The 233,987-nt window shown below is 40.2% G+C and overlaps 1 protein-coding gene and 1 long non-coding RNA gene across 2 annotated transcripts; one reads left to right on the top strand and one right to left on the bottom strand.

Annotated features, from left to right (window-relative positions):
- Positions 1–47,315: 47,315 nt before the first annotated feature.
- Positions 47,316–48,328, bottom strand: LOC132104797 (uncharacterized). Its single transcript, XR_009423608.1, has 2 exons — positions 48,265–48,328; positions 47,316–47,570 (listed from the first exon to the last, which is right to left on the bottom strand). It is a non-coding gene; the product is annotated as an uncharacterized LOC132104797 (long non-coding RNA).
- A 47,737-nt stretch (positions 48,329–96,065) lies between these two features.
- Positions 96,066–230,047, top strand: LOC132104545 (retinoic acid receptor beta-like). Its single transcript, XM_059510106.1, has 8 exons — positions 96,066–96,625; positions 105,741–105,889; positions 149,399–149,540; positions 186,901–187,061; positions 213,411–213,587; positions 225,191–225,395; positions 228,634–228,792; positions 229,696–230,047. Exons 1-8 carry the CDS (start codon positions 96,496–96,498, stop codon positions 229,908–229,910), a joined length of 1,338 nt encoding a protein of 445 aa, XP_059366089.1. The 5' UTR covers positions 96,066–96,495; the 3' UTR covers positions 229,911–230,047.
- The last annotated feature ends 3,940 nt before the right edge of the window (positions 230,048–233,987 follow it).

A 233,987-nucleotide genomic window follows, 5' to 3' on the forward strand; every position in this document is an offset into this window, starting at 1 on the left:
ACCCAGGACATCCGCCTGCGTCTGCCCTGCCGCAAGCTAAGTCCCAGATTCATTGGCCCATTCACCATCATCCAGCAGATCAATCCAGTCATGAACAAACTCCAGTTACCCCCTGAATACCGGATTCACCCCACATTCTGTGTGTCTCTCCTTAAACCTCACCATCCTTCTGTCTCTCCCTCCACAGAACCTGGCAAAACGGAAGCCCCCCCTCCACTCCTCCTAGAAGACGGCGCAGCCTATGCAGTGAGTGACATCCTGGACTCCCAGCGGCGTGGTGGACAACTGGAACATCTAATGGACTGGGAAGGATACGGTCCAGAGGAACGTTCCTGGGTCCCACGCAACGACATCCTGGATCCTAACTTACTCGACACCTTCCACTCCAATCATCCTGACCGACCTGCTCCCAGGGGAAGAGGACGTCCACCACGTCGTCGGGGTCCTCGGCCCTCAGGAGCGGGCCGTGGGGAGGGGGGTACTGTTACAAACACGCCAGGTTCCACCTCCACGCAATCACTACGCACACCCTCACCGGAATACTAAGCACATCCACCTGATCCTCATCACCACCCAATCACCTCAGCACCATTAAAACCACACACATGCACTCAATCGATGTCCGGTCTTGTTCGTGACAAGGTCTTACCTGTATGCTAACTCTAAGGACTAACTCTTCTTCTACTTAGCTCTCTCCAGCGATTCTCTGAAGATCCAGATCCCCAGTGTGCGTGTGTGGTTCACCTTCCTCCTCTGACGTCTTCACCCAGCCTGCACGGATCCATCCCTCACTCCACCCTACACTACCTGCTCCTCTGCTTGTGTCTGTTCAATAAACCATTCTGTCTGTTACTCCTCAGCCTCCCGAATGATCCGTAACAACAACAACAATGTCACAGTGGGAAGTCGTGGCCTAATGGTTAGAGAGTCGGACTCCCAATCGAAAGGTTGTGAGTTCGAGTCCCGGGCTGGCAGGAATTGTGGGTGGGGGGAGTGCATGTACAGTTCTCTCTCCACCTTCAATACCACGACTTAGGTGCCCTTGAGCAAGGCATTGAACCCCCAACTGCTCCCCGGGCGCCGCAGCATAAATGGCTGCCCACTGCTCCGGGTGTGTGCTCACAGTGTGTGTGTGTGTTCACTGCTCTGTGTGTGTGCATTTCGGATGGGTTAAATGCAGAGCACAAATTCTGAGTATGGGTCACCATACTTGGCTGAATGTCACTTCACTTTCACTATAAATTTACTGATTTGATTCGGTGGCTATATATATATATATAAATGTGTGTTTGCATGTAAAATGTTTGCAAACTTTATATATATTATATTACACACACACACCATTTTTCATGAGCTGAACTCAAAGATCAAATACTTTTTCTATGTACACAAAAGGCCTTTTTTCTCTCAAATGTTGTGTTAAGCACAACGTTGATATCAGCAAACCGCTCACCCACATGACGCCATACACACTGTCTGCCATCTGCCCTGTACAGTGAAAACCGGGATTAATCCGTGAAAAAAACAACTCTCCAAGTGCCAGATGCCATCGAATGTGAGCATTTGCCCCCTCAAGTCGGTTACAACGACGAACTGCAGTCAGGTCAAGACCCCGATGAGGACGACGAGCATGCAGATGAGCTTCCCTGAGACAGATTCTGACAGTTTGTGCAGAAATTCTTTGGTTATGCAAACCAATTGTTGCAGCAGCTGTCCGGGTGGCTGGTCTCAGATGATTTTGGAGGTTAAGGTGCTGGATGTGGAGGTCCTGGGCTGGTTGTGGTTACACGTGGTCTGTGGTTGTGAGGCCGGTTTGATGTACTGCAAAATTTCTGAAACGCCTTTGGAGACGGCTTATGGTAGAGATATGAACATTCAATTCATGGGCAACAGCTCTGGTAGACATTGCTGTAGTCAGCATGCCAATTGTATGCTCCCTCAAAGCTTGGGACATATCTGGCATTGTGCTGTGTGATAAAACTGCACATTTTTTTATTGCGGCCTTTTATTGTGGCCAGCCTAAGGCACACTTGCGCAATAATCATGCTGTCTAATCAGATCTTGATATGCCACACCTGTAATGTGGATGGATTATCTCGGCAAAGGAGAAGTGCTCACTAACACAGATTTAGACAGATTTGTGAACAATAATTGAGAGAAACAGGCCTTTTGTGTACATAGAAAAAGTCTTATATCTTTGAGTTCAGCTAATGAAAAATGGGGGCAAAAACAAAAGTGTTGCATTCATAATTTTCTTCAGTGTATATATATATATATATATATATATATATATATATATATATATATATATATATATATATATATATATATATATATATATATATACAGTACAGACGAAAAGTTTGGACACACCTTCTAATTCAAAGAGTTTTCTTTATTTTCATGACTATGAAAATTGTAGATTCACACTGAAGGCATCAAAACTATGAATTAACACATGTGGAATTATATATGGAATTATATACATAACAAAAAAGTGTGAAACAACTGAAAATATGTCATATTCTAGGTTCTTCAAAGTAGCCACCTTTTGCTTTGATTACTGCTTTGCACACTCTTGGCATTCTCTAGATGAGCCTCAAGAGGTAGTCACCTGAAATGGTCTCCCAACAGTTTTGAAGGAGTTCCCCGAGAGATGCTTAGCACTTGTTGGCCCTTTTGCCTTCTGTTTGCGGTCCAGCTCACCCTAAACTCGATTGGGTTCAGGTCCGGTGACTGTGGAGGCCAGGTCATCTGGCGCAGCACCCCATCACTCTCCTTCTTGGTCAAATAGCCCTTGATGCCTTTAGTGTGACTCTACAATTTTCCTAGTCATGAAAATAAAGAAAACTCTTTGAATGAGAAGGTGTGTCCAAACATTTGGTCTGTACTGTATATATATATATATATATATAGACACATACACACACACACACACACTCAAATATTTAGCTAAATATTTTAACTATAGTTGAGACCTTCAAAGAATTATATGGCACCAAGTTGTAAAGATATTATATTAAATAATAATAATAATAATAATAAACTTATTATATATATTTTTAAGCTTAAAGTTCTCCTAAAAATGTAAATGCTGTCATTATTTATTCACCATCATTCTAAATCCATAGGGATTTTTTTCTTATTTTAAAGATTGCAGTAATTAACAGCTCATTGGAAGGTATGATTATGAATTCAGAATAAATGTTTGCATGATTTTAGAAGATTTGTGATTATATTACACAAGTTGTAAGGACCATTATTATGATACTTTAATTGTGCTTTTACATGCTTGTGGAAACTTTGGCCTCAACCCAAATCAATCCAGTTTTAAACAAATAAGCGATCAGCAAAGATTTTCAGAATTTTTCCTAACATGTTCTAAGGAAAACCAAAAGTCATTCAGGTTTGGAACAGCATGAGACTAGGTAAATAAAAGCAGAATAAAAATGTTGGGGTTAGTGTTCCTTCACGTTCTAATTAAGCATAAATTAGAAATTTAAGCGCAAATTGCTGTTTTCTAAATGTCACGGTGTCTGGTCTGTGTTTCCCTGGGTGTCCACTAGTGGTCTCACTTCCCCATAGGAACCTCACTGCAGGCACTACATTTCCCACAAAGCCTTGTCCCTTCAAAACGGTAATTGCACACCTGTTAATTGCACTCAGCTGTCTTCACTTCCATGGTCATTATCCTGTCTATATATACCGGTCTATTTTCTGTCTGTTTCATGGAGTCCTTATTTTCCATCACCTGGTTTCCTCGTGTTTCGAGTTTCTTGTTTCCTGTTTGTTTGTTTCTGGACTGATTTTTGGTTATGACCCCTGCTTGTTTTGATTCTGATTTTTGGATTACCCAATAAACACTCACTGCTCTTGGATCTCTCGTCTCCTGTGTCCCGATCGTTACAGAAGGACTCTATTCGATTAGATCCAGCAGTGTGGGATTTTGTCTCCGTTCTCAAGCCAGCATGGAGGAGTGGAGGACAAGATTCAGTAAATTAACCACCCTCCATCAAAGGGGGAATGAGGTGGGTGGTGTGGCACAAGAATTCTGGACTTTGGCGGTAGGATTGGGGTATAATGATGAGGCCCTGAAGGACCTATTCAACGACTGCCTGGATGACCCTTTGCCTGGGTGGGAGATGAAGGACTTTTGGGGGTTCACCAGTTACCTTCAACATTGTAGTCAATGGGATACACAGACCACACCCTTCTCTCCAGACACCATGGCTGCCGGCCCAGCGCCACTGCGCAAGATGGCCACCACCCCAGCGCCATAGCGCAAGGTGGCCACCGGTCCAGTGCCACTGCACAAGATTACAGCCACAGGTGACCCTCCAGAGTCGAGTCAGGTTCCCGTTGACCCTCCAGAGTCGGGTCAAGTCACCGTTAACACTCATGAGTTAAGCACTAACACAGTTTAGACCTCAGGAGTCTAGTCAAGTCACCGACTATCTTCATGGGCAAAGGCAAGTCACCAATGATCTTCATGAGCAAAGTCAAGTCACCAATGATCTTCATGAGCAAAGTCAGGTCACCAATGATCTTCATGAGCAAAGTCAAGTCACCAATGATCTTCATGAGCAGAGTCAAGTCACCATTGATCTTCCTGAATCCATTCAAAACACCACGGATCTACCAGAGTCTCTCCACATCTCTGCTGAACTACCAGAGTCTCTCCACGTCTCTGCTGAACTACCAGAGCCTCTCCACGTCTCTGCTGAACTACCAGAGCCTCTCCACGTCTCTGCTGAACTACCAGAACCTCTCCACGTCTCTGCTGAACTACCAGAGCCTCTCCTCGTCTCTGCGGAACTTCCAGAGCCTCGTCACGTCTCAGCCGAACTCTCTGAGCGCTCGACTTATCCTGTCATGGCCACAGAGGCCACCCTTAACCTGTTCATGTTCTCTGTTTCAGACTTGCCTAACCAGACTTGCTCTCCTGTGTCATCGATCCCACTGTGGTGGTCTTCGGCGCCGCCCAGGTGGGCTCCTGTCCCGACCGCACGGCTGTGGTGGTCTTTTTGTTTTTTGCATTTCCTGTCTCTGTTTCCCTCTGTTGCCTGGCCCTCCGTCCCTCCCCCTGGTCCTCTGCCGGTCCACCTCCCTCCTGGTCTCTGTGTTCCTTGTTTTGTTCTTGTGTTCGGGTGGAGCATCTGGTAGCTGCTCCGTAGAGGAGGGGGTAATGTCACGGTGTCTGGTCTGTGTTTCCCTGGGTGTCCACTAGTGGTCTCACTTCCCCATAGGCACCTCACCGCAGGCACTACATTTCCCACAAAGACTTGTCCCTTCATGACGGTAATTGCACACCTGTTAATTGCACTCAGCTGTCTTCACTTCCATCGTCATTATCCTGTCTATATATACCGGTCTGTTTTCTGCCTGTTTCATGGAGTCCTTATTTTCCGTCACCTGGTTTCCACGTGTTCCCTCTAGTTTCGAGTTTCTTGTTTCCTGTTTGTTTGTTTCTGGACTGATTTTTGGATTACCCAATAAACACTCACTGCTCTTGGATCTCCCGTCTCCTGTGTCCCGATCGTTACAATAAAGCCACACCGACGAAAATATTAAACAATGCACCATAATAATAATGGTAATGGTAATAATGCACCATTTAAGTTCTTCACTTTCAGTTTACACTGTTTGTTGTTGATGTACAAACAGATGCCCAAGGGTACGTCCATGTGGCACACCTCAGCATCCACCACTAGAAATCCATTTTCAACCTATATATACATATATATACATATATACATATATATATATATATATATATATATATATATATATATATATATATATATATACGGCTCACACTCCAAGTCACAAGCCATGGCCATTCAGTTTATATGAAGATGGTGAAAAGCATATAGTAGCTGCTCACCAGGGTTTGGGTTACTTTGATGACTGGCGTCTTAATATTTGAGCGCAGTGAAAGCGCCAGGCACAGCACTTTCCACTGCAGGCAGCTGGAGAGGAGCTTTACTGCAGCTTAATTAGAGAGGAAAGCCGTTATCAGAGCGTCAGGCAGGGAAACGAGTGCCAGGTGCAGGATCTGAATGTTTCATCATGGGCCCAGGTGAGAGACGCAGCAGCCCGGTGAGAATGAGCAACAAATTCAGCAGGCGCTGATGCATATGGGTGAATGGGTTGGTCGATAGAGTAGGATTAGGGAGTTTAAGTGTGTGCGCTTCAGTATGTGTTTTTGAAGGTATGAAGGATTTTAAAATAATATTGCGCAGACAGTTTTTTGTTCAATCTGAAAAGAATTCCCCCTATTTTTGGGAAAGCTACCATAGTTGTGTCTATCTTACAAAAATGGATAACAGTAACAAATCATTTGTAAATGAAATTTGATAATTTCATGGCTTACTAATGGACAACATAACTGCACTGCAGCATCACAGGCATGTAATTTTAGCACATTTACCTGATTTTATGTGCTTCTCTGACAGGATTAATTCAATTATATATATATATATATATATAACTGAATATATATATAACTGAATTATAAAACTATACTAAATCACAAATATATAGCTATTATTGTATTTTAAACAGTGCATATCATGTTAAATGCCAAGTGTTTTTGGAGCAAAATAATGTTATTAGAAAATACTCCACTCTTCTCTACAATGGTAACCTATATAATTTATACAGTTCTAATAATTCCAACATTATTAAACATTAAACACTATCAAGCCTCCCGGTTTTCTTATCTACAATTTTTCACTCTCCTCATTAAGCCCCAAACAAAGCATGCTGGGAACAATTCCCAAAACATACATTGATGACGTCTCTGGTCACATGGTTTTCACAGAATGCAAAATTGTTAATTGATGTGAAGCAAATAGTTTAAATTGCACTACTTCCAAATTAAGAAAAGTACATTAATTCAGTTGGATTCAGTATAAAAGGTTCTTTAGAATAAGGCATATGCACTTTTTTTCAGTGTATCACTTCCAGTTTCATGTATCACTTCCAGTGTAGACTTACTCATTCATAGCGGCATATTTAAAGCTATCCAGCTATCAGAGAACACACCAGCTTTGTGCGTACATTCATAAAAATAAAAATAAAAATTCTTGACTTAACAATACTGATTTCTTAAACACACAGTACATCTTTTTTTATCGACCAGAACATGGTATTTAAAACTGTAAACCATTAAAAAATTATTACAATTACTAAACATACTGAACATTACTAATTCTCCAAGTGAGTTGCCCCATTGATCCAGATCGAGAGATTTGTTCTGTTTGGCTGTGACTGTTTTATTACAATAATTGTTTTCTTCTAACATTAAGGGTGATCAAACACATAATTCAACTCTGGAAACTTGGTTGGGTTACTTTGGTTAGGACATTTTGTTTTAACAAATGTTAAAGTTACATGAAACAGCATTCAGAACCCTTTTTATTTCTGTGAATATGACATTTTGTAGATCATATAATTTGAATGTATTTTGTGTTTGTAAGTAAGGGTGAGTAAAGAATTTTCATTTTTTAATTGAATCTTTTTTTAATTGGATTAATTGCTCTCTGTGGTAGTATGTGATCTGACACAGTGCTAGTGATGGTGGTGGTATTTTAGGGTGTGTGTGGTCATAGCAGTGCCCTGAAACTGGCATGTGAGTGAGACAACATTATGATGTTAAATTCACACACTTCACTGAAATATACAGAGAGATTTCGACCAAATTAATTTATTATTTAAAACAAGACCAGACATTGAACTCAACGTTTCAACTAAAAATTATTATAAACACAATGCATTGGAACTGCAGACCATTGCTATTACATATTTATATTCCTAACACTGTGAGTTTTTGTGTAGCTGGCACTTGTGCAGTAAATATTACTAGCAAACAGGCTTGAATCAATTATTCAGGCTAACATGAGGAGTACAAAGCAGGCACAGCAAGCCCACTCCAAGCAGAATGCAGGGAAATTGGGTCAGTTTCATAACATTTTCACAGGAGTCTGCTGCTGCAACCGCAGATGAGCCATGGAAACACTTAGATGTCAGAAAAACAAATCTACAGTCACAGAAAATGAATGCATTAACAGCAGCAAGGGGTCTGAAATGTTATGTGTAAAGTGTAATGTAAAACAGTAGCATGCATGGGGGTAGGGTGGGTGTTGTGGGGAGGGTGGGGGGATCAAGCCCCTGTCCCTTTAGTCACGGACGCTAAAGTGTCCTTTCAGTCCAATCTAGGTGCCCCCCGTCCATAATTTCTACCGCGATTGTTCCCTTCATCTACTCCCCCTCAGGAGGTCTGTGCGCGCCACTGACGTAAAGTCTTGGTTTAGAATAAAGCCTTTCACTAAAATGCCAATCTGAACTGATTGAAATGCAGGAAGATACTGATGTGTTTAATCACAGTAATCACTTTTCAATTTCTTCTCATATGTGCCATGTCTATTTCATGATTCTCACAGTGTATTCTCTCAACATGATTAATTTTATATCATTTTACCTGTATCACAAAATAGTTGTATTTTTCTTTAATTAAAGACGCAACTGATTTAAAAAATAGAGGAATTCATAAATTAATATAGCAATCCAAAAACAACCATAATTCATTTGTTTATTTATAAAGCTAAACTTAATCAGCAGAGGTAGTGATTCAAGTGTAATGTGTAATTAAATAGAATAATTAAACAGAGATATTAAATAATGACAGTGCAGAGTTCTTCATTTGTATTAGGTTTCCCAGTTTAATTATTTCTGATCACCTCAACCATTAGATCTGAAATGCTTTCTGTAACAGCAGGGAACTGTTGGCAGAGACTATACTGAAATGACTGTATTGTGCATGCATATTGTACTTGTCAAATGTTTGGAAACTTCATGATTTTTAAATGTTTTATTAAATTCTCTTAAGGTTACCAATGCTGCATTTATGTGCCCAAAAATAAAGTAAAACAAAACTAATATAGTGAAATAGTATTACCATTTAAAATGTTTTCTGTTGTTATATAATTTAAAATGCAATTTATTTCTGAGTCCAAGCAGAATTTCCAGCATCATTACTCCAGTCTTCAGTGTCACATGATCCTTCAGAAATCACCTCGAATATGCTTAAGAAACATTTTTGACTATTACCAGTGTTGAAAATAGTTGAGCTGCTTGATATTTATGCAAAAACAATCATATAATCACAGCTAAATGTGAAGAATGTTCTTTGAGACATTTTCTGCTCTTTATTTTTTTTTCATCTTCCTCCATGTTTCTTCACACGCTTGTGTAAATAAAGTAAAGCAGTCCTGCTTATTGATGGCTATGTAAATTAATGAATGGTTCGGCAAAATTTCTGACATATTTCCGACTTTTACACTTTATATATTGCCCAGCCCCACTGTGAAAGACAAACCTGTCAAAACATTTCACTGTGGATGAATAGTATTGCATCACTGATATTGTCTGATTTGAACGCTCATTGTTCCTTTTTCACTTCAGGAAAAGTTTTCAACATTCAGAACCTTATAGATCTCAGTTATGACAGAGGAGCCCAAGCTACAATTGGGGATCTCCTCTTTCCTCTGGTCTTTATAGTGCACAGTCTTCAATACGTCTGGACTTATGCATCCACCGTTGAGTTGGGAGTTTTGGGAGCGGTGAGCCCTTGGAGGAAGGGACTCTGCCCAGCTTTTAAGACTTTAATGAACCTTTGAAAGGTGGGATCAGAAGAGTAGAGCCCAGGGGCTTATCAAAGAGAAGAGGATTTCCACATGATCATCCGTCTCAAAGCTGTGGATCTTCTGCAGACCCAAACAGCCCCTGTCTGCTGTACTCACATACACACTCACTTGCACAGCCCAATCTCTGCTATGAAAATCATAATACAGAGTTTTGTGCAAGATATTGATAAATATGATTTACCATGGCTGTGGGTTATGAATTTTTGTGGATAGTTTGAATAAATGAATCAGGTTTGAAACCATAATATACTGTAGGAGATAAAAAGCATCTGTGAAACAAGCTATGTCAAACTGATCATGAATATAAGTTTCCATTTTTGTCCAAGTAACAAACTAGGAATTGTCCTCTCACTTTTGTGCCCATAGGCGTGCTGGTCTAAAAAAGAGGTGTGTTCAGGCGCATTGCAGGCGCATTGCTATTTTAAGGAGCTGAAAATAGACTGCACCATAGACCAACTCAAACCTGGTCTAAAGTCTGGCGCAATGTTTTTTCTTTGTTATTTAAAGAGCGTACACACTGCTTATCAAACACAGGGACGCACAACAGTCAGTTAATATTAAAAATTAAATGATTGCAATGCATAAGATTTTTTTTGTAGGCTAATATATATATATATATATATATATATATATATATATATATATATATATATAAAGGCCTACATATCATAATGGATAGTCATCGCATTTATCAGAATTAGTCTAATTGTCTATTTGCTCGCACACAAACAGCTCCGTTTCATCTCGGAGACACATTCTGTCTTTGCGCTGGCCAAATTTTGCCATGTAAATAGCAAATTCGTCATGGCACGAGTGCAACTGGCTCTTAAGGGAATGGAAGATGAGACTCTGATTGGTTTATTGCCACGTTATGCCCAAAAACCCCCATTACTCATTAAGAGATTAGGGACAACCTGTTTAGACCATGCGCCCGGGCGTGCCAACCGTTTTTCCGTCTTTAAAATAGCTAAGTGGATTTGGACACGCACTGAGTGCACCTGTGCCGGGCGCTTTACACTTTGCGTTTAGATCATTAAAATAGGGCCCCTATTCTATAATTCATCGTATTCAAGTCATTATAAATGCAAAATGGTTAATCTAGTTGTCATAAATTGCCAAACACATTTTTTTTTATTGTTACACATTATTATTAGACTTTTTTTGTAAATTTGGCATGAATTGTTCAAGTGAATCTTGACTAATGAAGAGAATGTAGATCAACCAATGATAAACCATTTCTCTGAAATATCTTAAAGGTTCATCTCATGAATCTTCAGCAACAGTTTTTCTCAGTCACTTTGGTTCATTTTTCAGAAATGAAACAGAAATGAAATTCTCAAAACTACTTGTACAACCTCCACATCATTTAGTCATTTATACACATCATAAAACCAGTTTCTCATTCTTTTGAACAAGTTGCGATTGCTTTTGTACATTCATGCAATTGATTACGCACATTTATCTGCAGTTTCCTACATTATTAGTTGCTATTGTCATGTCGCTCAAAATGTATTATATAGTTTTTTGTGCAATCGTCTTACCCCTCAAAATATATAGTCTTTAGTTCATCCTATAAGTCATTAAATGCCAAGCACACTTTTTTTTTGTAAAAAACTTTTTGTAAATTTGTCATGAATTGTGCAAGTGTATCTTTGCTAATGAAGAGAATGTAGATGATAAACCATTTCTCTGAAATAGCTCAAGGGTTCATCTCATGAATCTTCAGTTGGAAAGCTTATACTGTATAGACAGAGGACAACACAAGAGTTACAAAATCTGTAACCTATTTTCCTATTTTCAGACCTATTTTCATCTTTGTGCCCATATTTCCTTTTCCTTTTCTATATCACAAAAACATTGTAAAGGGTTTATTTTTTTATTTTATTTTTTTTGGTCAGACCACTAGTACTGTAAAAGTGTAACTGTGAATTCTATCCAGTCTCTTTCAATCAATATCCCACATACAGTAATGTGTAAATGTATACTACTTTTGAAATGGATATATGGCATACATAAGCAAATGGCATACTGTTCAATACAGTAGTTTACATCAGAACATAGATCAGTTATATTGACAACATGACTAAGCAATTTGACTGTCTTATCCGTAAACTATGACACAAGGACTTGTCATTCTGATGGCACTGACATGTTCATTGACACATATATTTATTTTTGAGAGATGAACCAAGGATTCTGAGCAAGAGACTGGCTTTAGCAGGTAATCCATGGTGTTTTGCTATTTGTGAGTTGTTTTGAGAAATGCACTTACTGTTTTGCAAATGTCAAGAATGTTTTGAGAAATGTACCAAAGCGACTGAGAAAAACTGTACTTGTGGTCTGACCAAAAAAAAAAAAAACATTATATATATATATATATATATATATATATATATAGAGAGAGAGAGAGAGAGATAGATAGATAGATAGATAGATAGATAGATAGATAGATAGATAGATAGACAGATAGACAGATAGATAGATAGATAGATAGATAGATAGATAGATAGATAGATAGATAGATAGATAGATAGATAGATAGATAGATATTTTCCACATAACAATGTTATTGTGATATAGAAAAAAGGAAAAAGTAATATGGGCACAAAGATGAAAATAAAAAATAAGTCCATTGGCAGAATTTGTTACTCTTGTGTTGTCCTCTGTCTATACAGTATATGCTTTCCAAGTGAAGATTCATGAAATGAACCTTTGAGCTATTTCAGAGAAATGGTTTATCATTGGTGGATATACATTCTCTTCATTAGTCAAGATTCACTTGCACTGTTCATGAAAAATTTACAAAAAATGTGTAATGTGAAAAAAAAAAAAGAGTGCTTGACAGATGAACCATTTTCCATTTAATGACTTATACGATGAACTAAAGACTATATATTTTGAGGGGTAAGACTATTGCACAGAAAACTATATAATACATTTTGAGCAACAAGACATTAGCAACTGATAATGTAGGAAACCTTAGTTAAATGTTCAGTACACAGACCAAAAGTTTGGACACACCTTCTCATTCAAAGAGGTTTCTTTATTTTCATGACTATGAAAATTGTAGATTCACACTGAAGGCATCAAAACTATTATTTAACACAAGTGGAACTATATATGGAATTATATACATAACAAAAAAGTGTGAAACAACTGAAAATATTTCATATTGTAGGTTCTTCAAAGTAGCCACCTTTTGCTTTGATTACTGCTTTGCACACTCTTGGCATTCTCTTGATGAGCTTCAAGAGGTAGTTACCTGAAATGGTCTTCCAACAGTCTTGAAGAAGTTCCCCGAGAGATGCTTAGCACTTGTTGGCCCTTTTGCCTTCTGTCTGCGGTCCAGCTCACCCCTAAACCATCTGGATTGGGTTCAGGTCCAGAGACTGTGGAGGCCAGGTCATCTGGCGCAGCACCCCATCACTCTCCTTCTTTGTCAAATAGCCCTTGATGCCTTCAGTGTGACTCTACAATTTTCATAGTCATGAAAATAAAGAAAACCCTTTGAATGAGAAGGTGTGTCCAAACATTTGGTCTGTACTGTACATAATCAAATGCATGACTGTACCAAAGCAATAGCAACCTGTTCAAAAGAAACTGAGAAACTGCTTTTGTGATGTGTATAAATGACTAGATGACATGGAGGTTGTATAAGTAGTTTTGAGAATTTCATTTCTGATCTGAGAAATGCACCAAAGCGACTAAGAAAAACTGTAAATGGTACATATTAGTACTTGCATACAGTATTACTACCTAAAGTGTACATATTAGTACTTTCTAAAAGGGTATTTCACCAGTGACAGTGTAAGTGTGTTTGTAATCTGCTTTATAGTCAAGGTTGTGAAACATTTAAGTATGTTAAATATTTAAAATGTTAAATAACTCACATTTCTGGCCTATGATGCAGAGATTTGCTGCCATCATTCTGTGATTCTGAGAAGTTTCCGTTGTTGTGTTACTCAAAAGAAACAATTTTCACATGGCCACAAATGAGATGCTCCAGCAAATTTTCTGGAGCACTTGAAGTTTTATAGACATATTTTTAAGGTCATCCCATCCCTTGTTTCTGCCAAGGGTAGAGCACAATGCAAACTTAATTGGCGTTCAATGATAAGAAATACAGATGGTACTTCGAAAGCTTTTAGCAGTAGCTGCTCAGCACTGAACATTATGTTCTATACATAACTGCACCATACTCTTGCATTATCCCTCAATATAAGCTCTATTTAACCCCATTTTGAAAACAAAAAGAGTTCCTGTTTATTTTCCTATGTACTGTGACCTTGTGGTTGAATGGTGCAACCTTTAAATAACTTTTAATGCGTAAACAGATCCACAGTTATTATCTCCACCAGCTGCAGCAATGACCGAGACCGCTGGTCAATAAAGTGAGGCCTTCAATTGATTTGTTTCAATGTACTACATTTACTTTAATTGCACAGCAAATTGTACAACATTGAACACTTTTGGGAAGTTTGTGAAAACGGTTTGTAGACTTTGTGGTCAGAATATTTTTAAATCTAAAGTAATAAATAATGTGGAATATAGATGCAAGCAGCAATTATCGGAGTCCAAGCTCAAACGGCTTGTGTATACAATACAGTTATACAATGCCTGTCACAATCTCACCAGGCTTTTCCACCACTCAACGCACCCAATCACCCAAGTACTAACCAGATTCATCAGCTCATTACGCTCCCAGCACTATAAAAGCACACACTTCCCTTGACCTAATTGGGTATGTTTACATGGACAACAATAATCAGATATTACCATGAAAGTCTGATTAAGAATCTACTGTGTAAACAGAGATTTTTGATTACCTTAATCTGGCTAAAGTCATACTCGAAAATAAACAAAACGAATTTAGACGTGGAGTATTCCTGTTTTTGTTGCATTATTGAAGTGTAGTACAGACTTAATCACACTATTATAGGACTTTTTGCCACATTTTGTGACATGATACACTAGTGTTGTCACGGTACCAAAATTTCAGTATTCGGTACCGATACCAGTGAAAATCCATGGTTCTCGGTACCAATTTCGATACCAAAGCAAAACACAAAAATATGCTAATTAAAAAAAAAACTTTTTATCACTAAAAATAAAACCAATGCCATTCTTTATACTTATTTACAATTATGTTTCAAGTTTTTCTACAAGTAATATAACTATGAAAAACAGTAAACAAGTTTCACCCAAATTTAATTTGTCTTTTAATTTATGAAATTTAAACACATTTTATTTTTTGGTAAATAAAGGGGATTTGCTATTAAAATTAAAACATGGAAGAAATATTGTGTGATTAATTTTTAATTAACAGTAGTAGCAGTATCACATACATTTTACAAAATAATAGTAATATTTCTAGCACAATGCCTTTATGTAAAAAATAATTTGTAATGAATGCATATTTGTCATTTATCTGAACTGGTGGTGATGCTTAAGATATTTTTGTTCATTGAGGGTTTCTGTAAAAAAAAAAAAGTAATAGATCATAATAATTATTATTAAAAGATAATAATACTACTAATTCTACTACCATACTAACAATATACAATGCACTATGGATTGATGAGCTGGTGGTTCATGAATATTAATCACGTTGTCTGCGTTCGGTCGAACTGATTTGCTGAAATCAAAACAGGGACGTTAATAGATGAGCGCCAGCCAATGAAATTGCCATTTGCGCATTAGCTCCACCCACTACCGGAGAAACCGGCATATCTTTTGTTTTTTCGAAAATATGAATAATTCTAAATATAGTTTACATGTAGCATGTCGATTCAGCGTAGTAAGACTCTCGCTCTCTCCCTTTGCATGTGTGAGAAACAGAGCTATCAACAAAGCGACGGCGAGTCGTGCTCCTTCACACAGAGTTTACAGTTTGGCAAATACCATAGACAGTAAAAGAGGCAAATACAGGTGTACTGTGCGTCCATTGAGATGAATTGAAAAGTACAGATCGCTTGATGGAGAGAGAACTCTGAAGCGCTCAGTCAGTGTTCAGCGATTGAAAATATATCTGCGCCAATCTTATAAAAGCCTCGAACATACACACACTGGCGAGTAAAATCTAAGAATTTATTAGCCAATGGCTAACAATAGACATTATTTAGTCGCCCTGAGTAAAATTTATTCACATATGCGAGTGATTTACATCCGCAGAACATGCAGGATGCAGATTTCAACCAATTTTTGCGGCTTAACATTTACAGATACTGGTCCATATGGAGATTTGATTAATTTATGCTAACTTGACAAATTCCGTGACTGTCCATGTTAAAATGTAAGTTTCATTTTCATGACTGGATTTTGAGATTCCGTCCGCGTTTTGTGCTTCGCGGAAATCATAGCGCTGTATGCATCCAGAACCGGGTTTGAACGGGTCCTCGGTACCACCGGTACTTACAGAAACCTGGTACCGTGACATTTTCTTTTTTTTAGTACCGACTTGGTACCGAAGTACCGGGTCTTTTGACAACACTATGATACACACACGGCAGTGTTCGACTTTTTGATGGCAAACAAATGAGCATGGCTTTAAGCAAGAAGGAACATTTTTATCTGTCGTCGTCATCTGTTTGCACATAGAGCATGACAAATAATTGACTGCACTTGAAGCTTTTGTAAGATTAAAGATAAACCACCCAAAACTGTATACTGAAGACAAACTGTATGTTTTTCTGGAGGGAACGTCGGATGGGGTTGCATGGGAATACAACCCGAATTCCGGAAAAGTTGGGACGTTTTTTAAATTTTAATAAAATGAAAAGTAAAAGACTTTCAAATCACATGAGCCAATATTTTATTCACAATAGAACATAGATAACATAGCAAATGTTTAAACTGAGAAAGTTTACAATTTTATGCACAAAATGAGCTCATTTCAATTTTGATTTCTGCTACAGGTCTCAAAATAGTTGGGACGGGGCATGTTTACCATGGTGTAGCATCTCCTTTTCTTTTCAAAACAGTTTGAAGACGTCTGGGCATTGAGGCTATGAGTTGCTGGAGTTTTGCTGTTGGAATTTGGTCCCATTATGCCTTATATAGATTTCCAGCTGCTGAAGAGTTCGTGGTCGTCTTTGACGTATTTTTCGTTTAATGATGCGCCAAATGTTCTCTATAGGTGAAAGGTTAGCACCCGGACTCTTCTACGACGAAGCTTGATTTCCAACAAGAATGTCAAATTTGGACTCGTCTGACCATAAAACACTATTCCACTTTGAAATAGTCCATTTCAAATGAGCCTTGTCCCACAGGACACGACGGTGCTTCTGGACCATGTTCACATATGGCTTCCTTTTTGCATGATAGAGCTTTAGTTGGCATCTGCTGATGGCAAGGCGGATTGTGTTTACCGACAGTGGTTTCTGAAAGTATTCCTGGGCCCATTTAGTAATGTCATTGACACAATCATGCCGATGAGTGATGCAGTGTCGTCTGAGAGCCCGAAGACCACGGGCATCCAATAAAGGTCTCCGGCCTTGTCCCTTACGCACAGAGATTTCTCCAGTTTCTCTGAATCTTTTGATGATGTTATGCACTGTAGATGATGAGATTTGCAAAGCCTTTGCAATTTGACGTTGAGGAACATTGTTTTTAAAGTTTTCCACAATTTTTTTACGCAGTCTTTCACAGATTGGAGAGCCTCTGCCCATCTTTACTTGAGAGACTCTGCTTCTCTAAGACAAAGCTTTTATAGCTAATCATGTTACAGACCTGATATCAATTAACTTAATTAATCACTAGATGTTCTCCCAGCTGAATCTTTTCAAAACTGCTTGATTTTTTAGCCATTTGTTGCCCCCGTGCCAACTTTTTTGAGACCTGCAGCAGGCATTAAATTTTAAATGAGCTAATTAAGTGGATAAAAGTGTAAAATTTCTCAGTTTAAACATTTGCTACGTTATCTATGTTCTATTGTGAATAAAATATTGGCTCATTTGATTTGAAATTCCTTTAGTTTTCATTTTATTAAAATTTAAAAAACGTCCCAACTTTTCCGGAATTCGGGTTGTATAATTATATATTATATTATAGGAATATATTATTCATAATATTGTCTTATTCATAATAAGGTAAATATTTAGATTACTGATGTTCATGTAAATGTACTCATTGTCTGGTCTCCACTGTGGACTCACTCCCCATCCATACTTTCTTACGCCAAGTTCATCTCCGTCTCCAGTCTCTTTCCATCTCTACTTATCTGTCCACTTACTTTCCACCAATTCCTGGACTTATTCTCCAATCCATCAGACAATCTGTGTGTGCTCAACAACCTGGTAAAACAGATCAAGATCATCAGTACTATTATCACCCTATGCAAAGACTACATCTGCTTCATTACTCACCTGCCTTTTTGTTATTCTCATCAATGTCAATAAATAACCTGTTTGTGTTTAACTATATCTGTTAATATTGTGGTGGCCCGAAGGTAGCACAGTCCGTCACAATGCAGCAGTCACCTGCAGTACCATGGAGGGCATCATCAGAGGACACAAGGTCTGGGCTAAACCGTGGTGTTCAGGACCAGGGACAGCTCTAACACAGGTGTGCCCCATTCCCCTCTGACAGGGAGCCTCAGCTGCAGGCTTTTGGGCCCAATTAGCACTCACATAAAAGAGAACAAAGAAGCCACAGAAGGCAGTGGACCAGTCATCACCCGTCCACCATCTTGAAGATAGATGCTTAATTGACGACGTGAGTAAAAGGAATCACCTTAACTAATCCTACACCTACTCTGCCTCTTTTCCAGAAGTAAGCCTAATGCTACAAGGAGCGACCAGAGAAAGAAGAATTGCCTAAGTTACAGTTTTACCACTTTCCCCTGTCTTATGACAAATAAAGAAACTTAACTTTTGCTCCATTGAAAATTCTGCCAAGTGAATGATTTACTTTAACCTCCAGAGGTAAACCCTCCCAGTCTTGTGTGTGGAGGTTACATATGGTGGAGAATGTGGGCATGAGTTAAGCCTCGCTTGGGATTCAGACAGTGAAGAGAAACAACAAGAAAAATGGAGGAAGCCCTTATCCCTCTGCCAATCATTGAGACCCCTTTCAGCAGGATTGCACTAGACATTGTGGGACTGCTGCCAAAATCGAACCGTGGACACTGATAACTTCTAGTCATCCTGGACTATGCCACCCGATTCCCAGAGGCCATACCTCTCCGATCAGCCACCTCAAAGGCCGTGGCCAGAGAACTGGTCCAACTCTTTAGCTGGGTGGGGATAGTAGACGGGATCCTTACTGACCAAGGCTTGTGCTTCATGTCTACTGTAATGAACGAGACCTGTCGGCAACTGAAGGTAAAACAACTCAAAACCTCCATATACCACCCCCAGACTGATGGGCTGGTAGAGAAGTTTAACAAAACCCTTAACCAAATGTTAAAGAAAGTGATTGACGTTGATGGTAAAAATTGGGATCAGTTGTTACCATATGTCTTGATCGAGTGGTCCCACAGAGCTCCACTGGTTTCTCACCCTTTGAACTCCTCTATGGGCGACGACCTCGAGGGATTCTGGAACTCGCTAAAGAGAGTTGGGAACAGCAGTCATCAACACACCGCACCATTGAGCATGTTGAACAGATGCACGACCGAATGGCAAGGATCTGGCCAATTGTAAGGGAACCCATGCAACAGGCCCAACAACAGCAGGCCAGAATATACAACAGGGGGGAGAAGATTAGAGATTTTCACCCTGGAAAAAAGGTATTGGTTCTGGTCCTGTCCAATGAGTGCAATTTCCTGGCCAAGTGGCAGGGACCCTATGAGATTGTAGAGCGGATGGGCCTGGTCAACTACAGAGTACACCAACCTGGCCAAAGGAAAGGCCAGCAAATCTACCACATAAACCTTCTGAAATTGTGGCATGAACCTATTCCCCCTCCAAGTGATGTACTCGCAGCCAGTGTCACTTCTCCTATATCCCCGCAGGTAAAGATGGGTAACCAGCTCTCCCCTAGGCAAAAGCACGAGTTACAAGAACTGGTGTGGTGAAACCGGGATGTCTTTTCTTATCTGCCTGGATGGACCTCCCTTATTGCCCATGAGAAGTAACAGAACCAGGGAAGGTTGTTAGACTTCGACCCTACAGGATCCCAGCAGCAAAAAGGGAAGCCATCCGGATGGAGGTAAAGAAAGTGCTTGACCTAGGTGTTATAGAGGAATCCCAAAGTGCGTGGTCAAGTCCTATCGTCTTAGTACCAAAACCAGATGGGAGCACATGATTCTGTAACGACTACAGAAAACTGAATGAAGTTTCACAGTTTGACGCCTACCCTATGCCAAGGATTGATGAGTTGATCGAGCAACTTGGCCCTGCACGATTCATCACAAGCCTTGACTTGACAAAAGGGTACTGGCAAGTACCTCTAACCCCCAAGCCAAACCAAAAACTGCCTTCTGCACTCCTGAGGGGGCCTTTCAATACCGTTTTCTTCCTTTTGGGGTCCATGGGGCACCAGCCACGTTTCAAAGACTCATGGATCGAGTCCTCCGTCCCCACCAGCAATATGCTGCTGCATATCTAGATGACGTTGTTATCCATGACAGGTGTTGGGAGGAACATCATCATCTAGAAGCTGTCTTACAAGCATTATGATCAGCGGAGCTTACAGCAAACCCAAGCAAGTGTTACCTTGCCCAAGAAAAGGCCAACTATCTAGGATACATGGTTGGGAGAGGAAATGTGAGACCCCAACCTAAGAAGATTGATTCCATCCTCACCTGGCCCCGGCCTCAAACCAAGAAACCGGTAAGAACCTTCCTGGGTCTAGTTGGTTATTACCAAACATTCATAACTGGCTTCGCCACAAAAGCAGCCCCCCTAACCGAATTGACCCGCAGCTATCTCCCAAACCAGGTTAGCTGGACCGAAGAAAAAGAACGGGCCTTCATCGAACTTAAGTAAGCTCTCTGTTGTGAACCAGTCATACAAGCCCCAAATTTCAACAAACTGTTTGTTCTACAAACAGATGCCTTTGAAGTAGGGGTTGGAGCTGTACTGTCTCAGTTGCAGGATGGTATGGAACACCCAGTCATGTTTATTAGCTGTAAGCTGCTGCCCCATGAGAATTATGCCATAATTGTAAAGGAATGTCTTGCTGTAAAATGGGCTATTGAAAAGATTAAGATATTATCTGTTGGGTCGTAAATTTGTCTAAATAACTGATCATGCCCCAATTAAATGGATGTCTCAAAACAAAGGGAAAAATGCAAGAATCATTTGCTGGTTTCTTCAGTTGCAGGACTTCCAGTTTAAGGTAGAACACCGGGCTGGGAATTCTCATACTAATGTTGATGCCATGACCAGGAGGCATGACCGCTTTTGGGCCTGTGTTCCAAACAGGAGTTTGGAAGCTGGAAAAGGGGGTATGTGGTGGCCCGAAGGTAACACAGTCCGATACAACGTAGCAGTCACCTGAAGAACCATGGAGAGCATCATCAGAGGACACAAGGTTGGCTAAACCGTGGAGTTCAGGACCAGAGACAGCTTTAACACACCATTCCCCTCTGACAGGGAGCCTTGCTGCAGGCTGTTGGGTGCAATTATCACTCACATAAAAGAACAAAGAAGCCACAGAAGGGAGGGAAGGAGAAGACTGCAGACACTGTGTGATTTGTATGCAGGCTCAGCCTAGGCGGTGGACCAGTCATCACCCTGCCACCATCTTGAAGATAGACGCCTAATTGACGACGTGAGTAAAAGGAATCACCTTAACTAATCCTACACCTCCTCTGCCTCTTTTCCAGAAGTAAGCATAATTCTACAAGGAGCGACCAGAGAAAGAATTGCCTAAGTTACAGTTTTACCCCTTTCCCCTGTCTTATGACAAATAAAGAAACTTAAGTTTTGCTCCATTGAAAATTCTGCCCAGTGAATGATTTACTTTAACCTCCAAAGGTAAACCCTCCCAGTCTTGTGTGTGGAAGTTACAATATACAGTAGTAGACCTGTCTGACATCAATACTTGACATACAAAGCACAGCAATGGTAACACTCAACAAATAAAAACAGCACCTACAACATAAAGCAACAATGCAAAATTAGCAAACAACACAAACTGCTAAAATGGAACCAAAAACAAGTTCAATCTTACAAATAAAACCAAAAAGAATAAAAAAAAAAAAAAAAGCACACACACACACACACACACACACACAACTATACAGCATGATCTATTCATGTTTCATTGCATTCTGGGTGTCTGCAGAGTACATATGCACTGTAGAAACACAGTATGATGCAGTTTGTTTACAAATAATTGCAGCTAGATACAAGAGAAGTCCCATTGTGAAATTACTATGAAAGTAATGCAATTATTAACCTGGAAAGGATGTATTGCCTACAACATTAGCCCAAAAATGTCATTTAATTTTGATTTTAATATAACATATATCATTTATTTGGGTTTCAAAAAACAGCACTTAAATGTTCTTGGCTCTCACACTGACATTTGTCTATCTGATTCAATGGTTTCTTGTTATTTTTGGCAGCAGTCATTGAGTGTGTGTCTTCAGTCATCTGTGACCTTGTCAGCTGTCCTGTCTTTCCATGTTCGATTTCACCTTAAAATCATCTCATACTCCAAAGCCACACAATTCCTTTTGCTCTTTCCTCCTCATTCTTCAGGTTTCCTCCCGAGCACACCCACCTGCCACCATTCAGTGCACTGCTATGCCATCTGTCAGCATAGAAACTGGTAAAAAAAAAAAGTATTCTAACTCTATTTTGGCAAGGGGAATAAATGGAGTGTGTCATGGTCAAACAAAGTTTTGGCAGGAAACACAAATTTTGCTGACATGCATGCATTATTCTTCTCTCGCTCGCTCTCTCTGTCTCTCACTCTCTCTCTTTCTCTCTCTTGTGTGGGTGTGTTGTGTCTAGTGGTGACCCCAAAGGTTCCCTTTCCAGTATGACATATGCATCAAGATAATCAGCAAATGCTCCTAATGTGTTGAAAGCAATTTTTTTTTTTTCAGTGTCCATCGTCATGCTGGGTCAGGCTTTGAAGTAACACATGTGTTTTGTGTGGTAAACCAAGTGTGCTGAAACTAGACAAGTGTGAAATAGAGCCCTTCACCTTGTACGTGCTGGAGAGAGAGATGAACCATGGAGGGAGAGAGTGTGTGAAATGTTAATGACGGCACATGGTGAAAACGAGTTCTGAAACATCTGTATTAAGCAGCGTTGTGTTTGGCAGCCAGCTCAACCTTGGAGAGATGAATAAGACGCTCAAGCAGGACAGGAGAGCTTTGATCAGCTCCTCTAGTTTTACATACCACAAATATGGATGCTTCTTCTTTGTCTGTGATTCTGTCTGGCTTTCCCACTGTCATTCTCTCTCAGATTATTTTTCACTAGATTTGCTGTCATGCTCATCATTTTCATGCTTCTAAATGAGTACCTCATGCCGCTGATATATATGCTCAGTGTGATACACAGACAAAACTGACATTCTTCAATAGTATAGAAAGCAGAAAAATAGGGCAAAAATGCATATGGCAAATATGAAATGAAATTTGCATATAACAAATATTTGAAAAAATATCTAAATGTTTTGACCGGTTTAACTTGAACTTTTTTTATATTTTGGTGGCATTGACCAAGTCACAAACACAATAACTTTTGGGTGAGATAATACTTTTGCAGACATGCAATAGATTTCTGATGTTCCAGCAAACAGCTGTAACAATAGAACTTACAGCTTAGAGAAAGTTAAGACTGTTTAAGAAAAATGTGCCAAAATGATTGAGAAAAAAAGTAATCACATTGTGTCATTTTGATGACCAGTTAAAGAGAGTTATTGAACATGCATCATCAATTAAAGGTTGTACTAATGTGTGTAGACTTAAACAGTAAAACAACTCAATATGAATCCCTAGGACCCATTTCTCAACCCTTAGGTCACTTTTTCAAAACTCTTGTAACGAGATGTAATTTAAAAGTAATTATTGAATGCATTTTTTGCCAAAGCAATGATAAATGATCCAGAGATTAGCCTATACCAATGTAAAGATCACAATGTTGTGTTTTGAGGATTAAATCAAATGTTCTCAATATATATTACAACAATTGTATGTTTTGAAACAATGATTTTGTGGATAAGAATATGTGTAATTATAATGTAAGCATGAGATCAGTTTTGAAAGAATGACTAGTGATTTTACTAGTACTGTATGATCAATTAAGATTTTTGATCTAATAGTTTTTAAATTTACTAAGTTAATAGTACCGAGGCGAATAAAAAAAAACTGTAAACTGAATAAGAAGACATGCAAATGAAAAGATTGATAATACTGTAAGAGCTTTATGAATGAAAGTTACCGTGAATGAAACATTTACAGTGGTTATAGAAAAGAATCACCCCCTTTAAAATAATCACATTTTGTTGCTTTGCTGCTTGATATGAAAACAGACACAGTTTTTGTTTTATCCAGCTCTATTTATTTGTAACATCCAAGTGAAAGATACAACACCAACATTTCAGAAATGTATATGTATATATATCCTAGTTTAATTTTCTAGTTCTCAAATCACATTTATGCTTTTCCACACTCTCACATGGCATCTCAAGGCACATCATGCAAGTTTGAAGTCAGTAATGTTAAACATAATTGATTTTCACATGTCTAGTCTTGTGACTAATTTGAATGCTTTAAATTACACTTTCTATGGTTTGGCAGATACCGTAGCACCACCAATGATTGTTTATAATATGCCACAACATGAATTTCATCCACTTGGAAAAGCAGTCCTTCTAAAGGGTTCAAAAAGCTTCTTCTTCTTTTTTTTTTTTTTTTTCAGTTTGTAAATGTGTCATATGAATATATTTGGCAGTAATGTTGCATCCTGGTGTTCTTCCAACATTTTTTGCCAGAGTACCCAGAATAATTCAATACTGATAAGGCTAATTCAAGGACAGGGAGAAGTAGGTCTTTCCCATGATTCTTTAGTTTTTTCTTCTACATTTGATATTATCCATGGGCTCGTTACTTGATTCCTCCTGCTGTATTATACACGACATGACATTGCTCCATGGTGAGTATCAGCTATTCTCCACTAGCTACTGTGTAGAAGCTCTGTTTATTTGATGAATTGAGCTCCTCTCTTCCTGCATTATGATAATCTCCTCCCCGCTGTTTTTCTGTTTGCTTTGGCATTGAGCTGACGCTCTATTCCTGCAAGCTTTTATTGTGGGTTCTTGGCATTTTCAAAAAGAGAGGGAGACACCGAGAGGAAAAGCAGCACATAAAATGGGATGGTATGCATTGGAACACTCAGATGTTCTTGTGACCCAATGCATAACAGTTATTAAGACGGAATCCTTGCTTTTCTCATTCACGCTTGTGCACGCAGATGTTTCCAAAGCACATTGCCATTTGATCATAACAGATTCACCCCACTGCATCACTTAATGTTCTTTTCCTCTTCTAATGGAATCAGATGCAACGGAGGCGTTTTCCATTTTAGTATTCCCATGGTTACAGCATTCATGAGCGTATCTCTTTTGAAGGTATTGGCCCAGTTTTCAGGAGCATGTTTCTGTTGAAAACTGCCCATTGGCCCTAAAGTGCATTTTATTCTATACAAAAATAAAAAAAATTTTTTTTAATAAATATATAAATTGAATTGCCCACATACAAACAATAGCAAGAGCACACATATTGACACTGAGCACAATTGAGAAGAGCTAGTCTTGCTAAGGAAAACACAGTGACCTATGCAATGTCTTTCTAATTCCAAAGGCTTTCAGATCAGATGAATTAACCAAATGAATACAACACAAAGTGAACTTCAATGGCTGTGATTCAGCAACACAATTTTCACTGATTTTATTTACCCAAATCCAAACCATTACTGTTCAGCAAGACTGAAAAACACAAAAGTAGTTAAAATGTTTGGAATTTTGGGTATGATAGCTGCACTGTGTCTAAATATAGTGGTCAGCTGTATGGATAATCATTTTGCAGAATTAACACTCCAATACATGCATTAACTGTTTTGATATTTGCAATTGCTTCTTGTGATTGTAGCTGATCTGTGTTTATGTGGACATCTACCTAGATTATTATCTAACATATATAAACATGGAATTCCACATGGAGCCTGAAAAGATTGTTCCATTGTCATTTTCTTTTCTTTCTGTAATCTATTGTCCATTGTATTTACCTCCATTTTTTTCCAGTGGAAAGACAAACATCACTATTATTGTTGCTCATTTTGATAAACCCTTATGTATTAATCTTCAACACACAAGACATGTTGAGGAGAGGTGTACTGTTACTTTTCTAAGCAAAAAGACTGTTGCACAATAAAACAAATGAAAATATCCCATACTTAAATATTTGCCTAGTTCTCTTACGAGAGCTCTCTCGTAATGCGTCTTAGCTAAGACGCTACGGAAAAGTCTCTTTTCACGAAATACTGAAGCAAAAAATTATCCTTAATTTTGTATTTTTGTAAAGCGCATTTGCAGCAGTACACAGCCATAGGCGAGATGGCTCGTTCGCTCATTGGCTTGTTCTGCGGCAACTGCACAGCCTATCGAGCGCGGGCTGATGCAACATCAGACCAATAAGGGCGCTTCGTGCCCTTCTTGCCACTTCCCGCCGAAACGGGTGTGGCCCAACCTATAAAAGGAGCTCGAAAAGGCTGACTCACCTGATTTTTCATCTCTTCAGCGAAGCTCATGCATCGCTGGATCACGGAGGAAGCAAGCGCCGTCTGAGAAAGCATATCAGCAGGACGAGCCATTCTGAAGCTGCTGGCATCGCCGCCTTCCACTGCCGTTCCTGCTGCGCTATCCGGCGCCTATATCCTTTCAATTCTGTTATATCCAAGCTGTTCTTTATGTGTGTGTGTGTGTTCGCCCTGCGACACACACTCGTAAAAGAGCTCGCGTCTTTTTAAGATGCCTTCCTGCGGCTCGTCAGAGCCCCACTCAGCGAGGGAGACCGGTACGTCATCTGTGTCTCCTGCCTGGGTGAAGATCATGCAGCGCTCGCGCTCGCTGACGGCGGATGCCCCCACTGCGAGCTGTTGCCATGATGACTCTGAGGACTCGCCTGGCCTTTTTCTCTGAGCCTGCATTCTCCGCTGCGCTGAGGCGCCGTAAAAGCATCGCTTCCAGCAGATTCCGGAACCGTCTTCAGCTCAACCGAGCTCGCCGGTTCGCCCTGCTTCACCGGCCCCCCCTGCATCGCTTCCCGGTGGGCAGCGCCCGCTGTTTGCCGGCGCGTCGTCCGAGGGATTCGATCTCAGGGCCGCGTCGGGGGAAGAGGACACGCGCTCTCTGCTAGCTTCGGGCAGTGAGGGCTGGGCGCCTTCTGCTCAGAAGCCCAGCAGACGAGCTGACATCGAGAAGGAGCCGGGGCGAAGGCTCGTGTTGGCCGCGATGAGTCTCGGCCGCGAGTGGTTTGCACCAGCGCCCCCCCTCTCGTTCCCGGCTGGATGGTATTTCCCTTTCGGATGAGCGTACTTCTCAAAGCCCGCCTCATTTCTTCCTGAGCTTCACGAAGAGGTGGTGAAGGCTTGGAACGCTCCATATTCAGCACGAACTCGTTCGTCTGTCTCACTAGCATTCTCCACACTGATGATGCTAAAAACAGGAACTACCACTCACTTCCGCCGGTGGAACAGGCGATAGCGACGCACCTTTGTCCGCCCTCTGCTGGACGGCGGCAAAAGCGGTGTTGCCATCTAAAGCCTGCTGTGTGACGCTGCGTCGGCACTACTGACGATGGCTGCTTCATCAAAGCGCAGGTGTACGAGTTCCGCTGTGGCCGAGCTCTCACCCAAGCGCGCCGCTGTTTAAGTTCCAGGAACTGTGACTGTCTCAGCGTTTTCTGCAATGCGCAAGCCTGCACAGTTGCCCGCTTGCCTGCACACAAAAGCCGTTATCACAACAGCTTCAGCAACGCAGCTCGAGACCCCCGTTCTCGCTCTACCGGCCATCGCCCCGTGCCGCGGGGACCGCGGCAGAGGATTACGGAGAGGCCGGGAGCCCCGAAGCCATCCTAGGAAAGCCATCTACGCATGCTGCATGACGCTGCGTCGGCACTACACACGATGGCTGCTTCATCGAAGCGCCAGTGTACGAGTTCCGCTGTGGCCGGGCTCTCACCTAAGCGCGCTGCTGTTTCAGTTCCAGAGATTGTGACTGTTTCAGCGTTTTTTGCAATGCGCAAGCCTGTACGGTTGCCCGCTTGCCTGCACACGAAAACCGTTATCACGGCTACCCAGATATTTCCCGAAAAGGTGTAATTTCTGGTGTCCCGGCCACGGCCGATGGTGCTATAAATGTAGTGATGATGCCCACTGCTCAGTGCCCATCTCCACATATAAGCACAGCCCTTCACACAGGGCTCGCGCCCATAAAAGCGACTCAAGTCGATCACTCGCACTACATAGTAGACGTGCCCACTCCTCAGTGCCCACAATCACTATGTCACACGCGTCATGTGGTTTCTGTAAAAACGAAACCCGTGCACGTTCGTCCGGCCACGGCCGATGGTGCTATTAATGTAGTGACGATGCCCACTCCTCAGTGCCCATCTCCACATGTAAGCACAGCCCTGCACACAGGGCCTGCGCCCATAAAAGCGACTCAAGTCGATCGCGCACACTGCATAGTAAGCGTGCCCACCCCTCAGTGCCCACAATTACTATGTCACACGCGTCATGTGGTTTCTGTAAAAAACAAAACCCGTGCACACTCGTCCGGCCACGGCCAATGGTGCTATAAATGCAGTGACGATGCCCACTCCTCAGTGCCCATCTCCACATGTAAGCACAGCCCTGCACACAGGGCTCGCGCACATAAGATCGACACAGATCGGTCGAGCGCGCCACATAGTAGACGTGCCCACTCCCCAGTGCCCACATACACTATGTCACATACGGCGCGTGGCTTCTGTAAAAACGAGGCCCGTGCACGTACGCTCTGCACAGGCAGACAGCGAGTTGAAAGTAAATGTGCACATATGCAGCCCACAGTTACTCGCAGACATATCGAGTCCCACGGGACCTGCTCAGCCTTCCCCCAGTCAGTTAAGCGCCGGGACGGGGTCGAGGAGGAGCGATCTGCCCGCTGTGATCAGCGCGCTCCCCGCCTCAAATGCGCAGCACACCCTAGCGCCGCCGTTGCCCGGTCAACAGAGCGCGCTTCGCATCCAGCCCTTAGCCATTCATGCAGATGCATGGTCAGCGCTTCCAGGGGTTTCGGATTGGGTGCTAGGCATTATAAAGAGAGGCTACTCGCTACAGTTTTTTTCGACGCTCTCCGCGCTTTTCAGCGCGTGTCGAAACTACGGTCAAAACAGAAGTAGCACACATACTTCGGGCCGAAATATCAAAACTGTTGAGCAAAGGGGCTGTAGAGCCTGTGTCTCAAGCTCAAAGCGAGGGGGGGGGGGGGCTGTACAGCAGATACTTTCTGGTGCCCAAGAGAGACGGGGGTCTCAGGCCCATACTGGATCTAAGAGAGCTGAACAAGGCATTGATGAAACGCAGTTTCAAAATGCTTATGACCAGGAAACTCCTCGCGCAGATTCACAGAGGTGACTGGTTCATGTCAATAGATCTGAGGGACGCGTATTTTCAAATACAGATCAAACCACAGGCGATATTTGAGATTCGCCTTCGAGGGCCAGGCATACCAGTTTACAGTCCTCCGTGGCTCCTCGTACGTTTACGAGGTGCATGGATGCAGCGCTCGCTCCTCTCAGACTCAGAGGCATACGAGTGCTGAATTATTTGGAGAGAAGTTTATTTAGACAGCTCTAACTAGCTGGCCTCCATTACAGATGCATGTGATTTACACATTCCCAGCCGGCATTTCAATGTTGATTCAATGTTTAAACACAAAACTTACCAGCAACACATTAGGTGAGCATCTAACTTGAGCATCTGTGATAAAGCAATGCAAAAATACACACGGGTATTTATTTATCTTCTCCAGGTTACATGTCCTTTAAGCTACCCATTTGTAAACTCTGGTTATACTTTACTATTTTCAAAAGATAATAAAGATAGTGATTTTCTTACCTCATTTTGCCAGTATGTTTGCAGGACCTCGCAGAACACATCTGACCCTTCTTGTGTTCACAGTTTTTGTTCTCCTTTGACATGTCACGACTCAAATTCGCTCAAAATAAAAAAAAATTCACAGGCAAATATTAAATAATTCGGGACCGACCAGGCAGTCAGTTATAACGACCAGCAGCTCACAGTCAGCCGCCTCATTCACAGAAAGACGACAATAACGCTCATATTTTTAAATGTAGAAAGGCGCGAACCGATTAATTGTCCAGTTTCCTGAATGACAGCCAGATTAACCAATCATGATCAAAGTAACAAAATAAAACTACCAATAGGAGTTGTTTCAGTGTGATAAAGCAGCGAAATGTATTTAGTTTTATTGTTGTTAATGATGATAATATTTAACATATACCTTTAGATTTTAGAATAGGTATCATGACTAAAATATTTTAAAATGCTATTAAAATAATAATAATCTTAAATAATTTAATATAAATCATTTAAAAGTTTGTTAACCTTTTTCAACCATTTAGCATTAAACATTTTTAACGTTGTTTCGTTAAAACAACTTTCAATCATATTTCAACGTTGAAAGTTGGTCATGTGCTGGAAGTTTTTCAACTGTTAATCTTTAAACGTTGAATCAACGTTGTTTCAACGTTGAAACCACAACTGACCTTATTTCAACCATATTTTAATGTTGAAAGTTGGTCATGTGCTGGAAGTTTTTCAACCATTCGGCTTTAAACGTTGAATCAATGTTGTTTCAACCTTGAAACCACAACTGACCTTATTTCAACCATATTTCAACGTTGAAGGTCGGTCATGTGCCGGCTGGGTTGTGTCAAATTTCTCTTATTCAAAACCCATACAAGTATGCTTTAAATTAACAAACTGTTTACACTGGATCAAGAAAATCTGGTTACATTAGAAAAAATAAATTTTCAAGTGGAAGTTTTTAAGTTTTGGCGGATTAGCATGAACCCCTTTAGCCTGGTGTATGCTGTAACTGCACCAGCTTGCCGCAAAAAAACAAAAACAATAAACAAAAAAAAACAAGCAAATACCTGTTTCTGTCCATTCAAAGTTCATTCAGTGTATTCTGAAAAAAAAGTTGTCTAAATAATTGCAAATAACATATAAATCGTCATAAGACCATAATGCGTTGTTGGAGGAAGAGGTCGGAAAAAGAGAGATAAACAGTTTTAACTAATAAAGGGGATGAAAGAAGTAAGAAAGTAAGGATGAAGGCTTATGAAGTTTTTGATAAGAGAGAAATATCAAATATTTGATGTGTGGAGCTTTTAGTGGAGTCATGAATGATTTAGAGATCAATGATTTTCTTCTCTCTTACTCATTATATCTATTAATTTAAAATCTACATGCTCATCCAAGGAAATACCCGTTTTTACACCATTAAGCAAAAGTATGTCTGACCTAAATAAGGGAGTGAAAAAAAGGTTTCAGATGAAATGTGCACTTTTGTGTGGCAGTCCAAGTCATTAGCATGTTTTTTTCTTTTTCTTTTTTCTTTTTCTTTTTTTTTTTTTAATGCCAGCAGTGATCTAAAGTTTGGAAGACACTTATGTGTTGCTTGGCAGTTTGCCAGATAGCCATAGGTGGTAGAGGCAGATAAATAACACTCTTTTCTTCACAGTCCAAATCCTATTTGAAAACAATATGACTACATTGTGGATGGAATGTCTATTTTTATGCTGTTGCAGTATGTGCATGTATTTAAGGGTGGGGGTACAGATAGTTTTGCGACTCTCAGTATTGGAGTTGAAAAAGGGATTTGTAAGAAAAATCTGAAACTCTTTGTGATGGATTTAACCTGTTGTCATTGCTAGAGAACATCTGGGGTTCACTGTGCATTGTTGAACAGCTTTTCTAAAAAGCTACAAAAGCACTTCAAACACTTGTGTAAATTGTTGCTGAATTGATTAAGAAAATTCGTTACTTTTTAAGTCATTCTTCTGTTAAAATGAAAAAAAAATGTGTTTTACTGTATACCCTCTGCATTCACTAATCCTTTACACATGATATCCATGTGAGCATACCAAGAAGGCATGTTATATAATTACTTATAAAGCACTTTTGGTCACACTTTATTTTAGGGTACAGTTCTCACTATTAACTAACAATTAATAGCAACTTTTGCCTCAATAAACTCCTAATTACTGCTTGATAATAGTTAGTAAGGTACTTGTTAGGTATTGGTAGGATTAAGGATGTTTATAATTGTCACATGTATGATCTGTTTTAGTTTAGTTTTCTGTGTTTCCATTCTCCTGCCTTGTTTGTTTCCATGTTTTTTATTTAATTAGCTCCACACCTGTTTCAGTACTCCCAGTTTCTATTACTTAAGTCTGTGATTAAAAGAACTCTTTGATTATACTCGTCATGTGCTTTGTTTTGCACAACCTACATGTGACAATAATATGGTCATGCAGAATATGTATTGTGGCAGGAGGAGCAAACGACAGACACAGTGGGGGTGGCGTCAGGCCTCGGAGAGGCTTTTATTAACAGAAAAATAACCAAAACTGTGAATAAAAGTGTCCAAAGGGGAAATTGCATCCATCTCGTTGCCCGCGGTGCTTGAAGTGTCTAGACAGTAGGGATGGGCGATACCACATATTTTGTTTTTGATATGATACTGATACTTTTAATGGCCAGTATCGTTGATATCGATACCGATACAATACTTCTAAACTGAACTTATATTACGATTACCAAATTTATTTCATTATTATGAGTACAGTGGGTAATAATACCTACTTAATTTAATATTTGAAATGCATTTTAACATTCAATACACCTTAATTGCAACTTATTAGGTTATATTTTTGTTTACACATGGTTAAATTATGTTTATTGTAGTGGTAACCATGGTTCATTGTCATAAGGGATGGCCAGTAATAGGCTGTTGCATGCATAAAATGCAACCATTTTATTCGCAGAGTGTATGATTTATATTAACAATACAGAATAGAACATGAGCAATATGAACTTTTAACATTAAAATTTAAATAAATGTACTGTACAAACTAGGGTACAATTTCAATAGGTTTATTGTGAAATAACTCAAACATATAGCCTATGTTTTTTTCTGCATTGTTGTAGTCTGCCTTTTCCAAAAACATAAATGCTCTTTTACTATAGGCTACTCTTTTGAAACTCAGCTCTATTTAAATACACTGTCGGAAGTGAGTGAACGCTCTCTGTAATTGATTGATTCTGCCTTGCAACATTTGTGTGTGTTCAGATGAGCAGGAAAATCCCTTCCACACAATTATTTGCTAAAATAGGTTATTCGTCCAATTTAAGTCATATTGTAAGGCATTTTTTTTAGAAACAAAACCACTGGTAAATAAAAACACATTAATATTTCTTATTTGAGCATCGATACTTTCGATACTCACATCAGTATCGATATATTGATACTTTAGGATCGATTCGCCCCTTCCCTAGATAGCCTGACATCCAGGCCCGATGGCCGTGTAACGGGTGTGATTCTCATCCGGTTCGTGGGTCCGGCAGCTCACATCTCTGGTGGCACGGAAGTCCATCTACACACCCTTTTCTGGATCTACGAGGACACCTAGTGTGCATGCACGGGGGAAGAGACCGGTCTCCCGAGAAGAGGCGTGCTCGGCATTTACAGTTTTTTACAATCGCTAAGACAGTTTTTTCTCAATACTTCTAACAGTTTTCCTAAACTCTTTACACACCAACACACCTACAACACACAATTGTCAATTGGCAATTGAACTGAAACAAGTAATTTCATGCTCAAAATCACACATTGCAAACTAAACTTCTACACTAATTTTCAAATTACAATAATACACTAACACAATACACTACATCTATCATACACTTCAAACATATCTCAAAATCAAATTAATATTCCAAAACACTAACACCTTATCTTCCAACAGGAACATTTAGTCAATCATAGCACAATATCATAAAAACACTAACATCAAATGGAATTACAGAAACTACATTATTTTAGGTGTAAGGTTGGGTTGTTGGGTTTAGTAACTGCATGTATTTTTTTTATTTTGCTGAAGAAGTTCAATACAAAAACTCATCCACATCGAACCTGATATCTTCTCTTGCAAGGCATCTTGGGAAGAATCTTTTGGTGTGTCTTATCCACCCCTGGCAGTGTTCAGCTGTGATGTCTTGGCATGCAGCATCCATTGTATCCAGAAGGGGCATTTAGTCCTGTGGACGATGGTCATAAAGCTTCCATCTCCAGGCTGAGAAAAACTCCTCAATGGGGTTGAGGAAAGGTGAGCAAGGGGCAACGAAAAGGGACATCATCCTCGGATGGGCCTCAAACCAGGCTGTGACTGCACGGGAATGGTGGAATGCCACATTGTCCCATGTGATCACATATATTGACAGGTCTCCCACCTGTCATTTCTACCACTGGCACGAGTCTTTCATGTAGGTCTTTCAAAAACAGGAGAAGGCGGTCGGTGTTGTATGGGCCAAGCACACATTTATTCAGGAGTGCACCATTGATGGAGATTGCGGCGTATATGGTGAGGTTGACTCCTCTCTGGCCCGGCATGGTAACTGTGGCTCTTGTGCCAATTATGTTTCTTCCGCGCCGATGCCTTTTCTCCATGTTGAAGCCAGCCTCGTCAACGTAGATCATTTCATGAGGGACTTGAATGGCTTTCAACTCCATGACTCTCTGAAAGTAATCAGACACAGTGTGTGCAAATGCTTTACTGTATGTCCTACTGTTCTCCAGGTTTATAGAGTAGTTTACTGGAAAACACACTATGTAGTGTACAGTAATGACTATTGCGTAACCTTACCTGGACATATTGGCGACAGAGTTCTTTGATGGGCTCACTGTTCCTTTGAAAAGGAACTTTGTATAGTTGTTTCATTCGGACTCTGTGTTTAGCTAGAGTCCGAGAAATGGATGTTATGCTGATTGCTGCAATGTTCCTAAAGACAAGGTTGTCTTCTACAACTCTTGACTGAATGTCCTTCAATTTAATTTCATTGTCAGCAATGACCATGTTAACAATAGCAAGTTCCTGTTCTTCATTTAGGAGCTTTTCTCTGCCCCCTGAGGGAGCTAGACATCGAATCCTTGTGAGAGAGACAAAATAGTGTTACATATTAGAGACCAGAGACATACAGTCACTGTAATACATGGTAAAATTTACACTTTGCAGTAGGAGAAACTCTCATACAATATCCTACCTGTGGTAACAATATCCTACTGAACAATGGATGCCACTGTGTCCCGGCTGAGATTTGGCTGTACTCATTCACCAACCTCTCTGTATGATAGTCCATGGTTTATGACATCATAGCGATCGTAAAAAACTGTAATGTAAGTGCTAACAAAACGCAAGCTTCACATTTATAGTTAGCTTAAGAAACCCGCCACCTTCTCCAGCTCCACCTTCTATAGATCTGCTACGAGGTGATTCATGTATGCTATGTAACTGTGTTTAGCCATTCAGAATTCGAAAGTCGAAACACTCAAACTTTAGATTCTTCTTAATCTTCTTAATTCGTTCTTAAATAACAGTTCTGGCCCCTGAGACATAATGAAAATGGTAGCATCATTTTACCTTTTCTACAGATTAAATTGAGCAGTGTGTCAAAACAACGGCGCAGAACACACCACAAGTGCTTAGGGTTATTTAAAACGAGAAAATGAGAATGTCCCGTTAACTCGTCCAGATTAGTAGATCCTACCCCAGACTGTATTGTCTATATCCCACACTATCTATCCACATCTAATAAAAAATAAATAAAAAAGGAGGGGGGGGGGGGTAGAGATAATATATAACAGACAATATACAAACAGCAATATCATCACCAAATGCATATAGGTGTCTTCAAGCATCAGGATTGTTTAATACACATTATTAAATTGGAGTGCTCAAAACATTATATGGTTGGGTTGAATGTTGCAAAATGTTACCTATGTAATCTGTTGCACCAGAAAGAAATAACAAGGGACTTTGCGCAGAAATGCCACCAGAACTAATAAAACGAATGCCTCCAACATTATTATTATTATTTTATAATCATAACATGATTATTAATTTATCACTCAAGCAAGAGCACTGGTTTTTATTCTAAATGTCTTCACAATTGTAAATGTGATATTGATTTTATAGACTGATTTTTATATAGTTTAATAATCAAGAAGTTAATATTAGTGACATTTTAGCCAAAATATTCTAAGTATTTTCTTTCAAATTTCCTGTAGGTCATTAATGACCGCTTACAAACTCACAGCATGAGATAATGGTGAGAGTGTTGAGGATAAACTCACTAAATACATTTTTCACAAAGCTTTCTGTTTTCTTAACAAGTGAGGTTAACTGTTTAAAATCACTTTGGCTTTCAATCTATAATAAATCCATGATACTCTCCCTCTTTGTTTCTGTCTTTATTTCTTGCCTCCATATGAAGGCAGCTACCTCCCAGGATCTTAAAATATCTGCAATCTCTCTTGTTATTATAAAAGTCCCCAATCTCCCCTGAACTATTCTCTGCGCGTGCATTAAACCTCCCCACATTTGTCTTGATCTAATCATCAGTGTTCGCAAGGGAAATTTATTTCCCATTTCATACTCCTGAACAGATCCAGAGTGCAACTCTGAACTCGACTGAAACTCTTTTCATCTCTTCTCATTATATTTGGGCCTCAGATGTAGCTTATGTTGATGCTTCTGGACCATTACTCAGTTGATGGAACTGTTAGGGCATGTCTGTTGTTGTGGAGCCTCATTTGGGGACTATGGTTTGTTACTCATATTGTGAGAATGATCTGATTTCTCACTATTGTCAGTGCAGATAACAATAATCACATCTTGCGATGTTCTGATCCGTTATACTCTTACCCTTACGAAAATTAACCATGGTTTTACTAAAAATAAAACCATGGTTACTATAGTTAAACCATGGTAATCACAAATTAACCATGGTTTTGCTACATTAACCATGGTTTAACCATGGTATTTGTAGTAAATCTGTGGTTATACAAATGGTAGTCAACACGCCAAAAAACCATGGGTTACTACGGTTTTACTATAATAAAACCATGGTTATTTTTCGTAAGGGTATTATTCTGCCTGCCCTGAAAAAACACCATATACATGCTTGGATATCCATAACATACTTCAGGGACAACAGACCCTGTCTATGATTGTACTGCTGATATGCTATTTTTCACATTTAATGTGTAAAATGTTGTCTATTTTATAATCTTCTGATGTTTCTCTTTTTGCTGAGATGGAGTTAAAATGATTTTGGAATTAATCTCTGGTATGCTAATTTAGCCATCAATAATAGTCAACTTGATGTCAGAGTTCTGGCTTTAACTGATGGATTTGTCAACAAATGTAAGGTCAGCCTGTTTAACTGGCTGTTTCTGGGATTTCAGTATCTTTAAGTGATGGGAAGTTCGGATCATTTTACCAACTCGGACTTTTGAGTCTCGTTCAGCAAAATGAACGAATCTTTTTTCGAGTCATTTCGTTCATTTCGTTCATTTCAGCAAAATGTAATGAAAATGTTATGTGTTACTTCCCCAACACATCTAGTACTTACGCAAACGTTGATCACACTAAAAACAATGCAAAACTAAAATGCTATAAAATACAGAAAAAAAATTCATTCTTTACCTGGGTCTTTAGTCTGTGATTAGCTCACCTCACCTCTCATCTGACAAGAAGTCCTCGGGTTTAAGTCATTCTTTAATCACTTGACAGCCCCATACGCAAAACTAATGCAGTCTTGAGCCGGAAAGAGAATTGATTAGTTCATCTCATGAGTCTTTCGGGTCTCGGGTCGAGTTTGACTCGTTCCTTATTCACGTGACAGACCCATACGCAAAACTAACGCAGTCTTGAGCCGGAAAGAGAATTGATTAGTTCATCTCATGAGTCTTTCGGGTCTCGGGTCGAGTTTGCCTCGTTCCTTAATCACGTGACAGACCCATACGCTATTTCTGACATTTTCTGTCACTGTGTTTTTGTTACTGTTTGTTGAGGATCTATGGTTTGTAATTTTATAAATAAATAAAACCCTGTTATAAATAAAATATTGATTAATTTGTCTTTTTGACTGTCTATCGGTAAATAAACACTAGGCTATATAATAATATAATAATTCAAGCTTACAATAAAAAGTATTTATAGACTAGTTTGTTAATTTTTACTCCAATTTTGAGTTTGCTGGTATAATAATTGCTTTTCCTTGGCAGACTTGGCATATTGGTGCAATATATGTATAAGAAGATTGCTCAAAAAAGGACATAATGACATATACATTAAAAGCAAATAACATTTTGAATTTGAATTATTAATGTTAGTTTAAAACATTAAGGTTATGATAACTTCAGCTTTAACAGTTTTAACCCAGCTCAGAGTGAGGAGGATACTTCAGATCCTGGTGCGACTGCCAGTGCAGGGGCCATGTTTTGGGAAGACTTTGACGAGAGGGTAGCAAGCTTGAGGCCTTCTGCTACCTCTTCTAAGACCTCAGATGCTATAAAGGTGCAGGCTTACCTTGCAGAGTCACTCTTACCCCGCACATCAGACCCTCTGGCCTGGTGGAGGAGATGTTCACCAGGATACAAAAGCCTTTCTGAAGTCACAAAGACAAGACTTTGCATTGTGGCCACATCTGTGCCATCTGAAAGATCTTTTTCTAAAACTGGGCAGATTATCTCAGATAGAAGAAACAGACTCAGCCCATCCAAGGTCAGGGAGCTTGTTTTTTTTTTTATTCAAACATGCCTTAAAGCAAGTCCTAAAAATATAGCCACAGTGTGTTATTTCTTTTTAAAGCTTATTTATTTTTCTTTATTTAGAAAAAGACTAGCTTGTTGTGCAATATTTTTGTTGTTGTTGTGATTTTAAAGGTAATTTGTTATTGTTATAAGGCTCAAAAGTATGTACACAGTGTTTTTTAATGTTTATAAAGTGTCATATGTTTCAAAAGTATGGTTTATACAGACAATCTGATTTAATAATTACTCTAGCCAATGTTGTCACATCACGGGACAAAAGAACGAACAACCCGAAGAACCGAAAGATGAACTAATCAATTATCTTTCCGGCTCAATACTGCATTCTTTTACTGTCTATGGTTTTAGCGTATGGGTCTGTCACGTGATTAAGGAATGACTCGACCCGAAGACTCATGAGATGAACTAATCAATTCTCTTTCCTGCTAATACTGCATTGGTTTTAGCGTATAGGGCTGTCACGTGATTAACGAACGAGACAAAAACCCGATAGACCCGAACTATGAACTAATCAATTCTCTTTCCGGCTCAAGACTGCTTTGACTAACAGGTGAATCACTACTACTAGAACAGAACCTATAGAATAATGCACATGCGCGACTGAACAAATCACTCCCCGAGACGACTCGTTCTTCCCGAGTCACATTAAAGATTCGTTCAAAATGAACGAATCGTTTAAGAACGACACATCACTAGTATCTTTGTGTGTGGTGAAAAGGGCCAGGTTGTTAAGGTTACTCACAGTCTTTATTCTTAGTGATAAGGGGTTAAAATATGCAAACAATAATGCAGTTTAGAATTCAAGCTTGGTCGGCCACTGTCAAACAATGAGAAAGAATTGACTGGATTGAGTTTATTATCCCAGGAATGATTTCAGAATTCTAGGATTTCATGGTTTCGGAATTCCAGGATTTCATGGGGCTTTATTATGTTTACATGGCCAAATGTACTAAAAATTAAGCAGCTTGTCTGAAAAATTTAGATTTCACTCACACGCATAAATTGAAAATGTATCTTCAGAACTTGATATTTCCATGACATTTTAAAATTTTATTGTTTTCTAATCACCTGAAAATCACAATTTAAAAATGTCATAATATTTCCAGATATTCCATGAGTATGGGAACTTGGTAGTTACATGCACATATTTACTAATATTCCTAACTTACAAACTAACATACTGTCAGGATCCTGCCCAGTTAAGCACCCACACCTGATCCTACTTAACGAGCTAATCAAGGCACTATAAAACAGGTATCTCAGCACCAGTTCTGGGTTGAGCCTCGATTGGGATCTCCAACAGGAATTGACCTCACGATCTTTTCTCCAGCTCACCTCAACTTCAGAAGATCACCAGAAGTAACGTATGCTTACCTTTTGAGAAGCTAACCTGTGTGTCTTTGTTCTCCTGTCTCCAGAATGCCTGGACAAAATCTCTTACCCGAATTCCCTATGAGCCCCAATATCTCCTGAGTTCTCGTGCGACTCTCTGGGCAATGACCTTCCTCTGCAAGGCAAAAGAGACAAGTATTAATATCCTGGAATTGTGTGGCTTTGACGACTTGACGAACTCCTCTGTATTTCACTGAAGTGAACTCTACAGAACCCACACCTGAAATGAACCTCAACTCACCTCTCACAAACTGTTGTTTTAATCATCTCTATCTCCAGTGTACTATCCTGACACACTAGTACATTAGACCAATTAAAAACATGATCTAGCAATTTGGTGTGATTTTTATGTAAATATGAAGGGCACAATTTTAAATGGTATATCAAAAGATATTGCTGGAATAGAATTATTATTTTTTTTTTTTTTAAAGAATCGTTTCAAGCTAATTTGTGTAACAGGACCCATGCCATTGAAAAATGTTAAAATATTTTATAAACAATTACTTTGTTGCTATGCTGTCAAGTTTAAGTATACATCAATATCATTGACATATCACTCAGTCAATTACAATTTGTATTTAACTGCCAGTCTTAGATAAACATAAGCTGAGGCATCTCACTTATAGACCAATTTTGGTATATTGTGTAAACGGTGCACTTATAGTCAGTGTATATGTCATCACCTGGTTTCACAAACATGGCAGTAGCCAGTGGACCTCACTAACTTTCAAATCCTGGTTACGGCTATTGTTCAAAACACCTTTAGTCTCATCGCATCTTTGCAATGATCCTAACCCACAGCCAAACACTCCTGACCGCAATTCTCACTCGGAGCCTCTATTTATGACTTTTAAGACAAATAAAAATAGGGCTGCAGATGGTAGCTGAAACTTGAAGCAAAAGGAAGGTTACAAGAATGTTACAATATCCAGGAAATAGTCACTTGAGATGCATTAGCCATCTCGCTTGTTTTCCGGAACACTGTCATTTGATGCATTAGAAAACTCAGCGGCCAGATAGACAGCACAGTCTAATTGATCTATTTTTTAACCTCTTTATAAATGGTTTTAGGAGAGTCCTGAGAAGATTGAAGATTGGCTGTAAACAGGCCTGGAGCACTCACGGTGAACATGGGCAATGACAGCCACAACCACGTCTCTGTATGTCACGTTACGAATTCCCAAGAAATAGTCACTCGAGATGCATCCACCAAAAATGGCATGAGCTGTTTTATGTTCCCAGAGCATTCGCTGGATAAATTAGCCAAATTTTGGAGTGGTAGTTTTCTTCCTGTAATTGGTTTGTTTGTCAAACATAGGAGAGATGTCTTTGAGCTATAAAGCGACTGTGCCTGCTCAATTAAGGCAAAGAAAAGGGCAGTAAAGATACCTGTTGTACTCATATAAAGAGCCCCTCAGAGCAATACAAGAGAGGCATGACAGCAGAGGAGGCCTGAGCCATAATTACACATTTACCAGTTAATGTCTTTCACCCATCCTCCTCCTCATCCCCTAAACAGCTCTAACCCTTAGCTAATGGTGTGTGCTGCAATTGCAAACCAGATTCAGAAAGTTATTCCAACAATGCCAAAACCCAATTGCATTCTCAAAATCTAATTGCTTTCTTCAGTGTGATTAGTGAACTGTATTTCAGAGCTCTCTGCCCTGAATTAATTTCTTATATTCACCCATATTAGATTCATTGGAGAGCACTTTTGCAAAAGTCTCTTCTAAACAAAAGACCCCAATAATCTCATGAGTATCTCTTTCAGAATTTCAGAAGAGATCTTAACAAAGTCTCCAACCTATCCACTCCATTTTCTTTGCATTGACCATTTTATAGCTCTGTAATCTAAAATTTACATCAATAATTGTAGTTATTTGTGTTTTTTTCCCCTAAAGTAACAAAACTGCACACATATGAAAGACATATATCATTAGACTGCAGTTTATGAGATCTATAATGACAGTGAAATTTGAGGGGGTTTTTTTGTTTGTTTTTTTGCGTAATCTTTGTTTGCTATGGTTAACAAACTTACTAACCCTCCACAACATGTTATTTCTGGCTCTGAGGCATTTGTGAATTTATTTATAATTTTTTTTCTCAGATAAATTAAAGTTAATCAATGAATCCATTTCCAATGGCACCCCTCATACAACTGACTCAAATGTTAACTTGTTGTCAGCTGACTCGGCTCACTCAACATACTCTCTTTCTACTTTTACTCTCACTACTTCTGCTGACATAAGTGATCTAATTGTTAAGTAAAATTCTACATCCTGCCAGATTGATCCAACACTGTTTTTCTTAAGATGTGTGTTCCTGAGTTTGAACCTTACATAACACATATAATTAACTGTAGTCTAGCATCTGCCATAGTTCCATCAGAATTAAAAATTTAAAAAATGTCTCTTGAGCATCTAGAAATGAATAGGCCAATCTCAAATTTACCATTCTTAAGTAAAATACTTGGAAAAAGTTGTGGCTTCACAATTGAGATCTTAGTTAAATGCTAATTGCCTTTTTGAACATTTTCAGTCAGGATTTCGCACTGAAACTGCTCTTCTTTGTGTGGTTAATGACATTCTTCTGTCTATGGATTCTGGGTTAATAAACCTCTTGATTCTTCTAGATCTAAGCTCTGCATTTGACAAAGACTGCCATGAAATACTCAACTCTCATCTTTATGATATCGGTATCACTGGTTTAGCTATATCGTGGCTCATTTCCTACATCAGCGATAGGAAATATTATATCACCATACAAGGGTATACATCTGTCACTGCTCCATTCTCACATGGTGTTCCTCAAGGTCCAGATCTTGGCCCACTTCTGTTTATCATTTATTTATATCCACTTGGTGACATCATACACATGCATGGACTTCAGTTTCAATGCTATGCAGATGACATTCAAATTTACATAACCACCAGCTCTGATAGGCCATCATTGCTTGACTCACTTATTGCATGCATCAGGGATACTGAAACCTTAATTCATGCATTAATCACTTCACATCTGGATTATTGCTATTCTCTATTTCTTGGTCTGTCAAAAAACTTATTGCAAGGTTACAGTATGTTCAAAACTCCACAGTAGAAGATTTCCTACCTTCATCAGGCGTTCTGTTCACATTACTCCTCTACTGCATGATCTTCACTGGCTACCTGTGGAATCATGTATACACTTTAAAATATTGTTTCTAACATTTAAAGCATTAAATGGTCTTGCACCTCCATATCTGTCTGACCTATTGTACTCTTATTCTCCTGCCCGGTCCCTCAGATCATCTGAGCAACAGTAGGTCTTTTATCCATTCCCCCATTTTCAGCTGTCTACTGCAGGTGGTAGGTCATTCAGTGTTAATGCTCCTAAACTATGGAATTTGCTACCCCTTACACTTCATAATATATCTTCTTTGTCATCCTTCAAGACTGAGCTAAAAACGTATTGTTTAATATGTATTTTGGATAATATAGCTATATGTGGCCTTATATGTGTGTGTGTGTAAATGTCTCGTATAGCATTATGTTAAAGTGACCTTGAGCTATGGAAAGGCACTATAAAAATAAAACTTCTTCTTATTCTCCTTCTTCTTCTTAATAATTCAATAAATAATGGCAAATAAGAAATCAGAAAAAGCTTTATTGCCTGGTATGTTCACACATACAAGTAATTTGGTTAACACTTTATAATAATGTTCTGTTATAAGTTATTTATAAATTATTAGTTAATGATGAATGAATCATTTACAAAACATGACTATATGTTCATAAATGATTAATGAGTGGTATGCTGACAATTTACAAATGTGTTGTAAGTTATCTTAAAAAAAGTTCAAATCATGAAATAAATAAAACTGATCATTAGTAGATGGTAACTATATTAATTATATACTATTAACTATTATTAATAACTTATAAGTTATTAGTTGATACATTACTTATCACTTATAAACAATTTAAGTATTTATGTCAAAATCGTTTTGTGTAATTATCTCAATAAACAATTGTTAATCATGAACAAATGATGAATAAATCATTAGTAAATGATCAGTATATGATTTGTTGATGAAGTTGTAAGCTGGTCTGTGTTCAAAAGCACAAACATGCAGGTATGCTAAAGCACTATTTTTAAGAACTCATTATCACAAGCTGGATTTATCTGCTTATACTTACCCTTAAACATACCTGGGTATGTCACATAACCTGCTTTCTGGAATACCCCCCTGGAGAGTTCCACACCGAGGCAGCCGTACACGGTGCCATCTTGGTCTCCATAATAAATGTCACCAATGTGAAAGTTTATTTTGGAGCTGAAGGTGTTTATTCATTCACACCTTAACTCAATTTCTTCTCATGCTAAACCCCTCCGTCCCTCCTCTCTTGATTGAAAATATTTGGCAGACACTCAGATAGTAGGCATGAGTTTGTAGCTGTTCTCTTATCAGTACTGGATAACAAAACCATGTCAAAGAAGAGAGTGTTCTCTTGCTCTCTCTCTCTCTTTCTCTAAGGCATTTCTTGTATCATGCATTCCCCTCACTGAGCAGCTCTCAATGCTTCATATGAGGTGATTGGATAGAGCAAAGATGAAAATGTTCATGTCTGCACCGTCTGAGAGCGAAATTAAACTCTATTCCACTCACTTAACTCATTCCTCACTTAACTCATTCACTCTTCCAGTGGCCCACTGGGAATCTCTTAGACTGTCGCCTGTCTCTTATCAGCTCCTCAAGGTTATAATGACAACTAGACACGTATTTCACATTAAGTTACACACAGTCACATAAACAAATACAGAAGATGGAGGTGTAAATTAATGTCATTTGTCGGTATTGTATTAACTGTACTGGATTTGAAAAAAAGGTTATTATGATATAATAAAACTAAAAATTAAGGTGAAATCGAAACCATACTCACTCCATGGGCTCTGGTTTGGTTCTGTGTTGTTGGCATGGCAATCAGTGTTAGCTCTTTTTTTCTCTCTCTCTCTCTCCACTGTGTCTATTCAACATGCAGTTGATTTCTATAATAACAAGAAATTGCTAGCTCTATTTTTGTAAAAGTAATATACATATATATATATATATATATATATATATATATATATATATATATATATATATATATATAACTAAATCTGATATTATCTAAATTAAATGGAAATGTAAAATATTTATAAATAAAATTGGAAAATATTATTAGAATTAAGTAAAATTAGAAAACTATAATAACCTATAATAATAACTATAATATAATAAAAAAAGGGTTTAGTTTGGAAATATTCCTTGTAATATGATTGTGATTTGTTTAACCAAGGGCAGAAACATTATTACAGAAGTGGCACACAGGGGACATGCATTGAATACTGAAGAGCAAAGTCTGCCTCATTCTCTCTGCACGGTTAGACTGGGGTATTATCTGGGGGCTGTTAATTATGAAGTGTGGTTACACATCACTTTAACTGCACCCTAACTGCAGATTAGTGCATTATGGCCGCTATTATCATGACACAGTTTATAACTCTGTTAAACAGGATTTAGTATCAGGGCCGAGTCAGCGTCAGTTACCTCTCCCTCCCTTTTCATTTGTCGTGTCTCTTTCCTGGAGGAGAACACAACTCCTATGAAAGAAAAAACAGGGCATGAAAAACCCCTTATTGGTTTAGCAGTGGTATAAAAGTCAAGTCAAGTCACCTTTGTTTATTTACTTCTCTATACAATACATATTGTGTCAAAACAGCTTTACAGTGTCAAACAGAAAAAAGTCAATAATGCAATAGAACAACATGATGTTGTGTCTGTGTATGTGTGAGAAGCCGGTGCGATATGGTCCTACAAGTAAGATTTTACTATACTGTAAAATAAATAAAACTGTAAAGCTTTGTAAAATAAAGAAAACGTCTCAGATTACGAATGTAACCATGGTGACCCGTGTCTGAAGCATACACTGAAAAAACACCAACTTGTGGGCCGGCTACAGCCTCTGACATCACTATCGGCACAACTATAAACAGGCACCGGGAGAACACGTCATTCACTTCTTCATCTGAAGCTTGCGTCCGAAGCATGGCAGAGAGCTAGAGGATGCAATGTCTCGTTTCCTACTCAGGGAACCATGGTTACATTTGTAACCTGAGACGTTCCCTTTCAAGGGAACTTCGAACTGCGTCCTCTAGAGGGAACAGTATACCCATGCCGCCATGCTGAGGGGAGTGCAGGCCAGAATCATGGCAAGCACTAAGTACCAACTCTACCATTTCCATGGGAGTTGCCCCTGGGACGTTTAGACGGCTGTCTGTAACAGTACCCCTTACGGCCAAAGGCCTAAGCTACATACCCAACTTAATTGTTAGGGCCTCAGCCCAGGGTAGAGCTGAAGGCTTGGAATCAGGAAAGATTCCTTTAAAGGCATACGGCTAAGAACCTAGCATTTTATACCAAGTCTTGCCTGTCACACAAGGGCTACCGCTACCTTTCGCATAAGCTTGCTGAAAGAGCTGTCTCAACAGTTCTCTAGTAGCAACACTCTGTTTACATAGGTATACGAGGATACATAGGTGGAGTGGCGCCCAAGATAAATGGGACTTTTACCAACTCAAGAAAGAACACGAAGCAACCGCGAAGCCCTCACCATATAGGATATTAGAAAGAACACAGAATACTAGTGTGCGAACTTACCACAGTGTGGATTTCAGAAAGTGTGCAAAGACTTCATGTGCACACTTACCATAGAATGGATTTTCAAATACTGTTCTAAGGAGAGTCATCAACTCGATCTATGGAAACAATACTGGAGCTGCTAAACTACTACACTGCTAAACTAATACGCTGTATACGTTTTTGTTTTATATTTCTATAAACTTTATATTTTGCTTTGTCCTTTCTTTATTGCAGTTCTGGTCTTTAACATTGCAATCCTGTTTCTACACTCTAAAAACTGCTGGGTTGAAAACAACCCCAATTTGGGTAGAGAAGGATGCCATTAACAGCTACAGTTCATAAATAAAGCATTGTACATTTGTAGAAAATAACTTAAGATCAAATTGGACTTTGTTCAATTTTATATATTGTATAAAAATATATGAAAACACTTATACAATAAATGTGCAATTAGTTATGCTCTTTACCAACTATTCTGGCATGACAGTACACAAATAAATCACAACATTAACTCAGATATTATAACATTTAACAGACGCATGTGTGTGTGTGTGTGTGTGTGTGTGTGTGTGTGTGTGTGTGTGTGTGTGTGTGTGTGTGTGTGTGAGAAAGAATGTGAGTATGTGTATGACTGACAAGAGTGTAAACTCTTCTACTAAACAACACAGAAAAAGCATTTAACATTGTTTTTACAAATTATACACTTACAGTTTGTTTCATAGTCCATGAATACATATCATGCATCACGGTCAATTTTCATGATCTCTTTAGCATAATTGATGTAGTCATGAAGAAGCCCCATCAGCACATGTGACATCTTCTACATCATCCAGGGCAGTGTCCTCCTTTAAAACCACTGCTGCATCAGTTTAGAGGAAAGAACGTTCTCTTCTTTGACCAGCATTCATCCCAGTCACTGCCTGCTCTTCATCAGTGGCCTAGAAAGAGAAACACATTTGAAAAAATAAAACATTTAATTAAACTATCCATTTTCAGATAGAGGTGTATTCACATTCGTAAGGATAGGTAAATAATCTGTTTTATAATTTCCACACTTTGTGAGGTTGTTTAATGTCTCGGTCTACCACAGCTCATGTGAAGGCTATAATGGCAGCACTAGTGTGAGGGCATGTAATATTGTTTGAATAAATATTGCTTTCAGAAAACTTCTTTACTGAAACATTAAAACAGTCACATACCTCACAAATGTTCATGTACGTAGATGGCTGCTCTTCAAATGGTAGTTCACCAAAAAAAAAAAAAAAATCTTAATTTACTCTCCACATGTTGTTCCAGACTCATACAAACTCTGCTCATTTTTGGAAAACAAATAAATATATTTAATATTCTCTTAATTTGTGTCCTCCATTGCTAGTCTGGGAGACCAGTATTTTATTTTGAACATACATGTTTGCTATCATACAATTTAAGATTTATTCATATATAAATATCAGAATGAATTACTTCTACAATAACTCTATTTATGAGGCTTGAAAATACTGATTATCTAGACTATAAATGGATTAACAAAATTATGAGAAAATGAAAAATATATTCATTTCAATATATTCAAGTCTTATAGGTTTGGAATAGCATGAGGGCAAATAAATGATTTTTTTGTGTGAACTTTACCTTTAAGAGGGAAGACCAATAATGATTACTCTCCAAATTAGACAACTCCAAAGTTGGTTTGAGTCCTGCAATGAAAAACACGGACATCAATGGTTTTAATGAAATGAGCAGGTAATCACACAGTTGCTGCATCCAATTGTGAAGTAAACCGACAGGAGACAACAGAAACATTTATTTTCTAAATATAACTTACATAAAATCTCAAAAGAATGATGCTCTCCCATGTCTCTGGCTTTTAACATCTACAAAAATAAAAAACATACATTATTTTACTCTTAGTAAAAAAACAACAACAACTGATATCATGAAATTATGAAGTTTACTTGCCTTAAACCATCTTTCCCTCTCTTCAGAAGAAGCTGAGAAAACCACCTCCTCACACAAACAGACTTCTGTGTCCTTAACTCCAGTTAGTTTGAGTTTTGCAAAGAGGGACATCAATGGTTTCAATAAAATATGAACATATAATCACACTGTTGTTGCATCAAAATGTGAATTAAACAGGCAGGGCACAACAGAAACATTAAAAAAAAAAAAAAAAAATCACATCAGTCTCAAAAGAATGAAGTTATCTTGTCTCTGGATTTCAACATCTACAAAACAAGCATTATTTTAGTCTTAGTAAAAATAAATATAACTTGATGTTATTCTGAAGTTTACTCTCCTTAAATCCATCTGTCCATCTCTTCAGAAGAAGCTGAGAACACCTCCTCCTCCTCCTCAGACAGTCAGTCACTCTCACACAAACAGCTTCTGTGTCTTTAACTCTCGGCGCGAGGACAATGAAGACAAAGAGCTGGACAAGTTTGAAATATTACATGTAAAACATACTTTTAACAGTTACCACTTCAACAGCCTCAAAATAATAATGCTAGTCTTTACTATACAATGCCGTTTCCTTTAGGAGACTAACATACATTCAGTTTAACCGCGAAAAAAAAGACAAGTTAACATAAGCGTAACCGTGACCATAACCGTCTGTTAACGCCTCAAAACTTACAGATAATGTAAAATCTTATGTAAATATGACAAAATACATCAACGGATGTTATATTAAAATTACCTCTTCCGTTCAGTAACATTAAATGATGCCGTTAAGTCCTCCGTGTCGAAAACCGCGACCGTTTTTTTTTTTCTTCTTTTAAATATAACGTTAAGCACCTTTGTTTCCGCCTTTCATACAACTGGGTAAACAATAAACGATAACTTTACATTTTGAATATTTACTTACCATAGTCTTTCACTCGCTTCTCGCTTCTTTCACGATGAGAAAATGGCGGCTGCTCGCGTTCTCAAGCCAGCCCCGCTGGGTTACAACGGAGACCAATTTTCAACCCAAACTTGGGTTAAAACATCCCAAAATTCTATCCAACGGCCTCAACCCAGCATTTGGGTTGAAAAAACAACCCAGCGTTTTTTAGAGTGTATACTTAACAGTTTTTTGCTGAATGATTGTTTTCAGTTTTTTTAGAAAGTGACCTTGAGGTCTTGAAAGGAATTATATAAACCATGTATTAAGGCCAGCTTGTTTTTCAAACCAACAAAACAAACCTAGTACACCATCTCTGGTTTTTAGCAAAGGCAATATTACTTGTAGTGTGTCTGAAATAGCATCTGTGACCAATGAAAATGGAACAAAATGAAAGCATGTGCAGAAAATATGTCCTCTCACTAATGTTTATACTCTCCAATCCCTCATTCATTTGAAATGTTACTCACAACTGTAAATGGATTTTGAGATCAATGTTTCAGATTGCATGTGCTTCATTTAATGTTTGCTTACCCCTGAAAGACTGATCATCTGAATTTCATCATACACTGGTGTACAAATGAGAGATCTGAGAAGGCATGAAACAAGTTAACATCAGACAGGAAAGAGTGTGGTATATACTTATTTAGCATGTCCAAACAGGGCTCTAAACCGGTTCAAGGAACGGAAATGGAAACAAACAAAATTTTGACAGGAACAGAAACCAGAACCAGAAACGGAATAAAATTTTATAGTTCCAAACAGAACTGAAAATTTGAAATGGCCATTAACCGGTTTTGTTATATATACAGTATATATATATATATTCTGACATAGTTTCTAGATTATCACCCTGAGGAAAAATAAAGAAGTTGGAGGAGATGGAACAAGGGAGTGAGACAAGAAAGAGTGAACACAGTTCAAGTGTGACAGTAAAAAAAAATGCTAAAATGCTAATTTTATGGCACTGTCTTCCTCTCTCAATGAGGCATTGCTGCAGTGAAGGACATATTAATTATTGATACAGAGAGAAAGTCACCCTAGAAGTGGAATTTAACCCTCATAATTACAGTTGAGGATCTAATGTGGCTTAACCAGTGCTGTATTCAGTGATTGTGATATGATTATTGTTGCTGCTTGACATTCAGCATAGTGTATTGGGATGTTTTGCACTGGGTATTTTATTCTAGTCAGAACTAGTTGTCACAGCATGTTTGCAAAATAATCTAATTAAGATGTGTAAGTGTGGCCTCAGAGAGAAAAGGAGATCAAATAAAGTACATATGTGATGTACTCATTATAAATCTGTTGCTTTTTCTAAACAGTTCAGATCCAGACACACACAGTAGAGTATTTTTACATAGACATTGGCATGTGCTGCTTTTTACAGATCTTTCTGCTTGACAAAAGTTTGCTTGTGAAAAAAAAAACTTTTAGTGTATTTTTAACCTAAATATATGTAAATATATGTATCTTAATGTATTTTATTTCAAACAGTTAATTACAATTAAATGAAAATGTGTTATTGTTTACATTTATAATAAATGCAATTAGCTGAACTTAAGCTTTTAAACTTAATACAGTGCTTCTTTTAAAGTGCATCTTTATAATTCCATGATTGGTTCTATTGTCTTTTAAATGTGGTTGAAGTTTACGGTCAAGTATACTGACAAGCATTTACAGTAAACTACTAATTACTAAATGTTGTTTCTGTTAAAACTTTTTTTTAATTGGGAAACAACTCCAGGTGGGATGATTGTCTAAAACCCATATAGAATCATGCAATTCATTAAAAGATACCACTAACAACGGCCACCAAGGCATTCCATCACTGATGCCTCAAAAAGACATGCTTGTGAGAAGAGTTGGTGATGAAGGTGATGGTTTGAACTCTGAAGTGGTCAAGGAGCTGATCCGATCTGATGCTTCAAGCCAAAAAATTTGATGGAGTGTTTGGTTGTGACTAAGCATTGATCTTTGCTGAATTTAAAATAAGATTAAAATCTTCATGCTAGCTCCTTCAGTATCCCATGTCTGGAATTTTTTGGGACACATAGACTGCTGTCATACATAAGTTTCAGCTTATTCCCTCTGTGAACAAGTTTTGTTCTTTCTCTCTGCAACATGCACGAGGGGACCAGAAGAGGTATGCAGTGAAGCTTGGTTTTTCCTTTCAACGATTGGGGTCTGCAAATTCACAATATGTGCCCTCTCATGCACATTGACCTAAGGTTCACAGCTAAGGTTTCTCAGCCGGGTCCTGCTGAGGTCCACTCTCGATATTTTGACCCAGAAATGGTGCTCAGGCCTCTCATAGAAATGCATAGAAAACAGCAGAAGAGCATATGCTGGTCTCTGGATTCGATTCAACAAGTTTCATTGTGTTTAAGCAGTAACAGATCCATTGCACACACTTTGTCTCTCTCATGTTCTGCATATGTTGTTAACAGAACACAGGAGACTTGGTCTCAATTCATGGAGAGTTCAGAAGGACAATGTCTGCCCTCTCTTAGTTGCCCTGTTCTGCCCCTTTCAGTAAAGAATAGCCACCCTTCAAGGTGTCTCTATGCTTTGAAGTGGCATTTGATTAAGTCTCAGTGTAGCACGGTATGAATCCAGTGCATTGCCCTGTAGGAATTTTCTACAAGAGCATTTTCTCACTTGTGTATGTCATGGTTATTGATGCTGAGCATGTTCCTATAATAAGCGTCTCTTTTGGGAAATGCTTGATTGTCTCGGTTTAAGACAACTTGAGAAGTGCAGGCATGTTGGTGAGCCCTTCCTATTTTGGACCTAAGGTTACTTCCTCTTCGCTTTCACTTTTTGTCTTTTTAGAATTTCAAATTGCAAATTACTGGATTTCAACTGTGAAAATTAACTGAACAATGATAAATGTGACCATGACCATGCCTTTAGAATGTTAAGGATTTGCACTGACTAAATGAGCTGGCTGTTTAATTCTGACCAGTTGTTTGTTTGATCATCAGCCATAGTAGAGGTTCTGATATTACAAAGCAAATATTGTTGCATTGGGGAATGCTATGTTGAAAGTCTATGAGATGCATGCTTTGACTTGGTCAGAGGTTGTCACTCTGTCTGTGCAACTGCGCAAGTGTCAGTAATTATACTTATAATTATACGGTAATTATACAGAGTGACCTCCATAATTATTAAATTGAAGAAGTTTGGGAGAAGGACTATAATACGAGAAGTGACCAAGCACCTGATTGAGCTGCAGAGATCATGTGGAGAGATGGGAGGAACTTGCAGAAGATCAACCATCACTGCAACACTTCACCAGTCTGAATGCTTTATGACAGACTGGATTAACCCTAACCCTCAATACATGACATATGAAAGCCTGCTTGGGGGTCAGGGGTGTTTGGTGGAGGGAGAATAATAAATAAATAAATAAACAAATTCAAAAATAAATGACCTAAGGGTCTCTCAGATTCTCTGGTCTGATGAACATCCATTTCTAGCATCACGTATTGGAGGAAACCAGGCACCACTCATCACCTGCGGAATAACACTGCAACATTGAAGCATTGTGGTGGTAGCATCATGCTGTATGGGTATCTTTCAATGGCAGGGACTGGGGAACTGGGAAGGCTGAATGCAACAAAATACAAAGATATACTTAATTAAATCTGAATAGTTATTCAATGTGATATTTCAGTTAATATATGATATTTCAGATATTTCAGTGATATTTTTACATAACTTTTCACTTCTAGTTTATGAAAATGTAAATTTGGCCATACTACTCTTTTCTCATACTGTTATTTAGCCTACTAATCAGTAGGATGGTCACCATATTCAAATGCCATATTCAGCATGTATGTTGTCTACACCGGATTATCAGTGTTGCCACTGATCATCGTAGCCGAGGTCACCGTAGCCACCAGATCCAGTCTGTGTCCAGATCAGAGGGTCACTGCAGTCACCCGGATCCAGTACGTATCCAGACCAGATGGTGGATCAGCACCTAGAAAGGACATCTACATCCCTGAAAGACAGTGGAGACCAGGACAACTAGAGCCCCAGATACAGATACCCTGTAAAGACCTTGTCTCAGACGACCACCAGGACAAGACCACAGGAAACAGATGATTCTTCTGCACAATCTGACTTTGCTGCAGCCTGGAATTGAACTACTGGTTTCGTCTGGTCAGAGGAGAACTGGCCCCGCAACTGAGCCTGGTTTCTCCCAAGGTTTTTTTCTCCATTCTGTCACTGATGGAGTTTCGGTTTCTTGCCGCTGTCGCCTCTGGCTTGCTTAGTTGGGGACACTTCATCTACAGCGATATCGTTGACTTGATTGCAAATAAATGCACAGACACTATTTAACTGAACAGAGATGACATCACTGAATTCAATGATGAACTGCCTTTAACTATCATTTTTGCATTATTGACACTGTTTTCCTAATGAATGTTGTTCAGTTGCTTTGACACAATGTATTTTGTTTAAAGCGCTATATAAATAAAGGTGACTTGACTTGACTATTGAGAGGTGCTATTGTATTTCATGATGTACTACATATGCTTGCACAACTTCAAATAACAGGGTAAAGGGATTTGGAACATTTGTTTTCATACATTCAGCATTGTCCACAAAGGACAATGAAATCAATGAAAAAGAGAAAAATACATTTTAATGCATCCATTTTCTTCCAATCAAAACATGCAAATAATGACATTATCAGTCCGCAATTTCTTAAATTGCTCTCTGCATTTAGCTTTTTCACTGCCGGTTTGTAGTTTTAGTTATAGTGTCCAGTGAATTATGGCAGAATTGTATCCTGCAGTCTTCTTCAAATGCTGTGAGGCTGTCAAAACAGTTTTGTTCCTGTGGGCTGTAGATGAACACTTGTTATTGTCATACCTGCATCAGGCTGTCTGGTGAAGTTGAGCTGTACCTGTCATTCTCACCCCTCAATGACCTTGCTGTATCTTATCCAACTTTCATCTACTGTCAAACACTCTCTGTAGGTTCCCATTTTGGATATATTTTTATTATTATTTCTGTGTGTGTGTGTGTGTGTGTGTGTGTGTGTTTGTGTGTGTGTGAGAGAGAGAGAGAGATAGAGGGGGGGGGACCATAGGATGTGTAAGTGTGTCATTTAAGATTTAGCAGATTGTATTGGTTGTTACAAAAAATAAAAAATTAAATTGTTGCAAACTTGAAATGGCATTTGCATCCAAGTATACTTTTATAATCTGGCAAATTGTCCAAATTAAACAAAATATTAAAATAGAGCATTTAGATGTATGGCATGTATTATATTGTGTGATTACATTTGTGAAAATCTTTAAATGTTTGAGTGTGTGTGTGTGTGTGTGTGTGTGTGTGTGTGTGTGTGTGTGTGTGTGTGTGTGTGTGTGTGTGTGTGTGTGTGTGTGTGTGCAAAATAAGTACAGGAATGTTTATTAAAAGTAGTAGAGACATGAATTTTGATTTTATGTTTAATTATGAAAAATGCTTAATCACCAGACCAAATGCGTCTTGTTCATCCAAGTTACTCTCATCTTCACTTTTTCAAAATAGAAGGGGACCTAGGACGGATCCTTGTGGCACTCCATATTTTACTGATGATAAATGAGATGACTCCCCATTTAAGTAAACAAAATGGTAGCGATCGGACAGGTAGGATCTAAACCATCTTAGAGCCTGCCCTTGAATACCTGTATAGTTTTGTAATCTATCTATGAGTATGTCATGATCTATGGTGTCGAACGCATCACTAAGATCAAGTAAAACTAGAAATGAGATGCAGCCTTGATCTGACGCAAGAAGCAGGTCATTTGAAATTCTTCATACAGATCATTTTTGTGCAGGAAGATGCTCAATTGAGCAGACACAACGTTTTCTAAAATTTTAGACATAAATGGAAGATTTGAAATAGGCCTATAATTTGCCAGTTCACTAGGATCTAGTTTTGGTTTCTTAATAATAGGCTTAATAACTGCCAGCTCGAATGGTTTTGGGACGTGACCTAAAGATAACGACGAGTTAATAATATTGAGAAGTGGTTCTTCGGCTACAGGTAACAACTCTTTCAGTATTTTAGTGGGTACAGGATCTAATAAACATGTTGTTGGTTTAGATACAGTGATAAGTTTATTTAGCTCTTCCTGTCCTATATTTGTATAGCACTGCAGTTTATCTTTGGGTGCGATGGATGAAACTGAAGTGTTAGACGCTGTTGAATCTACATTCGCTATTGTATTTCTATTATATTCTATAATGTTATCTATTTTATCAGTGAGGAAATTCATAAAGTCATTACTATTTAACGTTGGTGGAATATTTGAATCAGGTGGCATCTGGTAATTTGTTAATTTAGCCACTGTGCTAAATAAAAACCTTGGATTGTTTTGGTTATTTTCTATGAGTTTGTGGATATGCTCTGCCTTAGCAGTTTTTAGAGCATGTCTATAGCTGGACATACTGTGTTTCCATGCAATTCTAAAAACTTCCAAGTAAGTTTTTCTCAATTTGCGTTCAAGACTACTAGTTACTTTCTTGAGAGAGTGAGTATTACTGTTATACCATGGCACAGTACATTTTTCTCTAACCTTTTTCAATTTGATGGGAGCAACAGCTTCTAATGTATTAGAGAAAATAGTGCCCATGTTGTCAGTCATTTCGTCTAATTCATGTGTATTTTTGGGTACAAATAGCAGTTGAGATAGATCAGGCAGGTTATTTGCGAATCTGTCTTTGGTGACTGGAACAATAGTTCTGCCAAGACGGTAACGCTGAGACATATAGTTAATATCAGTGATATGCAGCATGCACGATACAAGGAAATGGTCTGTAATATCATCACATTGAGATATCTATGTGTACGATATCTATAGCAGTAAGATCGATTCCATGCAATATAATTAAATCTAGTGTATGATTAAAACGATGAGTGGGCCTGGTGACATTTTGCTTGACTCCAAAAGAGTTTATTAGGTCAGTAAGTCCTAATGCATCATTTGTATTAGCAACGTGAATATTAAAATCTCCCATGATTAGCGCCTTATCAACTGTAACCAGAAGGTCTGAGAGGAAATCTGCAAATTCTTTTAGGAATTTTGTATACGGCCCTGGTGGTCTATACACAGTAGCCAGAGCAAGAGATACATTAGATTTCTTTTGCATGTCAGACAGTGTAACATTAAGCAGAAGTATTTCGAATGAGTTAAACCTGTATCCCGTTTTCTGGGTAACATTGAGAATATCACTATATATTGTTGCAAAACCTCCGCCACGACCAGTCTGACGGGGCTCATGCTCAGTAGTTAGGTGGAGTCGACTCATTTAGACCAAAATAATCATTTGGTTTTAGCCAGGTTTCAGTCAAGCAGAGTACATCAAAACTATTATCTGTGATCAATTTATTTACAATAACTGCTTTGGGTGTGAGTGATCTAATATTTATGAGCCCAAACTTTAAAGATTGTTTTTGTTCATTTACTTTACATGTTTCTGGTTTAATCATGATAAGATTTTTTCTATATACTACATTAAATTTATATTTTGACATCACTATTCGGGGAACAGACACAGTCTTAATAGATTGTACAGCGCAAGTACTTTTATCATTTAAGCGGGTGGAACAAAAGTCATCATAAGAGTTATTTGAGAATTGTCTAACTAGTCACATGGAGCGAAGTGTCCTGGAGATGTTGTCAGAGAGCAGCTCCGCTCCGACTCTGCTGGGGTGGAAGCCATCAGCGCGAAACGCTCCCAGAAAAGATTCCAGTTATTAACAAATAGCAGTTTCTGTTCTTTACACCATGACAACAACCATTCATTTAAAGCAAAAAGTCTACTGAATTTTTCGTGTCCTCGTCGATACGTGGGCAGTGGTCCTGACACGATGCGGGCGTCGTGCTGCGAACCGTCTCGATCAGGCTCCTGAAGTCCCTCTTCAGCGTCTCCGTCTGCCGAGAACACGAGCACCAGGGAAACAATGAGTGTGCACTTTACCTTCAGCTAACGTAGCACAGACGTGTCGGACGATGGAGTCTCCGATGATCACAGCGTCGCGTCCTGTCTCGCGGAGGGGAGCGAAGCGGTTCCGTGTGGAGATCTCGAAGACCAGAGGGGGAGAAGTCGTCGCCCGGGGCCTGGCTCGTGTCCTCCGCTGTGGACATCTGGGAAGTTCGTGTCCTGGGTGCACCGGGCCTGTTCAGAGAAACACACGGAGTAGACGTGGTGGGACTGTTAACAGCACGCTGTATACTTACCCCAGACTTGTGAGCATCAGCCCGGGATGATTCCAGCGTGGCTCTCCGCTCTCTCAGCTGGGACTGTCTCTCCTCCAGGTCGCGAATCTGCTTCCCTACGGCCTCGAGCTCGAGCTGCATTCGGTGTGTCCTCGCCTGCAATCAAAGGTAGACATTCATGCGCCATTAAAGCAAGTAACAGTGAGTACAGCAGTGGTAATGTGTGTGAATAGAGTTGTGTGTGAATAGAGTATTAGCAATGTAAGCGCAGTTAGCAGCAACCACGCCGCTGATGCTAACGGGCTATAAGCTAATAGCGGACCCAGGAGCTCAAAATAAAACTAGTGATAATGAGGCGATCTGATTGTTTTTGTTGTAGAATACAATAGAGGATATATTCACACGTCATATAAACGGAAACTATGGTGTATAAAATTTATTTTTAAGATAAAAATAGTCGATAAAAAGAATATAGTGACGGAGCTCAAACGCAGTACGGGCGCCATCAACAAACAGGAAGTGACGTAAATGTCAAGATTTAGGTTAATCAAAACCAAAGTAGTGATAGTTCATGAATCAGCATTTTGGTTGGTTTAAACTAGTGCTGTCAATTGATAAGAAAGAAAGAAAGAAAGAAAGAAAAAGAAAGAAAGAAAGAAAGAAAGAAAGAAAGAAAGATAAAAGATTTTAAATATACAGGTGCTGGTCATATAATTAGAATATCATCAAAAAGTTGATTTATTTCACTAATTCTATTCAAAAACTTGTATATTATATTCATACAAACACACAGTCTAATATATCTCAAAGAAAGGATTTTTAGAAATCTTGGCCAACTGAAAAGTACAAACATGAAAAGTATGAGCATGTACAGCACTCAATACTTAGTTGGGTCTCCTTTTGCCTGAATTACTGCAGCAATGTGGCGTGGCATGGAGTCGATCAGTCTGTGGCACTGCTCAGGTGTTAGGAGAGCCCTGGTTGCTCTGATAGTGGCCTTCAGCTCTTCTGCATTGTTGAGTCTGGCATATCGCATCTTCCTCTTTACAATACCCCATAGATTTTCTATGGGGTTAAGGTCAGGTGAGTTTGCTGGCCAATTAAGAACAGGAATACCATGGTCCTTAAAACAAGTACTGGTAGCTTTGGCACTGTGTGCAGGTGTCAAGTCCTGTTGGAAAATGAAATCTGCATCTCCATAAAGTTGGTCAGCAGCAGGAACCATGAAGTTCTCTAAAACTTCCTGGTATACAGCCGCAATTACCTTGGACCTCAGAAAACACAGTGGACCAACACCAGAAGATGACATGGCACCCCAAACCATCACTGACTGTGGAAACTTTACACTGGACCTCAAGCAACATGGATTGTGTGTCTCTCCTCTCTTCCTCCAGACTCTGGTACCCTGATTTCCAAAGGAAATGCTAAATTTACTTTCATCAGAGAACATAACTTTGGACCACTCATCAGTAGTCCAGTCCTTTTTGTCTTTAGCCCAGGCAAGACGCTTCTGACGCTGTCTGTTGTTCAAGAGTTGCTTGAAAAAAAGGAATGCGACAGCTGAAACCCATGTCTTGCATATGTCTGTGCGTAGTGGTTCTTGAAGCACTGACTCCAACTGCAGTCCACTCTTTGTGAATTTCCCCCACATTTTTGAATAGGTTTTGTTTCACAATCCTCTCCAGGGTGCGGTTATCCCTATTGCTTGTACATTTTTTCTACCAAATCTTTTCCTTCGCCTCTCTATTAATGTGCTTGGACACAGAGCTCTGTGAACAGCCAGCCTCTTTTGCAATGACCTTTTGTGTCTTGCCCTCCTTGTGCAAGGTGTCAGTGGTCGTCTTTTGGACAACTGTCAAGTCAGCCGTCTTCCCCATGATTGTGTAGCCTACAGAACTAGACTGAGAAACCATTTAAAGACCTTTGCAGGTGTTTTGAGTTAATTAGCTGATTAGATTGTGGCACCAGGTGTCTTCAATATTGGACCTTTTCACAATATTCAAATGTTCTGAGATACTGAATTTGGGATTTTCCTTAGATGTCAGTTATAATCATCAAAATTAAAAGAAATAAATATTTGAAATATATCAGTCTGTGTGTAATGAATGAATATAATATACAAGTTTTACTATTTGAATGGAATTAGTGAAATAAATCAACTTTTTTATTTCACCTATACATTTATAGTGCCCTCCATAAGCATTGGAACAGTAAAGACAAATAGCTTTCTCTGCTGTGGAGTCAAGACATTTGCATATATGATTAAAAGATGACTATGCGGCAAGTCAAGTCAAGTCACCTTTATTTATATAGCGCTTTAAACAAAATGCATTGCGTCAAAGCAACTGAACAACATTAATTAGGAAAACAGTGTGTCAATAATGCAAAATGACAGTTAAAGGCAGTTCATCATTGAATTCAGTGATGTCATCTCAGTTCAGTTTAAATAGTATCAATCATTTGCAATCATTTTCAATCAAAGTCGCTATTGCTGTAAATGAAGTGACCCCAACTAAGCGAGCCAGAGGCGACAGTGGCAAGGAACCAAAACTCCATCGGTGACAGAATGGAGAAAAAAAAAACCTTGGAAGAAACCAGGCTCAGTTGGGGGAAATGAAACCAGATGAAACCAGCAGTTCAATTCCAGCCTGCAGCAAAATCAGATTGTGCAGAATCATCTGTTTCCTGGGGTCTTGTCCCGGTGGTCGTCAGAGACAAGGTCTCTGAGACAAGGTCTTTACAGGGGATCTGTATCTTGGGCTCTGTCCTGGTCGCCACTGTCTTTCAGGGCTGTAGAGGTCTTTTCTGGGTGCTGGTCCACCATCTGGTCTGGATACATACTGGATCTGGTTGCTATGGTGACCGCGGAATATGAGAGAAACAGACTAATATTAGTGCAGATGCCATTCTTCTAATGATGTAGCAAGTACATCGGGTGTTATGGGAAGTGTTCCCGGTTCTCCTAATTAATACAACCTAAAAATCCTTTAATTGATTTGGATATTAGAAGCAAATTAGTGTGTAATGTGTAAGCCAGGTTAAAGAGATGGGACTTTAATCTAGATTTAAACTGCAATAGTGTGTCTGCCTCCCGAACAATGTTAGGTAGGTTATTCCAAAGTTAAGGCGCCAAATAGGAAAAGGATCTGCCACCCACAGTTGATTTTGATATTCTAGGTATTATTGACAGGACCGGGCTAATATGGTCATATACCCTGGTTCTAGTAAGAACACTTGTTGCTGCAGTTTGGACTAACTGTAGTTTGTTTAGTGTGCAGATCAATCACATAATAAAGCATTACAATAATCTAACCTTGAGGTCATAAATGCATGGATTAACATTTCTGCATTTGACATTTATAGCATAGGCCATAATTTAGATATATTTTTGAGATGGAAAATGCAGTTGTACAAATGCTAGAAATGTGGCTTTCTAAGGAAAGATTGTTATCAAATAGCACACCTAGATTCCTAACTGATGACGAAGAATTTACAGAGCAGCCATTGAGTCTTAGACAGTGTTCTAGGTTATTACGTGCAGAGTTTTTAGGTCCTATAATTTACACCTCTGTTTTTTTCAGAATTTAGCAGTAAGAAATTACTCGTCATCCAGTTTTTTATATCGACTATGCATTCCATTAGTTTTTCAAATTGTTGTGTTTCACCTGGCCGCGAAGAAATATAGAGCTGAGTGTCATCAGCATAACAGTGAAAGCTAACCATGTTTCCTGATGATATCTCCCAAGGGTAACATGTAAAGTGTGAAGAGTAGCGGCCCTAGTACTGAGCCTTAAGGTACTCCATACTCCATACTTGTGATCAATATGATACCTCTTCATTCACTGCTACGAATTGATGGCGGTTATATAAATACGACTTAAACCATCCTAATGCACTTCCATTAATGCCAACAAAGTGTTCTAGTCTATGCAAAAGAATGTTGTGGTCAATAGTGTCGAACGCAGCACTAAGATTCAGTAGCACTAATAGAGAGATACAACCACGATCAGATGATAAGACAGGTCATTTGTAACTCTAAGGAGAGCAGTCTCAGTACTATGATATGGTCTAAATCCTGACTGGAAATCATCACAGATACCATTTTCTCTATGAAGGAATATAATTGTGAGGATACTACCTTTTCTAGTATCTTGGACAGAAAAGGGAGATTCGAGATCGGCCTATTTTTGATTAGTTCATTGGGGTCTAGTTGTGTTTTTTTGATGAGAGGCTTAATAACAGCCAGTTTGAAGGTTTTGGGGACATATCCTAATGACAGTGAGGAATTAATAATAGTCAGAAGAGAGGATCTATGACTTCTGGAAGCACCTGTTCTAGGAGCTTAGATGGAATAGGATCTAACATACATGTTGTTGGTTTAGATGATTTAACAAGTTTATACAATTCTTCCTCTCCTATAGTAGAGAAAGAGTGGAACTGTTCCTCAGGGGATCTATAGTGCACTGTCTGATGCGATACTGTAGCTGATGGCTGAATGGTTAAAATTGTATCCCTAATAGTATTGATTTTAGAAGTAAAGTAGTTAATAAAGTCCTTACTGCTGTGATGTTGTGAAATGTCAACGCTTGTTGACGCTTTATTTTTTGTTAAATTATCCACTGTATTGATTAAATACCTGGGGTTATGTTTGTTTTCTTCTAGAAACAAACTTCTTCTAGAGAAGAAAAGTAATCGAATCCAGCAGTTTTTAATGCTTTTCTGTAGGATAGGTTACTTTCCCACCAAGCAATACAAAATACCTCTAGTTTTGTTTTCCTCCAGCTGCGCTCCATTTTCCGGGCTGCTCTCTTTAGGGTGCGAGTGTGCTCATTATACCATGATGTCAGACTGTTTTCCTTAACCTTCCTTAAGCATAAAGGAGCAACTGTATTTAAAATGCTAGAAAAGAGAGAGTCCATAGTTTTTGTTACATCATCAATTTGTTCTGAGGTTTTGTATATGCTAAGGAATTCGGATACATCAGGAAGATTACTTACAAAGCAGTCTTATGTGGTAGAAGTGATGGCTCTACCATACTTTTAACAAGAAGTAGAATTTACAGTTTTGGCTATATGAAGTTTGCACAAAACTAAATAATGATCTGAGATATCATCACTTGGCTCCATAATTTCAACACCATCAACATCAATTCCATGTGACAGTATTAAATCTAGAGTATGATTTCAATAATGAGTAGGACCTAAGACATGTTGTCTAACCCCAATAGAGTTCAGAATGTCTATACACAAATCTGCTGTGAATTCTATGGGCGTCGCCATCTTGCCTGCCGCCATTACTGCGTGCCTGCGAAGTGTGATGGTGTGACACTTGCCAGTGCCCTCTAATGACATTTCATTGAAAGCGGATCCTGCTCGTTAAAGATAATGTCTGGTGAAAGGGAACTTTGGGTAGATGATGTTAGGCAGTGGACAAAACATACTGATAAAGGTAATTTATTGACAACATAATGTAAAAAATATGTAATGTAATTAAGAATTGTATTAGTTGATGACAACAATAAAACCGAACGCTGTCATTAACAGCTTTGTTGCTTATATGTTCACAAGTTTCAAATAACTATTAGGCCATCCTTAAAAATATTATTGTTTGCCAATCCCCCTTTTAGTCCGTACGATTTGCCGATTGTAATTGTGTTAAGACCCACAGATTTTTTTTTACTCTTCAAACAACTAATACAAATGCAATAAAATGTGAGACACACGCAACTGATGCCACACATCCCTTTTCTAATGTACAGAAAAATCACGAAGCAAATAGGACACGGAGACCTACAGACTAGACAGAGCAGGAGACTTGATAGATGATAGAAGAAAAAAAACTCAGCTCTCAGATTCTGTCAATTTTGTTACGAAATTCAAACAATAAATACTCCTCCATCTTGACCAGGAACTCTGTGTAATCCGTATAGCCGTGAACATGGGCAGTCAATATGCAACAAAGGTTTGTGAATTTCACAAACGGTTTTATTACAGGCCTGTAGTTTTGTGCTGTTGTTAAAACAGCCAACCACACAACACGCTTTTCCCGGCATCACTGGACAGCATACGTACTAAAAAAACTAAATAAAAATAACTTTTCGTACAGCTTGAGCTAACATCTGCTACAGCCGCCTACAGGACCAACACACTACTTCTGCTGCTTCCTTAGCAGCAAAGGCAAGGAGTAATGGCGGCGCTGCTTTACTTCTGTGTTTTGCCGGATTTGTCTATAAATGCTGATCCCAATGCATTTTTTTCATTATCAGCATCGATATTAAAATCATCAACTATTAAAACTTTATATGCAGCCACAGCACTAACTCGGATGTAAAATCAACAAACTCTATAATAAAGTCTGTATGGTGCCCTGGTGGCCTGTATACAGTAGCCAGAAAAAACATCACAGCGCATTTATCATTAAAATTTTGTTCTCTGGATAATGTTATATGAAACACCATTAAACGAGTTATACTTGAAGTCTGCCCTCTGAGAAATCCTGAAAACATTGTTATAAATTGAAGCAACACCTCTCCCTTTGCCTTTTGGACGTGGCTCATGATTATAACAGTAATCTTGGGGGATGGACTCATTTAAAATAATGTAATCACCAGGTTTTAGCCGGGTTTCTGTCAAACAGAGCACATCTAGATTATGATCAGTGATCATGTTATTTACAAAAAGTGCTTTCGTAGAAAGGGATCTGAAATTCAATAAGCCAAGCTTTATCATTTGTTTATCCATATTGCATCTTTTTTTTATTTATTGAACCTCAATTAAATTGTTCCTCTTAAATTGGTTTGGGTGTTTTTTGTATTTTCTAGTTTGGGTAACAGACACAGTCTCTATAGTGTGATATCTAGGTGAAAGAGTCTCTATGCACTGAGAATAAACTGACCTCTGTGGTGTGAGGCGGCTAGCAGACGGTTGGTTTAGCCAGTCTGTCTGCTTCCTGACCGGGGCCCCTGTTAGTCAAGTCAAGTGACCTTTATTTATATAGCGCTTTAAACAAAATACATTGCGTCAAAGCAACTGAACAACAAGTATAAGTCAAGTATAAACTCTATGACTATGTGCCATATTTCTAGAGAGAAGAGAAGCACCACCCCAGGAAGGATGAAGACCATCTCTTTTCAACAGGTCAGGTCTGCCCCAAAAGCTCATCCAATTGTCTATGAAACCTATGTTACTCTGCAGCACCACTTAGACATCCAGCCATTGAGTGATGACAATCTGCTATGCATCTCCTCACCACGGCAAGCAGGGCGGGGCCAGAGCATGTTACAGTGTCTGACATTGTGCTTGCAAGTTCACACACCTCTTTAATGTTATCTCCGAATGGCGAAGTTGAACATCATTAGCGCCGGCATGAATAACAATCTTACTGTATTTACGTTTAGCATTTGCCAGCACTTTTAAATTTACCAAGATGTCAGGTGCTCTGGCTCCCGGTAAACATTTGACTGTGGTGGCTGGTGTCTCTATATTCATGTTCTCAGTGGGTGCATCACTGAGTGGGGAGAACCTGTTTAATGTTTTGATAGGCACAGAAGAGTGGTGTTTTGACCCGCGACTATGCCGCCTCACTGTCACCCAGTTGCCCTGCTGCAGGGGCTCTGTTGTCGGATCCGGATAATGTACAGGACTCCCTGAGCTAGATGCATCCAAAGCCGTATCTAGAGCCCTCACATTCTTACTGTCCTCAGTTAAAGTTTGTATGTGTGTCTCTAATTCTGAAATCTTTTCTGTCAGCCTATTTCTCTGCATTTATCACATGTGAATCTCTCACCTCCGACAGAGATAGATAAACTATAAATGTGGCAAGCAGTGCAAATAACAATAGCAAGAGAAGCCATTACTCACCGTGCTTAAAGAAAAATTCTTACCACAGATGTTTGATGAACTTGTGAAAAACTGGAGAGAGAGAGTAGTGAGAAAGAGTAGAGGAGAAAAGAAAACAGCGATAGATACGAATGGAAATGCTAATGGAAAGCTAACGAGTGCTAACGCGATGCAGGTGCACTCATGGAGCTGCACTCATGAATTTACAATAAAAGTGAACCATCAAAATTCTTCAAAATAGGTCTTATAATTAACATATAATATGATATTGATATCATATTAACATTAATTAATTGATATGATATCATATTAACATTATAAATTACTTATAATTATAATTAAGTTTTTTCAGAATTTAGCAGTAAGAAATTACTCCTCATCCAGGATTTTATATAGACTATGCATTCCATTAATTTTTTAGTTAAATAAATTGGTATGTTTTTCCGGGCCGCGAAGAAATATCAAGTCAAGTCACCTTTATTTATATAGCGCTTTAAACAAAACAGATTGTGTCAAACAGTGAGTATTTGGATGTGCTAAGGAATTGAGATAAATCAGGAAGATTAGTTACAAAGCAGTCTTTTGTGGTAGAAGTGATGGTTCTACCGTACTTGTAACAAAGTGTAGAATTTACAGTTTTAGCAATATGAAGTTTACACGAGATAAACTTCAGTTTACACATAATGATCTGTGATATCATTGCTTGGCTGCATAATTTCAACACCCTAAACATCAATTCCATGTGACAGTATTAAATCTAGAGTATGATTTTGATTATTATTATTATTTATATTTAACCATTTGCTGTAGCCCAAGCACAATCCCAAACACACTATGGCTACGGCTGTAATAGGGAGAACAAACATTGTATGCAGGGTCTCTATTCTCAGGGCTTGAAAGTATCTGGCTTGGTGGCTATGTTGGCTGAGGATACATTCTGGTGATAGGGTGTGCACTTGGCTATGCTTGGGGACTTGAGCGGGCACTGGGCTGAGCTTGGGGACTGGAGCCATCACTGGGTTGTACTCAGGGACTGGTGTCCTCAGGGGACTATACTCTGGAATGGACTCATTAATGAATTCAGTGGCTAGAGAAAACTTGTGACGGAGGTCGAGGAAGTGAGCCAATTCTGGGGCTTGAGCTGACACTGAAGCGGACTTGGGGGCTGGAGCAGAAGACCGTTTCTTTTTCCTCAGCCTCCTTCTTTGAGCTGAAGTTTTAAAGGTCTCAGGATGGTGCTGAAACTCTGAAAACTCTGAAACTCTTGTAAGGGAAACAGGTCAATTTAGCTCAAAGGGAATCGTTTAAGATTTTAAAGGGAATTTGAACAGAATCACTGTTTCACGGCTGATCACTGAGACGCCGTGCGATTCACTGAACGAGCCGTTTAACATCAAATCTGCGCTGGATATTAATATCCAAACTATAGTGAAAACACTATCAATTAGCACAGTAACAAGATCGGCAGTTTAAGACATTAACTTGTAAGCACAAAACCCAAGATACTTCTCTTTTCAATATGAATACGGCTTTATTAGATAAATCTAAGACATATAAACTAATCTAACACACAAATGCATGCACTCACACATTCACACAAGTTGCATGAAGATCGAAAGTTAGGGAAAGATGAGTTTAAGAGAATGGAAATGTGGAATCCCAAGTTTACAGCAATACGTTAAATTGCATAGACATGAACAACCATCAATCACGTAATTAGCCCTCGCATTGAGTTCCTCAATGAGGTTAAAATTATATTAGATACACCAGTAAAAGTCACAGTCTGGAGGTTACTTGCGTCTCCTGTGAAAAGGGAGTCCCCTTTGTTGTCGTTGAAAGGGGATTTTCGATGTCGCTGATTGGCTGGAAGTTCAGTAGTCGCTGAAGTGAAGTCTTGGGAAGCCCTGGTTGGGCGTTGGCTGAAGACGGAGTTGTGTGCGGGTTGAAGTTGAAACTCGACGTTACAAAACTTAACTCAGAACACGAAACTCTCAAGCGGAAAAGAAAAGAAATAAAGTTTGACGAGACTTTCTGGTGTTTCTTCTCATCGTGGCTAAGTAGCAGCAGGCGTGCAGGCTGAAGCACGCTGGAACCGCGGTCAAAGAACAGTGATGACAAACAGCATGGCTAAAAGCTAAAGCTAAGAAGCAAAGCTAAAAGCTGGCATGACTGATAGCAAAAGCAAGGCTAGAACTAAAAGCAGACATGACTGATAGCAGAAGCATAGCTAGAGACTAAAAGCAAGATTTTATGGTGTCCTAAGTATTTAAACTGGCCTGTTGGCCACACCTCAAATGTTGTATTGACCAATCAGATATTGTCTTGGCTCGGGGGTATCATAAATCATATGTTTATCTTACCAAGCATGTGGTCCGAGTTTTCCCGCTCTTGCAGGGTCTAATTTTGGACATTATTTCTATAACACGAATATGATACATTTGACAAATATTTGATTGTCAGAACTATTTCAAGCAAGCAGATTCGATTACAAAGATACTAGACATGAATATGTATCCTTAAGCTATCCCATAGTTATTAAAAGACATACACAATAAGTGATTATAACATGATAGTCAAATGTGTGGGTTACATGCAAATGAATATGGAGTTAAGCGATGGACTGATATTCATTTAGAGGTCATTTTGGAGTTCATTTTGGTCCATATATATGTACAAAAGACAGTTTCTTTGTCATTCTCTTGGCAAAGAATTCTGTGGAGACCAGAGGTTCAAAGCCCCTTCCCCCTTAGGAATTTCAGTCTGGTTCTGCTGGGTGGGGGAAGTAAAAAGATCTTGTGTAGTACTCTCATGGGTTTAAACATGATGTCCGGTGTTGCTTATCAATTACGAACAACAAATTTGACAAATCTCTTCTTCAAATTGAAATTGTCAATAATTGTTTTAGTGGTGTTAATGTTGAAAGCTGTTCTGTGAAAGCATTGGTTGGTTGGTTGGTTATCTTGCTTGGGACTTGTGGCACAAAATGTTTTATGACTTCCTGTTGCCTTACTGAGGAATTCAGCTCGTGTTTCAGCCACAGCCCTGATCGACTCTTTAATTTGACTGGTTCGAGTCATTTCTGCTACACTCTGGAGCAAATTTGTTGGCAGACAGACTGGCTAAACCGACCGTCTGCTAGCTGCCTCCCGTCACAGAGGTCAGTTAATTCTCAGCACATAGAGACTTTTTCACCTAGATATCACACTATAGAGACTGTGTCTGTTCCCCGAACTAGAAAAAACAAAAAACGTCCAAACCAAGTTAAGATTAACAATTTAATTGAGGTTCAACAAATAAAAAACAGAAGCAATATGGATAAACAAATGATAAAGCTTTGCTTATTAAATATCAGATCCCTTTCTACGAAAACACTTTTTGTAAATAATATGATCACTGATCATAATATAGATGTACTCTGTTTGACAGAAACCTGGCTAAAACCTGATGATTACATTATTTTAAATGAGTCCACCCCCCAAGATTACTGTTATAAACATGAGCCACGTCTAAAAGGCAAAGGTGGAGGTGTTGCTTCATTTTATAACAACGTTTTCAGGATTTCTCAGAGGGCAGGCTACAAGTATAACTCGTTTGAAGTAATGGTACTTCATATAACATTATCCAAAGAAACAAATGTTAATGATAAATCCCCTGTTATGTTTGTACTGGCTACTGTATACAGGCCACCAGGGCACCATACAGATTTTATTAAAGAGTTTGGTGATTTTACATCCGAGTTAGTTCTGGCTGCAGATAAAGTTTTAATAGTTGGTGATTTTAATATCCATGTTGATAATGAAAACGATGCATTGGGATCAGCATTTATAGACATTCTGAACTCTATTGGTGTTAGACAACACGTTTCAGGACCTACTCATTGTCGAAATCATACTCTAGATTTAATACTGTCACATGGAATTGATGTTGATGGTGTTGAAATTATTCAGCCAAGTGATGATATCTCAGATCATTATTTAGTTCTTTGCAAAATTCATATAGCCAAAATTGTAAATTCTACTTCTTGTTACAAGTATGGAAGAACCATCACTTCTAACACAAAAGACTGCTTTTTAAGTTATCTTCCTGATGTATCCAAATTCCTTAGCATATCCAAAACCTCAGAACAACTTGATGATGTAACAGAAACTATGGACTCTCTCTTTTCTAGCATTTTAAATAAAGTTGCTCCTTTACGCTTAAGGAAGGTTAAGGAAAACAGTTTGACACCATGGTATAATGAGCATACTCGCACCCTAAAGAGAGCAGCCCGAAAAATGGAGCGCAGCTGGAGGAAAACAAAACTAGAGGTATTTCGTATTGTTTGGCGGGAAAGTAACATATCCTACAGAAAAGCATTAAAAACTGCTAGATCCGATTACTTTTCTTCTCTTTTAGAAAAAAAAAACAAACATAACCCCAGGTATTTATTCAATACAGTGGCTAAATTAACGAAAAATAAAGCCTCAACAAGTGTTGACATTTCCCAACACCACAGCAGTAATGACTTTATGAACTACTTTACTTCTAAAATCGATACTATTAGAGATAAAATTGCAACCATTCAGCCGTCAGCTACAGTATCACATCAGACAGTGCACTATAGACCCCCTGAGGAACAGTTCCACTCATTCTCTACCATAGGAGAGGAAGAATTGTATAAACTTGTTAAATCATCTAAACCAACAACATGTATGTTAGACCCTATACCATCTAAGCTCCTAAAAGAGGTGCTTCCAGAAGTCATAGATCCTCTTCTGACTATTATTAATTCCTCATTGTCATTAGAATATGTCCCCAAAACCTTCAAACTGGCTGTTATTAAGCCTCTCATCAAAAAACCACAACTTGACCCCAATGAACTAGTTAATTATAGACCAATCTCGAATCTCCCTTTTCTGTCCAAGATACTAGTAAAGGTGGTATCCACACAATTATATTCCTTCTTAGAGAAAAATGGTATATGTGAGGATTTCCAGTCAGGATTTAGACCGTATCATAGTACTGAGACTGCTCTCCTTAGAGTTACAAATGATCTGCTCTTATCATCTGATCGTGGGTGTATCTCTCTATTAGTTTTATTGGATCTTAGTTCTGCGTTTGACACAATTGACCACAACATTCTTTTGCATAGACTTGAACACTTTGTTGGCATCAGTGGAAGTGCATTAGCATGGTTTAAATCGTACTTATATGACCGCCATCAGTTCGTAGCAGTGAATGAAGATGTATCCCATCGATCACAAGTGCAGTATGGAGTACCTCAAGGCTCAGTACTAGGGACGCTACTCTTCACGCTTTATATGTTACCCTTGGGAGATATCATCAGGAAACATGGTGTTAGCTTTCACTGTTATGCTGATGATACTCAGCTCTATATTTCTTCGCAGCCCGGTGAAACACACCAATTTGAAAAACTAATGGATTGCATAGTCAATATAAAAAACTGGATGACGAGTAATTTCTTACTGCTAAATTCTGAAAAAACAGAGGTGTCAATTATAGGACCTAAAAACTCTGCTTGTAATAACCTAGAACACTGTCTAAGACTTGATGGTTGCTCTGTCAATTCTTCGTCATCAGTTAGGAACCTAGGTGTGCTATTTGATCGCAATCTTTCCTTAGAAAGTCACGTTTCTAGCATTTGTAAAACTGCATTTTTCCATCTCAAAAATATATCTAAATTACGGCCTATGCTCTCAATGTCAAATGCAGAAATGTTAATCCATGCATTTATGACCTCAAGGTTAGATTATTGTAATGCTTTATTGGGTGGTTGTTCTGCACGCTTAGTAAACAAACTACAGCTAGTCCAAAATGCAGTAGCTAGAGTTCTTACTAGAACCAGGAAGTATGACCATATTAGCCCGGTCCTGTCAACACTGCACTGGCTCCCTATCAAGCATCGCATAGATTTTAAAATATTGCTTATTACTTATAAAGCCCTGAATGGTTTAGCACCTCAGTATTTGAATGAGCTCCTTTTACATTATAATCCTCTACGTCCGCTACGTTCTCAAAACTCAGGCAATTTGATAATACCTAGAATATCAAAATCAACTGCAGACGACAGATCCTTTTCCTATTTGGCGCCCAAACTCTGGAATAACCTACCTAACATTGTTCGGGAGGCAGACACACTCTTGCAGTTTAAATCTAGATTAAAGACCCATCTCTTTAACCTGGCATACACATAACATACTAATATGCTTTTTTATCCAAATCCGTTAAAGGATTTTTAGGCTGCATTAATTAGGTAAACCGGAACCGGAAACACTTCCCATAACACCCTATGTACTTGCTACATCATTAGAAGAATGGCATCTACGCTAACATTTGTCTGTTTCTCTCTTGTTCCGAGGTCACAGTGGCCACCAGATCCAGTCTGTGTCCAGATCAGAGGGTCACTGCAGTCACCCGGATCCAGTACGTATCCAGACCAGATGGTGGATCAGCACCTAGAAAGGACCTCTACATCCCTGAAAGACAGTGGAGACCAGGACAACTAAAGCCCCAGATACAGATCCCCTGTAAAGACCTTGTATCAGAGGAGCACCAGGACAAGACCACAGGAAACAGATGATTCTTCTGCACAATCTGACTTTGCTGCAGCCTGGAATTGAACTACTGGTTTCGTCTGGTCAGAGGAGAACTGGCCCCCCAACTGAGCCTGGTTTCTCCCAAGGTTTTTTTCTCCATTCTGTCACCGATGGAGTTTTGCCGCTGTCGCCTCTGGCTTGCTTAGTTGGGGACACTTTATCTACAGCAATATCGTTGACTTGATTGCAAATAAATGCACAGACACTATTTAACTGAACAGAGATGACATCACTGAATCCAATGATGAACTGCCTTTAACTATCATTTTTGCATTATTGACACTGTTTTCCTAATGAATGTTGTTCAGTTGCTTTGACGCAATGTATTTTGTTTAAAGAGCTATATAAATAAAGGTGACATTGACATTGACATTGGCTAAAGTGGACTCAGCGGCTGGAGAGTTTGAGAGCACAGGCCTTGGGATGCTTGCTGCTTATGCTGACATCAGCAGTGGATCTACTGCGCTGGATACTAGTCTTTTCCACCCTGAGATGGATCGGTTGGCAGGCATGATGGCTGGAGAATGGCCTTCTGTCACATTCACAGAAGAGGATGACAAATGATTGATTGATTGATTGATTGATTGATTGATTGATTTATAGCACTTTATTGTCCGTGTACACGGAAATTTGTCTTGCAATACAAGCTCCAACAACTACAATGCAACAACCTACAAAAACAAACTAAAAACATATAAGCATCAGTAACAACATAAATAGATAGTTAGTTAATATGATGGTGGGCCCTGCCCCATCTGCCCTTCAAGAGTAGACTTCAATATCCATAAAAATATAAATAAAAATAAAAGTAGGTAGGAATTAACACTTCTTTACTCTCCCGTATTTATTCAGCAGAGATATGGACAGAGGAACAAATGAGTATTTATATTTGTTCTTTCTGCAGTCTGGAACCCTATAATGCCTGCCAGAGGGCAGGAGTTTATACTCCCGCTACAACACATGGGAAGAGTCCTGGTGTCTGATGGTGTCTGATGGTGTCTGATGGATTCTCCACTGAGTGTTCCACCAATTTGGAGCAGATTCCCAGGAGCCGTAGAATCCTGGCCTTCAGATGAGCAGAGAGACCCCCAAACCACACTGCACCTCCATACTGCAGAATGCTTTGTATTGATGACACAAAGAAAAGATACAGGATCTCACTGCTCACTCCGAAAGACCTAAGTCTCCTTAAAAAATAAATTCTCTGCTGTACTTTGCTGCAGATATAGTCTACATGATAAGTCCAGGAAAAGTCACTATCCACGTACACTTCAAAGATATTTGAACAATGATTTTTGTTTTATGGTTTGATTGTGAATGATTAATGGTGTAATGTTGCACTCCTGAGAGGTGCCAAAGACAATCTCCTCAGTCTTCTGTGTATTGAGGATGAGGGCATTTAGAGTTTTCACATGGGCAAAGGTGTTTTTAGGAGTGTAACTTGCAGACGCCAGACCACTGATTCATCAAACCTGCTTTCCTTCAGTCCCTGTTCTTCTCTCTTCTGAGTATGTTGTAGTAAGTAACGAATATGCTTCGGGGAAATGTATTGGAGTAAAAGTATACATTTTAATTAGACAATGTAGTGGATTAAAAGTTGGCTGAAATATAAAAACTCAGTTAAAGTACAGATACTCCCAAAAAATACTTAAGTACTGTTACAAAGTATTATTACTTCATTACATTACACCACTGCCGTTATTTCTCTTAATAAATAATGATGAGTATATATTTTATGTTCTGATTAAGCAACATATTGTCACATTTCTTCCATTTTCTGTTTTCTTGTTCTTGTTTTTGTTTTGATTCCATTGACATCTCTCCTTTGATTAGCTTATTCTGTTTACCTGTATTTGTTACTCATCTCATTAGTTCCCTCGTTTAGGTGCTGTATAAGTTCTCCCTGTTATGTTCAGTCCTTTGCCAGTTATTAGTTTATGTGGATTTGCTTTTGCTCTGCTCTGTTGGATTTTCTCTGTTGTTTCCCTGTGGATTATTAAAGACTGCGGATTCTCTTCATCGTTGTGAGCTTTTAAAGCTTAAGCAAACTGTGATAGAATAACTGGCCTAAGATGGCGTGTTTCCCTTTGTGTAGTTTTCTGATTTTGGAATGTCTTTAGTTTTATGTTTATGGATCGCCCCGAATTCCTCCTCTTCTGCCTGCTGGAGCAGGGGGAACTCACCCTCTAGGACCACACCAGACTTTTCTTAGAAATCTCAAACTATACCAGCTACCCAGAAGCTTGTTTTACATCATGAGGCTCAACACCATGTGCGGAGATGTTCTTTGAGGGGATTTTGCGACTTCATCGTGTCCGTTTGTCTGCCCTGAACTGTCTGAACTGTCTATCTGCCCTGAACTGTCCATCTGCCCTGAACTGTCCATCTGCCCCATCATGACCATGGTGGTCGTGCCAGAACTCTTAAACTGTCCTGCAGTGGCCTGTCAGTCCACCAGATCTGCTGGGCTCCTTCGTTTCTCTGGCTCTGCCTTGATCAGTTGTTGACTCCTCATCACCTCAGGGCTCCACTCCTCCGGCTGTGCCTCATCAATCCATCCCATGACTCCTCTGGGCTCCTCTTTCCATCTCCTCCTTCCAGCTTCACCTTGGTCCTCTGTCACTCTGTCTCCACTGTGGCCTTCCGGATCCCTGCCTACACCTCGGTTCCCTGAGCCATCTGCTCCACCTTGGCCCTCCGGATCCTTACAGTTGCCTTGGCTCTGCGGCTCTCCATCTCTGACCCCAGGCTCCACTCCCACCTGCTCTGCTGCTGTTGGTTGTCCCCCTTGAGTTGTCAGCCCTTCCTCCACCATGGATCCTCCCTCCATCTGGTTTATTGATTTTTATTTTATGCCAAAACTCATTAGGATATTAGGTAAAGATTGTGTTCCATGAAGATATTTTGTAAATTTCCTGCGGGAAATCATATTTATTTATCTTTCAGATGATATATAAATCTCAATAATAAAAAAATACCCTTATGGCTGGTTTTGTGGTCCAGGGTTACATACTTAATGTATACAAAGCATAAATCAGATTTCAGATTGAGCACTCATTTGTAACACATGTTGAGCGTTCAGGGTTAATCATGATCATCTAATGTTCACTACTGTGTATGTATAAGAACATAACTTTTTAATACACAGGGGAAATTCCTGACATTAAACAAATAACCATTTACAAGTTTAGGAAGTTTGCATTGCTAGCAAAAAATGCTTACTTGTTAGGTGATGTTTTCTTATTAGATTTGGAAAATTTCCTATTAATTCAGTAGAATATATGGGAATACATCCTCTCTTAAATCTCCCTCTTTGCCATCAAAGCCCCTCCAGGGTACATCCCACTTAAATGGCTGATCTGATGAAGGACCTGGATAAAGGTCCAGGTAGCCGAGCTGCGCCGCACCACAGATCTCTCTCTCCGTGCTACCAAGCAGGCCGCCTCTTCCATGGGCAGGTCTGTGGCAGCCATGGTGGTAATGGAGAGACATCTGTGGGTGAACCTAGCAGACATCTGGAAGAAAGAATGGGGCTTTCTTCTCGATGGTCCCGTTTCACCTTCTGAACTTTCCTCCATCGAGACGGTAGTCGAGAAGTTCAGGGAGGCGAGGGCGTGCTCAGCTGCCTTCAAATCCTTCATTTCACGAAGGTCCAGGTCCGAGCCCGAACAACATAGGGTTCTTGGCCCGTTTCAATCTGAGGATCAAAGACTGCACAGAAGGCTAGTGTCACAACTCGCGCTCCTCCCCCACCTGCGGGATAGGGAGTAAGAGAAATCGTGGGTCATGAGGAGGCAAGCAGGACCTAAGGGATGTGATCCAGACGAGGCAGCGTTCTCGTCCGAATCTGAGCGATACCTAGGTATCTACTTCTTCCCTTTGGGGGTTTTTAACTCCTGCTTTTATCCTCCCCTTCCTAGTTCCCCTGTAACCACCAGCTCTCCACCTGATCTAGGTTAGGTGGAAACTTCTCGCATAACAGTCTTCTTTGCTGGACCTATGATGTTTTTGGCTAGTTCTATGTTCATAGCAACCACCTTACTGATGGTCCGAACTAAAAAGAGGCGTCCCTTGAGCAGGGCTCCAGCGTGGGAGGGTGGGTGACTATGTAACCCTTTCTGTATATGCTTATTTGTGTGTTAAATTGCTGGTGGTTATGTGTCTTCTAATAAACTCTGTGAGTTTCGGTTCCGGTATTAGGCAGCCGAGATCACAGGTTTCTGCGGGAGCCTCCTTGATCATCAGGCCTGGCACAGCACTGCAGGGAATTTCATGGATATCTGCCCAAGTCACCATGGGGGGCATCCTGGCCGCTTAGTTGTGCTGTCAGATCCAGTGGGAAGTGGAGGTGGTAGTTATGGAAGACTTCTTGTATATGCTGCCTCAGGTGATGCTCCCCTCGCTAGAGGTTTGTAAAATTTGAACTTGCCTCTCCCATGCGGTTCAGCGCCTTTGCGATGCTTAGGAACCTTTAAGGCGGGCGTACACGGTGCGATTTTTGCTGTCGTACGAGTTCGCATGCGATTTTTTTCAATCGTGTGGAAATCGCGTATGCTCGTATGGTCGCGGCTCGTATCATTGGCGATGAATTACGAGCCGAGCAGAGTGGTTTACGAGCACTTCCCGACATGTCTAAAAAGTTCGTGAGCTATCGGTTTGAATTCGTGACGTGTGCGCGGTTGAACGAGCCGATTTGTTGATTTATCTGAAGTTGACCAATCACGAACTAGGAATACCACAGAAGAAGAAACAAGAACAGGGCTGCGACATGGCGAATGTGGACTATTGACCAGGAGGATAAACTCGCTGAAGTCTGACAGGAACAGCGAGCGCTGTATGATGTTTCTAGCAACGTGTACCATGCTTTTTAGTTCTCTCTCTCTCGCGCGCGCTCTCTCTCACACACACATTATGTAGTTTACAGGGACTCTCCATAGACGTAACGGTATTCTATACTGTATATCCCCATACACTACCTCTATCCATTACGTAAAATGCATGTTTAAAATTAGTTTGTATCTGAAGAGCACAGCTAATTCAAGAGGACAGAAGAGCCAGGAGCAGCTCGCATGTCGAGATTGTAGAATCTGGCAAATGTAGAGGGCGTGGACCATCCCGCAGCGTTGCAGATGTCCAAGAGGGACACATCTGTGTGAGTGGAGGGAGCCTTGGCTCCCAAAGGAAGGGGAAGACCAGAGGACTCATAGGAGACGTTGATAGCCTCAAGCTCCCAGCACTGGGCCCTGATTCAAGAACCAAGGTTTCTTCCATATGTCTAAGGCACGAAGGCATCGCCACGTGACCTTGATAGTTCGGAATGGATTCCCCCTTAGGGAAAATCCCTTGGTCTTGAGCCACCACTGTAGGGGTCTCATGTGCAGTAGGCCAAAATGTATCACATTGGACGCAGCTGACATAAGCCCTAACAGTCTCTGAAACGGCTTGACAGTGAGTGACTGGCCTTCTCTGACTCTCTTGACTGAGGTAAGGATTGACTCGATCAGAGCAGGAGACAGACTTGCCTGCATTGTGGTCGAATCCCACACTATGCCTAAATATGTGGTTCTCTGAACTGGAGAAAGTACACTCTTCTTGGCGTTCAGTCTCATACCCAGCTCCCCCATAGGGGCGAGAACGACATCTCGATATTGAACCGCCATCTGCTCTGATTGAGCTAAAATCAACCAATCATCGATATAGTTCAGAATGCGGATGCCTTGCATACGGAGGGGAACCTGAGCCGCATCTACACATTTCGTGAACAAGCGGGGTGAGAGTGCAAGGCCAAAGGGAAGTACTCGATATTGGTAGGCTTTGCCTCCGAAAGCGAACCTCAGAAACTTCTTGTGTTGTGGAAGGATGGATATATGTAAGTATGCGTCTTTGAGATCTATTGTGACAAACCATTCCTCGGATCTGATTTGAGCTACAACTTGTTTGACAGTGAGCATTTTGAACTTCAGTTACATTACTGAGAGGTTTAGATGACGTAAACATTATTTTACTAAGCAAATAGTACATATCAATACTTTTTTTCTTTCTTTTGTTTCTAATGTAAATGTATAAATAGTCAATTTGATTTCAAAGTGGCCGTAGATTTAACACAGTTGCATTATACTGAAGTTGGCTGACTTGGCAAGTGCAAGTATGTAAAAAAATGTTAACAAGCTGACAATAATAAATCTAACCTGGTTTTAGTGAGCAGACAGTATCATTTAAAGCTATTTACATAGCACTGAATTTGTCAAGTGCAGTAGTTGTATGTTACATGGCTCAGATGATAATTATTTAATGCTTTAATTTACACAGACAAGTGTTTCAATTCTACCATGTATTAGGTTTAGTTTTTTTAGTTTTTTCTGCTCTGATGGCAAGCTAATAACAAGGTGATGCAAAAAATAGCAACATCTGACAATATTTTGCACTGTGTGCATGAGTGCTTTTTTAGAAATGTGTTTATTCCAAGGTTAATCTTATATGTGAGGTACAATTTCTAACAAAAAATTATTTTACCATGAATGATATTTAAAATTATTTTTACAAATTATATTAAAAAAATGATTATTGGTTCATCTGTTTGACCATGATATTTTATATATAGTGCAGCAAAGCAGATAATGCAGGTGGAAAATGGGAGAAAAATATAATGCATTTAATTTCTACCCTGCTGACGCAAGCATCTCTCTAAGGGCACTTGTATGCTGTGTGCATGTTTCTGTGGGATATAAAAAGCTCTTATTTGCTTAGAGTGTCTCTGAAGTCTGTTTTTCTGGATTTGGTATGTCTTTGAAAAGGCAGCAAGGAAAATAGGTTGGTGATAAGTGAAGCTCCTCACAAAAACATCTTAATGCTATTTAGGGAGCTGTTGTTACATGAATGCCTGTACACACTGATAAATGAAGTTTCAGAGAAACGGTTTGAAAGTCTGTGAATGATGATGATAAAGAAGAGGAACACTGAGGTCAAGGGGAGATAAGTAAGATTTGAACCATGACAATGCAATTCCACTAATGCCAACATTATTTTGTAGTCTACTCAAAAGGATGCTGTGGTCAATAGTGTCAAATGCAGTGCTAAGATCTAGTAGCACTAATAGAGAAATACAAGCACGATTGGAAGATAAGATCAGGTCATTTGTAACTTTGATAAGAACAGTCTCAGTACTATGATAATCTAAATCTTGACTGGAAATCCTAAGATATACCATTTCTCACCAAGAAGAAACATAGCATAGAATATACTGACTTTTCTAGTATTTTTGACAGAAAAGGGATATTTGAGATCGGTCTATAATTAACTAATTCTCTAGGATTAAGTTATGCTTTTTTTTTTGTTTTTTTTTATGAGAGGCTTAATAACAGCCTGTTTGAAGGTTTTATGGACATATCATAAAGACATTGATGAATTAATAATCAAATTGATTTATGGAAGTACCTCGTTTAGTAGCTTAGATGGAATAGGGTCTAACATACAGTACATGTTGTAGGTTTTAATGATTGAGAAGTTTATACAATTCTTCTTGTCCTATAACGGAATGAGTCAAAGTCAAAGTCACCTTTATTTATATAGCGCTTTAAACAAAATACATTACGTCAAAGCAACTGAACAACATTCATTAGGAAAACAGTGTCAATAATGCAAAATGATAGTTAAACTCAGTTCATCATTGAATTCAGTTATGTCGTCTCTGTTCAGTTAAATAGTTTTTTTGCATTTATTTGCAATCAAGTCAACGATATCGCTGTAGATGAAGTGACCCCAACTAAGCAAGCCAGAGGTGACAGCGGCAAGGAACCGAAACTCCATCGGTGACAGAATGGAGAAAAAACCTTGGGAGAAACCAGGCTCAGTTGGCGGGCCAGTTCTCCTCTGACCGGACGAAACCAGTAGTTCAATTCCAGGCTGCAGCAAAGTCAGATTGTGCAGAAGAATCATCTGTTTCCTGTGGTCTTGTCCTGGTGGTCGTCTGAGACAAGGTCTTTACAGGGGATCTGTATCTGGGGCTCTAGTTGTCCTGTTCTCCACTGTCTTTCAGGGATGTAGAGGTCCTTTCTAGGTGCTGATCCACCATCTGGTCTGGATACGTACTGGATCCGGGTGACTGCAGTGACCCTCTGATATGGACACAGACTGGATCTGGTGGCCACGGTGACCTCGGAACAAAAGAGAAACAGACAAATATTAGCGTAGATGCCATTCTTCTAATGATGTAGCAAGTACATTGTGTGTTATGGGAAGTGTTCCCGGTTCCGGTTTACCTAATTTAATGCAGCCTAAAAATCCTTTAACGGATTTGGATATTAAAATCATATTAGTATGTTATGTGTATGCCAGCCTGACGGCTGAATGGTTACAATTTTATCTCTAATAGTATCGATTTTAGAAGTAAAGTAGTTCATAAAGTCATTACTGCTGTGGTGTTGGGAAATGTCAACACTTTTCGTAAATTTAGCCACTGTATTGAATAAATACCTGGGGTTATGTTTGTTTTCTTCTAAAAGAGAAGAAAAGTAATCGGATCTAGCAGTTTTTAATGCTTTTCTGTAGGATATGTTCCTTTTCCACCAAGCAATACGAAATACCTCTAGTTTTGTTTTCCTCCAGCTGCGCTCCATTTTTCGGGCTGCTCTCTTTAGGGTGCGAGTATGCTCATTATACCATGATGTCAAACTGTTTTCCTTAACCTTCCTTAAGCGTAAAGGAGCAACTTTATTTAAAGTGCTGGAAAAGAGAGAGTCCATAGTTTTTGTTATATGATCAAGTTGTTCTGAGGTTTTGGATATGCTAAGAAATTTGGATACATCAGGAAGATAACTTAAAAAGCAGTCTTTTGTGGCAGAAGTGATGGTTCTTCCATACTTGTAACAAGAAGTAGAATTTACAATTTTGGCTATATGAAGTTTGCACAGAACTAAATAATGATCTGAGATATCATCACTTGGCTGAATAATTTCAACACTATCAACATCAATTCCATGTGACAGTATTAAATCTAGAGTATGATTTCGACAATGAGTAGGTCCTGAAACGTGTTGTCTAACACCAATAGAGTTCAGAATGTCTATAAATGCTGATCCCAATGCATCTTTTTCATTATCAACATGGATATTAAAATCACCAACTATTAAAACTTTATCTGCAGCCAGAACTAACTCGGATGTAAAATCACCAAACTCTTTAATAAAGTCTGTATGGTGCCCTGGTGGCCTGTATACAGTAGCCAGTACAAACTTAATAGGCGATTTATCATTAACATTTGTTTCTCTGGATAATGTTAAATGAAGCACCCTTATTTCAAATGAGTTATACTTAAAGCCTACCCTCTGAGAAATCCTGAAAACATTGTTATAAATTGAAGCAACACCTCCACCTTTGCCTTTTAGACGCGGCTCATGTTTATAACAGTGATCTTGGGGGGTGGACTCATTTAAAATAATGTAATCATCAGGTTTTAGCCAGGTTTCTGTCAAACAGAGTACATCTATATTATGATCAGTGATCATATTATTTACAAAAAGTGTTTTCATAGAAAGGGATCTGATATTCAATAAGCCAAGCTTTCTCATTTGTTTATCCATATTGCTTCTGTTTTTTATTTGTTGAACCTCAATTAAATTGTTAATCTTAACTTGGTTTGGACATTTTTTGTATTTTCTAGTTCGGGGAACAGACACAGTCTCTATAGTGTGATATCTAGGTGAAAAAGTCTCTATGTGCTGAGAATTAACTGACCTCTGTGACGGGAGGCAGCTAGCAGACGGTCGGTTTAGCCAGTCTGTCTGCTTCCTGACCTGGGCCCCAGTTAGTCAAGTATATACACTAAGACTATTTGCCATATTTCTAGAGAGAAGAGTGGCGCCACCCCAGGAGGGATGAAGACCATCTCTTTTAAACAGGTCAGGTCTGCCCCAAAAGCTCGTCCAATTGTCTATGAAACCTATGTTATTCTGTGGGCACCACTTAGACATCCAGCCATTGAGTGATGACAATCTGCTATGCATCTCATCACCACGGTAAGCAGGGAGGGGACCGGAGCATATTACAGTGTCTGACATCATGCTTGCAAGTTCACACACCTCTTTAATGTTATTTTTAGTGATCTCTGACTGGCGAAGTCGAACATCATTAGCGCCAGCATGAATAACAATCTTACTGTATTTACGTTTAGCATTAGCCAGCACTTTTAAATTTGCCAAGATGTCAGGCGCTCTGGCTCCCGGTAAACATTTGACTATGGTGGCTGGTGTCTCTATATTCACGTTCCATACAATAGAATCACCAATAAATAGAGCACTTTCATCAGGTTTCTCAGTGGGTGCATCACTGAGTGGGGAGAACCTGTTTAATGTTTTGATCAGAACAGAAGAGCGGTGTTTTGACCCACGACTATGCTGCCTCACCGTCACCCAGTTGCCCTGCTGCAGGGGCTCTGTTTCCAGAACCGAACAATGTACAGGAATCCCTGAGCTAGACGCATCCAAAGCCGTATCTAGAGCCCTAACATTCATCCTCAATTAAAGTTTGGATGCGTGTCTCTAATTCTGAAATCTTCTCTGTCAGCCTAACTATTTCCCTGCATTTATTACATGTGAATCCCTCATCAGCGACAGAGATAGATAAACTGTACATGTGGCAAGAGGTGCAAATAACAATAGCAGGAGAAGCCATTACTCACCGTGCTTGATGAAATATTCTTACTGCGGTTGTTTGATGAACTTGTGAAAAACTGGAGTGAGAGAGAGGAGAGGAGAAAAAAAAACAGCGATTGGTTCGAATGAAAACGCTAATGACAAGCTAACGAGTGCTTACGCTTTGCAGGTGTACTGCACTCACGGATATAAAATAAAAGTGAACGATCAAAGTTAATCTGATAAGATTGATCGATAATATCAGAAATATGGTGTGAATTAAGTTATAGTTTACCACTTTAAAAAACAGAGAGTGATAGTAAGATAAAGATTCTAGAGAAAAAATTAAATAAAAACAGCTACACGGAGCAACGATTTGCTACAGAAGGCCAACAGGAAGTAGAGAAAACACTGTCCAACAGTGACACCCGCAGTCCTGGATAACACTGCCAAATTGAGGAGGATCCAATTGAGGAGGATCCAGTGAAATTGTTCTTCAGGGATCTATAGTGCACTTTCTCATGTGATACTGTAGCTGACGGCTGTTTGTTTATAATTTTATCTCTAATAGTATCGATCTTGGAGGTAAAGAAATTCATGAAGTCATTAACGCTGTGCTGTTGGGAAAGGTTTGCTTCTGTTGATGCTTTATTTTTTGTTAATTTAGCCACTGTATTGAATAAATGCCTGGGGTTGTGTTTGTTCTCTTTTAAGTAGATCTAGCAGTTTTTAGAGCTTTTCAATAAGTAGAAGTACTTTCCCACCATGCAATACAAAAAAACTCTAGTTTTGATTATCTCAGATTCCAGCTGGACTCTGAGATATCATAACTCTGCTGCCATTGACATCAAATCTGTGTGACAGTATTAAATCCAAAGTATGATTACAACCATGAATAGGCCCTGATACGTGTTGTCTAACCCCAATGGAGTTCAAAATGTTCATAAATGCTGATCCCAATGCATATTTTTCATAATCAACATGGATATTAAAATCACCAACAGATAAGACTTTATCTGCAGCCAGCACTAACTCAGATTGAAAGTTTGCAAATTCTTTTATAAAATCTGTATGGTGCCCTGGTGGCCTGTTTACAGTAGCCAGTACAAACATCACAGGGGATTTATCATTAATAATTGTTTCTCTGGGTAATGTTGAATAACCAATCCTTCAAACAAATTATAATTGAAACCAGAGCTTTGAGAAATACTGAAAATATGAATATAAATTGTAGTAACACCTCCCCCTTTACCTTTTGGATGTGACTCATGTTTATAACAGTAATCTTGGGGAGTAGACTCATTTAAAATAATCATTTGGTTTTAGCCAGGTTTCTGTCAAACAGAGCACATCTGAGTTATAAGAAAGGGATCTAATATTCATTATGTCAAGCTTTATCATTTGTTTATCTATATTATATCAGTTTTTTTATTTGTAGAACATCAATTAAGTTGTGACCCTTAAATTGTTTCGGTGTTTATTTTATATATTTTATAGTTTGGGAACAGACACAGTCTCTATACTATGATATGTAGGTGAAAGAGTCTCAATGAGGTAAGAATGAACTGACTTCTGTGACCTGATGTGGCTAGCAGATGGTCAGTTTAGCCAGTCTTCCTGATATTGAAGAGTAGTTGCCTTATTTATTTTCTTGCATGCTTCCCTGGTTAATTAAAGACTTTATTTTATTTATCTATTTATTTTTTATTTTTGTTTGCCAATGTTGGACTACAAATTTAAAAGAACACTGAATCCAAATAAGATTCACTACTATGCACTTATGAACTGTCCATCTGCTCTGTCTGGAACAGGGAAATTAGTCCCTTTAGGATAAGATGAGGGACTACTTAGATCAGATGTTTGAGCCATATAAAAACATCCGTCATTAAGTGAAAGTGAAGTGACGTGTGGCTGAGTTTGCTGACACATATTCTGAATTTATGCTCTGCATTTAACCCATCCAAGTGCACACACACATAAGGGGACACACAGACACACCGTGAACACAAACCCGGAGCAGTGGGCAGCCATGTACTGTGGTGCCTGGGGAGCAGTTGGGGGTCGGTGTCTTGCTCAAGACTCTCACCTCAGTCGTTAAATTGACAAAAAAGTGTGTTTTCATGGAGCATGACAGCATGGAGAGGAACACCACCCATCCTTCCACCACTGATGTGAATGAACTGAGCTCAGTGTCCACAGAAATATATAAGAAATTAAAAAATATTTACTCCCAGAATCCCCAGTCTCCATTGATCCCATTCAACCCTGAATCTCCCACGTCTCTGCTGGTTCCACCCAGACCCATGTCTACTTTGTCTCTAATGTTCCCATCCAGCCTCCCACTCCTTCTTCCTTTGCAGACTCCATCTAGTTCTTCAGCTTCGCTTCCTCTGGAGCTTTTTCCTCGGCTCTGCCTCTGTCTATACCAGTCCTTGCTCCACCTCAAACAGGCAGGCTCCTGACTTCACCCTGGCTCCTTCCTCCATCATTTCTGCAGTGGGACTTCATACAAGCTGTACTCTAGGTCTTCATCTGGCTCCTCTTTCCATCATCTTCTCCCTGGCACCTCCCTCCAGTGTCTCTACTCTGGGATGTTTCCCTCTACTCTCCACTCCTCTGTCTCTGCTCTACCTCTACCCCTAAACCTAACCATTTCTCAATATAAAGCACAGGATATAACAAACAGATACAAATAGAGTCAATCTCCTCTTTATATGAAGATATACTTTAGAAGACTTTTTAAGACTTTAAGAAGACTTCCGAATACTTGGACTGCACCAGAAATCATTTGTATTACATTTAAAGGGGTTTTGGTCAGTTCTTGCAATAAATTACTCTCACTGTACTTTTATCTGCTGTTGCATGTTTTACATTGTTGACGACTGGTTAGACAAGCATTTGAAAGCAATGAGTCCCTAGTTAATATAGTGACGCCGAAGAGGTACCATTCTGGTCTTAACAAAGACACACAAGGTTTGGCCATGCTTGAATTTCTGTTGCTTTGGGAGTGAGAACAAGTCATAATTATACATATTTAGGATGGGGGTTATAGTTTAACAATCAAATGATGTCCAATTCAGATAAAATACATTTAATAATTAATAATAATAATAATAATTTTAATCTTACTTGAAATGCCCATGCACAAATGACACTGTTTTCAGTGAAGGTCTAATCTACTCCAGGTCTGTCAGATTCTGAACATTAACTTACGTGCTATAGATCTCTTTTTATCAGATAACATTGTCAACCCATGTTGAGCTTTGGAAATTGCTCACACACACACACTTGTACTTTCAGACACATAGTCTGACCCACACTAGTCCAGACGGCACTAATATTTGCCAGATTGCCGCTGCAACCTACAAGAGTCAAGAAAGGTGCGGAGGTCACTGCACTTACATGTGTTAATTTTTTTCAGTGCTTGAGTGTTTGTGTTTTGAGTGGGTGAATATTTCTTTGTTTATATTTTGTGAAGTGAGAAACAAAACCACTGCTGACGGGGGATGGGTGAGGATAAAAGAGTTGTGGGGGTTGGGAGAGGGAAAGAGACATTTGGGGGTGATATGGAGCTCTGATGGGGTGCCTTTGAAAAAGGAAAGAAAACATTTAGAAACAGATGAAAATATTAAATAGGTAGAGTCACTGAACATTTAAGGGAAGAGAGAAGGGAAACAAAAGAACAGAAGACAAGAGATCAAAATCATGCATGAAAGAAAAATTAAGAAATCATATTTAAGAAACATGATGTGATGTGAAAAAAACATTTAATGATTTTTCTGTATCAGCCCTTGGTAGATTTAGAAATGCCAATACTGGGATTCCACCCAGACCCTATGGTTCATATTAAGTTCACTTGTCATTTTCTATAATTCTGATAAAATCAAGATCCTAAATGCTGATGTAGTTATCCAGCACTGACTGCCTGTGGGCAGCTGATTGAATTAGATGGCTATGTTTGTCCATTAGAAAGAGACAGAGAGAGAAAATAGTCTCTTTATGAGCTCTTCTTTAAAAAGAGAGCAAATGTAGAGTTAGCATTAATGAACAAATTATAAGCACTCAAAAGATGGATAGTTCCTACAGTAGTTATGAAATGATTTTATGAAAGGATGATTATGGAAAGGATTAATGAACTGATGTTTCTTGTTTACTCTCTTACTGAAATACACTGAGTAATAATGAAACTTATGTGATTATACTCATATTTATTATTCACATGACAAGCAATGACATTTGGTGACATTGTAGTCCACATGACATTTCAAGACCATTTCAAAACTTTTTTTGGTAATATTATAATGAGAAGCTTATAGGTTCAAAGTAGCTTTATCAACACTTGTCTTGTACTATAATTTGCAAATCAGAAAATAAATAGACATGAAATTGACAACCCTAGTCTTAATATTTAGTCCCACAGGCTTTGGTTAAAATTTATTGCAATCAAGTGCTTCCTATAACCAATTTGGTCCACTCCTTTTGTGGAAACTGCTCCAGTTCTCCCGTGTTATAATTGTGCTGCTGTATTCAGAACTCTCCAAAAGTTTTCAATGGGAATTAGATCTGAACTCATTTCTGGCAACTTTTGAACAGTACAGCATTTTGTCTTGAATCATTCCAGGGTGCTTATTGAAGTGTGTTTGAGGTCACTGTGCTGCTAAAAAAGACCAGTGTCAGCACCACGAGCGGGCCTGAGGGGTGGGCCTGGCCTTGTCCTTGTGCCTCCCTATGCTACCAAGTTCTACTGAGGAAGAATTACCGTCCTCCTGTACTGTATAATTGCATAAGAATAAAATACAATAAAATACAAATAATACATAGAAAATAAAAAATAGAATATGTGTTAGAGAAGGAGATTTTAATAATCATTAAAAAGCAAACACCACAAATGCATCTAATCCAATCTTATGGCCCTTCTTGAAACGGGTTTAAGACACGTTTACAGAGGTACAGGAGGTTTCTACATACCAAGGATAAATTGCACCTTACTTGTATGTTTGGCCTCCTTTGTATGGTGCTGAATGTACAGAAATGCACAAGTCTTATTTAAGACACTTAAACTGAAGTGTAATTACAGTTTCTAAATCAGACAAAGTGCTTAAAGCTTCTTTCAGGAAATGAGAACCGTTTACTGCCTGCTAGTCTGTCATTGGACTTCTAGTGAACACCTGGCAACTTCTGCTCAGCTGATTTCATGAACTTGACCATTCTCAGTACAGTTAGGAAGTAATTGAATTTTTTTTTTTACCATTTATTTATTTCATTTTTTATTGTTAAATGATTTGTATGACTTCAGAAATACAGAAAGAAGATGACTTTCTTTTGTGACTTATTTGGTAAGCTCAGACCATATGTTCTACATTGTGCATGAGTGTGACAGTTTAAAAAGCATCTGCTGACTCAGAGAGGAAAGGAAATTTGTGTGTTAAAAGGGTCAAAATGACAACAACACTGACAGATTAGACAAAAGTTTTTTATAATTTATTTATTTGTTTATTTTATTATTATTATTATTATTTGGGGATAAGCTTTATTCTTTGTTACAGAGGTCTTAGACACAAAGCAATAAGAAGAAGAACATTATTATTAATTATTTAAATTTAATAATCTACAAACACACTTTATTGCCCTTTATTTAATAAAAAAAAAGATGTAAATTGGAGATGGAAACTCATGTCTGTGATTTGGACTTGAGTCACAATTTAACTGCAAAAAATTACTTCACTTAGACTCGTGAACAACTGACTTGAAACTTGACGTGGACAGTCATTTTGGTATGGCATTGCTGGTTATGTTTTCTCTTTAACAGCATCAAACACCATATTTTCGATTCATTGCTTATTTACTAACTCCCTATCAATATATGCTGCTGCAGCAAATATCACAATTAATCTCTAAACACACTAAGCATGCATTATGATATACATGCTTGACACATCTAGGAACGCATATTCATCACCCACTGGAATAGTGTGGTTATGAATGAACAACAAACAATAACAATATAGCAAAGTCTTAGTTTAAGATAATCTTCATGTCATTTAATTTGAAGTGCAATCCAGTGTTTCACAATATCTGTTCACAGTGAACTCCAACTCTCCATGTGCTGTGAATACAATATGCATTTGCTGCAAAACCTAAAATGTAACGTTCCGTAAGAACCTTTAAAAATAACTGTAATGCAGTCAGGACTTGAAAATAACTGCAGACCTAAGAATGTTGTCAACCATCAGATTCATACTTTTCTGTCAAATACATCCAATAACGTCTCGGTTACGTATGGTAACCCTCGTTCCCTGAAGGAGGGAACGGAGACACCACGTCGGTGACCGACAAATATGGGATATCGCTTCGATAGACCAATCTAGTTCGAGTGTAAACTAAACGAGCCAATGCACATTGGCTTGCAATTATTGCATCCAGCTGCCGCTGATCACTGCGTGAGTATAAGAAGGCAGCAGGTGCAATGCATTCCAGTTTTTCGCTGAGGAGCCGAGCCGGGGACCCGGCAGCTTAGCGGCGGTACAGCAACCATGGCGACGGGACGTGGCGTCTCCGTTCCCTCCTTCAGGGAAAGAGGGTTACCATACGTAACCGAGACGTTCCCTTTCAGTCAGTCACTCTCGACGCCACGTCGGTGACTGACGAATATGGGATCCCTATCAAAGCGCCATGGGTGCTGCCCCTTCCAGTGCCCTGTGCGAGACGCCTGTGCCCCTATTAGGTGTAGGCCGGGGCTCAGAACAAGTAGCTCCACTGAGATTGGATGAGATTGGATAACACTGGGAAAACGTACCCGGTCCGCTTTGAACCGGGACACTGCGGAAGCCCCATCCTTCCGGAAGGAGATCTCTGAGGCAAATACACATATAGCATCCGTTTAGGAGTATACGGAGAAATTTGAGGTGACCTTCCCTCTTGGGAAGGCAGAAGTCTGCCGGGGAAACACGGGCTCTAAGGCTATACCGTGGACTATACACATACGAGTACCGCTTAGGTCTCAATATGGAACCCGCCCTTCCATGGTTCTCACGGATGCATCATGAAGGCCTGGTGTCGGACGTTCCGCCGCATCCAGCTGCTTAGGGTGATGGAGGATCTCAACAGGGTCTACAGTACGGACACTCTGGAGCAGTTTAAGCAAGCCGACACTAACCGGGGCCTCTCAGTGCCAGTACCCGTTTGAGGTGAGAATACAGGAGGATACCGGCTCTACACGAAGGCTATATAACCTAGCGAACGTGTTAGGGGTCGCCCAGCCCGCAGCTCTATAAATATCTGTCAGCGAGGCGCCACGAGCCAGTGCCCAGGAGGATGCAACACTTCTAGTTGAGTGAGCTCACAACCTGAACGGGCAGGGCACATCCTGAGCCTGACAAGCCAGGGTTATGGCATCCACAATCCAGTGGGCCATCCTCTGCTTAGAGACGGCACTCCTCTTCTGCCGGCCTCCGTAACAGACAAAGAGCTGGTCTGAGGTCCTGAAGCTTTGTGTCCGGTCTATGTAGCACCTTAATGCTCGGACGGGACAAAGCAAAGCAAGGGCTGGGTCTGCCTCCTCCAGGGGCAGCGCTTGCAGGTTCACCACTTGGTCTTTGAAGGGTGTAGTGGGAACCTTGGGCACGTAGCCAGGCCGGGGCCTCAGGATTACCTGGGAGTCAGCCGGCCCGAACTCTAGGCACGAATCGTTGACCGAAAATGCATGCAGGTCCCCTACCCTCTTGATGGAGGCCAGTGCAAGCAGGAGCAGAGTTTTCAATGAAAGAAACTTTAGCTCAACTGAATGCAAAGGCTCGAATGGGCCCTTCTGTAGTGATTTAAGCACTAGAGACAGGTCCCAAGAGGGTATACAGGGGGGCCGGGATGGATTTAACCTCCTGGCCCCTCTTAGGAACCTGACGATGAGGTCATGCTTACTCAAAGACTTCCCTTTTACGGGGTCATGGTATGCAGCAATAGCAGCAACCTTGACTTTGAGGGTGGAGGGAGAGAGCCTTCACTCCAGCCCTTGCTGCAAAGGACAGTTCGACCGCAATCGGACATCTTCGGGGGTCTTCTAGGCGAGAAGAACACCACTCGATGAACAGGTTCCACTTCAAGGCGTAAGCATGTCTCGTAGACGGTGCTCTTGCCGAAGTGATGGTGTTCGCTACCTCTTGGGGTAGGTCACCTGAAACCTCCACGTCCCGTCCAGGGACCAGACATGGAGTTTCCAAAGGTTTGGACGTGGGTGCCAAATGGTGCCCCATCTTTGAGTCAGTAGATCCTTTGTCAGAGGAATTGGCCAAGGAGGGGCTGTCGCAAGGAGCACTAGTTCGGGGAACCAGGTCCACGTGGGCCAATACGGCGCTACTAGCAAGACTTGCTCCTCGTCCTCCCGGACTTTGCACAGTGTCTGTGCGAGAAGGCTCACTGGGGGATACGCATACTTGCGTAGGTCCTGCGGCCAGCTGTGTGCCAGTACGTCCATGCCGAGAGTTCCCTCGGTCAGGGAGTAGAACAACTGGCAGTGAGAGGTCTCTGGAGAAGCAAACAGGTCTACCTTTTGGGGAAGTCGTGGCCTAATGGTTAGAGAGTCGGACTCCCAATCGAAAGGTTGTGAGTTCGAGTCCCGGGCCGGCAGGAATTGTGGGTGGGGGGAGTGCATGTACAGTTCTCTCTCCACCTTCAATACCACGACTTAGGTGCCCTTGAGCAAGGCATCGAACCCCCAACTGCTCCCCGGGCGCCGCAGCATAAAAATGGCTGCCCACTGCTCCGGGTGTGTGCTCACAGTGTGTGTGTGTTCACTGCTCTGTGTGTGTGCATTTCGGATGGGTTAAATGCAGAGCACAAATTCTGAGTATGGGTCACCATACTTGGCTGAATGTCACGTCACTCACTCACTCACTGATCGGCACTGAACCACCTCCAATTCAGCTGGAACGTCAGGGGATGGAGTCGCCATTCTCCCGGGAGCATTGCTTGAGACAGCTCGTCGGCTGTACGACTGAACAGGCCTGCAATGTGAATGGCACAAAGTGACCTCAGAACCTTCTGACTCCAAAGGAGGAGGTGGCGGGCGAGTTGCAACATGCGACAAGAGCGCAGACCACCTTGTCGGATGGTGTACGCAACAGTCACAGTGTTGTCCATTCGGACCAGCACATGCTTGCCTCGTAAGAGACCTTTGAGATGGTTCAAGGCAAGGTGCGCTGCTAACAACTCTAGGCAATTGATGTGCCATTGCCGCTGTGGGCCCGTCCAAACCCCTGAGACTGCATGCCCGTTGTACGTGGCCCCCCAGCCGGTGGAGGAGGCACCCGTGTAAACCACAGAGTGCCTGGAGATCTGCTCTAGGGGAACCCCTGCCCAGAAAATGCAAGATCTGACCACGGAGTGAGGGTTTGGCGACAGGCCGGTGTAACTTGGACCCGGTGAGTGCCGCGCTTCCAAGCCCACCTCAGGACTCGGCCATAAAGCCAGTGCTGGAGCGGTCTCATATGTAATAGGTCGAGCGGTGTAAGTGCCGCTGCGGCCGCCATATGCCCCAGGAGCCTCTGAAAGAGTTTCAGTGGGGCCGCTGTCCTGCTCTTGAACATATTCAAGAAGGTTAGCACCGAACGCGCACGTTCCTCTGTGAGGCGTGCTGTCTGTTCGACCGAATCCAACTCCATATCGAGAAAAGAGATCCTCTGCCACAGCGAGAGTTTGCTCTTTTCCCAGCTGACCTGAAGGCCCAACAGGCTCAGGTGCCGGAGCACCACATCCCTGTGCTCGCACAACTGATCTTGAGACTTGAGACCCTCTTGGCGGCCCAGGAAAGCATAGCTGAATAGCCATGTGGACAGTGTGAAATCCCCCCCCCCCCCGCCGCTTCTTGTCATTACTATTGTCCTGTTAGAAAAAAAAGGCAAAAACACCATTCAAACATTGTTGTCTAATGAGGAGGACATGGGAAGTTTTTAGGAAATATGTTTGACTGTTGGTTTTTGCTCTTCAAGGGGTGCTGAAATGACATATTCCTCAGTAATAGTTATTTTGAAATGAATTAGACAGTAAAGTTAAGTTAAGAAAGTTATTCTTGAACCATGGTATTTTGTACATGGTACGATAGCTTTGTGCAAGATACAGATGAAATTTAAACTGAGACGTTTTATTTAAAAAAATAATATTTAAATCTTCTCCTCCACTCTCTAAATTCCATCTAATTCCAACAGGCTGTAAAATATAGCAACACAATGAAACACATCTGTTCCACTCCAAAAACTCTTGGCAAATCAAACATGCTGGTGCTGGGCAACAATGCCAAAAAATGCCTTATCTTGATGAACACATTCATTATCACCTTCTAATTACAGGTGCAGGTCCAGGCGGATTGATTACCTGTGTGGGCGGGTGATGTGGAGGGTTAGTGTTACAGTGAGTAGGACGCAGGGGGTCGGGGACCCACGGACAGGTGCGGGTGGGGGAATTGGTTTGTAGGCAGTGTACTGACTCACTCCATTATTCATAAAGCTCAAGATGTTCTATCTCAAGAGGCTATGACTACCAATGCACCTTCAGAAACTACCATCTATTTACAGTAACATATCATATATACCAATTTTTTGGGCTTACTATGAAAATTGTAAAGTCACTCTGAAGGCATCAAGGGCTATTTGACCAAGAAGGAGAGTGATGGGGTGCTGCACCAGATGACCTGGCTACCACAGTCACCGGACCTGAACCCAATCGAGATGGTTTAGGGGTGAGCTGGACCGCAGACAGAAGGCAAAAGGGCCAACAAGTGCTAAGCATCTTTTGGGGGACTCCTTCAAGACTGTTGGAAGACCATTTCAGGTGACTACCTCTTGAAGCTCATCAAGAGAATGCCAAGAGTGTGCAAAGCAGTAATCAAAGCAAAAGGTGACTACTTTGAAGAACCTAGAATATGACACAATTTCAGTTGTTTCACACTTTTTTGTTATGCATATAATTCCATATATAATTCCACATATGTTAATTCATAGTTTTGATGCCTTCAGTGTGAATCTACAATTTTCATAGTCATGAAAATAAAGAAAACTCTTTGAATGAGAAGGTGTGTCCAAACTTTTGGTCTGTACTGTATATATATGCGTGGTAAAACCATATTGTTTAAAGTTCACCTGATGTTGTTGGTCTCTTTTGACAATAAGCTACAACAGGGGTAGCTGGGTCAGTGAGCAACTTAAATTTAAGCAAATTTAAGCAATCACCAATTGCATAGCAACTTTCTGTCACCATTCACAACACCCTAGTATCATGAGAGGGGGTTTGCACAGACGGGCATCCCAAATTTCCCTCAGAAAATGTAATTAGTATTATTATAGTATTAATGTACATTTACATTTATTCATTTAGCAAATGGTTTTAATCAGCAATAGCAAAGACTCAAAAAATGACTCGGACACTGTGATTTTCTTACTGTCCAGGTGAACTCTCCTGATATCATGCACTTTGAACTTTGATCACACTATGCAATATAGCTTAATGTGACAAATAAAATGGAAAAGGGTTTCATTTGAATTCATTGAATTCATTTAATTTGGATTTCATTGAATAATATGAGTGCTGCACATTTCACAGTCAGGTGCTGAGTTGTAGTGCCATTACCATGGAAACTGCTATATTATGTCGCTCCTAAAACTCCTCCTGCTTGCAGAGGATGAATTAGAATTTTCAATAAGCCCTTCTGCTGATTTTGTGCAGACCAATGTGAAAATCAACTCATATTTTTATGCATCAAACACTCCTGTGATTCAACAAGAAGCTAATGCATTTTAAAACTCTAAATAATTAAGACATTAATATATATTTATATTTTTTTAAATTAATAGAATAATTGTTTAAATAAATGTAATAATTTATACTTTTGACTCAATTGTTTAAAAGCTGAAACAAGTGCTGAAAACTTTTTGCTTATGTGAAAACCTGTAACTGTATATATAGTATTCATTTTATTTGTCATTAAAAGTGTCACAGAAACAGCAGTCTCTGCCACTCATCAACAATCACCAATCACTGGAGTTCTGATCACCCGCACCTGCTGTCATTCACTTATCACCAGCACCACAGTTCAAAAGCGCACCGAGCACACAAACACATTGTCTGGTCTCCATTGTGGAAAGGACTCATTGCTCATGCTAAGCAACTTACCTGAACTATTATTCCAAGTCTCCCAATCTCCTTTGTCTCCTGTTTCTGTGTTTGTGTGTTCCTACCATTATCCACTGACATTCCAATTCCCGCCACTAGCTCCTCCGCAAGCCACAACTGTACAATAAACCCGTCTGTTTGATTCTAACCTGTCTGTTTCCAGAGTCTATCTACTCATTACAAAAAGGTCCTAAAAAGTCTTAAATTTAATTTAAAAAATCCTGCAGATATTCAGATTTAATAACAATTTAATAAATGTATATATGAAGCTGTGACATAGTTAATCTGGTTAAACACTATGCCACATATGACTGAATTGGCCTAAATAAATTATTTTTGCACCATATCATTTTGCAGAAATATACAGCAAATGCCAACTGTTATACAGCATTTGGTACAAGACCAGGAGAACCAGACGAGTCATGCATATGCTCAATCTGACCTGTGTTGCATCCTGGAATTAAACCACACCATGCTGGTTTTGTCTGGTCAGAGGAGTACCCCCTCTCCCCCCTACACTGAGCCTGGTTTCTCCCAAGGTTTTTTTTCTCTATTTCAGTCACCGATGAAGTTTTGTTTCCTTTCCACTGTCTCCTTTGGCTTGCTTGTTGTTGACTTGATTGCACAGACACTATTTGAACTGTACTGAGCTGAGCTGAATGATGACATCACTGAATCATCAACGAACTGACTTTAGCTGGAAAAATGATTCTATTATTGTCTTCTTACATTATTGACAAACTATTTTCCTGTTTGACATTGTAAATCTGTTTTAATATATAAACTGCTAGCTATATTAATAAACGTTACTTGACTAGACTTGACTATAACTTTTTCATCTCATTTCATGTACTGCTCTCTTAGCTTAATTGCAGTAAAGTTGTAACTTTATATTATTATATTATGTGTAGGGAATATTCTTTTGAGGGAAAAGCTGTTTTGAGCTGTGGTGGAGCTGCTGGTGTGTGTGTGTGTGTGTCTGAGAGAGAGAGAGAGAGAGAGAGAGAGAGAGAGAGAGAGAGAGAGAGAGAGAGAGAGAAAGAGAGAGAGAGAGAGAGAGAATGCTGGTGATGTCACACTGGTGTGGGTCATTTGAAGGTTAGCAGCCTCGGAAAGGTTCACAGAAAGTTCACTCGCATATATTAGGCAACTCAATCTTTCATTGTGTCGGAATGAACTACTAGGAAATGAGCTGCACGCAAGCAGGATCCGAAATCCGTCAATGCGAGTTTAAACGCGATATATTTATAAAAGCATCCCTCATTATTGAGAAGCGCTGTCGTTAACCCGAACGGGACACAACACCGAGCGGGACCGTATTTATATCCGTTTAACGATCGTCTTTACTTTGAAAAAGCAGGAAAACCGCCAGTGATGTTCGGGATGGATCGCATTATTTCTGGTGAATGTAGGGAAACAGAGAGAGATTTGCGCGTGCCAAAACACAGTGAGAGTTTGATGGAGTTTCTGTGAACAAATGAAGGATAACCAGACTGATATTTAATTATTTTATTCTTCAGTGAAATAGAGTGCACGATGTTTGACTGTATGGATGTGTTATCGGGACACATGCTGGAGTTTTACTCGTCCAGTTCTTCATCATGTATGTTACAGGAGAAAGCGCTCAAAGCGTGCTTCAGCTGGCAACACCGACGCACCAAACACTGTAGGTGTATACTTTTATTCCCTTACTATCTTTTTTCCTTCTTTTTCTTTTACAATTATCTATATGCGTGGCGTATAATTCGTGGTAAATCAGCCTTTAATTCACATTTGCAATTATTCATTTTAATAAAGGATTCATAATTATAAATATAGGCGACTCTGACTATGGTACTACAGTATTACTGTATGTGTTTTGTTTTTGGTTATTTATTTATTTATAAATTTTCTGTAAAATGAAATGAAATGTAGTACCTATTTCGTGGTATGTTAATATGGTCATCATTCAAAAGTACAGTATTTATAAAAGTACCATGGTATTGCAGTTACACTGCTACAGTACTTTTTGAGGTCATCCTTTGCAATACTGTAGGTGGAGTAGATTTTAATAGAGCTGCTTGTAATTGCATTATTCATACTATTGTAATTACTAGTAATGTTTTTAGCATGGAATCTGTTTAGTGAAGTGTTACCAAACATTTTAGTGATCAGCTAATGTCTGATCAGTAAAGGGCTAATGGAATATTAAATATTAGGTATTATTTATAGCAGAATGTTAGTTAATTAAGCATGTACATGCCATAAAGCTTCTCACTTTCTCCAAGTTTAGGTTCTGTAACAACTCCAAGTTCCTTTATGGTGTGTAGCAAAATGTAAATATTGTTACATGCCTATGATGTCCAAAAATGCAGTCCCTCTGATTTTTAGATGCAGCTGAACACTATACACAATATCTGCACTTTGTGGAACCTGTTTCCTCTCCGTGATTTATGGTCGGTGCAGCAGCTTTAGGAATGTGGTCTGTAAACATTCATGACTTTGACACCCACCGGCCCCAACTCACACACAAACACACACAGATAGATGCAGAAAAGACCCCTGAAACCAAGTTTTTAAACACAACTGTAACTTCATTACATTTATTTATTTATTTATTTTATCTAAGCTTGCTTGAGTGCTCATTTATTGTGAAAGCATATCCTCCACGCAAGTTATCCAAATATTTGTTTGGTCCTTTACCATCAAAAGCACTATTTATTTTTACATCCTAATGGCCCTCATGAAGATAGCACTGAGTGCACACTCACTGTCATTTCCCTAGCCATATTTGCTCAGTGGACACAAATCAAAGCAAAGTGGCCCTTATCGGACGGCAGCCGTATGATGGTGTCAACAGCCCACTCAAGCTCCCTGAGATGCCTGTGTTTGCACTGTACCAGAGCGATTACCACAATCCATTCACTCAATCTGACTGAATAGCATTTGATTTACTGTATGACTCACATTATATAGTCTTCCTGAGCTCTATCTTGAACTTTCCCCAGACCTGCTGGATCTTAACTAAGGCTAAAATGCAACTGCAGTAAAATAAAACAAAATCTGTACTACCATGAAATGGAAATTGGCATAATTTTCACACATCATTATGTCTTGTATATTGTGTTCTTTGGTTCAGCAACTATGAGTAGTTAAATTATTTTCTATAAGCCACCAGATTCTTTAGTAATCACACAATCTAAACATGATTATTTGCATCTCAGTGAATTAGAAAATGATTATCATTAGTGTGTATTGGTAAATTGCTCTGATTAAACAGCCTGTGTTCATCTGTGGTGCAATGAATTGAGAACGAGAATGAATTGGTGCAAAGAAGGATGAGTTTGCCCTTATTTACTTATTTATTGTAATAAATAATTAATTGTAATAATTTGGTTATTTGTTGGACTCTATCAATGTACAGAATATTTTTAGTTTACATGACATATATAAATATTTTCAAACAATTGCATGATCCATTTGTGCATTATTCCCTATATAATGAAACTGCAGATTCAATATTACAACAATATTTAGTTGCTTATTAGTATTGTGATTTATGTAATACCTGTAATTGTGATTCAGTGATACAATATACTTAGCACATTTGTAACCACATCTTGCTTCACAAGAAACAAGAACAGTTATGTATTTCAATTTTGCGATTTTGAATGTGCTGATTTTTTTTCACCCTCTGAGAATTACTGGGCAAGTTTGGGGAATTTTCTTCAGTACTTTGTTTTTCCATTGCATTGTTTGTATATTGCTGTGATAACCATGTGTGCTTTGTCACAACCTGTGCATATGCAACTAGATAAAAATACAGCTTCCTATATAGGGTACCATTCTGATATAATAATAAAAAAAGATGTTTCATCAAAGCAACAAAATTAATTTGAATTATTTTTGCTTAGTGGTTTTCAAAATTGGCAGATACCATCCTAGTCACTACATTAAGTGACCAATTTGAGCTACGTATTACTGTATTGTGTAATGAAATGTAGTAAATAACAAAATAAATGAAGAAATAAGATATAGCAAAAAAAAAAAAATAATTAAATAAATAAAATGCTGTGTGAGCCCTGAAATATTTCGTATAGTGACTTATGAGCTGTAGACTTCACAGCTGTCAGTTTATTTGCCATAACCTAGTCCAAATGCTTCTCTGTTCAAGTGAACCAGATTTGAGAGATTTGGGAAACCTATTTAATATAATTAAAGCAGTTCAACACAACAGATTTGTGCTGGGCTCAAAACGCCAGTATTCCCAGACCTCTAGTATGTCATCAGAGCTCTTAGCTATGTTTCAACCCTTTAGCCTCAGCATGTGAAAACATCATAAGAGGCATTTGAAGAGATTAGAGCAAGATATTTATACACCTCCCTCCATCATGCTTGTGTTATATGTGCTAATTACGACCACTGCTCGCTCGCTCTCTGTCTTTCTCTCTCTTAAGCGCTTCACAGGCAGACTTGAAAGGCCATTGTCACAGTGTGCACGGCAAGCTAATTTTGTGCATCTGTGATCTGACGGCTGTACTGCGGGAATAAAAAAGCTCTAAAACAACTTTGAAATGGGTTGAAGCTGCATGTAATATACTGATGATGGTTGGTAGGGAAGGTCCTTGCTGTTACGATTGCCCTTACTCTGGGTTAGTGATTTGAACAAACCCTAAAACCCCTTTAATGTAATAAAACTTAGGTATATAACCCACCATTTGTGCTACTAACATGACACTGTACTTGATGTTTATCTATTATAAAAAAGGTAGACAACTGAATTTATTATAATGAAAGTATGCACAAGGAAAAGTTTTTTAGGTGCTAGTCAACGTTCAAATTTTGTTTTACAGCTTCTCATCACATTTTAGCTTTTAGGCAGTTCATCTTGTGGTGTAAATAATTTTAAAAATAGAAATATATATATAAGAGTTAGGAAACTACTTTAACTCTTAACTACTTAAACTCTCAGAAAAAAGTTACAAAAGCTGTCACTGGGGTGGTACCTTTTCAAAAGGTACCTTTAAGGTACCAATATGGACTCTTTAGGTACAAAGGTGTGTCACAAAAGGTTCCACCCCAGTGACAGCTTTTGTACCTTTTTTTCTGAGAGTGTATTTGCAGAAATTCTGTGAGGTGTTACCATTTTCCTGTGTCTTAATTATAGTAAGTGGAGATCAACTTTCTCTACTTTTCTTTACTACTATGTGTACATTGTTTTAGCAGCTTTTAAAGAATCAAAGAAACCTTCCACATCTCTCTGTTTTACATGCTCTTTTGCAGCAGGATCCGTCTTTATGTTAACGCTAAGCCTTACTTTATAGTCTTTGAAGTGTTCTGCACCTGTTGAGCTGAAGGATGTAATAAGGATATCTGACACAGTTCTGGGTGGGCTGTGCAGACTCATTAGAAGAGTTGCAGAGAGTTTATATAAGTAAAATCTTAAAGCTGTTGACTGATTTGATATGACTTTTGACAAGGGGACATTTAAAGTAGTTTAAGTGAGCTTTAGTGCACTTTTTTAGGTTAAACTAATTGCATTTAATATAAATCATAAAGTACAATTTCATTTAATTGTAAATTACATGCAGTTTAGTCTCCCAATTTATATTCTTTCAAGTATATTATTTCTGAAATAAGTGCTCTTTTTTTTCAAATTACAGCTTGTACAGATCGAGACAATGCAGTGTTAGAATGTAACTGCTAAAAATTTAGCAACAGAGACCTAATCACGTGACTCATATTCACATACTATAGACAGTCACGTAAACACTGCACATTGTATAAACCGTTCAGTGAAAACAAGTTAAATGGTGAGGGAAAGCACATCAGGAGTGAAGAGGAGCCGTTTCAATTTTACCTTTATAGTCCACTGAAAAGTCCATTAATATTACAGACAGCAATATATAATACAAGGATGCACAGTGCAAGAGACGTAAACAGGTTGCAAGCTGCATTTGTCCAATCAATGACAGAAAAATATGCAAATAAGAACATTAACCCAGGGTTTATGAATGTACAGTGTGAAATGTGAAATAGTATAACCCTGTATTACATTTACCTATGTTTTGGAAAGACCCAGGGTGAAATATTTAAACTGTGAAATGACCTATTATGTTTTATTATACAATATTAAATTGCTTTCCACTTCTTTAAAGGCTTATACAAAACTTGTGCAAGCTGCTTCTAATGTGGTGTATGCTGCATGAGAGTATTTCCTCGAACTTTGCGCCACTGGATGTTATTTGATCAAGTAGGCTTGTGCATTTGTTTTTATGGATGTGGTTTGACCGACCGTTACCACGTACTAAATCTATTGATATAGAGCTTAAATATGTGCAGGACTGTAATCAAAAACTAGATTTCTGTTTGCACATGCAAAACAAAATGCTTGTTGTGGGCTGTTTCAAGAGTGTTGCTAGATAACCCAGGTCAGCAGAGTCCCCCATAAAGTTTCTGTGATATTTTGGTCTTTAGATATGCAGTTAAATATGTGGTCTTATTGTTCACCAGGTAAAAGGTCTGATCGCTTAGAGAAGTAACAGCAAAACCAAACACGTTTTCAGTTTAAATGTTGAACAAACACCACTAAATATGTTTTGTTTAAGCTATGATCACGTAACTATTCTTCCTCAGAGAGCTCAGAATTTAGGAACATTCTCTCAGGGACGAACAGGAATTGCCTGTCGATACTCTCTCTCTTTTTTTTCTTTTTCCCATGTGATTATACTGTTTATTTTATTTTTATTTTTTGCATTCACTTGTGTTAAGCAGCTCATGTATTCTGGTGAATATCCAGTATGGAGAAATTTACTTTTGTTTTGTATGGCATACAGAACAAAAGAGGTATAATTACAAAGGCACTTTTCAGAGTACACATACCAATCGGACAAAGATGTAGTAACACATACTGTGATTGTTCCTAGATTTATTTACACTTTTGTTGCTTATTGTTAATCTTTTATTTTTAATACACTGTCACCAGAATAATGTGAAATAATAAAAAAGTCACTATGTACAGTAATACATGTTAAAATAATAGTATTATATTCATATAACTTGCTGTAACTGTGGTAGTTTTAAGGTTATTTAAATTTCTTTCAATGCCCTGCAGAAGCATTTTATCCTATTGGGAATTGTACTAGAAATCCTTTCAGGACGGAACAGAATTCAGTAGAAGTTTTTGTTTTGTATTATCCACATCTGCAGTTCCCATCTGGATTCATTTGGGAATCCAATTAAGATTGGTTGGTAGAAATTCCAATAGGTTCCAGTGCACATTCCTTCAGAATTGTTATTCTCATTTCCATTCTCTCTCTTTCCGTGGCAGTCGACCGGTCAAACTTGTCTCTGGGTTGACTGTGCATCAGCAGTGCTGTTTTCAGTTTGCTTTCCCCCCATTGAGTGAATAGCCTGGAATGGGTGTTTCCTGTTTGAGTTTCCTGTTTGACCCTGCGGTGGGTTCAGCCAGAGGGTAAGAGTTCAGTGAGACAAGCCATGAGACTTTCTGTAACAGAACAGCTTCAGCGGGCCATTTTTGCTGCCCTCTTTCTGTCCTGTCTGTCATTGTTCTTTACTCATCTACTGGCTGCTCTGTATGTTAGCATGCAGGAAGTCGCCCGGCCACTTCGATGAGATTTAATCGCCCAGAAAATGGAGAGAGGTTCCTATGCACCTCATGTGGTGAATGTAGCCTGCCACCAGAAAGAGTAAATGGAAAAGCCTTAATGTGCATCATATGTGTCCGCAGGTGGCCTGAACCTCTCGTCTCTGCATTGCTTTTCAAATAAACAGTAATGAGTGAAATGTAAGAATGATTATTTATATTCTGCAGATGTCATCTTTCTTCTTGTCTGTGGTGTAATAACCCAGAGTTATAATGGAAGAATTCCGTTTTTTTGCCTACAGTGCTACAATTAGGATTGCATTATAAATGTGCTGCCGTAAGGCGGCACAGTAGCTCAGTGTCATCTCACAGCAGGAAGGTCCCTGGTTTGAGCCTTGGCTGAGGCCTTTCTATGTGGAATTTGCATATAAGATGGATGGATATGCACCACTATATTCATGTTCTTCTGTTCGGGGTGTTTTCTGCCAAAAACTAGGTCCTCTTTTGCCATTTTGATTGTGGACTACAACTCTCTTGGGTAAATAATCTCTTAATTTAATTGTGATTGTTTAATGGTACCTATTAAACATGTTAAGCAAGTCACATAGCGCTTTATACAATACTGGTTGTTTCAAAGCAGCTTTACAGTGTCAAACTGAATTTTTGTCAATAATGCAAGAAGATAGAGTCTCAGTCCTCACATGTTAAGTAGATGACACATCAGTTTTAGAATAGATAAGCAAATATATGGAGCACTGACATGGATACTACCAGTGACTCTATTCTCCAGATGGAAAGCATTGTTTTCTACCACAAGCCGCAGCACTAAAAGTCTTGACTCAAATGAAAACAAATGTCAGGCTGCCCCCATTAATCAGGCTTCCCTCACAGAAGCGTCACTGAGGAGGTGCATGAGTGAGATATGAGATCAATAAGAGTCATTCATCTTTCCAAATGACCAAATCAAGCACTCAGAGAGAGACTTCAGCTGTACACAATCAATGTGTGCTTAAATAGAGACTGTTGCCAGATTTATCAATCCTGTTCATCTGGATGTAGAGCTGTGCCCTTACGAAACAAAAAAAATAATAATAATTATACACACACACACATATATATATGTGTGTGTGTACAGTATATATTCTCACTATATATACTCATTTCACTCAAAAATTACTAAAGAGTTTCTATATTTTTCCTATTTAAAACTTGACTCTTCTGTAGTTACACCATGTACTAAGAAAGAATGAAAATGAAAAGTTACATTTCAGTTACATTACAGTTATATTTTCAGGTGCTGAGTAATATCACTGCGCCTGTTGCACCCGTAGTACGGCAGGAAAGTTCCTTGATTATTACGCCGGAATAGGAGTGTAGTTCCTAGCCATATCCTCCTAGAAAATCGCAACTTTTCATTTTTCGTTGGTCTTAGTTCACGAGGTAACTTTAAATAGGGGGTAACTTAAACAGTTTTAAATAGGAAAAATATATAAACTCTTTGGTCATTTTTGAGTGAGATGCTGACGGTCTAATCAGATTCAATGAGCTATGCTAAGCTAAGCTAAAAGTGCTACCGCCAGACCCAGAGATCAGCTAAATGTATTCAAAAACGGTAAAACTCAGCTGTTTAACTTTAGGGGAGGTAGAAAATGAACCTATTTTCAAAAAAAGTGCAGTGTTTCTTTAATGTAGAAAAAATAGCTCAAAGTATCTAACATAGCAGATACTTGCAAAGAACAAGTAAGTAGTTATCTATCATTGAGTATAGAGTCCTGGATGAATAGTCCTGGATCAGCTGTGGAAAGTTCATTTGGAGGATCAGTACCACTCTTGGCAACAAGTCAAGACAAGTCACCTTTATTTGTGTAATGCTTTATACAATACAGATTGTGTCAAAGCAGCTTTTTTTCTCAATAATGCAAGAGGACAATAACAAACAGTCAATTTTCAAGTTATAGTAAGATCATTGATGAATCAGTGACATCATCATCCAGTTCAGCTCTCTTCCAATAGTGTCTGTGCAATCAGTCAAGCGTCCTCAACTAAGCAAGCCAAAGATGACAGTGGCAAACCAAAACTCCATCTGTGACAGAAATGAGGACGAACCTTGGGAAAAACAAGGCTCAGTCGGGGGTCAGTTCTCCCCTGGCTTGATAAAACCAGCATGGAATTGTTTAATTCCAGACTGCAACACAGATCAGATGCTGTCTAGTTAACACAATCTTCTCAGCGGATCTGTCTCAAGGGCTCATCGACAGCTGACATCCCTAAACTTTAGTGCTGTTGAAAGGAATATTTCAGTTTGAAACCTATAAAAAATATTGAAACAAAGGCTTATAAAATACTTTTTATTATCTACAAAGGCATCTGTTTTCCCAAAGAAGAAAACTGTTCTCTTGGTTTTGAAGGTTTTCAAGTATAAAGAGCGTTTAAAAGCTCTTCATACTCCTAAAACTGCTGAATCAAATGATAACACAAACCTGGTCAAGGTCTCTCGGAAAATTAAACTTCTTAAGCCTGAGGCTAATTCAGCTTCAACGACATGCCCTTGTTATTCTGCACACACAAACACAACTACTCAACACAGCGTTCTTTGCTTGAGGAATCAATCTCATCCACTTACAATAAGCGTAGTCTCTTTATCCTGTAACTCTCTCAAACAAGAAAGTCGTTTGTCCTCAGTAATGTTGTTTACTAAACTGATGTGCTCAGAAGTGCGTTAAAAAATCAATTCGAGCAAGCCTTGTTTCTTTGGATCATAGAGAAGGCACACTGTTTAGAAGCCTGCTTTTTGATTTGTGGCTATCAGCCATGTGCTACTATGATTCCATCAAGATACGACAGATTGAAATCAGTCTATCTTGTCCTATAAACCAACTTTACTAATTCAGACGCATAGCAATCAGCTACAGCTGGGCAATATATTACATATTTACATTGTATTTGCAATTATTTTGTTGCTTATAAATTTGTAAATCATTGTCAGTCATTGTGGGGGGCGGGGGTATTCTGACTCCTTCTTTTTATTTCAATTTAATGTTACAACCTAAGGCTGTAATATTTTGAATGATACTAATAATGCTACATACATATATATGTGTGTGCGAGTGTGTGTGTGTGTGTATATATAAAATTGAAATATATTTTCATCTTAATTATCATCAGTTATGTTTTTGTCTCTTTTTTGTGTCTACAGCCATTGAGAGTCAGAGCACCAGTTCTGAGGAATTGGTTCCCAGTCCTCCATCACCTCTTCCCCCTCCTCGTGTCTACAAACCTTGCTTTGTCTGCCAGGACAAGTCCTCGGGGTACCACTATGGTGTCAGTGCCTGTGAAGGCTGCAAGGTAAACATGCTGCCCATCTCTTTATATTCAATCCCATTTGTGTTCAATTATTTACAGTGAGTGCTGTTGAATTTCAGGCTAAGATAAATAATGTTGAATGTTGTCTGGATTAATGCAGGTTTCACGGGTTGTTGCAGGATATCTCAATATGAACACTCATTTTCTACACTGACGTGTTAGTGTTTAGGATTAACATGCACATTTACTAACAGGTGTGAGAGTCAAAATGTCCTGTTCACACAGCAGCTTAAAACACAGGCTTACAATGGAAGTCAAGTTTATATTTTATTTGTGACTAAAACCTGTAACCATTTCAACAGTGATTAAAGTAATATCAGTGATGCCGAAGTTGTATCACACTTGACAAGTCCAAATTCATCTGTCAAATCTCAATTAACAGACAGTAGCTTTTATTCCTTAGTGGCAGCAGATCATTTGAGTTATGAGCAAACCACAAAACAGTAGCAGCTCCTGTGCACTGAATCTAAAACCTTAGGATAGCACACAGCTTATATCTGCATCTATCAAGGTTGAATCAGATTCCAGAAAAGATCAGATGCTCTCCAACAGTAGCCACATTATTATCGCCAATCGAAACACACTCTAATACATGATGGGCTGGTTGAACTAGATTTGAAACCTGCAGCGAATATTTAGGCAATCAGATATAATGTCACTCTCCAAGGCTTCCGTTTTGAATAAATAATAAATTATAAATAATGGAAGTGTTAAATATACCACATACTTATGTTTGTGACACTGTGCACTATGCAGCGTGTCTTTTTAATATAAGTGGGATTTTTCTTTTAAAGGGATGTGTAATTTTGTTGTTTTGAATTCTCAATAAATCAACTGAGTGCTGTAGCAGAAAAGAGTATATCGGGGCGAATTCTGTCCATATTATTATTATTATTTATAATGATTATTATTATTTTAAATTGTAGGCCTATGCAGTATTCAGAAATATTCTTGAATTTGGTCTGTCTTTTTACTTTTTGAGTTTTTGCCTCATAATGCATCTGATTTCTAATTATCTGCCTGGTGATTCACACACATAAAGCCAAGAAGAATGTGAGCCCAAAGACACAACCGATGCATGTGGCTATCTTCTGCTAATTTGCATCATTTGCCATGAGCATGCTTTGTTTGATATTGGGTTGGAGATCTGATTTGAATTGGTAACATAGTGAGGAAACATATGGGTGAGCATACGTGTATGCATATGCATAGAGAAAAGACACATCTCAAGCTAAATAAGGTGCCAGACTTGCTGCGGTCTGTTTGCTTTCACACTGTAATCCTTTTTGACATTGGCATCTTTCTGACATGTGTCCTCTGTCTTTCTTTTGCTATAAACTTGCTTTTTTGTAAAACTTTGAAACATTAAGAACACTTTAAATCGAGGATGAATTGCTGGCATCTCTTCCTTTTCTGTTACCCGGATGTTCACAGTGCAAGCTATAAGCAAAATGTTTCAAGTGAAGTCAAGTCACCTTTATTTATATAGCGCTTTAAACAAAATACATTGCATCAAAGCAACTGAACAACATTCATTAGGAAAACGGTGTGTCAATAATGCAAAAATGATAGTTAAAGGCAGTTCATCATTGAATTCAGTGATGTCATCTCTGTTCAGTTAAATAGTGTCTGTGCATTCATTTGAAATCAAGTCAACGATATCGCTGTAGATAATGTGACCCCAACTGAGCAAGCCAGAGGCGACAGCGGCAAGGAACCGAAACTCCATCGGTGACAGAATGGAGAAAAAACCTTGGCAGAAACCAGGCTCAGTTAAGGGGCCAGTTCTCCCCTGACCAGACGAAACCAGTAGTTCAATTCCAGGCTGCAGCAAAGTCAGATTGTGCAGAAGAATCATCTGTTTCCTGTGGTCTTGTCCTGGTGGTCATCTGAGACAAGGTCATCTGAGACAGGGGATCTGTATCTGGGGCTCTAGTTGTCCAGGTCTCCGGTGTCTTTCAGCTTCAAAGAGTGCACATATTGCACTCTGTAACTGGCTGTAAACACTGTTTTAAGCACAGCACATCTCACTCACATTGAATCGTTTGGGGGAAGTTGTGGCCTAGTAGTTAGAGAGTTTGACTCCTAACCCTAGGGTTGTGGGTTCGAGTCTTGGGCCGGCAATACCATGACTTAGGTGCCCTTGAGCAAGGCACCAAACCCCCAACTGCTCCCCGGGTGCTTCAGCATAAATGGCTGCCCACTGCTGTGTGTGTGTGTTCACTACTGTATGTGTGCACTTTGGATGGGTTAAATGTAGAGCATGAATTCTGAGTATGGGTCACCATCCTTGGCTGTATGTCACATTACTTTCACTTTCAACTGCAGGTTCTATATTTAATTAAAACACAGCCTTAGCGGTTTATTTATCATTGCTTTTATGACAACAAGGCCATATCATAATTGTGATTTTTCACAGCCCTACTTTCAAACTACTTTTAATTAATGATTAGCATGAAATATACATTTATTGCCATGTTTAAAGAATGCTTTTTCTTATCTCTTATGATAAAGGAGTGTGTTTAATTGTATTGTATGTACACTTGTAGTTGAAACGTGTACTTGGAGATAATATAATATTACTGAAATCAAAAGCCACACTAGTAAATTAGTTTTTAAATTAAATTTCATTTGAAAGTCAGTATTTTTTTATGAAACTAGTATGTTCAAGTCAAGTCAAGTCAAGTCTGCTTTTTTGTCAATTTCCACATGTACAGTTCATACATACAGATTATCGAAATTGCATTACTCTCAGACCCCCGGTGCATACAGATAAGATTAACTTTAAAGCCTAAAAATCTAGATCAAATATAAAATGTAGATACAACTATACAATAAGGGAATGTAAAAAAAGATATATAATAAAATTAAAAATAAAGTTAAATAAAGCAGCACAAGGCAAATAGCAGATAGAGTGCAAATCAATAAAGTGAACAACAGTGCAGAATAAAGATTTTTAGTGCAAAAAAAGCTTATTAAGTCTGATTAAAGTGACAAAGGGCTCAAGAGCAGTTATTTTGTTTAACTGACTGATGAGGTAGTGGAATGGCAGATCAATGCTGCACAAAGTGACTGGTGCATGCCATCATATATTAGTGGGGGGGGGGCCTGGGGATGTGGGATCTGGGGGTGGTTTCATAGTTCAGTGGTGCCTGGGGCAGAAGAGGGGGGAGGGGCAAGTTCGGGCGTGAGTTCAGCTTCCTGACAGCCTGGTGGATGAAGCTGTCCTTCAGTCTGCTGGTCCTGGCCTGGAGACTACACAGTCTCCTCCCTGATGGCAGCAGACTGAAGAAGCTGTGTGACAGGTGAGTGGGATCACCTGCGATGCAGAGGGCTTTGCGGGTGAGACGGGTCCCGTAAATGTCCTGGAGGGAGGGGAGAGAGACACCAATGATCTTCTCAGCTGCTCTCACTATGCGTTGCAGAGTCTTTCGGCAGGACGAAATGCAGGCTGTGCAGCAGAATGTTGTTAGTATATTGATTAACATATAAAAGCACATGGAAACATGTGTTCACGTCTTTATTGAGTGAGAGGAAAGATGCTGAAATCACCACGAGCGTCACGCGCGCTTCAGTGTGTGTGATAAAGGAACTTGCGCTTCTGCTCCATTCATTAACAGAGACACACAGAACATGCAGGATTCATATTTAAATAGACTGTTCCGGCTTAATATTTACAGATATTAGTCCATATCGTGGTTTGATGTAAGTGCAATGACCTATTTTTGATTAATTCATTCAAAATTTGGCAAAATTCCGTGCCATTCCGCGTTAAACTGTAAATTACATTTTTATGACTGGATTCCGCGATTCCCTCCGCGTTTTCTGCATCGCGGAAATCATAGGGCCCTAGTTGTGGTATGCCAGCTCTATCTTGCAATGGACACATGCCACGACGTTCTCTTTACGTTTGCCCGCGCCCTCAAATCAAAACACTGTTGACTCCTTGCAGTATGCCATTGCGGACTCAGCGCTTGTGTCTCCTTCCGCTTTGTGGGTGACGTAAATGCATTGTGTCACATTAAAAAAATCATTGCGAAAGAACCTGACGTGAGATTTAAAATAAATTAAAAGAGGCTTCGAGGCAGAAGAATTGGCCTTGATCATTTTTTGTAATCGAGTTACTCGAGGAATCGTTTCAGCCCTAGTATATTTACAAATAGATGACATTCAGGTATCAGTGGAAATGAGATTAAAATATATTTCAATTACCATAAATGCTACCATAAAAGTGTCACATAGGTGGTGTTGTAGTCACACACAACAAAAGCTAATCATATAAGCAGTCTTGCTTTAGAATACTGTTTCATCATTAATCAATAACCACACATGAAGAAATGACTAATGCACTATTAACATTCCAGGGCTCCAAACTGTGACTTAAATAGTCGCATTTAAGACCATGAATGTAAATTGTGAGTTTTTGTTGAGGTCGGCACTGGTGACTAGGCCTATGTGTTTACATGTTATAACTTAAAAAATTGCATGTAATGCCTTTTTTCAGATTTTTTTGGGATCACATTTTTTATTATGTTCATGTATTAAGATGATGATGTGTATCAAAGTTTTAGTGGAAAAAAAGAGTTTCAAACATTCCTCATCTCTTTCACACAGCAGCTCTGACGCACACCTGATAATCAATCATACTGTAGCTCGCTTGAGCAGTGCGAGACAGAGAGGGAGAAATGATGGAGACTTGAAGAGAAAGTGTAGAAAAACAGCGTTTATTCCGTGCACTACTTGAACAAACTGCAACAGGTAAAGCTGTCAGCTGTGTGAATATAGGCAATATCGTTAACAATTCTTGTTTATAATCATTAATAATATGGCTTCTTCTTAACAAGGTCTTAGGTCTATGCTGTGTCCTGTTAATGCGTGGACTTCATTATTCGAAGTGCATCTGCCGTCCTGTAATTGCAAGAAGTGTTGTGCTTTGTTACTTTATAAACAAAGTATCAGCTTTAAAATTATTCCAAATTCATAACGAAATTCAAATATAAAATCCAGTTTTGGCGCTCTTTAATGTGGCAGGCGTGATCGTGAGTTTAAAGCCTCAGTTCAAGCAGCACGTGAACCTATCATACCCTTCTCTTTACTACTAGAGTACATAATGAACATGAATTTTATTTTATACAGTTTCAAACTGTGGAAAACATTTGCAATGTACTGTAATATACATTCACCTCAATAACCATTCGGTGTCCATAAGCTCATCAGTCAGGTAGAAAAATAACTATAAAGAGGAGCATTTTGCTATATTTATGCGCTATTGCACTTGAATATTTTTACTTAACCTGTTGTCTGTATGATTCAACCCTTGCTATAAAATTGCATTTTACTAATTAAGAAAAACAGGCTGAACGTGTGAAAGACATACACTCTTAAAATTAATGGTGCTTAAAAGATTCTTCACAGAACCATTTTGTTTTTACAAAGAATCATTTAGTCAAAGGCTCTTTAAAGAGCCATCTCTTTCTGACCTTTTTATAATCTGAAGAACATTCTTTCGCCACATGAACCTTTTGCGAAACGTAAAAGTTCTTCAGATGTTAAAAGTTCTTTATGAAGCCATTTAGAAAATTTTAGACATTTTGTCACTCTTATTTTTAAGAGTGTATGACAATATCTTCAGAATGTATTGAGGAGGAGCCCAAACTACACTCAGTGGCCAAGAGATGCTTGTGGTCCATGATATATATTCAGATTATGTGTAATAAACAATGCGGGACTGTATATTTATTTAAAGTTGGAAAAGACATTTAGTTCCCACTTTAAGTGAACCTTAGTTCCTTCCCAGGTCATCTACAAGATGGATTAAAATGCTGATAAAGTCAAGAAAAGATGAGACATGAACACATTACAGTATGATTGAAATGTTAAAATGTAAAAAAAAAAAAAATAATAATAATAATAATAACGTTTATTCTGAGGCACGTAGTGCCTATGTTTTTTTCTTATAAGAACCAATGGCTCAATTTTAAATTGCTCAAAATTACTAAATTTTTTAGTTTGGAGCCCGGCATTCTAGTAACTACTATTAACTAATAAGAAACTAATTAGAATTAGTTATAACGCTCAGTTAAAAGTGGTAGTTTACTAATAGCTAATCAGTAACTACTTTTCTTTCTTCTTTTTTTTCAATATCTCCCGGATAACTACTAAGAAATACTGATGTACACGTTCATAATTAATATGAATAATGCAGAATTTATAATTAATCTGGGAAAGTGAGGGTCATAGTAGCCCACTAGTAATGACTCAAGTATTACCAAATCCTTCATAAGGGATTACTATTTTTTTGGATCTGTATTCTAAAGTGAAAAGCATGATAACTGCCAAATATTGACTGAAGTCAAAGTAACAACTTTCAAAATAGAGTTTATGGAGTTTTTGTTTACTAAAAGTTTTTTTATTTTATTTTATTCTTTCCTGAACAATGATTAGTCAGCTGAATGATTGACATGTTGTTAAAAAACAGTACAACCCCCTGAAAACACTACTTCTATCTCTCACAGCCTCATTTTCATTTCTGTAAAAAATTGAATATGGCACTACTCTGACAAAGGTCTATTGTACATTTGAAGTGACGTATTATGATGTACTTAAGTCCCACTTAAAAATCATTAAGTCCAGCTAACTGCATAATGAATTTAAACTATAATATACTTGTACTTAATTTCAAATAAAATGTAACTATGTGTCCGAAACATTATATTCAGTTCTTTTTTTTTAATATACTGAAGTGCACTTCTTTTCACAAGGAATTGTATAGACTGTGAGAGAAATATGCCTTTTAATTACTTTGTAATACCACCAGTATACAGCATTTTTTTATATAATATTCCAGTCCAACTTAAACTGCAGCTTTCAGCAAAATACTGTCCACAATTTTTGCCCCACCATAGAAGCAAGGTCTGAATCATATTGCTTGACTCACACTTTTAATTATCTTATTGACGTGGACATTAAAATTCTTTAATATACTTTAAGGAATTTAATACACTGTTCTCCTTGACCTTCACGAGCTAATGTGCTTAGAGAATTTATGCATTATCTTTTTCAATTAAAGGGATAGTTCACCCCAAAATGAAAATTCTGTCATTAATTACCCACCCTCATGATGAAGTCAGAGTTCTTTCTGACCCTCCATAGACAACAACTGAGCTATGATGTTCAAGAACCAAAAATGTACTGTAGTAAGAACTGGCCCCCTGTCTGAGCCTGGTTCCTCCCAAGGTTTTTTTTGGAGTTTTGGTTCCTTGCCACTGTCGTCTCTGGCTTGCTTAGTTGGAAATATTTAATGTCTGCCAATATTGTGAGCTTTTTTTTTTTTGCACAGACACTATTGGAAGACAGCTGAACTGGATGATGACATCACTGAATCAACAATTAACTGAATTTAATGGAAAAATGTAGTGTTTGTTATTGTCTCTTCGCATTATTGACACACTATTTTCCTGTTTAACACTGTAAAGCTACTTTGACATCGTTAAGTATATCATGTGACATCAGTGGTTCAACCGTAATTTTATGAAGCTACTAGAATACTTTTTGTGTGCAAAGAAAGCAAAAACAACAACTTTCAACAATTCTTCTCTTCTGTGTCAGTCTCCATTGCCACTCATAGAAGTAAAATTAATTTGTCCCATTAATGGATGATATTTGCCTCCTTAAATTGATATCAGCAGGTATTTTTCCCTTTATTATGCCTATTATGTATACCTATTAGATGCATCTTGTTTTATGTAAAGTACTGAAATTTAATCAACAAATTCAGTTATATAAGAATAATAAGACACTGTAGGGCTATCACCAAATCAAATTAAATCAATGTCAACAAGATCCATTGATTCCCGCTGCAGTAGTGGCCTTTAAGGTCTTTAAATATACATATTTCTAACTATAGTATTTTTATTATATATATATATATATATATATATATATATATATATATATATATATATATATATATATATATATATATATATATTATATCCCCTTACTCATTTAACATTTAAAACAACATACATTGAGATCAGTTTGTAACCACACCTGTTAAGCTTGCCCTGCGCTGCTCTTTCTATTAGCACAAGCTGAGAAATGGTCCTTATGTAGTGGCTGCTTTTTGAGTGTTTGCCATTTCATGTTTCTCATATGCATCAGAAATAATATCAAAGAGAGTTGATCAAATTTGATGTTGCACAAATGCGACCAAACAGCATAGTGGCATAAGTCTGACTTACTGCTGGCAATACGAACCAAGCTCCTGCTCCGGTCGTACAGGGACCGGATAGCCCTTAGCAAAGGGCCCCGGACCCCATACTCCCGGAGCACCCTCAACAGGCCGCCGCGAGGGAAACAGTCGAATGCCTTCTCCAAATCCACAAAGCACATGTGGACTGGTTGGGCATACTCCCATGAACCCTCCAGCACCCTGTAGAGGGTATAGAGCTGGTCCAGTGTTCCACGGCCTGGACGAAAACCACACTGTTCCTCCTGAATCCGAGGTTCTACTATCGGCCGGATTCTCCTCTCCAGTACCCTGGCATAGACTTTCCCAGGGAGGCTGAGAAGTGTGATCCCCCTGTAGTTGGAACACACCCTCCGGTCCCCCTTCTTAAAAAGAGGGACCACCCCCCCCGGTCTGCCATCCCAGAGGCACCGTCCCTAACTGCCACGCGATGCTGCAGAGGTGTGTCAGCCAAGACAGCCCCACAACATCCAGAGACTTGAGGTACTCAGGGCGGATCTCATCCACCCCCGGTGCCTTGCCACCGAGGAGTTTCTTGACTACCTCGGTGACTTCAGCTTGGGTGATGGACGAGTCCACATCTGAGCCCTCAGCCTCTGCTTCCTCAATGGAAGACGTGACAGCGGGATTGAGGAGATCCTCGAAGTATTCCTTCCACCGTCCAACGACATCCCCAGTTGTGGTCAACCGGACGGTTTGCCAGAATCTCTTCGAGGCCGACTGATAGTCATTCTCCATGGCCTCACCAAACTCCTCCCAGGCCCGAGTTTTTGCCTCCACAACCACCCGGGCTGCAGTCCGCTTGGCCTGCCGGTACCTGTCAGCTGCCTCAGGAGTCCCACAAGCCAACCAGGCCCGATAGGACTCCTTCTTCAGCTTGACGGCATCCCTTACTTCCGGTGTCCACCACCAGGTTCGGGAATTGCCGCCTCGACAGGCACCGGAGACCTTACGGCCACAGCTCCGAGCGGCCGCTTCGACAATGGAGGTGAAGAACATGGTCCACTCGGACTCAATATCTCCAGCCTCCCTCGGGATCCGGTCGAAGCTCTGCCGGAGGTGGGAGTTGAAGATCTCTCTGACAGGAGACTCGGCCAAACGTTCCCAGCAGACCCTCACAGTACGTTTGGGTCTGCTGAGTCTGTCCAGCTTCCTCCCCCGCCATCGGATCCAACTCACCACCAGGTGGTGATCAGTTGACAGCTCCGTCCCTCTCTTCACCCGAGTGTCCAAGACATACGGCCAGAGGTCGGATGAAACGACCACAAAGTCGATCATCAACATACGGCCTAGGGTGTCCTGGTGCCACGTGTACTGATGGACACCCTTATGCTTGAACATGGTGTTCGTTATGGACAAGCTGTAACTAGCACAGAAGTCCAATAACTGAACACCACTCAGGTTCAGATCAGGGGGGCCGTTCCTCCCAATCACGCCCCTCCAGGTGTCACTGTCGTTGCCCACGTGGGCGTTGAAGTCCCCCAGTAAAACAACGGAGTCCCCAGTCGGAGCACTTTCCAGCACCCCTCCCAGAGACTCCAAGAAGGCCGGGTACTCTGCACTGCCATTCGGCCCGTAGGCACAAATGACAGTGAGAGACCTATCCCCGACCCGAAGGCTCAGGGAAGCGACCCTCTCGTTCACCGGGGTAAACTCCAACACATGCAGATGAGCTGGGGGGCTATAAGCAGACCCACACCAGCCTGCCGCCTCTCACCATGGGCAACTCCAGAGTGGTGAAGAGATTCCTCTCTCGAGGAGTGTGGTTCCAGAGCCCAAGCTGTGCGTAGAGGTGAGCCTGACTCTCGCTAGTCGGAACCTCTCAACCTCACGCACAATCTCGGGCTCCTTCCCCGCCAGTGAGGTGACGTTCCACGTCCCTAGAACTAGTTTCCGTGTCCAGGGATCGGGCTGTCGAGGCCCCCGCCTTCGACTACCGCCCGATTCTCTAAGCACCGGCCCCTTACGGTCCCTCCTGTAGGTGGTGAGCCCACGGGCTGAGCCTGGCCGGACCCCGTGGGGGGAGGCCCGGCCACCAGGCGCTCGCATACGAGCCCCAACCCCGGGCCTGCCATACCCGGCGACGTCACGGTCCTTTGATGTGATCTCTTCATAATAGGTTTCTGAACCGCTCTTAGTCTGACCCGTCGCCTAGGACCTGTTTGCCTTGGGAGACCCTACCAGGGGCATATAGCCCCGGACAACATAGCTCCTAGGGTCATTCGGGTACTCAAACCCCTCCACCACGTTAAGGTGGCAGTTCAAGGAGGGGAATATACAATATACAATACTATACCATTCAAAAGCTTGATGTAAATAATATAAATGTAACAAATAGATAACTGTAACAAATGTAAAAACGATGCTTTTCTTTTAATTTATTCCCCCTAAAAACCCAGAAAAATATTCTCAGCTCTTTTCAACATTAATAATAATGATAATAATAATAATAATAAATGTTTTTTTTGTAGAAAATAAGATTGTTAAAAGGATTTCTGAAGGATTGTGTGACTGGAGTAATGATGCCAAACAATTTGTTTGAAAGTCAGCTTTGATTGTTTCTAATAAACTGTTTAACTGCTCCCCCAAGTGGATATTAAATTATGTTGTGGGATAATTAAATATATTCTTAATAAACTACAAACATAAAATTATATACTTTTATTTTGTTCTCACATTCTTTCTTGTAACTCTTCCCTCTCAGTGGCACAGATGACTGAATGGCTCATTATGCAGGCCTTTGTCTTCTCAGGTGTAAATCACATTGATATTCATGGTAGTTGACGCCTACTCGCATATGACTTTTACCAACAGTGAGTAAACAAGATGATTTTCACATAATTTAGAAAGAAAAATTCTAGGCTATAAGCTCCAGTTCTCAAAACTCCCGGGAACCATTGTTCTTTATGTGTTTTATGGCCTTTTTCAAGTGATTTAACATTTTTAGTTTTTCACTAACCACGCATAATATTTTTTTCTCAAAAACACAATCATGTACATACATGCATTTCACATATTATTATAGCCCTGTTTGTGTTGATTACAGTGAGATTAGACTTTACCCATTTAGATATTTATAAGAAACTGAAAAAAAGCACAAATGTCAGGACATGACAAAACTTCTCCAGGCCCCAAAAATACCCTTAGACTCCAGAGGGTTAAACAATTTAACTTTGAAAGAAAAACAGATTGCTGAATGATTTCTGTCATGCTGATGAAGAAAAAAAATAACATGTAGGGGGTTGGAGTAGTTCCACCCCTTGTTTCTGGAAAACCATTGAAGAAATTGGTCATGTGACCACATAATTTTAAAAAGCCATCCATTTTACTCATCCTCCAAAGAAGAGAGACACATGGCATGAGAGGTAATCACATTTTAGCTAAAAAAAAACAGTTTTTTTCCTTTAAAAGTAAAATTTCTATTATCAAGGTTTTTTGATTGTAGCGTCTGAACAATTCTAGAAAAGTTTGAAAACATTTCACACATGTTTTAGTGCTTTACCAGGCTACACAATGAGTCTATACAGTTAGCATGATGTTAGCTCTTAACTGCTGGATCATGCTAGTTTTTCAAATTTGTGGGTATGGGGTGATTTGTGGCACAGTGGCACAACTCACCCCCACTTATGATTATTTTCAACACATTATTAATTTGTAATTGTACATTGCACTATTGCATTTTAGCACTTAAACTATGTGGCATTCTTAATTTAAGACAAAAACCCATTATGCCACGCACTTATAAACGGAAGACCGACAGGGCTTCAACTGCTCTTGTGGAGTTGGACAGAGCAGTGAAAGAGATGCAACAGGGAAAAACCATACGTCAGGTGGCAAGGGAGATGAATATCTGCAGGATGACCTTGAAAAGATTCAGAGAGAAGAAAAAGGGTTGCCATGATTTTGCCAAGTAAGACATGTTCCTGGATCAACATCTTCTGATGATCCTGGATCAACATTATTGTCCAAAAATATAGACTTAACCCAATCCCTACCACTAAACCTAACCCTACACATAATTTAGTCCTAATAATAGGGGGAAATGATAGCTGTGAGTAGAATCTCCTAATCCTGATTGTAAGCCTAAAACAGATATTTCTTGAAAAGTTATGCCCTTCGGATTGGTTGATTGGAATGTTGTTCCTGGATCAACAAGGATGTTGATCCAGGAACATGTTTTACTTGGTGAAATCATGCTCGCCAATAAAAAGATAGGAGAAGTAACAAAGAAAGGGTATAAGAGAACATCTCTAAAGTGATGGACAGGTAATCATCAATCATAGGATAACATATTCTCTCTTTCTCTCTCACTCTCTCTCTCTCTCTCTCACATACACACACACACACACACACTCACACTTAAAGAAAATAATGAAGGGGTTATCCCTGAAGGTGATGTGCTCAAGAAACTACCCACACCCCAGTTTATATTCCCCTGAAGCATTGACAAGTGGGATGTTTAGTAGTATGCCAAATCCAGACCACCTAGACCTACGTACCGATGGGATAATCTGTAGAAGTGAGGAGATGGCCATGCCTCATCAGTGTTTGACTTACCTGCCATTTGTTTAATTTAGCTAACACTGATTTTATTTTTGAGTTTGCACTATGTTATTAAAGAGAAGTTTTATTCAGTTTTTAAGTCGCCTAAGTCACAATAGGATTTTTTAAAAATTAGCCTACTAACTTTATTCTTATATGTTACATAATTGACCGACAGCGTTCTATGTATGTCAGGCATATATTACCAAAGCCTTTTTGCCTGAAATGAATCACAAATATCATATATTGTGTATTTAACTTTGTGTTTTCCCAAAAACTACAAAATATGTCTTGTTCCAACAGTTTTAATTGGATGACAATATCTGAATAAACCTTTTTTGTCTTGCTTTCATATAGCATTACAGTTCATAACATTAAAATGTTCTGTTTTTCTTCAGAAATCACTGGCACTATTTTCCCAAACGCATTCTCCCAAAAGGCACAACTTACCCCGCACCAGGGGCAAGTTGTGCCACGAGACCACTTTTTTTTCCCAAAAGCTATATTTCTGAAACAATTTATTTCAGATACAAAGTTATTGTTCTCAGGAATGCACCACATCCTGAAATATATGTACATTCTAAAGTGAAAGAGATTACTGTCATGGCCTCACTTTAAAGTCACTTTGAGTAAAAACTGGCACAACTCACCCCACTTTCCCCTAGGTTGAAAGATTGGAATTGAGAGTGTAGCAACTTCCTAGATTCCCAGACGCTTTCTTCTTGACACAGTTCTGAATCCAGCCCAGGTAATTTCCCTTTGATTGCTATTTCCTATCCAATTAAAGGGAAAATGGGCCAAAAAAAAATAAAAATAGGCCAGTGTCACAAAATCACAGTTATATTTGTGTTATGTTGAGTCAGAGACGTTCGGATCCATATGCAGAACAGCACTTTATTATAAGAATGGTTGGAACTGGAGCCCACCGGGGTGGCGCAGGCGGAACTGGAGCCCACGGGGGCGGTGGAGGTGGAACTGAAGCTCACCAAGGCAGAGCAGAGGACCACCACAGCTGAGCAGATGGGACCGAAGCCCACCAGGGCAGAGCAGTGGTCTCGTCAGGTAGGACTGAAACAGATAACATGAACAGGTTAATGGCGGCCTCCGTGGCCATGACAGGACAAGCAGTGAGTTCCTGAGCGGCCTTCATGGCCATTACAGGACAGGCAATGAGTTCATAGGCGGCCTCCATAGCCGTGACAGGACACAACGAAAGTTCATGGATGGATACAACTGACGCCTCCGAAGGTTCTGCAGAAGTTGCCACCACCTCTGGAGGTTCCACCGCAGTAACAGTCTCCTTGACAGCAATACAACAGGCTGAGAGAACATTGCTGGGTGCAACAGACAGGATGTGACGAGGCTCTGGAAGTTCAGCTGAGACGTGACAAGGCTCTGGATGATCTATTGTTGTATGATGAAGCTCTGGAAGATCTACTAAGACTTGATGAAGTTCTGGAAGAACGGTAGTGATTTGACTGGGCTCATAAAGATCAACGGTGACTTGACTTACTCATGAAGTTTAACTGTGGTTTTACTTGACTCATGGGTGTTAATTGTGACTTGACCGGACTCTGGAGGGTCAGCGGTGACTTGACCTGACTCTGGATGGTCAATGGTTGGATAGTCAATGGCGGGGCTGGCGGCCATCTTGTGCAGTGGCTCTGTAGTGGCAGCCATGACGTGAGTGAGTGAATGCTGACCCAACAGTCAGCCATGCATAGTCCATAAACTGACCAAGAGATGAGCGGGGACCCTCACTGATTAATCGTGACTTTAGCGGTTCATTTAGTCCATCACAAAAAAATAAAAATAAATCGGCACAAAATCTGGCAGATCAGAGAAATAAGTACTCTTGTACATAGTCCTCGAGTGATCCAGTGCCCTGCTTGAGGGCTAATAATAGGCTTGCCATATCCATACCTGAACAGTGTCCATACGAAAAGATTCTGGATCCTAAGTGGCGAAGTCTTCTGTTACGTTGAGTCAGAGACGTTCAGATCCATATGCAGAACTTTATTTTAAGTATGGTTGGGCAAGCAGTAATCAGGAACGGCGTCACGTATGTCAGAATCAATAACAGTCACAAGCAGAGGTCGGGCAGGTGGCAGAGAATCAAAGGCGGTATACACAATCCAAAATCAGACATGGGAAGAACAAACAAAGGAAAAACTCTTGGAAATGCTAGACGGGGCTAAACAAGACTTCGCAAAGACTGAGAGTGATTGTGCTGCTTAAATGTGTGTGTGTATTAGCTACAGGTGTGTGTGTGTGTGTGTGTGTGTGTGTGTGTGTGTGTGTGTGTGTGTGTGTGTGTGTGTGTGTGTGTGTGTGTGTGTGTGTGTGTGTGTAATTAGATGCAGGTGTGAGTGTGTGCAGTCCCAGGAATGAGGCAGGATGGGAAATGGAGTTTGAAAAAGGGAATGGAAACAAAAATGCAAGAGTACTGAGTGGAGTGACCTCTATTGGAGTTTATGGGCACTCCAGCTAATGATTGTGAAAATATGCAAGAAACTGTTTTGAAATTATTACATGGATCTCTGGAATACCTGATTCTGACTGGTCAATTGTAGCATACCCACTTATCTGCATGCCTTGAAAATATAGCTCTACTTTTACATCCCTTGCCTTAATGCCCACATCTTGTTTCTTACAAATACTACTGGTGCCATCTTGCATTTAAATTTTCAATTATATGTAAAATAAAATCAGAGAATTACAGTATTTATGCTACTATCTTTTTGTTTACAATTGTTTTGTACATTGATGGATTATTTGGATTATTTAGTTCTTAGTGGTTTATTTAAGAAAATATTCAGCTTAGATTTTAAAACAGCTGTGTAATTATACATGACTTTACATTATCATTTTTTACATGTCCGACTTGTCAGACTACTAAAGTGAATAAGCTTTAAATATTATATAGGTCATGTCCTGTAATTTTACATGCTAGTAATTTGTCAGTGATGATAATGATCGTGTGGCTGACTAATCAGCTGACATCAGGTTCACAGAGTTTGTTTGCTCATGTCAGTGCATGTGAGACCAGACATTTGGCATGGTTTCAGATCCATATCTCTCTTTGGTAAGTGCTAAGCCTTGCGCACACTTACTACACGGGCTTTCCCACCAATCCACTTCAGTTTTATCAAACTTTAATGCCATGTCATCCAGCCGTACAGACCCAGTGGTTTCATGTTTACACCATTGCACCCTGAACTTCATCAGTAAATGGCTTCTTTAAAATGTCCAAAGACTTTGGATCTGTCTGCTGTGTAATTCGGTCTGGTGGGCTGTTTGTGAACCTTTCTTACACTGAGGGACAGTGGAAGTCTTTTGGGTCTCTACTGCCTAGGATGTGAGGCTTAGACCCCGTACACCTACCATTTAATCAGACTAATGCTTATTTATGGAAATAAGGGAAAATGTTACTACTCAGAAGTTACTCTTTTATAGCTAGGGAGACTAAATTGAGTTCTCAAATGTTGAATTAGACAATTAAAATTAGAAAGTAAAAAAAAAATAATAATAAATTCAAGTAAAATTTGACAATTATCTTATGCTAATAGACTAGCACATGAGGCTGCCACAGTACACTACCATTTTTTTAAGAACTGTGAGGGGTGTAGAATTACTCAAGCCATCTGAGCACAATCCTATTATTAATCTGTTAGCTTTTGTGGTTTTATGTTCTTGGAGGGGTAAAGACAAAAATGCTTAATTTGCTCAAGACTTGTCTTATTAACTATGACAGGACCTGACCATGACACCCCTTTCTTAAATGTTCAACAGAAATACAGACATCCCAAAAACTCCACCACTCTGCTACTGCTAATCACAATGAAGGAACATGAGTTATTTTTCTCGCCAGCATCTTTGTCTAAACTAAAGGCCCAGATGTTCTTCAAGCTAAATTGAAGAAGACTGTTGTGATGTTATTTTCTACTAAATTTGGCAGAAACAAAGTTTGTTTGCAGTTTTTTTTTAGGTAGTTCAAAACAGCTCATTAAAGCAAACGTTCTGGTAAACTTCACTCCGGCTTGTAAACACCTTCAAACTACAAAGGGTCTTTGATGATAGCGTGCAGCACGTAATTAAATATTTTTCCAAACAGTGCTTCCATAAGTGTGGGCAGCCTCAAAATGTTCAAAAAGAGTGTACCATTGCTTCTTTCAACTCCTGAGTGAAGAGACTCCTGAGAAAAGAAACTTTGCTGTAATTATATCAGGGACTCCCTTTAAGGCAAGTCATTTCACTCGGCGGCAATCTTTGAAACACTTCTCGGGCATCCAAATGCAGATCCTATCTATTTGAATGGGGAAACATCAAATTCTACAAAACTGTTCGCCAAGCTTACAATTAAATGTCATATTTGAAATTACATTTTTTCCTGTGTTCCAGTAGCGTTAAAAAAAGAAAAAAAATTCTCAGGCTAGACCACAATGCTGACTGTTTCTATAGTCAAGTCAAGTCACCTTTATTTATATAGCACTTTAAACAATACAGATTGTAACAAAGCAACTGAACAGCATTAAATAGGAAAGTAGTGTGTCAATAAAGCAAAAAGGCAGTTCATCATTGAATTCAGTGATGTAATCATCCAGCTCAGTTCAGTTTAAATAGTATCTGTGCAATCAAGTCAACAAAATTGCTGGAAATGAAGTGTCCCCAACTAAGCAAGCCAGAGGCGACAGCGGCAAGGAACCAAAACTCCATTGGTTACAGAATGGAGAAAAAAACCTTGGGAGAAACCAGGCTCAGTCAGGGAGCCAGTTCTACTCTGGCTAGAGGAAACCAGCAGTTTAATTCCAGGCTGCAGCAAAGTCAGACTGTGCACAAGAATCATCTGTTTTCTGTGGTCTTGTAGACAAGGTCTTGACTGTGGATCTCTCTCTGGTGCTTATCTAGTTTTCCTGGTCTCCCCTGACATTCAGGGCTGTAGAGGTTCTCTCTGGATGCTGATCTATCATCTGGTCTGGATACGTACAGGAACCGGGTGACTTCAGTGACTATCTGATCTGGATAAAGACTGGATCTGGGGGCTATGGTGACCCCGGAATAAGAGAGAAACAGACTAATATTAGCGTAGATGCCATTCTTCTAACGATGTTCCCAGTTCCGGTTTTCATAATTAGTGCAGCCTAACAATTCTTTAACGGATTTCAACATTAGAAATGTGTTAGTGTGTTATGTGTAAGCCAAAAAAATAATAAAAATCTAGATTTAAACTGACAGAGTGTGTCTACCTCCTGAACAATGTTAGGTAGGTTATTCCAGAGCTTGGGAGCTAAGTAGGAAAGGATCTGCCACTCGCAGTTGATATTGATATTAGAGGTATTATCAAATTGCCTGAGTTTTGAGAACTCAGCAGATGTGGAGGACCATAGTGCAATAAGAGCTTGTTAAAATATTACTATTCAAATTCTACTATTCAAATACTATCATTTATATTTGTGGATTTGCTATGGTGTTCATCACAGCACCAAATACTTAAATATTTACAACCCAAATTCCGGAAAAGTTGGGACGTTTTTTAAATTTTAATAACATGAAAAATAAAGGAATTTCAAATCACATGAGCCAATATTTTATTCACAACAGAACATAGATAACGTAGCAAATGTTTAAACTGAGAAATTTTACACTTTTATCCACTTAATTAGCTCATTTAAAATTTAATGCCTGCTAAGGGTCTCAAAAAAGTTGGCACGGGGGCAACAAATGGCTAAAAAAGCAAGCAGTTTTGAAAAGATTCAGCTGGGAGAACATCTAGTGATTAATTAAGTTAATTGATATCAGGTCTGTAACATGATTAGCTATAAAAGCTTTGTCTTAGAGAAGCAGAGTCTCTCAGAAGTAAAGATGGGCAGAGGCTCTCCAATCTGTGAAAGACTGCGTAAAAAAATTGTGGAAAACTTTAAAAACAATGTTCCTCAACGTCAAATTGCAAAGGCTTTGCAAATCTCATCATTTACAGTGCATAACATCATCAAAAGATTCAGAGAAACTGGAGAAATCTCTGTGTGTAAGGGACAAGGCCGGAGACCTTTATTGGATGCCCGTGGTCTTCGGGCTCTCAGACGACACTGCATCACTCATCGGCATGATTGTGTCAATGACATTACTAAATGGGCCCAGGAATACTTTCAGAAACCACTGTCGGTAAACACAATCCGCCGTGCCATCAGCAGATGCCAACTAAAGCTCTATCATGCAAAAAGGAAGCCATATGTGAACATGGTCCAGAAGCGCCATCGTGTCCTGTGGGCCAAGGCTCATTTAAAATGGACTGATTCAAAGTGGAATAGTGTTTTATGGTCAGACGAGTCCAAATTTGACATTCTTGTTGGAAATCACGGACGCCGTGTCCTCCGGGCTAAAGAGGAGGGAGACCTTCCAGCATGTTATCAGCGTTCAGTTCAAAAGCCAGCATCTCTGATGGTATGGGGGTGCATAAGTGCATACGGTATGGGCAGCTTGCATGTTTTGGAAGGCTCTGTGAATGCTGAAAGGTATATAAAGGTTTTAGAGCAACATATGCTTCCCTCCAAACAACGTCTATTTCAGGGAAGGCCTTGTTTATTTCAGCAGGACAATGCAAAACCACATACTGCAGCTATAACAACAGCATGGCTTCATCGTAGAAGAGTCCGGGTACTAACCTGGCCTGCCTGCAGTCCAGATCTTTCACCTATAGAGAACATTTGGCGCATCATTAAACGAAAAATACGTCAAAGACGACCACGAACTCTTCAGCAGCTGGAAATCTATATAAGGCAAGAATGGGACCAAATTCCAACAGCAAAACTCCAGCAACTCCTAGCCTCAATGCCCAGACGTCTTCAAACTGTTTTGAAAAGAAAAGGAGATGCTACACCATGGTAAACATGCCCCGTCCCAACTATTTTGAGACCTGTAGCAGAAATCAAAATTGAAATGAGCTCATTTTGTGCATAAAATTGTAAACTTTCTCAGTTTAAACATTTGCTATGTTATCTATGTTCTATTGTGAATAAAATATTGGCTCATGTGATTTGAAAGTATTTTAGTTTTCATTTTATTAAAATTTAAAAAACGTCCCAACTTTTCCGGAATTCGGGTTGTAGACTTAATAGGCTATTTTTTTTTTCAAACTTTTTTTACATTTTAATCTGGACTACAACATACTCTAGATATTGTTTGAAAGTGTTTTGATTGTTCGTTCACACTTTAGATTAGTTCATTCATTAGTTAACATAAACTGCCAATTAAAAATTCTTCTGAACATTCATTAATCTTAGGTATTCCAATATTGAATAACACGTTGTTAAAATCTAAAGTTGCAACTGTGTTATTTAATGAACTAACATTGACTTTACATTAACATTGAACTAAGACTTGTATTTTTTTAACAAAGATTAATAACTTCTGTAGCAAACATAGCTATTGCTCATTGTGAATGTTAATGGTTAACTAATGAGGTCTTATTGTAAAGTGATACCGATTGGTCTTTATAGTTCTTTTGCACTTTAATCTGTGTAAAATTATTAACTTTATATATTTTTTTCTGTATTGCTTTATTGTATTTAAATATTCAGTTGTTTTTGTTATAAGAAAAAAGTTATTAAACCTGTTATACTGTATTATGACCACATTTCTGAAACAAAATTTCAATACCGTGATAATACCGTACTGTGATCCCTATTTGTAACTCTAACGAGAGCAGTCTCAGTACTATGATACGGTCCTCAGAGATACCATTTTTCTCTAAGAAGGAATATAATTGTCAGGATACTACCTTTTCTAGTATCTTGGACAGAAACGGAAGATTCAAGATCGGCCTGTAATTAACTAGTTCTTTCGGGTCTAGTTGTATTTTTTTGTTTGTTTGTTTGTTTGTTTGTTTTTTGATGAGAGGCTGAATACAGCCAGTTTGACGGTATTGGGGACATATCTAATGACAATGACAAATTAATAATAGTCAGAAGAGTAGTAGTAGTAGCCCTTTATTGTCACTAGTCACAAGTTCCAGCAAAATAAGCCATCAACCTGTCCATACATACATACATACATACATACAATATGACAAGGGGGTAGACAGGACAGGAAGACAGGGAATTTAGGAAGAAATACAGCGTAACATTAGGAAAGTGAGGAGAAAAAAAACAACACCCAGACTATGCTCCTTCAGGAGTACAATGTGAGAACAGGAAAAAAACCTCAGCAACAAAGCACATAATCAATAAAAACACACAACTTTGCAACTGGGGACAGAAATTGGGGGGTCGAGCGTAAGCAATTTTTCGTTTTTAGTTTGTTTGAATTTTGCCTCTTTTCCTCGCTTTCTTTCACTTTTAAATAGCTTAAAAGTGCCGTGCACATTTTACTTTCATTTGAATTAGCAGCAATTTGGTGTCAGTTGCTTGAATGGAACAACAAAATACAACGTCAAACTCACTTTAGCCTATATATAAAACATAGAACTTTAGTTAATAAAACTAATACAAATACACCCTGCTTTATGGCAGGCTATGCCAAAAATAAAAAAACAAATAACGTAAAGTTCTGTTTGTGCATGGCAGTCATCTGTGAGGGGCTGTTGCACTATTTTCAGTTTTGCATTAAACATTTATTTATTAAAGATTTGTTTAAATGTTTGCCAGTTCTCGATTCCTTTTTCCTGATCTACAAACTTTCGTACATTGGTGCCGAATCCAGGGAGGAAGGGACACACTGTCAGAGAGCCATCACCACTGAGAAGGATCGTGGTGCTGAGGAGGTTGGGCAGCTGGAAGAAGCGGAGACCACCTCATTTTTAATCGCTCCAGTACCACCACATCATAAAAAATGAGGTGGGACGGAGGGCTTGCTACCACGCTCCTGGGCAGAGGAGGGGTGGCTGCTGCCCGTGAGGGAGCGAAGGAGTCGGCGCTGTTCACCAGGAGGCTGGAGCCTGCTGCTGTCCACCATGATTGGGGAGGAGCAGGGAACGGGGGACTCTCTGCTGGCTGCCCTCAACGTGAGAAGCCATTGCAGTCCACCAGGAGGCGGAGGAGTGAGAGCCTCTCCAGGAAGTGTGTCCAGGAACCAGACCAAGATTTTTTTTCTCCTCTCCTGTATCCGTCTCTCCTCATCCTTCCATCTCCTTTTCACTTGCCTTGTCTATCCATAACCCCAGGTGCTGCTCCTGCCTTGATGAGGCACCCTGGATGTGTGGCGTAAGCGTCTCAGCTGCATGGCGTGTCTGTTTTTAATTCGGTTCCCATGTTAACAGGTTAGAGCTTGCAGACCTAGTTAGAGCTTCTAGAAATAGAACCGACACTTATTTTTCATGCAACACGTAAGCGTGTTGGAAGCGTTTCCAGGCAAAATAGAATAGGAAAATATGTTTATATGTCATTTTGTCAGATATAAATATAATTTAAAAAATAAATAAATAATTATCGATTTTCAAATATTGCACCTGTCAAACATAGTGTATTTTGCCGTCAATACTGTTGATGGTGTCCTTTATCAGTAGGCTTTATATTTATGCTCAACATGAAGTATAGATATTGTTGTCATGAAGACAAGAGCCTGGTCTGTCAGTGGCATCCCTCTATGTCACCTAAAGCAGCAGCAGCGCACCAGCGCTGGGTTAAAGAAAATGTCCATGAACTTAACAGAAAACTACCAATACCAGGACCTTTTCAGTTTTTTACTGTTTTTATTTTACTTAAACTGTAGCAACACACAAACAAACCTCTCTTAGCAATGCCATGGCAATTAATCAAAATAATCGAGAATTTTGTTTTTCGTTTAGCTTCAAATAGGTGAGCACTGCTCATATTTTCATTTTCTTTTGAATATATAAATATGTTCAAATGTTAATGTTTTCTTATCTATACTTCTGTTGTTATTTTTTTCTCAGTGTCTCTCTTTCACTCTCTGGTCTCCTGTGTCCTCTCTATTTTCGTTACCCATGATAAGATGTTTGTGCGATTAGGAGTGCAATGTGATCCTGTCCTGGGCCCATACTGAATGTTCAGACAACACAAAATGCCAGAGCAAGCGGAACGGAATGGAGAAAAGAAGTGGGGTGGGGTGGGAGTTAAATAATTGATAAGCAACACTTTCGTTTTTTAATCTGTAAATGAGAAGCCCAGACACACTATCTGTACCCCATTAAGATAACAAGATGGAAGATAATGATGCTAGTCAAGACACAGTTTACACTGACAGAGCTCCTCAGGTGAAGCATTCAGTTTTTGTTAGCCGCTTTTGTTAAGGATGGATAAACCATGTGAAGTGAACCAGCACTTATCTCCATATCACTACAGAGAGCTGGACAATCATCAAAGATCCTCTCACACACAGACAGATCTGGCATTATCTTGTCCATTAATCTTTGCCATTTACATGCCACCTGTTGTAAGTTATCTGAGAAAGAAAAGTCTACAGAAGGTAGTTTTTTTTCATTCGGTTCAGTTTGGACTTCAGAAATTCAGAAAAGATTTAGTATCACAGCTAAAACGTGCTGGCATTGAATAAAAGATTCCTTTCAGGATTTTAAGGATTAATGAGATATATTTTTAATTATCTTGATTTATTGAGAGAGAAAAACAAGAAAAAAAAAGTCTTTATTACTATTGTAACTTCCATTCCATGATGGACGGAATGAGATTTTCTGTCAATGTAGTGACACTAGAGGTTGACCTTAGGAGCCCTAAACACCACTGAAAAAGCCTATGAGAATTACTAAAGCCTGGTTCACACGGGACGATTTTAAAATTGTCGGCCGATATTCCAAACCTGAGAGACCCCACACACGGCGATAAAAAATCACGGGTCTAACAGTTTAGGTCGTACAGTGTGTGGTGTGCAGCCACACGGCAAAATCAACACATCACACCCGAACCGATTTGACTCCCGAGCATTCCCAGGTCAGATGGGAAATCTCGCAAAATCCCTCGAGATCAAACGTGACTTCAGAGTAAACAATCATGGCGGACGAAGAGGATGCAGTGGCCATAGTTTGTGCTTTGTTTGTAACCGAAAAAAAAACATAAGAAAAACAAGAAAAGGCGATGGTCAAAGAAGTGGAGACAAAGTCCTCCATCTCCGACGTCCACCGGACTTTCTGGTGCCACATGCCGCTGGCTGTTTTGAATTTGTTTCCCGGTACTTCCTCGCTGCCTCGTCACCTCGCTTTTTGATTGGCTACACGCCACAGTCCACAGGCTGCGTGATCGTTTGTCCTCGGGGGACACCACACACGAGAAGAAATCGGGCCAAATAAATCCAACATGTTGGATATCCCCGATTTGAGATCGGAGCGGTTCCGACATCCTTCCGAGCAGAGGAGAGCAGTCTTAACACACCACAAACGGCAGGAATATCTGATCAGACTATTTTACGATAATCGGAGCAACCTTAAGATTGTCGGAAGGTGTCAATCGGGGCTAAAATCGGACTAATTATCCTGCCGTGTGAACCAGGCTTAAGTGAAATTTGCCTGCCTCTCTCCTAGACATATGGGTATAAAAGGAGGCAGCTTGCTACATTCATTCAGGTTTGTGGCGAGGAGCCATTTCAATGGGTAGTTCAGTGTTGTTGAAGGAGGGACACGTTGTTTCTTTCACTCTATTTGGGAAAGCAGGACACAATAGTAACCAAAGACTTTACCTATCTGTCACTTACTCAATGTTGTGTTGATGGAGTGACACTAGGGGTCTCTATACTAACCACCATAACCAGCTGAAATGTTTGGAAATGCAGATGCAGGCAAACATGCTTGTCCAATAACAAACGCTGGGGAACAACCTTTTGCGCTGGGAAAAGGTTTTTGTTTTCCTATGCAGAAAAAAAGAACACTGTGGTGACCACATTCTGCCCAAAAGGAGATTAACCTGTGGAAAATAAATCACATGGACTTACCAAGCAGGAAGTGCCACAGAAGGGGGAACCACTGCAGCCAAACCAAACAGTCAGAAATACATCATATGGGATTACTGTTAGGGAATCAGGACATATGAAGCTATTAACACAAGTACAAGGGCTCATTGTTTATGCATAAAAGGGCAATAGCATATGTAGTGGGCCAGTAGCAATACTCCTCTGCCGAATTGGCTATTGATGAGTGCTGGATACAATACACTATCTGTATCGTATAAAGCACTATATAAATTAAGGTGGCTTGACTTGGAGAATAGGAAGGGGACCAGGGTTCCCCAGACATGTGATGCTTTTCCTCTGCATGGTACGGCACGATACGGTTCACTTTTAGGGGGTTTTCCACTGTGTACAGTACCTGGTACTTTTTTTAGTACCACCTCAGTTGAGGTTCCAAGTGAACTGTACCATTAACAAAACATGATTTGTAAACTCTGCAGATCATGGATTGGCCAGAGAGAATTGTCACTACCTGCATCATTGAACTTGCGACACAAACACAACAGAACCGCTAGATTTAAATCAGCACAGCCAATGAAGGATTGAATGCAATTGTTTTGGACGAGTACACCTTTTTTAACAACCATTGTTTCATTGTCTGTTGAGGAAGTATAGATGTTCCTCCATTGATAGTAGAGGAGCAGAACCTGCGAGAGCTTGATGGGCTGATGTGGAATGAAAACATTTTTCAGGAGTCACAGCAGTAAGGTGGCGCAACTATAACGACGTGAATAATCGCCCCCACTCAAAAGCGGTACTGAACTGCAGTGGAAATGCAAAACGAGTTAGCCGAGCCATGCTGAGCCGTGCCGATCTGAGTTGTACCATGCAGTGGAAACGTGCCAATGGAGAACTCAAATGGATGAAAGGGCACAAATTAATCATTTCAGAGAAGGGTAAGGTGCTGAATGCAAGTGAAACTCCCATCCAGTTGTCAGAAAATTACTTGTTTGTACCCATTAATACTCAAGAAAAAAATTTGATCTTTTGAAAATCTTGCAAAAGTAATCAGTATAGCGCAGCCTGCCACTCTGCAAACCCATAGTGGACTGCATTCACACTCCAAGGGAGAAACCACACATTGGACATACTAATGATAAGGCTACAATTGCAACATCATGAGGAAGTACTTGCAAGTACACCACTTGATTTCTCCACCACGGGCTCAAACAGTGCTCTTTGTAGAGCTTTCAGCACCAAAGAGAGCTCCCAAGAGCTAAGGCATGGCCTTGGAGGATTTAATCTCATCACACCTCTCATCGGTGTGCTTCCTGATTGTATGGCGATGTGCTGATGTTAAGGGCCATATACAACTTCAAGTTGGAGGAGAATAACCACACCTCCATCCTTTCTTTCAGAAAAAAAATCACCAAACTGTGCATTCATGTGGGTCTTTGCCCTGGGAAGAACACCAATTAACAAAAAGATGGAACTTCAAAACATACTGCTGTCTCATAGAGGGTGCTTTGGTATGAATGACAGTGTATATCACTGCTGGTGATAGCCAATTTAGGCTTTTCAAATCCCATCCAGGGCCAAGACGTGGAGGCTCCAGAGGTCTGTGTGGTTACCAGATTGTGCCCTGCCCCTGAGAAAGATGATTGTTCCTGAGAGGGATTCACCCAAGTGAGGCTGTCAAGAGGAGCATGAGCTCTGAAAACCTGGTCTGGGTGGGCCAGTAAGGTGCAACCAGCAAGACTTGTTCTTCTTCCTCGCTGATCTTGCACAGCATCTGTTCAATGAGGTTTACTGGGGGAAATGCATGTTGGCACAGTCCCTGGGACCAGCTGTGTGTCAGAGCATCTGTGTCTAGCTTCAGTCAGGAAATACCATCAATAGCAGCGGAACAGGCTCTATCCTATCCTTTGCCAGAAAACCTGAACTTCGCATGCAGGGCAGACATGTCTTCATCCCCGCAACAAGGTGAAAAGGACACAATTTATGTGTGATGTTAACGTGATTTATCACGTTATGATGGCGCCTGGTGAAATGAATCATGTAGAAGAGTCCGATTGTTCTGATGAGCCATGGTGATGGATTTGAAAGCTTTAACCACACACTCAACTTCTGTGTAACACCAAGAAACAACAGTTCTTGTTTGTATTACTTAGCAGTGGTGGATGCATTGTGGTGAGACAAAAGAGCGGCTGCCAGGTCAGGAAGTATCATTCCAGATATTGTGGTTGTGGACGTAAAGGCATTGAGACACCTATCTTGCTCCAAGCCTGCAATGGGATAGGTCTGTGATGGTTGGTGACAAATTTACCTGACTGTGAGTTCAGTGTAAGCACCACAGCTGAGCACTCATGAGCTAGGGCCATGGCAGAGCCAGAGCAGCAGCCACAAGTGGGGAATCTCAGCAGTGTGCAGATAGGGAAGCGGAACTTCTGTGAGAGAAAGGAGCACCAAGCAGGTGCCAGATCCTTTTCCTATTTCACACCCAAATTCTGGAACAATCTACCTAGCATTGTTTGGGAGGCAGACACACTCTGTCAGTTTAAATACAGATTAATACCCATCTCTTTAACCTGGAATACACATAATAGACTCACATTTCTATAATTCAAATTCGTTAAAGGATTACTAGGCTGCATTTATTAGGTCAACCGGAACCAGGAACACTTCCAATAACATCCAATGTACTCATTACATCGTAAAAAGAATGACATCTACACTAATATTAGTCTCTTTCATTCTCAACTGACGCCACTGTAGCCATACGGATCCAGTCTGTATCCAGACCAGATGGTGGATCAGCAACTAGAAAGGACCTTTCCATCCCTGAATGTCAGCGGAGACCACGTCAATTAGATGCACCCCAGAGACAGATCCCCTACGAAGACCTCATCACCTCGACAACCATCTGCACAAGACCACAGGAATCAGAAAATACCTCTACACCTGTGTTGCAACCTGGAATTAAGCCATGCCATGCTTGTTTCATCTGGCCAGAGGAGAACTGCCCCCCCTTACAGTTTTTCTCCATTTCTGTCACAGAGTTTTGGTTACTGTCGCCTGTGTTAAGTTAAATCTGAAATTGAAGGAAAGAGAGAGAAATATATTCATCATTGTTTAATTAAAAGAATTGAGATCAAAATGGGTGCAGCCTATTGGCTGTGAGCACAGTGTTGCTGGAACAACCAGTGAAGCTGATTGGCCATTGAAACTCCACATGGCACAAAGGACCAGGTGTGTGTGATTGTCAGCATGCTGAGATCTTTGAGCAGTGGATATTCTTCTCCTACCTAAACTGGTGGATTTTGGAGATTACACAATCAAATGAGAAAGATTGGTAAATCAGCATCGAGTCAATTGAGTTGTTCAAAGACTACTGGGAAAAGCCAAATGTATTCATCAACTTGGAGTGCTACTGGTAGGACAAATATTCATTGTGTTTGAAAGTTGTTTGATGCTAGCATTTAGCATTTAGCATGCTAATTGAACATGTGCACTAGGTGTTTTTGATTTTACATTGTTGTTGCTGTTTACAAGCTGCTATATAAACCGCAAATAGTTTAACAATATTGTACTTTTAATATCTCCGAATGTACATTTATTTATACTCTGTGTAGTGACTCATATATTTATATGTTTTTCTATATAGGTTATTAGGCTAAGCACCTGAGACATTCATTGAAACATGAAGATCAAGTCATTGTTGAAAGATTTTCAATAAATTGATTCGATGAAGAAGAATTCAGTGCTTTGAGTTATTCCATGCACCCTCCTCTTAAAGTTGATTGAAGCCTTTTCAAGTTTGGGCAGACATTAAGGCAAAGAAACCCTGAGAACTTGACACTTAATAACCAACGCTTGTGGATAAGAAGATTAAAGGCTTCTGATGGTCCAGAAAATAAAGCTGGTGCAAAACAAGTCATCAGAGAATTGAGTTGTTTAAGAAGACGTATCATTGAGACTTGAAGATAAGATGGCAGAAGAAGCTTTGAGGAAAACGGTGGATCAACTTAAAAGAGAGAGAACCACTGCCAAGATGTGTTTCACAAGGCAAGCCAACCTTCTCATTCGAGAGTCAAGTCAAATGATTGAATCTGAACTTCGGAAGGAATTCCAGAAACTCTCTTCTAGTGCAAGAGCACTTTTTGATGCAAATGATGGCTACAACATGGGGTTGCTGGCACAGCTGGAAGTTAAAGCAAAGAGTGATGAGAAAGTGGAACTTGAAATGCAGCAGACAACAGATCTTGAAAAGACTGTTAATGATTGTGAGACAAAGCTCGAAGAGGTGCGGAGAATGGTCCAATTTAACTTATGGCAGAGGTATGGCCAAGAGGAATTGACTGTTGCAGTCCATGAAGCTGAGAAAGCGTGTAATCACTGTGCTTCAATACCTGTTGCTGGCGTCAATTGTGAAGGATATGAAGTTCAATTAATTCACTTGGAGAGGCTCTTGAGTAGAGCAGTCAAAACTCTATCCAGCTGGGAGCGATGGATTCCTACAGGAGAAAAAAAGGACTTTGAGAGCAGGGTAAAGCAGTTAAAAGTAGGAAATAATGGACTTGTTTCAAGAAACAGTGAGTTTATTACTGCACGTAATGCTGAAAGAAGTTCTCAATTTGCAGGCCCTATAGACCCAAACACAGGTCTCCAAACTATGCCAATGACACCAGTTGTGAGAATAAAACCAACTAGTTTGCCTAGATTTAGTGGAATCAAGAGAGATTTCTTCCGCTGGAAGAAGGATTGGAAAAGTTTGCAGAAACAAGGCGAACCAACTGGATCGGTAGAGGTCAAGAAAATCCAGCTCCTGGACAGTTTGGATGACAGAATTGTCAAGGACTTAAGGCTGTCAAGTTATAGCACTGCTGAGGATGTGTTTAGAGTGCTGGAAAATCGATTTGGCAACAAGGTAACAATTGCCATGGAAATTATTGAAGAACTGGAAAGAATTCCTGCTGTAAAGGGTAATCAACCAAGAAAAGTGATAGAGCTTTTTCAACAGTCTGGATCAAGTCTGTCTGACCTGACAGATCTTGGGAACATTGGTGCAATTAAGAACCCTCTCATAATCAAGTCTATTGAGAGTAAACTGCCTGAATTTGTAAAAAGAGATTGGCTGATCTTAATGCTTGACCCTGACAATGGTGTTTTATTTTTATTTATTTTTGATTTAACCCATATTTTACCAGGAATAATCCCTTGAGATAAAAATCTCTTCTACCAGGGAGTCCTGGCCAAAATGGCAGCAAAACAAAATCTTACACATAAAATATTACAAGACAAGCATTAAAGGAAAACAAAACAAAAACAAAAAATCCTGTCACAAAAATGTCCAGCACTCAAGATTAATGTAATATATAAATGTTAAGTAAAACAGGAACATGATTCTTTCAAATGTGACGTCAAAAGGTTTCTAAAAATATTTAACGATGGCAGCATGTTTAGCTTCAAAGTACTCTGCATTTCATTCCATAGTGGGCGCATAACAGGAAAAGGCAGTTTTACCAAACTCGGTGTATGATCGAGGCACAGTTAAAAGTAATTTAAAAGACGATCTAGTTTTATAGCTACCAGAACAATAAGATAGGAGACTACAGATATACAGAGGCAGTTTACCTATTAGAGCTTTGGCAATAAACATCAACATATGCATTTTTCTCCTCTGATACAAGGAGGGGCAGCCAACCAAATCAAACAAAGTGCAATGATGGGTACATGTAGGCGCATTTGTCACAAATCGTATTGCAGCATGGTATATGCAATCTAATTTTTTTAGTGAAGATACATTAGCATGCATATAAATCACATCGCCATAGTCCAGCACAGAGAGAAAACAACTTTGAATAATTCTCTTTTTGGCTTCAGATGGAAAACATTTCTTTAAACGAAAAAGAAACCCCAATTTGGGTCTGAGTTTTTTTGAAAGATTGTCAATATGAATATTAAAACCTAACCTTTCATCAAGCCATATGCCCAGGTATTTATAGGTATTTACTCTTTCTACACAGTCCCCTTCCAAAGTTAAAATGGGTGGAATCACGAGTTTGTTACGAGAGCGAGTAAACCGCATATATTTAGTTTTCTTAATATTTAAAACCAATTTTAAATTTAACAATGAAGATTGCAATACCTGGAAAGAATCTTGTAATAGCTCAACAGCTTTTTTATGGACTGTGCAGCCGTATAAATAATTGTATAATCGGCATATAAATGCAGTTTAGCTGAAGTTATATCTTGACCCAAACCATTTATATAAATTGAAAATAAAATTGGTGCTAAAATGGATCCCTGAGGAACACCTTTCTTGATTTCTAGTTTTTTTTAAATGTAATTTTGAACTGAGACACACTGCGATCTTTCGGATAAATAATTTTTAAACCAATTTATACTCATTTTACTAAAACCTAAGGACCTGAGTCTTTTTAAAAGAATTTTGTGATCTACAGAATCAAAAGCTTTAGAGAGATCTACAAATAAAGCAGCACAGTAATGTTTATTATCTAAAGAAGTAATAATATCATTTGTGACAAGAGTTGCCACTGTTACAGTCCTATGGGCTGACCTAAACCCCGATTGAAACTCATTTAAAATATTATTTTCTGTTAAAAACTGTTTAACCTGATCATTTACAAAAGACTCAAAAACTTTTGCCATAACTGATAACCTTGAAATAGGACGATAGTTATCCAGTTCATGAGGGTCACCCACCTTTAAAAAAAGAAAGAACCATGGCTGATTTCCATGCAAAGGGAATTACATTTGACGTTAAACTTAAATTAAAAATAGAAGTAATAGGTTCTGTTATAAAAGCTGCTGCAATTTTTAAAAAATAAGGTTCAATATTATCAGGTCCTGTTGACTTTTTACAATCTAAATTTAGTAGGGCTTTATGAACTTGTGATACTAAAACAGGGTTAAATGTAAAAAGCTGAGTAGAGCGATATATTTCAGTTTCACCATTCCCTTTTATTATATCGTTGGTTAAATGACTAGGGTCAGGGGCTGAACCCGCAGTAATGAAAAAATTATTAAAAACCTCAACAATAATTTCTTTCCCTTTTATAATTTTTTCCTTTACTTTTAAATAATCAGGTAAACTCATTGAGGGTTTTAGACCAGAAACTGATTTGCACAACTTCCAAAATTTGGAGGGATCATTCAAATTTCCACTTATTGCATTTAAATAATATTCTTTGATACGTGAGGAAATTAACTCCGTGAACCAGGGGTTATCTCTCCCTCTTACTCTGAATTTTTTAAAAGGAGCATGTTTATCACATATACTTAAAAAAGTACATTTGAAATGCTCCCATGCTAAATCTACATCAGGTATCAAAGAAACCACATGTAAACCACTATCATAAATATCTTGTAAAAAAAGCTTGTTCGTTAAAATGCTTAAAATAACGTCTTGAAATAATACGTGGTTTGCTTTTTGGGGTCTTACAATTTCTCACACATACTATAACACAATGGTCACTTATATCATTACAGAAAACTCCAGAAGCAGAAAATCTATGAGAAACATTAGTTAAAATGACATCAATTAATGAAGATTTGCTTGGGTCTTTTTGATTCAACCGTGTTGGAGATTTTATCAATTGCTCCAAACAAAGAAAGTCACAAATTTCCTTGAATGGATCAGACAATTTTGATGACCAGTCCCAGTTTAAATCCCCAAGTAAAATCAATTCGGAGTTAGTCCAGTTATGAAGAAGATCAGTAAGTGAAGTGATAACTTCACTTGATGCTGACGGTGGACGATAGCATCCAATGACGATGATGTCATGACCATTTGAAAAATGAAGTTTGTAACTCCAGATAATCACTTTGACCTCCTGTTGAAGTTTTTAAGAAAGCAGCAAGACGTTCTTGAGAAACTCGAAACAGTTCAGAATCACAGACAAGGTCGATAGATCTGAAAGTAGATTTAAAAGGAGGCATGCATCTACAAGAACCACAAAGAGAGATTCTGACGGTGGGTGTGCTGTGTGTGGATCTGTGAATCATAAGGACAAGATTTTCTTATGTAAGAAGTTTAAGGAGCTGAAGCTAGCTGAAAAGAAAGCTGCTCTGAGGAAGATTGGAGCATGCAAGAAGTGCCTTGGATGTCATGAAGGTAACACTGACTGCAGAGACACATTCTTGTGTAAAAATAGAGACTGCAGAAAAGAGAATGCTCCAGATCATCATTATTTCCTCTGTCCAAGAAGAGAATCTACGAGTGGTAGTGAGGGAAGGTTTGTAAAGGATAGTAGGAAGGTGAATGTGCTAACAGCAGAGCATGAGGAACTTTTAGCTGAACTCTCCCCAGAGCTCGCTGAGCGATGCCGAAATGCCTTTACCAACAAAGCTGCAACAGTGACTTGCACTTGAAGAACCCAAGTGGGACTTCTAAAGGAAAGTGGTTTACAAGAACTATCTGTCATTATGATGCTCATGGAAGTAACAGCCAATGCGGGGCAGAAGGTTGGAACTTTGGTAGATCTCGCATCAGATACCAACTATATAACCCACAAGGCTGCAGAACGGTTGAGGTTAAGGAGCGAAGATGTCATACTGATAGTGCACGGAGTTGCTGGAATGACCATCAAGGTGAAAACCAAGCGATATCTTCTTCGAGTCAGAGTCAAGACTGATGAGGACAAAGAAAGAGCACATGAGCTTCTCTGTTACGGCTTGGATGAGATTGCTAAAGTGCATAGAGTCATCAAACCTAAGCAATTGCAGAGATTCTTCCCAGAAGTCAAGCTTGAAGAGTTGGTAAGACCTAAAGAGATTGAACCTCTGATTAGCCATCGAGAAGGGAGATTAGCCCCACAAAGAGTGAAGGTTGTGGGGGATCTTGTCTTATGGGACAGTCCTTTGGGAAAGACAGTAGGCGGCGCTTATCCCAACTTATTTGAGGAAATTAACGTAGGTGCATATGAGTCCAAAACGCATTTTGCTCGCTCAATGAGAACAGCCGCAGCAAAATATGAAGAGACAGTGGGAGGACCTGAAGAAATGCAAGTGATGTCTAAGTCAGTCCAACTACTTCAAGAAACCAGAGCTGAGACAAACATTGCAGCTGTTAGCAACCGTGAGTTCTTGGAATGGTGGAAGTGGGAGAGCATTGGGGCAGCTTGTGAACCGATGTGTGGAGCTTGTCGCTGTGAAAACTGTCAGCCAGGGGGTAAGGAGATGACACTGGCAGAGGAAAGAGAACTCGAAATTATAAAAGAGTGTCTTCCCTATCTAGAGAATGATGTCCACAGCAAGTCTCCTCATTGGCATGCAAAATATCCTTGGACTGAAGATCCAGCTTCCCTTCCTAATAATAGAAGTGGAGTAGAGGCAACATTTCTGAGAACAGAAAAGCAGCTCAAGAGAGACCCAGAGTGGCAAGTTGCTTATACAGCTCAGATTAATGAAATGGTGGAACGCAACGCAGCAATCAAGCTCACTGAAGATACGATTACTTCCTGGAATGGACCTGTATGGTATGTGAGTCATCTGATTGCACCAAATCCTCACTCAGTTACGACTCCAGTGCGCTTGGTATGGAACAGCAGTCAAAAATTTAAAGGAGTGAGTATGAATGATCTTCTTCTGAAAGGCCCAGATTTTCTTAATCCAATCAGAGCTGTCCTTCTAAGGTTTAGGAGAGGAGTTTATGCTGTCCTAGGAGATATCCGGAAGATGAACAACTCTGTATGGCTGGAGGAGAGAGAAATGCATCTAAATAAGTTTCTGTGGAGAGATGATCAGAACGAAAAAATAGGAGAATATGCAATCACCAGAGTTAACATCGGTAACCGACCAGCAGGGTGCATTGCGCAGTTAGCCATGCGTGAAACTGCAAAACTGGCAAAGTTCTCTCATCTGCATGAAGAGCGCAAAGTCATTGAAGAGGATAGTTATGTAGATTATATTCTAACTTCCCACAATGATAAGGAAAAACTGGACAAAGTAACCGAAGGCGTTGAGGAGATTCTAAGAGCTGGAGGGTTTTTCTTGAAGCACTGGGTTCGGTCAGGACAAAGTTGGAAGCCTGGTGATGGTGAGTCAGAATCAACAGCAGAAAACAGAATCCTAAAACTTCCAAACCAGTTGAGGGATAAAGACAACAAGGCCCTTGGAGTTGGGTATCTGGCAGAAGAAGATAAACTTTACATCATGACATCAATTAACTTCTCCAAGCAAAAAAAGAAAATGAGAATGGGACAAAACCTCCTTAGGGAGGAGGTCAGGGCCAAAACCCCTAATCCTCTGACTAGAAGAGAGCTGCTCAGTCAGGTGGCAGGACTGTATGATCCCATTGGCCTGGTCACACCGGTAAAGCAAAAAGGGGGCATCCTTGTGCGAAGGGCATTTCAGGAGGCAGGACGTGGGAATTTGACCAAAGATACATGGGATACACCATTGTCAGAAAACCTCAGAGAAGAAGCCATTAAAATGTTTGAAGAGTATGTTCAGCTAAGCAAGATAACATTTCCCAGAGGCTTAACACCTGGAGGCTGGAAAGGTAAACCGTTGGGAATAACCTTCTCTGATGGAAGCGATAAGACCTATGGAGCTGTAATATACTTTAGGTGGGAAACAGACCAAGGAATTGAAGTGAGGCTAGTTGAATCCAAGGCCAAATTGACTCCTTTGGATCAAAAAGGGGAAGCAGTCAAGGCTGAAATGTGTGGTGCAGTTTATGCAGCCAGACTGAGAAAGTATATTGAAAAACATTGTCAAGTGGAGATTGACCAATGGTTCCACCTGGTGGATAGCCAAACAGTTTTGGGAGCTATTCAGCGGGCTAGCTATGGCTACCAGTCCTTCTTTGCCAACAGAATTGGAGAGATCCAGAGAACGACGCTTGTTAAGGATTGGTGGTGGATCCCAGGCGATTGAACGTTGCGGACATTATTACAAGGGGAGGTAGTCCAGAAGGTCTAGAACAAGATTCTGCATGGCAGAGAGGACCTATGTTTTTGAGGTGGCCGGTAAAGGATTGGCCTATTAAGTCAGCTGCTGAGGTTGCAACTGCTGCAAGAGAAGCTATTAACAAATTTCAGAGGAAAGCATTCTCTGCAGTACTGACCAGAAGTCTGACTAGGAAAAAGCAAGACTCAGTTCTCCTGCAGAAAGTTAAAGTGAGTGTTAATGAGGATGGAGAGAAGAGTATGGTGAAGAACCTCAGTGCGGATTCAGGCACTCCTGCAAATCAAGAGGAAGAGCGTATGATTGGTCCATCAAGAAGGATGTCTGACGGCATAGTAGCAAGTAGGTTACTTGATATTGAACAATTCAGCAAATTGTCCAGACTGGTCAGAGTTACTGCTTGGGTGCGTCGAGCTGTCAAGAAGTGGCTGAAGATAAGAACTAAGACCTCGGGGTCATCAAAGTGGGAGGCAAAGTCTTTGGAAGGAAGAGTCAATGAAGCAATCCTGACAGTAAGTGAACAGGAGGATGCTCTTGAAGATCTCTTTCTAGCAGCCCAAGAGAATGTGGCATTTCCAGATACTACCCTTAGTAGGTTGGCAGTGTACAAGGATGGAAATTCTGGACTGATTGTTTGTGGGGGAAGAATTCAGATCTCCAACGAGGACAAAACTGCTGTTCCGATTTTACCATATGTGTCTACACTTTTGGCTCAGGAAGCTCATCAAGCAAACCATGAAGGAGTGGCTGGAACTTTGTTGAGAATGAGAAGAAAAGCTTGGGTTGTAAAAGGCCGCAAAAAAGCTAAGAAATCTGTAGACTACTGTGTGACCTGCAGAAAGGCAAGGTCAAAGCAATGCCAACAGATTATGGGAGACCTTCCACCAGAGCGGTCTGAACCAGCTGCGCCATTTGAGTTCACAACCCTGCATTTGTTTGGACCATATCTGGTAAAAGATGAGGTAAAGAAAAGGGTGGGGCTCAAAGTTTGGGGAGTTGTCTTCTGTTGTATGGCATCAAGAGCTATCCATACTGATGTTGTCAGTGACCAATCAACAGAAGGATTTCTGATGGTGGGGCTCAAAGTTTGGGGAGTTGTCTTCTGTTGTATGGCATCAAGAGCTATCCATACTGATGTTGTCAGTGACCAATCAACAGAAGGATTTCTGATGGCATACCAAAGGTTTACAGCTTTAAGGGGACATTCCCGGAAACTGTGGTCAGACTCGGGATCAAATTTCATAGGGGCCAAGCCTGTTCTTGAAGATCTTCATAATTTCCTAGAGAGACAAGACGGGGTAAAGTTAGAGATTGAGGCAGCCAAGAATGGTACGGAGTGGTCTTGGAAAATTCATCCGGCAGATTCCCCTCACAGGAATGGAGCAGCAGAAGCAGCTGTCCGTCTGGTGAAGCGAGCCCTCCAGAATCTAGGCTGTAATGGTGGTATGTCATGGGGAGAAGAAACAAGTGGTTTGTAAGAAACAAGTGGCATACTAAAGAACGGAATATTGCCGTGTGAGATGTGGTATGGTTGGCTGACCAGAATGCTCTAAGAGGTCAGTACAAGATGGCCAGAGTCGTCAGTATAAATGCAGACAAGAAAGGAACCGTAAGAGATGTAATGGTCAGAGTATTCCCCAGCTATCCTGTCTCAATTGTGAAACCAAACCAAGCAGAAACAGCCAAGAATGTTAAACCAGCAAAGAAGCTTGTTGATAAGATCCCAGCTACGATTCTGCATAGGGATGTGAGACGCTTGGTGGTTCTAATTCCCATTGAAGAACAGTAAAATAAATTTCAGGCAGGAAGTGTGTGACCTCCTTGGGTCAGTTGACCAGGAGCTCAAGTGGGAGGTGTTAAGTTAAATCTGAAATTGAAGGAAAGAGAGAGAAATATATATTCATCATTGTTTAATTAAAAGAATTGAGATCAAAATGGGTGCAGCCTATTGGCTGTGAGCACAGTGTTGCTGGAACAACCAGTGAAGCTGATTGGCCATTGAAACTCCACATGGCACAAAGGACCAGGTGTGTGTGATTGTCAGCATGCTGAGATCTTTGAGCAGTGGATATTCTTCTCCTACCTAAACTGGTGGATTTTGGAGATTACACAATCAAATGAGAAAGATTGGTAAATCAGCATCGAGTCAATTGAGTTGTTCAAAGACTACTGGGAAAAGCCAAATGTATTCATCAACTTGGAGTGCTACTGGTAGGACAAATATTCATTGTGTTTGAAAGTTGTTTGATGCTAGCATTTAGCATCTAGCATGCTAATTGAACTAGTGCACTAGGTGTATTTGATTTTACATTGTTGTTGCTGTTTACAAGCTGCTATATAAACCGAAAATAGTTTAACAATATTGTACTTTTAATATCTCCGAATGTACATTTATTTATACTCTGTGTAGTGACTCATATATTTATGTTTTTCTATATAGGTTATTAAGCTAAGCACCTGAGACATTCATTGAAACATGAAGATCAAGTCATTGTTGAAAGATTTTCAATAAATTGATTCGATGAAGAAGAATTCAGTGATTTGAGTTTTTCCATGCACCCTCCTCTTAAAGTTGATTGAAGCCTTTTCAGGTTTGGGCAGACATTAAGGCAAAGAAACCCTGAGAACTTGAGAGCCTGCAAAGACACTACTGGAAGTGAATTGAACTGGATAATGACATCACTGAATCATCAATTACCTGACTTTAGCTGAAAAATTATTCTGTTATTGTTTTCTTGCTTCACTGACAAACTATTTTCCTATTTGACTCTGTAAAGCTGCTTTTTACACAACCATTATTGAATAAAGCACTATACAAATAAAGGTGACTTGACTTGGCTTGACCAAGAAAGCACACTTCCTTGGCATCTCTTATTTCCCCAAGGTTGAGCCATACATAGATGGTGTTCCTGGACCAGACTGCCATTGCCCAACTGAGTGCCTTCACTGTCACCTTCATCACCTATAGGGCGAGATTGGTCACTGCACACAGCTCCGGCATAAGAGCTGGGTCGGGACTACCCTTGTGCATGTTTCTCAGTGCTTTGCCGTGATGTACCTGGAGGATAGCCAGTGCATCCAGGGAATTAAATTCACTCAAGAATGAGCTGCCTTTATCATAGGAGAACTCAACTGGCAGAAATTATCATGCTGAGGAATGGGATGGTCCTGCAGAAGGGCCAGGATTGTGAGCAACTGAGGTGACTTTCTTCGTAAAAAAGTAAGAATGTCAGAACTGCAATATTTTGACAGCCATGCTTTCACAGTGATCATATGTTCCAACCGTCAGATGTGTTTGGGGCTCACAAGTACAACCCGTAGTGTCACTACATTCAAATAATGTCAATTTGACTGATATATTTTATATTTTATATTTTGCAAGGGGAAAAAGTAGGATTTTAAATTGTATGAGCAATAGTAACAGTGAAACTTGCATTAACAAACAATGCTAATAATGAGCTTTATGCTTATACTTTGTTATAAATATTTATGTATTTAACTTAGGTTTAAGATGTATTTTTAAAAGCACTTTATCATGCTGTTTTGTCTCTCAGGTAAATCTTCTATACATAAATACATGATCAACTCCACATTTTCTTTGTTACAAGGGCAATGCAACATGCACAGACTGTTTGACCTTAGAAACCAGCTGACTGCACAGGGGTAAAGTCACAGCAGCCTTGGGCTCAGCGCTCCAGCTGAACATTACAATAAACAACCAATCATCTAAGTGACGTGACCCATACTCAGAATTTGTGCTCTGCATTTAACCCATCCAAAGTTCACACAAACAGCAGTGAACACACACCCGGAGCAGTGGGCAGCATGGTGCCTTGCCTTGCTCAAGAGCACCTAAGTCATGGTATTGCCGGCCCGAGACTTGTACCCACAACCCTAGGATTAGGAGTTAAATGCTCTAACCACTAGGTTATGACTTGGAGATGGGAGATTATATCAGTGTTGCCATATGAAGTAAAGCAGGGGACCCCTGTAGCATCTGACTGAGTGATCTTCGAGTGATATTCTCCAGAGTTTAATACATTATCCATCGTGCTTTCTATCCTAATGCACTTGCAAGGCCTCATCAGTAAGGCACATTGAATTCTATCTTGCGTAGAAGCACACACATGCATACACATCAACCGCAGAGTTTGTGTGCACACTCTCATGACTGATCATCATCTGAGTAGCACTGACCACAGAGCAAAAACAAATACATTTTTACAAAAAACTTAAAGATGGATTCTAATATTTGATTATCTAGGTAATCATTTTATTGTGTCAAGATCAATAAGAGGGTCCTGTTACAAATTGCTATGCCAAAACCATCAAACCATCTTTAATTAGACATTTTAATTAGGCCATATGAAAGCAACATTTCAATTTGTAATACCGTAATTCCTCAAATAAAAGCCAGGGCCTTTATTTACCTGAACTGCAGAAGGTAACAGGCTTTTATTTGAAGCAAGCTTTTTTTAGAGGCAGGCCTTTATTTCTAGTTCCATCTGTTTGATAAGTAATTGTTTTAAATAACCCGTTTTAAATTAAAAGCAATAGCGTTCCAGTGAACAGAGATCATAACATTAGCACAGAATCAGTCCAGAATCAATCAAAAAAAGAATCATTTCGGTTCAGATGCGCTCTGTGTCAGTCTGCTTCACGCTGAATCGCGCATGCGCAGTATCATCAGCTCTTCGGTTCTCGAATCGGACGCATCTGACAGAAATGGTTCTCGGTTCAGTGTACTGGTGATCCGAAAACCGATGCAACCAGTTCTCGACTCGAGAATGAGAAACTCTTCGGCAGTAGGCATGTACGTTCGTTATCTGGCTCTGCAGCACAAATTTCCCCCCGGCCTTTATTTGTCCGTGTTGACCACGCCCCCAGCCACTATAAGAGGCCCGGCTATATTTGACTACCGGTTTTTATTTGAGGAATTACGGTATTCTACATTTGCCTAATTATGCATGTAGAGTGCAGCTAGTCTAAAACTTTAACTTATCACATTAGAAATGTGTTCTTCAATTGATAAGTCTTTGAAACTTAAAATTGAATCATTATTTATTCATCCTAAAGTCTTTCTAATCATTTATACTTTCATTTCCTCTATGAAACATACAGGTGCATCTAAAGAAATGTGAATATTATGGAAAAGGTTTTTTGTAATTTAATTTAAAAAAGCAAACGTTCTTATATTCTAGATTCATTGCATATTAGTTGAATTATTTAATGAGTGTTTTTTTTATTTTTTATTCTGATGGCTACGACTTACAGCTTAGGAAAAAAATTATTATAAATTATAACATTAAATTTTGAGCTTGATAAGTTTGATTAATTATGAGTAAAAATACTGGGTACTCCTGGGCTAGTTTAGAACACGCAACTACAATTATGGGAAAGACTACTGACTTGACAATTGTACAGAAGACAATCATCAATACCCTCCACAAGGAGGGTACGCCAAAGAAAGTCATTGCTGAAAGGACTGGTTGTTCATAGAGCTGTATCAAAAATGTTATTCATGGAAAGTTGCCTGGAAGGAAAAAGTGTGGTAGGAAAAGGTTCACAAACAACAGGGATGACCACAGCCATGGAAAGAATGTCAGGAAAAGCTGATTCAAGAACTTGGGAGAGCTTCACAAGGAGTGGACTAAAGCCGGAGTCAGCACATCAAGAGTCACCACACTCAGACGTCTTCAGGAAAAGGGCTACAGGTGTCACATTCCTAGAACCAAGCCACCTAAGAACCAGAAAAAAAATGTCAGAAGCATTTCAGCTGGGGTAAGGAGAAAAATAACTTTTTCAAGAAGCATTTCATTTGAAAATCAAGGTCTGGAGTCTGGAGGAAGATTGGAGAGGCACAGAATCCAAATGTGCTCCAGTGTGAAGTTTCCTAATTTAGTGATGATTTGGGGTGCCGTGACATCATCTGCAGGTGTTGGTCCATTGTGTTTTATGCTTCCATCTGCTGACAAGCTTTATGGAGATGCTGATTTCATTTTGTTGCAGGACTTTAGCACCTGCCCACAGTGCCAAAGCCACTTCCAAGTGGTCTGATGACCATGATATTACTGTGCTCGATTGGCAAGCCAACTCACCTGACCTGAACCTCACAGAGAATCTATGGGGTATTGTGACGAGTATAAGAATAAGTAACATCTGACAAACAATACATAGGAGCTGAAGGCCGCTATCAAAGCAACCTGGGCTTCAAAAACGCCTCAGCGGTGCCACAGGCTTGTCGCCTCCATGCCACTCCACATTGAAGCAGTAATTTGTGCAAAAGGAGCCCCAACCAAGTATTAAGTGCATAATTAAACCTGCTTTGGAGATCTTGAACATTTCTGTTTAGTAAATCTTTTTGATTAGATTAGATTGATCTTTGAGAAAATATTCACATTTTTAGAAACTGATTTTTTTTTCTAAGCTGTAAGTCATAACCATCAGAATTAAAACAAAAAAAACTTAAAATATTTCAGTTTGTGTGCAATAAATCTAGAATATAAGAAAGTTTTTTTTCTTTTTTCGAATTAAATTGCAAAAAATAAAAAACTTTTCCATGATTATTCACATTTTTTAGATGCACCTGTAGACTTGAAGAACCTTTTAGGTGTTTTTGTTTTTGTTTTGTTTTTTAATCCATACAGTAATAGTCAGTGGGGTCCAAGATATTTAAGTTCCATAATGTGAAGTTAAGTAGCAATTGACTGGTTTTAACCTGAATTTTCTGAAGTGATACAATAACCTGTTAGATCTGGTCACTTTACTAGTTCCCAATCCCTTTTTGTCATGCATTCTAAAGCAGTAAATAATACTGTATTTTATCGGAGATCCAGGATTGTCAGCAAAGTCTGTCAAGTTTGACAGAGGAAGCCGGAATCTTCCCTTCATTGTTTGGGAGTGAGACACACTCTGTCAGTTTAAATCTAGATTATTCTCTTTAACCTGGCATACACATAGCACACTAACACATGAAAGATTTTTAGGCTACATTAATTAGTTCAACTGAAACTGAATCCAGTTAAGATCCAGTCTGCATCCAGATCAAATGATCACTGCAGTCACCCGTATCCAGTCCATATGGTGGATCTGCACCTAAAGACGACATCTATAGCCCTGAATGTCGGCGGAGACCAGGACAATTAGATAGCTCCAGAGACAGATTGGCGACCATCAGCACAAGACCACGAGAACCAGTCGAGTCCTCTGCACAATCTGACTTGTGTTGCAATCTGGAATTAAACCACGCCATGCTGGTTTCGAACTGGCCCCTCAACTGAGCCTGGTTTCTCCCAAGGTTTTTTTCTCAATTTCTGTCAGTGATGGAGTTTTGGTTCCTTGCCTCTGTTGCCTTTGGCTTGCTTTGGCAATATTGATGACTTGATTGAACAGACACTATTTAAACTGATCTGAGCTGGATGGTGACATCACTGAGTCAATAATGAAATAAATAATAAATGACTTTAACTGAAAAATGTAGTGTTTCGTATTATACTCTTGTATTATTGACACAGTATTTTCCTGTTTAATACTGTTAAGCATCTTTAACAATCTCTATTGTATAAAGCGCTATATAGATAAAAGTAACTTGACTTGAATTGACTTTGTATTGAAAGTAGGAGACAAAATAATTGTAAAAAAAGAATGAGAACTATATATTAAATAATCTTATTTGCGTCTGTTTCAATGTTCAGACTTTGTCTGACCAGCACAAATTTAAGCTGCTTCACAACATCATCCCATTAAACCTGTAGCCTGTAAGGCCTACACTGATGAAAAGACTAGCAGTGCTGGTTACAATTATATGCTGAATGTGAATGCGCATCCTGACTAGCTTTCTTGATTAACCAGCTTTTCATAAGGGCAGACCCATAAAAAGTTGTAGACCACAAAATTAAGACTCTGTCTCTCCACAGGGTTTTTTCCGCAGAAGTATCCAGAAGAACATGGTGTACACATGCCACAGGGAGAAGAACTGCATTATCAACAAGGTGACTCGAAATCGCTGTCAATACTGCCGGCTACAGAAGTGCTTCACTGTGGGAATGTCCAAAGAGTGTGAGTGCTAAAAACCTTCATCCTATGCACACACATGCACTTCAGCTCAGGATTTTGTCCCTTGAATAGATACGTCTATTTTTGCACACCTATCTCAACTTTTAAATGATGTATATTATTTTTGGTCATTGAACCGCAATGAGTAATATCATGGCAGATTATGCATCTAAAAATATTCACTGTAATATTCTGTAAAATTATGTAACTAAAATGTTGTGTCCTATGCCTTTGAGAATTAGGGCTTTAATTGTTTGGCCTTTTTATACATAGTATAAATCAACTAATGTGAAGTCACAGCAGTTTTGTTTTGGCTGCCCTACTCATCTCTGACAGAAGAGGTTTAGTCAAGTAAAATAATTTATTTAATCGGTTAGTATCAGAAAAAGTCAGTCTTTTTACAAATAATTATGTTGTTAATCATAACATTAGCAAAAAATCAGCAGCCCATAGAACACTTAGGCCTACAAGAGAAACGTTTGCCTACATTTTAACAAAAATACCACAGCAAAAACAACTAGACTGATAAAATCTATTTTAAATGTTAAATTATTAAAGTAAACAGTCAGTAATACAATAAAAACAGCATTTTAGGGACAGAAAATTAAATCAAAAGTTAAAAAACACTGCATAGTTTTCTTTTCATAAAATACAGATTAATCCTCATTAAAGTTACAAAAGATATTCAGTCAAGATCTCTGAATGATTTTCTTTTGTTCTTTGATCAACAATGACAGTCAGCACAAGTTTAGTAGGCTGCGATCACAGAATACACATGGATCTAAAAATAGTTACACATGTTTTCTGTTTACGTTCACTTAAGACAAAAAAGGTCTGTGTTTACGAGGATATACTAATATAGTTTTGTGCATATTGCTCACAAAATGTGAAAGAAGTCAGTTCTGGACTGGAACAACCTTTTCTGCAGTGGAAATGGTTCATGAACGGACACAGGCTGGGAACCTGTACCAATATTTGTGGCTCTCTGTACTCACACTTCAGATGTGTGCGCAGCAAACAAAACATTGTGCAAGTTCTTTCCCTTCTCGCACTTAAATGGTTTAAAATCACATTAAAATACGAACGCAAGAATCATTAAGCAGAATAGAAATGCACGTGTCTTATCGAAAACCTGGTTTTTGGAAATTTGGAACCAGTTGTAAAATGGCATTGTCAGTTTTATCTTCGAAGTTGATACTGATTGAGAAAACACTAGTTTGTAAATAAATAAACACAGGGTTATTACTTTCGCTGGTGCTTTGCAACTAGTTTTATATGTGTCCTTGGGAATGGAATTTGCATGGTTTCATTCCCCACCTCCCAGTATACTGTATATTTAATTAATGTAAATGTGTGATTAGTTGACCAGTAGAAATTGTCGTATTGTCCCATATTCCACCTTATTTTCATATATCATATAAGACTGTCAGCTTAGTGTGTCCCAGCATTTATACCAAAGTGAATAAATTAGTAAAATTTAAAATATATCCCTCCAGTCATTTAATAAATTTTTGCTCTATTGCTCTATTGCTCTTTTGCTCTATTATGAAACATAAGAAAAATAAATAAATTAAATGATTATTTGAATTCACCAGGACTCCAGTGATTCACTTCTTACAGGATTCGACTGCAAATGTACCATGCCATGTTGCATGCACCATTTCTTTAGATTCCAAACACCACAGTTCAAGCCATCTGAAGCTGTTTGCATTTTACACATTATTGCCTTTGTTTGATTGCATCAGCGCTTATGATTCAAGTCGACTTCACACTCCATTTGCCGCAGGAAAAGAGGTGATTCTTTTTCACGCTCTTCTTCTGAACAAAAGAGTGACAAGTCCATTTCTTGCTTTTTAACTTACCATATGTAATTGGCTCAGTGAAGTTGGACATGTTTGTGGCAGCTGTCTCAGTCAGATGGAGGACCTCAGTTGAATTTAGGCCTGATCGTACCAACACAAATGTTAGACAGAAAAATTATATATATATATATATATATATATATATAATTTTTTTTTTTTAATGGCAGACTGGCTGAGCAAAAATACTATTTCACTCTTTAACATTAAAAAGTGGCACTTATGAAAAAGTAGACACAGAGTACATACTCATACACAAGGACATATAATATTCTATTTGCATATCAGAAATGTTAAATACTATTTTATTTGAACTTTTTCTCTGCTATTCACTTATAAATAATGCCACCAAGACATAGTTTTATGTAATAGCAGCGTCTCCGGGAACACAACTCTTATTGGTTGGCAAATTATCAATAATTTTCCCTTGAAATTGTGATCATGGTTATTAATTTTTATTAATAAAATTTACACTACAATACTTATTAGTTAAATTTTTAAAATAAGCTGACAATTGTGTTTATGAACTACTTTGCTATTTTATACATTACGCATAGTGCCTAAATGTTTGACTACACAATGGCCTTCCTAGCATCATGAATAACATATTCTGAAGAGATTATAAACAGAATGTATGCATTGCATACCAGCCACGGCTCATTGTTTTTCTCTTCATTAGTATGAAATAATTTTGAAATCATTGTCCATGCCTTTTTGAGTCAGGTACTGTATTCAGCTTCTAGCACATCCATTAAGTTACATTATGTAGTTGACTTATTATAAATTATGTAGTAATCTTTTTCACTAATTCAGTTGAATTAATCATCAGAATTTTCATTGTAAATTCATATTGCTGCACCTCTATCGATGTGAATAGGCCTGTAAGACTGTATCACTGTCAAGGAGTGAGACACTTCTGAAACTGAATAACAGTCAAACCATTAGCTCATAATCTCCCTCCCACCTTGTTATTTTAGTCTCTCTGTCTCTGAGACAAGCTGCAGATTTACACCGCTAGTATTACCAGCTGTCAAGAGACTGTAATGACCTCACTGAGATCATCTTGAGAATTTCACATCTGAAAGATAGACAGATAAACAGAGCACTTGAGCAGCAGAAGTCCAGCTGTCCATGTTTTAGACCCATGAGGAGATGGCCAGCACTTTATCTTCCCCAGACTGACTGCATGGAGTCCTCAACTGCATTCTTCACTATAATATACCACAAATTAAATGGACTAAAATATAGCATAATAATGAAAGGGTATTACAATAAAATTAATTTAAAAATGTAAAAATAAAAGCCTCAGTGTCACAGCGGTTTTAAAAAGGAAGAGGAAAGGATCTGAATAACAGCTGAACCTAAAATAAATGCTGTGGTAAGGTGGTTAAAGATATTACATTTTAACGCAAAAAAAGGTTGTAGGATCTGCGAGGAACTGAGGGACAGGAGTGAGTTTAACTGAGAGATTATTTGAATCCAAACAAAGGATCGCATAAACACAGTTCACATAAGTGAACATAAGGGGGAAAATTATGTCAAAACAACAAACCAGGGGTCACCAAACTCAGTCCTGTAGGGCCAGAGTACTTCAGAGTTTAGCTCCAACCACACCTAATCAAACACCTGAACCAGCTAATCAAGGTCTTACTAGGAATACTAGAAACATCCAGTCAGGTGTGATGAGGCAAGTTGGAGCTTAACTACGCAGGACACCATCCCTCCAGAACAGAGTTTGGTAACCCCTGCTAAAAACATTCAAATCAAACTAACGGAACGAAGCATCAGCTTAAAGGAAAGGATGGGCTAATCATAACACAAGAGGGGAAACAAACACTTTATACCTAACATATAATACTACAAAATTAAAACAAGATCAAACAAATAAACAAACTTCAACCCAAGAATAAAGATACATAAATGTAACGCAATCATTTAAATTAAGAAACAAATTAATGAAGAGTCAAGAGTTTTCCATCTTGATTGTCTTTAGAATGGTGAGTGTTAAGGTGATTTCACATAGGTACATGCAGTGAGTGCCAATCTAGAGGACCCCATAAACACAGACACGTTTAATTTTACTTCTTATATATTAAGAATTTTAATTATCTTTTAGGTTTTTTTAGTTTCTTTGTTTGTTTGTTTTTTGTAACTCACTGTGATATAATCCTCCCCAATTTAAAAAAGGTCCATCCATCCATCTTCTACCGCTTATCCGGGGCCGGGTCGCGGGGGCAGCAGTCTAAGCAGAGAACCCCAGACTTCCCTCTCCCTAGACACTTCCTCCAGCTCTTCTGGGGGGACACCGAGGCGTTCCCAGGCCAGCCGGGAGACATAGTCTCTCCAGCGTGTCCTAGGTCTCCCCCGGGGTCTCCTCCCAGTGGGATGTGCCCGGAACACCTTCCCGGGAAGGCGTCCAGGAGGCATCCGGAACAGATGCCCGAGCCACCTCAGCTGACCCCTCTCGATGTGGAGGAGCAGCGGCTCTACTCTGAGCTCCTCCCGGGTGACTGAGCTTCTCACCCTATCTCTAAGGGATCGCCCAGCCACCCTGCGGAGAAAGCACATTTCGGCCGCCTGTATCCGGGATCTTGTCCTTTCGGTCATGACCCAAAGCTCATGACCATAGGTGAGAGTAGGAACGTAGATTGACCGGTAAATCGAGAGCTTCGCCTTGCGGCTCAGCTCTTTCTTCACCACGACAGACCGGTACATCGACCGCATTACTGCAGAAGCTGCACCGATCCGTCTGTCAATCTCCCGTTCCATCCTTCCCTCACTCGTGAACAAGACCCCAAGATACTTAAACTCCTCCACTTGAGGCAGAAACTCTCCACCAACCTGAAGTGGGCAAGCCACCCTTTTCCGACTGAGGACCATGGCCTCGGATTTGGAGGTGCTGATTCTCATCCCAGCCGCTTCACACTCGGCTGCAAACCGTCCCAGTGCATGCTGAAGGTCCTGGCCTGAAGAGGCCAACACGACAACATCATCCGCAAAGAGCAGAGACGAAATCGTGTTGTCACCAAACCTGACCCCCTCCGGCCCCTGGCTGCGCCTAGAAATTCTGTCCATAAAAATCATGAACAGAACCGGCGACAAAGGGCAGCCCTGCCGGAGTCCAACACGCACCGGGAACAAGTCTGACTTACAGCTGGCAATACGAACCAAGCTCCTGCTCCGTTCGTACAGGGACCGGATAGCCCTTAGCAAAGGGCCCCGGACCCCATACTCCCGGAGAACCCTCCACAGGCCGCCGCGAGGGACACAGTCGAATGCCTTCTCCAAATCCACAAAGCACATGTGGACTGGTTGGGCATACTCCCATGAACCCTCCAGCACCCTGTAGAGGGTATAGAGCTGGTCCAGTGTTCCACGGCCTGGACGAAAACCACACTGTCAGCTGCCTCTGGAGTCCCACAAGCCAACCAGGCCCGATAGGACTCCTTCTTCAGCTTGACGGCATCCCTTACTTCCGGTGTCCACCACCGGGTTCGGGGATTGCCGCCTCGACAGGCACCGGAAACCTTACGGCCACAGCTCCGAGCGGCCGCTTCGACAATGGAGGTGGAGAACATGGTCCACTCGGACTCAATATCTCCAGCCTCCCTCGGGATCCGGTCGAAGCTCTGCCGGAGGTGGGAGTTGAAGATCTCTCTGACAGGAGACTCGGCCAAACGTTCCCAGCAGACCCTCACAGTACGTACGTTTGGGTCTGCCGAGTCTGTCCAGCTTCCTCCCCCGCCATCGGATCCAACTCACCACCAGGTGGTGATCGGTTGACAGCTCCGCCCCTCTCTTCACCCGAGTGTCCAAGACATACGGCCGGAGGTCGATGAAACGACCACAAAGTCAATCATCGACCTACGGCCTAGGGTGTCCTGGTGCCACGTGTACTGATGGACACCCTTATGCTTGAACATGGTGTTCGTTATGGACAAGCTGTAACTAGCACAGAAGTCCAATAACTGAACACCGCTCGGGTTCAGATCAGGGGGGCCGTTCCTCCCAATCACGCCCCTCCAGGTGTCACTGTCGTTGCCCACGTGGGCGTTGAAGTCCCCCAGTAAAACGACGGAGTCCCCAGTCGAAGCACTTTCCAGCACCCCTCCCAGAGACTCCAAGAAGGCTGAGTACTCTGCATTGCCGTTCGGCCCGTAGGCACAAACGACAGTGAGAGACCTATCCCCGACCCGAAGGCGCAGGGAAGCGACCCTCTCGTTCACCGGGGTAAACTCCAACACATGGCAGCTGAGCTGGGGGGCTATAAGCAAACCCACACCAGCCCGCCGCCTCTCACCTTGGGCAACTCCAGAGTGGTGAAGAGTCCATCCTCTCTCGAGGAGTGTGGTACCAGAGCCCAAGCTGTGCGTAGAGGTGAGTCCGACTATCGCTAGTCGGAACCTCTCTACCTCACGCACAATCTCGGGCTCCTTCCCCGCCAGTGAGGTGACGTTCCACGTCCCTAGAGCTAGTTTCCGTGTCCAGGGATCGGGCTGTCGAGGCCCCCGCCTTCGACTGCCACCCGATTGTCTAAGCACCGGCCCCTTACGGTCCCTCCTGTAGGTGGTGAGCCCACGGGAAGGCGGCCCCACATCGCTCCTTCGGGCTGAGCCCGGCCGGACCCCGTGGGGGGAGGCCCGGCCACCAGGCGCTCGCATACGAGCCCCAACCCCGGGCCTGGCTCCAGGGTGGGGCCCCGGCTGCGCCATACCGGGCGACGTCACGGTCCTTTGATTTATTCTTCTCATAAGGGGTTTTGAACCGCTCTTAGTCTGACCCGTCGCCTAGGACCTGTTTGCCTTGGGAGACCCTACCAGGGGCATATAGCCCCGGACAACATAGCTCCTAGGGTCATTCGGGTACTCAAACCCCTCCACCACGTTAAGGTGGCAGTTCAAGGAGGGGATTTAAAAAAGGTATTTAATGAAAATAACCTGCAAAAGCAACTCATTCTGATCTGCCACTATTTAGGTTGAAGTAATAAATAATTAAAATGTCTCCTTTTTCACAATTATTTGGCTACTTCTGCCTGTGCTTTGTGGCAAATTTAATGCGTGTGCTTGAGCCCAAAATATATTAAGGCTCATTATTGATTAGACTGTGTTAATTTAATATAAATGTTCGATTAATTGAATAATGACTTTTAAAAAAATACTACTAGTAACTAGAAAAATATTACGTGGAGGGCAGACCTATTAAATACCTTCTAGACATCTCTGTTAAAGTTTTTAAAGCATTTTATGCGCATTGCATAGATCGTGTTTTCAGAACGGTCCCTAATGGAGAGATGACACATACTTAACATTGATTTTTCCTCTAAAACACAAAAACGAAAATTTAAATAAAATTGATAATTTATGTTTTGAGAATGGTCAACCCTTCTCCATTCTGCAGATATTGTTGCTTTTGGTGTGTGCATTGTAAATCACATTCTACAAAATGTTGTCTCTATATATTTTTTTAATGTCGCAATATATTTTTACATTTGTATTGCCAAAACGACTGCAGCGTTGCTGCGTACAATTAAATGGAAAGGGAAATAGTACAAGGCAGCATAGGCTATATGCCTACACTAAGCACAAAGGTTTTTGTCTCTTTAGCAGGTTCACATCTCTTTCGGCAATTTCTTTGTCTCTCTTTCAGAAACCCTTATTTCTCCTGCGAAAAAAAAACAAACAAACAAAAAAAGCCTTATATTGTATGTAATACTCTTTAGGCATATGCAGTTGTAAAAATTTTAAACAAAAAGATTTAACTTTGTATGCCAATTACAGAATATCCTGAGATTGCTAGAAATGCAGAATTTACAATGAATTACAATGCAAATAAGTGCTGATGACTCTCTCTATTCATATAGATGCGTTCACATTGATAGCCGTGATCACACAGTAATAGCGAGCTGATTTGCGCTCAAACAAATGGTAATTATGCAGATACATTCACATTCAACATAAAACACAATCTCACATATAAAAACTGTTGAAAAATAAAACAAACAAAGAAAAAGGCGACCGCTATATGTTCCGCCTCCATCAACTGACAGGTGCATCAGAGCACGCCATGAGCCATCACGAGAGAGCGCCAGAATTTAAATGTACAGTTTCTTAGCGTGAGTTATTCCATAACGGACACAAACAGTTCTGTCGCCGAAGAACTGAAATGTAAACAAAGGAATTAGCATCCATATTACAATGTTATTGCTTTGTTGGACTAAACGTGCTCCATGAGATGTCGTTCAGTGGACCCTTACCTTTCTAACTAAACCGGGATTTACAGCTGTGGATGTGTTTATGACTCATTATTACAATGAATCTGGTATGTACTGCGTTTCCATTATTCATGTTTTGATGTGTACTGCTTACACAAATGTATGATGATGCTTGAGGCTTAGATCCTTATAATAATATATAGTTTGTCAAGATTAAATTTGTCCCGTTTCATTTAATCTATTCAAAAACACTGACATGTGTGAGTTGAGGGGTGTTGAGGATGCGGGCATTTTGGTGCAGGCTAACAGGTTAAGACACAAGTCCATTGTCACTTTTTGCTCTTCTGCAGTTGGGTTTATTTAAGATAGCTCAGTGAGTTATTTTGGTCACCAAATATGTTATTCTGCGGTAAATGTGACAAAATTTCTTGAGATTGATGTTAAATCTTGGTATTTATGAATTGATATTGTTTCATAAAAATGATAATTTATTAAAATTGAGAAATCTGTATTTTTTACCCAGCCCTAATTGAACTTATGTCAGGAACTTGCCCACACCATGGAAGACTCTATTCCATCTCTGGCCCTAAGAGAGCTATGGATAAATATCTAAAGAAAGTTCTGGATAGTGGGTTCATCCATCAATCCACATCACTGGAAAAAGCCAGTTTCTTCTTTGATGAAAAGAAGGGTGGTAGTCTCAGACCCTGTGTTGACTATCGAGGCTTAAATTTTATCACAATCTAGAATCGTTGCCCCCTCCCACTTATGAACACAGTACTCAAGATCGTGCAGAGGGCCACCATCTTTACCAAACTAGACCTTCGGAATGCATACAATCTTGTCAGGATCCAGGAGGGGGATGAATGGAAGACGGCATTTAATACCCATGCCATTTGACCTGGTTAAGTCTCCTGCCATTTTCCAGGCTTTTATTAATGATATTCTCAGAGAGATGCTTAATATATTGGTGCTTGTTTACTTGTATGGCATTCTGATATTCTCCTACAAACTTCAAGAACACATTCAACATGTTCAGCCCAGCTGATAAAGCACAAGCTCTTTGTTAAGATGGAGAAAAGCGAGTTCCATGTCCCAGCTGTCTCATTCCTCATGTCCTGTGTGTCCAAGGGCAGCCTCCAGATTGATCCTGGCCAGATCTGAGCAGTCTTGGACTGCCTTTGACCCACCTTGGTCAGGCAGGTACAGCACTTTCTAGGGTTCTCCAATTTCTATAGGAGGTTCATAAGAAATGTTTGTACTGTTGCAGAGCCTATCTCTGCACTGACAACGAAGTCTAACAGGCCATTCATATAAACCAGCAGAGCTAGCCCTGCCTTCAATGCAGTGAAACAGAGCTTCACATCTGCCCCATTTGCCCTTTGTGCTGTAGGTGGATAACTCAGATGTGGGGGTAGGAGCGTCCTTGTCACAAAAGAGCAAGAGTGATTACAAGCTTCACCTATGTGCATTTTTCTCTTGCTGTCTTACCCCATGCAGAGAAATTTTGAGTTAGCACTTCATGTACAACATACACAATTACATAACCACCATGAATAACTGTAGGCTAATTGAGGTATATGCTCATACCTTACAACAGATTTAAGTATAAACACTTTTACATTCAACCCTCTGGGCTTCTTCGGGTCAAAAAAGACCGAAACCATGTACGTTTTAAATTTTTAAATTTTTTTGCTTCATCGGAGGGGGATGAAACTTGGTGACTTTTGTTGTATTACCTATGTGAACACACAAAAAAATCAAGGAGATGATTCTGATATGTTAAAGGGTCGTAAAAAAAAATTGCACACTTAGCTTCCTACGGGTCAAAAACGACCCACATAGGAAATGAATGGGAAATACAAGAAAATCCGAAAACTCAGAGAAACTTTGGTGGTACAAACTACAGATCAGCCACTGTGCAGAAAAAAAGTGTACAGCAATGAAGGGGTGACACTCTAAAACATCAAGAGTGCAAATAAGACACCCTCCCCCCCACACACACACACCCACACACACAAACACACACACACACAGAGAAATTAACTGGTAAGACTGAAACAGCAAATTTTGCTATATTTTACTATATAATCATAATAACTCCAAAACTATAGCAAGGAGAGTCAAAAGGTAGGTATCGTTTGAAAGAACTCTTTTTAAATTTTTCAAAAATATAAATTAGATTACATTTAGACATTGTCCTGCAGAGAAATTGCGGATAAAAGACAAAATATATATATAATTTGTATTATGATTTTGCATATCTTTCTTATTTGTCATGGAATAACTCAGGAAGGAAATAAGGTAGGAGGAAAATTCTTTTTTAGTGAAGTCCCCCTACATGTTAGCTGCATCTGGATAAAAAATAATAATAATTTGGATAAAGGAATCAAAAGTTACAGCATTTGGAACAGAGATAGCCTTTTTGTACAGTCTTTGACGCCCCCTCATGGGCAATTGTTTCTCCATGAAGAATATCTAGTCATAAAAGCAATAGATTATGTTAATTTTAGGCTCATTGTAATTGTAATAATATGCTGTAAAAAATGAAGTGCCATTTTCAATGATCTGTGAATGTTTCATGAGCTGTATGATGTTTTTGACACATTGCAGTACATTATTTTATAGATTATGAAAAAAAAAGAAATTGTATTTATCACCAAATAACTCAGCAATACTTAAGATTTTTTCAAAGTGGATACATTCACTGTAAAGGTCATACCCTAAGCTTTCAAATGACATCAACTTTGTGTTAATCAAGGCAATATTTTTGAAAAATATGGTAATGAATATTTTCGCAGCTAGGTGGCGCCTGCTGGCGGTACACTCGGTTTTAGAGGGATTACTCAGCACTCGTTAAGAGTTAATAAATGTGATTAGATGCATTAAAAAGCTGAGATCCTAAGCTTTAAAATGATATATAGATTGTGTTGTTCCATTCAGTGGTTGCTTAGTAATTCGATTTTTTTTCTTTCCAAATGGGAATAAAAAAAAAAAAAAAAAAAAAGCTATGGCAGCCTATAGGCGGTTACAGGACATTACACACATTTATTATATTTTAAAGCCACTGGATGGCGCTCTTCTCACTTGAATTTTTTTTTATTTTAGGCCTGCACTCTATTTTGATGTGCAATGGTGCATTTATTGAAAAAAAATTAAAATTAAAATAAAATAAAAATATATATATTAATTCTAATGGAAAAAATTGCTCATAAAAAATATATAATTAATGCAAAGTATCATAAAAATCTTTAAAAATTCTAAATAATATACAAAAAATATTATTGAACAAAAATATATTTGATTGGTTTTCCTGGGAAAAAAAAAGTTACATTTTTAAGGCTTCGGTCTTTTTTGACCCGGAGGAAGCTAAGTGTAACCCATTTACGAAGAAGCCCAGAGGGTTAATACATGTTGAGGAGTCTCATCTGTATGATGATCTGATAAATATGTAATAAATATGAACGACGGTAACTCATTAGCTCGTTTACTAATTTAAATCTGATAATTTACAAGAAATTCAGGAAATATTGAGTGTAGATTGATGTAAAAAATAATAATAATAATTGAAAGCATTTTAGCATAAGACCACAACATGCCAAAAAAGGAAGTATCTGAATACTTTCTGAATCCACTGTATATGATTATATGAGTCTACTTTTTTCTACTTTTAACAATTAAAAAAACCTTCCTACTTAAAGTATCAAATGAATAATTTGTTGAAATTAGGTCAGTTCTTGTTAGAGCCCTTATAAATAAATCTCGTCTAATACACATCTTTTTAAGGACTTCTGCATTTTAAATATAAAGAGGATGTACATTCAACTAGGGCAGATGTATGAGAAAATTGGTATCAGTTTCATTATCAGCCATGGCTGCTACAGTCTCTCTGGGGGACTGCAACAACAACAGTGACCAACCGAACTTGCTTTGAATTTCATCAGGATTGTTTGTGGAGGTCTGATTTAAGATTGGCATTGTTGAGAAAGATATTTGCCTTGTTTGGAGGTATTGTCTGAGACTTCTCTCCTGTGGAGAACAGCTTCAAAGATGAGCCTCTCCAACGCTTAATGAAACAGGATGGTCCCTAGACAGCCCTCCACAACACCTGGTGTTCTCTCCTTAATGATCTCATACAGAAGTTTGAACTTCATCAGCCTCTTCTGTATTAATAATGCTGGGCGATGACTGTGCTCCAGCTTGTAGTTGAATAATAGAGCAGTGTGCTTCATCAACCTTGATATGCGTCTACAGATGTGGTTTAATGCTGTGCCGATGGGATGGAAGTCACAGTATTTGTTACTTTTCCATATTGTGGAACATTTGCATGGGACTGTAGGACTCTTTTTTTAGTACAAAATAAAACTACAGTATTAGATATGATAGAAAATACAAATACAATATTTGTGTTACACATCATTCTCATTAAAAGCCATTTGTTTGTTTAAGGGCTATAACCATTGTAGCATATCAGTCTCAAACCAGACAAATTAAAGAGTCGATCAGGACCGTGGTTGAAACACGAGCCGAATTCCGAATTGACAATTTCCATTCGGAGAAGAGATTGTCAAATTTGGGGCAAGTGATCAAGATTGGTGGTCAAAGAGATGAACATCCGACCATCACATGTGAACCAATGAGAATAAACAAGATCCTTGGATTGACTTCCCCCCACCTAGCAGAACCAGACTGAAATTCCTAGGGGGACCTTTTAACCTCTGGTCTCCACAGAACATCCTTATGTTGGAACAGAATGGCACAGGAACTGTCTTTTATAGTGAACTCAATGAACTCAAAAGGACTTCTAAAGGAATATCAGTCCATTGCTTAACTCCATATCATTTATGAAACCCACAAATTTGACATTTGACATCAAGTTTCCAATCACTTATTGTGTATGCCTTTTTAATAACTATTGAATAGTTTTAGGATTCATATTCATATTAGTATGTATGCATTTCATTCTGCTTGCTTGAAATGTTTCTGACCATCAGTTAGCTGTCAAATGTATCATATTCTTGTTATAGATATCATGTCCAAAATTATACCCTGCAAAAGCGGGAAAATTTGGACCACGTGCTTGATAATATAACATATGATTTCTTTTCCGTTGAGAGTTTTGTGTTCTGAGTTAAGTTTTGTAACGCCATGTCTCCAAGTCTGACCTTGAGTGCACATTCAATTTCAACCAGCCCATACAACTTCGCATCGTCAGCCAACACCCAACCACGGGCTTCCCAAGACGTCACTTCAACGACTACTGAACTTCCAGCCAATCAGAAACCTCGGGAAACCCCCTTTCAACGACAACAAATGAAACCCCCTTTACACAGGCGACAGAAGTAACTTTACCTCCAGACTCTGATCTGTACTGGTGTATCTTATATAATTTTAACCTTATTGAGGAACTCAATGCGAGGGTTAATTAAGTGATTGATGGCTGTTCATGTCTATGCAATTTCACGTATTGCTGTAAACTTGGGATTTCACATTTTCATTCTCTTAAACTCATTCTTCCCTAACGTTCTATCTTCCTGCAACTTGTGTGAATGTGTGAGTCAAGTCAAGTCACCTTTATTTATATAGTGCTTTAAACAAAATACATTGCTTCAAAGCAACTGAACAACATTCATTAGGAAAACAGTGTGTCAATAATGCAAAAAGACAGTTAAAGGCAGTTCATCATTAAATTCAGTGATGTCATCTCTGTTCAGTTTAAATAGTGTCTGTGCATTTATTAGCAAACAAGTCAATGATTTGACCCCAACTAAGCAAGCCAGAGGCGACAGCGGCAAGGAACCGAAACTCCATCGGTGACAGAATGGAGAGAAAAAAACCTTGGGAGAAACCAGGCTCAGTTGGGGGGCCAGTTCTTCTCTGACCAGACGAGACCAGTAGTTCAATTCCAGGCTGCAGCAAAGTCAGATTGTGCAAAAGAATCATCTGTTTCCTGTGGTCTTGTCCTGGTGGTCATCTGAGACAAGGTCTTTACAGTGGATCTGTATCTGGGGCTCTAGTTGTCCTGGTCTCCGCTGTCTTTCAGGGATGTAGAGGTCCTTTCTAGGTGCTGATCCACCATCTGGTCTGGATACGTACTGGATCCGGGTGACTGCAGTGACACTCTGATCTGGATAAAGACTGGATCTGTTGGATACGGTGACCTCGGAATAAGAGAGAAACAGACTAATATTAGCGTAGATGCCATTCTTCTAATGATGTAGCAAGTACATCGGGTGGTATGGGAAGTGTTCTCGGTTCCGGTTTACCTAATTAATGCAGCCTAAAAATCCTTTAACAGATTTGGATATTAAAAGCATATTAATATGTTATGTGTAAGCCAGGTTAAAGAGATGGGTCTTTAATCTAGATTTAAACTGCAAGAGTGTGTCTGCCTCCCTAACAATGTTAGGTAGGTTATTCCAGAGTTTAGGCGCCAAATAGGAAAAGGGTCTGCTTGATTTTGATATTTAGGTATTATCAAATTGCCTTTTATTATCAAATTGAGTTTTGAGAATATAGTGGACGTAGAGGATTATAATGTAAAAGGAGCTCATTCAAATACTGAGGTGCTAAACCATTCAGGGCTTTATAAGTAATAAGCAATATTTTAAAATCTATACGATGTTTGATAGGGAGCCAGTACAGTGTTGACAGGACCGGGCTAATATGGTCATATTTCCTGGTTCTAGTAAGAACTCTTGCTGCTGCATTTTGGACTAGCTTTAGTTTGTTTACTAAGCGTGCAGAACAACCATCCAATAAAGCATTACAATAATCTAACCTTGAGGTCATAAATGAATTGACAGAGCAGCCATCAAGTCTTAGACAGGGTTCTAGGTTATTACATGCAGAGTTTTTAGGTCCTATAATTAACACCTCTGTTTTTTCAGAATTTAGCAGTAAGAAATTACTCGTCATCCAGTTTTTTTATATCGACTATGTTTTCCATTAGTTTTTCAAATTTGTGTGTTTCACCGGGCCACGAAGTAATATAGAGCTGAGTATCATCAGCATAACAGTGAAAGCTGACACCTTGTTTCCTGATGATATCTCCCGAGGGTAACATATAAAGCGTGAAGAGTAGCGGCCCTATTACTGAGCCTTGAGGTACTCCATACTGCGCTTGTGATCGATATGATACATCTTCATTCACTGCTACGAACTGATGGCGATCATATAAGTACGATTTAAACCATGCTAATGCACTTCCATTAATGCAAACCATGTGTTCAAGTCTGTTCCAAAAGAATGTTGTGGTCAATTGTGTCAAACGCAGCACTAAGATCCAATAAAACTAATAGAGAGATACAACCACGATCAGATGATAAGAGCAGGTCATTTGTAACTCTAAGGAGAGCAGTCTCAGTACTATGATACGGTCTAAATCCTGACTGGAAATCCTCACATATATAATTTTTCTCTAAGAAGGAATATAATTGTCGGCTGAATGGTTACAATTTTATCTCTAATAGTATCGATTTTAGAAGTAAAGTAGTTCATAAAGTCATTACTGCTGTGATGTTGGTAAATGTCAACACTTGTTGAGGCTTTATTTTTCGCTAATTAAGCCACTGTATTGAATAAATACCTGGGGTTATGTTTGTTTTCTTCTAAAAGAGAAGAAAAGTAATCGGTAAATTTAAGTAAATTTTAATGCTTTTCGATAGGTTACTTTCCCGCCAAGCAATACGAAATACCTTTTTTTTTGTTTTGTTTCCTCCAGCTGCACTCCATTTTTCGGGCTGCTGTCATCATTAAGTTGTTCTGAGGTTTTGGATATGCTAAGGAATTTGGATACATCAGGAAGATAACTTAAAAAGCAGTCTTTTGTCGTAGAAGTGATGGTTCTTTCATAATTGTAACAAGAATTAGAATTTACAATTTTGGCTATATGAAGTTTGCACAAAACTAAATAATGATCTGAGATATCATCACTTGGCTGCATAATTTCAACACTACCAACATCAATTCCATGTGTCAGTATTAAATCTAGAGTATGATTTCGACAATGAGTAGGTCCTGAAACGTGTTGTCTAACCCCAATAGAGTTCAGAATGTCTATAAATGCTGATCCCAATGCATCTTTTTCATTATCAACATGGATATTAAAATCACCAACTATTAAAACTTTATCTGCAGCCAGAACTAACTCGGATGTAAAGTCACCAAACTCTTTAATAAAGTCTGTATGGTGCCCTGGTGGCCTGTATACAGTAGCCAGTACAAACATAACAGGGGATTTATCATTAACATTTGTTTCTCTGGATAATGTTATATGAAGCACCATTATTTCAAACGAGTTATACTTGAAGCCTGCCCTCTGAGAAATCCTGAAAATATTGTTATAAATTAAAGCAACACATCACCCCTCGCCTTTTAGATGCGGCTCATGTTTATAACAGTAATCTTGGGGGGTGGACTCATTTAAAATAATGTAATCATCAGGTTTTAGCCAGGTTTCTGTCAAACACAGCACATCTAGATTATGATTAGTGATCATATTATTTACAAAAAGTGTTTTTGTAGAAAGGGATCTGATATTCAATAACCCAAGCTTTATCATTTGTTTATCCGTATTGCATCTGTTTTTTATTTGTTGAACCTAAACTAAATTGTTAATCTTAACTTGGTTTGGACGTTTTTTGTATTTTCTAGTTTGGGGAACAGACACAGTCTCTATAGTGTGATATCTAGGTGAAAGAGTCTCTATGTGCTGAGAATTAGCTGACCTCTGTGACGTGAGGCAGCTAGCAGACAGTCGGTTTAGCCAGTCTGTCTGCTTCCTGACCTGGACCTCAGTTAATCAAGTATAAACTCTAAGACTATTTGCCATATTTCTAGAGAGAAGAGTGGCGCAACCCCAAGAGGGATGAAGACCATCTCTTTTCAACAGGTCAGGTCTGCCCCAAAAGCTCGTCCAATTGTCTATGAAACCCATGTTATTCTGTGGGCACCACTTAGACATCCAGCCATTGAGTGATGACAATCTGCTATGCATCTCGTCACCACAGTAAGCAGGGAGGGGACCAGAGCATATTACAGTGTCTGACATCGTGTAATGATCGGGACACAGGAGACGAGAGATCCAAAAGCAGTGTTTATTGGGTAATCCAAAAATCAGAATCAAAACAAGCAGGGGGTCATAACCAAAAATCAGTCCAGAACAAACAAACCAACAAACAGGAACAAGAAACTCGAAACATAAGGAACGCGAGGAAACCAGGTGAAGGAAAATAAGGACTCCATGATACAGAGAGAAAACAGACAGGTATAAATAGACAGGATAATGACGATGAAAGTGAAGACAGCTGAGTGCAATTAACAGGTGTGCAATTACCGTGATGAAGATACAAGGCTTTGTGGGAAATGTAGTGCCTGCGGTGAGGTGCCTATGGGGAAGTGAGACCACTAGTGGACACCCAGGGAAACACAGAACAGACACCGTGACATTACCCCCTCCTCTACGGAGCAGCTACCAGATGCTCCACCTGAACACAAGAACAAACCAAAGAACACAGAGACCAGGAGGGAGGTGGACCGGCGGAGGACCAGGGGGAGGGACGGAGGGCCAGGTAATAGAGGGAAACAGAGACAGGAAGTGCAAAAAGACAAATCAACAGATCAGTCGAGAAAAGCCGCGCAGAAGATTCAGGAAGATCAACGGTGACTTGACTCTGCTCATGAAGACCAACGGTGACTTGACTTTGCTCATGAAGATCATTGGTGACCTGACTTTGCTCATGAAGATCATTGGTGACCTGATTTTGCTCATGAAGATCATTGGTGACTTGACTTTGCTCATGAAGATCATTGGTGACTTGCATTTGCTCATGAAGATCAATGGTGACTTGCCTTTGCTCATGAAGATAGTCGGTGACTTGCCTTTACTCATGAAGATAGTTGGTGACTTGCCTTTGCTCATGAAGATAGTCGGTGACTTGATCTTGCCCATGAAGAACACTGGTGACTTGACTTTGCCCATGAAGAACACTGGTGACTTGACTTTGCCCATGAAGAACATGGGTGCATCACTGAGTGGGGAGAACCTGTTTGATGTTTTGATCGGAACAGAAGAGCAGTGTTTTGACCCACGACTACGCTGCCTCACTGTCACCCAGTTGCCCTGCTGCAGGGGCTCTGTTGCCGGAACCAAACAATGTACAGGAATCCCTGAGCTAGACGCATCCAAAGCCGTATCTAGAGCCCTAACATTCTTACTGTCCTCAATTAAAGTTTGGATGCGTGTCCCTAATTCTGACATCTTCTCTGTCAGCCTAACTATTTCCCTGCATTTATCACATGTGAATCCCTCATCTGCGACAGAGATAGATAAACTGTACATGTGACAAGAGGTGCAAATAACAATAGCAGGAGAAGCCATATAAAAGTGAACGATCAAAATTAATCTGATAAGAGTGATCGATAATATCAGAAATATGGTGTGAATTAAGTTATATTTTATCACTTTAAAAAACAGAGAGTGATAGTAAGATAAAGATTCTAGAGATAAAAAAACAGCTACACAGAGCTAGGATTCAAGTGAGTGCGTGTGATTATGTGTTAGATTAGTTTATATGTCTTAGATTTATCTAATAAAGCCTTATTCATATTGAAAAGAGAAGTATCTTGTGTTTTGTGCTTACAAGTTAATGTCTTAAACTGCCGATCTTGTTACTGTGCTAATTAATAGTGTTTTCACTATAGTTTGGAAATTAATATCCAGTGCAGATTTGATGTTAAACGGCTCAGCCGTGAAACAGTGATTCTGTTCAAATTCCCTTTAAAATCTTAAATGATTCCCTTTGAGCTAAATTGACCTGTTTCCCTTGCACCATTATACTCATTAGGGGTATATCAGTTTTCCCATGACAGAGTTGAATTATTGACCTTGATTTTAACCCAGTATGTGTAACATAAATACTCATTTAAGCAAACCACTTCTGAGCAGCATCACTGTAAATATCCCACTAGAGTCCATCAACATTTGCTTGTACTTCCTGCTTCCCTGTGTCTGGCGTGACATTGAATTTATACACAGCATGAACAGATAGAAGCTTTAGTGTCTGTAATGCCTAGACTAGATCAAGGCTGTCCCATAACACGCCTCTAATATGATGTGACATGACCAAAAGCTGCACTTTCATTGACAGCGATACTTCTTCTGAAGTGAGGTTCAGCCATTACCATGGGAAGTAGGGGTGTTGAGGGTACAGCAGCACCCACTGGAGTGTAGCCCATGAAAAAATTGCGGCGTTAAAAATGAATGAACATTATGTCAAGTCAAGTCACCTTTATTTATATAGCACTTTAAATAAAATACATTGCGTCAAAGCAACTGAACAACATTAATTAGGAAAACAGTGTGTCAATAATTTAAAATGACAGTTAAAGGCAGTTCATCATTGAATTCAGTGATGTCATTTAACATCTTTAAATAGTGTCTGTGAAATCATTTGCAATCAAGTCAACAATATCACTGTAAATGAAGTGAAAAAAATTTGAATTGTTCTTGTGTCTCAGTGGTAGAGCATTGCATTAGCAGTGTAAAAGGCCATGGGATTGATTCCCAATCAACACACATACTGGTTAAAAAATTTTTTAGCCTGAATGCACTGTAAGTCGCTTACGATAAAAGTGTCTGTTAAATGCATAAATGTAATAAATAATATTAATTTTATTAATTTGTATATACGTTAAAATTCATTGAAAAAAGTAGCCTAAGCCTACAATATGAAGAAGCAATGGTTAGATACGAGTTAAGTTTAATCAAATTGAATGTAAAAGTCGTTTCAACTGATTAAACTTATTAAAAAATCATTTGTTGGCATGATTTTTGGATTATATTATAACATGTCTCTGCCGTACCCAAATTAAGAATTAACAAGAATTTCTACAGATAGCAGAGAAAGAGCAAGAGTGTCTACGTCAGCAGCAACAAATCTCACATTCTCACATCTGTAGTGCTTATTTTGATCTTTAATGTCAGGTCTTAATTAATGCTTAAGGTTGATTCAATATTACTCTTTTTTTTGTAACTAAGTGTTTATTGTTCTTAATTCAACAAAATGACATCCATTCAAACAAACAAAGCAGGGAAGGGGGAGCAACAGTATCAATATTTTTACAATCTGAAAGAAAATTTTCTCAGGTTACGAATGTAACCATGGTTCCCTATCTGTCGGTCACTACGAGTTATGTCGAACAACATATGGGGTCTCACTTGGGAGGCCAACCATCTCTTAGTTTAAGAGAAAACACCAATGAAAATTGGCTTCACATGCCTATGGGTATAAATAGGCGACAGGTTCATCCACTCATCTCATTCATCAAGATTTTTGCTTCAGAGCCGAGTAGTTGATGCAACTAGTCACTTACAAAGCCTTTCATCTGTGTGTTCGAGCTGTTCCTGGTCGGTGTTACGGCGCAGTACAGCAGTGTCCCTGTGACGGTGATTCCCCTGGGCGCTTCGGCTAAAAGAACAGTTTCTAAAAGAGCAAATCACGGACGATTCGCATCTTTTTCAAGATGCCGTTTTCCTCCTTCTCCTTCTGGATGCGGTTGTTTCCTGTCTTCGGTTGATGGTCACGAGTGCTGTCTGCAGTGTCTGGGCGTCCAACATGCTGAGGCTGCCCTCATGGATGATTCATGGGTCTATTGTGGGCATATGAACATGGCAGTGCTGCGATCGCGTCTCTCACTCCTCAAGGGGAGTGCAGCAGAGCCCTCTGCCGCCACCCGTCCCGGACTCTCTGGCTTGAGCAGGGGACCGCAGGCTGGCGCTCTGGAAGATCTGAGGGTGACAGTGAGAGCTTCTCTGCCGGGCCACACCCCACGGACCTCTCACTCCTCCCGCACATGTCCCTTGCAGCTGCCGATTGATTCTGCTGGGCTGTCTTACAGTGGCCCCAGCGTGTCTTTTGGTGGGCCACCCGAGGATTAGATGTAGATTGCTGCATCGGGGGATGGGTTATCGGCCTCTGAGGATGAGGATGAGGATGAGGAGGTGCTTAAGGGGAAGCGCCAGGCTCACAATAGCCCTTCATGTTGATGGAAGCGATGCTTGAAGTGTATTAATAAAAACACATTGGTTGAGTGGAGCCAAAGAAACAAGGTCTAACAATCTCAAGTGCTGTGCTGAGCCTGATGATCAAGAAGGCTATCGTACTGGCTGGACATAATGCAGAGGAGTTTTTAGTAAACACTGTGATTGATCACTGCAAAGAAACTCACACACATAACCACCAGCAATTTAATATATATCAGCTGGTGGTTTAGGGGAATTAGGAAGGAGAAGATGTAAAAACCCCAAAAGGGAGCTAGCAGATACTCAAGTATCACTCCGATCTGGACGAAAGTGATGACACCTTGTCTGGATCACCTCCCTTTGCCTATCCTTCTTTGACCCGCGATTCCTCCTACTCCTACCCACAGGTGGGGGAGGAGCGCAAGCCATGACTCTAGCTTTCTGTGTCCGTCTCTGATCCTCAGACCGAGACGGATCAGGAACCCTATGTTGTACGGGCTCAGACCTGGTTGTTCATGAAGGATTGAAGGCTGCTGAGTGTCCTTTCACTTCCCTGAACGTCTCTCGACCACCGTCTCAAGGAGGCACTGAAAAATTCGGGAGGTGAAACCGGAGCATTAAGAAAAAAGCCTTACTTTTTTCCAGATATCTGCCTGGGCAGCGCAACTCAGTTTCCTCATCCTGAAACTTTCTGCGCATCACCTTGATATTGCATACTCGTATGCTGGAATTGTTGGATGCATAAGAAAAATGGCCTCTTCCTTTTCAACTTGATCTCTGTAAGGAGATCAGGAAGAAATGGAAGGCTCACCTGAGCTGGAGGGCTATGGCCAGAAAGATAACGCTCATCGAGACGACCTTGTGGTGTCACCTTCTTAGCACGAGTGTTCCATAGCCTCAACAGCTTGAGGGAAGCAGATGTCTGCCACTCTTTCCTCGAAAAGAGAGACAACAGAGAGCGGAGACTTTTGTTATTATTTTTTAAACACTCACAAATGCACGCAAATTGCCCCCTCAAGGACATTGCGTTCGTGCTCTTAGCCTAAACAACCAACACCGAGAATGTGTGTGTCATCTGGTATCAAACAACCATGACATGGATGCACACATCCTCTAAACGATTTGCTAGTCGCTATTCCCACGAAAGGTGAACGCACTCTTGCAAATGTTGTTACAAACTCTGGTAAATAGTGAAATACTAACATCCCCTCTGAGTCTCACGAATGCATCACAATGAGCGCAGCAGAGCGCATCCAACTATAAACGCTTGCACTTGCTCTTCACTACACACAGACACTCCACAGTATGCGATCCGTGTGAACTGCAGGTATCAGAGCAAAGCCTCTGATGAAAAGCATGCTCTCCTAGACGCTGTATGCTTCAAACAAAACAGTCAATGAAGATGAAGGAGAGGATGACGTATTCTCCCGGTGCTTACTTATAGTCGCACCAGTAGTGACGTCAGGGGCTGACGCCGGCCAACTTGTTGGTGTTTTTTCACTGTATGCTTCAGACACGTGCCACGACGAGGTGTTCCCCATAGCGCCCCCCAGAGGACTCAGTTCGAAGTTCCCTTGAAAGGGAACACCTTTTTAATAGTCATTAATTTTATATAATCCAACATTTTCAAAGAAAAGCATCGTCATGCATCAATGGTACTAGGTTCAACCTTGTTCCTCCGTGCTGTTGTATATTCACAAGTCATTTTAAGGAAGCTGTGAATCCAAAATGTTTTTGCACACGTGAGGGGTAAACCAGTTTTGTATTATTGTCATCTATGCAGCGGTAAAACCAGTAAACAACATTCTCTTCTTTAATGAATTTATACAGGAGTTAGAATCATCATTGAGAAGACATAAACATGGATTAGACATGTAATCAGGTTGTAGAAAAAAGGATAAAACAGAATTCACATGTGTCCATAGGTTGTCAACATTCCGAAAACATACCTGATGATACAGTGTTTCAGATATGGCAGTTATAGGTCAATTGCAGTTTCATTTTAAACTTCTTGTAAGGAGTTATGTATGCTCTATGGATGACTTTGAAATGGATAAGACAATGAGCCAAGTTTTTAGAAGTTAAAGTTAGATTAGATCACACCCAAATAACAGTCAAAATCTGTTAATTCATGATTCCATATACGTTTAATAAAAAGCGACTTTGCAGTGTGATCATTAGGTTTACTATATATTAGAGATACAGATGGCCAACCAGGGGATAGTGTGATCCAATTCCACATAGGATGAAAGGAAATGGTGGATGCCCAGGGAACTCCATAGTCCTTGAGAGTAAAACGTAACTGAAAAAAGACAAAATATGATGATGCTGGTAAACAAAACTGGGATCTTAGTTTTTATGAGCAGAGTCCTTGGTAATATGGTCATTTCATATTTATGCCCAATGTACAGTCATGGCCAAAAGTTTTGAGAATTACATAAATATTAGTTTTCAAAAAGTTTGCTGCTTAACTGCTTTTAGATCTTTGTTTCAGTTGTTTCTGTAATGTACTGAAATATAATTACAAGCACTTTATACGTTTCAAAGGCTTTTATCGACAATTACATGACATTTATGCAAAGAGTCAGTATTTGCAGTGTTGGCCCTTCTTTTTCAGGACCTCTGCAATTCGACTGGGCATGCTCTCAATCAACTTCTGGGCCAAATCCTGACTGATAGCAACCCATTCTTTCATAATCACTTCTTGGAGTTTGTCAGAATTAGTGGGTTTTTGTTTGTCCACCCGCCTCTTGAGGATTGACCACAAGTTCTCAATGGGATTAAGATCTGGGGAGTTTCCAGGCCATGGACCCAAAATTTCAACATTCTGGTCCCCGAGCCACTTAGTTATCACTTTTGCATTATGGCACGGTGCTCCATCGTGCTGGAAAATGCATTGTTCTTCACCAAACTGTTGTTGGATTGTTGGAATAAGTTGCTGTTGGAGGGTGTTTTGGTACCATTCTTTATTCATGGCTGTGTTTTTGGGCAGAATTGTGAGTGAGCCCACTCCCTTGGATGAGAAGCAACCCCACACATGAATGGTGTCAGGATGCTTTACTGTTGGCATGACACAGGACTGATGGTAGGGCTCACCTTATCTTCTCCGGACAAGCCTTTTTTCAGATGCCCCAAACAATCGAAAAGGGGCTTCATCGGAGAATATGACTTTGCCCCAGTCCTCAGCAGTCCATTCACTATACTTTCTGCAGAAGATCAATCTGTCCCTGATGTTTTTTTTGGAGAGAAGTGGCTTCTTTGCTGCCCTTCTTGACACCAGGCCATCTTCCAAAAGTATTGGCCTCACTGTGCGTGCAGATGCACTCACACCTGCCTGCTCCCATTCCTGAGCAAGCTCTGCACTGGTGGCACTCCGATCCCACAGCTGAATCCTCTTTAGGAGACGATCCTGGCGCTTGCTGGACTTTCTTGGACGCCCTGAATCCTTCTTTACAAGAATTGAACCTCTTTCCTTGAAGTTCTTGATGATCCTATAAATTGTTGATTTAGGTGCAATCTTAGTAGCCACAATATCCTTGCCTGTGAAGCCATTTTTATGCAACGCAATGATGGCTGCACGCGTTTCTTTGCAGGTCACCATGGTTAACAATGGAAGAACAATGATTTCAAGCATCACCCTCCTTTTAACATGTCAAGTCTGCCATTCTAACCCAATCAGCCTGACGTAATGATCTCCAGCCTTGTGCTCGTCAACATTCTCACCTGAGTTAACAAGACAATTACTGAAATGATCTCAGCAGGTCCTTTAATGACAGCAATGAAATGCAGTGGAAAGGTTTTTTTGGGATTAAGTTAATTTTCATGGCAAAGAAGGACTATGCATTTCATCTGATTACTCTTCATAACATTCATAACATGGGGAAGTCGTGGCCTAATGGTTAGAGAGTCAGACTCCCAATCGAAAGGTTGTGAGTTCGAGTCCCGGGCCGGCAGGAATTGTGGGTGGGGGGAGTGCATGTACAGTTCTCTCTCCACCCTCAATACCACGACTTAGGTGCCCTTGAGCAAGGCATCGAACCCCCAACTGCTCCCCGGGCGCCGCAGCATAAATGGCTGCCCACTGCTCCGGGTGTGTGCTCACAGTGTGTGTGTGTGTGTGTGTTCACTGCTCTGTGTGTGTGCATTTCGGATGGGTTAAATGCAGAGCACAAATTCTGAGTATGGGTCACCATACTTGGCTGAATGTCACTTCACTTCACTTATTCTGGAGTATATGCAAATTGCTATTATTAAAACTTAAGCAGCAACTTTTCCAATTTCTAATATTTATGTAATTCTCAAAACTTTTGGCCACGACTGTAGGCCAAATGGATGATTTTCACATGCAAAATTAAGTTGTGTTTTTATTCTGGTTCGTTTACAATTCCAGATAAACTGGGAAAGTATGGAATTGATCTCTTTAAAGTAACCTGGAGGAGGGGAAAGTGGCAGCATAGAAAAAAGAAAATAAAGCCGAGGAAATAAATTAATTTTGACAGTGGAGATTTTAAGATTATTCCATCTTTGAGTATCACTCTTGATCTTGACTAAAATATTATTAAAATTGTTTCTGGTTATTGTAGAATGTCTTTATATATGGTAATACCCAAATAGATTAAAGAATATTTCATAGGAATAAATGAGGAGATAGGAGAGCTGACCTTAACATTGTTAATTGCCATTAACCTCTTTGCGGTCAAGGATCGTCAACTGCCCCAGATTATTGTTTCACTTTCACAGCACGTTAAACATCACTCTCTTATTTGATCTGGAGAAACTGTGCATCAGTTGAAAGTTTAAAGACTCTAGCTTCGATATTTGACCAACGTTTTGATAAAACATTGTTGCAGTGACAGTTATTTTGTAATTTATGTCAGGAGTATAAAATATAAATATGTATTAGTCATTTTTAGAATAGAAATTCACCACGCATTCATATTCAGTCATGTCTGCAGCGGTTTATTTGTGTTCACATAGATAAACTGAACAGCATCAATAAAGGTTTATTGGCCAAAGTTGTATATCTACGGAAAAATATGGATATATTTACTGATGTTTACTTCATATTCCTTCAGACAGAATCATAATTTCTATTAATTTTCCACTGATTTACGTGTTCTGATGATAATGATCCGCTGCCAGCGCTTTCTCTGTGTTAGTGAGTCATGTGCGCGCTGCCGCTGACAGAGACCTGATTCGTCCGTGTCTTGTCCATCATAACTGTGCATCATATCCCGCCCCCTCCCATCCTGCTAAGCATATCCTGTACACTTCCGTGTTGATACTGTATATGACCACAACAACACAGGGAAACCGCTGTACCACGAAATATCCAAATAATAAACACACGATTATGATCATGATGGTTGGTATATGATTTTTCCGAGATTTGCTGCATTTTTATAAAAAATATTGAAAATGTACATCTGAAATGCTAACTTGTGCAGCGTTGTAAAAGGCTATAAATAGCATATTTTTACAACAGTAAATGACCAAATTCCACCCGAGGACATCACTGCCTCGTTACACGGTGTGAAGGGAATGGTGGGGAGGTAATATTACCTGATGCTTCAGGTGAGTGGTAGAGTGTCTTAATCATAGAAATGTAATTTCCGAAAACCAAATCATTGCAGAACTGCCCACATATAGTTCCACTCTAGCCTATCAAAGGCTTTTTCTGCATCAAGTGAAAAAAATGCACAAGGGTTTTGGAAGAGTGTCTGCAAAATCAAGTAGCTATATGAAACAGTCAACGCATATTATTGGACACGTGACACCCCTAATAAAACCGGTTTGGTCCTCTTTAATTAAGCTAGGGACTACTTTCTTCATGCAAGAGGCAAGAGTTTTAGCATAAACTTTTAAATCACATGGGATGGGTGACTGGTCTTTAGTTGGAGCAATATAATGGATTTTCACCCTTTTTAAGAAGCAATGATATCAAATATGTTTTTGGTCTCTATGAAATGTACCATGCTCTGTTGCGAAATGAAATGAATCAAGCATGAGAGTCCCTACCACATCCCATATTTCTAAATATAATTCATGAGGGAGGGGCTTTTTAATGCTTCATAGAGCTCCTCCAAAATTAAGGGGGCCTCCAAAGAGTTTTTAACCATCTGTGTGAGCCAAGGCAGTTCTAATTTATCCAAGTACACTGTACAAACTGACTCATCAAAATCGGTTTCAATTTTGTACAGACTTGTGTAAAACCCCTTAAATATGTTGTTAATTATCATAGGATTTGTGGTTACCTGATCATCCAAAGATTTTATTGCGTTGACATATGCCTTAGACTCACAGTCCCTCAGCTTGAGGACCAATAAGTGGCTAGGTCTCTCTGATTCTAAATAATATTTTGCCCTGTCCTGTGTAAAATAAACTCTGCCTTTGATTGTGAAGGTAAGTCATATTCCTCTTTTAAGGAGGACAATCGTGTAGCTTGTTGATCAGAAAAATTAGTTTTTGTAAGTTTTGTAATAATTGTATCTTATTTTTTAATTGTGTAAATTGGCGAGTTTTCGCTTTGGCAAGAGCAGAGGAAAGATATATACAGAATCCTCGCATTGCACACTTCGTTGTTTCCCACAATATTTGAGGGTCTATATCACAAGATACAGTACAAACCAAAAGTTTGGATACACCTTCTCATTCAAAGTTTTCTTTATTTTCATGACTATAAAGATTGTAGAGTCACACTGAAGGCATCAAGGGCTATTTGAACAAGAAGGAGAGTGATGGTGTACTGCGCCAGAAGACCTGGCCTCCACAGTCACCGGACCTGAACCCAATCGAGATGGTTTAGGGGTGAGCTGGACCGCAGACAGAAGGCAAAAGGGCCAACAAGTGCTAAGCATCTCTCGGGGAACTTCTTCAAGACTGTTGGAAGACCATTTCAGGTGACTACCTCTTGAAGCTCATCAAGAGAATGCCAAGAGTGTGCAAAGCAGTAATCAAAGCAAAAGGTGGCTACTTTGAAGAACCTAGAATATGACATATTTTCAGTTGTTTCACACTTTTTTGTTATGTATATAAATCCATATATAATTCCACATGTGTTAATTCATAGTTTTGATGCCTTCAGTGTGAATCTACAATTTTCATAGTCATGAAAATAAAGAAAACTCTTTGAATGAGAAGGTGTGTCCAAACTTTTGGTCTGTACTGTATATTAATTTCGAGACACTCCTTTATATGATCTTTTAGCAAATTAATGAATGTCTCATTGTTTAGTAATTATGCATTAAGACACCATATAGTGGCCTTAGTCTTAATGTTGGAAAGGTGAACATTACATAACACTGCAGAGTGATCAGACAATAAAATTGGTAATATAGAAATGGAATTAGTTAGATGAAATTAGAGATGGGCTGAGAAATATGTAATCTGTACTAGAGAAAGTCTTATGTCTTTTAGAGAAAAAAAAGTCATTAAATGTAGTATTCTGGATTCTCCAAAGATCGATTACATTAAGTTTATTCATTTAGCAGTCGCTTTTATCCTAAGCAACTTACAGTGTATTCTGGCTATCTTTTTTTCGCCTTCATGTGTTCCCGGGGAATCCAACCCCCAACCTTGCACTTCATAAGCAATGCTCTACCACTTGAGCTACAGGAACACTTTTTATAAAGTTCCTTGATAAATTTATTCAATAACTTAAAGGATGGGTTAGCTGTAGTACAAGGGTGAGATTTATCTAGTGCAGGATTTAAGACAGCATTAAAATCACCACCCATCATTAAAGGACAATCAATCTGCTCAAGTAATATTTTGGAAATATTTTCTGTCTCATTCGGGCAGTAAATGGAGACCAATGCTAACCTGTTATTATATATTTTACAGCATATAAAACAAATCTACCCTCATCGTCATTCCCCGTATGTTCAACAGTTAAATGAAACCTCCTTTTGACTAAGATAAGCACCCCTTTTCTTTTATTACGAGCACAAAAGAAGGCTGCCAGTTTGTAATACTTGTTTTGAAAACGTGTCACATCACATTGTTTTCAATGGGACTCTTGTATCAGGGCACAGGAAAATCGATTTACTGTGCAAATAGTCTAATATATGGGTACGCTTAATAGGAGAATTTAGGCCTTTCACATTTAGTGATACTATATTTAGAACATGCATTGTGTGCTTGGATTGCCAAGGATATGTCTAAGTGAAGCAATACAAAAGCAAGACCATACTGCCAGTAACATGTAGACGTTAGTATATATCCTAGATACCAATCCACCTATATGCATAATCCTTTTAAAAGAAAAGCGTAATAAATAAAAGTATTGATGTCTGTTGAAGGGCAGAGAAAGAAACACGAAAAAGGAACAACTATGTACAAAATCTAAAGCAGACAGCACATTACTGAGACTGTAAGAAACACGTTGATGCGTGACCAGTACACTTCAACAAAATACATGTCCCCCAAAAAGCGGACGAGTGTATAGGACAAGGGCAATATGCCAAAAAGAGATTAACAAGTTTCCATGGCCATCTTGTTATTGTCCTCTTCAGGGCAGTTATTATCACCACAGACCTCATTGCTGATTTTCCCTTGTTGAGCTGAAATGATGGAGATGAGTGCCGCTGCCCTTCTGCTACTTTGCAGCGCTGCAGCATACGTCTTCTGGGACAGTGATGTAACAAAATCCTCTGCCTATTGAGGAAAGTCAAACATCATCTGCTCACCTTTGTGCCGTAATTTAATTACCACCGGATGTGAGGAAGGGCTGGAGACCAAGTGCTGTCATCTTCTTCAAGACTGGATTAAAGCTCTTTCTCTTGGTAGTTGTGTCTGGACTTCCCATGGAAAAAATAGTAGCGTGGCATTGTCCTGCATATATTTTACTGTATATGCCGATCTTACGATCTTAGTTTTTCCTTCCATCATACATGCGATGCGCCAGGTCAATCTTGATGTCACAGCCTTTCAGTGAATGGATCCACTTGGAAAGATTAGCTCTGAGGAAGACAGCTGCAACGGAGCCCTCCTCCGCTTTCTGGCAACCCCACCAGTTGTACATTATTTCTCCTGCTCCTATCTTCAATGTCCGTCATTTTTTTGTTCCAGCTGATTTCTTAAGTTTGTGACTGTACTCCTATCCTCACGCACAGCTGCTTGAATGGAATCGACCCAGTCCTGTGTCTGTTTTGCTGCATTGGCTAGCTTTTTTACTTCTGCTTTTAGGTCTTTTACAGAGTCTTTGTTCGTTTGTATATCCAAATGTAGATCACGGAGTGCTGGGGTCAGTAAAGAGTCTATTGCTTCTCTTAAAGTCGAAGCCACAACCGAATTGAGTGTACTTTGTTGCTCTTTAAGCGCTAGCTTGATACCGTTAGCTATAGCCGCATCCAGATCCTCTCTGGAGAAGGTGGTATCTTTGAATTTTTTTCTTTTTTGGCAATTGTCAAGCGCTCTTTTCTGAACGTCCTTGACTGCTGGGGTACTTATTGCAGTTGAAGTGTCATGTGATACTCATTAAATATTACTCTTAATGAAAACCAAACCCACAACATCAGCAATGCTACCAAGACAAAGTCGCTTATAATAAACATAAATATTTATGAACAGAAAAAATTAGACCAGTGGTCTAATTAAACATAAACATAAATATTTATGAACAGAACGTACTCGGTTACTAATGTAACCTCGGTTCTCTCTAGAAGAGGGAACGAGTACTGCGTCTTAGCTAAGACGCTACGGGAAAAGTCTCTTTTCACGAAATACTGAAGCAAAAAATTATCCTTAATTTTGAATTTTTGTAAAGCGCATTTGCAGCAGTACACAGCCATAGGCGAGACGGCTCGCTCGCTCATTGGCTGCTCTGCAGCAAGTGCACAGCCTATTGAGCGCAGGCTGATGCAATATCAGACCAATTAGGACGCTTCGCACCCATCACGCCACTTCCCGCCGAAATGGGTGTGCCCCAACCCTATAAAAGGAGCTCGAAAAGGCTGACTCACCTGATTTATTTCATCGCCGAAGCGAACCAGAGTGAATCGTACGCACGGCAGAGAACGCAGTACTCGTTCCCTCTTCTAACGCTATGGCGTCAACTATCCATCTGGATAGAGTCTGTCTCGAAACAGCCATTCCCTTGGATCATCCACTGAACGAGACAAACAGCTGCTCAGTCTGTCGAAAGACAGCTGAGCGAGACACATAAGCTCTTAAAACCCTAACAAGGCAAAGAAAACTCGAGTCTCCATCCTCTCCTGACACCGACAGGGCAGACAGGGCAATAACCTGAGCCCGAAACGGCGTGTTGAGGGACTTCGGCACATAACCGTGCCTAGTTTTGAGTATGACCCTTGAGTCATTAGGCCCAAACTCCAAGCACGACAGGCTCACCGAGAGCGCGTGCAGGTCACCCACACGCTTCACTGAAGCAAGAGCCAACAAGAATACTGTCTTGAACGACAGATGCTGGAGGCTAATCGATTGGATAGGCTCAGAAGGGGGACCCTTCATGGCCTCCAAAACCGCCGTGAGGTCCCATATAGGGACTGACGGAGGTCTGGGAGGATTCAGCCTCCTAGCTCCTCTAAGGAAGCGGATGACCAAATCGTTCCTTCCTATTGACTGACCGAGCGCTGTTCAGAAAACGCTGCGATGGCCACCACATAAACTTTGAGCGTGGATGGGGCTCTGCCCTTTATCCAACAGCTCCTGTAGGAAGGAGAGAACCTCCGTCACCTCACAACTAAGGGGTGAACATCCCCGAGCCGTGCACCAGCTGGAGAACACCGACCACTTTGAGGCATACAGCCGTCGTGTCGACGGAGCTCTAGCCTGAGTGATGGTATTTAGCACTCCCACTGAGAGATCAGCGGGTAACTGTGAGCACCCACACATGGAGGGACCACAACTCCGGTTGAGGGTGCCAAATCAAGCCCCTGGCCTGCGAGAGGAGGTCCCTCCTCAACGGCACTGGCCACGGGGCGATGTCTGCTAACTGCATCAAATCTGGGAACCATGGTTGGTTCTTCCAAAAAGGTGCTACAAGCAGTATTGAACATCTTGTTTCTCTCACCCGTTCTATCACCTGCGGAAGGAGGGAGACGGCAGGGAAAGCATAAAGCGGGCAGCACGGCCATCTCCGTGACAGCGCGCTTTCGTCCTTGGAAAAGAACGCGGGGCAGTGAGCGTTTTCGTGGGACGCGAAGAGGTCCACCTCCGCCCTGCCAAATCTCTCCTACAACAGCCGGACTGTTTGCGGGTGTAGAGACCATTTGCCCGTGGGAATGTTGCTTCTGGACAGCCTGTTTGGACCCAGATTCTGTAGCCCAGGCACATGAACTGCCCTCAGCGAGTGCAAGTTGCGCTGAGTCGAACCAGGAGGCGTTCTGCCAACCTGTACAGGTTTCGGGACCCGAGACCGCCGAGACCTGTAACACAGCCCTGATTGACCTTGAGACGCAGTCGACCAGATATCCACGCTCCGCGCGGTACCCGCGCTTTCAGCCAGAACTGCAGGGGGCGCATGCGGAGCAGGCCCAACTGCAGAACCGGAGATGCTGAGGCTATGAGACCCAGCATCCTCTGACATTCTCTGAGTGAAACGGTTGCGCCGCAGCGGCGAGAACTCGCCGCGCGCTGAATGCCCAACGCGCGCTGTGGTGACAGCCGCGCCGTCATGGAACGTGAGTCCAGAACTAAACCCAAAACAGTATCGTCTGACTGGGGTTCAGCGACTCTTCGTCCAGTTGACACTGAGACCGAGTTTCTCGAGGTGATCGAGTAAAACGGCCCTGTGCTCCATGAGCTCCGCTCGTGATTGAGCCAGAATCAGCCAGTCGTCCAAATAGTTCAGCACTCGCATGCCTCTGAGTCTGAGAGGAGCGAGCGCTGCGTCCATGCACCTCAACAGTTTTGATATTTCGGCCCGAAGTATGCGTGCTACTTCTGTTTTGACCGTGGTTTCGACGTGCGCTAAAAAGCGTGGAGGGCGTCAAAAAAAAACTGTAGCGAGTAGCCTCTCCTTATAATGCCTAGCACCCAATCCGAAACCCCTGGAAGTGCTGAACATGCATCTGCATGAATGGCTAAGGGCTGGATGCGAAGCGCGCTCTGTTGACTGAGCAACGGCGGCACTTCGGTGTGCTGTAACATGGGCGTTACGCCTGTGGCATTTGAGGCGGGGAGCGCGCTGATCACAGCGGGCAGATCGCTCCTCCTCGACCCTGTCCCGGCGCTTAACCGATTGAGGGAGGGCTGAGCGGGTCCCGTGGGACTCGTGATGTCTGCGAGTAACTGTGGGCTGCAAGTGTGCACATTTACTGCTTTCGACTCGCTGTCTGCCTGGGCAAAGTGTACGTGCACGGGTTTAGTTTTTACAGAAACCACGCGCCGTGTGTGACATAGTGTTTGTGGGGCACTGAGGAGTGGGCACGTTTACTATGTGGAGCGCGTGACCGATCTGAGTCGATCTTATAGGCGCGAGCCCTGTGTGCAGGGCTGTGCTTACATGCGGAGATGGGCACTGAGGAGTGGGCATCGTCACTACATTTATAGCACCATCGGCCGTGGCCGGACGAACGTGCACTGGTTTCGTTTTTACAGAAACCACATGACACGTGTGACATAGTGATTGTGGGCACTGAGGAGTGGGCACGTTTACTATGCAGTGCGTGCGATCGACTTGAGTCGCTTTCATGGGCGCGAGCCCTGTGTGAAGGGCTGTGCTTATATGTGGAGATGGGCACTGAGCAGTGGGCATCGTCACTACATTTATAGCACCATCGGCCGTGGCACAAGCAGGCCACCGTACAGGCTTGCGCATTGCAAAAGACGCTGAAACAGTCACAATCCCTGGAACTGAAACAGCGGCGCGTTTAGGTGAGAGTTCGGCCGCGGCAACTCGTACACCGGCGCTTTCCTAGGATGGCTTCGGGGCTCCCGGCCTCACCGTAATCCTCTGCCGCGGTCCCCGCGGCGCGGGGCGACAGCCGGTGGAGCGAGAACGGGGGTCTCGAGCTGCGTTGCTGAAGCTGTTGTGATAACGGCTTTTGTGTGCAGGCAAGCGGGCAACAGTGCAGGCTTGCGCGTTGCAGAAAACGCTGAGACAGTCACAATTCCTGGAACTGAAACAGCGGCGTGCTTGGGTGAGAGCTCGGCCACAGCGGAACTCGTACACCGGCGCTTCGATGAAGCAGCCATCGTGTGCAGTGCAGACGCAGCCTGCTCAGCAGCAGAAGATTCGCGCGAGCAGAGGTGACGTCATGCAGCAGGCTTTAGATGGCAACACCGCTTTCGTCCGCCGCCCAGCAGAGGGCGGACAAAGGTGCGTCACTATCGCCTGTTCCACCGGCGGAAGTGACTGGTAGTTCCTGTTTTTAGCATCATCCAGTGTGGAGAATGCTAGTGAGACAGACGAACGAGTTCGCGCTGAATATGGAGCGTTCCAAGCCTTTGCCACCTCTTCATGAAGCTCAGGAAGAAATGAGGCGGGCTTTGAGAAGTACGCTCATCCGAGAGGAAACTACCATCCAGCCGGGAAAGTGAGGGGGGGCGCTGGTGCAGACCACTCGAGGCCGAGACTCGTCGCGGCCAGCGTGAGCACTCGCCTCGGCTCCTTCTCGATGTCAGCTCGTTTGCTGGGCTTCTGAGCAGAAGGTGCGAGATCCTCGGAGCTCGCCCAGCCCTCACTGCCCGAAGCTAGCAGAGTGCGGCGCCTCAGCGCAGTGGAGAATGCAGGCTCAGAGAAAAAGCCAAGCGAGTCCTCAGAGTCACCATGGCAACAGCTCGCAGTGAGGGCATCCGCCGTCAGCGGGCGCGAGGGCTGCATGATCTTCACCAAGGCAGGAGACACAGATGACATACCGGTCTCCCTTGCTGAGTGGGGCTCTGACGAGCCGCAAGAAGGCATCTTAAAAAAGACGCAAGCTCTTTTACGAGTGTGTGTCGCAGGGCGAACACACACACACGCATAAAGAACAGCTGGATATAACAGAATTGAAAGGATATGTGCGCCGGACAGCGCAGCAGGAACGGCAGTGGAAGGCGGCGAAGGCCAGCAGCTTCAGAATGGCTCGTCCCGCTGAGATGCTTCTCGGACGGCTCTTGCTTCCTCCGTGATCCAGCGATGCGTGAGCTTCACTGAAGAGATGAAAAATCAGGTGAGTCAGCCTTTTCGAGCTCCTTTTATAGGGTTGGGCCACACCCGTTTCGGCGGGAAGTGACGTGATGGGCGCGAAGCGTCCTAATTGGTCTGATATTGCATCAGCCTGCGCTCGATAGGCTGTGCACTTGCTGCAGAGCAGCCAATGAGTGAGCGAGCCGTCTCGCCTATGGCTGTGTACTGCTGCAAATGCGCTTTACAAAAATTCAAAATTAAGGATAATTTTTTGCTTCAGTATTTCGTGAAAAGAGACTTTTCTCGTAGCGTCTTAGCTAAGACGCAGTACGAGAGAACTCTCATAAGAGAACATATTAGACCAGCGGTGTAGCATCTATGCAGGGTGTGCAGGTGCATATGGGCCTGGGAACTTTGGGGGCCCACTGTGCTGGGGGAAACTTTTGATTGAAACGAGGGAACGGATAGAGCCCTGCATGGGCCCGGCCCTTGTCCAACAGCTTATGAGAATTCTCGGCCCGAGTATGACTGGATCCTGTGTCTTTTTTATCATTCTCTCTTCCCCATTTTTGCTCATAAAAGGTAAGAGTATACATCATTCGGAACTGCAAAGGGTCTACTTGTATTTGTGTACACTCATAATATCAACAAAAACTTGTGCTTTTGTAAAATAAGGAAAATAAATAGGATGCGCTTTCTGTCATCTTGCTCTTGAGCAGGAGCGCTTCACCAACATGATAAATATATGTATAGAATTTTTTTAATTACTACTTTAAAACAAAATAATTCAAATCAAAAACTCTTTCATTATGTAAGTAAAAGATGAGTGTGAAAAAAGATTTTAATTATGAAATATAATGGTTTATTTAAAATATATAGTTGCCAAATGCATAGGCTTTCTAGCATTAATATGATGCTACTATAGCAACAATTTAGGACAGTCCGTTTCAAAAAGTCGCATTTTAATTGTGACTCTGACACAAATTCCCACGCTAGTGGTGCAACTAAGAAAGCAGCGCTACTGAGTAAGTTATGATGAAATATTTTTTTCATGTTTAATAGAGTGCTAGATGATCTTAGTTTGTTAATTATTTTACTGTATTGTTATTGTTTGTTGCTATTCAAGTTGTTCTAACTTATGTCAGCGGATCGGTGGCTAGCTTGTATTTCATTGTAAAGCAGACACAATTAAGTATTTCTGGTGGTACTTGTCTATGTTTGTTGTAAAACTGCTGCCTAAGACTGCTCACATTTTTATTTCCTGGATGTCAGATTTTTTAATTTGGTGGCTATGCAATTTTGTTTTATTCAATACTCTGCCATGTGTATTTGCTAAGTAGCTTTTAGATTTTAATAGGTTAATTCACTCAGAAGGCATTTTCATTCCTCTGCTGTACTTTCCATTGTATTTCAGTGTAAATGCGCTACCCGACGTCTTGAATGCTGCGCTCTCATCTCAGGTCTTTAGCAGCTTCTCGCGCATAATTCTTGTGCATAATAGCCTACATCATTCTAAAACAGGGTGCTCAAGTTCAAAGAAATTCAGCCTCTAAAACATGACTCTATAGACCTTGCACTTGCACAAAAAAAAAAAAACTTCCACTGACCTGCCTCGCGACCAAATCTTTATCTTTGTGAACCCTGTATTCTAATAGTTGTAGTAATATTGGTCCAACAAAAACGTAAATGGGCCACAAAAGGATTTATATATGTATATATATATATATATATATATATATATATATATATATATATATATACATACATACATATATACTTTTACTCTGTGCTTTGTAATCGCCCCCTTTCGTCACCTCAGCCGCCCCCTCATCAGTGCTGTGCTGGTGCTGGCTCTGCTTTGGATTGAGACATATTTATAACTGCAAAATACCATTTCTGTTCGAATGTGCCAAGAATTTTCAATTACCAATATTGTGTGACTGTGTGCTGACACTGTTTAACAATAGTAAGGTTGACAATTTTGAGAATTCTGAGACTTTTTTTCTTTCTCTCTCTTTTAAAGATCTTAGATTAAACTTTTCACACTGACATTTATTAAAGTGCTTCACATGACTTTTTCCTGTAATGCTCATGTTTCATATAAATGTAATTTCCCGTGTAGGTGTTCATTTTCTTTGCATCTTCATTGCAGCTTAAAAATCTTAAATTTTCTTGATTTTGTTTTGCATTCTCAGCTGTCCGGAATGACAGAAATAAGAAGAAAAAGGAGATTCCAAAGCAGGAGTTGGCCGAAAGTTATGAGTTGACAACAGAACTAGAGACAATCATTGAAAAGATACGGAAAGCTCACCAAGAGACGTTTCCTTCACTCTGCCAGCTGGGCAAGTACACCACGGTGAGTTACTCACACTCACTTAAAGAGCTCATACAGTGGCACCAAGAAGTATTTCGGTGCTAAAGTCACACCAGCATGTGGGTCAGAGGGGAGGTGATAAGCACACAAAGGTCTCATACACACTCAACACTAGATGTAGGGGAGTGTTGTCTGAATGACAGCCACTCCAGATGAGTTTATTATGATTTTATTGACAACGAGTGTATGCTCCATGTGGAGATAGCTGGCAGCTGCAATGTGTGTAAATATAGCATTAGTTCAGTGTGAGGTGGCTTAGACTGACATGACTGCTCCATTAACAGAGCTCTTAATGGGAGATCAGCAGCAGCAGTGGATTGTGAGTAACCATGGTTGGTGCTCACATACACAACCACTCGTCTTTTAATAAAAAACTGTCTCTTCCATGGTTCTGAATGTTGGTGTGGATTTTGTTTTTGGCAATTATCAGTAAAGGGCACTATTTTTACTAGAATTTCAGTACTTTTTTATTAAGTGAAATGACATGTTGCCAAGTATGGTGACCCATACTCATGAATTTGTGCTCTGCATTTAACCCAACCAAGTGCACATGTAGCGTGTAACACATGTAAAGTCTGATTTGTCACACTGGTATACGGTTCAATATGGTTAGATATGGGCCAACTGATCAGAAGGTAAGGTGTGGCTACTGGAGAGAGGAGAGCAACACAGCATGTAGGTGAAAACCAAGAATTTTGTTTACTGGTTGGAATCTTGCATTCACTGAAAAGTTTCTGAATTGCAGTTTGTCTGGAGTATGAAAATCTCAATATTGTAATTTAACAACATTCAATGTATGACAATGCATATAATCAATTCTCTTTTCTGAAATTTAGGAAGTTGGACTCATCAACTCAAACAGATCAGCCCAATTGAGAACGATTATTCATATACTTTGTATGAAAATGAAATAATAAAATAAACTTATTGGAAAACTCCAGAGTCTGTTTGTTTATAACCCAATAACATTGAAAAAACGATAAACAATGTTTTCAGAACAAATATAGTTTGTCCAAAAACAAAAGGAAAAAAATTCTCATACCAGTTCAGATGAATTCAAGATCAAGTTCAACAAGCAAATTATCTTTCAACAAGCAAATTGGGTGGCTCGCCATTTACATACACTCATATGCATCTCACGTGTCCAGGACAGTGATCACAGTCTTTCAGAAAAAACACACGAAAGGAAAAAAAAATCCAGCCTTGCAAAACACAAGGCAGAACAATAATTAATCTTCCATTTAAACACTTTCATCAACAAATATCATGTATACACTTCAACAACATATTAACTCGATATCCTGACACTTATACATGACATTGTAACTCTTCATTGACTCGTCTGCATCTTCACATGTGATTAGCTTTAGCCCAACATGCAAATTAGCACTAGCTCACACACTATGCATAAGCAGCCTATATGAATGCTAATATCAGATTACTGATTAGCCGTTGAGACTTCAAGTTTTCTTGTAGAGCGTAAAAATCAATATATAAAAAAAACAACTCACCAAGGCAAGAATTTCACATTGTACATAAGTAGATAATTTGCAGTGCTTTGGTGCTCCGTGTATGTACATTTGGCCTTTATTCGCTGCCTCGCTCTCTTCTCACTTCGGTGTCAAAAAAAAGTCTTGGACGAACCTTCTGTAGTATGCAGCGAACTTAAGAAAAGACTTGAGCTCTTTAAGGTTTCTAGGCCTAGGCCAGGTCTTGAGGGCTTCGATTTTGGATGGATCTGTTTCGACACCATTCTCAGACACTATGTGGCCCAGATATCGGACTGACTTTTTAAAAAACTTGCACTTTTTAGGAGAAAACTTCAGTCCGTAATCTCTCAGTCATTCTAGAACTTGAAGGAGTCTGGCTATAAGATCGTCAATGAAGACCAATACTTCTCTTCTATTAAGATCCCCCATGCCCTGCTCCATGAGCCGTTGAAATGTTCTCGGTCCATTTGTGATCCCTTGGGGCATTCGGTTGAACTCCCAGAACCCCAATGGACATACGAACGCTGTCTTCTGTTTGTCAGCCTCCTCCATCTCAATCTGGATACCTTCTACCTTCGGTCACATGCTGGACGGCATGTACTTCGGCCAGTACTGCTCTTGGAGGGATTATTAAATCAGTCTGTGTTTCGTTCTTCAGCACTACTGGTATCTGGACATTGCGCTTCGGAGGTAAGGAGAGTATACTATTAGCCACTAGCAGCCGCCAGGCAAGGAAGATTATGCTGATGGTTCCACTGCCACCCAAGTCTCCGACAGCGGCCCAATGATTTTGACATGGCCGTCGAGAACTATGGTACTTCCGGCTGTTACATCTTCGGGCGTACCTCCCTTCACTTTTACTTGGCCCAAAACACTTGCACTAGCTTGTCATCGTCTTGCTTCGAGGACTCTTACCACAGCTCCATAACCATGGTAATATGACTTAACTTGGGGCATGGTCGCTTGTCCATGATCAGCATAAAGGACGTCCAATGTGTTCGTGCCAATGAGGATTTGGGGTGCATACATCAGATCTGGAACCACTAGGGCTAATGTTGGAACTTCAGCTTCAATCCCTAGGAACTCCTGAGGAAATTTCAGAGTCAATTCAACATATCCTAGATAAGGAACGGCCTGTCCATTTGCACCTTCGACATCTAACAGGTGGTTCAACAGTTGCATGGGATGCTGTGACAAGTGACTGCCGTAGAAAGACAGGGGAATTGTCGTTACCTGAGATCCTGTGTCCAACAAGCAGCTCACTTTCTTCCCTTCAACTTTAATTTGTGCAGTGCATTTCATTCCTACCAGTCCAGCTGGTAACTTGAAGGAGCTTCTAGTGTCGGCCTGCTTGTCAAACACTCGTCGATGCTTAGGGCATTGTTCGTTTTTCTCAGTCCACGTCAGCCCTGTGACAGAGACTGACTTTAATTTAAAGACTCTGTGGCAAGTCCTTGTTGGAGATCCCACTCAGCCTGCCTTTCTCTCAGCTTCCTTCTCTTTTCTTCTACTCTAGATGGATTTGGGGGGCTTTCACAGTTGATGGCTAGGTGGCCGTCATCCCCACAACGGAGACAATACCATGGTCGAGGCCGATTGGTCCTAATCTCAGTGTGATTTGGTCTTGCATGTTTGTCTTTGCTGTTTTCCCCTGGCACCAGGTTTACTCGGGTTCTCTCTCTGACTGAGGGATCTTTCAGACTGGTATCTCTGTGCTCCAGAAGCAGCAACTTGGACTTTGAGCACCGCTATCTGTTCTTTCAGTTCCTGAAGATCACTCATTCCTGCTTGCTCTCTAACTTTCTGATGAGTAGCTGTTTTAATGGCTGCTACTTGGCTTTGGATAGCTGCAATCTCTTTCTTCAGAAGGCCTACTTCAGCCATTTCAGGGAGTTGCAGGGGAATCAGTGTCTTCTTCCGATGTGCTGCAATAAGCAGACTGTTGGTGTGCTGCTGTACGCAGTTTAAGGGGAACTGATGGGTGCTTACTCATACCCAGATTCTTCCTCATTCTCTCCTCCTTTGATGTTTGCTTATCTTCCGCTGTACAAATGAGTATGGCTAATTCAGCAAAAGGAGGTGGATCTGCTTTTCTCTTTTCGAGCTGCAGATCAGCTATCAGGGCATTGTCCCAGCAGCCACGGCAGAACTGCCTCAACAGACAACGATCTCGTTCACTCTCTCCAACTCCGCTCCGTCTGATGGCAGCACTCAGAATTACATGCTATCTGTGGAGGTAAGCGGACGACCTTTCACCAGGATCCTGCAGGGTACTTATAAACCTGGCTAATAATTCGTCTCCATCCTCCACTGAACCATAGATGGACTCCAGCAGTCTAAGACACTCTGACGATGGAGCGTTCGGGTTCACATGCTTGATTATGTCTGAAGCAGGCGGTAACAAGCAGTCCAGAATTTACTGTGTCTTGTGCGACTCAAGAAGGGATGGATCATTCAGTAAGTAGTCAACACTTGCCCTCCATGTGTCGAAGTCAGGCTCGTTGTTCAGACGAGGGCTCCTCCCAGAGAAAGCTTTTAGGCGGAATTAAGCACTATGTGGGGACACGGGATCACTCGTGCTCATAATGTGTTCCATCACTATTCTCTGGATGCCTGAAGGGTTCATAGCAGACATGGGAAGCTTCACTGATATTGTCTCAGCAGAGTTGGCATCTGCATCATTCGAAAAGTGAGGCGACGCTGCGCCTATGTTCACCTTGACTGGGTTTTCAGGCTCTATTCTCAGTTCAGAGGGTAGCTTGAATTCTTCCAAACGCAAAGGAATGCTAGTCGCACTTGTCAGGGGGCTTGTCTCTGGGGGGCCTTGCTCTTGCCCAGGTCCTACTCTAGGTGATACATCAGCTTGAGTTTTCACTCCACTAACCTTCATCAATGATCGTTGGAGAACATCTTGTAGGGTTTCACTATTGGCGCTCGCTATTGCTTGTAGTTTCTCCAAGCACTCAGCGGTGGCGCTACTAGTGGCGGGGGTATAAACTGTACCCAGAGCGCGCACATGGAACACAATGTCTGCATCAGTAGGGCTCACTAAGGTCAGTGGCAGCTGGGGCTCAAGATCACACAAGGCTGAGCTGTGCGTGAACTCCACTACTGCATTACGATGAAACTCAGATTGTGGATTATCAATCAATAGATTACGTCGTATGGAGCCAAATTTTAAGAGGCACGATTCTAGCGTTTGATCGGATTCAGTCAGTGTTATGCCACTAACGATTGCGAACTGCATTTCGCACGTTAACGCCTTCACGTTCCACAACATCCATTTCTGTCAGATTCACTGTACGTACTTATATTGATGGTTATTCACCTCAGTCGCTGCTGCTTCCTCACTCCTGGCTGGCTCGCCAAAGTTTAGCGTGTAACACGTGTAAAGTCTGATGTGTCACACCGGTATAGGGTTCAATATGGTTAGATATGGGCCAACTGATCAGAAGGTAAGGTGCGGCTACTGGAGAGAGGAGAGCAACACAGCAGGTAGGTGAATACCAATAATTTTGTTTACTGGTTGGAATCTTGCATTCACTTAAAAGTTTCTGAATTGCAGTTTGTCTGGAGTATGAAAATCTCAATATTGTAATTTAACAACATTCAATGTATGACAATGCATATAATCAATTCTCTTTTCTGAAATTTAGGAAGTTGGATTCATCAACTCAAACAGATCAACCCAATGCGGGAAGTCGTGGCCTAATGGTTAGAGCGTTGGACTCCCAATCGAAAGGTTGTGAGTTCGAGTCCCGGGCCGGCAGGAATTGTGGGTGGGGGGAGTGCATGTACAGTTCTCTCTCCACCTTCAATACCACGACTTAGGTGCCCTTGAGCAAGGCATCGAACCCCCAACTGCTCCCCGGGCGCCGCAGCATAAATGGCTGCCCACTGCTCTGGGTGTGTGCTCACAGTGTGTGTGTGTGTTCACTGCTCTGTGTGTGTGCACTTTGGATGGGTTAAATGCAGAGCACAAATTCTGAGTATGGGTCACCATACTTGGCTGAATGTCACTTCAATTGAGAACAATTATACATATACTTTGTATGAAAATGAAATAATAAAATAAACTTATTGGAAAACTCCAGAGTCTGTTTGTTTATAACCCAATAAGATTGAAAAAACGATAAACAATGTTTTCAGAACAAAATATTACAAAATAATTCAATTTACTCTTTCCCTTCAGAATGTAACAGTATTTTCAGCCAAATGGATCAAATAGTTAAGATTCACTGGATATGATTCATGATATGGGGCGGCAGTGGCTCAGTGGTTCATGTAGGTTGTCTACAAACGGAAGGTTGGTGGTTCAATCCCCGGGTCCACCTGACCAAGTGTTGAGGTCCTTGAGCAAGACACCTTACCCCAGCTGCTCCCGACGAGCTGGATGGCGCCTTGAATGGCTGACACCGCAGTCGGTGTGTGAATGAGTGTGTGAATGGGTGAATGTGAGGCAACTTGTAAAGCGCTTTGGATGGCCATGTGGTCTGTTGAAAGCGCTATATAAATGCAGTCCATTTACCATTTAATGTCAGTTCAGAATCAGATGACTCAAATCAAAAGACTTTTTGACTCTTTAGAATCGTTCAGTTAAGAATCAAATGACTCAGATCAAAAGACTTGTTGACTCTTTAGAATCGTTAAGTTCACAATCAAATGTCTCTCCATTCAATGCTCGAGGGGAAAAAAAGGTGCAAAAACAAAATCTCAGTCCTGTTTGTCCAAAAACAAAAGGAAAAAAATTCTCATACCAGTTCAGATGAATTCAAGATCAAGTTCAACAAGCAAATTGTCTCCGTGGGTGGCTCGCCACAGTCTTTCAGAAAAAACACATGAAAGGAAAAAAAACCCAGCCTTGCAAAACACAAGGCAGAACAATAATTAATCTTCCATTTAAACACTTTCATCAACAAATATCATATATACACTTCAACAACATATTAACTCGATATCCTGACACTTATACATGACATTGTAACTCTTCGTTGACTCGTCTGCGTCTTCACATGTGATTAGCTTTAGCCCAACGTGCAAATTAGCACTAGCTCACACACTATGCATAAGCAGCCTATATGAACGCTAATACCACATTACTGATTTGCCGTTGATACTTCAAGTTTTCTTGTAGGGCGTCAAATCAATATATATAAAAAAAATCAACTCACCAAGGCAAGAATTTAACATTTTAAGCAGATAATTTGCAGTGCTTTGGTGCTCCGTGTATGTACATTTGGCCTCTATTCTCTTCTCACTTCAGTGTCAGCTCTTCAAAGTTTGCTCAGAAATGTAATCTTTTGATTGCATTCAAGTTTTCTCTATCAATAACGATCTTTTTATGCGGAGTATCTGGGAATCACTCAGTGCACATGCTTCATCTGACTCACTTTCTCTCGATATCTTTGAGAGTGGCAGTGTCGCCGCCATCTCGGTGCGCTGCTACCATTGGCTCGTTGGAGTGTCAAATCAATGCAGCACGATCAATGATAGGACGAAACACTTTCTCTTCTGAAGCACTCGCTTTTCTCTCTTATTCTCGTTTTTTTTTATTTTCCCATATTATTTACATATCTTTTAAGTCTTTTACTGGTAGCCTGGATCACCCGGGTTACACACACACAGTTGTGAACACACACACACACACATGTGAACACACAACCGGAGCAGTAGGAAGGCACATAGCTGCAGCATCCGGGGAGCAGTTGGGGGTTTAGGGCCTTGCACAAGGGTCTCACCTCAGTCGTGGATTTGAGGGTGGAAGAGAGCACTGGTTATTCACTGCACCCACCTAAAATTCCTGCCTGATCTGACTCTCTAACCATTAGGCTCTTCTTATCATTAAATATCAGTCTAGAATTGTTTTGTAATAAATCAGTTGAAAATAAGTGCAAAAATGTATACTCAATAGATGTTATTGCTGAACACATTATTTACTGTACATATACATTTAAATGTAGCCCGATTTTTTCATGTCCAATATTTAGATGTATTATCATGTATTCATATCTTGGTGTACTTTCACCCAATGGGTATAGTTAAGACGTGTATGGGGTTTTGACAGTGGAGCGGAACGTTAATGATAAAATCCAGCATCCTGTTCAGACCTTGTACATACAAACAGTATTACTTCAATTTAACATGAATTGTTAATATGTGACTATACCTTGAAACCCATAAGGGTGTCATTTGATAAATTATTATAATAGTCTTCCACTCTCTTCCAGATTCAGTTCTTCATGGCTAATGTAGCAGCCGGTGCACGACCAAGTAGCTTAGTGTATCTCACAGTGCTCTTTGTTGGTTAAAATAATCACAACATGATTGTTCCGTAACCAGCAACTTTCTAGATATAAAAAAATCTAAAATAAAAAAAATTGTGTGTGTGCTTCGTAGTATACATAACTAAGTTACACTGTAGTTTCTGGCGAAAATTTTTCTATAAAATGTCAACATACCCTCACTCAGAGTGGACACAGCACCAGATGGATGCAGAAGACAGGACAGAGCTTAGGCAGAGGAATCCCTCACTGCTGTTCCATACAGTGAGAATTGGATAACAATGGGAAAGCGTACCCAATGGATGGATCATCAACAGCCACGCCTGAATGCAGAGGGTGCGGGAGGAACACAGGCTCTACACAGAGATTATAGAATCTAGCAAACGTGTTAGGTGTCGCCCAGCCGGCAGCTCTACAGATGTCTGCTATCAAGGCGCCCCTTACCAACGCCCAAGAGGAAGCCACAGCATCTTTAGAGTGTGCTCTCACTCCAAGGGGGCACGGTAAGCGACAGGCCTGATATGCTAAGACTATAGCCTCAACTATCCAGTGGGCAAGTCTTTGTTTGGAGACAGCCTTTCCCTTCTGCTGTCCCCCGAAGCAGACAAAGAGCTGGTCTGAGGTCCTGAAGCTCTGTGTCTGGTCCACGTAAATGTGCAGGGCACGAACGGGACAGAGCAAAATGAGGGCTGGGTCTGTGTCCTCCCGGCGCAGTGCTTGCAAGTTCACCACCTGATCCCTTAAGGGTGTGGTGGGAACTTTGGGCATGCATTCATATATCTGGGCCAGGGTCTCAGGACAACGTGTGAGTTGGCCGGCCCAAATTCGCAATTGAAAATGAAAATGCCTACAGGTCCCCTATCCTCTTGACCGAAGCCAATTCAACGACAGAAACATAAACTCTCCTGACTGCAGAGGCTCAAAGGGCTCCTGCTTCAAAGCCATCAGGACCAAGGGGTACCAGGTGAGGGCGCGGAGGGTTCAGCCTCCTTGCCCCCCTAAGCAACCTGATGGCCAGGTCGTGCTTCCCAATAGACTTGCCATCTACTGCATTGTGATGTGCGGCAATAGCGGCCACATACACTTTGAGAGTTGAGGGAGACAGCCTTCGCTCCAGCCCATCTTGCAGAAAAGAGAGCACAACCGCGATCGGGCATCTACGGGGGTCTTCCCGGTGGGAAGAACACCAATCGACGAACAGGTTCCACTTCAATGCGTAGGCATGCCTAGTGATGGTGATTTGCCAAGTGATGGTGTTTACTATCGCTGGAGGTAAAACACCTAGAACCTCCGCGTCCCATCCAGAGACCACACATGGAGATTCCACAGGTCCGGGCGCGGGTGCCAGAAGGAGAAACGGGGGGAAACGCATACTTGTGTAGGTGCATTTTCTACCAACACGCTCTTTAAATAGCAAAAAAATATTGCGCCATTGACTTAAACCAGGTTTGAGTTGGTCTATGGCGCAGTCCATTTTCAGCTCCTTAAAATAGCAATGCGCCAGCAATGCACCTGAACACAGCTCTTTGTAAGACCAACATGCCCATGGGCGCACAAATGGGCGCAAATGCATTTGCTAATGACACGACGTGGCACAGGACGGGAAAATGCGAATGGCGCCGGACTGAAACTAGCGAACACACTTGTGCTGCGCGTTGTGTCGCATTGTGCCAGGTGTATGATAGAGCCCATAGACACAGAATTTTCAGCACTTGACTTGACTGGCTTTGAATGAACTAGAACAGGCTTGATTGACACAGAAACAGGGGCTAACAGGGGAACTTCTCTTGCCGCTTCCTTGAGCTTGACTGCTTCAAAGCACTTGGTTGACTCAGGCGTGACTGTGGGGGGTTCAGCCGATTCAGGGGCTGGAACCAGCACAGAGGTCTCAATGGCAGATGCATCAGCTCTAACAGCCCTCATTCTTCTCTCTCTCCTTTTCTCAGTGGGAGTCAGAAGAAGATTTGGAACTGGACTCGATGAGGGAGGGAGGGTGGGGTGATCACTGTAGGTGGACTCTGGTGGTGTAAGTATCTGCCAATCCTTGCAGTAGTACAAATACTTGGAGAAGCCCCAGAAGTCCAGTATCCTCAGTTGCTCCATCTCCCACTATGGTGGAGGGTCATCCAGGCAGATATTAAAGGCCTCCTTGAGGGGAGCATCATCATACTTCAGGCCCCTTGCCATAGTTCAGAAGGACTGGGCAAAGCCCTTCACCTCCCTGCCTTGCTGACGGAGGGATGCCACAGCTTGCTGGAGATCCCTTCTCATTTGAGCCGTGGCAGGAGGAACCATACGGAATTTCATATTGCTGGGTCCAATAGTGGCTGGTTCATTCTGTCAGGGTTACTTGACAGAAAAATGCATTTGCTAATGACACGACGTGGCACAGGACGGGAAAATGCGAATGGCGCCGGACTGAAACTAGCGAACACACTTGTGCTGCGCCTTGCGTCGCATTGTGCCAGGTGTATGATAGAGCCCATAGACACAGAATTTTCAGCACTTGACTTGACTGGCTTTGAATGAACTAGAACAGGCTTGATTGACACAGAAACAGGGGCTAACAGGGGAACTTCTCTTGCCGCTTCCTTGAGCTTGACTGCTTCAAAGCACTTGGTTGACTCAGGCGTGACTGTGGGGGGTTCAGCCGATTCAGGGGCTGGAACCAGCACAGAGGTCTCAATGGCAGATGCATCAGCTCTAACAGCCCTCATTCTTCTCTCTCTCCTTTTCTCAGTGGGAGTCAGAAGAAGATTTGGAACTGGACTCGATGAGGGAGGGAGGGTGGGGTGATCACTGTAGGTGGACTCTGGTGGTGTAAGTATCTGCCAATCCTTGCAGTAGTACAAATACTTGGAGAAGCCCCAGAAGTCCAGTATCCTCAGTTGCTCCATCTCCCACTATGGTGGAGGGTCATCCAGGCAGATATTAAAGGCCTCCTTGAGGGGAGCATCATCATACTTCAGGCCCCTTGCCATAGTTCAGAAGGACTGGGCAAAGCCCTTCACCTCCCTGCCTTGCTGACGGAGGGATGCCACAGCTTGCTGGAGATCCCTTCTCATTTGAGCCGTGGCAGGAGGAACCATACGGAATTTCATATTGCTGGGTCCAATAGTGGCTGGTTCATTCTGTCAGGGTTACTTGACAGAAAAATGCATTTGCTAATGACACGACGTGGCACAGGACGGGAAAATGCGAATGGCGCCGGACTGAAACTAGCGAACACACTTGTGCTGCGCCTTGCGTCGCATTGTGCCAGGTGTATGATAGAGCCCATAGACACAGAATTTTCAGCACTTGACTTGACTGGCTTTGAATGAACTAGAACAGGCTTGATTGACACAGAAACAGGGGCTAACAGGGGAACTTCTCTTGCCGCTTCCTTGAGCTTGACTGCTTCAAAGCACTTGGTTGACTCAGGCGTGACTGTGGGGGGTTCAGCCGATTCAGGGGCTGGAACCAGCACAGAGGTCTCAATGGCAGATGCATCAGCTCTAACAGCCCTCATTCTTCTCTCTCTCCTTTTCTCAGTGGGAGTCAGAAGAAGATTTGGAACTGGACTCGATGAGGGAGGGAGGGTGGGGTGATCACTGTAGGTGGACTCTGGTGGTGTAAGTATCTGCCAATCCTTGCAGTAGTACAAATACTTGGAGAAGCCCCAGAAGTCCAGTATCCTCAGTTGCTCCATCTCCCACTATGGTGGAGGGTCATCCAGGCAGATATTAAAGGCCTCCTTGAGGGGAGCATCATCATACTTCAGGCCCCTTGCCATAGTTCAGAAGGACTGGGCAAAGCCCTTCACCTCCCTGCCTTGCTGACGGAGGGATGCCACAGCTTGCTGGAGATCCCTTCTCATTTGAGCCGTGGCAGGAGGAACCATACGGAATTTCATATTGCTGGGTCCAATAGTGGCTGGTTCATTCTGTCAGGGTTACTGAGGGAGAGGACCCAAATGCAGAATGAACAAGGGAAGTTTGACAAATTAGACAAGGCACAATAGGATGAAGTTGTCTGAACGGTCCAGGGCAGGGCACACAACAGTGGAGCAGACAGGTGGGGGGGGGGGGGATGACCGCCGAGAAGGACCCTGGTTGACAACAGAGTGCAGGACTGTAGAGGAGACAGAACTAGAGACCAGACCACAGCACCAGGAACCAAGAGCACTTGGCTATGGAGGTGCCGCACACGTCAGACCTCCAGGTGAGGAGACCCAGTGGCCAGGGAGAAAGCAGGAGGCAAGACAGGAACAGACAGAACTCACAAAACATTAGACAAGATTCAAGACAACAAGAGAACAAAGAAATAATAGTAATAATAACAACAACAACAGCAGCAACAAAACAAGAGCAAAAAGGCAGACAAGGATGCTATAACCTAGAAACAAGATAATAACCTAGAAACAAGATAAAAGGGGAACTAGAGAAATAATCAAAGCTGAACTAAACAAAGTAAACTAAAAGGTAAAGAAACAAATAAAAAATAAAGTTCTAGAAGTAACTGGAAAGACTAATCAAGAAAACAACAACTCAACGGGAAAAATAAATACTTTAAAAAAACAAGTCAAACTCAAGAGAAACTGAAAGTGAGATCCAAACAAAAAGAAAAACTGAAACTAGATTAGAAGAAACGGCGACGATAAACTTAAAGGGATAGTTCACCCAAAAATGAAAATTATGTCATTAATGACTCACCCTCATGTTGTTCCAAACCCGTAAGACCTCTGTTCATCTTCGGAACACAGTTTAAGATATTTTAGATTTAGTCCAAGAGCTTTCTGTCCCTCCATTGAAAGTGTGTGTACGGTGTAACTCCTCAATGACAACACTGCACACGGTTTCTCGAGTACGGGCGCATTTATTAGCTTTCTCAGATGCGATGAATCGCCGTGAAAACTACAGGACATAGTAAACAGTGCAATTAGACACTCCATTTTGGTTTGCTAACACACAATTGTAAAATAAATGTAGCTACCTCGTGGCCGCCTGTCACTTCAGAGGTCTTTAGGCGAATATCGATTTGTGCATTTTCTAGCTGTGTACATTGAACAGTATAATCAGCACAACACAAATTCACAATTACAGTTATTATACATGTACAAAACAAGTACCTTATGCAGCTGGATAGCTAGCCTTTGGAAGCTGCCTTAAACGTGGCTCTCGCTCTGAAAGTCTTGAGCATGTGAGGGCGTGTCTATTGTACCTGTGGCCCGATACTCTCTCAAGATCTCGTTAAATCTTGCAATACTAGCGGTAAAAACCAAAAGACAATAACTGGTATAACTGTATAATAAAACATACTGCATCTTAAGAAAAATAAAGACACATTTTATCAGTGTGAGTAATAATAATAAGATTCAACAAAAAAAATATTACCTTTTTTTTCTGAACAAAAATCTACTTTATGCATTAATCCTTTCAATGACACTTACATACGGTATACTGTCCATGGTTAGAAAGGTAATAAAAACATCTTCAAAATAGTCCATGTGACATTAGAGGGTCAGTTAGAATTTTTTGAACCATCGAAAATACATTTTGGTCCAAAAATAGCAAAAACTATGACTTTATTCAGCATTGTCTTCTCTTCCGTGTCTGTTGTGAGCGAGTTCAAAACACTGCAGTTTAGTGTTATCCGGTTCGCGAACGAATCACTAGATGTAACCAGTTCACCAAATCTAACTGAATCGTTTGAAAAGGTTCACGTCTCCAATAAGCATTAACCCACAAATGACTTAAGCCGTTAACTTTTTTAATGTGGCTGACACATTAAAAAACAAACAATTAGAAGTTAAAACAAACCAATATCCTGGAGTAATTTATGTACTCAAACAGTACACTGACTGAACTGCTGTGAAGAGAGAACTGAAGATGAACACTGAGCCGAGCCAGATAACGAACGAAAGATTGACTCGTTTTCGAGTCAAGAACCGGATGCATTGGTTTTCGGATCACCAGTAGTGATGGGTGGTCACATTAGATATAATGAAGGGAGACGTGAAAAAACGGACATCACGTTTTCATATGGATTACTTTATCACAGAATATTTGTTTTCAGCAGCACTTGTTTAGTTTAAAAGTAGACATGTCAAGCTTTCTATAGATATATCTCTCATGTCTCTTCGTTGAGTAATCACTGAGTTACAGTTCATTTTAATGACGCGTTTCTAAATGAAGATCACCACAGACCAAGGTTGCAGACAGCACACTTTGTTTGTTATCTTAATTTTGTAAATGCACAAAGTTTTGTTGTTATTATTACTGTATACAAAAAAAGTAGTCCCTTTACAGATTCGATTGATGTATTGCTCTTATCTGTATGATCAAAACTTAAAGTGTAATTTAAGTTATTTTCGGAGTTATCAGGAGATAATGCCTCATAACGCGTATACGCGTTAATCGACTCCAAAGGGTTAAACTCCAGATAAGGGTCAGTGAGCCCTTTAGCATACCTAACCCTAACATTCCATAGAAATATGAATGGGGCAAAAATTACTATACATTTTTGGAAAGTGGAACTGAATAAAAGGTGAATTAACCGCAGCCCTCTGACTGGCAGTCAGAAAGAGCTGCAGAAGAGATTGAATCCCTGACAACCATAGGACTGATTCCAGAGAACTTTGGGAGTCCTAACTACTGGGTGTATACAGGATGAGTGCTACAGTGGAGTTGCTATATACAGTATTGAGCAGAGTATATACAGAATATAAATAGGAATGCAAATGTAGGTACTGTATGTACGGTACATTATGAACAGAGCAATGTAGGATTATATACACATTATGAACAGTAGCAACGTGAGAACAGTGGTAATAAATACAGTTAGATGAGTGTGCAAAAGTATTGTTAAACAATGTATTATATGCAAAATAACAGTAGTGCAATGATATTTTTATAGAAATAGTTTACTGTGCTTTGTATGGTAACAACTTTAGACAGTTTACAGTAATAGCTAGAATAGTGTGCAGTCTGTGCAAAAAAATGAGTGGTGCAAATACATGTATGTAAAGTACTGTGACCAGGGCAGGAAAAGAGCAGGTGCAGTTTAGATTGGTGGTGTGGCATTCAAAAGTGCCACAGCCTCTGGGAAGAAGTTCTTCATGAGCCTATTAGTGCGAGAGCGTAGGCTCCTCTAACGCCTGCCGGATGGAAGGAGGGTGAAGAGTCCATGGTTAGGGTGAGAGTCATCCTTGGTGATGTTTCTTGCCCTGCCCAGACAGCGCTTGTGATAAATGTTCTCTATGGAAGTTAACTGGGTGCCGGTGATCCGTTGAGCAGTTTTCACCACCCGCTGGATTCCTTTGCGGTCAGATGCGGAGCAATTGCTGTACCATACTGAGATGCAGTTAGCGGTAGAATTCCACAAGGATCCTGGGACTCAGGTGAACTTTCTTAAGGCTCCGTAAGAAGTAAAGGCGCTGCTGTGCCTTTTTGACCAGGGTAGAGGTGTTAAGGGACCAGCTGAGGTCATCTGAGATGTGGATGCCAAGGAACTTGAAACTTGACACACGCTCCACTACAGCTCCGTTGATGTAGATGGGTGTGTGTGCATGACTCCTAGTCTGCCTGAAGTCCAAAATGATCTCCTTTGTCATCTGTTTAGTGTTTAGTTCCAGGTTGTTGGTGGCAAGTCGTCACCTTTATTTATATAGCGCTTTAAACAAAATACATTGCGTCAAAGCAACTGAACAACATTCATTAGGAAAACAGTGTGTCAATAATGCAAAATGATAGTTAAAGGCAGTTCATCATTGAATTCAGTGATGCCATCTCTGTTCAGTTAAATAGTGTCTGTGCATTTATTTGCAATCAAGTCAACAATATCGCTGTAGATGAAGTGACCCCAACTAAGCAAGCCAGAGGCGACAGCGGCAAGAAACCGAAACTCCATCGGTGACAGAATGGAGAAAAAAACCTTGGAAGAAACCTGGCTCAGTTGGGGGGGGCAGTTCTCCTCTGACCAGACGAAACCAGTAGTTCAATTCCAGGCTGCAGCAAAGTCAGATTGTGCAGAAGAATCATCTGTTTCCTGTGGTCTTGTCCTGGTGGTCTTCTGAGACAAGGTCTTTACAGGGGATCTGTATCTGGGGCTCTAGTTGTCCTGATCTCCGCTGTCTTTCAGGGCAGTAGAGGTCCTTTCTAGGTGCTGATCCACCATCTGGTCTGGATAGGTACTGGATCTGGGTGACTGCAGTGGCCCTCTGATCTGGATACAGATTGGATCTGGTGGCTACGGTGACCTCGGAATAAGAGAGAAACAGACAAATATTAGCGTAGATGCCATTCTTCTAATGATGTAGCAAGTACATAGGGTGTTATGGGAAGTGTTCCCGGTTCCGGTTTAATTAATGCAGCCTAAAAATCCTTTAACGGATTTGGATATTAAAAACATATTAGTATGTTATGTGTAAGCCAGGTTAAAGAGATGGGTCTTTAATCTAGATTTAAACTGCAAGAGTGTCAAAGTCACCTTTATTTATATAGCGCTTTAAACAAAATACATTGCGTCAAAGCAACTGAACAACATTCATTAGGAAAACAGTGTCAATAATGCAAAAATGATAGTTAAAGGCAGTTCATCATTGGATTCAGTTATGTCATCTCTGTTCAGTTAAATAGTGTCTGTGCACTTATTTGCAATCAAGTCAACGATATCGCTGTAGAAGAAGTGTCCCCAACTAAGCAAGCCAGAGGCAACAGCGGCAAGGAACCGAAACTCCATCGGTGACAGAATGGAGAAAAAAACCTTGGGAGAAACCAGGCTCAGTTGGAGGGCCAGTTCTCCTCTGACCAGACGAAACTAGTAGTTTAATTCCAGGCTGCAGCAAAGTCAGATTGTGCAGAAGAATCATCTGTTTCCTGTGGTCTTGTCCTGGTGCTCCTCTGAGACAAGGTCTTTACAGGGGATCTGTATCTGGGGCTCTAGTTGTCCTGGTCTCCGCTGTCTTTCAGGGATGTAGAGGTCCTTTCTAGGTGCTGATCCACCATCTGGTCTGGATACGTACTGGATCTAGGTGACTGCAGTGACCCTCTGATCTGGACACAGACTGGATCTGGGGGCCACGGTGACCTCGGAACAAGAGAGAAACAGACAAATATTAGCGTAGATGCCATTCTTCTAATGATGTAGCAAGTACATAGGGTGTTATGGGAAGTGTTTCCCGTTCCGGTTTACCTAATTAATGCAGCCTAAAAATCCTTTAACGGATTTGGATATTAAAAGCATATTAATATGTTATGTGTATGCCAGGTTAAAGAGATGGGTCTTTAATCTAGATTTAAAGTGCAAGAGTGTGTCTGCCTCCCGAACAATGTTAGGTAGGTTATTCCAGAGTTTAGGCGCCAAATAGGAAAAGGATTGTGCCGCCCGCAGTTGATTTTGATATTCTAGGTATTATCAAATTGCCTGAGTTTTGAGAACGTAAAGGACGTAGAGGATTATAATGTAAAAGGAGCTCATTCAAATACTGAGGTGCTAAACCATTCAGGGCTTTATAAGTAATAAGCAATATTTTAAAATCTATAGGATGTTTGATAGGGAGCCAGTGCAGTATTGACAGGACCGGGCTAATATGGTCATACTTCCTGGTTCTTGTAAGAACTCTTGCTGCTGCATTTTGGACTAGCTGTAGTTTGTTTACTAATCGTGCAGAACAACCACCCAATAAAGCATTACAATAATCTAACCTTGAGGTCATAAATGCATGGATTAACAATTCTGCATTTGACATTGAGAGCATAGGCCGTAATTTAGATATATTTTTGAGATGGAAAAATGCAGTTTTACAAATGCTAGAAACGTGGCTTTCTAAGGAAAGATTGCGATCAAATAGCACACCTAGGTTCCTAACTGATGACGAAGAATTGACAGAGCAACCATCAAGTCTTAGACAGTGTTCTAGGTTATGACAAGCAGAGTTTTTAGGTCCTATAATTAACACCTCTGTTTTTTCTGAATTTAACAGTAAGAAATTACTCGTCATCCAGTTTTTTATATCGACTATGCAATCCATTAGTTTTTCAAATTGGTGTGTTTCACCGGGCTGCGAAGAAATATAGAGCTGAGTATCATCAGCATAACAGTGAAAGCTAACACCATGTTTCCTGATGATATCTCCCAAGGGTAACATATAAAGCGTGAAGAGTAGCGGCCCTAGTACTGAGCCTTGAGGTACTCCATACTGCACATGTGATCGATAGGAGTGTGTCTGCCTCCCGAACAAAGTTAGGTAGGTTATTCCAGAGTTTAGGCGGCAAATATGAATAGGATCTGCCGCCCGCAGTTTATTTTGATATTCTAGGTATTATCAAATTGCCTGAGTTTTGAGAACATAGCGGACGTAGAGGATTATAATGTAAAAGGAGCTCATTCAAATTCTGAGGTGCTAAATCATTCAGGGCTTTATAAGTAATAAGCAATATTTTAAAATCTATACGATGTTTGATAGGGAGCCAGTGCAGTGTTGACAGGACCGGGCTAATATGGTCATACGTCCTGGTTCTAGTAAGAACTCTTGCTGCTGCATTTTGGACTAGCTGTAGTTTGTTTACTAAGCGTGCAGAACAACCACCCAATAAAGCATTACAATAATCTAACCTTGAGGTCATAAATGCATGGATTAACATTTCTGCATTTGACATTGAGAGCATAGGCCGTAATTTAGATATATTTTTTAGATGGAAAAATGCAGTTTTACAAATGCTAGAAACTTGGCTTTCTAAGGAAAGATTGCGATCAAATAGCACACCTAGGTTCCTAACTGATGACGAAGAATTGACAGAGCAACCATCAAGTCTTAGACAGTGTTCTAGGTTATTACAAGCAGAGTTTTTAGGTCCTATAATTAACACCTCTGTTTTTTTCAGAATTTAGCAGCAAGAAATTACTCGTCATCCAGTTTTTTATATCGACTATGCATTCCATTAGTTTCCATTGTGTTTCACCGGGCCGCGAAGAAATATAGAGCTGAGTATCATCAGCATAACAGTGAAAGCTAACACCATGTTTCCTGATGATATCTCCCAAGGGTAACATATAAAGCGTGAAGAGTAGCGGCCCTAGTACTGAGCCTTGAGGTACTACATACTGCACTTGTGATCGATATGAAACATCTTCATTCACTGTTACGAACTGATGGCGGTCATATAAGTACGATTTAAACCATGCTAATGCACTTCCATTGATGCCAACAAAGTGTTCAAGTCTATGCAAAAGAATGTTGTGGTCAATTGTGTCAAACGCAGCACTAAGATCCAATAAAACTAATAGAGAGATACACCCACGATCAGATGATAAGAGCAGATCATTTGTAACTCAGATCGTTTGTGTCTCAGTACTATGATACGGTCTAAATCCTGACTGGAAATCCTCACATATACCATTTTTCTCTAAGAAGGAGTATAATTGTGAGGATACCACCTTTTCTAGTATCTTGGACAGAAAAGGTAGATTCGAGATTGGTCTATAATTAACTAGTTCTTTGGGGTCAAGTTATGGTTTTTTGATGAGAGGCTTAATAACACCCAGTTTGAAGGTTTTGGGGACATATCCTAATGACAATGAGGAATTAATAATAGTCAGAAGAGGATCTATGACTTCTGGAAGCACCTCTTTTAGGAGCTTAGATGGTATAGGGTCTAACATACATGTTGTTGGTTTAGATGATTTAACAAGTTTATACAATTCTTCCTCTCCTATAGTAGAGAATGAGTGGAACTGTTCCTCAGGGGGTCTATAATGCACTGTCTGATGCGATACTGTAGCTGACGGCTGAATGGTTGCAATTTTATCTCTAATAGTTTCCCGCCAAGCAATACGAAATACCTCTAGTTTTGTTTTCCTCCAGCTGCGCTCCATTTTTTGGGCTGCTCTCTTTAGGGTGCGAGTATGCTCATTATACCATGGTGTCAAACTGTTTTCCTTAACCTTCCTTAAGCGTAAAGGAGCAGCTGTATTTAAAGTGCTAGAAAAGAGCGCGTGGCACTGGACGGGAAAATGAGAATGGCGCCGGACTGAAACTAGCAAACACACTTGTGCTGTGCCTTGCGTCGCATTGTGCCTGTTGTATGATAGGGCCCATAGTCTAAACGCTTGCTACACTGTAAGAAATCTAATGAGCTATTTACTTAAAAAAATTAAGGTAACAATATTACACATAATATTTTTGAGTAGTTTTTCAGGCTTGATTTTTTTAATGGCATCTACCTGAAAAAATCATGTGAAATCTCCTAAATTAATTAATCTATGACACAATACATTTTATATAATTAGGGAAATGTGCTCATTTATTTTAAGTTTATTCTCAAAAGTCTGTGATTTTAAATGAGGTCTGTTTGTATTTTGTTATTTTATAAATTTACAAGACTGTATACAGCCAATCACCTCAAGTAGGAAAATACTTGAGAAATACTGGAAAGTACTGCACTAGCACTAGCAAAGCTACTGCTCATTAAACAAGGTTTAATGCCTTAGAAGAGTAGTATCCATACCCACAAGCTCTACTCTTCAGCACAGTGGTAACGATTGCACTGTGCAATGGACACTTCAATGTTACAGAAACTCTTACAAATGTCAAATGTAACTGAACATTAAACATTAATAGATGATTCCTTTCACCCAAAAATATAAAGTAGCATTTAATTTCAAAATTTACTCTCCATATCCAGCCATATGCAAAGAATGCTGGGAACTAACAGTCACCTCTAAAATAAAACTGCAAAACTAAACTAATTCTCTTAAAATAAATAGGCAGCCTTCTTTCCTTAATTATTTTAGTTTAATTAGTTCCCTAATTCAAGCAGCAAAACTGCTTAAGTCTCTTAAAAAAAATGAAGAAAACCCATATCTTGGTTTTATTAGTAAAAAGTCCTCATTCTTTTCTATACAACACTGAATCATAATTTCTTTAATGAAATCCACACATTATTTTTAATTATCACCTTAATTTTTTTAATGAAAATTACAAGACTCATGATTCACTTTTTACAGTGTAGTAGTAACCATGATAGATAGAGAAAGATCGCTCTTACCAGTTCTTTCAGATGCACGCTTCAAACAGAACAGTCTATGAAAAGCCATAATCAATGGAGCTTCGATATTACGATTCACCATGGCAACAGCTCCCGCCAAAAAGAGTCTCCATACTTCAGACTCAATACAAGTTTAATTGTTATCACTTTTATAATATTACAGGTAAAATCTATTTACCATTTAAAAGTAGCAGTTCTTAGGCTAAGTGTAAATAATAATTAGATGCTATTTATACTTAATACTGGCAGATACATACCGTACTAGGCCATTTGCACCTCAGTATTGTTGTACATTAACAGAATGCAATTATAGCAGATTGTAAATTATTATATTTATAAAAATTCTAAATACTATTATCATTATTAAACACTCGTTAGGCACTTCCACTTTCAGAAAATTTTCTTCACTTTTAATGAAAATAAATTCTAATATGATATGTGGTGGGAAAAGTGAGAAGAACGAGCTTGACAAAAGCCTGACTCGAACCCTGTCAATTGTGTCACAAGCTAATTTTCCATGCCCAACGTGTTTTACTATCTACACCATTGAAGCAGTTATTCACACATGTTGTATTTAACCCTCTGTGCTTCCGAGCAGGTTAGGTTAATAGAGTAAGTTACCATTGGTAACTGACTCTGAGTATAAGTTACCTCTCTTTCAGAAATGGGCTTGATTTACCCTGCTTTCTCGGGTTTGACAAACCTCCCATTCTGAAATGGAAAACCCAGAGTTTCCCTCATTTCAGGGTTAACATACTCAAAGTTTTCACTTAACCTCCTTTCTGAAACGGTTCCCAGCTGTAATATTTTTTTTTTTAATTGAGTTAAAATAATATGTTATTTGGAAGGTACATACCAGTAAATATTCTGAGATCATGAACTCCAAATAAATGTCTTTAGCACATTCAAGTAAAGTGGGCCAGCTGATTTGCTGAAGTGAGCAATCTCAAAATAAAATAAATGTAATTTATGTTTATTTGTTTGTTTTTTTTGTTTTTGCCACATATTATCAAACAAACATATTTAACATAAAACATATAGCCTAGGCTATGATTACAATTCATGAGTTCACTCAATTTATGCATAAAATTCAAAACAAATGATAGAACGTGTGTTGATGTGATTTGATGAAATCTAAAAATATATATTAATGAAAATGATCTCTACAACAAGTTAATATTGTGACTATAATGCACATAGCAACAAATAAGCTCTTGTCATCTTATCACTCCAGATTCAGCTTCATGCCTCGCCTTCCTTTCTGCTGTCATTTCTTTCTTCCGTATCTGACTGCATACTCATTTGTTTTTTCTAAAAAAGTCAATTATACATGTAAATTATAAAATACTCAATGAAAATCAGCTTATTTAATGAACGTGCGCAAAATTTGTGAAAGTTAAACTTGGCTCACTTTACCTACAGGAATTCTGACTGTACTTTATCTATCAAATTCAGCCAAAGTAGGCCATCAATACCTTACAAGAAAACCTAAAATAAAAATAAATTAAATTAAATATGTATTCTTTGCATTTTAATCCATGTTAACTGCAGTGACTAATAATCCAGCAACTTTATTGTATTTTATTTTATACTTTACTGTATTTTATGACTGTTTTGTATAGCACTTTGTTCAGTGTAAGCTGAATTTAAATGTGCTCTATAAATAAATGTGACTTTACCTATGGAATGAACATCTGAAAGTCAAAAGGGCCTACCACCTTTTATGTTGATGGAGTCCATTGAAGTGTAGCCACAATTATCAGGGTCATATAGCATTAGCCAAAACTATTTTATAATTTAAAGAAACAGTGTCCCTTTAATTAAACATCTTTGATATGCTCTGAAAATGTAAACCCTGTACAGTATAATTAAGCTTAAATGGCCCACTTTACCTGATTTCACCCTACCTATTACTCAAGGGATTGATACTTTGGCTATCCAATAATTTATATGTTCTTTCAAGAAACGTCCCTCTGCTAGTTGAATCACCTCTGGTTCTGGGTTAGCACTTGCAATTTTTGCCTGATGATAAGATGAGAAAATGCTATAGACATAGAAGAACTCAATCAGAACTTCATAGCAGTGGAATAAAAGCCACGTAGCATACCTTAGCAACCCACATCATCCCAGAATTGTGGTGATGAGTTTTATGAAAATGAAAAAGTCTAGTTTATAACCATGCAATGATTCTGATTCTGATTATGTTAGCTAAGGAAGTCATTTCTGTTGGCATGATTTTCTATCATTTTGTACTGATAAAAACTAAAGATGTTTATATATTTTCTTGTTTCCCTTACTATCAAAAAAGCACAGATATACTGACTTAGAGGTGATGTTTGCCTGAACAGCAGCAAGGAGTATTTAAACACGACTTTAATCTGGATCACGACTAATTATCCTGAGAGTGATGAGAGAAGTTGCTCATTATTACACACAATTGGTTCCCGACATTCTTTTATTATGTGAAAGAAAAGAAGTCACGCTCTCTCAGATTTAGGTTAAAGCTCCAATTATGCCGTAAAAATATTCAAATCTCATCCTTCAGTGATTGAGGAGTTCACAGGCGGGTGAGAGAGATAGCTGTGCTTCCATCCTACAATGAATAATGCTTTATTGACAGTGATGGTTATGAGAAATGACCCTGGCAGCTTTAAAGATCAAATAAAACAGTACTGATATGTGGCCTTCGGTTCAAGGAGGTGCTTTTGAGATTGCTGAATATTAGCTGCATAGGCACCATGTACTCTTTTACATCACTGTGAGCATCCACACCGCAACGTGATATTTGCTGGCCGCACTTTTTGTGTGATTGATGCCGCTGTATTTGGTTCTAACATTGGCAGCTTATTTTCTAATGTCGCAAGTTGTCTAATTTGTTAGGATAAATGTTGCTAAATGAAATTAGAATTCCCTGGCCACTTCCTTGTTTGGCTTTATTGAATTATGACCATGTGGTAATTGACTGAGACTGGAAGAGAAATCAAACAGCATCATCTTTGCCCCAGGGAGGAAGAAGACAAGTAGGTTTAATATCAAAGTCTGGCCACTTGTCTTTCTGTGGTTAGTTTGCCAATCATTGGTGAGGTCTCTCAGCGAAATCTGGCGCCACTCTCTTAGAGTGATTTAATGCCAGCTGTGATATGCTTCTCTCTAAAGCAGAGATCATATTTACTGATCTGAGCCTGAGACAATAGATTGCCTGCCCAGCATCCACACAGAGCATCTCACAGCCTGCGGGTTTCAGTCCAGAGTGCAGGAAACCATCCTTTTTGATGAATGAGGCTAGTAACAGAATCGAACCCGGGGCCAGCATAAATGAACATTGGTATTTCTTTTTGAGATATCTCAGAATTAACAGAAAGCGATACTTTTAAACAGCATGTCATTTTTCAAATATGTTTAGAGTACTAGTACAACCCGAATTCCGGAAAAGTTGGGACGTTTTTTAAATTTTAATAAAATAAAACTAAAGGAATTTCAAATCACATGAGCCAATATTTTATTCACATTAGAACATAAATAACGTAGCAAATGTTTAAACTGAGAAAGTTTACAATTTTATCCACTTAATTAGCTCATTTAAAATTTAATGCCTGCTACAGGTCTCAAAAAAGTTGGCAGGGGGGCAACAAATGGCTAAAAAAGCAAGCAGTTTTGAAAAGATTCAGCTGGGAGAACATCTAGTGATTAATTAAGTTAATTGATATCAGGTCTGTAACATGATTAGCTATAAAAGCTTTGTCTTAGAGAAGCAGAGTCTCTCAGAAGTAAAGATGGGCAGAGGCTCTCCAATCTGTGAAAGACTGCGTAAAAAAATTGTGGAAAACTTTAAAAACAATGTTCCTCAACGTCAAATTGCAAAGGCTTTGCAAATCTCATCATTTACAGTGCATAACATCATCAAAAGATTCAGAGAAACTGGAGAAATCTCTGTGTGTAAGGGACAAGGCCGGAGACCTTTATTGGATGCCCGTGGTCTTCGGGCTCTCAGACGACACTGCATCACTCATCGGCATGATTGTGTCAATGACATTACTAAATGGGCCCAGGAATACTTTCAGAAACCACTGTCGGTAAACACAATCCGCCGTGCCATCAGCAGATGCCAACTAAAGCTCTATCATGCAAAAAGGAAGCCATATGTGAACATGGTCCAGAAGCGCCGTCGTGTCCTGTGGGCCAAGGCTCATTTAAAATGGACTATTTCAAAGTGGAATAGTGTTTTATGGTCAGACGAGTCCAAATTTGACATTCTTGTTGGAAATCACGGACGCCGTGTCCTCCGGGCTAAAGAGGAGGGAGACCTTCCAGCATGTTATCAGCGTTCAGTTCAAAAGCCAGCATCTCTGATGGTATGGGGGTGCATAAGTGCATACGGTATGGGCAGCTTGCATGTTTTGGAAGGCTCTGTGAATGCTGAAAGGTATATAAAGGTTTTAGAGCAACATATGCTTCCCTCCAAACAACGTCTATTTCAGGGAAGGCCTTGTTTATTTCAGCAGGACAATGCAAAACCACATACTGCAGCTATAACAACAGCATGGCTTCGTCGTAGAAGAGTCCAGGTGCTAACCTGGCCTGCCTGCAGTCCAGATCTTTCACCTATAGAGAACATTTGGCGCATCATTAAACGAAAAATACGTCAAAGACGACCACGAACTCTTCAGCAGCTGGAAATCTTTATAAGGCAAGAATGGGACCAAATTCCAACAGCAAAACTCCAGCAACTCATAGCCTCAATGCCCAGACGTCTTCAAACTGTTTTGAAAAGAAAAGGAGATGCTACACCATGGTAAACATGCCCCGTGCCAACTATTTTGAGACCTGTAGCAGAAATCAAAATTGAAATGAGCTCATTTTGTGCATAAAATTGTAAACTTTCTCAGTTTAAACATTTGCTATGTTATCTATGTTCTATTGTGAATAAAATATTGGCTCATGTGATTTGAAAGTCTTTTAGTTTTCATTTTATTAAAATTTTAAAAACGTCCCAACTTTTCCGGAATTCGGGTTGTATATATGCAATTTAATATGGCACATTTAGGATGTATGTTAGGTTGAATCTCTCACAAATGTAATTTAATTTTATTTATATGTGTTTCTATATATATATATATATATATATATATATATATATATATATATATATCGGAATATACACATATGGTCAAAGTATATTTGCTAAAATTTGCTTAAATATATTTGCACAAATATATTTTCTATATGCTACTGTAAGATTGGAAGTGTATTTTCTCATCCTGAAATACATTTTGAAATATATTTTGGTATATTTCAAAATATATTTAATTGAGCTTCATTGTTTGTCACTTGTAAATAGTAGCATTGCCAGTAATGAAGTGCTCATATAAAATACAAGAGCATTATTCCTCTGTGTATCTTTCTGTTGATGTTGCTGCAGCGTGAACATGGGCGGTCTGGAGTAGTGAGATAACTCTGACGATCATGGTGCATGTTTAAACAAAATATTTAGTTTTAACTCTCTATCCCTGTATCTGTGTGTGTCATCTGCAGAATTCCAGTGCGGATCACCGTGTGCGTTTGGATCTGGGCCTCTGGGATAAGTTCAGTGAACTGGCCACTAAGTGCATTATTAAAATCGTGGAGTTTGCCAAACGAGTTCCTGGTTTCACTGGACTCACTATCGCCGATCAGATCACACTGCTCAAAGCCGCCTGCCTCGACATATTGGTATGTGCATGTCTTTGTGCTCGACTATCATAACAATCATGCAACCATACAATTTTATACACAACTAGGGCATGAAACCGATCTTAACAGTTTATTTTAAACATAATAAATATTAAATACTACATTTACATTTTATGTGTTTAATATTATTTACACTTAATATTATACAAGCTGTTTTATTGTTTGCTATATTTCAACACTTTTACAGGAATATTTAAAGTAGATTGTTTCATTTTAGTTACTTTTAGCACAGTACATACATTAAAATAATATAAATACAATTTAATAAAAAAGAATTTGATGAATACAGTAAACATCTGGAATTGAATGTTTGGATTTTCGTTTTCTTGTCACCCTGGAGAAAAGACTTTAACAATGATTTATTCTATTGTAAAGTTGGCAAACTGAACATGAACAGAATTATTGTTTCATTTGACATCTAATGCAGGGTTTCTCAAATGCTAGGCCTTTTCTGTCATGAGTACAACTTACTAATTAGAACTGTACATTTGCAATGCCTGGGACAACAGTGATGTCATTTAATGCATGTGTAATCATACAGCTTTTTGTGCAGACTCTATTTACATAGTGTTGCTGTATGTGCCTACTTTCTGTGCCATGTCTGACTCAATCTGATGTTAAAAATTGATCTATTTTAGAAAGAAAGTATGTAGTCAGTTCAGAAGTAAAACGCTTTACACTATATTAAGTATAGTTTTATTGTCTTAAAAAAACTATTAACTGACGTGGGCAATGTCACATTTACATTTTTGGCTCACCGGTAGGAGACGGCCGAACTAGCTGCTCTGGAAACCTCCCAGGAGGTCGCAAGCCTCTTAGCACTGCTACGTTTACGGGCGGTAACTGAGAGAAGCGCTCGCTGGAGACCGCTGCGCCCTGGAACACCGGCAGGGTTGGCAGATCGATCTCCTGGGGGCACTGAGGAGAGACGGGCACCGTGTAATGTGGAGTACACCACTCTTCCCCAGAGGGGCCTGCCCTCCGAGGTCAAAGTCAAAGTCAAAGTCACCTTTATTTATATAGCGCTTTAAACAAAATACATTGCGTCAAAGCAACTGAACAACATTCATTAGGAAAGCAGTGTCAATAATGCATATGATAGTTAAAGGCAGTTCATCATTGGATTCAGTTATGTCATCTCTGTTCAGTTAAATAGTGTCTGTGCATTTATTTGCAATCAAGTCAACGATATCACTGTAGATGAAGTGTCCCCAACTAAGCAAGCCAGAGGCGACAGCGGCAAGGAACCGAAACTCCATCGGTGACAGAATGGAGAAAAAAACCTTAGGAGAAACCAGGCTCAGTTGGGGGGCCTGTTCTCCTCTGACCAGGCGAAACCAGTAGATCAATTCCAGGCTGCAGCAAAGTAAGATTGTGCAGAAGAATCATCTGTTTCCTGTGGTCTTGTCCTGGTGCTCCTCTGAGACAAGGTCTTTACAGGGGATACAGCCACCAGATCCAGTCTGTATCCAGATCAGAGGGTCACTGCAGTCACCCGGATCCAGTACGTATCCAGACCAGATGGTGGATCAGCACCTAGAAAGGACCTCTACTGCCCTGAAAGACAGCGGAGACCAGGACAACTAGAGCCCCAGATACAGATCCCCTGTAAAGACCTTGTCTCAGTGGACCACCAGGACAAGACCACAGGAAACAGATGATTCTTCTGCACAATCTGACTTTGCCGCAGCCTGGAATTGAACTACTGGTTTCGTCTGGTCAGAGGAGAACTGGCCCCACCAACTGAGCCTGATTTCTCCCAAGGTTTTTTTCTCCATTCTGTCACCGATGGAGTTTCGGTTCCTTGCCGCTGTCGCCTCTGGCTTGCTTAGTTGGGGTCACTTCATCTACAGCGATATCGTTGACTTGATTGCAAAGAAATGTATACTGAACAGAGATGACATAGCTGAATTCAATGATGAACTGCCTTTAACTATCATTTTGCATTATTGACACACTGTTTTCCTAATGAATGTTGTTCAGTTACTTTGACGCAATGTATTTTGTTTAAAGCGCTATATAAATAAAGGTGACTTGACTTGACTTGACTAAACCATTCAGAGATTCAGAAGTAATTAGCAAGATTTTAAAATGTAAACAGTGTTAAATAGCCAGTGGAGCCAGTTGGTTCCAGTGGAGTGTTGACAGAACGTCTAAGCACGAGCGGCGAAGCTGGAAACCAGCCTCAAAGGGTGAAGCAAGTGCCGGCCAGAGATGCTGGAAGTGTGGCACTGCAAGGCAGCATCTCATTCCTTCAAAGAACCAGGGTAACATACGTAATCTTAGATGTTCCTCTTCAGGAACTCGAGCTGCGTCGAGAAACCTTTGGGGAACGAGAATGCCCAAACCGTCAGACTTTCAAATCAGAGGACTCGAGGCTTAGGATAGCATCCTGATCACCACTTAGCATAAGCTGAGGCCTCAACGCACCATGGTAAATGGACTGCATTTATATAGCGCTTTCAACAGGACACATGGTCATCCAAAGCGCTTTACAAGTTGCCTCACATTCACCCATTCACACACCAACTGTGGTGTCAGCCATTCAAGGCGCCATCCAGCTCGTCGGGACCAGCTATGGTTAGGTGTCTTGCTCAAGAACACCTCGACACTTGGTCAGGTGGAGCCGGGGATTGAACCACCAACCTTCCAGTTTGTAGACAACCTACATGAACCAATGAGCCACTGCCGCCCCGAGGAAACATGTAACCAGAGGGTTTCTGCCCACGGCCGCCACCTAGACTTTCAGGGTGGAGTGGGTCAACCCTGCAGAGAGCCTACAGGAACTCCAGCACTGTACCAACTGGGAAGTTAACTGGGTCGAGCTGGCAGTCTCCTCACCAAGAAGTGAAAAGCTTCCACTTCAAGGCATACAGTTTCTTCATTGAGGGAGCTCTGGATTGGAGAACTGAGGTTGTTGAGACCGGAAGCTAAGAGTTGTGCCTACTCAGAGACTACACCTACAGCCTCTAAGCTCCATGCAGAGGCGCATCCTCCGCCTGCGAGAGAAGATCTCTCCTGATGGGAACCTCCCATGGAGTGCCGTCAAAAAGAGAAATCAGGCCCAACAACCATACCCGGCCTGGCCAGAATGGGGCTAAGAACATCAGCCGGACTCTTTCCCAGCGCACTCTCTCCAGAAATCCCGGGAGCAAAGTCAAGTCAAGTCAAGTCACCTTTATTTATATAGCGCATTAAACAACATACATTTCGTCAAAGCAACTGAACAACATTCATTAGGAAAAGAGTGTCAATAATGCAAAATGACAGTTAAAGGCAGTTCATCATTGAATTCAGTGATGTCATCTCTGTTCAGTTTAAATAGTGTCTGTGCATTTATTTGCAATCAAGTCAACGTTATCGCTGTAGATGAAGTGACCCCAACTAAGCAAGCATGAGGCGACAGCGACAAGGAACCGAAACTCCATTGGTGACAGAATGGAGAAAAAAACCTTGGGAGAAACCAGGCTCAGTTGGGGGGCCAGTTCTCCTATGACCAGATGAAACCAGCAGTTCAATTCCAGGCTGCAGCAGAGTCAGATTGTGCATTAGAATCATCTGTTTCCTGTGGTCTTGTCCTGGTGGTCATCTGAGACAAGCTCTTTACAGGGGATCTGTATCTGGGGCTCTAGTTGTCCTGGTCTCCGCTGTCTTTCAGGGATGTAGAGGTCCTTTCTAGGTGCTGATCCACCATCTGGTCTGGATACGTACTGGATCTGGGTGACTGCAGTGACCAGTCGGGGGGAAAATATACAGATGAAGCCTTGGCCACATCTGTACCATGGTGTCCAGCCCCAGTGGAGCTGGATGAGTCAGAGGAAGCCAGAGGGGACAGTGTGATGTCTCTCGAGTGGCAAACAGATCCACCCAAATCTGGCCAACCTCTCCAACTCTGCTTCATCACCTCGGTGTGAAGCCGCCATTCCCCAGGCCTCAGCCCCTGCCTCAACAGGATGTCTGCTCCCAAATTAAGATGCCCAGGAATGTGGACTGCTCTCAGTGAGAGGAGTTCACCCTGGGACCAGACAAGGATCTGGTACGCTAGTTTGTATAAACGGTGTGAGCGCAGAACTCCTTGGTGGTTGATGTAAGAGACCACTGCTGTGTTGTTGGTGCGCAGCAACACATGTTGACCTCTTAGATCTGGGAGAAAGTAATGTAGTGCTCAAACATGGCCAGCATCCTCGGGCAGATGATATGCCATGTCAGATGGCAGCCACACCACAGACTGCGGGCAGGGTGGCCATTCATGAACGCATCTCATACGGTGAGGGATGCGTCCGTTGCTAGCATTACACGGCGACAAGGATCTTCCAGCACCGGGCCCTGAGACAAGAACCGAGGTTTTCTCCACATGTCTAAGGCACATAGGCACCGCCGCGTGACCTTTAGCATGCGAAGTGGGTTACCCCTCAGGGAGAACTCCTTGGTCTTGAGCCACCACTGTAGGGGTTCTCATGTACAGCAGGCCAATAGCATTCACATTGGACGAAGCTGCCATCAGACCCAGCAATCTCTGACACTGCTTGACAGTGAATGACCGGCCTTCTCTCACTCTCGTGACTGTAGTGAGGATCGACTCGATCCGAGCAGGTGACATACGTGCCTGCATCGTGGTCGAATCCCACACCACGCCCAGATAAGTGGTTCTCTGTACTGGAGAAAGCACACTTTTCTTGGCATTAAGTCTTAACCCCAGCTCTTTCATGTGAGCAAGAATGACACCTCGATGTTGAACCGTCAGCTGCTCTGATTGAGCTAATATCAACCAATCGTCAATGTGGTTGAGTTGTGAAAGTGTGGGGTGAGAGTGCCCCCAAAAGCAAGCCTCAGGCACTTCTGATGAAGAAGGATGGAGATAAGTGCATCTTTTTGATGGATCGTGACACACCAGCTCTCGGACTCAGCCTGTGCAGGCATGCTTAACTTCAGTCCCCTGACTGAGCGGTTCAAAAAGTGCAGATCTAAAACAGGACACAACACCTCATCCTTCCTCGGAACAGTGAAGTATCGGCTGTAGGACCCAGACTCTGCAACCCGAGGAGGGACCACCTCAATAGCCTCCATCCTCAGAGAGAGTCTACTTCTGTTCCATTACCAGAGCCTGCTTGGGGCCCATCAGAACGTTAGGGTTGGCAGAACAATCTCCTGAGGGCACTGAGGAGAGAAGGGCACCGTGTACTGCGGTGTACATCGCTCTTCCCCAGAGAGAGCTGACCCTCAAAAAGTCCTAGGCCTTAGGCGTCAGGATGTTATGATGAAGGCTATCTAGCTAAAATGAAGCCTGTCCACTAGAAGCCTTCAGTCTGGGACCTTCAGCCTGGGAGTGCCACTCTGACTTTAGCGTCTTTAGCGTTTTCACACAAGAAATTACATCCCAAGAGCCCCTGTACATCTAACTTCACATAGTCAGATAAATATGTCATTTTATTCCTCAGAATGAAATGTAGTCAACAACCAGACGAGTCAACACGATCTGGTGTAGAAAAACTCACATCAAAACTAAACAATGTAATACACGTCTAATGCATGTCTTTTTTTTGCCACTCAGTCACACAAACAACATCAATCTCCTCAGAAAAAGATGAATACTGCAGCGAGCTCTGCCTCAGAGGGCGAAGAAACCACAGTGCGGGCTTCCAAGCCTCGAGAATGATCTAGTGAACATGGGTGGAGATAGGACGAGCTGTCTCCATCCCGTTCGCCAGATCATGTACGATTCCTGCTATCGTGACCACAACCGCAAGATCGCATGCACAGACACACTCCTTGGAGCGTTCCCGGTGAGAGCAGAGCGCTTAACAGCGAGAAAGCACAGTCAGCCCCCCGAGAGCTGACTGCACGAGCTCCACTCCTCATTAATGCTGCTTATTATAATATTAGGCATAATATGCTTGTGTAACTGGTGCTTGTGCAACTGATGCTTGTGCAACTGACGAGCTCATCAACGGTTTCCACATCAATCTCCTCAGAGAAAGACAGGCAGCGTGTCAAGCCCTCTCACCGGGGAGAAAGTACCGCAAACGTGGGCTTCCGAACCCCAGAGAGTGGGCGCCGGATCTGGTGGTTAAGGAAGAAGATAGGGACTTGCCTGTCTACATTCCATCCAGCGGAACCGAAAGCGAAACCCACGAGCAAAACCACCGCTCCGGCATGGCGAAAGCAGGGCTGGCACCGCAAGAAACGCCAGTGAAGGCTCCCTCCTCAAAGAGAGGAGAATGCTTGCATTGCAGCCGTCAACACATGAGCTGCGTTGTGTCCCTACCCTTTTTTTTGTTGTTGTTGTTGTTGTCAGGGAAAACACACAGCCTGAACGCTACCTGCTCTCGCCCCCAAAATTTCTCTTGATTGAAGCTTTGACAAATGGAGTTTATCAGTGGACAAACGACACTAAATAAGACCCACAAACAGATAGCGACTGAAACACAGAAATAGAAAAGAAATAACTAATCATCAAGTTTTTTATATTCCGTTTGTTTTGAAAATTGGTATGTTTCGTTAGGCCATAGATAAATATAGAGCTGAGTATCATCAGCATAACAGTGAAAGCTAACACCATGTTTCCTGATGATATCTCCCAAGGGTAACACGTAAGGCATGAAAAGCAACAGTTCTAGAACTGAGCCTTGTGGTATTCCATAATGCACTTGGGATAGATATTATTCCTCATCATTCACTGCTTCGAACTGATTGACCATCAGATGAGTAAGATTTGAGTCCTGCAAATGCAATTCCATTAATCCCAATATAATTTTCTAGTCAACAGTTTCAAACACAGGGCTGAGATCTAGTAGCACTAATAGAGAGATACAACCACGATTGGATGATAAGAGCAGGTCATTTTTTAACTCTGATGAGAGCAATCTCAGTGCTATGATATAATCTAAATCCTGACTGGAAACTGCCTTTTCTACTATCACTGACAGAAAAGGGAGCTTTCAGATCGGTCTGTAATTAACTAATTCTCTAGGATCAAGTTGTGTTTTTTTAAAGAGATGCTTCATAACAGCCAGTTTTAAGGTTTTTGACAATCGCGAATCCCTCCATGCAATGCAAAACACTAGTTCAGTGAACAGACACTGTCTTTATAGTATGATATATAGGTGAAAGAGTCTCTATGTGCTGAGAATTAACTGACTTCTGTGACGTGAAGCAGATAATCGACGGTCGATTTAGCTAGTCTTTCTGCTTCCTGACCTGGGCCCCAGTTAGTCAAGTACACACTCTAAGACTGTGTGCAATATTTCTGCAGAGAAGATCGGCACCACCCCCAGGAGGGATGAAGACCATCTCTTTTCAACAGGTCAGGTCTGCCCCAAAAACTTGTCTATTGTCTATTGTCTAAACCTAAGTTATTCTGCGGGCACCAATTCATCAAGCCATTAAGTGATGATATATGTCTCATCACCAAGGTAAGCAAGGAGGGGACCAGAGCATATTACAGTGTCTGACATTATGCTTGCAAGTTCATATACCTTTTTAATGTAATTTTTTGTGTCTCTGGACCCTTAGTGAGTTTGTTGTCACTGATTGTGTTTTAAGTTTAGTTTGAATGAATTAGTAATGTCAGTCTGTTTTGATGATTCAATTGTTCTCCATGAGGTTAATTAATTAGTGAATTGTACAATTTGAGCTCAGATCATTTGTTTCTCATATTTGTTGATGTAGTGTTTCAGTAGTTCAGTCACTGATGTCTAAAGTTTCACATCTGCTCGTGTTTTATCCTGTAATAACATGATGTGCAGTAGTATTTCAGCCTGAAGCTCTTGTTTTCTCAGTAAACTGCCATGGTTACACTATACTTTGTTTTTCACTGTGTAGAGTTCCAGACATTTCTTTGTTTGTTGTTTGTGTGAGAGCTGAGTTGTATTTATTGCAGTAATGAGACAAAAAGAGCGTGGTTGACACTCTGTGTTGAGATAATAGAGAAAACAAGAGAGAGAGAAAATAGACAAACAACTGAGTGAAATACCTTCATCTAACACACACAATTAGTCTCCACATGTGTGATGGAAAACAGGATTTTCTTGATTCTTTAAAATATGAGTTTGAAAGGGGGAAAACATACTGCTTGCATACACTGCAGTTTTACTATCTTTATTTCACACAATACATTGCAACTCCTATACAACAACTTACTGTAAATAATTTCTACTGAATATTTAATGTACTTATTTATTTATGTATTTATTTGATAAGTAGCCATTTAATAATTGTTGACAAAATGAAAAAACAGAACAAATATCTGTTTGTTATATAAATATTGTTACATAAATGAAGCCCTACATGTGGAAAGAGGGTAGAAATTGTTTTTAATACCAAAAGTATTGCTGTTTTTGGTGCATAAAACCTTGACATCAGTAAAAAACAAACTTATATAGTATGACCATTTTAAAGACAGTAAAGTCTTAAACTTTGTCTGTCTGTCTGTCTTGTCTGTCTGTCTGTCTGTCTGTCTCCAAGACACACACCATTTTCAGCTCCAAAGGTCAGAGTGTGTGTCCTGTGTTAGCAACTCACCGTTTGAAAAAGCGGGAAGTCGTGGCCTAATGGTTAGAGAGTCGGACTCCCAATCGAAAGGTTGTGAGTTCGAGTCCCGGGCCGGCAGGAATTGTGGGTGGGGGGAGTGCATGTACAGTTCTCTCTCCACCTTCAATACCACGACTTAGGTGCCCTTGAGCAAGGCATCGAACCCCCAACTGCTCCCCGGGCGCCGCAGCATAAATGGCTGCCCACTGCTCCGGGTGTGTGCTCACAGTGTGTGTGTGTGTGTTCACTGCTCTGTGTGTGTGCATTTCCGATGGGTTAAATGCAGAGCACAAATTCTGAGTATGGGTCACCATACTTGGCTGAATGTCACGTCACTTTCGTTTGTGTTGCATTTTACTCTGTGAGTGTGCGTTTGTGTAGTGTATAGAGAGAGAGCAGGCCTGCTGTCAGCAGCAGTCATGTTTTATTCTGTTTCATCTTCTTGACAATACCGCCAATCACTGTCAGCAAGCCACAGTTTGTACTGTAGAACCATACACACACACACACACACACACACACCTACCATATACAGTACACTCCTATTATACATATACACACGCAGAAGTAAATTGTATTTGCTCGGGTGTTGTTATTTTACAGCTGAGGTGATTTTATAGAGTTCACAGTTATGTTTCTTATAACTATCAACTTTGTCAAGTGTTTCTCTTTGACTTTTACAGACTTTTGACATTGTAGTTAAATACACAATGGAAGATGCACTCTATATTTTATAATAGATTGAGTAAATTAACCCTTTCACGCATGAATTATGATAACCTCAGTCAGGATTTTTTTCCTGTGTTTTTATTGCTCTTAGGGCATGAAAAACAAGAATTGATTTTTATTTTATTTTTTTACAAATTTTTCAAAGAGATCTTCAGATGTCCACTTGAGTGGACAGCATGCGGTTGGTTTAAACTGAAGATATACTGTATTCAATATAAGACAATAATCAAACAGATAAAGTATGTGAATTTAACAAACTAATCAATGCAATTATATAAAATAATGTGAAAACTATAAAATATATGCAAAAAATATAAATGCAAAATATTGCAATGGCTTCATACAACTTCATACAAGTTGCACTTCGCGTATCTATGATATCAGAACATGAGGACATGATTCCATCAGAATTTTCTACAGCCTGTCAAGGTACAACTGTGGAAACCACTCAGGGAGCCTCCAGTGCACCAGAGTATGGAGATTTACCCTCATTAGCTGATAATTATGATTATGTTCAAGATGGACATGCACATTTCTATCATAGCCCTCCTCTGAGAAAACCTAGCGATACGTTTTTTCAATCTCATCTGAAATGATCAGTGTCGGGGGTAACGCATTACAAGTAACATGCATAACCCATTCAGATTACTTTTTTGATGTTACAAGTAAAGTAATGTGTTACAAGTAACATGCATTACCTAATCAGATTACTTTTTGATCTAACAAGTAATTAACTACAAGTAATGTGCATTACCTAATCAGATTACCTTTTGATGTAACGAGTAAAGAAACGCATTACAAGTAACATGCATTATGTAATCAGATTACTTTTTGATGTTATGAGTAAAAAAACGCATTACAATAATGCACATTACATAATCAGATTACTTTTTGATGTAACGAGTAAAGAAACGCATTACAAGTAACATGCATTATGTAATCAGATTACTTTTTGATGTTATTAGTAAAAAACGCATTACAATAACATGCATTATAAAATCAGATTACTTTTTGATCTAACAAGTAAAGTAATGCATTACAAGTGTCATACATTATGTAATCACATGACTTTTTTCGATGTCAATGAAAATTACATTCTAATAATACAAATACATTTATTTACAGTAGAAAAAGTCAATGCATATTAAGTTTTTAAGTTTTAAATTTCAAAAACAATATTCACATTATAATTATGAATTGTAGCTGAAATATAGCCATTGCATGCATGACGTCCACTACAGTGGACATGTGATTAATCAGAGTTTTCTCTCAATCTAAAATCAAAACTTGGAAAATTTTACTGTGATATGACTCATTAGATATTGCTTTATGCTGCAATATTTTTTTTTACCTACAAGAGTCTCCTAGGATAGAAGGAATGGGTGGATATTCTGGAGCAACTTGGCATGTCTGACTGACCCTTGGCCATCTTGGTTTGGAGGGGGAAAAAATCGAAACACAAAGGCTTGCCACTTGGTTGCAATTTATAGGATGATGCACCAGGGTCCAATGAAGAGATTGATGTGCAACTTTGCCATAAAAACCCGTGCAAATTCAAGAAAATGCTTTTTTTAATAGCTGTCCACTGTAGTGACCACTATGCGTGAAAGGGTTAAATAAAATTTGGATGTAATATTCACTGTAGATGTATGTCCTCTGGATATAAATGTAGGTCCGAAGCATGGCATCAGCATTTTCATCTGACTTTTTTTTTCTTTGGGTCCAGATTTCTGCAGTGAGTGGACGTAAAAAAGGGAAAAATTTCCATTTATGCCACGCTACAAGCAAGCAGTATACCATTGGCTATTAGCCACCATTGGCTATTTTCCTATGCAAATGCTTTTCATTTGAATATAGTTTGGAGCACAAGATTTGGCATAAAATACAGAAAAAAAAACAGGTTGCATCTAAAAGTTCAAAATGCACTGCAAATAGTTTGTTGAACTTTATGCTGCTGCAAGGTCTCCAAAATGTCATTTATCTGTGGTGTGCCTTATGAAAATACAATTAAATATTTAAAGCACATTATATACGGAGATGTGTATTACCATTCAGCCTAAAAATTATACGATTTTTGGGCTATTTTGCCCTGCCGAGATCTCATTTGTGATTTTTATTTCCAGCGACCATTGCTTTTCATTACAAACATTTCTGTCTGTTATACTCATGTGCATACACTTTCAGCTCCCATGGTCTCAGAAAGGTGATGCTCATCTTGGGTCAGTTTCCTCCAAATTATTTGGCAGGCATGTCATACAGAGAAGTGAAGCTGACCTATAATAGGCAGTCTTAATTCATATAGTAATTTGATGCTTACTCTCTAGATACTGCGTATCTGCACACGTTATACGCCTGACCAGGACACAATGACGTTCTCTGATGGTCTCACGCTGAACCGCACACAGATGCACAACGCTGGCTTCGGCCCGCTAACAGACCTGGTGTTCACCTTCGCCAACCAGCTCCTGCCCATCGAGATGGACGACACGGAGACAGGACTGCTGTCCGCCATCTGCCTCATTTCCGGAGGTGGGCGGCACCTGAACACACACTAGAACAGTGGTTGGCAACATTCTTGTCATCATGTGCTGTTTTTAATTTAATTTAATCACTTAATCACTGTGCTCCCACTGTTCCAAAGTCATTAAAGTTTGTTTCCAGGTTTAGAATTGAATAACAGGGGCTATATTCACAAAACATTTTTTCTCACTACTGAGAATTCTCCCGAATAGCAGTAAAAGTTCTTAGGTTAGAAAAAAAACATCTTCACGAAGCTGCTGAGATCAACTTATACTAATGAATGGGGAGAAATCTTAAGCTATGTGAAAGGGGTTGAGCTTGTTTCTATGGATGATACCAACAAGCTTACTGACACACAGTCACAGCCACTGGCTCATTTCGGAGGCTGGGTCTTATTTAAGAAAAGTAACCATAATATAATTGACTGTTATTCCTTGTGAGGTTTAAAATACTATAATTTATTTTTTACTTTGCAATTTAATGGTTACTTTTCTTAAATGAGACTTCCCCAATGACATATACAGCCTTAAAATGTGACCTCTAGAGGATGCAGACTTCTAAATGAGACACAGCAAGTGACTGGCTGATAGGGGATGAGTCTCTGTCAGTGATTTAATTTATAGAAATATTGAAGAAGGAGGTTTCATGTTGCCATATTGAAGTAAATATTTAAAAATACAAATGTAGGCTAAGTATCAGTCATTTAAATCAAAGTATATATGTTCATAATTGTTAGCCTCTTACATGTCTGAATCTCGTAAAGAATAAGCAGATATGCATATAAGCAGCCTTTAATTTACAGAATAGAATAATAATGGCTTGTAGTAAGAAGTTGTGCAAATGTAAAAGAAAACCAAACTGGAGACAAGATCAACTGTTACTTCTTGCCCAACTTGTTCATGAAAAGAAGGCCATAAATTATGTGATTAAGGAATTACTGTAAAATGTTTACACTCCAGGCAGATTGTGGGCAACAGTTATTTTAGGATTGTTTGTGATTTGGTCTTGTTTGTGATTCCCTTAGTGACTAAGGAGTGTTTTTAAAAACCCATTAAAAACCCATTAGTTTTCACAGATGTAGGAGCTGGTTTTAGCACTAAAACACTTTGTGAAATACTCTTGGAGCAAACATTTAGGATTCCTAGGACTAACACCCTTTCTTTTAAGTTTCTCCTAAACTGGCAAGTTAGGAGCTACTTTTAGCCTTAAGATGCTTTGTGAAAACGGCCCCAGATTTCCAATGTGACCTTACAAAACCCCATTGTATGTATGTTGTACATCACAGTCATTGTGATTTGAGAAATGTACTGTTTTGAATATTTATGTGACTTTTGTGAGTTTAGTTGGTGGAATCTACTTTTGTATCAAATCTCTGCCAGAAATTATAGTGGATAGCTTTACACGTGTATCTTTTTCTGCCATGCAGCAAACAGCCCTTTTTGCGTTAACTTACATTCTTCCAGAACAGTAGCTGTTTGCCTTATTAGAAGTCAATGTGTCATCAGAATGATTTTGAAACTTCAAGTAAAAAATAAATAAATACACACAGTTGCTTTAAGAGCAGCAAATATGGCAGAACAGACTGAGCTGTCATTAACTAAATCTCACATCTGCAAAACTGGCTTAAAGGGTTAGTTCAGCCAAAAATCTAAATTATGTCATTAATAACTCACCCTCATGTCGTTCCAAACCAGTAAGACCTCCGTTCATCTTCGGAACACAGTTTAAGATATTTTAGATTTAGTCCGAGAGCTCTCAGTCCCGGCTCTCAGAAATGGTTCATACCGTTTACTGTCCATGTCCAGAAAGGTAAGAAAAACATCATCAAAGTAGTCCATGTGACATCAGAGGGTCAGTTAGAATATTTTGAAGCATCGAAAATACATTTTGGTCCAAAAATAGCGAAAAAACGACGACTTTATTCAGCATTGTCTTCTCTGTTGTCTGTTGTAAGACAGTTCAAAACAAAGCAGTTTGTGATATCCGGTTCGTGAACGAATCATTCGATGTAACCGGATCTTCTTGAACCAGTTCACCAAATTGAACTGAATCATTTTAAATGGTTCGCGTCTCCAATACGCATTAATCCACAAATGACTTAAGCTGTTAACTTTTTTAATGTGGCTGACACTATTTTTCCCTCCTATTTTTTCAAAATGTATTTTCGATGCTTCAAAAAATAACTAACTGTAATAACTCTAACTGACCCTCTGATGTCACATGGACTACTTTGATGATGTTTTTCTTACCTTTCTGGACATGGACAGTAGACCGTACACACAGTTTCAATGGAGGGACTGAGAGCTCTCGGACTAAATCTAAAATATCTTAAACTGTGTTCTGAAGATGAACGGAGGTCTTACGGGTTTGGAACGACATGAGGGTGAGTTATTAATGACATAACTTAGATTTTTGGGTGAACTAACCCTGTAATTTATGTGATTCACAATGGAAGCAAGGCTCTCCTGCCTTGATCTGCAGTCTGCTTTCAGCGAGTCATAATGCACCTTGGTTGTGTGTAACTGTTAGTACACAGTACTAACATAGGTTGCTAAGCCCTGCATTAGAAGCACTAGTACAGGGGGGTCCAATCCTGCTCCTGGAGGGCCACTGTTCTGTAGAAATTGGTTTCAACCTCATTTAAACACAGCAGAACCCAATGAGCAAGGACTTACTTAGTATGCCTGCACTAGAATCATCCAGGCAGTTGTTTTGAGGCAAGCTGGAGCTACGATTTGCAAGACTGTGGCCCTCCAGGGCCAGGTTTGGACACCCCTGCACTACTACAAACATCTGTCAGCTAGTGTGAATGAAAAACACAAGTGACATTAACAGAGCTTTTTTTTTTATATATAATAATAATATTTTTTTGTTTGTTTATTGCTGCATTGTTCATGGACATAAAAGACACATTTTAGTTTAGATGCAACAGCAAAAGTTTTAACTTCTAATGTAATTGTAGTTTGGAAAAACCCAGATAACCTACTACTTGGTTTGCAAAATGCATGGAGATATACTGATATTGAATATCTTACATACTGCATACTATTTCAAAAACTAGAACTAGCGCAGAATGTGAACGCATCCAGTGACTTCGGTGGTCGTGGGAGCTACTTCATCATTAAGAACGGCACATTTACAGGGTTCATATTCTGTTCAACAGCACTCTGAGGAATGGAATGTTTGTGAAATCTTATTAATTTATAATGTCTCTGATCATATGCTGCGTCTCTGGCTGTCTCTCTAGATCGACAGGATTTGGAAGAGCCTTCAAAAGTAGACCAACTCCAGGAACCCCTGCTAGAGGCTCTGAAAATCTACGTGCGAAAGCGCAGACCCAGCAAACCACACATGTTCCCCAAGACCCTCATGAAGATCACAGACCTGCGCAGTATCAGTGCTAAAGGTCAGCATGAACGCTGGGGCGTACTAGTGAAACTTCAGGATTTTCAGTGATGCTGAACTTTCAAAGTACCATAACTAGCATAGTCATTATGAAACAGCATCCCTTGAATCCCTCGATGCGTTTTATAAAATATAGTTCATGGCTGATAAAAACTGAGGTAAATGTCTGATTCTTAATCTTGGACTCGCAGTCCTAAATATGTGGTCTTGTATGTAGTTGTTTCTAACCCTAAAGCACTATATAATTTAAATCCTTTCACAGTTAGTTTGTAATCAATTTACTTATATGCTTTGGAGTGCCTTGCAACAATATAATAATTAAAATTATAATGGGTAATATTTTTAATAATAAAAAAAGTAGCAAGTAGCAGTTATATTTCCAATCTAATTTGTGCTAACCATGTTACATCCAAAAGTTTTTTCTTTGTGCTAAAGACTGTTGTTGTTTTTTTCAGTGACAGTTATTTTGTCATTATTTTATAATTCTAATTATTATTAGTTGGAGCGAATATAAGTAAACATAATTAATTAACGATAAAGACTTTGAGAAGCTGTGTTTCATTTCAAAATCTTCGCCCTCCAGAGTCATTGAGGATAATTCATTTCTGAATATTAGCCTTTATAAAATTAATCATTATTTCTTCCAAAGCTCCTTTCTTATTACTTATTGTAATTTCTTTCTTGCCTTGGAATGTAATGTCTCAAAGAGACAGCCTCGTTTGACTTCTACTTGCCATAATTTTTTTAACCAGTATTAAAATATCACTGTAAAACAGGGTTCAACACAAAGTGCAGGGATTCCATGTAAATGCATGATAGAGAATGATATTTACATTTTTCAAAAAGAGGTACAAGAGATGCTTAGAGCAAAATAGATGGAGCTTACATTGACTGTTTACTGCAGGTGCAGAGCGAGTGATCTCTCTGAAGATGGAGATCCCTGGATCAATGCCTCCCCTCATCAAGGAGATGCTGGAGAACTCGGAGGGTCAGGACGGACAGAGCTCCTCAGAGAGGAGCGGCACGGGCAAAAACAGCAGCAGCTTAACAGAGCCCCAACCCTCGGCCCACTCCCCGGAGCCCACGGATGGGGCCACTTCCTCCAGCGAGGAGCCCTAGAGCATGAAACCTCAGACTGTGATACGTTGCTTTCGACCTTACTGGTAGACTGGAGGCCTATCTCTCCAGTGTGTTGGATTTCTGGTCGATTTTCGCCCGTTTCCTGCTTTAAGGACAGATTACGGCTGGTGTATAATCAAAACATCTTGGAAGAATAAAGTCCTACAGTATCACTGAATCACACATAGCCTGAATCAGACGCCCACCTGTGACAGATGTGAAGCTCCTCAGGTCTCCTGTATGGATTCTTCATGTGCATGAAGAGCTGTTACTTTTTATTAATTGCTTTTCACACTCATTCAGCCTGATGCAATCATTGTACATATTGTATGTTTCTGTGATGCATTTGTTGGTGCTTTTTACAGTCTAACATGCTCACTTAAAAGCTGAAGTCCTTTAAAATACACTTACATAGAATGTTTTTGCATATAGACGGTATGGAACTGTAATATTTTACATGGGTTTGTATATTTACAATTGTTTTTAATTTTTTTCATCAATCTCTATGTGGACTTGTGTGTCATATGGTTCTGGTGAACTCATATACACACTAATAGTGCACTCTATCAGTAAACATGATTTCAGGCCTTCATATGGAAGAAATTTTTAGTAATTGACTTTAACCGCTCTCTGTCAACACCTTCATGTTGCTCTAAACCTGTATGCTTAGTTGTCAAGCTCCAAATCAAGTTTGGCAGCTGAGCATACATATAAACACTATTCAAGTATTGTAGCATCAGTAAGCAGTCCAATAAACTAATGCACTATATTCCATGTCTTTGGACATTATACAGTAGCATTGTGTTAGGAACAGACACCAGCATAGCAAGGGTTTTATGCCAACATAAAATTGAATGCTACAGGAAAAAAAAAAAAGTTAGCATTTTGGAATGCTTATTAGTTCCATTTTGAGCACTTCTAAAGTCCTAAAGTCAGTTTTTTTTTTAATGGGTTAAAATCAAAGTCTTTTCGTGTTTTATTATACCGCATGAAATATATCAGTAATAGCTCTCTTGTGTTTTTTGTAGGCTTTTGCATGTCTTAAAAAGGCAGTTGCTAACAAGTGGTTAGTGGGACTAACATCACAAACAAACATCACATCAAGCTTAGTGCTGGTGACGTTGACAGCTTGATTCTTCAGAATTCTTTTGTGAAAATTATTTTGATAAAATATTAAGCATGAATACCAAACATGAATCAACTTTTTGTTTTGTCACAGAGCTTTTTTTTTTTCTTGCAATGATCCAAAAGATGCCAGCGTAAAAATTAGTTTTTGAGTCAGGGTAATGCTCACTTGGTTATGCTTACTTGTCTTACAAAGTTGTCTTACAAAATGACGTCATCCCTGCAGCGCTCTATTTTCAGTCAGTTTCTATCACAAAGCTATCATAGTCCATCAGAAGTCTTGGAAAATAGCACACAAGTCATATGGACTACTTCTGTGCTACATTTATGGTGGTCTTTTACATCCTCATTCCCTGTTCACAGCATGGAAGAGAGCAACAAGAACTTTCTTCAAATCTCCATAAGGACATAAAGAAAGTCATACAGGTTTAAATGACATGAGAAAGAGTAAAAACAACAAACCTTTGATTTGAACTGTTTTATGTAGTAAAACTGTGAAATTAATAGTCACATCATATGCTGATATGTGAGTGTGTTTTGAGATCAATGAGATCAACTGGTTCATGCAAACGCACATTGATGATTCTGGTCACTTGGCCCTGGATCAAACTTTGCATAAGTGTCTTTTTTTGCAGTAAATCAATGGGACATTGCAATTCTTTAAAATGCGGCTTACAAGGCAGTTGTGCTGCAGTGAGCACATTGTACAATCATATCAGTGTGCACTCATTAGGGAACCTTGTACATATATATATAATTTTTCACAGACAGGGTGATCTGATGGCCTTCAGCTCTGATCAGTAAGCTGTAGCTCTGTTCTCTGAAGAGCTTCGTTTAAACTGATCCTGAGTTTGTAAAATACCTCTTATTGAAACACAAGTGTCGCTGGATTACCGTTTTTTACAACGGGACACCGTCTTTGGCTGATTAATGATCAATTCAGTGATATGTTTCTTAGAAAGTGAAATTTAAAGGCTTCAGGTGCCGGCTGTTTGTCTGCTTGTAAAGCAGTTTGTCTGCATAAAGACGTTTTAGTTTTTAAACTCTCATTGCACTTAAAAACTGCCCTCCTGAGATTAAAGGAGACAGATCTGACTCATATTATTTTTCATGAATTGCTGTCATTTTACATTTATGTTCCTTGTATGTGTGGATAATTATGTGTAATTTTGTAAATTCTTACTTGTAACTAAAATGTAAACATGTATCTAATAATTTACGCCCGGAGGGTCAGATAGGGTCACTGTTAGCCTTTGTTTACGGTTTAACTTGTCGTACAGTTTTGGAATGACATGAGATTCATCACTTAGGTCTCAAAAAGGTAAATGATGACAGAATTTTTATTTGTGAGTGAACTGACCGTTTATTCATCTCCTCATACTGTCTCACGACGCATATGCTCTGAAAACATATCAGAAGGGAGAACAGACTCCTCTGGATGTGAATACGGAATGACAAATTCTAGAGGATATGCAGTATTTATTTTATTTTTTGTTTTTGTACCTCATCACTGTAGATTAGAAAACATGAATGCTGTTGTGTTACGTCTTTTGTCTTAAAAACTCGGAGGGAAAGTGCTTTTGTTTTTGTTGGAGCAGCATGTGTCTTTGAAGTTAACAATTGAAACAGCTCATGAATGTCTTTATAAAAACCCACGCCTCCCACAATTCCCTCACACGTCTACAATCAGCACTCATTAAACTGTAAGCTATGGAAGCTGTATCCTTTGAATTATGTAAACCTTATGCTTTGTTACAAAGAGAAAAAAAAAAAAAACTTTTTTTCTAGCTAGCTGACATTGTGTTTGATTGAGTTAGAATATTTCAAGCATAACTATGTCACGAGAGATTTACAGAATCCAAGTTTAAATCTTGTTTTAAAAAATCGGAAACAAGGGTTATCAAATGTGTCTTGATATCTTTGTTAAATTACCTCATATGGACCGGCTCGATCACAGAGATCACGATCGGCCATCTCATCTGGATTGTTCAATAATGCTTTATGCTGAATGTGATCTTGCTCTAAGCTTGTAATGTGTCATGGCAGAGATGCAACTGTGTGATTATGTGTTATTTTCTATCCTTTAATAATAGGGAAAATTGTTTTGCTGTTGTCATACTGTATGCCGATACAGTTTTTAATGAATTTGTTTTGCTGCCTTTTGTGTAGAGAAACAAGTGATGCAATTATAGTTGTCAATTATCATCCAGTCTTGCGTTTAGAGCTCTTTATGAGCTTACATGAGTTATAAACCCAGTAAAAGAGCAGAAAGATTAAAACATATACTACACTCATTTCAGATGGGACATTTTCAAATCTGCAAAAAGGCCAGTTAATGTGACTCCACGCCAGCCCTAATTTATCGTCTGATGGAACAATCCTTCAACAATTACGGATAAATAATGAAATAAAAGTCGCAGCTCTTTAAATCATCTTAAAGCATGAAATCATCTGCTTGTTTTTTAAAACCTGTGGACCGGAGAAGTTTCAATAATGACAATTCAACAATATTTTTCTCAGAACCATGAGTGTTTGTAAGCATTTGTAAATTCCTGTTTTGCTTCTGTCCTGTTTGGACATTAATAATGCTTTTGTTCATGTTTGACAATGCCTTTACATGAACCCATCTGGCAAAACAATAAAAATGTATTTATTTTAAAATGTTTGGGGGAGGTATTTGGATGCTCACTGTATATGTAGCATATAAATGGCCCAGTGCGAGTTTGAAGATGCAGTCAACACTCAGAGAAATGTTCAAGGTTCAGACATTTTACATTGACTGACATTTTGTGAAATTTTTTCCCCTTAAAAAAACAAAAAAAAAAAAAACCTTTTTTGTGTTAATCATTGTTTTATGCGTCCTTGCAGAACATTCCTATGCAGATCAACTATTTATTAAATGCGTCACTATGATATTATCCATGTAAATTGTCCTCTTGTGTCCTTGCATCA

The sequence above is a fragment of the Carassius carassius genome, chromosome 25 (assembly GCF_963082965.1).
Source record: "Carassius carassius chromosome 25, fCarCar2.1, whole genome shotgun sequence".
NCBI classification, from domain to species: domain Eukaryota; kingdom Metazoa; phylum Chordata; class Actinopteri; order Cypriniformes; family Cyprinidae; genus Carassius; species Carassius carassius.

Excerpts from the sequence above, each read along its gene's own strand:
- LOC132104545 (XM_059510106.1), top strand. The coding sequence starts at position 96,496 with ATGTTTGACTGTATGGATGTGTTATCGGGACACATGCTGGAGTTTTAC. Across the intron at positions 187,062-213,410 it reads AGCTGGGCAAGTACACCACG|AATTCCAGTGCGGATCACCG; the intron begins GTGAGTTACTCA and ends TGTCATCTGCAG. Across the intron at positions 213,588-225,190 it reads CCGCCTGCCTCGACATATTG|ATACTGCGTATCTGCACACG; the intron begins GTATGTGCATGT and ends CTTACTCTCTAG.